The 288,358-nt window shown below is 37.5% G+C and overlaps 1 protein-coding gene and 1 pseudogene across 2 annotated transcripts; one reads left to right on the top strand and one right to left on the bottom strand.

Moving 5' to 3' along the window:
* Nucleotides 1–140,775: 140,775 nt before the first annotated feature.
* ZBBX (zinc finger B-box domain containing) lies at nucleotides 140,776–269,839 on the bottom strand. 2 transcript variants are annotated; one of them, XM_062178089.1, is made up of 19 exons: nucleotides 269,760–269,839; nucleotides 267,127–267,240; nucleotides 264,608–264,698; nucleotides 256,339–256,387; nucleotides 255,350–255,459; nucleotides 248,418–248,513; nucleotides 224,965–225,120; nucleotides 218,336–218,507; nucleotides 213,430–213,550; nucleotides 203,726–203,850; nucleotides 203,274–203,359; nucleotides 201,797–201,876; nucleotides 200,173–200,312; nucleotides 189,972–190,279; nucleotides 169,537–169,690; nucleotides 161,486–161,602; nucleotides 152,996–153,253; nucleotides 142,436–142,574; nucleotides 140,776–140,896 (listed from the first exon to the last, which is right to left on the bottom strand). In XM_062178089.1, exons 1-19 carry the CDS (start codon nucleotides 269,825–269,827, stop codon nucleotides 140,776–140,778), a joined length of 2,505 nt encoding a protein of 834 aa, XP_062034073.1. In that variant the 5' UTR covers nucleotides 269,828–269,839. The 2 variants fall into 2 exon arrangements, with proteins under 2 accessions (XP_062034073.1, XP_062034080.1); XM_062178096.1 differs by lacking the exon at nucleotides 161,486–161,602.
* Nucleotides 228,377–229,512, top strand: LOC133777208 (tropomyosin alpha-4 chain-like; annotated as a pseudogene).
* Nucleotides 269,840–288,358: the final 18,519 nt, after the last annotated feature.

Here is a 288,358-nt window from a genome sequence, read left to right as displayed (position 1 = left end):
GTTTAGTGTGTAAGAGAAAGTTCACAAAAATCTCAAAAAATAGCATGGGAATTAAGAGAATTACCTCCCACCATAATTCATTTTATCTTTACACTGAACTGATAAATACTGAATGTTACTAAGTCTAACATTCAACTCCACTAATAATATCTGATTTCTCTTATCTTGCTGTTTTCCTTTTCTTCAATTTCATTTTCAAATATTCTCATTTATTATCTCTATTAGGTTTCAATTTTTATTCTCCTTTCATGTTTGTTCCATTTATCAAACTTTTTGTTTGCTTTAAAATTATATTTATTGAAAGGCAGAGTGACAAAGAGAGGAAGAGACAAAGATTCTCTGTCTGCTGCTTCACACCCAAAATGGCCACAATAGCCAGGGCTGCACAGGTCAAAGTCAAGAGCCAGGAACTTCATCCAAATTTCCCACTTAGGCGGCAGGGGACCTAGCACCTGGAGCAATCACTTCTGCCTTCCCAGGGGCAATAACAAGTGGTTGGATTGAAAGCAGAGGAGCTGGGACTTGAACTTAAACCAACACTGGGTTATGGGATGCCAGCATCTCAAGCTTAACCAACTATGCCACAGTGCTGACCATTGTTGGTTGTTGTTGTTGTTTTGCTTTATTTTTAGTTAACAAACAATGGCATTCTGTCGAGGTTAATCTTGGACAGCCAGCAGCTGGTTTTATGTTGTAGATATGAAGTAACATACATTGATTTAAAAAGATTTTGATCATATTTTTCTCTGGTTTTTTATGGTCACACCTCATTTGATAATGCTAAATAAGTTGAAATGAATTATGGTGTACTACACTATTAATGACTTGATAAATTTATTCCAGTGACACAGAAATACCTTCATGTGCAACTGCTTTTGAAATTCCTTTGACATTTAACATGTACTAGCAACATTTGTGGAGAAAACATGCATTTGACTTTAATAATATCATTTATCCAGGATGATTTCAAAAACTCCTCCATGTAGTTGCAAGCTCAACACCTGATAGTGCAGCCTTGTGTTACCTCCAGTCATCATTGAAGCAGTACAGCATGTTGTATGTATTTTCTAAATTACCTTAAAATTAATGTTGGGTAATGAATTGTAATTTTTCATAGAAAGCTAATTCTTATAGTGATAATGTAGAAACTTATATTTAAAGAACTGAAATGTAAAGTTGCAGCCTTTTTTTCCACTTTACACTTCCATGAAGAAAAATAACTCCAGCATCACTGCACTTATTTCTTCATTATTAGTATTCTTCACATCCTCCACAGTTCTCTAAACCCCAAAGCCTTTTCGTTTTATCTTTATTTTACTTAGAGTCAGAATGCTAAACTTAACATTAAAATATATGGAATTAACATAATGGTAGCACTGAAAGTTCAAAAGATCCATTGTACAACACAGTGACTATAGTTAATAATACATTGTGTTATTTTTAATTAATTAATTAATTTTAAAGGTGGAGTTACAGAGAGGCAGAGGCTGAGAGGGGGAGTGAGAGAGCGAGAGTGAGAGAAGCCTTCCATCCTCTGGTTCACTCCCCAAATGACTGAAACAGGTAGAGCTGGGCAGACCTGAAGCCAGAAGCCAGGAGCTTCTTTCAGATCTCCCACAGAGGTGCAGGAGCCCAAGGTCTTGGGCACAATTTCTGCTGTTTGCCCAGACCATAGTAGAGAGCTGGATCAGAAGTGGAGCAGCAGGGTCTCAAACCTGCACCCATATGAGATGCCAGCACTGCAGGTGGCAGCTTTTCCTGTTATGCCACAGCTCCTGCCCTATATGATATTCTTATAGCCATAACAAAGCTATCTATGTTAATTGACTAGCTTTGATTACTCTAGAATGTGTGTTTCAAAACATCATATTATACAAGGTAAATTATTATAATTTGATGTAGATTTTAAAAGTTTAATTTGAAAAAACAAAAGGGATTACACCCTCTTTGGCCACAATAGAGTTAATTTTCTTTACCAATGAGTAACTTCTCTAGGCCATACCCTCACTCCCATGATGCACCACTCCTCCGACAGGCACTGGTTTTCCTGAGCAGTTACTTCCTTCAGCATGGCTTCTTGTATCAGATACATCTACCCCTGTGTTAACACTACTGACTCCCTTAGAACACTCGCAGGGGTATATTATATGGAACTACAGAAACTGCCAGAATTTATATGTTGATTGTGTGATTAATTACATCTGCATACATATGATTTTGTAGGTGGATTTCATTGCTTTTACTAAAAGTTAACAAATATTGCAGAGGAAGCTGTCCAATTGGGTAGAATTAGCTTCTTTCTGCATTATATTTCCTTGGCAAGAATCCAAAGCACTGTAGCTTGAGCTCTGATAGTTTCAATAGTATTGATTCAAAAACCTATTATTCATTTCTTACTATACTCTTCTATGCTTTCTGTAAATCATAAATAGGAAGTCAGGCAGGGTTGAGATGCTAACACCTTGCTCCTCACCCCAGAAACTCCTCCTTATGAAATAGAAGATTTCTTTATTTGACCATGGTCAGACTTATTCCCTATCGTTTAGGGTACACTAAGTCTCAGGAGTTTCTCACGCCTTTGGGAAATGTCTTTCCAGTGGACCTGTCTCACCAATTTAGAGTATAGGACCAGGTATGCTCATCTAAAAGATAGAGTTAGGACTCAGATGATTTTACTGTAGCAAAATAATCAAGATTTGTTATTAGTAAAATGGTTTTTCAAAATCCATTAGACTGCTTGGAATTTTTTTAAGGTTTATTTATGTATTTGAAAGACAGAGTTACAAAGAGGCAGAGGCAGAGAGAGAGAGAGGGAGAGAGAGAGAAAGAGAGAAACAGAGGTCTTCCATCCCTGGTTCACTTCCTAGATGGCTACAACGGCCGGAGCTGTGCTGATCAGAAGCCAGGAGCCAAGAGCCTCTTCCGGATCTCCTGCATGGGTGCAGGGGCCCAAGGAATTGGGCCATCTTCTACTGCTTTCCTAAGCCACAGCAGAGAGCTGGATTAGAATTGGAGTAGCCAGGACTCAAACCCGTGCCCATATGGGATGTCAGCATTGCAGGTGGTGGCTTTACCTGCTATAGCGTTGGCCCATTGACCAGAATGTAAGGGTTGCTTAATTAGGCTTTTAACAAACATCATTGGCATCAACTATGGTACTCATCAAACATGTCTTCTGCTCCCTGTCAGTCCTTATTGTCTTGCATTTAAATTCAGGCATGTAACTAGCCCTGGACAATGACTCTGAGGGAGAGGCTAAGGCACAGAAGAGTAATGCTCATTTACCTGATGTAACTGGGTTACTCTGGTACAGCTACAAAATGACAGGACTTCTATCATCCTAAGATCCCAATTTGCAATGTCTACTGATTTACATGGTGTGCATACTCCCTACATGGCCCATGTCAAGATATTAACTTAAAATTACAGAATGGGGAACTGGGAAGAAATGAGCAGAAGTGGTTGTCCTCAGCACAGCCCTGTAAGCTCTAAAAGAAGACATACCTACAGTTTTGGGACAGAGGTAGAAAACAGTGTTCTGTATAATAGAAACATAATGATTTGATTGAGTTTAGTAATCTACATAAGTAACAATGCCTAAAGAACGCAGAGGGCATGGCAGTGTGCACCATTTGACTTAATGAATCTATCAAGGAGAGGAAGTTTCATATACCCATTAAGGGATGACAGGATGTCGCCCACATTCTGCAGAAGTCGTCAGCATGAACTCAAATTCAACCATCATTTTACTGAATACACATTAAGCAAAAAAAGGAGTATTAGTCATATATATAATATGTATATATATATATATACAGTGCTGATGACAGAAATTAAGACTATGAAATCAGAAAAATAAAAGGATTTGAATCCCAACACTGTAATTTCAAGTTCAATATGCTAATTCTGAATTATATGATACATTCATCAAAGTAAAGAAAGATGATTAGATTATAACTAAAGGTGATAAGATTTTATTCTATTCAAGAATGTCATAACATTCTGATGATAATTATTGTCTAAAACATTAAAGATGAGAAAAAACAAATATTTTTTAACAATTAAGTATTTAGAGGTTTTCTATTTTATTTAACTTTTATTTAATGAATATAAATTTCCAAAGTACAGCTTATGGATTATAATTGCTTTCCCCCCCATAACTTCCCTCCCACCTGCAACCCTCCCCTTTCCCACTCCCTCTCCCCTTCCATTCACATCAAGATTCATTTTCAATTATCTTTATATACAGAAGATCAATTTAGCATATATTAAGTAAAGCTTTCAACAGTTTGCACCCACTCAGAAACACAAAGTGTAAAATACTGTTTGAGTACTAGTTATAGCATTAAATCATGATGTACAGCACATTAAGGACATAGATACTACATGAGGAGTAAGTGCACAGTGACTCCTGTTGTTGACTTAACAAATTGACACTCTTGTTTATGGCGTTAGTAATCTCCCTAGGTTCTAGTCATGAGTTGCCGAGGCTATGGAGGCCTTTTGAGTTCACCGACTCTGATCATATTTGGACAAGGTCATAGTCAAAGTGGAAGTTCTCTCCTCCCTTCAGAGAAAGGTGAGGTTTTCTATTTAACTTCATAACAGTTAGCAGAAATAAGTTCTGGTGTTCTATTGAAAGAGTACAATAGATACTATATTATATATTTCAGCAAAAGCTAGACAAAAGGATTTTGAATGTTCTTTTTTTAAGAGTGGTTTATTTATTTGAAAGGCAGGGTTACAGAGAGGAGTCAGAAGCAGAGAGAGAGATGGAGAGAGAGTGAGAGAGAGAGAGAGAGAGAGAGAGAGAGAAAGTCTTCCATCTGCTGATTCACTCCCCAAAGCCAGGAGCCAGGAGCCTCTTCTGGGTCTCCTAAGCAGGTGCATGGGCCCAAGTTCTTGGGCCATCCTCACTGCCCTGCCAGGAGCATCAGCAGGGAGCTGAATTGGAACCGGAGCAGCCTAGACTGAAGAGCAGCATCCATACAGGATGCCAGTACCACAGGAAGCTTCTCAACCTGCTACACCATGTGCTGATTCTTTGAATGTTCTTATCACAAAGAAATAACAAATATTTGAGGGTTTAAGTATGCTTACCCTGTTTTGAACATTATACAACAAATACATGCATCAAATCACATGGTATCTCATAAACATGTATAATTTTTATGTATCAATTAATGGATTCTTATGAAAAAGTAAGTTGGCTCTTTAATTACAAATATTATTTGTCATATATTCTTATATATATACTTATGTGGTAATACTACATTAAATATTCACTATAATTCAATCATGAATATATATTGCATAATTTAATTACAGATATCTCTGGCATGAAGAATGATTTTTCATCTATTATGGTTTTATAGAAACATCTCTTTTTAAAAATCTCAATGTGCTCTTTGATAATTTCTTTTTTTAAAATTGTTTTCTGTTTAATACCACTCGTCAAATATACAGCACAAGAAAATTCAGTCTTCAATAGTATTTTTTCAGGTATAGTTATACCTTCACAGAACACTGACTTTTTTTAGACTAGTTTCATTTTAGGTTGGTTTCTGATATGCAAGGAAGTATTCCATGAGCAATTTTTAACAAAATAATGGACTCAGAAATCTGTAGTAATTTTAAAGATGTAATTACTTCCAAACCAGATTACAACTAATGTTACAAATTAGTCTAAACTGCATCCAGTTTTTTTTTTCCTATAGTAGAAAGAATGTATGATAAACTGATACTATTCTAGGAACTCTGTACCACTGGGGTTACTTTGCAGTCTGTTATTTTGATGGGATCAGAGGATTAAGCCACTGCTTGCTATGCCAGCATTCCATATCAGAGTGTCCAAAAGAGTCCAGATGGTTCTGCCTTTGATCCAGCTCCCTGCTAATGTGACTAAGAAATCAATGGATGGGCCAGCACTGAGGCTCAATAGGCTAATCCTCTGCCTGCGGCGCTGGCACACCGGGTTCCAGTGCTGGTCGGGGCGCCGGATTCTGTCCCAGTTGCCCCTCTTCCAGTCCAGCTCTCTGCTGTGGCCCTGGGGTGCAGTGGAGGATGGTCCAAGTGCTTGGGCCCTGCACCCTCATGGGAGACCAGGAGAAGCACCTGGCTCCTGGCTTTGGATCAGCATGATGCGCCGGCCACAGCGGCTATTGGAGGGTGAACCAATGGCAAAGGAAGACCTTTCTCTCTGTCTCTCTCTCTCACTGTCCACTCTGCCTGTCCAAAAAAAAAAAAAAAAGAAGAAGAAGAAGAAGAAGAAGAAGAAGAAGAAGAAGAAGAAGTCAATGGATGATTACTCCGATTCTTGGGTCCATGTCATCCATGTGGGAAATGCAGTGTTCCTGGCTCCTGGCCTCAGCTTGTCCCAGACTTTTCTGTTGTGGCCATTTGAGGAGTGAATCAGTGCATTCAGTATCTTTCCCTGTCTCCCCTGGACTCTTTGTTCTCTGTCTTTCAAATAAATAAATAAACCTAAAAAACAACAGCAACAATGAAAACTAAAACCTATGTCTCATAGGGTCCAGAGTACATGGGCCCAAAGCAGGGAGATTTCCCTAGTGAATGTCAAATATGAATAATTTTATAACATATACACCTCATTATAACCTAATTATCTGACACTCTAACTTATAATCAATCTCTTTAAGATGTTTTTGTTGTATAAGTCGACCAAAAATTGATACAATCTAGAATACTAAAACAACATAAAGTTTCTCATGTAAATTTGGGAGCTAGTTTGTGGACCCACAGCTGCCCACTTTAGGTACCTAATACTTTCTCTATAAACGTTATTAGCAGAAACTAAAGTTTAAACACACTTAAGTCTAAAGTTAAATTAACATACTAAAAGTTAATTTAAATGTAATTAAATTAATTTATTTTTAAGTTAAACATAGCCAAAGAATTGAATTGACAACTGAATTAAATTTTCTGGAAGAACAGCCAATTTTATTCACCCATGGTATTTTCACAATGTCTACCAAGAGCATCATTTTGCAATTTGCAGAAGTGCCTTGAATTACTTTCATTTTCTAATGCAAACAGAGGAAGTTTTCTTTTTCCCGAATCTCTTTTTAGCTTCAGCACACCAAATAGAAAATTAGTCTCACCTGTGGGTAAGAAGACAGGATGTGCAGTGGAAAGTTCATTAAACTATTCTTTTCAAAGTTCTTTGAGGAAAAGATTATGTGAGGCTGCCAGAATACAGGATGCCTTATCATAAGACTGAAAATGAACTTAAAGAAAAAAAAAAAAAAGAGTGTAAAATATCCTGCTACTTAGGCAGGCACTTAGGCATCTTTCAGTGTTAGCATTCCCAATTGGCACTGGATTAAGTCTCAGCTGCTCCTCTTCTGAGCCAGCTCTGTTCTGTGGCCTGGGAAAGCAGTAGAAGATGGCCCAAGTCCTTGGGGCCCTGTACCCATGTGAGAGACCTGCAAGCAGCAAGCTCATGGCTCGTGGCTTCAACCTGGCCCAGCCCTGGCCAGTTGCAGCCATTTGGTGAGTGAATCAGCACATGGAGACCTTTCTCTTGGTTTCTCCCTCTGTGTCTGCAACTCTACCTCTAAAATAAATATTTAAATGAATCTTAAAAAAAAAATCCCTTTACCATTCCTTCAGAATTTTTATCATATGTTCTTGCTTCTCTGAGTTCTCTCTCCCAGAGTATTTTTTTTGAAACCTTTTAGCACATCAATTTGCATGCCCTTTCAGAAGGCGACTGTTTTACCTAAATATTTCATTTCTAGATGGTTGCTTACCCTATGTCTCTATGTTTCCTTCAAGTATCCTCTCAGGCTAATGTACAATTGGTTGTGAATGAAACTGGTACACCATATATTCAGCTTCTTAGGTCTTATTCAAATACATGTTAATATCTTCTGATCTTGAGCAGAGGGTTTTACTCTCCAGTTTTTAATAATGTCTAATGGCATCAGAGCAGTAGCTGCTTTGTCAAGCTAAATTAGGAGGGTATCCATGAGTGAGGACATAATATACCTTAACAATACAGTTGAAATCTTAAGGTTGTTGAAAATATTAGCATTATATATCTATTAGGTCCATTTGGTCTGTAGTGTCAATTTATCCTGTGGTTTCCTTGCGGATTTTCTGTCTGATTGATCTGTCCATTGTTGAAAGTGTGGTATTGAAGTCCACCATTACTATTGTATTGGAGTCCATGTCTCCTTTTAGATCCATTAACATATCTTTTAAATAGCCAGGTGCTATTTAAAAAACTGCAAATGCATTTATTATAGTCACATCTTCCTGTTGAATTGACACCTTAATCATGACATAGTGCTCTTCTTTGCTCTTTTAACAATTTTTGTGTTAAAGTCTAATTTGTATGTTATTAGGATGGCTACACCAGCTCTTTTTTGGTTTCTGTTAGCATGGAAAATCTTTCTCCATCCTTTCAGTTTCAGTCTGTCTGTATCTTTATTGGTGAGATGTGTTTCTCATAGGAATACAATAGATAAGTCTTATCTTTTTTTAATCCATTCAGCCAGTCTATCTTTTAACCTTATAGTTGAGGCTATTTACATATTCAGCCAGTCTATCTTTTAACCTTATAGTTGAGGCTATTTACATTCAAAGTGACTATTGATAAGTATGATTTGGTCCTGACATCTTCAATAAATATTTCTATTGTTTACTTTGGATTTCCTTTGTACTTCATCTGAGAGATTTTCTGCCTTCACCTTTTTTCATAATGGTAACCATGTTTCTGTGTTTCTGTGTATAGCATATCCTTAAGCATCTTTTGTAAGGCTGGATGGGTGGTGACATATCCTTTCAATTTCTGTTTGTTATGGAAGGTCTTTATTTCACCTTCATTCATAAATGAGAGTTTTGCAGGGTATAGTATTCTTGGTTGACTTTTTTTCTCTTAAAACTTGGAATATATCTCCCCCAAAAAAAGAGCTATTTTCTCATTCTTTCTATAATGCTTGTCCAAAAAATAATTCTTCTTTTTAACCTACTTTTGAATATTTGGTAAATGTTTTTAATTTATGATTGGATAACAATATTCTATTGATATATTTTCTTAAACATCTTTTACCTAATCTCTTATCTTCAATCCTAGTACCTAGCTTATTTTAACCTATTATGCAAAATATATTCAATGAATAATAATTAAATAATTTAAGAAAACACTTTAAAACCAAACACTACTAAAATATTTATATTGAGCCTACTTGTAATTAAGCGGTATAAATGGAGGTGAATGAAGTAAAATAAACAAGAACAAAATTACATAAGGAAATATTCTTGTAAAGTTTGTAATTTATACTTCAAAATATAAACATATTTCAATAGCTAACTGAATTAATAAATATCTCATTAACAACAGTTAAAGGACTTTGTCACTAGAACTCATATGAGGAAAACTACAGACATGGGAGTATTTTTAACATTCAAAGTCATTCTAAAATGCCCTAAAACAATTAAAAAATCCTCAAGGACACATTCCAGAATGATGAACACGGAATCCAAGAGTAAGGATGATGTAATATACACTATAAGTGATATATAATACCACAGAAATGTGAAAAGATTTATTTGGAAGTTTTAAAATCAACTGGTTCTATTAAAGAAATACTTTGGATATTACTATAATAAAAATAATTAATAGCACAGATTTCTATGTGTCTAATTGTTCTACTTGAGTAAATAGTACAATAGCCATAACATTGCATGTGATGTACTGGAGTTTTCTGTGGTTAGAATTTGCTTACAAACAGGAGGCAGAGAAATTAATTAAAATTCAAAAACAGAATGTAATGTGTCCAACTTCGATCATGTAAAAATTATATAACAATAACCACAAGAGTAAGAAGAAGAGGTCAAACAAAGGCAAGCGTGCTAATTTCACATGTTTCACAACAGAAACCAATGAGCACTACTGAAATTTGGTAAGTCAAGAAAAAAGTTTCAGAAAGGTCAAGGAAACAACTATATTAGAACTAAAACTTTATGTGAAAAGTTATGTATGGGGGCCAGTGCTGTAGTGTAGCAGGTAAAGCTGCAACCTGCAGTGCTGGCATCCCATATGGATGCTAGTTCAAGTCCAGGCTGCACTATTTCTAATCCAACTCTCTGCTATGACCTGGGAAAGCAGTAGAAGGTGGTCCAGGTGTTTGGGACCCTGCACCCGCGTGGGAGATCGGGAAGAACTTCAGGTTTCTGGCATCAGATTGGCCAAGCTCTGGCCTTTGCAGCCATTTGGGGAGTAATCCAGCAGATGGAAGACTTTTCTTTCTGCCTTCCTATGCATCTCTCTAACACTTCCTTTCATATAAATAAATAGATCTTTAAAAAATGTCATGCATGAAAGAGGAATATGAGATATAATAGTAAGAAACAAACATTCTCATATTTCACAGTGAAGAGTCAACAGATATGATCAATATTAACCAAGTGTAGGCATATTATCAAAATAATGCCAGTCACTAGAAGGATCATGTTCAGAAATTCTCAGTAATGATTGACTATGGGAAATGGAGAAAGAAATTATGAATGGGAAACTGGGAAATGAGGTCATACCAATTTATCCATTTTTATGCCACTTGATATTTCTTTTATACACTTTATTTCACAGCAATGTTGGCACAAATAAATGTCTGTGAAAGGAGAGTAAGTCTAAAATTCTTTTGATAATACCAATGTCCTATACTAGTGAATTGTACTTTACTAAACTTTTAGTGAATTGTCTTGTTTATTGCTAACAATTTTTATGAAAGTTTCTATTATCCTTATTCATAATTGAAGAAAAGATACTTGAGGAAAAAATTAAATTACTCAAAGATACTCAAGCAGTACTATGAGCAATTTTCCCAACTTAAAATGTATTTAAGATCATGGATGTAATTTCAAAAGGCAAATAAAATTACTGATACTTTTTAAAATTATAAATATAAAATTATTTGCTCACAAAGAAACAAAAAATCCGCTTGGATATTTTAAGATTAAATTGTTAAAATTAATTATGAGTTTATTGTGTGATCAATTATTTTTACTTATCTGTCACATAAGTAAAATATTTTGCTTTAAACATGTTATATATACATTTATTGAGGGGATGATTGAAAATACATAGAATTCTTTAAGAAAAATGATATTTGTTACATATTGTTTTTTAAAACTCAAGAGTAGTTTTAAATGTGTGGAGGAAAACATGTGAGACAGTAATGCAAAGAGTTCCTGTAAACTCATCTCCTTTTTTTTTTTGTGGTGCCCAACATGGGGCTCGAGCCCTCATCTTATTTCTAACATTAATATCTCATATTAATATATTTATCATAATTAACGAACCACGCCCAACCTCCCCTATTTTTGTAATTCAAACTCTTTTTTTTCCTTCCACCACCACCACCCACAGCTTCTAATAATCAACATTTTTGTCTCCAGACTAAGCTTTTTTAAAAATGAAATTGAGCTCCCACATATAAGGGAGAATGCAGTATTTGTCTTTTTGTGTTGGAATTATTTCCTCTACTGATGTCAAAGATAATACCTGAATGAAAAGACAATAGTAAAAATTGACCCTATTAAGTGATGATATTGTATCAATGTGTGTAAACATAATAAAAATAAAATTGGCTCTTCCTTTGCAACATGAATTAAAAATAAATTCCATATGGATTGCTATTCTAAATGTAAGGGACAAAACATTAAATTTTCCATAAGATAGCAAATACAGGACCAGAACTGTGGCTTAGAGGGCTAAGCCTCCTCCTGTGGTGCTGACATCCCATATGGGTGCCGGATCAATTCCAATCCAGCTCTCTGCTATGAACTGGGAATGAAGTAGAAGAGAGCCCGTGTGCTTTGACCCCAGTACCCACCTGGGAGACCTGGAGGAAGCTCCCTGGCTCCTGGGTTTGGATCAGCCCAGCTTTGACCATTGAGACCATTTGGAGAGTGAACCATCAGATGGAAGACTTTTCTCTCTGTCTTTCCCTCTCACTGTCTGTGACTCTGCTTCTCAAAGAAATAAATAAAATCTTTTTAAAAAATGATAGTGAGGCCAGCGCCGCAGCTCAATAGGCACACCGGGTTCTAGTCCTGGTTGGGGCGCCAGATTCTGTCCCGGGTGCTCCTGTTCCAGTCCAGCTCTCTGCTGTGGCCTGGGAGTGCACTGGATGATGGCCCAAGTGCTTGGGCCCTGCACCCGCATGGGAGACCAGGAGGAAGCACCTGGCTCCTGGCTTTAGATCAATGCGGTGCGCTGGCCTCAGTGAGCAAGCTGCAGCGGCCACTGAGGGGTGAACCAATGGAAAAGGAAGACAAGGAAGACCTTTCTCTCTGTCTCTCTCTCACTGTCCACTCTGCCTGTCCAAAAAAAAAAAAAAAAAAAGATAGCAAATAAAAATATTTTCATGAACTTAAGATAGACAAGAGTCTCTTTGTCACTGTCACCACAATGGAATAGAGTGACAATAAGTTACATAAAATCAGAACTATTTCACATAAAAAATACCATTAAGAAAGTGAAAATGCAGGGTAAATGGTGGAATAAATATATGTAATTCATTTATTCACCAAAGAGCTTAGGAGTGAGCATTGTGGCACAATGGGTTAAGCCACGTCTTGGGATGCCCTCCTCCCGTTTTGGAGAGCCAATCTGAATCCCAGTTACTCCACTTGGAATCCAGATTCCTATTAATGTGCCTGAGCAGTGCTTGGCTTCCTGCCACCTGCATGACAGACCCACATAGACTTCCTGGACCTTGACTTTGGCCTGGAGTAGTCCTGGCTGTAGACCCACATAGACTTCCTGGATCTTGACTTTGGCCTGGAGTAATCCTGGCTGTTGCTGGCATTTGGAGGAATGGACCAGTGTATTAAAGATATCTCTTTGTGTATATCTGTCACTCTGCCTTTCAAATAAAAATAAAATATAAGTCTTTAAAAAAGCACAAAGCAAAGAATTTATATCTGTATATATGTTGAAAAAAAAAACAATAAGTAAATTTAAAAAGTCAGAAAATCCAATAAAATAGGAAACAGCTTGAACAGATATTCCATAAAGGAAGACATTGAAATAATCAATAAGCATATAAAATGTGACATCACTACTCACCAGAAATATTAAAATTAAAATCATAATATATACTTCAACAAGTACACTAGAATAGCTAAAAATTAAAACTGATAATAAAACTCAGGATCTGGAACAACCAGACCTGACATAGACCTTGCTTGAGAGGGGAGGAGGTAGGTGAACTCTTCAAACTACCAGATAAGGTTTTTCTAGTAATATATATTAAAATTTAACAACAATTCCATTGCAAATTAAGTTCCTACTAACCTAAAATTCTATGTACATGTGTTTGTATGTGTAAACAAAAAACACAAACAAAACCATGGCATCACTAGTGGAAATAGTAAAAAAAAAAAAAAAATGGACAAATTCTGACTGTCTTTCAATAGAAAAAAATTATGACTTATTTACAGAATAAAAACAACAATGAGAATATGTAAATTGCTCTGTACAACCAGGTCAATGTATAGCATAGCCATAATACTGAGCAAACAAGGTACAAAGAGATAATAAATACATATACAGGATCCATTTCTGTGATATGATATAAAGCAATCGCATTAAAACTCAAGGCATTTTTGTTTAGTTTTACCTTTATTTTGACCTTGATAATTGTTATGTATGAGTGATTATGTGATAACTTACTGAACTAGGTACTTAGCATTTAGCATTTTTGTGAATGCATTTTACATGTTAACAATGCAATTTATTTTTTTAAATCAAGACTTTATATTCTGTCTCCGGCTGAAGTATAACAACATGAATGATTTACCCCTCCTCTCAAAAATGAACAAAAATTGACAATGATGTGAAACAACAATGTTTAAGACAATATATATAAGGCAATGGGGGGCAATGATCCCTGAAAGATGGAAACCAAAAAAGGTGAGTCATGCAATTGTCCAAATTACTAATTAAAAAGAATTTCTAGAAAGGAGGAAGGCAGCAGATGCCCACAATTAAGAGAAAGCCAAAAGCATGGGGAAACCAAGATGGCTAGAGCTTGCATCCAGTTTCGTACAGGAGAGAGCAACATAGAAACCTGACTGCAGAGACCTCATAGTATTTCCATGGAGATTGGCAAAGTATTGCACTAGAGTATTCAACGAAGTATAGATAGGCACATGCTTTCAAGGAAACTATCCAAGACCAGAAAAACAATCACCTGTAAACACTGGAGATAACAGTGTCTGGCATTCATGAATGCCTGGCAATAGTGCCTGTCCCCACAAATCAGAATGGAAAACCTTACAATTCATAAGATACTGCAAAGGAATCAAAACAACCTTACTTCAGTAACGGGAATAATTATTCCTAAAGTGAATGCTAATTAGGTCCTGCCTCACAAATATTAAAAATAAGACCCAAAATAATTAAGCCATTTCATTGTAACTTGTGTATTTCCTGGAACAAATCTCAAGAAATTTATAGAGATTTAATAACACCCAACAACTATCAAGCTAAAATTCAAAAAATTGCCATTCAATTAAAGATTACCAGGTATGCTAAGAAGCAGTAATGCAACTGAAAATGGAGGGAAAAATTAATCTGTTGAAACCATTCATAGCTGACTCAAATGTTAGGATTAAAAGACAAGGACAAAATTAAAACTGTTTTTTTGATTCCATAAGATGTGAAAGATACAGAAAAGACCCAAATTAAACTTAACTAACTGACAACTGCAATGTTTAATATGAAAAATTCACTGAGTAGGATGGGGTCAAGATAGATTAGACATGGGAATAGAAAATATTAGTGAACATGAGAACCTAATAGAAGCTATCCAAAGTAAAACACAGGAAGAAAATGAATGAAAATAAGGAGACTGAATGATCTGCCAGTCAATTGTAAAACTCATTAAAATGTGTAAGTAGAATATCCAAATGAGGGAAGGATACAGAAACAAAATATGTTAAAATATATACACCAAGATTTTTCTGAATTTGACATAACTTATAAAACCACAGATCCATTGTTTCCTGATACTCTAGCATAAAGCACAAAAAATCTGAGGAAAACTATAATAAGGCATGCCCCTTCTCAAATTGTTGAAAATTAGTGATAAAAAACTATCTCAAAAGCTGTCATAACTGTTAGACATGTAGTCTGATAACCCCAATTCTGGATATTTCTTCTGGAAAATATGAAATCTGCATATCAAACAGATATGTGTATTTCACCTCTATTAATAATAGAGAATTTATAAAATCAATGAAGGTATTCATCACAAATGAATAAAGAAAATATAGAAAACAAGGAAAATGGAATATTATTCAGCCTTACAAAGGAAAGAAATTTTGTCATTTGAGAATAGCATGGCTGGAGTTGGAGAACATTAAACTGAATCTGTACCAGGTACAGACAAACCAGATACCATAGTTTATTGCTTATATGTGAAAACGAAAACCATCAGACTCAAAGAAGCAAGAGTAGAATGGTGATTTTCAGAGACCAGGAGTAGGCAACGGGGAGATGATGGACAAAGACTAAAAAGCATCAAAGAGACAGAGGAATAAGGTTTTATTTTATTCTTTGATACAGAGTACACAGATGGTAACTATAGCAAATGATGTATGAGATATTTCAAAAACCATTGAGTAAATTTCAAATGTTTTTACAACAAAAAATATAAGTATTTGAAGTCACAATTATGCCAATTAGCATGAATTAACAATTTCACATTACATCTATAAATCATATTAGCTCATGTTCCGTAAAATATAGAATAATGATTAAAATTTACAATGAAAAGTTAATATTTTAAATATATGTGTATTAAGCAGAAAAAATGACAGCTACTTCTTATCAGAAACAATGAAAAAGTGGCCAGTGCTGTGGTGCAGGGGGTTAATGCCCTGGCCTGAAGCGCCGGCATCCCATATGGGCGCCGGTTCAAGACCCAGCTGCTCCTCTTCTGATCCAACTCTCTACAATGGCCTAGGAAAGCAGTAGAAGATGGCTCAAGTCTTTGGGCCCCTACACCCGCATGGAAGACCCAGAAGAAGCTCCTAGTTCCTGGCTTCGGATCAGTGCAGCTCTAGCTGTTGCGGCCAATTGGGGAGTGAACCAGCGGATGGAAGACCTCTCTCTCTCTCTCTCTCTCTGCCTCTCCTCTCTCTGTGTAACTCTGACTTTCAAATAAATAAATAGATAAATAAATCTTTTTAAAAAAGAAACAATGAAAAATAGTAAAGTAACATTTTCAATGTATCAAAACAACTTTCAAGCAAAAATTATCCATAAAAAATATTCTTTAGTGAAGAGTACAAAACGGAGACAGAATCTTTTCTGATTTGAAGAAAATACTCTAAATTAGTGAATGCTAATCACAGTAAAACTTTGTGAGTATACCAAAATTCACTGGATTTTACACTTTAGAAGTGTGAGTGTATGGTATATAAATAGTAGTGGGTTAATCAAAACAATAAATCCAAATTCTGACCTACTACCTCTGAATGTATTTTTAATTTGGAAATAAGGTATTTGCAGATATAATAGTTGAGGATTTCATGAAGAGATCATACTGTATTTAGGGCAGACCTTGATTCCAACAACTGGTGTCTTTATATTAGAAAAGGCAGGGAAATTTGGGAAAACACACTCAGGATAGAGGTCATGTGAATGAAGGCAGAGACTAAAGTCATAAGGCAAGGAACACGGAGGAAGACCAGCAACCAGAGAAACTAGAAGAGACATGAAGCAGATTGCCCCACAGAACCTATAGAGGAACCAACTCTGTTCACAAATTCATTATGAGTTTCTGACCTTCAAAATTGTGAGAAAATTAATTTCTACTGTTTTTTTTTCTTTTTTCTTTTTTTTTCTTTTCTTTTTTTATTTAGTAAATAAATTTTTTTATTTAGTAAATAAATTTCCAAAGTACAGCTCATGGATTACAAAGGCTTCCCCCCCACAACTTCCCCCCCACCTGCAACCCTCCCCCCTCCCACTCGCTCTCCCCTCCCATTCCCATCAAGATTCATTTTCAATTCTCTTTATATACAGAAAATCAGTTTAGCATATATATATATAGATTTCAACAGTTTGTCCTCCCATAGCAACACAAAGTGAAAAAATACTGTTGGAGTACTAGTTATAGCATTAAATAACAGTGTACATCACATTAATGACCGAAATTGTGCAAGATTTTTTTTTTAAAAAAAGATTGATTATTTTTCTATGTAATTTCCAATTTAAAACCAAGGTTTTTTTTTTTTCATTTTCAATTATCTTTATATACAGAAGATCGCTTAAGTATATACTAAGCAAAGATTTCATCATTTTGCACCCACACATAACCACAAAGTGTAATTTCTACTGTTTTAAGACAGAATGGTAGTAGTTAATTACACCAGTCCTTGGAAATTAACAAACGAATTACATAATAATTAAAAATAGCATGCTTAAAACCTTTGTAAACAAAACTAACAATAAAAGGAGGTGGGTTATAACATATAAAATTAAAAGTATGAGTATAAAATTACAAAGTTTTATAGGGAGAAAATGAAAGGGTTCTATTGTGATATTCTTGCCCTGGTTTGGATTGTGTCCTCCAAAATATTAAGCCCTTCCTGGAATCTCAGATATTTAAAATAAGGTCGCTGCATATTTAAATAGCGAGGAAGAGATGAAGTGATACTGAAGGAGGTTAGGTCCTTAATCCAACGTGACTGGTGTCCTAATAAGAAAAACGGCCCTGAGACATACTTGCAAAGACAATGGCATGTGAGAGCAGATGCAGATGGGAGGGGCACAGCTACTGACCAGTGAACACCAACGACTGATGGCCACCATCACATGCTGGGAGGAGAGAAAGAAAAGTCCACCCCGAGTCTCAAAGGCAGAGGGGCCCATGACAGTTGATTTTAGAATTCTAGCATTCAGAGCTGTAAGCAAAATTTCTGTTTTAAGTCACACAGTGTGTGATATTTTCTTATAACAGTTCAGTAAATTAAATACAGCTTTATACTAGATGTGAAGGTGTGTAATATCACTGTTGGATAGACTGGTAAGTTACAGTCATACCATGAACTCTCAAGCCACCACTAGAAAAGGCAATTTTAAAAAATTGACATCCTGTTAATAATAGATTAGGTACAGCTGAAGAGAAGCTTAGGGAACTAGCAGTTTGATCCAAGGAAATCACATAGATCCATGGTACTAAAAGTGTGATCTGCAGTGGGCAGTATCAGCATTGTCCAGGAGCTGGCCAGAAATGTAAAATCTCAGGCCTGCCCCATACACACTGGATCAGCACCTGCACTCTAACACAAGCCCCTGGTGGCTCATGAGCACACAAAGTTCAAGAAGTGCTCATACAGAATCCAACAAGCAGACGGAAAACCTGAGCAGTCAAGGGACAAAGACAGAATAAAAAGGTCCAATATTTGTGTAACAGGAGCACCAGGAAGAGTAGAAAACTAGCATAAATATGGATGCAACATTTTAAAAGTATTGTGTGAAACCTGGTCACAACTAAAAACTACAAGATAGGTGACCAGGCCCTATTCTGGGGAGCTAATTTTCCCATTTCTTGTGCCTTATAAAAAATAGCTCTTTTTTGATTCTCATAAGATGTAAAGTTTGTTCTTTTAGCTTTACAAAAGGTATGAGGTCTATATTGATGGAGGTACCAATGACTCCCCAGTATATAATATAGTACCAGTCACACAGTAGGTGCACAATAAACATTTTCTGAGCAAATATATAATTAAATGACTAGGAAATGGGTTTTGTAAAAATAGTACCTAGCACAGTACAGGCCACAAAGAAGCTAACTGACGTTTGAATTAAATGAAGAAGCTTTAAAAGTCGAGATTGTTCTGTCTGAAAAATATGTTAATGAGTGTCTATATTAATATTTTCTGATTGAATATTATGAAACCATCAGCTCCCCCCACTGCCATATACCACTCCATTCACTGGGGATAAATAAGTCATATTTTAAGATCTATCGTTCGTTGTCAAAAGCCACTAAGGAAAAGAGGAGAAAAGGAACATTTTACTCTGTATTCCTAAGTAAATCAGGCTGTCTGCGGCGATGGAAGGCCACATCCTCTTTAGTGGCAGAGACTATGAAAGTCGATTCCTAAAGGTTTTCTTTTTTTTTTTTTCAGTTACAAGATAGATGACAGAACAAGGCTTTCAGAAATAAAGAGCTATTTCAGGAGCTATAGTTAATTTCTTGTCTATGAATTCTTTCTTTCTCTCTTTTTTAAAAATCCTGACATTCATGAAAAGCTTTGGGGGAAAAATTTATCATCTTCAAAAAAAAAAATTGACATCCATTGCCATTTTATAGCATTTTATTTAAATGATATTATACATACCAATAAATGCACATAAGTATACAGATAAATGAGGCTTTTGTCCTCTGAGCACACTGACAACACTGATGACCAACATCCAAATTAAGTTCAAAACTTTGCCAATACCCCAAGAGTTCTCAAAGTTCCCCCACTCATCAGTTCTTTTCTTTAATGCAGGGGAAAGAAGAGTATATTTTCATTTAGATAGTATTCAGTTAAGCAATATTCATAACTAAATATCAAATGATAGAACAGTCACATGATTTTTATACTTTCTCTTTCAAAAATAAGAGAAAACATGGATATTTGTATTTCTGGGTCTGGCTTATTTCACTCAATATAATGATCTCCAGTTAGTTCATTTCATTGCGGATATCAGGATTTCATTGTTTTTTGTGCTTGAGTAATAGTCCAACATGTGTATATACCACATTTTCTTTATCTAATCATCAGTTGATAAACATCTACGTTGACTCCATATCTTTGTTATTGTGAATTGATGTAATATAAACATAGAAGTACAGTTTATTTGTTCAATATTGATTTTTTTAAGATTCATTTATTTATTTGAGTGGCAGAGAGAAAGACAGAGAGGTATTCCATCTGCTGGTTTACTCCCCAGATGGCCATAATAGCTGGAGCTGTGCCTACCCAAAGCCAGGAGTCAGAAGTTTCTTCTTAGTCTCTCACATGGGTGCAGGGGCCCAAGGATTTGGGCCATCTTCTACTGCTATCCTAGGCCATAGCAGAGAGCTGGATCAGAAGTGGAGCAGCTGGAAATAGAACCACGGACCATGTGGGACGCCAGTACTGCAAGTGGCAGCTTTACCTACTGTGTCACAGTGACAGCCCCCTCAATACTGATTGGACTTACCTTGGATGTATTCCCAGGAATGGGATAGATAGATCATATGTTAGACCTATTTTGAGTTTTCTGAGGAATCCTCATAATGTTTTCTATAATAGTTGTGCTAATTAGAATTCCCAGATATTGTGTTAGGGTCCTTTTTTTCTCCACATACTCACCAGCATTTGTTATTTTAGATTTTTGGATAATAGCCATTAGGACTGAGGTGAGGCGATAACTAATTATGGTTTTTATTTGCATTTCCCGAATGGCCTGTGATCCTGAACGTTTTTTCATGTGTCAATAGGCCATTTTTAATTAATACTTTGAAAAAGCCTATTCATATTCTTTGCCTATTTCTTCTTTTATTTTTTAAATTTTATTTAAGTAATGCAAGTTTTATGTATTTCATATATACAGATTTAGAAACTACCTGCACTCCAAACCTTCTTCCTCCCCCCTCTCCCATTCCAACTCTTGGTTTTTATAAAGATCTATTTTCAGGTTACTCAATTACAATAAAGTTAATCCTGCACTAAAAAAGGATTTTGCCTTGCGGTGCCGGCACACCGGGTTCTAGTCCCGGTTGGGGCGCTGGATTCTATCCCGGTTGCCCCTCTTCCAGGCCAGCTCTCTGCTATGGCCCGGGAAGGCAGTGGAGGATGGCCCAAGTGCTTGGGCCCTGCACCCGCATGGGAGACCAGGAGAAGCACCTGGCTCCTGGCTTTGGATCAGCAAGATGCGCTGGCCGCAGCGGCCATTGGAGGGTGAACCAATGGAAAAGGAAGACCTTTCTCTCTGTCTCTCTCTCTCTCACTATCCACTCTGCCTGTCAAAAAAAAGGATTTCAATAAATAGCATGAAGAAAAAAAAAAAACTATTCTTCAATGGAAGAGACAAGGGCTGTAAACAAACATTGATTCTCAAAATGTCTATTTCACTCCAATACAATACATTTCAGGTATTCTATTAGTTACCTCGTCCAGGAAATATTATATCTGTGCTTTTGAGAATGGCTTATTTCACTAAGTATAATGGTTTCCAGTTGCAACCATCTTGTTGCAAAAGACAGGATTTTTTAATTTTTTTTTTATTTATATGAGAGGTAGATTAAAAGACAGTGAGAGAGATACAGAGAAAGGTCTTCCACCTGCTGGTTCACTCTCCAAATGGTCACAACTGCTGGAGTGGAGCCAATCTGAAGGCAGGAGCCAGGAGCTTCTTCTGGGTCTCTCATACAAATGCAGGAGCCCGAGTACTTGGGCCATCTTCTACTGTTTTTCCAGGCCATGGAAGAGAGCTGGATCAGAAGAAGAGCAACAGGGACTAACTAGAACCAACACCTATATGGGATGCCGGTGCCACAGGAGGAAGATTAACCTACTGCACCACAGCACCAGATCCTATTGTTTTTCCTGCTGAGTAGTCCTCTCTCTATATATATATACCATAATTTCTTTATCCAGTCAACAGTTGATGAACATCTGGGTTGATTCCATATCTTAGATATTGTGAATTATTCATAAACATGGGGGTATAGATAACTGTTTCATATGCTGATGTCTTTTTGTTTGAGTAAATTCCCTGGATTGGGATGGCTGGATCATTTGATAGGTATAATATTCAAATTTCTGAGTTATCTCCATACTATCTTCAACAGCGGCTACACCAGTTCACAGTCCTACCAACAGTGGTTTAGTTTGCCTTTTCCCCATGTCCTCACCAGCATTTTTATTTATTGATTTCTGTATGAGAGTCATTCCAACTGGAGTGAGGTATTGATTTGCATTTCCCTGATGGCTAGTGATCCTCAGCAATTTTTCTGAAGGGTCTGTTTGCCATTTGGATTTTTCTCTTTTGAAAAATGCCTATTCCTTTCCCCATTTCTTTTATTTATTTATTTTTATTTTTTAAAAGATTTATTTATTTATTCAAAAGTCAGAGTTACACAGAAGAGAGTAGGAGAGGCAGAGAGGCAGAGAGAGAGATGTCTTCCATCAGCTGGTTGTACTCTTCAAATGGCCGCAATGGCCAGAGCTTCGTTGATCTGAAGCCAGGAGCCAGAAGATTTTTCTGGGTCTCCCACACAGGTGCAGGGGCCCAAGGACATGGACTATCTTCTATTGTTTTGCCAGGTCATAACAGAGAGCTGGATTGGAAGAGGAGCAGCCAGGACTACCACCAGGGCCCATATGGGATGCTGGCACTGCAGGTGGTGGCTTTACCTGCTATGCCACGGCACTGGCCCCCCCTTTGCCCATTTCTTAACTGAATTGCTGCGTTGTTGAATTTCTTGCACTCTGTAGATTCTGAATGTCAAGCATTTATCAGTTGCTTAGTTTGCAAATAGTTTCTCCCATTCTGTCAGTTGCCTCTTCACTTTGCTGACCGTTACTTTTGCAGTGTAGAAGCTCCTCAGCTTGAAGTGATGCCATTGTCAATTTTGGCTTTGATTGCTTGTGCTTCTGGAGTCTTTTCCAAGAACTCTTTGCCTATGCCAATCTCTTACAGAGTTTCCCCAATGTTATCTAGCAATTTGATAGCATTGGATTGTAAATTTGGTCTTTGAGCCATTTTTAGTGGATTTTTTTATAAAGTGTAAGGTAGGAGTATACTCATACTTCTGCACATGGAGATCCAATTTTCCCAGAACCATTTTTTGGACAGTCTTTTCTTGTTTAAGGGATTGACTTTAGCTATTTGGTCAAAGATAAGTTGGTTTTAAATGTGTGGATGGATTTCTGGAGTTTCTATTCTGTTCTATTGGTCTACAGTCTGTTTTTAATGCCAATATCACACTCTTTTGATTTTAACTGCCCTGTAGTATGTCTTGAAACCAGGTATAGTGATGCCTCCAGCTTGGTTTTTGTTGTGTAAGATTGTTTTAACTATTTGGGGGTCTCTTGTGTTTCCTTATGAATTTTAGAATCATTTTTTTCTAGATCTGAGAAGATGTCATTGGTATTATAATTTGGATAACATTGAATCTGTAAGTTACTTTCACTAGTATGGACATTTTAATGTTATCAATGCTTACAATCTATGAACATGGAAGGTTTTTCTTTTTTAATGTCTTCCATTTTTTCTTTAATGTTTTGTCATTTTCATTGTAGAGATCTTTGACATCCTTAGTTAAAATTATTCCAGGGTATTAATTTTTTGTAGCTATTGTGAATGGGATTGAGCTTAAAAGTTCTTTCTCAGGCTGGCGCCGTGGCTTAACAGGCTGATCCTCCGCCTTGCGGCGCCGGCACACCGGGTTCTAGTCCCGGTCAGGGTGCCGGATTCTATCCTGGTTGCCCCTCTTCCAGGCCAGCTCTCTGCTATGGCCCGGGAAGGCAGTGGAGGATGGCCCAAGTGCTTGAGCCCTGCACCCGCATGGGAGACCAGAAGTACCTGGCTCCTGGCTTCGGATCAGTGAGATGTGCTGGCCGCAGCGGCCATTGGAGGGTGAACCAATGGCAAAAAGGAAGACCTTTCTCTCTGTCTCTCTGTCTCACTATCCACTCTGCCTGTCAAAAAAAAAAAAAAAAAAGTTCTTTCTCAGCCATGGCATTCTCTGTGTATACAAAGGATATCAAATTTTGTTGGGTGTTTTTATATCCTGTACCTTACCAAACTCTTTTATGAGTTCCAATAGTCTCAGTGGAGTCTTTTGGATCCCATATATATAGAATCATGTCATCTGAATCCAGGAATAGTTTGACTTTCATCTTTCCAATTTGCGTTCATTTGATTTATTTTTCTTGCCTAATGGCTCTGGCTAAAAATTCTGAGGCTATGTTAAATAACAATAGTTTAGAGTGGTCATCCTTGTGTGGTTCTGGCTCTTATGGGTAATGCTTCTAGGTTTTCTCCATTCATTAGTATGTAGGCAATAAATTTGTCATAATTTGCCTTGATTGTGTTGAAGAATATTTCTTGTATATGCAATTTGCTTATGCTTTTCATTGTGAAAGTGTATTGTATTTAATCAAATACTTTCTCCACATTTATTGAGATAATCATATGGTTTTTGTTCTTCAGTCTGTTAATGCGATTTATCACATTTATTGATTGGTTAATGTTGAACCATCCCTGCATGCCAGGGATAAATCACATTTAATGAGCATTCCAATGTGTCATTGGATTCTATTAGCTATTATTTAGTGGAGGATTTTTGCATTTATGTTCATCAGGGAAATTGGTCTACAGTTCTTTTTCTGATTGTATCCTTTTACGGTTTAGGAATTAAGGTGATGCTGATCTTATAGTATTTTGGGGGGATTCCCTTCCTTTCAACTGTTTTGAATAGTTTGAGAAAAATTGTAAGTAGTTCCTCTTTAGAAGTCTGGTAGAATTTAGGAGTGAAACCATCTAGTCCCGAGTTTTTCTGTGTTGGGAGGATCTTCATTATTGATTCAATCTCCAGTGTGGTTATTGGTCTATTTAGATTTTCTTTGTCTTCATAACTCAATTTTGGTGGATTGCATGTATACAGAAATCTATACATTTCTTTGACATTTCTTAATTTGTTGGCATATAGCTATGTGGCATATAGCTATCCTTATGATTCTTTATATTTCTGTGGTATCCATTTCAATAATTTCTTTTTCATCTCTGATTTAACTTACTTTTGTATCTATAAAGAACATAATGAAACTCAAACTTAAAGAAAGATACTTTATTTTTTACTTCTGCCATGATTCACAAAAATATTTTTGCTTGTATGGATGTTGTGAATTTTTCCCCTATGTTTTCTTCTGATAGCTTCATAGTTCTAGGTCTTACATATAGGTCTTTGATCCAGTTTGAGTTGGTTTTTGTATAAGATAAGAGATGGGTGACTGGGGGTGTTTTCTAAATTTTATGCATAAGAATGTCAAATTTTCCCAGCAACATTTATGAAAGAGACTGTCTTTTCTCCAATGCATGTTTTTTATGCCTTTGTTGAAAATCAGTGAGCTGGAGTTTGTGTGAGTATATTTCAAAGATTTTTATTCTGTTGCAGTATCCTGTGTGTTTGTTGTTATACAATTACCATGATGCTTTGATCACTATAGCTGTTCGGTGTGTTTCAAAATCAGGTGTCTTGATATTTCCAGCTTTGATCATTTTATCCGAGATTGCTTGGGTTATTTATGGAGTTATGCTTCTGCATAAAGTTTAGGATTGATTTTTCTACTTCTTTCACTTGTATTTTATTTTTTCTTTTTACATGGTATTTTTTCTTACAAATTTATTTGTTTATTTGAGAGGCAGAGTCACAGAGAGAGAAAGACAGAAAGAGAGGTCTTCCACCCACTGGCTTACTCACAAATGGACACAATGGCCAGAGCTGGGCCAACCTGAAGCCAGGGGCCAGAAGCTTCCTCCAGGTCTCCCACATGGGTGCAGGGGCCCAATACTTGGTCCATCTCCCACTGTCCTCCCAGGCAATTAGCAGGAAGCTGGGTCAGAAGTGAAGCAGGGGCCAGTGCTGTGGTACAGTGGATAAAGCTGCCATTTCCAGTGCCAGCATCCCATATAAGTGCCAGTTTGGGTCTCAGCTGCTCCACTTACCAACTGGGGAGTAAACCAGTGAATGGAAGACCTCTCTCTCTCTCTCTCTCTCTGCCCCTCTCTCTCTCTCTCTCTCTCTCTCTCCCTCTCTCTCTCTGTGTAACTCTTCCAAGTAAAATCAATCAATCTTAAAAAAAAAAGTAGTGGAGCAGCTAAGACTTAAACCAGTGCCCATAAGGGATGCAGTTGCCACAGGCAGAGGCTTAACATACTATGCCAAAGTGCCAATCACTTGCATCTCAATGGGAATTGCAATGAATGTGTAAATTGCATTGGGTGGCATGTATATTTTAACAATGTTAATTCTTCCATCCCATGAACATGGGTTGTCATTACATTATTTTGCTAAATTTCACTCATCAATATTTTATCATTTCCATTATAGACATCTTTCACTTCCTTGCCTGAACTGATTTACTGGGTATTTTATTCTTGTAATTGTTGTGGGGATGGGAATGTTTTTGTGATTTTATTCTCAGCAAGTTCATTATTGATATATAAAATTTTTACTGATTTTTGGGCATTGACTTTGTATTCTGTAACATTTCTGAATGTGTTTATTAGTTCTAATCATCTTTTAATGAGGTTTTTAGATTTTTCTGCATGTAGAATCATATCATCTGCAAATAAGGATAATTTAACTTTATCCCTTCTTCCTTGTATAGGTTTTATTATCTTTTCCTTGCCTAATTGCTCTGACTAAACTTTCACTACCATACCTAAGAAGAGTGTGAGAGTAGACAACCTTATCTTGTTGCAGATATTAGAAGAAGCATTTCCAACTTTTATCCATTCAGTATGAATTTGTCTGTGGATTTGGCATGTGTACACCTTATTATATTGAAGTATGTTCCACCTGTACTTAATTGGTTCATGGATTTTTTTTTATAAAGGGTTGTTGAATTTTTGGGTTGCTATTTCTACATTTATTAAAATAGTTTTATATTTTTTATTTAGTAAATATAAATTTCCAGAGTACAGTTTATGGATTACAATGGCTTCTCCCCCCATAATTTCCCTTCCACTCGCACCCCTCCCATCTCCCACTCCCTCTCCCATTCCATTACTTCAAGATTCATTTTCAATTATCTTTATATACAGGAGATTGATTTAGTATATATTAAGTAAAGCTTTCATCAGTTTGCACCCACACAGAAAAACAAAGTGTAAAATACTGTTTCAGTACTAGTTATAGCATTAATTCACATTGGACAACACATTAAGGACAGATCCCACATGAGAAGTAAGTACACAGTGACTCCTGTTGTTGACTTAAAAATTTGACACTCTTGTTTATGGCGTCAGTAATCTCCCTAGGCTCTTCTCATGAGTTCCCAAGGCTATAGAAGCCTTTTGAGTTCACCGACTTCGATCTTATTCCGACAGGGTTATAGTCAAAGTGGAAGTTCTCTCCTCCCTTCAGAGAAAGGTGCCTCCTTCTTTGATGTCCCTGTTCTTTCCACGGGATCTCACTCGCAGAGACCTTTCATTTAGGTCGTCTTTTTTTTTTTTTTTTAGCTGCCAGAGTGTCTTGGCTTTCCATGCCTAAAATACTCTCAAGGGCTCTTCAGCCAGATCTGAATGCCTTAAGGGCTGATTCTGAGGCCAAAGTGCTATTTAGGACATCTGCCATTCTATGAGTCTGCTGTGTATCCTGCTTCCCATGATGGATTGTTCTCTCCCTTTTTGATTCTATCAGTTAGTATTAGCAGACACTAGCCTTGTTTGTGTGATCCCTTTGACTCTTAGACCTATCAGTGTGATCTATAGTGAACTGAAATTGATCACTTGGACTAGTGAGATGGCATTGGTACATGCAATCTTGATGGGATTGTATTGGAATCCCCTGGCACATTTCTAACTCCACCATTTGGGTCAAGTCTGATTGAGCATGTCCCAAATTGTACATCTTCTCCCTCTCTTATTTCCACTGTTATATTTAACTGGGATCACTTTTCAGTTAAAATTTAAACACCTAAGAATAATTGTGTGTTAATTACAGAGTTCAACCAATAGTGCTAGAACAAAACAAAGAAAAAATACTAAAATGGATAAAGTATTACATTGTACATCAACAGTCAGCACAAGAGCTGATCAAGTCACTGTTTCTCATAGTGTCCATTTCACTTCAACAGGTTTCCCCTTTGGTGCTCAGTTAGTTGTCACCGATCAGGGAGAACATATGATAGTTTTAGATTTTTATCTTTAATTCTACTGATGTGATGTATTATATTAATTGGTTTATTTAAATGAAACCACTCCTCAATTGCCAGTTTAAATCCTACTTCATCATCATCATCATTTTGATGTACTGCTTAATACAATTTAGCAGTATTTTGTTGAGAGATTTTACATATAATTTAATAGAGAATATTGGTCTTAAATTGGTTTTCACCATTGTCTGACTTTGGTAAGAAACTAATGCTACCCTTCTGGATGAATTTGGAAGTTACTTGCCTTTCAATTAGAAAATTAATCCCAGCCGGATTCTGTCCCAGTTGCTCCTCTTCCAGTCCAGCTCTCTGCTGTGGCCCGGGAGGGCAGCAGAGGATGGCCTAAGTGCTTGGGCCCTGCACTCACATGGGAGACCAAGAGGAGGAACATGGCTCCTGGCTTTGGATTGGTGTAGCGCCCTGACCGCAGCAGCCATTAGGGGAGTAAACCAACGGAATGAAGACCTTTCTCTCTGCCTCTCTCCCTCTCACTGTCTAACTCTGCCTGTCAAAAAAAAAAAAAAAAAAAAAAAAAAAAAAAAAAGAAAATTAGTTTGAGAGTAATTGATGTTAAAATATCAATTTTAGTGTATCCTTTTAAAAAACATATTTATTTGGATCTTCTCTGTTTTTTCACTTGGTTAACCAAGCTAAAGATTTATTGATGTTGTTTACATTTCAAAAAACTAACTTTCATTTCATTGATTTTTATTGCTTTTGTTTCCATTTCATTTTTCCATTTTAATTTTGATTTTTTTCCTTTTATTTCAGAATGGTTTTAAATTTGCAGAACCAAAATTTTGAAGTAGTAAAAAAATTTTGATTTATCCTGCACCCAGCTTTCCCTATTATTAACTTTTCATAAATAAAGTCTCTTGCATGTGAGTTGGTACTATTCTTTTGTTAAAATTTTTTAAATTTATTTGTTTATTAATTTGAAAGTCAGAATTACAGAGAGAGAAGGAGGAACAGAGAGAGAGAAATTTTTCATCTACTGGTTAACTCCCCAAATGGCCTCAAAGACCAGAGCAGTGCTATTCTTTTTTGATGTTATCATTCTGTCTTTTTTTTTTTTTGTATTCTGACTATTTGAATTTATTATACCATAATGAGTATTTTTCTGGTATTTCATAGTGAGTAATTTTCTGTATTTCCCAAGATGGGGGAAATTTTTAGTTATCATTTCATCAATTAAGTTTTCTTTTTTTTTTTTTAACTTTTATTTAATGAATATAAATTTCCAGTGTACAGCTTATGGATTACAGTGGCTTTCCCCTCCCATAACTTCCCTCCCACCCGCAACCCTCCCCTCTCCCGCTCCCTCTCCCCTTCCATTTGCATCAAGATTCATTTTCAATTCTCTTTATATACAGAAGATCAATTTAGTATAAAGGTTTCAACAGTTTGCACCCACATAGACACACAAAGTGAAACATACTGTTTGAGTACTAGTTATAGCATCAAATCAAAATGTACAGCACATTAAGGACAGAGATCCCACATGAGGAGCAAGTGCACAGTGGCTCCTGTTGTTGACCCAACAAATTGACACTCTAGTTTATGGCACCAGTAACCACCCTAGGCTGTCGTCATGAGTTGCCAAGGCTATGGAAGCCTTCCAAGTTTGCCGACTCTGATCATATTTAGACAAGGTCATAAAAGACAGAGTGAGGATAGTAACCAATGATCCTAAGAGTGGCATTTACCAGGTTTGAACAATTATACAGCATTAAGTGGGGAAGAGGACCATCAGTACACACAGATTGGGAGTAGAGCCATTGGTGGTAGAGTAGAGGTTATGATTACAAAGGAATGAGGCCCAAGTACGCTAGACAGGGTCTAGAACAAAGGACAGAGTCATTCTTAGAGGAGCTAAGAAAGGTGCTGTCTAAGCTACAATTAAGTTTTTTGATTGAGAGGCAAATAGAACCTGATAGAAGGGGCTTGATAATAATCTGGTGGGCTTTAGGCCTTGTAAGTTAAGAGGCCCAGACCTATCTATCTCTTCACATGGGGTATATCCTAAGGGAGGTGTGAACCTCCTAGGGGAAGGCACTCTGTTGACTTTCATTACTTGGCTGGCCTGGGAGGAGAGCTGGCCAGGTAAAGGCAGGTGGCAACTCTAACAAGAAATTTACAGTTCTGCCTGCAATGTTGCTGACCCTACTTGACCTCACCCTCAGCTGCAGTGGTCACTTTGGAAGTTGGGCTGAGTGAAGGGCTTTTCAGCTTAGAGCCAATAAGATCTGTGGCTCTGACATGTTTGGATGTTGTTTCTTCTGCTTGAACTTATCTGTTGTTTAGGTTTTCAACTGTATTTTTAATTTAACTATTCACTTCTTCATTTCAAAGATTTCTGTTGGTCACTTTGCAATTTATCTTCATAGTATTTCTCATTCATATTGCCAATTTTTTTTCTATTTTGTGCCATGTCTTTCTGTATTTTCTCTTATCTCATTGAGTTTCCTTATAATCATTCTGTTGAATTCATCAGACAGTTCATCTAACTCCTTTTCTTTAAGGTTCATTGCTAAAGATATAATGTGTTCCTTTGGAGGCATATTACCTTGATTTTTCATACTTCTCATTTCCCTATATTTATATCTCTACATCTGTGAGTTGGTGGTCTCTGTCCTTTTTAAAGGGTGGCTTTTGTAATTACAGGGTTTTCCCTGCATATATGCCTGTTTGTAGGTTAGTTGGGCTTTGGTTTCAGCCACATTCTGTAGTGTAGCTTCACTATAACTTCTGCAACTTTATTCAGTAGTGGTGTGCACAGGGCATGTGGCAGCAGAGTTAGAGTGTTGATTCATCTCTGCAGATTATCTGAGGGCAGGAACACTCGAGTGCCCTGGGAAGGTATAGTGCACACAGAAGTGGGAGTAAGACTTCTAATGTGAGCCTAATTCAGTGGGCCTGGGGAGGCGCTGTGCAGTGTGCATGTATGACAGCAGGAATGCACTTGTCATGCTCAGTAAGTAACATACAGCTAGAGTCACTCTAGGATGTGTGGGCTGATGTGGTTCAGTGTCCACCTCCATTGGCCACATAAAGGCAGAATTACTCCGGCAGGCATAAAGCAGGTATGGTATAGTTCTCATGGCAGAGCACCTCTGTATCATGAAAAACATCTGTCAGTCTCTGACAGTGTAGGGATGGAGTCACTTCAGCATGCCCGAGAGGGTGATGTTCTGCTCCTGCAGCCTGTGCCTCTTACCTAGAATAAGGTGAGGTGCCCTTGTCTTTAGGAAGTTATGTGAGAGGAGGCTCTCTCTTGCATTCTGAATGAGTGATGAGCAGCCCATTAGATGCACCCATTAGTTTCTAGGAACCATGTAGAAGTACAATCACTCTAACATACCTGTGGGATCTGGCACAGCTCACGCAGCACTTCTCTGTGAATTTCTGCAGGTGCATGGAGATGGACTCACTCCATCAAATAGGGTGGGTGAGTTGTGTAGAGGAGCAGGAAAGGGCAAGGTTGAGCCTGATTGGATAAAACATACTGCCTGAACTGAGTTCTCCCTTGGAACAGTGTAAAACTGTGCACTCCTTGACAACCCCTCTACTGGTCTAAGTATTTGAGGGCTGAAATATTCCCTAGCAATAAAAACTGCAGTTGTCCATGGTGCCAATGTGAGCCTTTGGTGGCCTCCAATTAACTTTTTTCCTATCATGAGAGGAGGTTCCCAGGTTCAATCTAATCAGATGGGGTAAGGGGGCACTCATGTGATACAATGCGTTCCTTTCTTTATTACATAATCCAGAGTTACTGAGTTCCACAATTTATCTGTTTCACCTGCGTTGTATTCCAGTGATGCTCTTCCACAAACATTCTATGTTGGCCTTCAGATACTCTAGCCATTTATTACTCTCTTTTTTGTGTGTGGAAGGGAAGCAAATTGTGTGACTTCAGCCTGTCATCTCCTGAAACTCCTCCAAGATCACGCATTTCTTTTTTCAAAAACTTCGAGAGACATCTCAGTAAAGAAGGTACGTCTTTAACAAATAAGCCATGAAAGAATATTCAAAATCATTGGTGAGCAGTGAAAAGCAATTTTGAAATATCACTTCGTACCTATTAGGATGACTAACATTAATAGCACTGGAAAGTATCTGGAGCAATTGGAACTCTCATACATTGTTCATTTGGAAAAGAGTTAGTAGCTTTCTTTGAAAAGTCAGACATATACCTACTTCATGAGCCAGGCATTCCTCCCTTAGCTTTTAAGCAGCTTCCCTCCCCAAACTAAGTGACTAGTCAATCAAAATATTGTGTTCCTATTCAACATATATAATTTAAATATTTGAGTTGAGAATGCCATTATTGCAACCTTCAGTTTCTATTCTCTACAATTATACAAATCATCTACTTTTGCACTCAACAAAAGCAAATATGCCCACTGAGAGACAGAGTGTATAACAGAATTAGTAACTATGATTCCTCACTTATTCACCTCCATTTATTAAGTGAGTAGAAAGCCCCTTAATCCTTCTGAGCTCCAGTCACCTGCTAGTAATATCAGGGCATTAACTCTTGTCAGAGCTATCGCTGAAGCAGATGTTTTCTTCGGGATACTCTAGTTCAAACAACCACAACAGTTTGTATATCACCAGTATTTTAAAAAGAACTTTTCAAGAAGTCAAGATCATAAAAATCAAACAGCTATAACACTGTATATGTCACCAAAGTTTAACATATTTTTTAATCAGTCAATAGCATACAAAATTTTATTTTAGAATAAATCATATAAAATGTCAAAAATATTTAGGAATACCTAGAAAATTTTATTTAAGAGACCATTTCCTTTAAAACACCACATTTTTAAAAATATTTGTTTTGTGGTTCTTTCAGTGAAGTTATATAGGAGCATATTTTTAAGTATAGACTTAGAAATTCTTAATGGCAACACTTCTAAAAATCACTCTTCCAACCAGAAACCATATACTAAGTGCATGAACAAACATATTTAATAATTTTGATTGATATCTATAATTTATATAGTTTTATAGACAATAAAGAACCAAAAATATGCTATTTTTATCCTTCTCCCTCTAAAGCAGGGGAAAAAAATAGTCCTGAACCCTAGAGGGGTTAAATGACAAATTAGAGGCACTCTGCCATTCAGTAGAATTTTTTGTGATTTGCTAATCTAGAGAATTCATAGAACAATGAAAAACCTTACCTGTCCCGAAGAAATGTTCAGATAAAGATAGTCAGTTCTCATCACCTCTGAAATAAAGAATTGTGTCAGAAATGATCAAAATAGATTTGTTCCTGTGGACATATTTTTCATTTAATGGAAATTCACATTTGAAATATATGATGTTGTATCTGACCAAATGTAGCACTTATGTCCTAAAGGTATTTTTTCATATTTGTCATTGTAAATAGTTTGTTTGATGCACTATTGTCCATGAGAACAGAGAGATATCAGCCATATTGATCCTCTACAGGCAGATAATCTTTTAAGCTAATATCTACCTTTGCATCCAATATTATTTCATGTTTCCTGGAAGCTATCAGTAATTACAGTATTTTTTTCCTGTCACATTGGGAAAAGCATTTACTACAAACACTAAATGTGTTAACGGGCTAGTAGAAATTGATAGCATGTTCGATTTTTCCAAGAATATACTCATATTTCAGATTAATGACTGTATCCTGACTAGTATGTAATGACTTAGGATGAACTGAGATAAAGCAATCCTATATAGCCATTAATTACTCTGTTCCCTTAAAAAATAGAAAAATCAAAGTATTTTCTTATTGGGAATTCTGTTCAGTTAAAAACTATCTAGCACAAATTCAAATGTAACACAAAGTCATTTTTTCAAATATAAATATTACTTTATTCCCAAACTCTTTAGATATGAGTTTTATTGTCCAGCAAATGATGTCTAATCCAGCAGATACTGTGTCCTTATTGTACTGTGCAAATACAAGGATTCCAAAATCCTAATATGAGACTAAAAGCAAAGCCTTGTCTGTATCCTTCTATCCAAATTCAACTGTGGGATTAATTCTGATACTGTGAAAAGGGAGAACAGTCTCCTGAAATGCCCTGCAGATTATCTGCACTGTTACATTTGATGTAATCTGATTTGCCAATGATTACACAGTTCACCACAATGAAGCAATGTACACAAAAAATGTCATTAAATTAGTAGGAAAATATGTCACATGACAACTGCAATCTGAGCCTAAAAAGAACTTGGATTGCAAACCAAACCAAACATAACAATAAGTGACTTAATAATGTGCACTGACAATTTTAGGAAGAGTATATTTTATATTGACTAAGCTTTAGCAGTATGCAAATGGTATTGCCTACACCAATAGGACAGGATTTTCTTTCTTAATTTTTCTTTTTTTCTGATAGTATTCCATATCAGTCTGAATGTTAGGCAAAATTTATCATTTTTACCTTCTCTTATTCTACAATATTTATATAAATTATCAGTTTACAAAGATTTCTCTAATGTAAGATTCTATTTTTTTTTTTTTGACAGAGTTAGACAGTGGGAGAGAGAGACAGAGAGTTATAGACAGTGAGAGAGAGAAAGAGAGAAAGGTCTTCCTTCAATTGATTCTCTCCCCTAATGGCTACTAGGGCCGGCGTACTACACCCATCTGAAGCCAGGATCCAGGTGCTTCCTCCTGGTCTCCCTTGCGAGTGCAGGGCCCATGCACGTGGGCTATCCTCCACTGCCCTCCCAGGCCACAGCAGAGAGCTGTACTGGAAGAGGAGCAACCAGGACAGAATCCAGCGCCCCAACCAGGACTAGAACCCAGGGTGCTGGCGCCGCAGGTGGAGGATCAGCCAAGTGAGCCACGGCACCAGCCCGTAAGATTCTATTTAATCCAATGTCTCCTGTGAGGCTTAGTTTCCTTAGGCCTTAGCATAGTTTCCCTCTACTTTCCTCAGTTGTGGTCCTTGGTAAGTACTTTCATGTCTTTTCTGTGCCTCTATTTCTTTCTGAATAAATCAATCTAAGTTTCCTTGGAATCTATCAACCTCTTGGTCACAAATGAGGAATGAAATAAAGAGTAATGGTTTGTAGAATGGAAGGAGTGACCCCACCCCGAGACATTTGTTTGGAAGACAATCTTCTGGCATATAAGGGAAGTGACAGGTAATGGAGGTAAGACGACATGAGCTCCTTCATGTCTCAGCCACTGGGACATTGAATCAGTGATACTCCACACATTTCCTTGTAAAAGACATCCATCCACCTAGACAAGGGTACATACACTAGAGCAGCAATAACTTATCGAAAACCATAGATTTTATCGGAGATTTCTGGAATAAAAGATCAAGGGTATGATAAGTAAAAGATATTTATAATTTAGTGATATTGCTGACCTCTTATTCAAGAATAGAAATAAATTCTTCTTTAATAGAATAGACCCTCTCTAGGTGCCATTTTTAATGTGTTGTATTTGAACTTTTCAAAGTACATGCTTTTGCTTTTAACAAAACATTTCTCATCCAGTGGCACAAATAATTATTTGGTTTTGTATACTCTCCAAATCCTTGATATATTTTCCATCAATAGATGGATATCAGAACTGAATTCACACTGCTGAAAAATATAAAACTCTGGCATTCAGCGTCTTACATAAGATCACAAACTTTCTTAGTTTTTTTTTTTTTTTTTTTTTTTTCAATACAGAGTCCAAAGCTTCAGTCCATAGATTTAAAGATTTCCCAACAACTCATCAGGGGCCGGCGCTGTGGCGCAGTAGGTTAATGCCTTGGCGTGAAGTGCTGGCATCCCATATGGGCATTGGTTCATGACCAGTTCAGAAACTGAAATATGAATTTTTAGTAACTTAAGAGGGAAGATAACTGATAAATGAGAAATAAAGAACATATTTCACATGGTGATCAAATGCTATTCATTCTCCTAACATTGGCATAATTCCTTGTAATTCGTGGAACCTTTGCTCAGAGCTTCAGCATTGCATGAAATCTCATTGCATTTGATTTTGGTAACACCAATATGATACCAGTATCCATTCTGTCACATAACGTTAGTTAATATATGGCATCATCCACAAATAAACTGTAAGCAGCTTCAGGGGAGATGGAGTAAATTTTCCTAATCAGCATGTTATTTTCCCAATCCACTAGAATTTAAAACAACACTAGGTTTGTAGCTGGCATTTAAGAAACATTTGTTGAACAAATAAATTAATAAATGATGTAATGGGTTGAGCCCGACCAAAAGGAACAAAAACTACAAAATAAATCAGGCAGAAAACTGTTAATCGTGGCAGATATCTGTATTTCCTTGTTGTCAAAATGTAGATATAGTAAGCTAATTAATTATAATTATGCATAAAAGGCCGTATCTACTCAAAACTATATTTTTCTTTCAGTTTTAATTTTCTATCCAATAGTATATAAAGAGGAGTGCTACTTCTTGACTGCAGCAAATTTACAGGAACAACATGTACAATGTCTCACACCTATGGAACTCAATAATAGTAGTAATTAGTCCTAAAATTTCAGAAGAAAACATTTTTACACAGTTTCTTGATAATTGATCTGGCTTACCTTAAGTTAAACATGAAAGAGCCAAGGTTTTATGTCTAAACGTTTTCTCTCTAAGAGAGCATGATATTTTGATTTCTATATTTCTTCCCACAGTAAAATAATCATGAACAAAATACATATGTGGCCAACTAGAATTTCTTCATCAAACTTTGTGAATTACTGAATTTTACCTTAAGGCAATAGGCTTCAATTATTTCTAATCTGGAGCCCCTTAAGAATCTGTTAAAATATAGATATATAGATTTTGTGAAAGACAAAATGCACCTGTGTGCAAAAGTTTTAATATAATTTGGAGCACTTTTCTTATCTCTCCAACTTTCAAGTTAAGATCCTCTATTCCTCCTTTGGAAAACTATTGATTTTTAATTGCCAAGAAGCATGACTCAGCATGTTATTGCCTGAGGCTGAATGGGCTTTATTTTGCAGAGTTCCTTTGCTACTCTGTCCCACCAAGACAGCCCTACCTTAGAATTGCTTCAAGATCTAATTCAACTTTAAACTGTACAATATCCCTAATATTTAATCTCGGAACCTGAGTTCCCATTCACTAAAATCTATTCTTCCTTCCATCATTACTCACAACAGCACATGAATCAGGTGTGTATATGTTACTCATTTTGACAAATGAATTATTCACTTAGAAATATCATTCTCTTACTATCCTTCTCTTTTTAAAACTAATATCATATAATAGTTGCTGGTGAGTGGACAAATGCTAACTACCAAAGTTCATTGGGTGCAAAGTCCAAACCTATCACAGAGGTCACTTTTAATTCATCTGAGGAAATGATCCCCATTGACCAACCATAATTTTCTAAAGGATAGCTTTGAATATCAGGGTTTTGGGGGACTTTTTAACCTAGTAACAATAGCAACAATGGTGGGAGGGAAGTTATGGGAGGGGGGAAGCCAATGTAATTCATAAGCTGTACTTTGGAAATTTATATTCATTAAATAAAAGTTTTTAATAAAAAAAAATAGCAACAATGACAACAATAGAGATGGCAATGATGGGCAAACAACCATCAGCATATTCTCCTCAATTCAGAACTTTATTTTATTCTCAAAATGACAGGATTTCCTTTAAGTCACCAAGAAAAATATCTATGCCTTTATAACACTCATTGTTCCCTGCTGGCAAAATGAATCATCAAAGAAAACTTACTTTTGCATCATCAATATCTAACTCCATCTATTTTATTGTGCTTGTTTTGCTAATAAAAACATCAAATAGAATATCTCATACTGAAATGTATTGAGTGATGAACCCTTGGAGTTAAAATACTGCTACTTTTTTCTATCAGATAGTTTGTGATTACTCTAAAATTATTTTTTTTTAATTTTCTCCAAAATTCTGCCCCTAAGATTAAAGGAATTGACAGGTTTGAGCTTTAATACTATTTTATTTCACTTTTTTCTATGTCAATTTTTCTGATGAACAAACATGGAAATTTTCATGGTTATGAAAGAATCTTAATCCATTTTTGCAAAGAAGGAAAAGGATACTAACTAGAGGAAAATTGGCATTATCCATCTCTTCCTAAAACCTTTCTTGATTTGGAGCACTTAAGTTCTAGGTTGATCAAGTAATATGCAAGCAAAAAAAAAAAAAAACAAACAAAAGAAAGCCTTTTCATATACCCCTCAACACTCAAGTCTCCAATTCCTTCACCTGCAATATCAAAACATTCTAGGGCCTTTCTGTGCAACAAAGTCTGTTGATCAGCACCTCGAACATCACCAGGCAACTGATTATCAGAAACAGGGAATCAGGGGACCCAGAAATCCCCAGAATTACAGAATCACAATATTTCTTGTGAGAAGATCCACAGGTGACCTGTAACCATTCCACTTTGACAAAGCACTGGTCAGGATGTTTTACCAAGACTCAAGGGAAATAGGTTCCTTATTTCAAAGGAAAATATTGGCAGGAGAAGGGAATTTTTTTCTCTGAACTTTCAGAATATTTCACCTTTTTTCAGAAGTATTTGCAGACCACATTGTCTAGTTTTAAGGAATGCACATGTGGCCACTTGTGAGATCAATCAAGAAATGAAAGATGATTTTATAAACAAAAGTTTTATACAAAAAGTAAAGAGAACAAAAGTGACAAGACAGAGCAAGTTTGTTGAAAATGTGTACATTTGTTTTCTTTGACAGAAACAGATGAAAACAGATTGACTTCTCCAGAAAGATAATAAGGAAAATTTGCCTAAGAGCATACTATTGAAAATAAAATATAGAAGCAATGAAGTACAGCATTGACAGGTAACAAGAAAACAAGCACAGTAGAGAAAGGATGTTTATTGTAATGCCTGGGAATATGTAGCAATGCCATGAGTCTCAAAATTGATTTTCCTTTCTTCTAAGGCAATGGTTTCTTGAAAAAAAAATAAAATAAAAAAGGAAGAAAACACTAACCATCAGAAGTAGGACTAAGGCACAAAAGCAACTGTGTTGCAAGCATAATAATATTAGGACAGTGTCATTTGCAGGAAGAAATATTTTCCTTCTACTTGCTGACTCTAAGAAATGCCTGGAGGGATATAAAACGTGTTGGTAATAACAGAGAAAAATGTCTCGGCACATACAGCTCAGAAAATTATAGTTATGTTTTTGTCAGTTATCTCAAATTAAAAAAAAAAAGTCTTGAATAGTAAAGTCCAATTAAATTATGTAGTTTCCTTAGTAATTCATTAATGTGAGTGTTTACCCCTAATTCTTTGGCTATATATAGCACATTGATCTCTGAAAGAAATAGTTCAAGAAGCAAATGTGAGAAGAAAGTCACACTTGCCAAAGCTAAGGAAAAGGGATGTTTTCAAAGGCAGCAATAATTTTCTCCGTCAACAAATGTGTCCATATGTCTGTGTTAGAGAAATACAAAATACCTCACCCCAGGACAGCAGGAAAATGCCTTGCATGCCCTGGTTAAGCTAAGAAGTTTGTATACTTTTAAAATAATGTAATTATCAACAACCCGAGCAATTCAAATACCTTGATGAAAGTTTTAATCGACGGAAAGGGGGAAAAAATGAGTCTGATACATTCAGGTCAGGATTTTCACAAGCAGAGACACAAAAAGCAACTTAAAAATAGAAAAGAAAGTGTTTAAACTGTACAAGGATGTTTTGGAAATATGAGCTGTGAATGTATAACAAGTCTCCAACATTCCCAGGGCAATTGCATAAAAAAGCAATGCTTCATTTTCTAGTATGTTTAGTAAGTTTCTGGAAGTCTTTTTCAGAACTGGCACAGGCCATTTGCATAAGTAGAGGATTCTAAGCACTATGCCTAATAGAGTGAGCACCAGGGTTCTGTAAGCAGGTCATTCTGAAGAGTGTTTAAAGGACGCTGTACTGAGAGCTGGATATGTTAGCCTCTTTGAAGTGTAATACTGGTAGAGCTTTACACAGATCATTGGTATGAATCCTGGAAAGCAATTATTGAAAATATGTAAACATAAAACAACAATGCTTCCTTGTAAGCAGCAAATCTTCATTAAGTCTTTTGGCATTGATTACATTCACATGATTCATTTTGAATTCTTAGTAATGTGAATTTAATGCATAATTTTTATGTAATGACTTTTTTAATTACCACATAATCATGGGTAGAAAAAGTGTCTTCCATTTGGCCCATTTTATGAGGCTAAGCAAATAAATCTATAAAATAATTTATTCTGCTAGTTGCTTGGAAACCTTATTGTTGATATGACAACCCTGGCATAGTAAATCAAATCACTACTTTCTTTCATTTGCACGAAGAACTCATGTATTTTCAAAAGAAATGAAGTCTTTCTTTTCCTTATACTGCAGTGACATCTACAGAGAGGAATGAAGAAAAATAGGGAGGAAAAGACTAGGAAAAAACTTTGCTTTCTTTATTTTAAAAAATACTCTACCATATTGTATATTAAAACTTCCAGCATTAAGAAAGAGGTTGACTCTTTTAGAAATTCCCTAAAAATATCAGAGGGCCTAATCTATAGAAGCTTCTAATTTGTACTTCCTGAAAAATCTTGGCTAATAGCAATTTTTGAAACAATATTAGTCAATGATAATTCCAGAAAGGAGTAATTATTTCCTTCATAAAGATCCATAAATACCTGTATGATTAAAGGATCAGCACTTATAAAGTATAAATAATCATTTATCTTCATAGTTTATTTTTATTTTATTTATTTTTATTTTATTTATTTAAAAGAGAGAGATCATCCATCTACTAGTTCGCACCCACCAATTCCTGCCAGACTCAGGAACTCAGACTGGGTCTCCCAAGACTGTCAGGGACCTACCTACTTCAGCCATCACCCACTGCCTCCCAGGGTATGTATTATCAAGGAGCTGTAATCAGAAACATAGCTGGGACTTGAAACCAGGGACTAAATTGTAGAATACAACTACACAGCTTTGTCAGAAATGCTTCATCAAGTATTTTGCAACCCACTATATTTATTTCTATAGATTTGAACATTTTTTCCTATTCCTTTGATATAATTTGAACAAATACGCCTTTGTTCTTGGAAGGTGGATATGAGTTCTGAATTAAGCATGCCAATCTTTGCATCAAATAAATTATAAATGAAAACTTTCATTTCTCATTCACCAAATGTCTATGTCCTCTCTGACTACAAAGATTGATCTGAGAGGAAAAAGATCTTAATCCCCATGTTCTGGAGACCATAAGTGATTCCACCTGTACCTCATTAAAAAGAACAAGAATAAAAATAATTCTTTTTTTGTCAGGATTAGTATCACAACAGAGACTTTAAAAAAAAAGAGTCACTTTGAGTATACCCTATTGAAACATCTCTGTTTCCTACAGGGCTTCAACATGTTCCACAATGACAGATATCAACATGACTTCTAAGAAATTGTAAAGTTATTAAAAACAGTCTGAAAAAGTCATTGTATTACGGGCAAGGAACAATTCAAAGACTCCCTGTCTTAAATACTTTCTCATTGATTTGTTTCCTTTACAAGGAAATCGAGGGGACAGGAATGTCATCATCATTATCATCATTATGATCACTACTATGTTGTTACTTATGGTGGGGATTTAACTGTATGAACGATAGTGATTTATCTCTCAAAAAACAGGATTGAGAAATGAAGAGGCTGGTAATTGTGGGAAGACTCAGTTGGAACAGGCAAGAGTTCCAATTCCAGAAAATCAATTATATTACTTCAACTGGCACTTATGAAGCACCTGCTATGTACCAAACACTGAGTTTACCGGCAAAAATAAAAAATAAAATGAAAGTGTGGCATTCAGCAACATGAAAATTATTCTAAAACATAATGATGGTCTAGAAGACAGTACCGATTTGTCTTAAAGACAGAAAAATAGAGAGAGGTGGGTAAGCAGATAGAAAAATGATAGATGCCTACACACATACATATAAATCAGTAGTTACCTAGATAACTACACAGTTGACAGACAAATTATTTTGTATGTAACTTTGAGATGACAGATTTAATTCCTAGGAGTCTCATCATGTATTATTATTATGTTAAATGTGTAAAATGGGTATTTCTTAGGGAAGATATTGCTTCACCAAAACAGAGTGCTTACTTTTCTGCCTCTGGCACCACATATTTCAAAAGGACATGAGTCAATATGTCAGAGTCTCTTTCTTTTGAAGAAAATCCCTTAATCCTGCCTTCGTCTGAGAGGCAAGGAACTCATTGCAGTAAACCTCACGGGAGCATTATGCAAAACATAGAACCATGTCCCACATTCACAATGTTTGTCCACCGCACATTTAGTGTCATTCACAACAAAGATCCCAATACTTGAAAGAAAATGCTGATGAAATATTAAATAAAGCAAGAGTTATGGGATACTGATACACATAACATAAAAATATGGACAAATAAGAGACCTCCTACGGTGTGCATCAAGCTATCAAAAATAATTTAAAGACCTTAGTCCCTTCACAAAAGGGACTAAGGTTCTAATCGTATGGCAGTTGACCTGCTTCACTGTTCATTGCAAAGTCTCAAACATGTTTACAACTCATTTGTTCCATTTTTCTAAGATAATCAGATAATAAATCCAAAATGAGATTCTATATATGGTCCACACCTTTGAGAACAGTAATGCAAACTTTGGGAATCATTTGTGTGATAACTTCTTTCAATGGCTATCTGATTACCTGGAAAATGGGCTGTAACACCTGGCTGGAGTCTCTGAAGCCTGCGAAGTATGCTAGGTCTAGGATAATTCAGCAGGTATGACCCACAAAATAGAAACAAAATCAAAATTTTAAACTCAATATCTTTCTCCGAACTACCCATTCATGCCTTTTCTCTACTGGCTAATCATAGATTCCTTATTTCCTCACCTGTAACTCTTATTGCCTAGATTTGCCAATGTGACACACCAGCAGATCAATTTTTTCTGACCCTTATACCTCCTATGTTATTTCTAACTCTAAGTCTGATTCTGTATCTTTGCTTCATGATTAGAGTTGTCCTTTCTTAGAGGATCCTGAGGGTCTCCTGTGGACTATCTCCTCTTCCATTTCTCTGGGATAGTACCCTACCTCCAGTACTGGCTCAGTCCACAGTGGTTGGACTCTGACGAGTGGTCTTATATCAGCTAGGGGTTGCATAAATCAGAAAATTGAACCAACACTGGGAGATCTGCCCTTGCACCTTGTTGATCTATCTACCAGTGTCACCAAACCCTTCTAAAAATCAGGCCTTTTCTTTCAATCTCCCAAAAATCCATCTTACTGATACTTTATGAACATTCTATGCATAAGAGCTTTGAAAGACATGAAAAGCAAATGCAAGTGACCACCCTAGATATGGTGTAGAAAGCCACTGCTGAACTTCTAAAGAGTTCCTATTGAGTTTGTGGCCTCTGACTTCACTTGGTTTTTTTCTCACTTTGAGGTTTAAAAATTGTACAGCTTAACAGTGTGCCATTCCATTATAACAAAACACTGGTAATTCCACTGGGATGTGGAATTTATCCATGCAGTTATCCAGTAAATGCCTATCCAACATCGTGCTGGGTTTCTTAAGTAACCAGGTGAGCAAGACAAAGAGGGTCCTTGCCTACTGACTGATTCCAGTCTTGCACTGAGGAACAGAAAATTAACTATGATAACATGGTCATCAGAAGTGACATTAAAAGAAAGGTAATGAATAGGAAGGGAAATTAGAAATAACCACAAAGGGATAATGATCTTGTCTGAGACCACCTGAAATGGTTTTCTAAGGATAGCACTTTTCTGCTGAGGCTTGGAAGGTGAGTAGGATTTAATTAGGTCAGGAGAGTAATTGTGAGGAGGAAATGTTCCTGGCAGGAGAGATCACCCTGTGCAATGACACTGAAGGAAAACAAGCCTTTGAGGAACTTAAGGAAAACCACTGTGACTGGAACACGGAAGGCAAAGAGGATGTTTGGTGATAGCTGCAAATCCCTAGCCCAGATGGCTATAAACATGATTGAGTGATCAAAGTAGCAGTGAGTGTGTATAACGCTGACTGTCTTCATATAGTTGACAAATGTCCTTCATATCACTCCTCTTCTAAAAGGTAGCTATACACCAAGTCAAATTATATCACCTAAATTACTTCCTCTTTGAGCAAAATAATATGCTCATTTTTGCTATCGTTTTTAAAAATCACCTGAAGTGATTGAAGAATGGTTCACACCACTTATAAATGGCAAGCAAGTCACACATTCTCTACCTGTCAGAGTTCAAACAGTTGTACTTATTCCTCACAGATACCTTCATTTATTTGCAAGATGTACAACGTTTTAATCATTGAAGTAATTTTTGTCATTATACAGACAAATACAGTGATCCAATCATAATAGTTAATAACACTTCACTGTTTACTTTGGATCAGGAATAGTGATGAGTACGTTACCTTGACCCTCCTTTTGCCCTGATAGGGTATGATCTTAGGACTGTATTTATAGGTATTTAATATTAATCAGTGAAAAAAATGAGCATGTGACAAGTCCTGTGCTTTGTTCCCAAAGCCAGGACTGGAACCCATCCTTCTGGATGGTTCATTCAGTGTGCTTACCACCATTAGCCATAGTAGGATACAAGGTAAGTATTTAGTAGAGCAGGAATATGTGCCACTTGGGGATTTACTTAGTACCTACTTGTATGGATTTCTAGTATAAAGAAGAGAGTCACAAGTTGAGGTATTGACTGTGAGAGAAATTAAGGCAAACAGTTGGGTTTTGTGTTTACAGCTAGGATTACTCCTCAAAGATGTTTTAGGACAAAGAAAATGTATCCTTTGAGAAATAAAACTTTAAGTATGGCTGACAGAATTTCAAGAAACATTCTTTTTAAAAAGGTTAGAGTGGCCAGTATTGTGGCACAGCAGGTTAAGTCCCTGCCTGCAATGCTGGTATCCTATATGAGCACCAGTTTGAGTCTTGGCTGCTCTGCTTCTGATCCAGCTCCCACCTAATTCAACTCAAAACCAGCAGAAGATTGCCCAGGTGCTTGGGCCCCTGCTACCAATGTGGGAGACCAAGATTGAGATCCAGGCTCCTGGCTTCAAGGGGAGTGAATCAGTGATGGAAGATCTCTCTCTCTCTCTCCCCTCCCTTCCTCTCTCTGCCTCCTCTCTCTTCTCTCACTTCTCTCCTTTCTCCCTCCTCCTCTCTGTAAATAAGCCTTTCAAATAAATAAATCTTAAAACAAATACAAAAGAAAGAAGCCAAGAAAAGTCATTTTTCAGGACTGAGTACTTTTTTAAGATTTATTTTATTTATTTGAAAGACAGAGTTACAGAGAAAGGTAGAGAAAGAGAGATAGATCTTCCATCTGCTGGTTCACTCTCCAGATGCCTGCAACTGCCAGAGCTGCGCCAATCTGAAGCCAGGAGCCAGGAGTTTCTTCTGGGTCTCCCACGTGGGTACAGGGGCCCAAGCACTTGGGCCATTTTCTACTGCTTTCCCAGGCCATAGCAGAGATGGATCAGAAGTGGAGCAGCTAGGACTAGAACTGGCACCCATATGGGATTCCAGAGCTTCAGGACAGGGCTTTAACCCACTGATCCACAGTGCCAGTGCCTCAGGACTGCATATTTATTTAGGAAATTTAAGTAACTGTGCATGCTTTAGAATATATTGGCTGCAAGTTTTTTTGTTTTTTTTGTTGTTGTTGTTGTTGTTGTTTTTTGTTTTTTTGTTTTTGTTTTTGTTTTTTTTAATTTTTGACAGGCAGAGTGGACAGTAGAGGGAGATAGAGAGAAAGGTCTTCCTTTTTGCCATTGGTTCACCCTCCAATGGCCGCTGCGGTAGGCATGCTGCGGCCAGCGCACTGCGCTGTTTCGATGGCAGGAGCCAGGTGCTTCTCCTGGTCTCCCATGGGGTGCAGGGCCCAAGCACTTGGGCCATCCTCCACTGCACTCCCTGGCCACAGCAGAGAGCTGGCCTGGAAGAGGGGCAACCGGGACAGGATCGGTGCCCCGACCAGGACTAGAACCCCGTGTGCCGGTGCCGCAAGGCGGAGGATTAGCCTGTTAAGCCAGGGCGCTGGCGGCTGCAAGTTTTAAGCACAACAATAGGCAAGGTGAAAATGATTCTGCCCAATGACTTCTTTCTGCAAGAGGAAAGGAACTTTGGATACTATTAGAGATCTTATTTATAAAATTTTTACTAAATTTTTATTTTTATTTTTTGAAGATGCATACTTTATTTTCATTTGAAAGGCAGAGCAACAAGGGCAAAAGAGAGAGAGAGAGAGAAAGAAACCTCCCATACAGCAGTTTGCTCTCCAAATGGCTGCAACAGCTACATTAGAACCAGGCTGAAGCCTGGAGCTAAAATTAAAACCTGCACTCTGATAAGGGATGCCATCACAGCAAGGGGTGGTTTAACACACTGCACCACAATCCTGGACTCTACTTTTATTTTTAGTTGGCAATTAATAATTTCATTTAGTTATAGAGTACAATGTAATGATTTGATATATACATATATTGTAGAATGAAATTCAAGCTAATTGACATATCCATCAGCACCTACTTAGCTTTTTTGTTTGCTTGCTTTATAATTTAAGGCAAGGATAGAAAAGAAATCTGTGCCATCTGGTCTCTATAACAAAGAAACCACATGCCACTTCACCTAAAAAGGGAGGGAGGCTTTTATCCAAGCAACAAAATACATCTTCCATTGAGGAATGAAATGTTAAGTGTATTGCACAGTTGGGTATTTGCATTGCCATGTATGTTTTAGATATAATCAGCAATACATCTCCCACAAGACAGAATACTAAACATGAAGTGTTTTTTTCTTTCTACTGTATGACATACTCTGGAGACAATATGAAAACCGGCTGTGATCTTGTCATGACACCTACATGAAGCACTTGAAGGAAGAGATTTTTGTTTTAAATCAATGTGGCATAACATTATCCATAGATTTAGCTGATAAATAAACAAGTTAACTTCCTCTTCTTCACTAGGTCATTAGCTACATATTAAGGGTAAAATGCTTATTTTTGAAGAGGTTCATACAGGGTGTTTCTGGGGGATTTTCAAACTGGGTTTGATCGAGTCTTAGGGTTACACAGAGGGCCTTAAAATACCCACCTCACAGGTAGAGGCCTAGAATAGGGGAAAGCAGCTTGGAAAGGTTGTATCCATTCTTATTCATATGTATTTCCTTTAATTTATTCAATACAATTTTATTGAGTGCCTACAAAAATAAGTAAATGAGTTCTCAATAAATCTTATGCTTACTGAATTGCTGTGTAATTACTGTTCTATGATCCCATTAACATTTTTTCAAAAATACACATGGTTGTATTCATTCATTTGTTTTTCAATCAATATATTCAAGCAACATTGGATAGGAAGTAGAAATACTGCTATTTCTCATAGAGTTCCCATAGAGTTAGAACCTAGAGAAGGGCTGGAGATACTAATTAAATTGACCATGCAAATAAATATCTAATCACATTTATGGAAGAATTTCCTAGCGGTAAATTGAGATATTTTCAGAAATGAGATTGACTTTATTGGCAAGGTCAGAGGAAGGCTTCAAAAAGCAAGCCCAGAGGGAGTAATGCTTCTGGTGGAGTTCAGTCAAGCATCCTGAGGACTGCAGGCGAAGGGAAGTCATGAAAGGTTGAGAAGCCAGAGTGACCAGGAAGGAGGGAGGAAGAGGCAGCGCAGAGTAGACAGAGATGAGCATGAAGAAGGTAGGAGGAGACAGACAGGGCTTCCTAAGCCATGTTAGTGGATGTTCTCAGGGAAAACTTTCTCCTGCTGTTCCCCTCAGGCCATCAGGTAATTCAAATGGTACAATGATGATTTTTGTTCACTTCCAGATTTCACTGTTAAAATTCATCCAGACATTTGCCCAGTAAGTGGAATTAATTCTTCAAATAAACTGAAATTAATGCCTTCTCACACGTAACAATTATGAATATGCTTTAAAGAATCACTGAATCTGCTTCTTAGAAATTTCAAAACACTGCTATGCATACTAGTATAAACTAGCAAAAAGTTCTAAAAGTGTGGTTGACTTATTGTGGGATGCTTGAAAATATTCTTTAAAAACAAAATAAAATGTACTCAACACTTTGTTGGTCCTCTAGCATTTTTATTTTGTTTTTCTCAAAAATTAAAGATCTAAGATTCCTATTCTAACCCAGCTAGCTGCCCCATTAGATAAAACTACAAGTTTAGAAACACTTAAGCTTCAAAAATGTTTCTTAACCCAAATTTTCTACTTATGCTTTTACTGGAAAAAAGAAAAAGGAGAAGAGAGTCACACTATTTGTTAAAATCAGAAAGATGCTTTTAAAGTTGTGATTTTTATTTGAGAGGCAGAGATGAGAGAGAGAGAGGGAATGAAGAGGAGGAGGAGAAGGAGGAGGAGGAGGAAATGAGCAGGAGGAGGAGGAGAAGGAGCTCCTGTGAGCTGATTCACTTTCCAAATACCCACAACAGTCAGGAGTGGTCCAGGATCAAAACCAGGAGCAAGGAGCTCAACCCAGGTCTCCCACAAAGCTGACAGGAGCCCAAATACTTGTGCCACCACTAATGCTTCCCAGGGTCTGAATTGGCAAGAAATTGGAGCCAGGAATTGAACCCAGCTATATGTGTGTTAACTGCTAGGCTAAATGTCTGCTGCCAACCAGCAAAACTTTGCAGAGCTTCTTGCCTAAAGAAGCCCTGCAAGACCCCAACCCCAGTCCTCACTTTCTGCTTCTCTTTGATTTCAAGACCTTAGGGAGAAAGGGATCAATTGTGTCACCATGAGAACATTGAGTCTTGGGTAACAAAGGAATAGCATTCAGAAACAAACGGTCCCACAACATACTGCTTCAAAAAACCAGTGTTGGGGGGCCGGCGCTGTGGCTTAGAGGGTAAAGCCACCACCTGCAGTACCAGTATCACATATGGGCGCCAGTTCCAGACCCAGTTGTTCCACTTCCGATCCAGCTCTCTGAGTTGGCCTGGGAAAGCACATGAAGATGGCCCAAGTGCTTGGACTTCTGAACCTGCATGGGAGACCTGGCTCCTAGCTTCAGATCGGCTCAGTTCCAGCCATTGCTGGGGAATGAACCAGTGGGTAGAAGACATCTCTCTCTCTCTCTCTCTCTCTCTCTCTCTCTGCTCTCCTTCTCTGTGTGTAATTCTGACTTTCAAATAAAATTAATTAATCTCCAAAAAAAAAAAAAAAACAGCTTGTTGATTGACTCAAGTGAAAACCATCTTGGAAAACATTTGATTTGAATTTCCAATGTCACCAACTGCTTTCTTTTTATTTTTCAAATTTCATCTTCTGGTCATTCTAACATCTCAAGTATGATATCAAAAAAATAAGAGCAGTTAGTTTTAGGTGTCATATACTTTTGACAGAATGAAATTACATTTGCCCTTGTCATCTCTGCGATTCCTAAGTTCAAAATTTCTTAAAGTTGTATTGTTGAAAATAATGTTTCCTTCTTTCTCTATGCTTTATTTGCTTATTTCTTCTTGTTAAAAGATGTATTTCTTGATGATTTATAGCCCATAATTTACATTTTGTCTGTGTGTGTATATATATAATATTTGCCTATTAACACATGTGAAATACTCCCACAAAATCAGTTTCTAGTTGCATAACACCCCCAACATCAAAGTGAATATTAAACAATGCAGTCACCAGGAGTTCAAAAAAACAAAAAACAAGCAAAAATTCGTTTCATTTCTGCGAGTTACCATTGCCATTAATGTCAAACCATTACCATGCAGAATTGGTAACTTCTAGTTGTTTAATTTGGGACAAAATTTTCTTGCCAGAACGTTTCAAATGCATACACTCTTGAACAATGTTTTTTAATTCACTTAGTTAAGAAATCACAGCTTAGATGCAGCATCTGGTTTTCAGTGAGTTCAGGCTTTTCCCCCATTTTTCCATCTAGATTGACTGAGGTACAAGTCAATCAAGTGTGAAGCCAAAGGTCTCACAGCAAGATAGAGTCTGGTACAGTAGTGAAGTCCAAGAGTTCTCCTTGCAAGCCCTATCCCATGAGCCTTCTTCAAATATAGATATTCATTTATGAATTCTGATTTTGATCATGGATTCCGGCAGCCCTGTCTCTGTTAAAATTGGACCAAAGATCACAGTCGTAAAACCCATAATTTTAGAGCATCTGTCACAACACACGTCCAAGTTAGTGGTGTTAATATTCAGCAACACGGCTTTCTTTGGTTAGCATGCATCCTCTTTGAAAGATCCCACTATGTACTCTACCCCTAAGAAACATGGCCAGAAAAATGTACCCTTCACAAAGCACAAACACAAAACACAATTTTGAGGACTAAGGCCTAAGATTAAGATCCAGTTCTGCCGTTATCTGATTGTGTGGTCTGAGCAGGATCTTGAATCCCTGCAGACTTATTTAATATCAGTGAAATAAGAGAAAACAACACTGTACAACTCAATACAGTGTGGTGAATGAAAAACTTTGATAGCATTTGGAACAGTGGTTAGGACACCGTGTCATGCTCAGGTTTGCATTCTGGTTGCCCTGCAGATTCCAGCTCCCTGCTAATGCATATCCTGGGAGGCAATATGTGACAGTGCAAGTAGTTGGATCCCTGCTGCCTATGTGGGAGACCCAGATTGAGTTCCAGTCTCCTGGGCATTTGGAAAGTGAACCAGGAGATGGGAGGTCTCTCTCCTCTGCACTGTCTTTCTCTGTGCCTCTCCTCTTTTTCTTTCTCTCTCTCTGCCTCTCAAGTAAAATCAACAAAATTTTTTAAAAGTTCAATAACACATTTTAATTGAATGAAAATATTTTAAATGTTATAGACAGGTAACAACAGTCATTATACTGGATTAACTTCACGATGTTAGATACATATGATGTTAGATGGAGATACAAAAATCATTGGTTAGTTTTATCAAGTTCCTATCTATATGCTTACACATGAAGTTAATACATATGGAGCTTATAAATATTCACTAAAATTCAAAATTCAATGTGACATTTTCCTGTTCATCTGTGGTATAGACAGCATTGCACACAAGATATTTTATAGGCTCTCCTGCAAACCCTGTCCTTCTTGCAGTTAGATGGATCTTTGTGACTGGTTCTGGAAAAACTAGTTTTGCAAACATAACCTTTGGATATTCCTAGAGGGAAGCATTCATGATCTGGAACTCAACTTTCCACTAATGTGTCCCCTTACCATATTTGTTATCTATTGCTAAGTAACAAATTACCCCAAAATTCAACAGCTTGAGAAAACACACATTTATTACCCCTTAGTTTGTATAGGTCATGAATCCCCTGAAGCTGGGTCTTCCACATAGGTCTTTTACAAGGCTGCAATTAGAATGTCAGCTAGGCCTGAGATCTCATCCGACAATTCATCTGATGATGGATTCACTGTTAATCATAGCTACATGGTAGTTTGCTAGATCCAGTTCCTTAAGAGATCCCAGCTCTCTCCTGGTCATTAGCAGGAAGCTGCCTGAGCTAGGCTGTCTATAGTGGATCCCTCAACATGGCCACTGGCTTCAACAATGTCACTCAGAGAAGTAGTCTGCTAGTAAAACAGAAGCCACAAAAATTGGAAAGCCAATACCAAATATGAAATCCCTTCAACATTATAGTGCACTGGTTAAAAGGGATTTATTGGGGGTTGGTGCAGTGGCTCACTTGGTTAATCCTCCACCTGTGGCACTGGCATCCCATATGGGTGCTGGGTTCTAGTCCCGGTTGCTCCTCTTCCAGTCCAGCTCTCTGCTGTGGCCCGGGAAGGCAGTGGAAGATGGCCCAAATGCTTGGGCCCTGCACCTGCATGGGAGACCAGGAAGAAGCACCTGGCTCCTGGCTTCAGGTTGGCGCAGCGCACCGGCACTAGTGGCTATTTGGGGGGTGAACCAATGGAAAAGGAAGACCTTTCTCCCTCTCTCTCTCTCCCTCTCTCTCTCACTGTCTAACTCTGCCTGTCAAAAAACAAACAAACAAACAAACAAATAAAAAAACCCGATGCACATCCAGGACACTCTGCCTCAAAACTAATGTTCTTTTCTCCTTTTTTGTTCCCTTAATAATGTGTTTGTTAGAATGGCTCCTTCCTCAGCAACCTGCCAGTGCAGTTAATTTAAATGTTTTTGGACAATAAATAGCATATTTATTAACTTTATGAAAATTCTTCTCTTGGCTCCAGATGCCCAAAAATGAAGTGTAAATTCACAGAATGTTACAAGTAAATTGTTGTTAATTTTGTTAATACTCATGCAAAGTTATTTGGTATATTCCCTGCATGATCCTAAAATCCTTTGCCTAAACCTCTATTTTAGCACATAATGCACTGAACTGTAGTGTTTCACGTCATTAGAACATTCAGATTTCTTTTCTCAGATTAATTCCCCAATAAAACTTCATTTCTCCCTGTAGGATTTATGAATACTTACCTACTGATAGTAATGATAGTGACACCACAATGTAACATTTATTCAGTGTTTACCATGCACCAAGCATTGCTCTAAGTCAGTAAAATATAGTATCTCACTTAAGCCCTATTAAAACTCAAAGTTCTTCCACATAACATCAGCAGCTTAAAAATCCCTAAGGTCAGGCGGCTAGTAAGGGCCTAAGCTAGTAAGGGCCTGAGCTCATCATGTTTGACACCAGAATCAATATTCTTTATAAAAAAATTTATTTGTATACTAAATTGATCTTCTGTATATAAAGAGAATTGAAAATGAATCTTAATGTGAATGGAAGGGGAGAGGGAGCGGGAGAGGGGAGGGTTGCGGGTGGGAGGGAAATTATGGGAAGGGGAAGCCATTGTAATCCATAAGCTGTATACTGGAAATTTATATTCATTAAATAAAAGTAAAAAAAAAAATTATGTGTGTATTTATTTGAAAGGAAGAAAGAAGGAAAGAAAGAGATCTTCCATCTGCTGGTTCACTCCCCAAATGCCCACAATAGCCAGGTCTGAGCCAAGCAGAAGCCAGGAGCTGTGAAATCCATCCTCGTCTCCCTAGTGGGTGACAGTAACCCAAGCACTTGGGCCATCATCTGCTGCCTTCCCAGTTGCATTAGCAGGAAACTAGAAAGGAAATGGAGCAGCAGGGACTTGAACTGGCAACTCAGAGGTGGGATGCCAGTGTCCCATGTGGCAGCTTACTCTGTTGTGCCATGATGCCAGCCCCAAAACCAATGCTCTTAACTCTAACATGTATAGTCCCCATTGCCACATGGAGACCCAAACACAACCTCAACCAGGTATACTCTTGCCTTCTGACCCAGCACTTGAATGAATCAGCAATTCCACCTGACATGACTAACTATCCAACCTTAAACTGCATGTTCTAAGGCAATATGAGGGGAAATATGAATTTATGACTTTTCAGAATATCAAAGGCAGAAATTTTATGTCCTAATCTTTCTCCATAAATCCTTTAACCTAAGCCAGCCCCGTGTCTTAGCCGTTTATGCGACTCTAGCAGAATACTACAACCTAGGCAATTTACAAAAGGAAAATTTTATTTCTCACATTTCTAGAGGTTGATTAAATCAAAGGTCGAGATGCCAACATTTGGTGAAGGCTGTTGTCTGCTTCTAAGATGACTCTTTGAACACCTCATCCTTGGGAGTAGAGAAATCCTGTGTATTCTCATGGCAGAATTAGAAGGACTAGAGGGATCAAACTCCTTCTATCAAACCCGTTTGTAAGGACATTAATCAAAATGTGAGTTCAAATCCCTCATGTCCTGAACATCTCCAAAACTCCCGTCTCTCAGCACTGTTGCTCTGGAGATTAAGTTTCCAACACATGAATGTTGGAGTACAGAGTTAGATTGTAGCAGGCTGTGAAAAGACACACAGTTCCTAGCTTTTCTTCTAGGTCTTATTTTGATCCTCTTTAGTCTCTAATGCCAAATCCAACTTCAAAAGAAAATGTAATCCTATTCTCAGAAATGGGCATCCTACAAATTACTGCTATCAACCAAAAGTGTTCAAAGATCAAAAGACCCCAAGAAAATAATTCATGAAAAAGAAATGTCAAGTCCTTAGTTCCTCCTAGTAGCTTAGTTCTGAATGAAGGAATTTTTGCTGTTAGCATATACTAAATCTAAATAGCACAAATGTCTATTTACTACATTTTTTACTCATTTTACTACAAACAATATATTTCCTCCCTTTGCTACAAACAATATGTTTCCCCTGTTTTCCACAATTCACATATTGAATGATAACACAATATTGGCTCATTTTCTTTTCATAATTTATTTACTCCAGAAGCAGAGAGAGAGAGAGAGACAGAGACATAGACAGAGACAGATGGAGTTCTCCTATCTTCTGATTCACTCCCACACAGAAAAAAGCCTCCAACACTTAGAGTTGGGCCAGGCTAAAGCCAGGAGCTGGAAACTCAGTCTTGGTCTCCCATATGGTTTGCAAAGACCCAATTACTTGTGCCATCACTGACTGCCTCCCAGGGTACACAATAGCAAGAAGTTGGAATGGAAAGCAGAGCCAGGACTCAAGCCTAAGAACCATGATATAGGATGTAATAGTCCCAACTGGCATAATAACCCCTAAGCCAAATGCCCATACCTAACTAATTGTGTTAGTTCTTCCAGAATTGGAATATTTTGCTTTATTTATCCTTATTTTGCTTAGAAAACACAGAATTTCAATCTAGACACTTTTACCTTCTAATGTGATTTTGTTAGGAAGGATCCTAAACTCATATATTTAAATCTGAATGTGAATGTTCTCCAAAATTCATATATTGAAATCCTAACCCCCAAGGCTCTAGATCATGGCATAGAGCCTCCATGAATAGAATCAGTGCTCTTATGACAGAGGCTATTGGAAACTCCACACTCTTTCCACTACAAGAGCACATAGTGGGAACACATCTTCCATCATCCAGAAAGCTAGCCCTAGCAGAGACCAAATCTGCTGGTGCCTAGACGCTGGACTTCTTAGCCTCCAGGACTGTGAACATTTCAGTAAATTTATATTATTTAGAAGCCACTCAGCTGACATTTTTATAGCAACACAAATGGACTAAGAGAGCCCTGTTAATGAATACAAAATACTTCCTGCTTAGCCCTGTGTCTTCCTGTCACGCATCTCTGTTCTGGCCAGGTAGAGTGCTGAATGAGAACAAGGGACATTCACAAGCATTGGAATAAGGTTCTCATCAAGACTTTCAGTGGGAAGGTAAAATTGTTTGTGGGGTTAACCTGCTGTATACATCTGTCAACAAACGGGATGTATTAACAAAATTAAATGATTGTTGCCTGTCAGATAAATGTCTATACCACTCAAAAATTAAAGCCAGACCAGCTCTGTGGCATGGTAGGCTAAGCCTCTACCTGAGGCATGGACATCCCATATGGATGCTAGTTTGTATCCTGGCTGCTCCACTTCTGATCCAGCTCTCTACCTATGGCCTGCAAAAGTAGTGGAGGATGGCCCAAGTTCTTGAGCCCCTGCACCTGCATGGAAGACCCGGAAGAAGTTCCTGTCTTCTGGCTTCAACCTGGCCCAGCCCTGGCCATTGTGGCCATTCGGGGAGTGAACAGCGGATGGAGGACCTCTCTCTCTCTCTCTCTCTCTCTCTCACTCTCTCTCTCCCCCTACCCAGTATACCCCTCAAATAAATAAATAAAATCTTTTAAATAATCTTAAAGCCAAAAATTGTCCTTTAAGGTAAAAATGCACTGCTTACTTTGCTGGCTAAAATTAGGGAAGGCTCATCTTTTCATTTTCAATAATCAGCAATTTATCAAAATTATAATATTACCCTCACAATCTCTAAAAAATTATATTAAAAAGGTAACAATAAAAGTGACTAGTAATCATGAAATCCAGCATTCAATAAATGTTTGTTGTTTGTCAGGCAGCACACAAAGGATTTTTCATGTGTTATCTAATTTAATCTCCATCATATATTCGTAAAATAAGCAATGTCACTAGCCCAAGTTTTCAGAGAGAGAGGAATCAGGCTAACAGAAGTTAGCTGACTTGCCCAAAACCAAAAATGCAGCTCTTTAAGTGGAAGCATGTTGCGAACTCGATTTCAGATTCTATGTCCCAAGAATAGGTTGTTGCACTTTACCCTTTCTAAATAAAATATACAAACATCATGACATTTCCCAAAATATTAGAGCCAGACTAATTTTGTGAATTCAGGAAATTACATTTTAGAAAGAGACAACAGTTGCTCCCCCCGCAACCTGCCCTGCTTTCTCCATTGGAATTCAATCATTGCTGTCAACTCACTAGTCAGAATGATCCATTCAAATAGGACATCTTTCTGATAAATGTGCTCATGGCAGGCTTCTGGTTCAAATACATCCAACATCTTCACCTTCTGAATAAAAGTCAAAGTTCCTATAATGTCTTAAAATCCTCTATACAGATTGCTTCCTGACTCCTACCACTCTGTCTCCAATCTCATCTTCTACTTGCTCTTTCACTGCCTAGAGCTGCACTGGCCTCCTTGTTGTCCCATGAACGCTCTGCCTCTTCAGGACCTTTGCATTTGATGATCCTTCCTTATGATCTCATGACTTGATTTTCCATCAAATGTACCTATTCCAATGAGAACCTCTCAGATCCCATGTTTAAATTACAACCTACCTCTGACTATTCTTAGCACTCACTGTACCCCTTCCACAAACACCTTATGGATTACATTTTGATTATCTTCCATCTGTCTACACAAAAGTCAAGATTTGTTAGAGAAGGGATTGTTATTATTTATTTGTGCTTATTTTATTTGTTATTGAATCCTTAGGGCCTAAAACAGTGTATGGGACATCGTGGATGACAAATGAGCATTTGAATAAATTGAGAATAAATGAGTCAGTGATGCTAATAAGATCCAAATGCACATCATAGTATCATTATTTACTGTATTCTATCAGAATACTGGGAAAAGATACATCTGGGTTATAAATTGAGGCTATCATCTACAAACCTATGCAAAGATGAACAAAGACTAACCTAAAACTAATTCTAATTAAAAACAATGCGAAGATCTCACAAACCCATATTTGTAATTATTAACAGGACAAATTGAAAGTTTATAGAAGAATAATGATGTAAGATCAACCACTCTGATAGCCTGAATATGAAGCACTGCAAATAAAGTAACTAATAAAGTTACCAACCTGAAATGTCATGTTCGGAAAAATCAAGATTACAGTGTCATGGCTTCATTGTTCCTGTCAACTGAGAAGTGTCGGAAATGAAGTAAAACTTAACCAGTGACACCAATGAACAGAGTGACAAGAAGACAGGGTAATAATAGCTCCACAGGAATGACTCATGTACATTTTAATTCATGCTTGCTCTTTACCAGGTTCACATTAAAACCTGATAGAGAAAGATAAAGCAGTAAAATGAAGTCACACAGACCTTTGGGAGCTTTTAAGATGAACATTAGAGAAGTCAAAAGTCAGAAAGAAGAGTGATCTAGAGATAATTTTAAACAGTCATTAATTCCTCACACTGCCAGAAATGGAAAGAAGACAACAAAACAGTGAACCAGGATTGAGAAAAGACTTTTGAAGGAGCTTTATATTTCGGAATACTCAGATTTGCTTTTCAACTGCCTTTCCTTGGCACCCAAGGCAGTCAAACTGTATGAACTCTGCTCTCACCATATAGAGTGTTCTCAAGTTCTTCTCTGCTACTATCTTCTTTCCAAGTATAGCTGAAAAAGGCAAAAAGGCAAAAGACCCACACACACACAAAAAAAAAGCCACCAAAACTCAGCAGAGAGAACCATTCCTTTTATTTTGGCAGTGACGTGGAGCTCCTTGGCAGACAACACTGTTAGTTAACATTGTTAGCACTTTGGATTGTCTATGACTTTTGTCATGTGTTTAAGCTGATTAGCCCCTTGGGTGACTTTGGCTTCCAAAGCAACATTTCTTTTGACAGCTTGCTGAGGGTACAGATGTCTGGACAACCGATAAAGTTCTTAACCCTTCTTTTTCATTTGGTTTCTGCTCAACAGTTTTAATAGCATCTTGCATAATTATGAACAGAAAGCAATGGTTTTATCCTGTTTTAAGATGTACTTTTAAGACCTAACCACTACTGGCTATGACAAATTTGCATAACTAGCCGTACTTACTACACTAACCCCTTTCATATACTATACTCTGTGGATTCTTTCTCTGTAATCTTAAACTAGCTCCAGCCTTTTAGTTTCCATTTCTACCATCCTTTCTCCAGCTGTGATGTACGCCTGAAAATGCCTACTTCCTCCTTCATGAGCTGAACTCATCTTCAACTTCATATTCTGGGGTTAATGTTCCATTCCAAATACTTTTCTAATTATGGACAGTGAGGTCCAGACTACGTACATTTATTTGTTCATGTTTCATCCATCTTACACATTTTTACATAATCTATTGCTCAAAATCAATAATTTAGCCACTTTTAGTCAATATCATATATAAATATATATAAATATATCATGTACTCTCATAATTTTACCAGTTTTAAAATATCAGCATATCTCTGTTGTTCAATCAGAATCATATATCTTATATATATATATATATGCATATATATATATATATCTTTCATCCATCTTTCTCATACTCTATTAACAAATTTAGCTTCCTGAAGAACAAATTCTGTCTGACTAAGAAGTAAAATTTCAACATATATTCACATAGGTTTTAATCATTTTAATAACCCTCTCATTTTCATACTTGTGATAGCTTTGTTTTTTTCTGAATGAGCTATGACTGATACCATATCCAAAGTTCTAAAATGCATATTCTTTGAGCCAATTATTTCCCTTTTATTTATCTATTATAAAAAGCATTCATCATTGCATATTAAAAAGATATTACTCATTGTTTCATTATAATACAAAAATCAGAAAACATTGAGATAATATTAATCAAAAATGAAGTAGTACACATGAAACATCTTTATGTAATAGGCTACTATGCAACAATTAATGTCTACCCCTTTCAGTGACTGCCATTGATAGTGAACATTTATCAATACATGTTGTAATGGAATAACAGAAAGTTTCAAAAAAACACATATGATGTGATATAACACTTAATAGAAACAAATCCACTTAAAAAGCTCTGGAACATCTTGTTATAACCTCTTACTTCTCGAGAAAGACTCTGTGTGTAAACATTGAGAAAAAAAAAAGCCATTTCTTTTCACTGATTTACCTGTTTATTGTTTAAATTATTTCAGAGAGAATACATTCACATAGTATGAACTTATTTTCAACAATATATAAAATGACAAATATTGACTTCATACTGGGTTACATACTGCAGATGGTGTGTGTCATCACTTATATTTGCTTACTTGTGTTTCACAACTACATCACAGTAAATAGTTTATGGAATCTACTAGAGCGTTCACTTTAGGTTGAAGAGTTCTGGCAAAGAAAGAAATTATACTCTCAAGCAGCATTTGTCAAAGTCCTATATAAGGGATAATCTTCAATTTGGGGAATCATATTTCATAAGAAAAATATGAAGTAGACTAATCAGGATGCAGCATTTTTGTGATATTACACACTTCAGTCACTGATAACATTCACAAGGAACAAAAGAAGTCTCTGTCATTTAAGAAGGTGCTAGCTGGAATGCAATGGAGTCATTTTATCAATATAGTCCATGGTAGGCAGTTTGACAATGAATTAATTCTACCTGATCTCTATAATTATCTTATGTTCTTTCCTCATAGATACATTGTGATCCCAAGGATAATATGCTTTATGTAAATATTAAAGGCCAGAATGAAGAGAAGAAAGAATCATTTTTCCTTCATCACTTATAAATATCACCAAGCATATCTTCCTTCACCTGCCAGCCATTGTGGAAAGAAAATGGCAACATTGTGATGTCATGTGAACTAACAATTGGTAAACTCATTCCAACCCTAAGGTACTACACTTTCTAACTTCCACCACAAATGACCCTAATCCATACAGAAGAAATCGTCCAGCAAAACTTTTGTGTTGAAGTCTAAAGCTTGAAAAAGTCAGAATACCCAGATAGTAAAAGAGTGAAAAAAGAAAAAAAAAAACAGCAGATTATATACAATCATGGAATCGAAATATTATATTTATTTACAAAGCTGACTATACTAGCAGACTCAATATTGAGAAAAATGATCATTTTGTATGGTTATAAATGTCACTTGGAAGTAAGCAAACTGCTAACGACTTCCCATGTGAATAGTATTATACCTGTTTTAAATGACATCCATATAGAAAAAAAAAGATATCATGGTAAGAACACTTAGCAGGAGACATACCCTTTTAATAAATTTTAAGTGCAAAATAGAATATTGCTTATTATAGGCACAATGTTGTATGAAAGAATACATTTCCTTGCTATTATTTTAGATTCAGTACCATATTCTCAGATTCTGTAACTTCTTATCCTCAATCAATTCCTTTCTGTCACTACTGTCTACTAAGTCTCCTCACTCTGTGTAGCTCATCATTATTTTCAATTCATATCCATTGAAAAGATGGATTTAGGAGCTAGAAAGTGATTATAGCATAGTAATGTGTAAAGGTCTTCTTAGAATTGGTACATATTACATGTGTTAATGACTGGCCCACTTAGTTTTACCTGACTCAGAACTACTAAGCCTGCAGAGACACTTCTCAGGGCTCCAGCCTTAATAACAATGAAGAGGCAGATGGAACACCTATTTATAAAAACTGAAGGTCTAATTTATTTACTAAGCAGTAAGTACTGACCAGTATTGAATCACTATCCCTAACTTTACTAAGCTCCCAAAGCCATTTAGTGGAGCAATGAGCCTGCGACTAAAAGTAAATTAAAAATATGTCACTGCAAAAATGAAGAAAGAATTATCATCATATTCTTAGAATTTGTATCTATGAAATACTTCTCTTGATGGTAATAAAAAACAAAAAATTCTTCATTATTTATTTACAAATTTTATATCGAATCATTAGTTTGATTCATGCTAAACTATAACTATATTTTGAATCTAGAATGATATATACGCTTATTTATTTTCATCCTCTATTAACATAGGCATTATTTGCAGCTGTAAATTGATATGCAATTTCTGTCTCATCTTGTATTAAACTTGACCAGCTTCCTGCTATTAAAAAAAAAAAGGCACACATCTGTCCTTAGCCATTAACAGTAATCAACAGCTAGCCTGTGACAATGGGCTTGATTTAAATGAAAAGTCAGATTATTATATGGAGAAGAATATGTTAGAATGAAAAACCATCCCTTTGGTATCTAATTTAAGGTCTGCTAACACAGTATGATTCATATCATAATTTTTAATTATATTTTTAAAAATTAAATTATTTTATTCAATTTTGCAGTCTTTATCCATCACTTTGTACAGCTGAATGTATTTTGCTCCTGAGTTTTCAGTATTAAATTAAGACTGGGTTCAAGGAATGCAATGATTTCTGATGCCAACCACCCAGAATTAGACCAAACTTCACAGGTGAAGGGCGCAGTTCTCCACAAGACTGACATGACTGCAGACACCAGATGCAAGTTAGCAGGTCTCCAAGCCACCTTCACTTCTCACCTATAACTTCAATTGCCCACTTCCCCCATAATTTTAATGATTGACTACGATATTTCAGAAAACTTAATCAAATGCTGTACTTAATGGCTATAGACTTATGATCACAAAGAAGAGAAATCAGGACCAACTATAGGGAAGAGATGCACAGAGAGGTCTCACAGATGTCTAAAAATGAAGTTTTCATTGTACCCAGAGTTACGTACCTCTCCTGGAGAACACATACATAACAATATACAATGTGTTGCTAACCAGAGATGTTCACCCAAGCTGGATGTCCAGATTTTCACCATTTTAGTTTTCAACATGGAGATATAATTGATTGAATCACTGCCCACCTGTTTGAACTCAATCTTTAGACTCCCTCTCTTTCCAGAGGTTGGTCTGATAGCACATAGCTCAGAGTTTCAGTTCTCTAATCAAATGGTTGGTGTTTCTTTCATGGCCAGTTCTCACTCTGTGCCATCTCATTACCATACATGATCTAGGGCTCCAAATAAGTCACCTTTACAGCCTAAATGATCAGATATCGTACAAAAAGAAAAGTCATGTATGACAATGATACTCCTATCAGCCAAGATATTTCAAGAATTCAGAGACTACCTTTCAGGAACGGGAGGCAAACCCCAGAGAAAAATCTTTATTCCCAAGGGTTTTAAGGAACCAGAGCAAATGCCAACCAAATTGTTAGAAAGTGCTTTGTGGTGCACATGTTTCTCTAGTTCACACAAAATTCAAGATTTATTTGGTCCATAGAGGAAACTGTCACCATAGTAAATAGATTTGGTATTCAACACTGATTACTATTTATCTCAACAGTACCTATTTTCCAATGCAGTATCTTAGTTGGAAGAAGAATATAAAAATAAAGGAGACCTGTGTCCAACATATGCCACTAGTTAAAAAAACAGCAAGAAAACATAATAGCTTAGTCTGTGTAGAGCTACAAAACTTCCTTTCTACCAACTGAGTCAAATGTAGCTCTTTTCAGGAAGAAAAACCTGTCAAGGTTTTCTTACTATGACAAAAGATTGTTTGCCTCTTGTTTATGGAAGTACCCCCACTGCTGTTTTCAGTTTTGGTTTTCATTCAAAACAACTTTATTCCTGCTATATGTAAACATTTCAAGCATGCTTATCCTAGCTGCTTTCTCTTGACAGAATATTCCCAGAATCACCATTAAAATAATCAGAAAAAAATTATTCAAACTGAAATAGACAAATTCATGAAAATATATTTATCTACATTTTAAGAAACATCATAAAGCTGTAGTTTTTGCCTATCATGTGTTGCTCCCTAAAAATATAGTGTACATTTTACAGAGAGCTTTTAGTAGGCTGTGACCTAGATATAGAAAAACCCTGGAGATGAGCTTATTTAGACAAATGCCTTTGATAGCTGAGCTGGGTGAACTAACACAAGTGTTACTGTCTGTAATTTCAGAGATAGTGAAGACAAAGGGCCAACTAATAATTTATAAATACAAGTAGTTATAACTACATATATAATTATATAAATGACTACAACTAATATATAGACAGTAATAACTAATATAACTATTATAATTAGCTACAACTAATTATAACTATACATTTATAATTTATAATTTCAAAATATCCATATCAAAAGACATGGAAGCTTATATAACTGTAACATTAAACCACAAATAAAAAAGATTAAGACTGAAATAAAATATGTTTCCAGGAAGAAAATCAAATAATGCAGTAGCATTGGCTCAGGGCCCTTAAATTAGAGCCAGGAGACTATTATTGGATCAGATTTCAAAACATTCACACAGAACCAATCTTTTAATCAGGCTGCAAACACTTACCCTTTCTAGTCATGTGAACCAGTCTTTGGACTGAGCCAAACCCCAGCTTCCTGAAACATTGTTAATCTCATAATCCACATAGCAAGACTTTGAGGAACCTTCCACCTGGGTAACAGGTACTAGTGTAATAGTTTATCAAAAATTCTCTTTCAGGCCCAGACAGGAAATACATGGTGTCAGCCTAGGAAATAGGTGACTTCAACTGATGTAAGAATCTTACTAAAGCCAGTCATTACCCTATCCAGGACACCTGAACATGCATAAAAGTCTGGGAATTAGCCAAGAATGAACTTTTCCTTAATTTTATTGCTTAGATTTCTGTACCAGGAGGGGCTTAAGCCTTATGGGTATTACCTGTGATGTATGTCCAAACATGTTTCTGAACTGCACCTGCATGAGCTTGTGTCCACCCTTACATGTGATGACAATGCCTTCCCCTCTTGAGTGTACATTTCCTTTAAGATTAAAAAACATAACAAAACAAAACACACAAAAAAAAACTCCCTTTGCTTAAGGATTCATGACTTTAGAAATAATGCACCTTGCTCTCTTCATTTGTTGAAAATAAATTACTTTGTATGACACATACTTTTGGTGAAGGTTTTGATTTCTACTCATGAAGAAATCGATTTACAACTTGGTAGGTAACAAATTTGTGGCAACTCCACCAAGACTGCCTCAGGGATCCTAGTCTTCGACTTCACAGTCTCTGCTGAGAGCTGGGGAGCAGGTCTTACAAAGGCAAATTCATTATCGGTGCCAATGATGTTGGTCTGGCATTGGTGCCCCTCAGGAGACTCAGCGCCCACACCGAGCAATTTGCACAAAGGAATTCTTGGCAGAGGAACATGATGAGAACTATAAGAATTATTTTTTAACTGTCTCAAAAAGTCTATGTAAAGCCTGGCTTCTGGAATCTGGAGACTACAACTCAAAAGGAGGCACTAGTCTTGCGTCTGCAGAAACTGCAGTTCAAACTTTGACTCATCATCCTGTGGATTCAAGTCCCCTCATTGATCACCTTGTAAGTGATTCAGAGTGGTTTGAGCCCCTCCAAAGTCACTGTATGAGTAAAATACTTATTTGGATCATCCAACTCATGTCCCAGAATTCTGTCACATTGGTTTTCAAGGAATCTGAAACTCCTCACATTCTCCATTTCTCTACTATCAACTCTCTTACCAGGTCATTGACTCTACCAATTTCACTCTTTCAAGTATTCCCGATTCAGATACGTTTCTCAAAATTTATCTCCCTTTTCAAAGGATTTTCTTCAGTCTTCTTGGTATAATCCTTTCTACCAATCTTCTTGGTATAATCTTTTCTCTCACATATTCTATACCCAGCATGTGGGCTCTAAATGGGAAGCCATTCTTCCAGGTATTCTGCTCAACTTAAGAATCAACCTGGCCTCTAATCTGACCCTCTTTCCACTAGATCACATCAGACAAGATGTGGTCAGGATTAGCCAGGGTCACCCTGAGTCCATCCCTGGTAGGTCCTATGGAAATTTTTAGTTTCAGACAGCAAAAGAGAAGTGTATAGAGAGGACTGTTATACCTCTCATGAGCAGTTCCAAAGGGTACAAACCTAGGATCTTTTTTTAATCTCCTAACTCCCACCCACATGCAAAGATCTGGCAGAAGCCCACAAAATTTGACATCTGATTTGAGTTAAAACAGTGGTATTTCTGTAATTACTAACTACTATTAGTTGCCAAAGGAAATTTGTTAAGTAAGAGCTCTGTGGAAGGACCTTAGAATATGTTCTATGCCAGAGGAGAGCCCACTGGTTTGCATCCTCCAGAAATGGAATGCTTTCTGGTATCCCCATGGATCCAGAGACAGATGGGCTTTCTCTGTAACACAGCCTGGCTGCAATTCCCATTAAAGGATTAGGAAAGATGGCCACAAAAAGACACCCTAAATTTTAATACGATACTACAGTTGGATTGGCTTTGCAAAAGGGGTGAGATATAGGAAGAATCCCTTAGATCCACTATTTTATGGCACTTTGTCATACCGGAGTTTCATAGAAAATACAAAATATATTTATAAAGTTGAGTCCAAACCCCAAAAGTGTTTGCTATCTAACAGAATCCTTCTGATTAGGAAGAGCTGCTTTTTCAGATCAAAATCAAGCTGAGAAAATCCTTCCAAGGTTCAAACCCTCCCCCACGTGGGCTTTGGAACCCTCAGTCTGCTGATTAATGATCCCTGGGGAGTCCTCCACCTTACTTCCCAGATCCAACTCCACAATAAAGCCTTTGATTCCTGTAGAGTCGGAGCTAAACCCTCTGCTATCCCTAACACTTGGTCCTCCCATTGAATGTTTGACTCTTCAGTTGTCTAAGATCCTAACCTTCCTCCACGAGACAATAGAATTAGACTGAGAAGCATCCATAAAACTGGGGTTTATCCCATAAGACAAGAGACTGGTGGTGAAGCTGGACTCATACATATGCACACCCCCTTCTTTGCCTATGAATCATATAACTAGAAGCCACATACTAGAGGACTGAGGGTAGTTCCAGAGTAATTTAAAAACTTGCTCAAGAGAATTTTTTCACTCATAATCACAACTGGGAAGATACCCAGTTTGCTGATCACCCTGATTATCACCAAAGAAAAATCAGAAGTGATCTTTAAAGTCAGAGAATTGCCAAACAGTGAGTATGCCTTAGGACCAAGCATTTAATAATCAGATGAGTAGGTAGTGCCAAAGACAAACCCTAGGTGGGACTTCAATATCCTGAGTGATCATGAAAAGTTTGAACATTCTTGAGGTTTACTTTAGATAGCTATGTGGCTGGTGAGTCAGTCACCAATTAACTGGTCTAAACTGAGAAAGATCCATAGGACCCCAGTGAAAACTCTCCACCTTCCAACAAAGACTTTGAGACTGCTTCAGCTAATACACAAACCAGGACATGAGGGTCAGGGCAGTGCAGTGGTTCTCAATACCTATTGTATATTTCAAAATGTTCCTACCATCCATAGAGAACTTCAGAAACTTGCAATATGCCCTGATACCATTTCTGCCCAGCTAGTAGATGGTGCCTTTAGGATACTTAATAACTAATATGTGATGGAAGCAGAAAGAGGATAAAAAGATGAAAACGCACATCACCTTGTCGGCTGCAGCCTTCCAGTCTGCTCAAGGTTACCCAGTGGAGACGGAGGAGATGCCACAGTAGAATCAGAAAGTAACTAATCAAGCTGGGATCCAATAAATGTGGACTTCACAAAAAGAAAGGTATTTGAAGCCAGAATAACCAAACCACCTCCAGAAGGAGCGGGAGTTGAGCAGGACTAATTCATGCCAAGTTCCTTTGACCTAAGATGAGATGTTACAGAGCAATAGTGCCTCTAGGTAACCAGGTCCTAATCTCCTCTGTGGAACTCTGAGTGAGCTTAGCAGTGAAAGCAGGGAAGGCTACATTTCTGTTTGATGCTGGAGCTGCATTCTGGGTGTCAAACACCAGAAAGGCAGATATGTCTAACCATAATAACAACAACAACACATACAAAACAAACACAAAATAACATAGAAGCAATATCAAGAAGAGAAGGGACTAAGTGGTTTCTGGAGTCCTTGACCTGTAAAACAAGGTCAAAAATGCTGAAGCATTCCTTTCTGTACATACCAAAATACCCTGCTCCTCTTTTGAGGAGATACCTATTTGTTGACTAAAGTAGAGTTCTCAATAAACTGAGAACAAGACAAAATTGAGATCTAAAACTCTAAAAGCCAAGAGTTTTGAGCCCAAGATCCTATTGCAGGGCCTGCACTGTGAGGCAGTGCTTAAAGCCATGGCCTGCAGAGCCAGCATCCCATATGCAGGAGTATGGGCACTGTTTCAAGTCCACTTCCAATCCAGCTCCCTGCTAATGCTTCTGGGAAAGCAGATGAGGATGGCCCAAGTCCTTGGACTCCTGCCCCATGTGGGAGACTAGGAATATGCTCTTTGCTCCTGAATTCAGCTTGGCCCAGCCCCATTGTTGTGGCCATTTGGGGAGTGAACCAGTGGATGGAAGCACTCACTATGTCTCTCTCTCTCTCTCTCCCTCTCCCATTCTCTCTCTCTCTAAATCTATCTTTCAAATAAATAAATCTTTTTTGAAAAGACACTACTGCAAGGTAGACCAGAGAGAGAGTGAGCAAGAGAGAGAGTCCTCTAAGCATTGTGAGTTAACTTGTAAGTATGCATGCTATGGTAAGTAGGACCAGCATCCATAGGCAGTAAGAAACAGCATCTGGTGTCATATCAGTAAGAGAAAAATTAAAACAGATAGATTGCTGACTCCAAGTAGAACAATATCCCTTGAAAACAGGAGCTATAAGAGAGTTTTTCCTGCTAATCAATGTTTTCTTTAGAGCAGGGACTAATCAAGCCATGCAGATCCCCATGCAACACTCCCATTGTATCTGTTAAAAAAAAATAAAAAAAAACAAGACCAAGAGAATACAGATATATTCAAGATCTTAGAACTGTCACCAAAGCAGTCTGAGACACACATCCTGTGGTACCTAACCCTTATACCATTCTTACTTGTCTCCCTGGGGACAGCAGTTTCTATACAGCGCTGTATTTGAAGAATGCTTTTGATTTTTGCTTCCCAATGTATCCTGAATCCAAAGAGGTCTTTGCTTTTGAATGGGAGAACACTCACCATCACCAGAAGAAATAATACTGTTAGACGGTCTCATTCCAAGCATTTAGAAAACTGCTGCACTATGTTTGGAGACATCCTAAGTTAGGATTTAGGAGAATTAGGACTATAGTTACTACAGTTACTAACACAGTTACTACAGTAACACTGACTACTGTGTTACTGTATATAGACAACACCCTGATAGCCATCCTACTAAAATTTGTCTAATAGCACTGCATTCATGTTAAACTTCCTAGGCAGTAAGAAACATGAAGTGTCCAAAGAGAAGGTACAAATATTTAGGAAAATTGTGAAACACTTAGAGATCATTATTTTGTAAGAGCAATGCTTCCTTCTAGAAGAGAAAAATTATAATTTCCCAACAGCAACTATAAGGAAATATAAGGAAACAGCAACTAGAAGCAAATATAAGGATCATTGGGAGTACCAGGCTTTTACTGCCCTAGGATCTCTAACTTTGGATTGATTGCTAAGTCTCTTTTTAATAAAGTACTCGGCTAGAAATAGACTTCTTTAAATAGGATAAACTATGTGGCCAAGCTTCCTGTAGGTTTAGAAAGCTGTTTATGGAAGCACCTTTACCGGCTTCTCCTGATTCCAATAAACTTTGATTTACATGTCTGTGGGAGTCAGGGAGTATTTCTGGGGATATTAATAGTTTGGAACCTTCAAAAAGAGTGACACTTCTCAAAGCAGTTATATACTTGTGGGAAAAGGATGACCTCCATATTGAAGACTGTGTCTGCCAGTTGTCTCATTAACAAAGAAAAAGAGAAGGTGACTATGAGTCAACCTATAACATGGACCTTTCTAATCAAGTTTCTAGTCCACTAAAAACTAAAGAATGTCTTTGGGTATTCCAAAATAGAATACCACAATGCTACAATGTCCAGTCATTTTGGACTCTCCTTGGATCTTCCAAAACCCTGTTAGATCCTGAAACCAGCTGCCTTGATCCCTGATCCCAGAAGGTCTATTACTCATAACTGCCCAGAGGTGATTGATTCAGTTTTGTCTATCCAGAAAGATTTTATGGTAAAATCCTATCTAAGGTAGAGGAAGTATATCCAGGAAAACTGACCTGCACTGGAACAGAGCCAATAGTTATATTGCCAGGTGCAGGCTGGTAAAATAGGGATAATCCAAGAGTCCAAATCTCATGCTTGAAATAAAGCGAACAACTTAACAGGTTATCATTTCTCTCCCAGCCATTTGTCCGGTAAATTCTAGGAGGGTAATGATTCCTGGACAGTTCCAGCTTAGACAACTACTAAATAACTCCATACACGTTAGAATATGCCCATGCTGTGTACCATGGGTTCTGTGGGCGTATTTCAACTCTTCTTCCTCCTCCCAGTGACCTGTATGCTCTTCCTTCACAAGGGAAGCCTTACTGCACATAAATACATAGATAATGTTTGGTTCACCATACAGTGCACATTTAATACAAGTGTGTGTCACTGTCCATGATAACAACCACCATCTGGACCATTGGGCTCTAATTAGAAGTAGGAACAGATATAGGTTTAGCTATGCTGTAAAACCACCATAAGAAACCTAATGATAGCTATAGAAACATTTGAAACTCATACATACTTGAGGAAGTTTTACAAGGCCTACAGTTTTGAAACTCATGAGACAGTGTGGCCCAGTGAATGATTGCTCTTATACCATCCATTGGCAGAGCGAGGAAGGTTGTGTTTCACTGCCTGCTGAAACTGGATAAACAATACTGCAAAGGTAGAAGTCAACATGGCTCCACTCTATCAAGGAAGAGGGTAAGCTCAGGATACATGGAACACTGTGAAAATAGCAATACCCAACATTACTTGGATTCTCCCATTATTAGGCCCTTAGGCAGCAGACATCCTACTTTTGCTCTTCAGATCCCATGTACTTGTCTTCTGCTGTTTGTAGCTAAATGAATTGAAGCCATTGCATTATAGATGGCTATTACCCAGTGATGTTAATAATTAGTGATGACTAATTGGAAGGGGAGAGGGAGCGGGAAAGGGGAGGGTTGTGGGTGGGAGGGAAGTTTTGGGAGGGGGGAAGCCATTGTAACCCATAAGCTGTACTTTGGAAACTTATATTCATTAAATAAAAGTTTAATAATTAAAAATAAATAAATAAATAATTAGTGATGTCTCCTGGGGCTCATCAAACCTGCCTTAGGGCAGCAGGTTAGAAATACTGCTCTGCTATAGTGCCTCTGTGATGACAGCCAGTTCCAGCATAAAGCAGCTACAGAAGATAGACCTTTGCCCTGGCCCCTAAAGCATGAAAAGTAGGATAAAACCAGAGAGATTTTGTAAACTACATAACAGGGGTTTGATGAACTCCTCCCTTGGGTAACCAGGCAAACAATTGTTTCATCAGAAGCTATAATTCAGGCCTAACAAAGGAAACAAGCAGCTTCAACCCAGGAAACAGGTGGCTTTGACCAACTTGAAAATCTATCCAACCAGTCAGAATCACAGCCAGGGCAAGAGAGCATGTGAAAATGTCCAGAAATTGGGCCGACACTGTGGCTCACTTGGTTAATCCTCCACCTGTAGCACCGGCATCCCATATGGGTGCTGGGTTCTAGTCCTAGATGCTCCTCTTCCAGTCCAGCTCTCTGCTGTGGCCCAGGAGGGCAGTGGAAGATGGCCCAAGTGCTTGGGTGCCTGCACCTGCATGGGAGACCAGGAAGAAGCACCTGGCTCCTGGCTTCAGATCGGCACAGCGCAGTGCCGCCCGTGGCGGCCATTAGGGGAGTGAACCAACAGAAGGAAGACCTTTCTCTCTGCCCCTCTCTCACTGTATATAACTCTACCTGTCAAATAAACATAAATAAATAAAATAATATTTTAAATTTTAAATATAGGGGCCAGTGCCCCTATATTTAAAAAAAAGTCCACAAATTAACCAAGAATAAACCATCTCCTAATTTTAAGGCTATGATCTCCACTTCGGGAGGACCTTAAGTTTTGTTAGTGTAACACACAATGAATGCAAAAGCATGATTCTGAACTGTTTGTGTGAGCTTGTTCCCACCCCTACAAGAGGTGACAAACATTTTTGCATATTCATTTCTCTAAGATAAAAAAAAAGGCTACCACCTTCTGCTCAAGGAATCATGACTTTGGAAATGATTCCTCATCATCTCCTTATCACCACAAATAAATTACTTTGTTCAGTACCTACTTTTGGTGAAGACTTTGGTCTCTATTGGACAAGATGTGGATAAACAACTTAGGTGGGTTATAACCTCTGCACACCTTCTGTGCACTGATTCCCAACCCTCTAACTATCCAGGGACAGAATACAAGTCTCATTACAAGACAGCTTAACTTCTGCCAGCACCAGCCATAATTCCTAGCAAATGACATAACTACCAACCCCTTGTTTTAGGTGTTAAACACAGTCACCATTTTCTTCTGTCCTGGGAACAAGATTCACTGCTACTTGAATCTATGTCTCCTGGGTGACAATCCTAGTAATTCCCTCAAAAATGTGATTTTCTTGGATCTTAAACAGGCTAATTTCATTCTTATTTGACATGATATCATGACTCTTCCAGTCATGTTAAGGAATGTAAGAGATGTATCTGCATGTTTTTGTTCTTCCTGAAACCCATGCTTGAGAGAGTCAGAAAGACAAAGACTCTAAGACACGTTCCTGTCAGGTACATAAACACACACACACACACACACTCACATACACCTCTGTCAGGAAAATAGAAATGTGGTAATATGGTCCCTTAAGTTGCCGTCTTACATTCACTAGTCAATAAAACTTAAAACGATATTTAAGATACATAAGGTAATCTTATTTATTGAGTTATTTGGATAAAGTCAACTTGACAAAATGTGATATGTTTGGGTATCTAGCTGGAGCAGTCCTCAAGATCTCCTTTGAGAGAAATTCTCATCAATCACAAATAAGCCTATCAGTGGTAATACAAGGAGTTTAATAACATATTTGCAAACGCAAGAATGAACTCTCTATTTCACTTTTTTTGCTATTCATTATAAAGCCCAAGAGAATAAGTCATGTTATAAGGATTTGTACATATAAATTGTAGGGTATGATGGTTGCTTAATAAGTCACAGAACTTGTCTAAAGGAAGAAAAATCAGCTAAATATGCTCAACATTTTTAACATTATACAATCAAATATCTTCCACATGGAGAAAATTCATCATTACAAATGCACAATAGCTAAAGCAATTCTGATATTCCAAAAAGACACATTTCATTAAGCATATAAAATTTAAGTTAGTGATTCTTACCAAATACAATTAGGAGGAGTTTAATTTGTATTCAAAATGAATTGCACTTTAAAAGAGTGCATATTCAAGTCTTGAAAATCATAATTTCTTTTTAAAAAATTAATCCATTCTATATTCACAGGCTTAATTTGTCACTAATCAAAATATTCAACAAGTAAGAAGTAGGAAGACCACAGTTCAAGAGGAGTACAAATCAGGACTAAAAGTAACAATCATATCCCCAAATATCTATTCCAGGCCCACTTTTTTTGGTAATCTACATTAACTGCCACCTATCAGAGAAATATATGATATTTGTCTTTTGGAGACTGGCTTATTTCACTAAGCATAATAGTTTCCAGTGGCATGCATTTTTGGGGAATGCAGGATTTCATTCTTTTTATGGCTGAGCAGTATTCCATAACGTGTATATACATTTTCTTTATCCTGCCATAAGTTGATGGATATCCAGGTTGATTTTATAGATTAGTTATTGTGAATTGAGCTGTGATAAACATGGGGGTACAAATAATTCTTTTATATGCTGATTTCATGTGGTTTGGGTAATTCCCAGGAGTCAGATGGCTGGGTCATATGGTAGACCTATTTTCAGATCTCAGAGAAATCTCCATATATGTCTTCAATAATTGTTGTACTACTTTACATCCCACCACATCCTCACCAGCATTTGTTGTTCGTTGATTTCTGTATGATAGCCATTCTAACTGGGGTGAGTTGAAACTTCATCATGGTTTTGATTTGCATTTCCATGATGGCTAGTGATCCTGAGCACTTTTTCATATGTCTGTTGGTCATCTGTATTTTATCCTTTGAAAAAATGTCTGTTCATGTGCTTTGACTCTTTCTTAACTGGATTGTTTGTTTTATTGTTGTTGAGTTTCTTGAGCTCTTTAGAGATCCTAGAGATTAATCTTTTATCAATTGCATAGTTTGCAAATATTTTCTCCCATTGTGTCAGTTGCCTCTTCACTTTGTTGAATATTTCCCAAATATTAGTGATTTTTTTCCTCTTCATAATTTTGGGTTTGGTTTGTTGTTGTTTTTCTCAAACCTTGAGATGCATTGATAGATCATTTATTTGATACATTTCCAATTTATTGATGTAGAAACTAATTGCTATATACTTTCATCTTAACATTGCTTTTGCTGTATTCAATAAGCTTTGTTATATTATATCATATTGCACTGTATTGTATTGTCATATTCATTCATTTCCAGAATCATTTTTTATCTCTCAATTGATTTCTTCTGTGACTCAGTGTTCATTCAGGAGCATGTTTTTCAGTCTCCATGTGACTGCATATTTCCTAGTTTCTTAGATTTTTAATTTCCAGCTTCATTCCAGTGTGGTCAGAATAGATACATGGTATGACTTTGATTTTTTTTGAATTTGCTAAGGCTTGCTTTCTTGCCTAGCATCAGGTCTATCTTAAAGTTTCATGCATTGATGAGAAGAATGTGCACTCTTCAGCTGTGATTTAGGTCTTCAGCTGTGTCATTTAGGTCCATAGAGTAGGTAAGCTCTGTTGTTTCTTTGTTCATTTTTCTATTTAGTTGATCTGTCCACTGATGAAAGTGGCATGTTGAAGTCCCTATAATTTTTGTATTGGAGTCTATGTCTCCTTTTAGCTCTGTTAACATTTGTTTCACATAGCCCTGTCATTGGGTGAATATATTTTTATTATAGCCACATCTTCCTGTTGAAATGATCCTTTAATCATTATATAAAGCCCTTGTATCTTTTAACAGTATTTCTGCATCACATTTACTCAGAAAGATTTTTAAAATTTCATGTAAGTTTTTAATTCCTTTATTTGCTAACAATTTTATTGCCCTCATTTTCTTTTTTTTTTTTAAGAGTTACTTATTTATTTGAAAGTCAAAGTTATAGAGAGACAGAGGCAGAGAAAGAGAGAGAGAAAGGTCCTCCATCTTTTGGTTCATTCCCCAAATGGCTGCAATGGCTGGAGCTGGTCCAATCCAAAGCCAGGAGTCTGCAGCTTCTACCAGGTCTCCCATGCTGGTACAGGGACTCAAGCACTTGGGCCATCTTCCACTGCTTTCCCAGGCCATAGCAGAGAGCTGGATTGAATGTGGAGCAGCCAGGACTTGAACTGGCACCCATATGGGTTGCCAGCACTGCAGGCGACAGCTTTACAAGCTATGCCATCACATCAGCCCCTAATTCATTTTCTATATCACCTCTCAAGTGATTTACCTGACTGCTTTTTAATGCTTTACTTGATTTTACTCACAAGGTTCAGAAGATGAACAATAGTAACAATGTAAAAAACTTGTTTGCCAAAAGTGATTTTTGGAGGTTGCATTTTTGTTGCAATAATTGGTTGTTTCCTTTTGATTAAAGAACAGCCTGTGAGACTTAATGATAAACATAAATAAAATAAAACCGAGTCTCAGCATTTCTCAGGAAAGCTGATAGCAAATACATATATTTTACTGTTTTTTGTTTTTGTTTTTAGGATTTATTTATTTGAAATCCAGAGTTAAAGAGATGAAAAGAGACATTTTCTGTTCACTGATTACTCTCGAAAAGACTGCAATGTCCAGCGCTGAGCCAGGCCAAAGCCAGGAGCTTCATCTGGGTCTCCCACATGGGCGGCAGGAGCCCAAGCACTGGTCCATCTTCTGTTCCCTCCCAGGCCATAAGCTGGGAGCTATATTGGGAGGGAAGCAGCCAGGACAAGAAATTGTACCTGTATGGGAAGCCAGTATTGCAGGCAGCAGCTTAACTTGCTTTGTCACAATGCTTGCCCTAAATACCTACAACTCTTGAAGATTAAAAATTGTGCCCAATATGAACGAATGAGTTTTTGTGGAGACTAAATATATTTTGTGAAAACTGGAGTTTTAAAAAAACACAGTATCACAAATACAAAATTAGGCCATGGAAGGGTCAATGAGGGACCCTAAAACATACTATGCTTAAGCTTTATGGTAAATTCTGTAACTATCAGGTTAAAAATTATAGCTACATACTTATTTTGAAACAGGTAAAGGTCTCCAAATTACATTAAATCTTTCAACATATTTTCAACAGATTGAAAACTGAGGATCAAAGCCAATTAGTTCCAAGCTGAAAAATAGAGCAACTGCTGCCAGAGGTCATTGTGAAAGATAAAGCTTTATTATGACCAAAAAAATCATTGAACATTAAGATGAATTGGTTATTATAGGAAGTGAACTATCACCTCCACACTTCAGAATCTTCAGGTAAGGAGAGATGAAAAAGCAACTTTTCTTCACTTTTATTATTTCTGTTTTGTTTCAAATCTAGCCAAGGACAGTAAAATCCATAGGCCCTTCCAAACAAAATCAATCTATGATTATACAGTGAAATTTGAGGTTACACATATTTTGATGTAGAGAAAAAAAGACTTGTTTTGTGCCTAAGAAATCATAGTTAGGTTAGGATTATGCCTAATCTAGTGTTATGAATATTAGAAATAATCTGGTGTGTTAAAAATTAGAGATGATGTATATAGAATTTCTGACATGCTGGATATTAATTAAACAATTTTTTTAACTTTATAATTATCAGTAGTAGCATTTTCTAAAACTAACAACTGCCTGTAGATAGTTTGGTTCAACAATTTGTTTGTGTATAGCTGACCAATGCAACCGAAAACACTAGATATCACTCACTCCTACCATGAGTAGTTTAGGACTAAGGAAAATTTTTGTTTGGCTATGAATTTGCCTATAATTCAAGTCAGTTTGACTAAAAAGTAATGTATAAATCGTAGTCAAGTAAACGTTGGAATTACCCTCACATTTTGTTTGCCATGTTCAAGAAAAACCAAAAGTTGTGGTCACTACTTAAGATGCAGAAAACTTGCAAAATACTACCTTCACTCTTATAAGAACAAATACTCAGCTTTTCTGGAACTCATCAGAGAGCTGAGGTCTCAGGAAAACACCTTATACAAAATCCAAGAAAATCCATCTCTGTAAAGAAAAGGGATACAAACCTTACTTAGAGGAGAATCCACCTGTAGCCAAAGATGGTAAGAAGAATTCAAATAAATCTTAGCCCATTTCTAAAGGGCAATGTGTGCAGGAATGAGAATATAGAACACACAGCAGTCATAGCCACAGGTGAATTCGTACCTGCTCCAGGTACTCTTCTTCCAAGACTTCAGACAGTGCTTTTTAGAAAGACTGAACAGGGGACCATCAGGACTGAGAAAACCTCCCTCAAGTGCAAGGATCAGGGAGGAAAATGGCAATGCAGTGTTAAAGCCAGAAATTCCTACATGGACTTATCTTACCTATCTCTCCTTTAGAAGGCTTAAGGTTGGATAAATTTGCGATTTTGAGGATAGGGCAGTGAAATCCTGTTGCTTTTAGGATAATGACGAGGAATCACTGAAGCTGGGAAAGGGAAAAGAATTTTCTATTATGGAGATATTTCCCTAAACTATATCATTAAATATCCCAGTAAACTTTTTTTCCAGAAAGTGACAACCTAATTTTAAAAATATTATGTAAAGACGAATGAACTAGTTAGTAAAAAAAATGAAAAACAAAAATAAGGATTAAAGAATTACACTGATTCCTGGGTTTATTATTAATATACAGCCATATGAGAGTTCTGTATTGGAGAAAGAATACACTGAAAGACCAAACGAAATGAGTGGTGAATTCAAACCAATATCTATGTGGTCAATTGATTATCAATAAATGTGATAAATTTCAATGTACAATGACTGTTCTTTTCAAAAATATCATGTAAAAATTTAATATCCATATGGAAAACAATAGACGATGCTCATTTATGTGTCTTACCTTACATACAATTTAAATAAAAATGAACCTAGACATGATTCATTTACAACTCATTGATTTAGTGCTCACAAAGAGTAAAAGAAGCTAGACATAATAAAACTCCACTCATATGACATCCTTTCAAATCAAAACTATAAAGAAATAAAAAACAAGGATTGAATGGGAACAGTGGTTTTCTATTGCAAGTACAATAGATTTGGTGAGATGAAACTTTTCCTATATTTTGTTCTATAACTTCATATTTCTTTAAAAACTTTTATAACTGTACAATGAAAAAGGTGAATTTTGCTATGTGTAAATTTTATCTTAATTAAAGAATGTAGAAATAAAGGAAAGAAGCTCCATTAGTTTCTCCTGAATACCTGAAGCCTATTATGATCATAAAAGCAGATTATTTCCTTTCTTTTTAATAGCCCACTAGAATATTAAAACTACAATTATTGCATTATTTTATATCATGCGCAATGCTACCATGCCAAAATATTACATTCTTGCAGTTTTATGTGTACTCCCTATGCATACTATAATCTTTGAGGGAATTCAGCACATAGTCTGGCTTTACAATTACAAATATTTAATTGACATATGTAATGGTCATTTCCACCTATACATCATTCTACCTGTAAGGTATAATTTACTTAACCTTTCCTCATTAGTGGACATTTGGCTACATTACTAGTATTTTGTCACTAAAAGCAAAAGCCCACTGAACATCTTGATAAACATAAGCAATTTTAGCTGACCTTTTTCCCTTGGAATCCATTTCAACCTATAAAATTATAACAAGAAAGAGGTATAAACACCTACTTTTCCTTCATAAATATTGCTATCTTTTCCCACAAAATGACTTTTGTTTATGTCCCTGCCCACAGTGAAAATTTTAACAATTTCATGATTACATATATTTATTGGTATGCATGTTACATAGTATATAACATTTTAACATGTGAGATTTGGAATATTTTGCTTTAATTTCCATTTCTCTTGTGTATTTTTGTTTAAATTACTTTCCAATTTCATGACCCCTTGAGGCATGGCATATCCACGTCCTTTGTCTGTAGAAAATGTTAATGGACAAGCATAGCAAATTTGCTATGGATAAGCATCCTTTGCCTATTCTGTATTCATGACATATTATATTGGGAAACTGTTAAGTAAAATGAAGATAAAGACCATGTGTTGTTAATTGTCAAAAAGCATAGAACCTGCCTTATAGCAGAACTAAGTGTTCAAAAAGTATTTGTTGAGAGGAAGGGAACAACAAGCTTGGTGGGAAAGGAAAGAGAAAGGAAACTCACTCCTTGTGGGAAAACCAATAATTAAGATGGAATAATAATTTGAACCGGCAGTTCTGCAAGGAGTCTTTGTAAGTAAGTGTTGCGGTCCTGTTCTCTCTTGAATCCTCTTGGTTTGAATCACATGGTACTTCTATTATACATAGCTATGTTGCTCCTTTCCTTTGCTTCAGAATGACAAATACAAAGGTAAGCATGGCCTCAAAGTGTATTGCTGACCTTAGTAAATTTGCATTGTAATAGTCAAATGTATACATAAAGGCTTTTTCCCACCAGCAGCACTGATAAAATTACACAGATAATTCCTAGCTGAAGAATAGAAAACAAGTGTCCATATTCAAATATAATGCTGATACACATAAAGTCACATTGAATAGGTTGCCATAGTCACAAAGCTTCCCCTGGCTTGTCATGTTCTGCTTTTTGTTACAAATATTAGGATGCTTGTCACATTTTCCCCTTTTTATCTTTTCAACTTTAGAATGTACTTTTATTTCTAAGGGGAGGCTGAAGTATTTTCTGTAACTAGAATAGCATATTTCTACTCACCCAGTAGTGACAACTCTGAAGATACTTGGCTTTTTGGATTTTGAGTGCTTATTTGGCAGAGAGGAAAATGTGTTAAAGTAGAGGAGATTTGCTACAATGGGCCCCAACAGCTCAGCTTTCTTTTCTGTTTTGTTGTGCTTTCTTATCTCCCCCTCTTCTGTCATTATACTGTATTAGACGTCAGCCTTACTCAGATAAGATGTTTTTATTTTACCAAGTGAAATTGTAGAAGTAACAAGTATATTTCTGGCAAGATAATGGGGACATTAAGAGACCTGTCTTTGACACAGTATGCCAAACCCACAAACTGATGGATCTATGTCAGAATTTTACTATACATTTCTTCCCTACCCTACCCTGGAAAGAATAGCTCAAGGGATACTGGTGGTCCATCTGGAGGGCTCAGAGCCAATTTTGCTAATGTCAGATGATAGTGTGTGCATCAGAGCAAAGCTAGAATCATCCTGACAAGTTGGGAAGTGGTAATTGGTGACTGACATTGAGCATTTTTGGAGAGGTCAGAATCAAACAACATCTTCCTTTTTACTATGAATGACAGAGCCCTGCATTCCATTCTCACACTGAATTCCCTTGTGCAGTAGCTTAGTAAAATGAAAGCAAGCATTATTTGGAACATTAGCTATAAGTCATGCAAAATTCGGAAGCTCCAATTAACATTTGAATAATAAATTAAAATGATCCCAGCAAACATGACTGAAGCAGACTAACAATGGAAAATACACACTTAACGGTATTACTCTCCAAGGTAGCAAAGGATGTAAATGAATGTTGAAGCTTAGCAAAAAACTGTCTAATATTTAATTCATCAAAACTTATGAAAACTTACACACAATTTATGACTTCCGTTTCCTTAATTGAATCACACAACAGGAACTTACATGATAAATAGATTGATATTGACAATACATTCCATTGTAACAATAATCAAATAATCAAAATGGCAAACTCTGAAAATGATACATTTTCCATAGTTTACATCCAAGACAAAGAAAACAGTCTGAGATTATAGAAAAGAAATCACACTACAGAAAAAAATCTGAAATTAAAATCACGATCATTAAATTCTAAAAGATTGGTGAAATTATCATAAAAACAATTATTAAGAGGGAAAACATGAAAGAAGAAGCTAGGAAATTTTTTGACATAAGAAAGTGGGTATCCGTTAAGCGTTTGGAATGCCTGTATCCCTTATCAGAGTGCCAATTGGGAATGGTTGAGCCCCATCTTCACCACTACCAATCCAGCTTTCTGCTAATGTACACCCTGGTAGGTGGCAGGTCATGGCTCAAGGAGCTGGGTCCCTGCCTCTGAGGTAGGACAACTGGACTGTGTTCTTTAACTAACAACCTGAGCCAGCCATGGCTGTTGTAGTCATTTGAAAAGTGAATCAGCAGATAACAGATCTCTGTCTCTCCATCTGTCAGTCTTTCTCTGTCACTTTTCAAACAAAATAAAAATAAACAAAACAAGGCTGGTGTTCTGGCGTAGCAGATGAAGTTGCCGCCTGCAGTGTGGACATTCCATGTGGGCGCCGGTTCTAGTCTTGGCTACTCCAATTCTAATCCAGCTCTCTGCTATGGCCTGGGAAAGCAGTAGAAGATGGCCCAAGTGCTTGGGCCCAGGCATCTGTGTGGGAGACCCAGAAGAAGCTCCTGACTCCTGGCTTCAGATTAGCCTAGCTCCAGCCATTATGGCCATTTGGGGAGTGAACCAGCAGATGGAGGACTTTTCTGTCTCTTTATCTCTTATCTCTCTCTGCTTCTGCCTCTCTGTAACTCTGCCTTTCAAATCATAAACAAACCTTTAAAAATAAATAAATAAATAATTTTTAAGAAAGGGGTGTTCAGTGAAGAGTACACTTATTTGTTAATTCATAGATTTAAACATCAAAACATTTACTGATAGGCAGTCATTTTGCACAGCAATTGAGACACTGCTTGGGACTCCTGTAACCCATATCAGAGTACCTGGGTTCAGGTCCCAGCTGAACTCCTAATTCCAAATTCCCGCTAATGTTCAACCTAGGAAACAGCAATTGATGGCACAAGGACTGTGGCTTCTTCCAGCCATGTGGGAAATCCAGATTGAATTCCTGGCTCCTGGCTTTATCCTGGCCCATTTCTCTAGATGTTCCAGGGATCTGAGGAGAGAGCCAGAGGATGGGAGATCTCTGGCTGTCTTTCTATTTCTCTCTCCTTACTATGCTAATAAAATAAATAAACAAACAAGTTTTAAAAGAAACATTTGTTGAGTATTTAATGCTTCTGAGCCCTTTTGTAAGATCTTAAGATAAAAAATATAAATACGATGATGGATTTTTAAAGGGTATTACAGTGCAGTGGGGAGTATGACATGTAACAAGATGGAAAGTTGCAGTGTGGAAGTTCTTTAATGGAAATATGTGCAAAAGAAAACATTTATAAGGCTTAAAAGCCTCTGGTAGATTGTGATGACAAAATTGTAAGGATGAACAAATATAATAAATGGGATCACTTTGTGATGAGCATAAGAAAAACTCCACAGTAATTTAAAATGTTCATCATTTAACACTGAGAGACAGACACACACCTAGTATTTATAAGATGTGGTACACAGACATAATGGAATATTATCCATCTATAAAAATAGAATTAAATCCCATCATTTGCAGCAGAGGAAATGGAACTAACGGATATTATGTTAAGAAAAATGAGCAGAGGCAAAAAGATAAGTACCACATGTTCTCCACCACTTGTAGAAGATAACACATCGATCTGACCATAGAATAGCAGTTGCCTATGACTGGGAAGAGAGCACAGAGGTGAGAAAGAACTTAAAAGATCAATCCCATTCACAATAGCCACAAAAAAACCCAAATACGTTGGAATAAACTTAACCAAGGACGTTAAAGATCTCTACGATGAGAATTACAAAATCTTAAAGAAAGAAATGCATTATAAGAAACAGTGACATCATCAGCCCTTGTCCTGACTGTTGATGTACAATGTAATACTTTATCCATTTTAGTATTTTTTCTTTGTTTTGTTCTAGCACTATTGGTTGAACTCTGTAATTAACACACAATTATTCTTAGGTGTTTAAATTTAACTGAAAAGTGATCCCTGTTAAATGTAAGAGTGGGAAAAAGAGAGGGAGGAGATGTACAATTGGGAACATGCTCAATCGGACTTGCCCCAAATGATGGAGTTAGAAATGTGCCAGGGGATTCCAATACAATCCCATCAAAGTGGCATGTACCAATGCCATCTCACTAGTCCAAGTGATCAATTACAGTTCACAATTGATCATAATGATAGGTCTAAGAGTAAAAGGGATCACACAAACAAGACTAGTGTCTGCTAATACTAACTGATAGAACCAAAAAGGGAGAGAACGATCCATCATGGGAAGCGGGATACACAGCAGACTCATAGAATGGCAGATGTCCTAAACAGCACTCTGGCCTCAGAATCAGCCCTTAAGGCATTCGGATCTGGCTCAAGAGCCCATGAGAGTATTTTAGGCATGGAAAGCCAAGGCACTCTGAGGGAAAAAAAAAAAAAAGACGACCTAAATGAAAGGTCTCTGCGAGTGAGATCCCCATGGAAAGAACAGGGACATCAAAGAAGGAGGCACCTTTCTCTGAAGAGAGGAGAGAACTTCCACTTTGGCTATGACCCTGTTGGAATAAGATCAAAGTCGGCGAACTCAAAAGGCTTCTATAGCCTTGGCAACTCATGACTAGAGCCTAGGGAGATTACTGACGCCATAAACAAGAGTGTCAAATTGTTAAGTCAACAACAGGAGTCACTGTGTACTTACTTCTCATGTGGGATCTGTCCTTAATGTGTTGTCCAATGTGAAGTAATGCTATAACTAGTACTCAAACAGCATTTTGCACTTTATGTTCTGTGTGGGTGCAAACTGATGAAATCTTTACTTAGTATACACTAAATCGATCTGTATATAAAGATAATTGAAAATGAATCTTGATGTGAATGGGATGGGAGAGGGAGCAGGAGATGGGGGTGTATGAGTGGGAGGGAAGTTATGGGGGGGGGGAAGCCATTGTAATCCATCAACTATACTTTGGAAATTTATATTTACTAAACAAAAGTTAAAAATTAATTAATTAATTAATCAAAAAAAGCAAGAAATAGAAGAGGATACCAACAAATGGAAAAATCTTCCATGCTCATGGATTGGAAGAATCAATATCATCAAAATGACCATTCTCCCAAAAGTAATTTATAGATTCAATGGAATACCAATCAAAATACCAAAGACATTTTTCTCAGATCTGGAAAAAGTTCTGCTGAAATTCATACGGAGACACAGGAAACCTCAAAAAGCTAAAGCAATCTTATATAACAAAAACAAAGCTGGAGGCATCACAATACCAGATTTCAGAACATACTACAGGGCAGTTGTAATCAAAACAGCATGGTACTGGTACAGAAACAGATGGATAGACCAATGGAACAGAATAGAAACACCAGAAATCAATCCAAACATCTACAGCCAACTTATATTTGATCAAGGATCTAAAACCAATTCCTGGAGTAAGGACAATCTATTCAATAAATGGTGATGGGAAAACTGGATTTCCACATGCAGAAGCATGAAGCAAGACCCCTACCTTACACCTTACACAAAAATCCACTCAACATGAATTAAAGATAAATCTAGACCCGACACCATCAAATTATTAGAGAACATTGGAGAAACCCTGCAAGATATAGGTACAGGCAAAGACTTCTTGGAAAACATCCCAGAAGCACAGGCAGTAAAAGCCAAAATTAACATTTGGGATTTCATCAAATTGAGAAGTTTCTGTACTTCAAAAGAAACAGTCAGGAAAGTGAAGAGGCAACCGACAGACTGGGAAAAAAAATTTGCGAATTATGCAACAGATAATGGATTAATAACCAGAATCTACAAAGAGATCAAGAAACTCCACAACATCAAAACAAACAACCCACTTAAGAGATGGGCCAAGGACCTCAATAGACATTGTTCAAAAGAGGAAATCCAAATGGCCAACAGACACATGAAAAAATGTTCAAGATGACTAGCAATCAGGGAAATGCAAATCAAAACCACAATGAGGTTTCACCTCACCCCGCTGACAAGAGAGGGAGGAGAAGTACAATTTGGGACATGCTCAATCGGACTGGCCAAAAACAGTAGAGTTAGAAATGTGCCAGGGGATTCCAATATAAATATATGTGATTTAATTTATTTAGAAAGAGATTATTGATATACATATTTTTCTGTTTTATTTTTTATCATTGTTCATGTGTACTGTCATTTCACGTCTAAAGTTCTAAACATCCATGAAATTTGGGGGTACAGGAAACAGATCATGGGCTTTGAATTATATAAAAGTTTTTTTTGAACAACAGTAATATCACTTTTTTATTTATTTTTTTATTTTTTGACAGGCAGAGTACACAGTGAGAGAGAGAGAAACAGAGAGAAAGGTCTTCCCTTTGCCGTTGGTTCACCCTCCAATGGCAGCCGTGGCAGGCGTGCTGCAGCCAGCGCACCACGCTGATCCGATGGCAGGAGCCAGGTGCTTATCCTGGTCTCCCATGGGGTGCAGGGCCCAAGGACTTGGGCCATCCTCCACTGCACTCCCTGGCCACAGCAGAGAGCTGGCCTGGAAGAGGGGCAACGGGGACAGAATCCGTTGCCCAGACCGGGACTAGAACCTGGTGTGCCAGCGCCGCAAGGCAGAGGATTAGCCTAGTGAGCCACGGCGCTGGCAGTAATATCACTTATAACATAAACAGTTTTTCTTAATATTTATTTACTTGAAAGGCAGAGGTGTGGGGGGGGGGGTTACCCACATGGTGGTTCACTCCCCAAATGGCCACAATGACTGGAGCTGGGCCAGTCCTAAGCCAAAAGCCAGAAGCTTCCTTGAGGTCTGTGCACATGAGTGTAGGAGCCCAAGCACTTGGGCCATCTTATACCGCGTTCCTTGGCAATTAACAGGGAACTGGATTGAAAGTGGAGTAGCTGAGACTTAAACCACTGACCATATGGGATGCTGGCACTGTAGGTGATGGCTTTACCTGCTACACCACAGCACTGCCCCCCAGTTTAAACAGTTTTGACCAACTAGAACTATTGTTTCATCCAACAGTAAATTAATCCCTTCACATGATTATGAAGATATAATGTAATAAAACATATAAAATGTCTTTTAAAAACTTAAAATTAAGGTCCAACGCTGTGGTACAGTGAGTTAACGCCCTGGCCTGAAGCACCAGCATCCCATATGGGCGCCAGTTCGAGACCTAGCTGCTCCACTTCCAATCCAGCTCTCTGCTATGGCCTGGGAAAGCAGCAGAAGATGACCCAAGTTTTGGGGCCCCTGCACCCACATGGGAGACCCGAAAGAAGCTCCTGGCTCCTGGCTTTGGATTGGCGCAGCTCCTGCTGTTATGGCCATCTGGGAAGTGAACCATCAGGTGGAAGACCTCTGTCTCTCTCTCTCTCTCTCTCTCTCTCTCTCTCCCTGCCTCTCCTCTCTGTGTGTAACTCTGACTTGCAAATAAATACAGAAATCTTAAAAATGAATATCAATTTAGCCATCTATTATCACTTCTTTAAGCAGGATTATTAATTGAAATTCACATCAACAGGAATCATAGTTTGCAGAGCAGGGCTCTGAATGGAGAATATTGGCAAACTGTATGAACTTCAAGGTGAACATCAGAACATGTGGTGTGAAGGGGACACTAAGTCTTCTACAGTAGATGGAGTAATTAGGATCTGTGCTTTAGCTCATGAAGGTGTGGTGCATTCCTAGCCTGTGAGCACAATAGGCAATGAGAAACACTGGACAGGTCTTGGCATTGTCCAGGAAATAGTGACTGCCAAGGTGAATACAGACCCTGTGGACTCCTTCCTGGAGAGGCAGGAAATTTACAGACTTACTGGTTTGTTTTTTTTGTTTGTTTGTTTGTTTGTTTGTTTGCAATTCAAACAAGTTATTAATAGTAAACCCATGTTGGAAATCTAGGAGTGTTCCTCTTGAAAGTAAGGATTGGGTAAATCTCAGACAGGTTTTGTCACATCCAGCATCTGAAGAATCAATACAGACTACCCCTGCTGACAAAAGCCCACCTATAGTAATTCAGACAATGTGTGTGATCATTGCATTAGACACAGCAAATTCATAAGTTAGGGACCTCCATTGCCTTTGCCACTCTTAAAGGAGCCCTCTCCATCACCACAGTGCTGCTTCTTCCTCTATCTCAGAGGTATTAAGAAGAGAACTGGTGATATTTGGAAGGCCCCCATTTGATTCTCTTCAAGTAATGGGAATGGCCTTTTCAAATGGTGAAGCTGGCTCATGGAGCAGAAAGCCATCCAAGTCCAACCCACATATGCATCTCCTTAGAATCCTATTCTTGACACTAAAGCAGTCTATCCTGGTGTAGTAGGAAGAGAGGTGTGAATTGCCAACCTTCTGTGAGTGAACTGATTCATGTAAAATGAATCAGGATGCACTTGGATCCAAACTCCTGTGTGTTTTTCAGAATTTAGAAGTGAAAGGTGTGCAAAAGTGGGCTAATATAAAGCATATGGTAATGATCAGTAAGACACCTATCTTGTCCAAAATGTTGGGGGTTGAAGCAGAAGCATTGATTTTATCATCAGACTTGCAAGGTTTCCACTCTAGCCACCAGCTCTCATTTCCTTCAGATGGACTTTTTTTATTATCCCAACCACTGCCTTGGGCTTCTTATCCTTGCCTAAAGCAGGAAGATAAGGGAACCTGAGTCTAACCCACACAACTAGAGGCAGCCTTACCAAGAGCCAAAGAACCTCAAATTTCAGTCCCTTCCCTTTCGAAAAGTATTTCCCAAGGCTCAGAACATTCTCTTCTTGGAGAAAACAATGACTGGACAAGCACCAGAGGCATGCAGAAGTCCCATCTTCCTAGAGATTATTCTTTAAATTTCTGGGCACAGCAAATGCTGGTGAACTTTCAGAACTATCTCCACTCAGTTCCCATAAAAAATAAATAAATAAATAAACCACAAACTGCCCCAGAAGGTCTTTTTGAGCTTTCCTCATTGCCCCCAAAGAGAAGATATGTGAACCAGATGCTGTTGCTTCATGGCAAGCTCCTTGCCAAAGAATGATCACAGGTGAGAGGAGGTGGTAATGGAAGGGTTAACAGAACAGCAAGGACTTAGCTGAGCTGGACCAACTGCAGCATCAGAGGTCATTCTAAGGAAAAGTCAAGATCTGGTGTTTTCTGAAGATTTTTTTTCCTGGAAAAACAAGGTCAATATTAGCAACTTCCTACCAAAGTGACAGATGTGAGATTACTTGTAATAAGATGAGAATGATAAGAGCAAGCTCATTTTGATTAATAAAGATGGAATAAATTTTATTTCTATTCTATGTAAAATCATATTTAAAAGGTTATTGTCATATGAAAAGGCAGAGTAAATATCATAAAATGTATTATGGAAGTGTATCATGCGGTTAAATATGTCATTTCACTGGATTTGTGATATGGTGAAATTTGCAAGCTTTATTTTTTTAAAGATTGGTTTACTTATTTGAAAGACAAAGTTATGGGGAGGGAAATGGAGACAGAGACAGAGAAAAGAGACAGAGATGCTCCATCAATTGGTCTACTCCCCAAATGTCTTCAACGGCTGGAGCTGGGCCTATCTGAATCCGGGAGCCAAGAGCTTCTTCTGGGTCTTTCACGTGGGTGCAGGGGCCCAAGAACTTGATTGCTTTTCCAGGTGCATTATCAGGGAGCTGGATCAGAAGTGGAGCAGCCAGGACTTGATCCAGTGCCCATATGAAATGCCAGCACTGCAGGTGGAGGCTTTACCTGCTAGGACACAGCACCAGCCCCAGTTTGCCAACTTTTAAAAATACATGGTTTGCTTTGATTTCTTTTACAATTCTAACAAACATTTTTTCCAATAAAATTTTATATTAATGAATTTACATTTTTAGAAGAGTGCTCCTCCCACCCTGGTGCAAGGGGCATGGCATTGTGGCACAGCAGTTTAAGCCACTGCTTATGACACTGGCATCCCATATCAGAGTGCTGGTTTAAGTCCTAGCTTCTACACTCCCAATCCAATTTCCTTCTAATGTGCCTCAGGAGGAAGTAAAAGATGGTCCAAGTACATAGGCCACTGCCACCCTTATGGGAAACCAGGATGGATTTCCTGGCCCCTGACTTTGGCCTGGTCCAGGCCTGGCTTTTGCAGCCATTTCAGGAGTGAATCAGCAGATCGAAGGTCTTGAGCTCTCTCTCTCTCTCTTTCTCTCTCTCCCTCCCTCTGTTATTTCCTATTTTTTGGTGTTGCTCTGCCTTTCAAATAAATAAATAAATAAATCTTTAGGAAAAGGTGTCCCCACACATGTTATAAGTCTTTACTCTCTTAAAGCCTGCATCTAGCTCTGCTCAGAAGCGAGCATAAAGCCATCGTCTGCTGTTATATCCTTATTAAAAAGGGGAAACTTCTTGGATTCTGGCCTATGAGCCTTGTCATATGACTGCCTCTGGAAAACATGTCAGGTAAATATGAATGTAAACACTGTCTAATTGGGGCACCTGTTATTTCCTGCTCACCATTTTTACATAATTAAAACATGTGCTGTAGATACTAGGCTCTGGCCAGCCAACTGGAATTGCTTTCAACTCTCCCTGAGTTTATCATTCAGTACCCATCCTAGGAATAACTCTAATTTCAGGTCCTATACCCTGCACTTTGTTCAGACATAAATATCAGAAATGCATTAGAAGATATAAAACAGTATTTTAGTTACTTATTGCTGTACAATGGACTACTTCAGTGATTAGGAGTTTGAAACAACCTTTCTATTTCTCACATTTCTGTGGATTTCCATCACTCAACTCAGTGGTTTTTCTATGCAAGGCAACGTAGAATGGGTTGTAGCTGCCTGAGGGCTCAGATGATGACAGGTAGTCTGAGACAGCTCGTCATACAAGTTATGTCCAGAAATTGATGCTGGCTTTACTAGAAGTTCACCTGGCCTATCTGATGGCACCTTCATGTGGGTTCTCTATGTATCTGGGATTCTCACAATGTGGTGTCCAATGTCTAAGGAATGTCCTACGAGTGATCATTCCAACATGGAAAAGGCAAAAGCTGCCAGGACTCTAAACTCCAAATAGAATTACTTCTGCAAAATTCTAGTGAATAGAGGAGTATTCATGATCAACCCAGATTAAAGAAAGAGGAAATCAAGTCACCCCTAAGTTTAAAGAGTCACAAAAATTTGTAGCCATATTTAATTTATAATGCACAAATATATAGTGATCAAATCCCCAAAATTTACCATTAAAGTCCCAGATAGTACTTATTACGTAAACTCTGTGACCCTTGGGTCAACATTTTTCTTCTTTTTGTACCTTCATCTTTGATTCTGCCTGAAACTGCATTATCTTGGGAGACATTAAATCAGATTGAATTTCTCTGTATTAAAGGACAACCTGATGACTTCTTGTCCTCCTTGTATCTATTTCCTCTAACTCAACATCATTTCCCTAATGAGTGAAGAAACCTGTTAAAAACAAAGCTGATCAATATCATTGAATGTAAATTCATTATTAACTCTTAGGTTAAACATTAAAATGGACTTGTATTCTGGCAATAAGAGATTGATGTAACTTAAAAGAAATAAGGTATGGAGAGTGCTCCTCCCCATCTGGAATAAAAAGCAACATGAGATATTCTTATTAATCTGGAAAGAAAGCATATGCCACACTAACATTCATCCAAACAATATTTATATACTAATTTAAAATATGTGGCTCTGTTGAAAGCACATATTTAATTAGCATCAATCTTTATCACACTGAAGTTTAATAAAACAACTTTTCTTCCTGATAGACATAGTGATTTTTATATTGCAGTCACACCATCTGCTGTGGCATTAATATTTTGGGGATTTCTTAGAGAACATATTTACAAAATCATCATATATGCTGTTAAAACTGAAGCCAATGGTAGCCTTTCAATGCGTCAAATCTGATATTTATCACAGCCTGCAGAAAGCCCCAGGCCATCTCTACATGCCAGAGTCTAAAGCAGTGGTTCCTAATATAAACTAATCAAGAGCTGTCACAGGATTTTACACCATCTGGCATCACATAAACCCAAGTCTTCACTTAACATGGAAATTCAGAAGTCTCATTTTCCCTGTGTTAAGTCATTTGGTATTCCACCATGTATCCAACAATCAAACATGACACACACATTTCGCAAAACTGTGAGTACTTCACTGGAGCAAAATATTTTCTTACACAACTGACTTTTAAAATTACAATGGTTGCTACACATTATTCTGCATGATATTGATCACATAGTAATGCCACTGAAAACTCTAATAATAATAATCACCTCCCCCAGTCACTTTCATTAACAAAGACTCCTTTGAAACTGATGCATTAGTATCTGTTATAAGATGAAAAGAACAGCTCATTAGTACAAACTGAGAACTGAACCATTAAGATTCTAGGCACGAATCTGGAAACATATAGGAACTCAATTCAAATATCTCATTGATTTCTAAAATCATAAATGGAATTCCTGAAACAAGAGGAAAATTTAAAATAGACAAGCTCTTGTAAAAAGTACTGTTCCTGCTTAAACAGCGAAACAGATCAGTCACTTTACTTGTATTAGACAGACTGCTTAGATATGATTCCATCCTGGCTGCATGTAAAATCATGTATAAAGCTTTCACTGAACACTTAGGATTCACAGCTCCCATGGTTCTGACTTAAGCAAGAGATTCTGAAGTAAATACACAATGCAAGTGGGCCCTTATCTGTAGTCTAGGTATCAGCGGTTGATAATTACAAGGTGATGATATCATGGATGGAAAATCTGTTCTCATTCATTCAGGAATACTGCAATTTCAGAGTAATGTATTTGCTAATGCTATTGACAATGGGGTGTTAGGATTCCAAGTCTATACTAACATATTTTAATGCCTTAATAGAAGGCACACTTACTTAAAATCATAACGAAATTGTGCTTGGGTTCCTGAGCTTTAAAAATAGGTAATCGTGCCTTTCAGTATCACTTTCAGATGCTAACATATGCTATTCTATTCACCAAAGAAAAACAACTCTGATGAAATAACTATAAAATAAGAGCAGTCGCTCCAAGCCTTCCAAAGATTATGCAGTTTCTACCTTGATTTTCTTCTTTTGAATATAATCATAGCAAAGCTGTTTCACTTACTATTGACATTATGAGAAAATGCTAAAGCATCAACCTAGTATTGACATTTAATATATGACTAGAAACTGCCAGAATACTGAAATGAACACAATGCAAAATTTCTTACCAGTGATGATTTCCTTTAGGTGCAAAGGATGTAAAGTTTGTCCAGTGAGACTAGCCACATACCATTCAAGAAAAGTGATACCTATCAAAAAGAATTATACAAAAGTTATCAAAAACTCTCCTTTTTAAGGAGTTAAAAATTTCTACTCAAACTTTGAGGTCTGTATGAAGTCAGCCTCTGGTTTTTCCTTTAAAATCTCTTTACTTTCTCATCACCTATGCACTGCAAGATTTTACTGCCCCTTACTTAAAACTACATGATCTTTCCCATACACACCTGAAAGTACAGTCTCTATGTTGAGTCCTGATTCTTCTACCATGGCTGCTTCCAGATTACACTGTGACAACTTCTTTAGAAGCTTTAATTTGCCATTTCTGTCTGTTAAATTAAATAGTTATCTGCACGAAAACTTATGTTGACAGGTATCTATGAAAGTATATCCAATAAGGAAAATTCTAAAAAGAACTGTGCAATTGGTAAGCTGTCAAAATGAATCACATTTCAAAAACTTACCTTTGATTTTCAAAATTAAGTTGTGCTTAATAATTGTCATCAAATCGTTTTGTTTGTCATATTATCTTGAAAATTATATTAAATTCTAATATTATTTGTAGAAATATGTGAAATTATATTGAGACATAATATTATTTGCACAAAAACTATGCAAAATAATATTGACATATAAAACTATACTATGGATCCAGATACTTCAAACATCAAGTTATATATTCTCTGTTACCAAACAGGAAATAGGTAAGAAGTCTTGGTCAACTATCCATGTTGATTTCAGAGGACCATTATTAAAGAAAAACATTTTGCACACTAAATATTCTATAGTTTTCAAAATTAAATTATTTCTAATAGGAGTATTTTTACCACAATTAAAATAAGACTATTGGACAGAAAAGCATTTGGCACAATGGTTAAGTGCCAGCTTCAGATGCCTGCATCTTATTTTGAAGTGCCTGGGTTTGAGTCTAGCTCTGATTAAATTTCCCGATTCCTGCTAATGAGCACCCTAGGAGGCAGCAGATGATGACAGAGGTAATGAGTTCCTGTCACCCACCACAGTGTGTCACACTTTGATTCCAGACTAGCCTAACAATGGCTGTTGCAGGAAACCAGCAAATGGGAGATTCTCTCTCTCTCTCTCTCTCTCTCTCTCTCTCTCTCTCACACACACACACACACACACACACAAACACACAGAGTAAATGAATAAAGAAAAATCTTACAGGACAATTTAACAAAAGAAATCTTCCTTGTCTATCACTATCAAGTTCACTTGCCTAAAGTCATCTAAATAGGTAATGTATACTGTGGGATGTAATAAGGAATCAAGAATTATCATTTCTGCATCTCTGAATATGTCATTCTTTGCTTAATTACTCAGTCCTATTGAATTACTAATTGAGAATTCCTTCAATATTTGCCTCAATGATATTTACTCATCTGAGTGTGCTTAAGGGTTTCAAAATATGTATATACACATATATGTATTTTGTAATATATATATATATATATGTATTTGTAGAATATATATTTTATATATGATATTTCTTTGTCTTTACCTCCCAGTTATAACCATTTTTACCATAAGAGTTAATTTTTTCTCATTCTTTGAAATTGATGGAACTGGAGCAAGATTAATATCTGTGTCCATCATACAAGATTTTCTGTTTGATCTCTGAGTACCATCTAAGTATCAATGTACTTCTGTACTATTTTAGAGAAATCTTTTTAATGAAAAATGAAGGAATTATTCCCAGGATTCATTCTCCTCAAAATATTTTTGACAGATAAAATTAGACATATTTGCTGTGTACAATATGATGCTTTGAAGAATATATATATTGCATAATGATTAAATCTAGCTAATTAACATGAGTCACCTTACAGAGTTATCATCTTTATGGAAAGAAAACTTTACAGCCACATTCTTAAAATTGTTCAACAATGTAGTATATTGAAAACCATACTGACTTACCATGTTGTATGATAGACTTCTTGAACTTATCCTTCCTACATAACTAGTATTGTATCTTTTGCCCAAGATCATCCAAATCTCTCCACCAATCATCTCAACTGCTATTAAGCACTATTCTACTCTCTACTTTTATGAGGTCAACATTTATAGCTTCAACATATAAAATCACAGAATGTTTGACTTTGTGTGCTCAGGATTTAATTCACAATTTAAAAAATCAGGACAATTTGAAGGATCTAGTTCAAAATTTGACATTAATTTTTCTTTAATAACATTTATGAATTGGCCAAAAGGCAAGAAAACATAACTACTCTTCCCCAGTTATGTCAATTACTTGAAAAGTCCTTTCTAGTATGACAGAAATGACTTCTCAAATCACAAATATGCTTTCTATTTTGTGTTGCTGTATTTTTATATATGTAAAGCAATTGAGTAAGTTGATATAAGAGCTCTATTAGAGGTCGGCATTGTGGCATAGCAGGTAAAGCCAAGGCCTACACTTCCAGCATCTCATATAGGCACTGGTTTAATTCCAAATGCTCCACTTTTGATCTTTCTCCCTGATAATACTCCTAGGAAAGCAGCAGAAGATGGCTTAAGAGCATGGGCCCCTGGAAGAGCTCCGGGCTCCTGGCTTAGGACCTGCCTAGCTCCAGCCATTGCATCCAAGTGAGGAATGAACCAGCAGATGGAAGATCTCTCTGTCTCTCCATCTCTGTAGCTCTGCCTTTCAAGTAAATAAATAAATCTTAAAAAAAAAAAAACCTACATTAAACCAAAGTCTTCCTTTTTCTGTTTTGTTGTCACAGACACATGGATATTTTAAAATGATAATGCTTAAACGTTTTTGTTATATGCTTGAAACAAATGTATTGGGATGCAGACAAGAAAGTCAACAATTCTCATCTAGTATGTTTGAAAATAGCATATCTCTTTACATCTCTCTTAAAAAGTCAATTAAATACCTCTTAGTGTAGATCCTATGGCAGTTTCAAAAGAAAAACATTTTTAAAATGCAAGCAATATAATTGGTTTGGTGTTTAGGAATTAAAAGATAAAGGGGGGGGGGGCAGAGCCAAGATGGTGGATAGTGAGGGCACACACCAATAGTCTGGGAAAAGATAGTTTAATAAAACTGGAGTTACTGTAGCCTCAGGAAAAGACTCAAGAAAAAAACTGCAGAGGAAACGCTTCCAGATCTAGTGCATGTGACACAGAGGACCTACGGGGAGCCCACCTCGTGGAAGCCCAGCAGCAGGAGCCGAGCCACAGAATCTCGACAGTGCGGGAAGGAGAGGTAAGACAAAAACCTCAGAAACCCAAGACATTGGCGGGGAAAGGCAGAACAAGGCCTGAGGCCCCACTGGGGAAAATTCACCTGGCTGACTGGAGGAGAGAAAAAAAAAAACGAATAAATAAGGGGAACTGGCACGGACACTAGCCTCTCTCTCCACTCACCTTACAAAGCTGAGCAAGACAAAGAGCAGGCACCATTTTACATATGTAAAGCGGCAACCTCGAGTAGCCAAGCAGAAAAACTTGACTCTGGTCGGGAGAAATAACAGGAGGTTAGAATCTAGTGAAAGTAGGTGGAGCTAACGATCTGAGACTGTGAAAATCTGAGGGGGGGGGGGCGAGAGAACTCACCGAGTACACAAACTCGGTAACCTTGGCAATCCGGTGAGAGACTGTGGAGAAATTTGAGAACACACTGAGGGCTGCATAAACTCATTGTGTGGTCCCAGGGGTAGATCAAACGAATACCCACAGAGGCCAGATTTCAACTACCCTCAATTCTACTCAGCTGTGCGGAATTACTTCCCAGCTGAGAAAGAAAGAAAGAAAGAGAGAAAGAAAGAGAGAAAGAAAGAGAGAAAGAAAGAAAGAAAGAAAGAAGAAAGAGAGAGCGAGTGAGGGAGAGAACAATCTGGGTGAGTCACCCTTGGCACAACTTTAAACCTGAAGAATCAAACAGAGCTTTCTGGCCACACCCATCATATAATGATTATCAATGTATATGCACCTAATTACAGGGCACCAGCTTATTTAAAAGACTTGTTAAGGGACTTAAAGGGAGACTTAGACCCCAATACAATAGTACTGGGGGACTTCAATACTCCACTCTCAGAGATAGACAGATCAACAGGACAGAAAATCAACAAGGAGACAGTAGATTTAAATGACACTATAGCCCAAATGGATCTAACAGATATCTACAGAACTTTTCATCCTACACATAAAGAATTTACATTCTTCTCAGCAGTACATGGAACCTTCTCTAGGATTGACCACATATTAGGCCATAAAGCAAGTCTCAGCAAATTCAAAAAAAATTAGAATCATGCCATGCAGCTTCTCAGACCACAAAGGAATGAAATTGGAAATTAGCAACTCGGGAATCCTTAGAGCATATGCAAACACATGGAGATTGAACAACATGATCCTGAATGAGCAATGGGTCATAGAAGAAATTAAAAGAGAAATCAAAAATTTTCTGGAAGTAAATGAGGATAACAACACAACATACCAAAACCTAAGGGATGCAACAAAAGCAGTGTTAAGAGGAAAGCTTATATCAATAGGTGCCTACATCAAGAAATTGGAAAGGCACCAAATAGATGAGCTTTCAAGTCATCTCAAGGATCTAGAAAATCTGCAGCAAACCAAATGCAAATCTAGTAGGAGAAGAGAAATAATTAAAATCAGAGAAGAAATCAACAGGATTGAATCCAGAAAAAAAAAATTACAAAAAATCAGCCAAACGAGGAGCTGGTTTTTTGAAAAAAATAAAAAAAAAAAAATTGACACCCCATTGGCCCAACTAACTAAAGAACTCTACTAAGAGACTATTGGAACTCATCGAAGAGTTTGGCAAAGTAGCAGGATATAAAATCAATGCACAAAAATTAACAGCCTTTGTATACACAGGCAATGCCACAGCTGAGGAAGAACTTCTAAGATCAATCCCATTCACAATAGCTACAAAAACAATCAAATACATTGGAATAAACTTAACCAAGGATGTTAAATATCTCTACGATGAAAATTAAAAAACATTAAAGAAAGAAATAGAAGAGGATACCAAAAAAATGGAGAAATCTTCCATGCTCATGGATTAGAAGAATTAATATCATCAAAATGTCTATTCTCCCAAAGCAATTTATACATTCAATGAAATACCAATCAAGGTACCGAAGACATTCTTCTCAGATCTTGAAAAAATGATGCTGAAATTCATATGGAGACACAGGAGACCTCGAATAGCCAAAGCAATCTTGTACAACAAAAACAAAGCCAGAGGCATCACAATACCAGATTTCAGGACATACTACAGGGCAGTTGTAATCAAAACAGCATGGTACTGGTACAGAAACAGATGGATAGACCAATGGAACAGAATAGAAACACCAGAAATCAATCCAAACATCTACAGCCAACTTATATTTGATCAAAGATCCAAAACCAATCCCTGGAATAAGGACAGGCTATTCAATGAATGGTGCTGGGAAAATTGGATTTCCACGTGCAGAAGCATGAAGCAAGACCCCTACATTTCAACTCACACAAAAATTCACTCAACATGGATTAAAGACTTAAATCTATGACCTAACTCCATCAAATTATTAGAGAACATTGGAGAAACCCTGCAAGATATAGGTACAGGCAAAGACTTCTTGGAAAATATCCCAGAAGCACAGGCAGTTAAATCCAAAATTAACATTTGGGATTTCATCAAATTGCGAAGTTTCTGTACTTCAAAAGAAACAGTCAGGAAAGTGAAGAGGCAACCGACAGAATGGGAAAAAATATTTGCAAACTATGCTACAGATAAAGGGTTGATAACCAGAATCTACAAAGAAATCAAGAAACTCCATAACAACAAAACAAACAACCCACTTAAGAGATGGGCCAAGGACCTCAATAGACATTGTTCAAAAGAGGAAATCCAAATGGCCAACAGGCACACGAAAAAATGTTCAAGATGACTAGCAATCAGGGAAATGCAAATCAAAACCACAATGAGGTTTCACCTCACCCTACTGAGAATGGCTCACATACAGAAATCTACCAACAACAGATGCTGTCAAGGATGTCGGGAAAAAGGGACACTAACCCACTGTTGGTGGGAATGCGAACTGGTTAAGCCACTATGGAAGTCAGTCTGGAGATTCCTCAGAAACCTGAATATAACCCTACCATACAACCCAGCCATCCCACTCCTTGGAATTTACCCAAAGGAAATTAAATTGGCAAACAAAAAAGCTGTCTGCACCTTCATGTTTATTGCAGCTCAATTCACAATAGCTAAGACCTGGAACCAACCCAAATGCCCATCAACAGTAGACTGGATAAAGAAATTATGGGACATGTACTCCATAGAATACTATACAGCAGTAAGGAACAATGAAACCCAGTCATTTGCAACAAGATGGAAGGATCTGGAAAGCATCATGCTGAGTGAATTAAGCCAGTCCCAAAGAGACAAATATCATTTGTTTTCCCTGATTGGTGACAACTAACTGAGCACCAAAGGGGAAACCTGTTGAAGTGAAATGGACACTATAAGAAACAATGACCTGATCAGCTCTTGTCCTGACTGTTGATGTACAATGTAATACTTTATCCCTTTTAGTATTTTGTTGTTGTTGTTGTTGTTCTAGTACTAGTGGTTGAACTCTGTAATTAACACACAATTATTCTTAGGTGTTTAAATTTAACTGAAAAGTAATCCCTGTTAAATATAAGAATGGAAAAAAGAGAGGGAGAATATGTACAATTTGGGACATGCTTAATCAGACTTGCCCCAAATGATGGAGTTAGAAATGTGCCAGGGGATTCCAATACAATCCCATCAAAGTGGCATTTACCAATGACATCTCACTAGTCCAAGTGATCAATTTCAGTTCACAATTGATCACTCTGATAGGTCTAAGAATCAAAGGGATCACACAAACAAGATTAGTGTCTGCTAATACTAACTGATAGAATCAAAAAGGGAGAGAAAGATCCAGCATGGGAAGTGGGATACACAGCAGACTCATAGAATGGCAGATGTCCTAAATAGCACTCTGGCCTCAGAATCGGCCCTTAAGGCATTCGGATCTGGTTCAAGCACCCATGAGAGTATTTTAGGCATGGAAAGCCAAGACACTCTGGCAGCTAAAAAAAAAAAAAAACTACCTAAATGAAAGATCTCTGAGAGTGAGATCCCAGTGGATAGAATGGAGGCATCAAAGAAGGAGATACCTTTCTCTGAAGAGAGGAGAGAACTTCCACTTTGACTATGACCCTATCGGAATAAGATCAAAGTCAATGAACCCTAAAGGCTTCCATAGCCTTGGCAACTCGTGACTAGAGCCTAGGGAGATTACTGACGCCATAAACAAGAGTGTCAAATTGTTAAGTCAACAACAGGAGTCACTGTGTACTTACATCTCATGTGGGATCTGTCCTTAATGTGTTGTCCAATGTGAAGTGATGCTATAACTAGTACTAAAACAGTATTTTTTCACTTTGTGTTTCTGTGTGGGTGCAAACTGATGAAATCTTTGCTTAGTATATACTGAATCGATCTTCTGTATATAAAGATAATTAAAAATGAAAAAAAAACCTGGTGTTAAATTGGAAATTGCATAGAAAATTAATCAATTTTTAAAAAATATCATGTAGGATCTCTGTCTTTAATGTGCTGTACACTGTTATTTAATGCTATAACTAGTACTCCAACAGTATTTTTTCACTTTGTGTTGCTACGTGGGGGCAGACTGTTGAAATCTTTACTTAATATATACTAAACTGATCTTCTGTATATAAAGAGAATTGAAAATGAATCTTGATGTGAATGGAAGTGGAGAGGGAGTGGGAAAGGGGAGGGTTGCGGGTGGGAGGGAAGTTATGGAGGGGGGGAAGCCATTGTAATCCATAAGCTGTACTTTGGAAATTTATATTCATTAAATAAAAGTTAAAAAAAAAGATAAAGTGGAAGGAGTCGTGTCCATATTATCTCATTTAAAGTTGTATCAATTCTCCAGCCAAATAAAAGAGAGGAAAAGATTTATCATATTTGAATGAAAATGCAAGGCTCTGAATACCAGTAGTAAAAGGGCAGCTGATTTTTGAAATAGGCATTTTGAACATTACTTTAGAATTTCAGTCACTGGATTTGTTAATGATACAATGCACCATCAAAAGTGCTCCAGAGGCTGGCACCGCAGCTCAATAGGCTAATTCTCCGCCTTGCGGCGCCAGCACACCGGGTTCTAGTTCTGGTCGGGGCGCCGGATTCTGTCCCTGTTGCCCCTCTTCCAGACAAGCCCTCTGCTATGGCCCGGGAGTGCAATGTAAGATGGCCTAAGTGTTTGGGCCCTGCACCCCATAGGAGACCAGGAGAAGCACCTGGCTCCTGCCTTCAGATCAGCGCCATGCACCAGCCGCAGCGCGCTGGCCACAGCAGCCATTGGAGGGTGAACCAACGGCAAAGGAAAACCTTTCTCTCTGTCTCTCTCTCTCACTGTCCACTCTGCCTGTCAAAAATAATTTTAAAAAAGTACTCCAGATATAATAGACTTTCAAGCATTATCTGTGTCACACATGACTCAAAAATGTTTCAGTTCTTTAATTCAACTTAAGAGATGAAAATAAAAGGGCATGTAGTTTTAACTCTTCTGAAAAGCAATTTAGTGATACTTATTTTGGAATTTAAGGCTTTTTAGATGAGCATTCATTTTGTTTTTGTTTGGATTCTCCCAAAAGTAGTAAGAGAGAAAGGAACAGCAACAACAATAAAATTGAGATGCAGTGTTAGACACAAATTATTTGGTAACTGATTTGGATAAGCACATAAGACAGTGGCAAAATGAAAAAGGGAAGCAGAAGAAGCCAACAGAGAGTGAGCTAATGAGAGGGTCATCTCTGGGCAACTGGGGCTCAATTCTTTGAGACATCTAACAGAAAGTGAAATGTACCTCACAACTGTGTCAGTCAGAGGTAATGAAGTTGGCGGATTTACTCACCAACCCCCTACGCTTGTTTGTTGAAGCTTTTCCCAAAGCCAATAACTTTCTTCTGGCCCTATGATGCCAAGTACACCAACTACAGCATCCAGGGAACACTCTCAGGCAGAGAGACTCTCAGGCTGGATAGTAACTGTGTGCAGGTGAACTCCCTCCTGGGACCTATATGAACAAGCCCCAGGAAATTACATGTAAAATTTATTCTCCCATCAGGCTTTTCACACTGAGTGGAGGAATACTAACAGCATAATTTCTAAATGCTTTGGTTACATGCATATCATTATATAAGAAACCAGCACATTTTGCTTAATGTTGGATTCTACCAAAATGCCATCGCCTCCCAGAATCAATTCAAATATCTTGAAATTATGATTTGAATAATCTGTTTTAAATATATAAATATAACTATGAGCACAGTAAATATATCCTGATGTCATTCAATGCCTAATAATTTGGCTAAATGAATATTCTTAGGAGACTCCAGGAATCCTCCCTAAGATTACCACTCTGGACAAGTTAAAATAAAGAACTCCCAGCTTCCAAGGTTTACCATTGAAAAGTAGTGCACAGTGGATGGCTTTAAATAACAGAAAATTTCTCAGTTCTAAAGATTAAAGATTCCTAATGAACATATAAGTAAGGGCGTGCTCTTTCTCCCTGAAGGCTCCAGGCAAGGACAATTCTTTTATTCTTCCAGCTGCTGGTGGATGTTGGCAGCCCATTGGTGTTTCTCAGTTTGTAAATACATCATTTTGGTTTCTGCCTCAGTCTTCACAAGACAGTCATCCCTGTGTGTCTGTCTGTGTCTTCCTCAAAGGGCATCAGTGACCGGATTTAAAGTCTATCTTTACCCAGGATGACATAATTTTACTTGATTGCATCTGTTTGATTGCATTTAGAAAGACTATGTTCAAATAAGATCATATGTGTATGGGGCTGGCATTGTGATGTAGTGGGTATAGCTGCTGTCTGCTGCACTGGCATCCCATATGTGTGCCAGTTAATGTTCCAGCTGCTCCTTTTCTGATCCAGCTCTCTGCTTATGTCCTGGGATAGCCGTGGAAGATGGCCTAAGTGCCTGGGCCTCTGTACCCATGTGGGAGACCCAGAAGAAGCTCTTGGTTTCTGGCTGTGGATCAGCCCAGCTCTGACCCGTTGCAGCTATCTAGGGAGTGAATCAGCAGCTGGAAAACCTTTCTCTCTGTCTCTCCCTCTCTCTGTCTGTAACTCCACCTCACAAATAAATAAAATCTTTAAAACATTAGTATAAAAAGGACCATATTTTTAGGTTCTGGATGGCATAAATTTGAAAGAAGAGGATTCAACATGGTGCACCTAGTTAAATCTGAACATCAAATGAAAAGTTAATATGAGAATACTTCACAAAGTTCATAGAAAGAGTGTCTTATTGGGGCCAGCACTGTGGAGCAGTGGGTTAACACACTGGCCTGAAGTACCGGCATCCCATATGGGTGCTGGTTCGAGACCCGGCTGCTCCACTTCCAATCCAGCTCTCTGCTGTGGCCTGGGAAAGCAGTAGAAGATGGCCTAAGTCCTTGGGCCCCTGCACCTGCATGGAAGACCCAGAAGAAGCTCCTGGCTCCTGGCTTTGGATCAGCACAGCTCTGGCCGTTGCAGCCAATTGGTGAGTGAACCATTGGATGGAAGACCTCTCTCTCTCTCTCTGCCTCCCCTCTCTCTGCATAACTCTGACTTTCAAATAAATAAATAAATCTTTTTTTTAAAAAAAAGAGTCGTATTAAAAAAATACTATGCAAGGATTTCAATTGGTTTTGCACACAAATAAACTTATTTTTAATTCTATTTTTTCAGATACATTTTAATTACTTTCACATTGCCCCAGATATTGCAAGGGACATAAATTTCCTGATTTTTTTTGAAGAGTGGGCATTCAGCTTAGTGTTTTAGTTGCTGCTTTAAATGTCCTTGTCCCACATTGAAACACCTGGGTTCATAACTTTGCTCTGGTTTCCAACTCCATTCCCTATTAGCACACACTCTGGGAGGCAGTGGCAGTGGCTCACATAATGGAGTGTCGACCACTCATGTGAGAGACCTGTATTGAGTTTTCGGCTCCTGGTTTCAGCCCTGGCCCTGGACCATTTTGAGTATTTGGAAAATGAACCTACAGATGGGTTCTCTTTCTTTCTTCTCAAACAAAATTTTGAAATATAAGTATCTTCTTTGAAATTCAAATTTAAATAGGTGTCCTATATTTTTACCTGGAAAGTGTGTTGCTAGAGAGTGTGTCGTCTTTAGCATTATCTTATTTATACATATCTTTTAAAAACACTTATATTCTGAAACTGGAGTTTGAAATTAAAGAAAATGTCAAAGAATCTCAGATTGTCCCAGGGTTTGATTTATTATTCACCTTTCCTAAATCATTGAATTAGAATCTGGGTCAATTTACTTCCTTCGTTGCACCATTTCCTCTCGGAATCTGAAGTTGTGATTTGAATTTCACTTGATAAATATTTATTGATTTTTTCACAGTATATGAGAATATGTGAGAGTAATGAACACAGGTACTCAGTCAGATGGTAAAGAAAGGGAAGTAGGGAGAGCTCCCTTTCTCCAGGGCCAAGCTATAAGCTGGTTCTAATAATGAGGAAGACAAGTCCCTGGTAACTGCCATGAGGCACACAGAATATGTGCCACAAAAGTGGAAGGAAACTCAGCTAGTTGTTATCCGACCCATTCTGGAAGATCCTGGTCAAATTTCATGGGGAAGTAGCTTGGGGGACCTTCAAAGAAGGATAGGAAGGAGATGTAAAAGTGGGCCGGTGGAGAATAGGTGAAGAGAATAATCTGACTTAAGGCAGGAGTCAAGAGCTTGTTTAGGGGAGAATTTGCCACCTAATTCAGTGATTCCCAAACTACACTTCCCTTCAGAAACCCCTCTGTGTTGAATTCCTCCAGTTCATCCCAAGAGCATTAGTTCAGTAGGTCCAGAATGGTTAGTTTAAAAAAAATTACCCAGATACTGAAAAGTAAAATATGCACCCAAATGGACAATGGCTCAAACACAACCTAAGTTTATATTCTGTTCATACAGTAGTCCAAGGTTAATGGGTTAGGCTACTGCTAGGTTAGGCAGTAGTAGACGGAGTGGGGAAATCTATCTTGAATTTCAAAAACACAAATTAACCTTAGATATCATCAGGGATCTGAGGATTTTGTAGCCAAGAAGCTTTTATCGTTGACACTCGTATTTCCTGTCCTTCCTTCTACAAATACTAGCTTGTTTCTCCTGTTAATTGTTCCTCACTAAATAGTTAAAAAGTCAAATAAGAATTCTCCAGTCCAAAGTAATTTGTACATGCCGCATTACTGATGTTTCCAATTAGTAAACTAAAATGAAAAAGACTGAAGGTTCTTAATTCTATGAACAAATCTACAGCAATTGGTTAGTTATTTTAGTTTACTAATACAAATGAATCAGAAGCATATGATTCAAATCACACTAAAATAGAAGAAGTGGCTTACTTTTCATGTAAACAACCAAAAAAACTGCCTAAAAATAACAACTTAAATAACTAAAAATAACAGCATGAGTCAAACTCCAGGAAATGCAGACTACTGCCTGTTGTGTCTCTGCATTTCAAATAATGGTGGAAACAACAAAAACTATTATTCCTCAAAGCAGACAAAATAGGAACGTGCACTTTTAGAAAGATGTTCACTGACAGGATGGAAAATGCTTTAACTAGGAAATTTCTTGTTCTCGTTGTTTTAGGAGATCCTCTCCCCGCTATGCACCATTCCAATCTAAACAGTACCAATATGCGTATTATCTGTTTGAAAAGGTCAACATACTTTTCGCCTACATACTACACAGTAATGATGACTACCATTTGCATTTTATGAAGCACATATGCTCATTATTTCACATTTGGCCCTTAACAGTCGTGATGGGTGAGGAGGAATGGGAGCTACACTTATCATTGCCTTTACCAATCAAGCGAGAGAAGAAGCTGGCTCAAATCTAAGATTTCTGATTAGCAATCTAGTGGTATTCCTATCATGCCGTGAAATTGTATCATTGCAGGAAAAGTTTATTCTCATAAAATAATGTACCAGAGTAGAATCCTAGGCAACTGTTCTCTTTGCCTCATACTGGTGAGAAGCATTATCAGGCTGTGGGTTAAGTAGCTGAGAAGCAGCTACTGGGGGTTATGAAATCTTATTACGATTTAATATCTCTGTGGTTTTATTTCAAAATAACTTGGTAAGCTGAACTAATCAATGTGATCAAGTAATGGCCTATGAAATTATTCTTTAAAGGAAGCTTTCAGATATGAGGAATCCAAAGACAAAATCTAAAACTAGTACACTTCTGCTAGTAATCTCCCTCATAGTTTTAATGAAATTCAAACCCAGTCACAATGAAAGGTTAGAAATGAAAGGTTTCAAAAGGAAAATGCAAAAAATTGATTCTGCCAAGTTTCATTTAAAATCAAGTCTTAATAGCTATGTTTTAAACCCCCGAAAATGATGTTCCTAATGAACAGGCTGACAGGCCTTTAACTGTCACAGCAATAACCAGGCACCACTGCACAAAAGCAGCTTTGTTTGCAGTGGAAAATATGATGCCTATGTTACTACACTTGTTTGATATAAATCGTCAGCGTAATTATATCCCAGGTAATCAACCCAGTAGTTTCCTGTCAGACCTTCCGGGGGCCTGTGGTCTCATTAATTCTCAAGTTTGAAAGTTCTTTTAGTAAACAGGAACAAAAGTTGAATGTCTTACAATGTGGAACAGTTAATTAAATTATGATGTTGACCAATAGTGTCATGTTAACTCTTGAAGAACTTTTATTGATATGGATAAATGCTCATGATCTAAAATGAGATATGAAAAAAACATGACACCAATTCTGTTAGCTTACTAGGGCTGCCACATCAAAATGCCAAACATTGGGTGACTTACATAACAAGAATTTATTTTCTCACCACTTAAGAGGCTAGATGAAGGTGTCAGCAGGTCTGCTTTCTCCTGAGGCCCCTTCTCAGTGGCTTTCAGAAGACCACCTTCTTACTGCGTTTGCCCCTAGCCTTTCCTCTGCGTGGACTCATTTTGTAAGGAAACTAGTCACATGGGTGTGGGCTCTGACCTACCAGCCCCATATTAAATTAATCATTGCCTTAAAACCTTCTTTATCTCCAAATCTGGTTACATTCTGAGATCCCAGGAATTAGAATTTTAATATACAAATTTTGAGGGCACATAATTTTGCCCATAGCACCAATTATATGGAAGGAGATTTTTTTTCCCCTCTGGCTGTGTGTGTATTATGAAAAATCAAAAGGAAATGTGACAAAAAATAACAGAAATAAATGAATAGGCTGAGTGAGGTTAATTTTATTTTTAGCCTTTTATTAGTTTAAATGTTAAAAGCTTGTGTGTTTATTTAAGCAGTAATTGTTAGAATTACTAGCCACAAAACATCAGGGTTAGTTAAGAAAGTATGAATTGGTGAAAAAAAATGAATTGTACAATAAATTATCTATATCAATGATCATATCCCTTTTCTTTTCCTTTCTTTCCTTTTTTTTTTTTTTTTTGTAAACTAAAAACTACTGTTTCAAGAAATATCTTAAACTGTAACCCAAAAAGGTAATATTGGGAAGACTGGAATTTTTCTAGTTAATGCAAGGTCATTTTCCTTGTAACATGTAAATAACTCAATTGCCTAGAGTAAGTATTTAAGTACTTTGAGGGCACAAACAAAGGCTTATTGTTCTTTAAAACTTTTAATCTCTAGTGCGGTGCCTTCAACTGAACACATACTCGATAAATATATCACAAAACAAGACATTAAAATATCTTATAGCTATTCCTTAAATAAGAAAACAATAGACAGTGAACTAGATTTGAGTCTAAGTAATTTAGTTCAAGTCTTTGTTCTGTGGCTATTACACAGACAACTTTCAATAATCCACATAAATTCTCTGTGCTTTGGTTTACTTACATGTTTATAATGCAGAAGAAAAAAATCAATTTTCTTAACAGCTGTTCCAAGTCCAAGAGAGGACTGTCTTTGTTTAGGAAAGGTCTATGAGAAGATACTTGGGATGAGATAAGATATTGAGAACAGGAGCCCAGCCAAGAACAAAAACAAAACAGAGGAAAGGGTTAGTCTCTTTGGATAATAAAATGAGATTAATTTGGTCTGGTTCTTTCTATTATTAGAGAAGGTGAGAAGAGAGGGAAAATCAAAGAACAAACAGGAAAGGAGAATGAGGGAAGAGAGAAAGATGGAAAAGCATGAGGACACAACATGAGATGACCCAGGCGTTAGCAATTTCTGTGGCAGGGCAGAGAAAGTTCTATATACAATTTTAAATTGTTTTTTGTGCCAGGTGTAATTTGACCCCACATAAGTATTCCTTAGTATTCTATTACACTGACGAGCTTTATATTAATGGTTGATGGTAAATAGTGGAGGGTGCAGAGGAGATTGGATGCCTCAATAGGAAAGAGCAAGTCCTTCTCAAGAAGAGGGTAAAGGAGCCAAGGCCACACTGGGAATGGAATCCATGAGAAATTAAAAAATAAAAAGAAAAAAAAAAACATAGAAAGGACTTTGAACCCCCATAAGCCATGATCAATCTCGTAAACATCTTAAGTGGTTTTGCAATTCTATGAGATATCTGGATCATTTGTTAAATGGAGTAGTTATGTACCACTACTGACTTCATAGAATTACTGTATCAATCAAATGAGATAATAACAGCTAACATTTATATAGCACTTCCCATAGGCAAGCCCTTTTGGGTATACATTATATATTTTCACTCTTTAGCCCTCATAAAAATGTCATGAACTTCCCACTGATGTTTTATCTGCATTTTACAGGAGAGGAAACTACGGCACAGAGAAGCTACTTTCCCTTATTCATATATAATATGAATAAAAGTAAGAGGCGAATCCAGGATTCAAGACCTATAGCAACTACAATATTACATCCCAGAATAAAATAATGATTTATATAAATTAAGGGATATTGTAATTAAATTGAAGATGTCACTCTTTGACAGATATTTTAGAGTATCTAGCAGCTATAATTTGCATGTGTGTGTATGTGTTAAGAACATCTAAAATCTAGCCTCTCAGAAGAATTTTCAGTAGACAGTACAATGTTAGCAACTGCAAGCTTACTGTGTATTTACTCTACAAAACTGCAAGTTTATTCTCTTTGACTCAATTATCTCCATTTCCTCCTCCACTCTGCCCCTGTTACCTGCCGCCATCCTCTTATCTGGATCTATGTATTTGACTTTTTTATATTCTATATGTAACCAAATGATGCATCATTTTTTTTCTTGCTGAGTCCAGCTTATTTCACTTAATAAAATTTCTTCAAGCTTCATTCATGTTGTCACAAATGGCAGTTTATTCAACCATTTTGCAGTACATTGATATTCCATTTTAAACACACACAAACAATACACGCATAATACAACTCAGTTATCAATTCAGCTATTGAACTGAGATTATTTTACATTTCTTCACTATTGTGAATAATGTTACAATGAATATGAAATCTTAGATAGCTGTACAAGGTGCTGATTTTATTTCCTAAGGAAATTAAAGACAGTAATAAATGGAAAGAGATCCTATGCATGTGGATGTGAAAAAATTTTGTTAAAATACCCGCACTCCCCAAAACTGAAACAGATGAAATGTAACCCTTACATTTGAAATACTCCTCTGCTTATTTTATGATTATTGTGTGCAACACAGAAATCAGGTCTCAAGAGTGATCCATATTGAAATCCAGCCCTGTCTCCATTCTACAAGCCATATGCCCATATAGTTGTAACTAGCCAAAGGAGGAGCATATTTAAATTTCATGCTTTGGAAAATTTTAGGCCCTGATTCTCTTCTTCTCAACAAAACAATAATCTTGTCATAATTAGATTTGCTTGAATTCCCTGTCTACCCACCAATCACTTTATTTTCATTTTTTTAGCTGATATTGATTCCTGGCATCCAACCTGAGTTAATCACTATACTATGCTTCCCACACACTTTCTATGCAAGCCCCTTAAAATCTTGGGCTTGTTTGTTCTTAAGTATAAAAATATTAGCACAATGCTAGCAACACAATATGTTTGCAACAAAATGTTCTTGTTTTGTTTTCAACAAAAAAATAAAAATTCAAATAGATTTTCTTGGAAAATATATTCTAGAAAATCAAATCCAAACATCCTGGGAGACATTTTGCTTGAGAATCCCAAGAGCTGAAATTCAGTTTTAACTCAGATTCCAGCTGTATGACTTTGGGCAAATCATTTAAACTTCCAGGCCCTCAAGTTTCCTTTAAAAAAATTGCTGAGTTGTGTTAAATTCGTTGTTAAGGTCAACTCTTATTCTTAACTTTCTTTAAACATTCATACTCTCCTCTGTCAGAAGTATGACTAATGAACAAACACTCTTTATAATCCATTAGTCAACTTGGAAGGTGAGGCAAAATTCCTGCTTTAAATCCATTATTTTGTATTTTTTTTAAATCCAGGTTCAATTATTTGCAGTGCTGGGAATTTGTAACTCCAGCTGAATGTGTTCTGAGTCAGCCCCCAATGAATTCAGCTTCTGTATCTTTATTGCTCCACATATAAACTGTGGGGCATGGAAGAAAATGGTTTCTCTATGATAGCAACTTTCTCAGCTGTTCTTTTTAACTGCTAAAAAAAAAGTGAGCAGTGGATGAGAGGGGAATGATTGAGATTTTAATGCCTCAAGCACTTTAACTTTTTCCAACAGCTCAGGTCGATCTGCTTGGCAGACATGACAACAGGAGGTAACATAGCGGGTGGGAAACAAGATATTAACAGGCTCAAATGCATGGCAATTAGCAGTCCATTATACCCACCTCAGGGCTAGATTGGTTTCCCAATAAGTCTCTGAATTAACTGGTCCTCTCATCACAATGCATATCAATTAAAGGCATTTTTCTGTATTACTTTCAGACTTCTTATAAGTAAGTTGATTTATATTTGCCTAATTTCATATATTTTTGATAAATTGTCTTAGTTTTATTGTTCCACAAACATGATATATCATTCTGATATATTAAGCCATGGAAAAAAACTGTTTGATTCTCAAATTAATCTAACTTCATAGTAATATAATAACATAAGTTAAAATTATCATTAAAATGGTGGAAGTAGGTAAACTGAATCCTGAAAAATATATTTCAGAAATATTTTGGGGGCAGCACTCCCAAAATATTGGCTCACTTGGTCAATCCTCCGCCTGCAGCGCTGGCATCCCATATGGGCACCGTGGTCTAGTCCCAGTAGCTCTCTTCCAGTCCTGCTCTCTGCTGTGGCCGGGGAAGGCAGTGGAGGATGGCCCAAGTGCTTGGTCCTCTGCACACACATGGGAGACCAGGAGGAAGCACCTGGCTCCTGGCTTCGGATTGGTGCAGTGCCGGCCGTAGCGGCCATTAGGGGAGTGAACCAACGGAAGGAAGACCTTTCTCTCTGTCTCTCTCCCTCACTGTCTATGATTCTACCTGTCAAATAAATAAAAAAAAAGAAATATTTTGACATCAAATAAATACTCGAAGGTAATTATATGAAATGTTTCTTTTAAAAATGTTCCCTTATTAAAAGAGATGTACAATTTGGGACATGCTCAATCGGACTTGCCCCAAATGGTAGAGTTAGAAACGTGCCAGGGGATTCCAATTCAATCCCATCAAGGTGGCATGTACCAATGCCATCTCACTAGTCCAAGTGATCAATTTCTGTTCATTGATCATAATGATAGGACTAAGAGTCAAAGGGATCACATAAGCAAGATTAGTGTCTGCTAATACTAACTGATAGAATCAAAAAGGGAGAGAATAATCCAACATGGGAAGCGGGAGACACAGCAGACTCATAGAATGGCAGATGTCCTAAACAGCACTCTGGCCTCAGAATCAGCCCTTAAGGCATTCGGATCTGGCTGAAAAGCCCATGAGAGTATTTTAGGCATGGAAAGCTAAGACACTCTGGCAAAAAAAAAAAAAATAGAGGACTTAAATGAAAAATCTCTGTGAGTGAGATCCCAGTGGAAAGAACAGGTCATCAAAGAAGGAGGTACTTTTCTCTGAAGGGAGGAGAGAACTTCCACTTTGACTATGAGCTTGTCTAAATAAGATCAGAGTCGGCAAACTCAAAAGGCTTCCATAGCCTTGGTAACTCATGACGAGAGACTAGGGTGATTACTGAAGCCATAAACAAGAGTGTCAATTTGTTAAGTCAACAACAGGAGTCACTATGCACTTACTCCTCATGTAGGATCTCTGTCCTTAATGTGCTGTACATCATGATTTAATGCTATAACTAGTACTCAAACAGTATTTTTCACTTTGTGTTTCTGTGTGGGTGCAAACTGTTGAAAGCTTTACTTAATATATGCTAAGTTGATCTTCTGTATATAAAGATAATTGAAAATGAATCTTGATGTGAATGAGAGGAGAGAGGGAGCGGGAGAGGGGAGAGTTGCGGGTGAGAGGGAAGTCATGGGGAGGGCATTGTAACCCATAAGCTTTACTTTGGAAACTTATATTCATTAAATAAAATTTTTTTAAAAAAAATTCCCTTATTAAAACTTTGCTTTAAATGGCAGCAGCATCTAGCAGCCTGACATAAAACTTGAATGCTATCTTCTTTGCTTTCTCTTGTCTACCACATCCAAGTTGTTTCCAGCCCAGTCTATTATGTCTTCTTTTCCACCATTACAGATATGCTATCCTCCACAAAACTTACATTATACGACATCCCCATCAGTAACTCTAGTTAAAATATCAGCCTTCAAAAAAAAAAAAAATATCAGCCTTCAGGGCCGGTGCTGTGGCATAGTGGGTAAAGCCACCGCCTGCAGTACTGATATCCCATATGGATACAGGTTGAAGTCCTGGCTGCTACACTTCCCATCCTGATCTATGTTATGTCCTGGGAAAGCAGTGGAAGATGGACCAAGTTCTTGGGCCGCTGCACCTGCGTGGGAGACCTGGAAGAAGCTCCTGGTTCCTGGCTTCAGCACAGTTCAGGCCATTGCAGTCAACTGGGGAGTGATGCAGCAGATGGAAGACCTCTCTCTCTCTCTCTCTCTCTCTCTCTCTTTTTCTGCCTCTCCTTCTTTCCCTGTGTAACTCTGATTTTTCATAAATAAATAAATCTCAAAAACAAATGAGAATAAGATGACTCCTACACATTTCCTACCTACAGCTCATACACAGATTGTTAAGTCTCATTTTTTTTGGACTTTTGTTTTGGAATTTTTGAAAATCACAGTCACTTTTTAAAATTTATTTGACAGGTAGAGTTATAGACAGTGAGAGAGAGAGAGAGAGAGAGATCTTCCTTCCATTGGTTCACTCCCCTAATGCCCACTACGGCCGGCGCTGCACCAATCTGAAGCCAGGAGCCAGGTGCTTCTTCCTGGTCTCCTTTGCGGGTGCAGAGGTCCAAGCACTTGAGCCATCCTCAACTGCCCTCCCAGGCACAGCAGAGAGCTGGACTGGAGGAGGAGCAACTGCGAAAAGAACCGGCACCCATATGGGATGCTGGCGCCGCAGGCAGAGGATTAATCAAGTGTGCCACAGTGCTGGCCCCGAAAATCACAGTCATTAATCCCTCACTATGTGATTAAAAAAAAAAGAGAGATTAATCTCTTTTGGATCATCAACTTGCCACTGGCCACTAAGACTGACCTAATTGTGTAAACATCTTTTCTCTCCTTGTGTCTCTATCTCTGTCTCATGCATCATCATTCAAACTACGACCTAAGTCAAAATCAATGATATCAGAACATCAGGTGCTCTGAAAGATTGAAACTTGTGCAAATGTATGGCATTCTACACTATCATCTCACACCATCATCTGGGATCTTCCTCTGATAATGCAAGATCCAGAGAACACTTTTGGAATTTCATGGGTCTGGAGTTTTCATGTGCTTTGTTACTGAGACCAGGCATTCTTATTGTCTGAATTCAGGTGGACAGGATCCAGTTACCTGCAGGACACCGTCCAGTTATAAACATGCATCCCTATGGATACAGCTCCTTCATCAAGGCTTATGGCTTGTCAGAGTACAAGATGGATTTTACCCTACAATCATTCCCTTGGTCTATCACAAATTGGGCAAACATAAATAGAAACCCTGTTTGTGAACAAGATGAAAACCCAGCGGGACAGGCAGAACCATATTAGATAATAAGAAAATTTAAAATAATAATAACAGAAGAACTGGAGTAGGATTTTCAAAGACTTCCTAGATGTTCAATGTTAGATGCCTGTACAAGACCAATATAACCAGGCCCAGACATATAAGTTTACAGATCTTTTGTAATCTCTGCACAGATATCATTTTATTTTATGTGCCAGTACTATCACAGTATTTTTCTGAACTCTTAAATAATCAAATAATGATTTAATATCTCTCCTTTGATTATTAAATAAAGGGTAATTAATTGTAGAATTGTGAGAAAACTCCTCTCCTGAGGCCCATGTGATTCAGGGAATGGTGGAGTGGAATGTTGATACATTTACTGGTGAAGACACTTTAGGCCAACCTAACACCACAATAATCTCTTGTCAAATTATTGGAAAATCTGTTGAGAACAATGAAACTGACTTTATTTATTATTATCTGTTTCCTTGTTACATAAACATGTACACCCACTCACAACTATATGATCCTTGAGAAAAAAAATATTTCTTTATTTTTTTATTATCTCTGTATAGCATAGTACCTGGAACTCTTAGACATCCAGAACATAGTGATCAAATGACTTAATTAATGAAATAATAAACAATTGCAGGCCATGATGTCATTTAAAGCAGAAGAAAGAACAGGGGCTGTAGGACATCTACCCCAGAGTCTACGGAAAGAACCTCCTCATAGTTCATGCTTCTTTGCTTATTAAAAATTAACTCACAAAAGCATGAGCTAAATCCAGGTCCATTGGAGGCTACTCAGTGTCCTAAAAAGTGTAATTACAGTTTGCTGTTGTGAGCACTGGGGATGTAGGCCAGCCAGAGTTCAGAAATGGTTATTTAAAGAAATCATTGAACCATTATTATAGTCTACCAACAGTCATTACATTTTTAAATAAATGAATTAACTTCAATATACTTAAGTCTAGATCCAGTCAAGTCACTATCCTTGTTCCTTAGACTGGATTAGATGTGTAGACTCTAAACCACTTGTCCTATTTATAGTCTTTACCCTCAGTTATCTCCAGCAACAAAGTCCTGAAACCATCAAGTGTCTTCCATAGCATTTAAAATAAAGTGCATACACACAGCTTCCTTTCCAGCTGCATTTTCAACCTCTCTTCTCTTTATCTACTATTTTTGGGTGACACCAATCTCGTTACACTTCTGTCTGGAACCTTTTTCTCCTCCTCACCCCTTTCCCTTATTCACATGGTTAGTTTTGTCTCATTATTCAGCTCTCAGTGACCTTCTTTATAAAGTTCTTTCTTGACTGCCTAATCCAAAGCAGCCCCCGAACTGTACCTTTTCTTTAGCCAAAGAAATATAAGTATAAATATACTCACTTCCTAACAGAAGCTTAAAGAGAGAGTGTGTGATTTGCAACAGGTTCTCTCCCCCACCCGTGTGTGTGTGTGTGTGTGTATGACAGTAACCAAAAATGCTCCACATAGGAGAGACTTCACCAGCCTACATGTTTCAGTGATGATGATGTGTAACAATGGCTCAGTCAAACAGCAGTGGATATACAGCCTGAGAAATACTAATCCACTAATCTTGGGAGATGAGTGCTACTGCAGCACAACTCATTCTGCTCTATTTAATGCATATCAGAGCCTTAATGATTTCTTTTGCCAATATCTTTGCTTTATGAATATTTCTGTATTTATATCTCTAATTTCAGTCTTCAACAACTTATTTTACTTACAGGTAAACTGTCCCACTAGAATATAAGTTTCTGACCTATATATGCCTGCATGAATTGTATAACCTTGTCAAGCATAGATTGCTAAATACACATTTAATGAGAGTAGAAATGAATCCAAGTCCTATACTGTTATAGATGCTCTTCAGTAGAAAGGAAGCATGTAGATCCCCAGCACAGAGGAGAGGAATTGGAATTGATGTTAATTATTCTAACTCGGCTTAGAAACAAGAGGCCTCAAGGAAGGACAGAGGATACATTTTTCCTGATTTCTTCTATGCCTCCCCACAGGAAGAGTCAGTCAGTTCACCCTATCAGTAGGCTGACTCCTACAAGTGATCTGAGTTTCTACTTTCAATCCTGGGAAGCAGTTTGCTACTTGGATATCTTAGCATCAAGCTTTTCTTGGCTTTAAACCAATACAACCTGAAATTATGAACTTTTTTATAATGTAGACTCATTTAAAACTCTGAAGAAAGTCATGCTCTTTTTGCACAGTACAAAATCATACACGTTTACAATTTCATGTAATTCAAATTCCCTGAGGGGATCCCACTCCCCATATTCCAACGATCTCAAGCTAAGAAATGGACCTGAATATAATTCTCTGATTAGGCTTCCATGCACATCATTGTTCCTGAGCCTCATTTTGATCTGCTGAACACTCCTGATCTTGTCCTGCTGTGACTCTGTCTTGATTGTAATATTTTTACTGTGCTGAGTATCTGGCACATGGCAACAGCTTGGCTAACCACTCCTCCCCATCATCCTCATCTCCTCAATGTGTCCCCTGCAAGGCTACCTATTCTTCTTATTGCTGGGTGATGGCACCACCTGTGAGCCCCAGTGCCTGTCCCACAGAAGGAATATGTGTTAGGCCCAGGTCCTAGTTCCTCTTGATCTCTGCATTCTACTCCCAAAATACACTCAAATACCCACTTTAAAAGCAGAAAAAATCCTCTGATATTGAGTATTTTTAAATGAAAAGACTTTAAAAATCTCTCACTTTTTTCAACTTCTTACAACTATGAAAGTATGAAAATAGGTTGTAAAGTCACTTCATACATCCTAGTGTTCCCTCTTGAACTCCTTTTTCAGCAGAAGTTGAAGATATAAAGTGCTTCTCAAACTGATAAAAGTGCATCTTCAGAACAATGACTTAGTTCTGAGTCAAGCTAAGGTTTTCCAACACGGAGAGCTCTACAGCCTAATTTATGCATTCGTGCATGATGCTACACTATGCATGTGCATGAAGCTATTCCACTCAGTTAAAATAAAAAGCATAAGAAAGAGTCATTGCTCAGGAATATGGACTTAGCATCAGAGCAGAGCTAATTTAACATTTCAAATGGGAAGTCTGTAGTGAAGAAAAGTCTTACAGAAAAAGAGTGATTAGAAAGAAATGGGCATAGAGTTTCTGTGCCTGAAATATGGACAGGAGTTGAGAACCCCACCTACTGAGGCCCTGTTCCCTGTGGAGTCTCCTTGGAACTACCAGTGCTCTGGGGAGCACTGCTTGAAAAGCACTGACAGAAAATATTTTTCTCTGTGTTGAATTCTAAGCTGCCCATGACAAGGCAGTAGACAAACATCACAAAAACAATTCAGATAATGCTTTCTATCTTCCACAATATCAAAAAAGAAAACAGTTCATGACCCCATCATTCATTTTGCTAGAGGTTCCTGGTGATGATTGTTTTCCAGGAATTTCAGAAGGCAAATAAGCTCATTGCTATTGTGCTGAATGACATACCCCTGCCACGTGTGGCTGGTTTCAGCCTGTCTCCATGTGTCAGTGGCAGTCTCCTTTGCCCATTTTATATCCTGTCATCCTTACTTAATGTATAACTTGAAAAACAGACTTTGTTGCTTCCTGCCCCTTTAGGATAGAATGTCAAATTGCTAGGGCTTTGAAGGATGGAGTAATTCCTTACATGATAGGAATATTTGCAATAACCTTAGCATTTGGAAATTCAGAATTGTACATCTTAAGGATATAAATTGCCTGAATACAAAGCTGAATAATAATTTGTTAACTTATTAATTATAAATTCTACAATATTTTTGTTGTCCTTTCTATTTGGGATTCATTTTTCAAATAAGTTTTTTCAAGAATGTTTCTCATACTGCACCCACCTCTCCAGGTTGAGATAACAAATTCCAACTCAGTCTAAAGACCTGAACTGCACATCAATGCTTCTGAGAAGTCTTCCTTAACACAAATATCATGGAGATTAAGCCAATCCACATTCATTAGTGCAATTATGTAGGTGTCTATCCTCTCTCTCAGACCATAACTACCTTGAGGCAGGATTCATATTTTATTCATTTATGCCTCATAGCCTACTTCAGGGCCTAACATAATAGATTGTCAAAAATGTCTACTAGATAAATAAATAACAATGACTACTGATATAAATGAAATACTTGATAGAATTATTGTGTGGGTAGCCATACTCAGGAAATCAGATAACCCAAGTGTTACTGGAGCTACATCCAAGGACAGGAAGGTCACATGTTAGTTTTAGCCTTCTCACCAGCCATCTGTCATCCATCAACAAACTATACATTCTACCTTTGGAAAAAAAGGCTTACAGTAATGTTGAGGTTATAAAAATGATCACATATCTAGATTTTACTTTTGATATTTTATTCAACAAAGATTTATTGAATCTACTAGGTTCAGAGTAATATAGGAACATTTTTCAAGAAAACAGTATTATAACAGTTAGTTATAAGACTAACTCCAAATGTTTTATTAAGATAATCCTAAATGTAATCTAATACCTAAAGTTAACATATATTTTATAAATCAAAAGTAAACTATATTTAAAAGTTCTTTGGGGCCAGGCATTTGATGCAGCAACTGAGACACACTTAGGATGCCTGTGTCCCATATCTGAATGCCTGGATTGGAGTCTAGCAACACTCCTGATTCTAGCATCTTGCAAATGCACACCATGGGAGTCAGAAGGTGATGGCTCGAATAGTTGGATTCCCGCTGCCCACATGGAGACCTGGATGGAGTTCCCAGTTCCTGGCCTTGGCCTGGCACAGCCCTGATTGTTACAGGAATTTGTGGAGGGAACCAGAAGATGGAAGATCTATCTATCTATCTATCTATCTATCCATCCATCTATCTATCTATCTACATCTTTCTGTATGTCTCTACTTCTCTCTTTCTCTCTAACTCTGCCTTTCAAATAAATAAATTAGTAAATAAAGATGCATTGGCTTGCTGCCTATAAGAAATACACCTCACCAGCAAAGATACACGCAGACTGAAAGTGAAAGGATGGGAAAAATTATTTCAGGATAACAGAAAGCAAAATGTGAACAGGAGTAGCCATCCTGATATCAGACAAAATAGACTTCAACACAAAAACTGTTAAAAGGGAATGAATGACATTATGTAATGATTAACAGATTGATTCATTAGGAAGATGTGACTATAATAAATGTATATGCACCCAATGCTAGGACATCTGACTATTTAAAACAAATGTTAATGGATCTAAAGGGAGAAATAAGATCTGATACAGTAATAATGGGAGATTTCAACACATCACTTCCAGCAATGGATTCGTCAACTACACAAAAAAGTCAACAAAGAAACAATAGAGTTAATCTATAATATGGGCAAAATGGACCTATCATCTGCAAAACGCTTCAATCCACAAATATAGAATATGTATTCTTTTCATCAGTGCATGGAACTTCCTCTAGGATAAACCTTATGCTAGGCCATAAAACAAGTCTCAACAAATTCAAAAAAATTGAAATATACTATATTGCTGTGGATTCATTCTGAGAGGAGGAGTGTGGTGGGGGCAAGAGGTGCAGAGTCATCATACAAACATCGGGAGTCGTGTGAAAGCGGGCTATAGGAAAGCAACTTGCAGACTCATTTATTTCAGTTGGTGCAGCAGCTTATATAGCTGAGGCAGCCAATCCAGTCAGGGGGAAGTTTATGCCATAACCAATCACTGCCTGTTGCCAGGCAGGCTCCTTTGCCAGGTGTGTTCTGAAGCCATTCCTGAGTAACTGACACTAGCTTGCCAGCGGCCATCTTGGCATGGCCTTCTCATTCCACATTTCCCCCTTTTCATTTATTTTTGAGCAACGGGAGGCATGATCCTTGGCCATACCATTGTTGACCCCATTTCCATGTGGTTTCCTCATATGACTTGCCTGTCTTAGGTCGTCTCCCAGGAGATCTTACCTGTCTTTGACTAACCAGCCCTCAAAACATGATACCACAGGAGTGCTTGCTCAGATGGGGGTAGGAATGAGGAACAATGGTAATCAGGAATGGCATGACCTCACACAGTCTGTTGGCTGTTCGAATGCCTGACCATAGCTAAGTGGGATATAAAGCAGTAACAGATATGGCTGTGGGCAGTTCCTCCGGACAGCATAATAGGGCAGCAGCTTGACAATTGGTAACAGGTGCATCCACTAACAAGGCAGACTCTCAGTCTTGTTCAGCTGGTTCTAGTTGACTGTCAGTTGCCTGCTTGATGTTTCTGGCTGGTACCCAAATGGGCTGTCCCATATTTTCTGGAAAGACACAAGAATATCGTCGGCCCTTGGATAGCAGAAGCTTTTTTATGGGTGTTGGAATCCAGGATCTGAATTGTTGTCTGCTCCTACATTAACAGCAAACATGCAAGTGGGATGGGGTCTAGTGGCTGCCCTGGGGTGTGCAGGGACTGCCACAAATGTGGGGATCCTCACTATGTGAGAATGGGATGACCTCACATGGATTATTGCCTCAAGGTCGTCTAAGTTCATCCCACAGATATTTGGGGGGTGACTGACTAGGTATTGCTGTGTTGCCTATTGTCATGTCATTTTCACTGTCGGAGCTCTCTCTCCCAAAGTCATCAACTGTTACCTGTGAAGCAGCAGCCTAGAGTGACAGGCTCTTATCACTCACAGATTCATTATGTTTGGTAATTTGTGTGGGTTTCTGAGAGGGGGGTATTTTCCAATGTTTGAGTGCTTAAAAGCAGCATGCCATACCAACTCTAGCCAAAGGAAAGACACCCACAGCACCACTGCCATAACAAAACAAATTCCTAGCACCTCAGTGGCTGATGGCATTATGCAGGGTGTTCCCTACATTAGATAAACAGACCGTGGTGTATCAGATTGTAAGTATGTCCTATGCTTATTGGGGGACTTCCTTGATTCTTTAGGTCAAGGTCATATGTCCACACAGTGTCTCCAGAGCGTCACCTCTCTTGAGTGAGGGAACATGACTTGGTTCCAAATTCTGAGATGATCAGTCCCTTATGTGAATTTGCCAGGCACACTGAAAGTCAAAGGAGAATCCGAGAAGTAGCATTATACTTCTGGGTGGTGTGTGCCTAACCTGGGGTCACTTCGACTGAGGACAAGGACAAGGAAAGTGGTGTAGGAGGGGGTTCTGTGCTCATCATTACAGAACTGAACAGCACATAAAACACTGAGGGGCATACTTGCCAAAATCAAGGGGGAACCTCACCAAGTCCAACACACTGTCTCTATCTCAGTCACGTTGGGCACCAGATGTTGAGGTTGATTTGTTCTGAGAGGATGAGCACAGTGGGGGCAAGAGGTGCAGAGTCACCACACAGATACTGGGAGTCAGGTGAAAGCAGGCTAGAGGCGAGCAGCTCACAGACTGTATTATTTTAGTTGCTGCAGCAGCTTGTATAGCCAAGGCAGCCAATCTGGTCAAGGGGCGGTTTATGCCATAACCAATCACTGCCTGTTGCCAGGCAGGCTCCTTTGCCAGGTGGGTTCTGAAGCCATTCCTGAGTAACTGACACTAGCTTGCCAGGGGCCATCTTGGCAACACCTTCTCATTCCACAATACTATGTATATTTTCAGACCAGAGTGGAATGAATCTGGAAATTAACAACATAAGAAACTCTAAAAAGTATGCAAACACAGGTAGACTGAACAACATGCTCTTGAATGAACAGTGAGTCATAGAAGAAATTAGAAGAAAGGGAAATCAAAACACTCCTAGAAATGAATATATGTGACAAAAAAACTAATGGAATACAAAACTTATAGAAAATAGCAAAAGCAGTGTTGAGAGGGAAATTTACAGCAATTAGTGTCAACATCAAGAGATTGGAAAAGCATCAGATAAATGATCTAATAATGCATCTCAAGGACCAAGAAAAACAAGAAAAAGCCAAACTCCAAATTAGTAGAAGTAAATAAATAATAAAAATTAGGTAAGAGGCTGGTGCTGTGGCTCAATAGGCTAAATTCTCTGCCTGCAGCGCCGGCACACCAGGTTCTAGTCCCGGTTGGGGCGCCAGATTCTGTCCCGGTTGCCCCTCTTCCAGTCCAGCTCTCTGCTGTGGCCTGGGAGTGCAGTGGAGGATGGCCCAAGTCCTTGGGTCCTGCACCCACATGGGAGACCAGGAGAAGCACCTGGCTCCTGCCTTTGGATCAGTGCGGTGCACCGGCCGCAGTGCGCTGGCCACAGCGGCCATTGGAGGGTAAACCAACAGTAAAAGAAGACCTTTCTCTTTCTCTCTCTCTCTCTCTCTCTCTCTCTCTCACTGTCCACTCTGCCTGTCAAAAAAAAAGTTAAAAAAATTAGGTAAGAAATAAACAAAATTAAAGCAAAAATACAAAAGATCAATTAAATGAAGTGCTGTTTATTGAAAAAAATGAACAAAATTGAGACACCATTGATCAACTAACCAAAGTTGGGGGAGAATATCCAAATCAATAAAATCAGAGATGAAAAAGGAGATGTTACAATGCATACTGTACAGATGATACAGTGTATAAAAAGAATCATGAGTAATTGCTATAAACAGCTATATGTCAACAAACTGGGCATCTAGAAGAAACAGATAGATTTGTGGATACATATAATTAATCTACCAAAATTAAGTCCTGAAGACATGGAAAACCTGAATAGACCAATAACAGAGACAGAGATTATATGTGTAAAAAAGACCCTGCCAACAAATACAATCCCAGGACAAGATGACTACACTGCTGAATTCTACCAGACATTTAAAGGAGAACTAATTCTAATTCTTCTCAAGCTATTCAAAACAATAGAAAGTGAGGGAACCCTCCCAAACTCCTTCTATGAGACTAGTATCACCTTAACCCCAAAACAAGAAAAAGGTACAACAAAAACAGAGAACATAAACCATATCCCTGATGATTGTAGATGCAAAAATCCTTAACAAAATACTAGCTAATGGGGTGCAACAGCACATCAGAAATATCATTCACCTGAACCAAGTGGAATTTATCCCTGGTGTGCAGGAATGGTTCTACATACCCAAATCAATAAATCGGATACATACATTAACAAACTGAGGAATAAATATTATATGATTATCTCTATAGATGCAGAGAAAGCATGTATTAAATATAGCATCCTTTCATGATAAAAATATTAAGCAAATTGGGTATAAAATAGGCATTTCTCAACATGATCAAGACAATATATGCCAAACCCGCACTCAGAATCATGTTGAATGAGGAAAAGCTGAAAATATTTTCACTAAGATCTGGAATCAGAAAAAGTTGCTCACTTTCACCATTGCTATTCAGTATGCTTCTGGAAGTTTCAGTCAGAGCCATTGGGCAAGAAAATCAAGTCAAAGGGATACAAATTGGAAATGAGAAAGTAAAATCATTCCTGTTTGCAGATGACATCCTATATATAAGGAAACAAAAATACTCCACTAAGAGATTACTGGAGCTCATAAGAGAGCATGCTAAAATTGCAGGATCTAAAATCAACACACAAAAATCAGTATACTTTGTATACATAGACAATGCCATGGCTCAGAAAAAATTTCAAAAAGCTACACAAAATGATCTTGGAATAAATGTAAGCATGGTTGTGAAAGAGTTCTACAGTGAAAATTTCAAAACATTAAAGAAAGAAATAGAAGAAGACACAAAAAAGGATGCATTCTCTTTGTGGATTGGAAGATTTATAGCATCAAAATATCATCATGCAAAGCAATTTAGAGATTCAATGCAATCTCAAAATTCCAAGGTCATTCTTCTCAGATCTAGAAAAAATAATGCTAAAATTCATATGGAAACATAAGACACCCAAAAAGATAAACCAATCTTAAGCAACAAAAACAAACCTGGAGGCATCACAATACCAGATGTGAAGATATACTACAGAGAAGTATAATCAAAACAGTCAGGTACAGGGGGAAAAAGACACGTAGAACAATGGAACAGAACAGAAATCCCAGAAATCAATCCATGCAGCTTCTACCAACTAATCTTTGACATAGGAGCTAAAATCAACCCCTGGAGAAAGTATAGTCTCTTCAACAAATGCTGTTAGGAAAATTGGATATATTCATACATAATTGAGAAACAAGACATCTACCTTAACCTTATACTAAATAAACTCATAATGGATCAAGGATCTTAACTTAGAACCTTATACTATAAAATTCTGCAGGAAAATATCAGAGAAAGCCTGCAAGACATTGGCATAAGCAAAGACTTCTTGGAAAGACCCCAGAAACACAGACAATAAAAGCAAAAGTTGACAACTGGGATTATATCAAATTAAGAAGCTTCTGTACTGCAAAGGAAACACTCAATAAAATGAAGAGGCAACTGTCAGAATGAGAGAAAATGTTGCAAACTATGCAGCTGATAAAGAATTAATATCCAGGCTCTATAAAGAGCTCAAGAGACTCAACAACAGTACAACAAAAAATGCAGCTAACTGTAGGCAAAGGACATGAATAATTATTTTTAAAAGGATGAAATACAAATGGCAGACACATTTGAAAAAACTCTCAGGATCACTACCATCAAAGAAATGCAAATAAAAATCACAATGAGGTTTCACTTCACCTCAGTAAAATTGAAAAATAGCAATCCAAAAATAAAAAAGTAAATGTTTGTGAAGCTGTGGAAGGAAAAAGTACCATAAACACTGTTGGTGGGAGTGCAAATTAATACAACCATTATGGAAGACAATAGTGAGAGTTCTCAGTGATCTGTAAATAGATTTACCATATGACTCAACCATCCCAAACAGTAGGAATTTACCCAAACAAGATGAAATCAGCATGTGAAAAAGCTATTTGCACCCCGAGGTTTATTTCAGCTCCTTTTACAAGTACTAAGCAATGGCATCAATCAAAATGTCTATTAACTGATTACTACATAAAGAAAATGTGGTATATACACACTATGGAATACTACTCAGTCACAAAAAGAATGATATGTTTATTTGAAAGGCAGAATGATTGAAAGGGAAAGACAAAGAGAGAAAGGGATCTTTCACTCCCTAAATGTCCACAATAGCAAGGGCTGGGCCAGCCCAAAGCCAGGAGACTGGAACTCCATTTATGTATCCCAGTTGGGTGGAAAGGGTACAACTACTTCAGCCATTTATAATGCTTTTTCAAGAGCATTAGTCAGGTGTTGGGTCAGAATTAGAGCAGCCAGAACTCAAATCAGTTCTCCAATATGGGATGCCAGCATCATAGGCAGCGGCTTACCCCTCTGTACCACGATGATGGCCCCAAAAATAAAGATTTAAGGGCAGACTCAACGCACCAGCGCTGGAACGCGAGGTGAGCCGAACCTCCATAGCCCGAAATACCAGCAGGCAAGCGGAAAGAGGAGGCTAGAGGGAACGAGGCTTGAAACTCCGTGGGGAAAAGTTCACCAGGCTAACTAGAAGAGAGAGAAAAAAAATTTAAAAAGTGACTGATACGGACACAAGTTTCTCTCCGCTCACCTCTCAAAGGCGAGCAAGACAGAGCAGGCGCCATTTTGGACATACGTCATAAGCAGGGCGACCTCAGGTCTGCACCAGCCCTGAGCCTAGCAGAAAAACCTGACTCTGTGGGGAGGGGTGAAATAACAGGAGATTAGCATCTAACTTGGCAACCCAGTGGGAGACTGCAGGAGAATTGGAGCCCACACTGAGGGCAGCAGAGATTCCCTGTGTGGTCCTTGGGAAAGAGCTTCCGATCTCTGGCTCCTGTGGGTATATCATTTGCCTGCTAACTACCTCCAATTACGTTCAGCTGTGCGGAATTACTTCCCTTTTAAATCAAAAAAAGAAAGAGAGATTTACCACACCTAACCTGGGAGTGTCATCCTTGACACACCCTCAACCCTGAGGAACCAAACACAGCTCTCAGTCCACACTCATCTCAAGCCTCTAAGGCTCCACTGAAAGCAGACAGTCCACTTAATATAGAGCCATAGTGTAACAAGAAAAAACACCACAGTGAAGAAACCAAATATCTCCAACATGCCAAACAACAAACGCAAAAACCAAGCTAACAAGAACAAGGAAGAAACTATGACGCCCCCAAATGAAAAAGACACCCCAATTCAAGATTATGAAGATGATGAGATCGAAGAAATGCAAGAAGCGGATCTCAAAAAATTGATAAGAACATTAAGAAGTTCTCAAAAACAAATTCTTGAACTACAGAAATCCTTCATGGACAAGATAGAAAATCTCTCTCGTGAAAGTGAAATATTAAGGAGGAATCAAAATGAAATGAAACAACTAGTGGAACAAGAAACTCTGATAGTGACTAGAAATCATAATGAAATGAAGAGTTCAATAGATCAAATGACAAACACATTAGAGAGCCTTAAAAACAGAATGGGCAAAGCAGAAGAGAGAATATCAGACTTAGAAGACAGAGAACAGGAAAGGAAACAGGCAAACCAAAGAAAAGAAGAAGAAATTAGAAATCTAAAAAATATTGTCGGGAATCTACAGGATACTATTAAAAAACCCAACATTCGGGTTCTAGGAGTTCCTGAAGGCATGGAGAGGGAGAAAGGATTAGAAGGCATTTTCAGTGAGATACTAGCAGAAAATTTCCCAGGTTTGGAGAAGGACAGAGGCATCTTAGTACAGGAAGCTTATAGAACCCCTAATAAACATGACCAAAAGAGATCCTCACCACGACATGTTGTAATCAAACTCACCACAGTGAAACATAAAGAAAAGATCCTAAAAAGTGCAAGAGAGAAACGTCAGATCACTCTTAGAGGATCTCCAATTAGACTCACAGCAGACTTCTCATCAGAAACCCTACAAGCTAGAAGGGAATGGCGAGACATAGCCCAGGTACTAAGAGAGAAAAACTGCCAGCCCAGAATACTATATCCTGCAAAGCTCTCATTTGTGAATGAAGGTGAAATTAAGACTTTTCATAGCAAACAGAAACTGAAAGAATTTGTTGCCACTCATCCTGCCCTGCAAAAGATGCTTAAAGATGTGTTTGGGCCCAACTGAAAAAATCAAAGGACCTATGTCTCTCATCTTATAGAGACACCAACTAATCAGTCTATTTGGAGTATATTAGAAGGACTGTCAAGATGTGATGTGGTACCAGACTTTAAGTTTCTATAATGGAAAATGCTATTAATACAAATGTTTGAGAATTAAAAAGTTTAATGATCTTGTGTTACTAGACATGATAGTTATCTTAATGAGAAAGCCCCAGAGGCCTAAAGGGTTAAATACTTGTAAAATCCTACAGGTGCTTTCAAAAATACTGTGAAGTAAGCAAGTGCCTCTTCTTGGTTGATGAGTTTATAATTTTAAACATGGCGACTTAAAGTCTTTTGTCATCCACAGTTATATATGATGTGCTGCTCATAAAACTAAAGCGTTGTTGGTTCTGTGTTTAGCTGTCCTCCTATAGGTTCCTAAGGACTTTTTCCAGCCACTTTTATTGTATTCAGTACTTTGGGATGGCTCTGTAAACAGATGAAGCCAATAATGTATTAACAGTACCAACTGAGAGAAAGTATGGTTAACTGAGGTTACTAAAAACAAAAAGCAATTCAAATCAATTGGCAATCTACAAAAAGAGTTAAAGATTTTAAAAGCTATTATTAAAATTGCTATATTGGTCTATTATGCTATATTATATGTGTGTACATATTGTATGTCCACATGGGGAAATTTTATTAAGCGTTTTATTTTAAATGGCTTATAGATAAGATTGTCCATAAATTTAAGCTGCTAAAATCAATCAAAGATACATTTTAATTTGTGGGACCTGAATCTGTGTATCATATGTTTTAGACTTGTTGGTAGAAAGAAACGAAAAACATTTTAGATGGTTGTGCTTAAGTTTACTGGCTAAACAAACTACACCATGTTAGATATTTAAGAGGTGTTTTCAAATACATGATTCTTAAAATTTATAGAAGGCATTGGACCTTCTGGTAAATGTTTTCTTAAGTTGTTATCTAATGGTTGAAACGGTTTGCTAAGTATTCATGTGATATTGCTATTGTCAGCAAGCGATCTAGGACTTGCTCCCTCATTTCTCTATTCTAAGCCCAACTTGTTCTTCATTTCTCTATTCTCCTCAAGGTAGGAAACTAATTCTATTATGAAGGAATCTGTAGGACGCACAATTTAATCTTTAGACCTTATAAAAGAGATGGCTAACATTTTTCTGCAATAGCATAGCCAAAATAAGAACTCAAATAATAATCTCATAGCTAGATTCACTTCGCCATCAGCCAAGTATACAGTAAGTAGAAAAAACCTCCCTTTCAGACCAAAGGGAAAGAAAAGTTTTAAAGTGAGAATATAATTTTCCTCATGGGCATTGTCTACCTTAGAAAAACTACTACAGAACATGCCTGTGACTATAGACTTGTAGTTCAGGCCACCGAAGATTAGAGATGGGACACGGGCACTCCCTTGACTTGCATCCTCTGGTCTGCTTTAACACAAACCAGGAGGAAAAGAAAGCTCGGCATCAGAAGCAATGGGTGGCAGGCCTATTAATGGCTGATCTGTACAGTGATCTGCTCTCAAGGAGACCCCACAGGCCAGTCCACTGCAGTGGCTTTCAATGTGGTAAGCCTGGGCTTCAGCAGAAGTCAGCTTGTGAAGAGCCCTGGCAGCTCTGCCAAGAGTTGGATCACTGGAAATGGACCTGCCCTGGAGTCGAAGGATGCCCAGGTCAGAGCCACAGATCTTATTGGCTCTAAGCTGAAAAGCCCTTCACTCAGCCCAACTTCCAAAGTGACCACTGCAGCTGAGGGGATGGTCAAGTAGGGTCAGCAACATTGCAGGCAGAACTGTAAATTTCTTGTTAGAGATGCCCCCTGCCTTTACCTGGCCAGCTCTCCTCCCAGGCCAGCCAAGTAATGAAAGTCAACAGAGTGCCTTCCCCTAGGAGGTTCACACCTCCCTTAGGATATACCCCATGTGAAGAGATAGATAGGTCTGGGCCTCTGAATTTACAAGGCCTAAAGCCCACCAGATTATTATCAAGCCCCTTCTATCAGGTTCTATTTGCCTCTCAATCAGAAAACTTAATTGTAGCTTAGACAGCACCTTTCTTAGCTCCTCTAATAATGACTCTGTCTTTTGTTCTAGGCCCTGTCTAGTGCACTTGGGCCTCATTCCTTTGTAATCATAACCTCTACTCTACCACCAATGGCTCTACTCCCAACCTGTGTGTACTGATGGTCCTCTTCCCCACTTAATGCTGTAGAATTGTTCAGACCTGGTAAATGCCACTCTTAGGATCATTGGTTACTATCCTTACCCTGTCTTTTATGACCTTGTCTAAATATGATCAGAGTCGGCAAACTTGGAAGGCTTCCATAGCCTTGGCAACTCATGACGACAGCCTAGGATGGTTACTGGCGCCATAAACTAGAGTGTCAATTTGTTGGGTCAACAACAGGAGCCACTGTGCACTTGCTCCTCATGTGGGATCTCTGTCCTTAATGTGCTGTACATTTTGATTTGATGCTATAACTAGTACTCAAACAGTATGTTTCACTTTGTGTTTCTATGTGGGTACAAACTGTTGAAATCTTTATACTAAATTGATCTTCTGTGTATGGGGAGAATCGAGAATGAATCTTGATGCAAATGGAAGGGGAGAGGGAGCGGGAGAGGGGAGGGTTGTGGGTGGGAGGGAAGTTATGGGAGGGGGAAGCCATTGTAATCCATAAGCTGTACACTGGAAATTTATATTCATTAAATAAAAGTTAAAAAAAAAGAAAAAAAAAGATTTAAAAGGTTCATTGAAGTGGAAAGGAAGAATTACATATGTTGGCAAGTGTAGACTCAGGAATTAGAGTACATATATTTACAAACCCATCAGCTCACTTACTAGCTTGAGAAATCTGGGTATGTATTTTCTGTAGTAACATTATAAAATATTGTAAAAAATTAACATGCAATGGAACAAAGTAAAATGATGTGTGCCTCCTTTATACATAGTAGCCAGTGAAGACAATAAATATTGATGGTGAGACCAGAGCACTATTCAGACGAAGTTATGCAAGGATCCATGGGGAGAGTATTCAAAAGGAGAGAGCATATAGGTTCAAGGCAAGAGCAACCCATGAGTTCTAAGAATAGCAAGCTGTTCATCCTGTTCAGAGCAAGCAGAGGTTAAAGTAAGCGGGAGAAGATGAGACATCAGCTCAAGGCAGGGATTTACTGGCCAAAGGTTGGCTCTAAGGTGCCAATGTCGTGGCATGATGGGGCAAGCCACTTGCAATATCAGAATCCCATAAAGGAGCGTAATTTGAGTCCCAGCTGCTCTGCTTCCAATCCATCTTCCTTCCTTCTAATGTGCCTGGAAAGGCAGCTATAAATGGTATATGTACTTGGGCTCCTGGCAATCTGGCTCCTGGTTTCATCCTGGCTAAGACTGGGATGTTGAAGCCATCTGGGGAGTGAACCAGTGGATGGAAGATCTCTCTCTGCCTTTCAAATGAATAAATAAATACTTTAAAGGCTGTTTGTAGTTCTAAATATAATGTATGACTCTTGGAAGAGTCTGCATATGTTCTGGCTGTATTAACTCTGGCTGTTTTATGAAGTAGAGATATTGGGTCAAGTATCAGAGGAATGAGCTGGGGTTAGGTGACAAAAGAAGACCGAAAGGCCCATAGTCAGAGTGATAATAATATTAATATAATTCACTGAAGAATGTATGAAGGAACTTCATAAAGTTCATGGACAGCATGTACTATCTTTCTATTCCTTTTTCCATGAACATTTTAAAACTCCTTCATATTTGTGCCTGTGAAGAAAAAGACTATTCAAGTAACTTCTAGAATAGCAATTAGGTGAATAGCTTTGTTATTACTAAAATGGGGAAAACTAAAGGAGGAACCAATATTTTGGACATGTCAGTACAGTAATCTACAATTATGTTGTAATTGTAAGTGAAAATATCCATTGAGTGTTGCATAGGATCACTAACACAGTTTAGATATATATTGAGCCCTGAACGTACCAACATTCAGAGATTGGTGAGAGGAAAGTGAATTTCAGACAACAATGAAACTGTTGCAGGAGGTGAGGTAAAAAGGAAACCACAAGAGTGGGAGGTCCACAAGGACATGTAAAGCTCAATTTCCAGGATGGCATGGTGGTCAATCCAATCAAATGATGCTGAGAGATTAAGATGATCTCTCAGAAATATGGAGGTCATTGCTGATGAGCACATTACAATTAAATGGTGAGAACGAGAGGCTGACTTGAGAACACAGGAGATGAGAAACAAAGTATACACAGACATCACTGTTGAGGAACATTACTAATGAAGTAAAAATAGTTGTAAGGGAAACAGCTAAAAAGGAAATAGAGTCAATGAAATCAATTTTGAAGGGGAAGATATGATTGTACACTCTCTATTGTCTAAGGAGGACTTTTTAAATTAAACAAGGTTGAAATTCAACCTCCTCCATAAACAAATCCTCCCAGATCTATGATGGACTTTCCAAAGGGCAGCATTCCAAGAAATTAGATATTTCCCTTGGATTTAAAATGTGGACAGTGGGATTCCATTTAAAAAATAATGATAGATTTCTTCTTTGACTGTTTTTGGAGGGTCAAGTGGAATGATATTTATAAATCAAATTAAAGAACTTGAGAATTTTATTTTTATATTCCAGAATAAAAAATAATGAAAAATTAATTATTTGGCATAGTTGTAGTCTGTCATACTTGTTTCTATAAAATACAATAAATTTTCATTCAAAGAGTAGTAGTGAATCAGATACTTTGACTCATAAAAAGACTTATCTTTTGGAAATATGAAAAATTCAACTGGGAATTTTTCCTAGCTGTATGCCAAAATTGTCTTTTACATAACAACGCAATGAACTGAGTTTCACTAATACCAACTAAATGTGTTTTTAATGATGTTATAATAAACCTAAAATCTTGAGAGAAGAGTGATACTGTCAAAATATAATTGTTTCAGATGCAATGTTTACTTGCAGATACATGGCTTACTTTCACCTTGGCATTTATCTAATAAAAGGAAGAGACACATCCATGGTAAAAGTTCTGTTATCATTATCTCTGATTTTAATCAGAAGCATCTGCTTGGAAGTTCATTCCCCCTCCATAGAGAAGAAAATGGGGCCATTTCAAGAACCAGTAAAAGCAATTCAGAGTGAGACAGGCTGGAGCTCCCATCAGAATCATCTGGCTCTGGATGTCAGACATGCTGAAGGAAGCACCTGTTTCACACATTTGCAATGCTGCTTTCCAGAGAGTCTGCCGAGACCTCTATCGAGTGCATTGCCCAGAAGGGAATTCAGTGTGACATTTCACTCCACAAGCTTCTCAAATACATCAGTCAAAGAAATGAAGAAATGTTTATATGATGAGGATGCAAAGAACAAAACAGAATGAAACTCTGGATTTCTCATTTCCAGCAATGGACCCTTGAGAACAGAGGTAAATTCACACCTGAATCCTGTGTGAGAGGATGGCCTTGAGCAGTTCTAGCAAGCATGCCACTCAGGATGATGCTGAGACTAGAGGTACTATCTGCATCATTACTGTATAGTCAGTTTTCTTGACTTGGGACCAGCCTTTAAATCCTTTTTGGTTACTGTCCCCGTCCTCACACCCAGAACCTCATTCCTTTAATACTCAGTCTCTTCTCTGTATGGCACATCAGGACTTCTTCATTTTTTTTAAATTTTAAGATTTATTTATATATTTAAAAGTCAGAGTTACAGAGTGAAAAGGAAAGAGAGGCCGGCGGCACAGCTCACTAGGCTAATCCTCCGCCTGCAGCGCTGGCACCCTGGGTTCTAGTCCCGGTTGGGGCGCTGGATTCTGTTCCGGTTACTCCTCTTTCAGTCCAGCTCTCTGCTGTGGCCTGGAAGTGCAGTGGAGGATGGCCCAAATGCTTGGGCCCTGCACCTGCATGGGAGACCAGGAGGAAGCACCTGGCTCCTGGCTTCGGATTGGCACAGCACGCCGGCCGCAACACACCAGACATAGCGGCCACTTGGGGGGTGACCAATGGAAAAAGGAAGACCTTTCTCTCTGTCTCTCTCTCTCACTGTCTAAACTCTGCCTGTCAAAAAAAAAAAAAAGAGAGAGAGAGAGAGAAAATATTCCATCCATTGGTTCACTTCCCAGATTACCGTAATGGCCAATACTGGGCCAAACTGAAACCAGGAGCTTCAAACTCCATCTGGGTTTCCCACATGGATGGCAGCAGCCAAAATACTTGGGGCATATCCTGCTGTCTCCCCAGACCATTAGCAGAGAGCTGCTTAGGAAGTGGAACAGCCAGGACACGAATAGGGACCCATACAGGATGTTGGCATCAAGGCATCAACTTTACTCACTATGCCACAATGGCGACTCCTACTTCACTTTTTTTCAATCTTAAAGCCAGAGTTACAGAGGGAGGGAGAGAGACAGAGAGAGAGAGACAGAGACAGAATCTTCCATCTACTTGTTCACTCCCCAAATGGCTACAATGGCTAGAGCTGGGCCAGATCAAAGCCAAGAGCCAGGAGCTTCATCTAGGTCTTCCACGTAAGTGCAAGGGCCCAAGTTCTCCTGCTGCTTTTCCAGGTACATTACAAAGGAGTTGAATCAAAAGTGGAATAGCTGGGAAACCAATCAGTGCCCATTTGTGTTGCCAGCAGAGCTAGGAGCAGCTTAACCTGCTAAACCAAAGCATCAGCCATCCTTCACTTCATTTTTTAAAAATTACCTAAAATCCTATCTCTGGACCTACAGAGATGCAGAGGCCATGTTTTATAACATAAATTGCCATTTCCTTCCTCGACCTCTTCTCTCACCATGGCCTTGTAGGTATGATTTTGGTGTGACTCAGCTCTGGGTCCTCCTTAAGCTATGATGGTGCCTGGCTTGAAAACATAAATGCAACCAATCCAACATCTCTTTTTTTTATTTAGAATTGAAAAGTCAGTCCAGGAGACTGAAAGAGCCTTTTGAGGAAGGCTGTGAGGTAAAGTCAGAGACATGAATGAACCCAACTGTGTTAAATTCTCAGGCATGAACAAAGAGGAGTATGCAGAGGACACCAGTCAGTCAAGGAAAAACAGGGCTCATGGGCCAAGGAAAGCACGCGCAGGCATCCATGTCCATCCTGAGGGAGAGCTGCCTCAAGTCCCGGGAATTAGCTTCCCTGGACATCAGCTCTACTGTAGTTCTGGTTCTTAGGTTTCCATTTGATTTTGCTTCTCTCACCATTTACTTCCAGTGACTTCAGTGGATTTCATACCTGAGGGTGGGGTGGGAAGAATCTAAGTAGAAGATAGTTAGCATTGCAGGCATGTGTGTGAGGTTGGGTAATCCTTCATGGGTTTCCAAGAATCGAATTCTTTCTCCATGATTGGAGGCTGTTTTTACCACTAAAGGATGTCCATCCAGTCACATATCTTCACGATTCTGTATCAACATAAATTCCAGAATATCAGCCTAATAAAATGAACCAGAGGTCTTCTAGGGTCACCTGCATCAAATTTTGTGGTAGAGTTCTTTCTTCAATCTTACAAAGAACCCTTTCATATAAACTAATGTCCAGACATACATGCTTGAATTGAACACTTGGGTTCCCCTGCAAACTCCCCTCTCAAATTAAGAAACCCTAAGTGTCCCAATAACTCCATTCTGAAAGCAATTTATCTGTCATTTTACACATGGAGGGTGAAGGATTCAAGCATCCAAACAATGCTTTATGGAAACTTGATATTGAGGCTTAATCAGGTACCATTTGTAATTCCTGGCTATGTTTTATTTTTTCTTTTTTTACAGGCAGAGTGGACAGTGAGAGAGAGAAAGACAGAGAGAAATGTCTTCCTTTTTCCGTTGGTTCACCCTCCAATGGCTTCTGCGGCTGGTGCGCTGTGGCCGGCACATCACGCTGATCCAAAGCCAGGAGCCAGGTGCTTCTCCTGGTCTCCCATGCAGGTGCAGGGCCCAAGGACTTGGGCCATCCTCCACTGTACTCCTGGGCCACAGCAGAGAGCTGGACTGGAAGAGGAGCAACCGGGACAGAATCCGGTGCCCCGACCAGGACTAGAACCCAGGGTGCCGGCGCCACAGGCGGAGGATTAGCCTATTGAGTCAAGACACCAGCCTGCTGGCTATGTTATAACAATATTCAAAATTCTTTTATCACTTTTTATTTGTTCTTTGGGTATTCTTATGAAATTTTCCAGCATCATAAGTTTCAAAATACCCTAACATTGGAGCATTCATTTAAACAAATATTTCATATTTTGTAGCATTTTTTAATGCAATGCATTTAAATCTTAGCCAAAATGCACTACTTTGGGGCATTAGCCCAAAGACTAAACTTTACAGAGCTGTGGAATGTTAAAGAATTCCTGAGGTCAAAATTTCAAGCTGAATAATGAAAAGGTCTCTATATTTGCATAACTTAAATATAGCATATCTTTGTAAAGGTATCAAGAAAACTAAAAGTGAGGTGCAGATTATACAAGAAGTGCGATTTTCCTCAACAGTCAAGACAAGGGCTATTCAAAGTCATTGCATCTTGAAGTTAATTTTATTTTTTTTTAGAAACTTAATTAACTTTAAAGAAGTACCCAAGAATGATACATCTTTTTCAAGCACTTAGACATAATTATAATACAACTCTTTTTGTTGTTGTTGTTGTTGTTGTTACTGTTTTCAGAAAAATTGTTGAACTCTTTACTTCTCTAGGGGAGAACGGAACTAGGAACTAGGGATGGGATAGGGAGGAGGAAAGGCATGGAAGTGTGGGTGGGAGGGTGGGTATGGTGGGAAGAATCACTATATTCCTCAAGTTGTACTTATGAAATGCATGAAGCTTATATTCCTTAAATAAAAGGTTTCTTTGGGAAAAAAAAAGAAAAAAAGAAACCATTATTTTAGTAGTATCTCTTAAATGTGACTTATTTAATCTCAAAATATTGGTTTCAACCATGTCTTTCAAGCCATATTAACTGTAAAATCCATATATTCTGAAAACAAGGCCATGAGGAATGTATATAAATAAAATTTGTGAGAGAGAGCTCCCACTCACTGGTTCACTCCCCAAATGCTCAACAGAGTTGGGTTGGACCAGATTGAAGTTAGGAGTCAAAAACTTAATCCAAGTCTCCCACGTGATTAGCAGGAATGCAAGTATTTAAGCCACAACCACTGTGAGTCTACATTAGCAGAAAGTCAAATTGGAAGTGAACCCAGGACTTGATCCCAGGCACTCTGCTAGAGCATGTGGGTGTCCCAAGCAGTATCTTAACCGCTAGATGACACACCTGCTCTAATAATAACGATGGTATTAGAGGCTGACAAAGATACCAGTTGCCTTCATTGTCTCCTACCCTCTTTTCTCCTAGTAAAACAACCCCAATTTTATTCAGAGCAGCAATGTGCCTACATAAATGACTACGTTTCTAAAGTCCCTTTGATGTAGTGGTGACTAAGTTCAAGTCAAAACTGTTGCATCAGACGTCCTCCAAGAATGACTGCTTTAAAGAAAATTATCTGGGCTAGGAGGTGCCTATTTTGCTCTTCTTGTTTGCCCCTTCTTAATATGGCTGGAGATCTATAAGCATCTTGAATGACAAAGTGACCTAGTGAGTGGAAACAACGTAGATAAATTGCTATAGTGGTTCTTGACTGCGTACATCCAGACTTAATTTCCATACAAAATGAACTAACTTCTCTCTTACTCTGCTGGTATTTGATGTTTTTAATAATATAAAATTAAATCAAATCCTAACTGATTCAATAGCCTAACCTACATGATATCCTTCTAGAGTTATGGCATAGGAAGTCAGAAGAGAAAGTAAATGTGATAAATACTTTTGAAAAATAAAATGTGTATTTGTTTATCTCCTGTCTACACTGTTAGCTCTCACATTTTGATGGGCAGAGCTATTTAAGCATATTGTTGCCATTTGAATAAACAACAGCAAATGTTTCTCTATAAAATATGACAATTGTATGTCAAAAGAATGAAATCATATAAAAATTTACCCTGAAACAATTACTTCATATTTATGTTGTATGTGTAAGATTTAATTAACTGTAAAGTTGTCTGGAAGTAAATTTCTCCTTTACCCTTGGAAATCTTTAAAGAATCTGTATCTAGAACAATATGTATTTTTTTTTCTTCTGGATAGAAAGCAATACATGGATTGCTCCCTTCTGCTAAAGGAACAGCATGTAGGAAGTTCTTTCAGAACTATATTTTCATAAGTTTTATTGCATGGGTATTTCATGTATTTGAACTAAGAAACTCCAATCAATCAATTAATGCTTTTCATTTCAAACACAACTATCACCTTACAGAGAATGTTAAGAAATCCTTTCCTATTCTTTAACTATGAAAGACATTTGCATTAAGAGAGCAGGATTGTTATTTCCTTATAGCTCATCTATGCCTGCTGGTTATTCCCCAGCTAAAGTCATAATCTTGTTTGCAACATCATAATCATTTACCCAGCAAACAATCAGGGTGTCACTAACAAAGAATTATGACTTTAAGGTGGGGGATAAACTACTGGCTCAGAAGAACTCTGAGGAAATAAACATTGTTTTTATGCAAATGTAGCTAGTAATAAATAACAAGGGATGAAAATTATGATGAGACAGAATATCCTATAAAAACAGGTTTGGGGAGGCATAAATTGTATTTTTAAAATGTTTCCTCTGTGGAAACATGATGTACAGGGTGCTTGTAAGCACTGGTACAATTTTAGTATTTAAAACTGAATATACACATGGTAGAAGTTAAAACATATGGAAAATGTCTTGGAAAGATTTTTAATAAATTTAGAGACATAGCTGTTAACATAAACCAGCAGTATACATCATCCAATGAATTATACATCATTCAATTCATGTGTCCAATACATTGAGAGCATTCCTTACTTCTGGTATTAAGAGATTTTTGTGGATTATTTATGTAAATTTGCTCCTAAATTCATTCTTTGATCCAACATTAATTTGTATGTATATTCAATGATTGCCTCATAACTCAAAAAATGATAATAAGAAGCATGGCAAACCACTTTCCAGATCCCAAGTGTTTTCTGATTGTTTACTTCATTTGATTTCCACATTATTTGAGCCAAGTAAAGTCAGTATCTTTCTTCCCATTTTATAATGAAAAATTACATTCAAATAAATGGTGCTCCAACTATTAAATAATGTAACCTGACATCTTGAAAACAGACCCTGTGTTTCTCTCAATGTTTATATTATTGTATCCCCTTAGGGAAAATCGGGGTTAAAGGGGCTAATATGTTGGATCCTGCACATTCATTCATTCACTAACGTTCTCCCAGTCTGAGCTGCACATCTGCTAGCAGCTAAGCATTTCATCATGAAAAGAATGGAGCTAATCCATGTTTTGTCCAAACTTGTTGTCTAGTAGAGAGACATACCTTTGGCCAGTACCATGGCTCTCTTGGCTATTCCTCCACCTGTGGCACCAGCACCCTGGGTTCTAATCCCAGTTGGGGTGCTGGGTACTAGTCCCTGTTGCTCCTCTTCCAGTCCAGCTCTCTGCTGTGGCCCAGGAGGGCAGCGGAGGATGGCCCAAGTGCTTGGGTCCCTGCACCCACATGGGAGACTGGGAGGAAGTACCCGGCTCCTGGCTTCGGATTGGCGCAGCGCCGGCCATAGCGGCCATTAGGGGAGTGAACCAACGGAAGGAAGACCTTTCTCTCTGTCTCTCTGTCAATAACTTTCTCTCTGTTCTCTCTCTCACTGTCTAACTCTGTATGGCAAAAAAAAAAAAAAAAAAAGAAAGAAAGAAAGAAAGAAAAAAAGAAAAAGAGAGAGAGACCACACCTTCAAAACACACATACATTAGTAATATATGTGTAACAAAGGAAAAAGTAGAACACAATGTGAAATAAAAAGAGAAAAGAGAGAAGGGAAATTAATTTGTAGAGAAATTAAAGCCTTTTTGAGTACTAAAAAATGAGAAATAGCATGTTCCAAAAGCAGGAAAACATGAACATTGTTCAAGATTTTCAAAAAATAAAATTGGTGGGTAAGAAAGAACCAGGTTTTTTTCTGAATCAAGGTATTATTTAAAATATCTGAGTGCCCTACTGCAGCAATGATGCCATTTTGTAACATTCATTTGTTCAAGAAATGTTTTCTGTGCACTCCACATACGAGGCATAGCAAGTGGTCTTAAGGGAATCTGATGCCACTGGCCTGTTGCATGACACAGAGTGCACTAGACATGAAAGATTTCAGTGGTTTTTAATAAAAATTTTAAAGCTATCAAATACAATTTCATGTCAATTTTCACCCTCAATGTTTATGTACAGAACTGTGAAATTACAGAATCTCTTGTGGCTATCACAGTAATAGATAAGTCTGGGTATAATCCACCAACTCCCAACATGCTTAATGTAAAATTATGAGGTCATTTATCCCACAGTTGCTGGAGGCACACTGTACTAACTCGAGTGTCAGTAAAATGGCAGGGCTTCTTCTGGAAAAATCTGTAATGTTCTCAATTCCACAGGCAGAAGTAGGTGTGGGCTTTCAACAGCTATTTTAAGATTGAGAGAACACAATGAAGCTGCTTCGGGCAAAGGCTGTAATCTCATTGAGTTTTTATTTCCTCATTAGACTAATGGCAATAGAATTAAGGAACTTTTCTAAATGTGTGGTTATGGGAAGCAAATAGAGGCAGAAGGGGGTCTTCTCTGCTTTGCCACGAGCAACTCTCATGTTTGATTTCAACGTCCTATTGGAAGTCAAATGACAGAATTAGTGGCATGCTCCTTTCCTCAAGTTTTCCAGTATTGCACTGATGACTCTATTTAATTTTCATTTAAAAATTATTAAATTTTTAAAGGTACTTGCAGGGCCAGTGCTGTGACATAGCAGGTAAAGCTACAGCTTGCAGTGCTGCCATCCTAAATGGGCACATGTTTGAGTCCTGGCTGCTCCATTTCTGATCCAGCTCTCTGCTATGGCCTGGGAAAGCAGTAAAAGGTGGCCCAAGTCCTTGGGCCCCTACTCCTACATGGGAGATAAGGAAGAAGCTCCAGGCTCATGGCTTTGGATCGGCCCAGTTCTGGCTGTTGCAGCCTTTTGGGGAGTGAACCAGCAGATGGAAGACCTCTCTCTCTCTCTCTCTCTCTCTCTCTCTCTCTCTCTCTCTCTCTGCCTCTGCTTCTCTGTAACTCTACCTTTCAAATAATTAAATAAATTTTTTAAAAAAGGTATTGGCATTGTTAAAATCTTCTGAACCAGTGCACAAAAGACTCAAGATATAGCTGAATTTACAAAAGGAATAATAATGGTCCAATATAACCCTAAGAAGAATAGGATATGGCCTTGCACTTTGAGAGAAGTTCCCAAGTGTTGGGAATCATCCCCAAAGGAACATTTGCTTCTTGATAAGAAGGGAAAGCAAAGATGGTGTCTTAAAGCTAACAAGGGTAGACAGAGTCAAGAATACTGAAAACTGAACAGAAGTGCTAAAATAGAAAATCTATTATCACAACTTTTTTAAAAATTTTATTTATTTTAAAGTCACGATTACATAGAGAGAGGAGAGCGAGAGGGAGAGGGAGAGGGAGAGGGAGAGTGAGAGGGAAAAAGAGAGAGAGAGACAGAGAGAGAGGCCTTCCATCCTTCCATCTGCTGTTTCACTCCCCAATTGTCCTCAAAGGCAGAGCTGAAGTCAGGAGCCAGAAATTTCTTCCAGGTCTCCCACCAGGGTGCAGGGGCCCAAGGACTTGGGCCATCTTCTACTGTTTTTCCAGGCCATAGCAGAGAGCTGGATTGGAAGTGGAGCAGCCCAAACTTGAACTGGCACCCATATGGGATGCTAGCACTGCAGGCAATGGCTTTATCTACTATGCCACAGCATAGGTTCTCCCCAAAATCTTTTCTTATGTTAACCAATAAGCAGCTAATCCCCATTTTAACTACATTTGGTAAAACTCAGAAAATCATCAGTCTCATGAAAAGATGCCCAAATAGCTTTTGACACAAATGATGAAGATTCAAGGGGGACTGTTACTTTCTACGTAATTGTGACAGAAGAAGTATTAAGAGTAAGATAAAAATGAATGAATCACACTCTTTTAAAAGACATTTATTTCTTTTGCAACATTTTATTCTGATAATGACTGGGTTTTTTGATTTCTTATTGTCCACTTATGTTAATCACTTTCAATAAAGGCCCATTTGATATTAAATTACAGAGAAACAATATTGATCTCTTCATCATCATAGTCTATCCCATCAGCAAATGATGTGTGGGAATTCCAGTACAATTTATTGATGACCTTGAAAATGTACCAAAGACCAATCTACACTAAACAATCATCAATCTTTTATAACTGGTCACTATCCAGAATCAAAAAGGACAAGAGTGTTTGAACCCCAAGGTACAGTCATGCTGTGGTGAAACAGCCAGCCCTCCAGGATATTTTTCTGAGCAGTCAATAAATTCTGTAAGGGAAAATTGTGGTAAAATGACATAAAGTGACCACAAAACTAACTCCCTTCTGTCTTCTCCTGCTTTTTTTCTGCAGCCCTTGAATGCTATGATATAAACCCTTGAACATCCATCTGAGGATCCACTACTAGACAACACCAGCAAAATATTTTCCTGTGTATTATTATTATTATTGTTATTTTCCTGAGTAGACATAAGATTAACCATTGCATTGACCTTCCCAGAAAAAGGTGATTGGGATCTTTCCTGCATTTTACAAAACAGTATGACAAGTATTAAGTACACTTTATTTTGGGTCCTCATTTTTTCTTCTTGTATTAACTTTCAAAGCTACCAGAACGTCTATAAATGTCAAAACTTATAACAGAAAAAAAAATATTGCTACTACAGACCCCATTATCTTAACTCTTATTCCTTAAAATTCAGCAAATTTTACTAATATGACCTATACTATAGATTAGTATTTGTCATACATTATATAATTTGGAAGAAAAGCCCTTAAACTTGTAATTTCACTAACTTTTATTAGTTTGCAAGCCTTGAGACATTAATAATCAAAATCTCCAGCACCTAGACAGGTAATCAGTTGTTTGCTTTTTTCAGTTCTTTGCTTTCTTTGGGTAAAAAACAGAAAAGTAATGATCAAATGACCACTAAGTACTCTCCGACCATGGTAGTGTGATGACTTGTTGCTTATCAATCAAATCTTCCTCATCTGTACTGCTCTCAGAAAGTGACAGCGAAGACTGGACTGCAGTATCTTTTCCAGAAGACCTAGAAATACATTAAAGGATCAATATACAATATACAGAACCAGGTTTCAACTTTTCATTTATCTTCTAATCAATACAACATCCACTGACGTCGGGGGAGGCAGGCAGATGTGAGGGAGCTGTGTCAGACTGGGACCATAATTTCCAATGTGCCCAATATACCCAGCCTCCTTTTATTAAGAAATCCTTATCATTCTCCTTCTCCCAAGAAATGAAGCCACAGTGGAACCAAGGAGGGAAGATTTGATGGTCTCCTGTTGTGTCTTTCATAGGTGATTCAGAAGGCACTTCAGAATCTTACAGAGCCTTGGGGTCATCATTAACAACATTCATCATGACATTGGCTGTTTAATAGAATCCCCATGAATAGACTGTCAGATAAATCACCTCTTCTGTGTACAGTAAATTAGGACTATGTGGGTCCCCATTCAAGATACACCAATGCCAAAATTAATGGCAGCAATTGTTTGTTATTTTACTTTGTTGCATTTTATTATAGGGTGGGATTGGTAGAAGCTCTGGCTCTGAGGTATTGGGACATATTAGGAACACAGGTAGTGTGGGGGAACTGTAGAAGATCCTACAAAAGTCAAACTTGGGGGTCCTGCTTTATCTAGAGTTTCAGCCTATGTATGCCATTGAATAATGTAAAATACCTCTTCCTATGGTGGATATCACTGTTCTCTGTACTATTTTTAAGACCAACACAGGCTAAATCAGCCCATCAACTTTGAACTGCGGACCAGTGCAGATCTGTGATAAAATTCTCCCTGGTCCAAGAAAAGAAGAGAATGTAGGAGTAAGGTAGCAACTTTTTTGTGACTGAGTGAAATGATTTCCTCCTTCTGAAACATAGTGACGAACCTGATTTTAATTTTACTGCAATATTATATTTCAACCAAAAGAATTCACAATACAAGGGTCTATTATTTAATATTTATGTTAGATTTTCTAGAAAAAAAAAAAACCTCCTGTCTTCACAGAATTCTAGTATGTGAATAATAAACTGACATGCCTGCTTTTCTGAAGCATATATTAAGAAGACCTACATTCTTAATAAACTTATCAACATGCCCATTAGTACTAATAGGGGGAAAGAATGAAATGGTACAAGTTAATAATCCCTAGAATTTCAATAAAAAGTTTCTCACCATTATACCCTAAAAATGTACACACATTGGATAAACTTTTATTAATGCAAAATACTGAAATTTATTAGGTTTATTAATTCATGTAAGGCAACTGTTTTTCAGTATAAGAGAAAATACTGAAGGATTATGAAATTCCAAGTGCTTTTTCATTTTTATGATACATATCGTGCAGCAGACAACTCTTTCTTCATACTGAAATAACAACTTTGTAAGTCTTTTACTATAGCCTAATAATAGGTCAGCAAAGGACCCAAACTGGTCACAAAGAATGGCGACATAAAGTACACACGGGAGGACAATTTTCCTTTGTATAGTAAAGATAACTAGTTGGGCATTGTCAAAGTTTTACTATGCACTATATTTACATATAAACTACAGGCTTAACTTACCTCCAGTCCTCAACTCCACAGGGACCCCTCACTTGGGTGGTTGTAACACAGCCTGTGGAAGTCTGACTTAGATCCAGCAAAAGGCTGTTGAAGGCTGGTAACTCTTCTGAGGTTGGGCTGTAAAGTTTCTCTGAAGGATCTGAAATATTTTATTTCATGCACTGTCAACACATAAATTTGTGAAACAAATGCACAGTGTACAGTGCAGGAACAAACTACATTCCTCAATTTTCTGCTGTGTGCCGGTGGCAGAGCATGGGGGGACTTAGATCTGAGATTCCAGATGGGGGCATGGACAGCAAGTCACCACAGTCACACTGATTTTGAAATATGCATTACATTTCTGAAATGTGTCAAATGTCCTGAGAATTCACAAAATCTCAAAGGAAATCAATCAAGCGATCCTCTCTTATGTTGGAATATTGTGCAGCTCCTATGCTTGCCTGCATGTCAGAACCTCTCATGTCATCTCTCTCTCTTTTTTTCCTCTAAGAAGTAAAAGCTTTATCCCCACACAGTCTAATAGAAAGGTAAGCTTTGGCAAAGCTGCTCTTTCTTTTTTGGCTCTGTTACTCTGTTTGAAGTTAATAGTCATTTGCTTTTGCAAGAGCAGAATCCTTAAATGCGTCCCCTTTTCACAAAGCCAGTGAATGCTTTGGCCTAGGTATGGACAAACAGCCCAAATTAAAGAAAGTATTTAGGAAGACATATTTTATATATAAACTATTCATGTATGGAAATAAATGTTACTAAGGAGGACTTGTAGCCTAGCCATTAATATGCCCATATCCTACACACAGTAACCTAGGTTCAATCTATGGCTCTGAGTACTGACTCAAGCTTCCTGTTAATGCAGATCTTAGGAGTCAGTGGTGATGGCTCAAGTAAATGAGTTCCTGACACCCATGTAGGAGACCTAGATTGAGGTCCTGGCTTCTCACTTCTGTCAGCTGACCCTGTGGTCTGTAGCAGGTACTTGAGGAGGGACCCAGCAGATAGAAGATATACCTATTGGTTCTCTCTCTCTCTCTCTCTCTCATGCTCTCCACCCTAACTCCCCCATTCAAATTTTTAAAAATATTAAATTCATATTACTACAATAGAAAGGCTACAATGTCTTTCTCTTGCCATGGATGAAATTTAAGGGCCATCAAATTTATCTATAAGGTCACACTATTGCAACTTTTGAAACTGTTAAGATGACTAGATGGTATTCTTTCTCTCCTGCTCATGAAACTGTCAAGTACACATCCTCCTAGTCAGAAGGCTCAAACACCGAGATACATGCATTCTAATGCAACTGAACAGATTTTCCTCCCTTTTGTTCTTTTTTTTTCTTTCTTATTATTGATCAACTTGAGCAGTGATTCCCATGTAGAGAGGAATTTGTAGCCTCTATTAGACAGTTGAGTTCTAGCTAACTGAATGAACATAGAAAAAAATCAGAGAAGACAAATAGAATGAACCCGTTGTTGTAAAATTATTTATCCCTATATTATATTTCAGATTACCTTGAGAAATTATTAGGAGCAAAAGGAACATCACTTGATTTCAGGTGAGGGAAAACTCAAGGCAGTAAAAAAATAAGGCTGCTTGGCGCACAGCGGGCTAAAGCCCTGGCCTGAGGCTCCAGCATCCCATATGGGTGCCAGTTCTAGTCCCAGCTGCTCCACTTCCGATCCAGCTCTCTGCTATGCTACTTTATGTCCTGGAATAACAGCAGAAGATGGCCCTAGTCCTTGGGCCCCTACACCCACATGGGAGACCCAGAAGGATCTCCTGGCTCCTGGCTTCGGATCGGCGCAGCTCCAGCTGTTGCGGCCATCTGGGGAGTGAACCAGCAGATGGAAGACCTCTCTCTCTGTCTCTAACTCTCTCTGTAACTCTTTCAAATAAAATAAATCTTTAAAAAAAGGCTGCTTACAAAACCATATTGTAGGCTAGTGTTAAACCAAAAGGTGCACTGTACAGATGAGTCCTCTGATTTTTCTGATGCAAGGCCAGGTAAGAAAGGATTGAGATTTATATTAGAAAATTCTCCAGTTCTATTACTGGGAAGTTGGCTGATTGTTGAGGAATAGATTGAAGTTAAATTTTTTCTACTCCTGGAATAAATGTAGATTCTCTCAACACTGAGGAGTTTTTCAAACATAATAACAACCAAATAGATAAGGAGGGAGAGACAGATTGAATTCAGAGTTCTCAAACTCACTTGTAAAACTGAAGCCATTTAAAATGCATACATAAAAGTATATCTCAGAGAAAATAAACATCTACTTGAATTATTTTTTCAAAAAAAAGGAGAAAGGAAAGTCAAAGAATCAAGTAAAAACTTCCAAGAATGAAAATATATCAGATAAACTATTTCCCATTAAGGAACAACCTAAATACAATTTAAATACAAAACAAAACTATTAAAAAGATGCCTGGCAAAGCCACAAATCTATGCAGCCCAGTATTTAGAAGAATGTGTCATCCATGCACCCTGTAACCAGTGAGTCCCATTCCCAGACCCTCTATATGCTTAATCCCTGTTCCCCTCACAGAGAATTCTGCATTCCCCGTTCCCCTGGGTTACTCTGGCTGGGCCTTTTTATCCCTCCTTTCCTCTTCTCTCCGTGTTCTCATCCTTTTACCTACCGTCTGCCCATAGCTCTACTTCTTCAGTAGTCACAGTATTGATCTGAAGTGAGGATTTCAAATTATTGATATTATTATTTGGTGATAAAACTAAGAATGGTGGGTGAGTATTTTCTGGGTTTGTGCCTTGCCTCTGCTATAGACCAAAGAGAGACCACAGGTAGTCACCACATTGCCCCAAATCTTGTACTGAATCTGAAAAGGGAAAAATGAGAATAGTACCCCTACGATCACTTTCAAAGAGTAGTTCTTAAGATCAAATAAACTGGGGCCAGTGCTGTGGCATAGTGGGTAATGCCGCCACCTGCAGTGCCGGCATCCCATATGGGTGCTGGTTTAAGTCCCAGCTGCTCCACTTCCGATACAGCTCTCTGCTATGGCCCGGGAAAATAGTGGCAGATGGCCCAAGTCCTTGGGCCCCTGCACCCACATGGGAGACCCAGAAGAAGCTCCTGGCTCCTGGCTTCAGATAGGAACAGCTCTGGCCATTGTGGACATCTGGGGAGTGAACCAGTGGATGAAAGACTCTCTCTCTCTTTCTCTCTCTCTCTCTGTCTCTCTCTCTCTGACTCTCATATGGTGAACAGACAATAATGTAGTCAATGTAGGCATATTTGAATGGTGACTACAGATGCATTCTGCCTTTAATTGGCAACAAACAGCTATCTAATCAAGACATGAGAATCTTTCAAAATTGCCTTTTGGGGTAGGTATTTGACCAACTGGTCATGATGCCAGCATTGGGGGAAGCATTTGGGCTTGTAGTTAAGACACTGATTAGGATACCCAAACTCCATATCAAAAGTGCCTGGGTTCTGATGGAACAAAGACATAAGCCTCAGCCATTTTAGTTCCTTGCCTGAAGGTAAATCAAATTCCTCAATGGACTCCTTCACTCCTACATACCTTCAAGAGACCAGTTCAGTCCCACACCCTGTACTGTTCCCCGCCCTACCCCCTACATTCTTTTCCAGGTTTGAAAGCCCAAGAAAAACCAATGAGAAGAAACTCACCTCCACTCACTGCCCCCCTCCTCCAGCCCCTTAGCCCACCCTAAGGTATGTAATACCCAGCCCTCTGGAGGAACTGGGCCCTCTGCCACTCTAAAGTTGGCTACCTCTGCAAAATCTTTTTCCCTTGAATAAATTCGTTTTGGCAGTGAGTTTGTATCCTATATCCTTTCTGCTCTGTTCCCCTTTCCTTACAGATTCAAGTTTCATCTGTAGTCCTATTAGTTTCTTAGTATGTTGATTTTCATTTGGATATTCAACTTGTTTTCTGCATCCACACTAAAGCAACAAGATTACCATTCTAGCCCATTGTTTCTGGCTCTCTTTCCAAGGGTTAACTATTAGTTTGCTACCTATAAGTCCTGATTATGTTAACACTCTTACAGTTTAATGTATTAGTACAATCATTTACTTATGAAGCCACTGCCTTACTGCTTAATTTCATAGACAACATGACTACATCTGTGAATATGGGGTAGTTTTCTTTTTTATTTCTTGTTCAATAAAAAATACTTTTCTCTCCTAATTACTTGACTTAGTTAGCTTCCTGTGAGTGAGTATAAACATAATATTTCCATGGGAATTCATGGACCACAAAAACTTAAAGCCATAAGTCACAATGAGTTTGAAGCAACTATTAATTAAGTCACGACTGATTGTTTTTCATAGTGTGTATCTTCTAAATTTATTCAGGTTATAACACATCCTTCACATAGTTTCTCTGATACAGAAAGAAACTTAAAAGTAACTTGTTGAACATCAATAAGATAGGAAGTTGTGACATCAAGTTTCAAAACCAGACCCATTGCTCCTAGAGTCTGGTCCTCAACCAACCTACTTTGATTTTCCCTGTCTCCTCATTCATCAGGAAGCTGTATCCACAAGCTACATGCACACTCATGTGCGTGCCCGTGCACTTGTGCGCACACACACACACACACACTTCCGTTTGCCCAGCGCAGCTACTTCTCTTATCAGCCACAACAACAACCCGAATCAAAAGAGAAAGTTTCCTTAATGAACTCATTTTCCATCTTTTAATTTTCTGAGCTCCTTGGCTAGGTGTTTTACAAAGGACTTAGGAGGAAGAGTATGTATCTTAGAATTAACAGAAAGCAAAACAGAAGGGCTGCTCCTTACAAAAATGCAACTTTCACAGAGATTTGAACAAATTTACATTTGTATACGAGTCAAATTGCGTGACTGTGTGAGAAGAAACTTAAAGAGTTTTTAGAGACTGCACCAGAAGCAGTGAAAAGCAAGTGGAATTTTCCTGCCCACTTGACGCTCCACAGAGTATAAAGGCCTTGCTGCAGATTCAGTGAATTTTAGAGTGGGGCTTTATTTCATTGCAGCATCTGCCACTTCACTGACTGGGGTGGGGTCGGCGGGGAGTTAACCCTTCTACAACGATCTTCCTTCTTCAAAGCTCCAGGTGAGTCTCTTCAAAAACCACACGCTCATCCAATCTTCCCAAGAGAAAGCAAATGCTTTGGGATAAAAGGTCTGAAAATGAAATATTTCTGCTGCTAGACCATCACAAAATCGTGATGGTTCATACACAGGGTACCCAGCTGAAGCAGGCAGGCATACTGGCTAAAATTGATTAGGTTTGTGAGCTGGAAGACCATGCCTTTGCCACGCCCCTGTGTGACCTCATATGCCCCTACTGGCCACACCTGGGTGCCCACCAGCCAATCTGGTTAATTAACCACTCCCCTTTGGAAGTGGGTTAAAAGCCTCTTGCCAGGAGGGGGCTGGCTGTAGCCCTACACCTCCAGGGCATGTGGCCTTCAGGCCACCTGCCTGCCCTAGGCTTCCTGGCCTGGATGCTCCTCCATGTGGCTGGTTCCTGATGCTCGGTATGAACCCAGATTTACTTCTCTCTCTTAAATAAAGCTTTCACTCTCCTATGCGTCTTTCACACTAAAATCCTAAAATGTACCATGCTGCCTTGTTTATCGGTGCTGGTATTTAGAATTCTTCTCTAAATATTAGGCAAGAACCCTCTCAGGCTTATTAATATTGGGGATTTATTAATAAGCATATGGTGATATCCTATGGCACCCCAAATTCCTGTAGCATATGTAGCACCAGATGGCACTTCTGGGGAACTTTAAAGGCCACATTTTTGTATAGATTTTAGGGGGTCATCTCCGATATCATAAGGTAACCACAAAGTGCATGCTTTCATATGCAAAACTTCTATGTTCTAATGACAATACTGGGGTTGATGTAATGAAAAAATGAGAGTTGGGAAAACATGATATCTGTAGGAACAAAAATGAGAATGGAGATGCACAAAAGTGGGATGGTTTAATAACTCCTGTTTGTAGATTATTGTACTTCATTTGTAAATAATGGAATTTATCAATTTATCAAAATAACAAAGTCTGCGATTTTTGATTAAACATTGAATTCAAAAAGGGAAATAAAGAATAGAACCAAATCCTGAACTTTCAGATCCAGTTCAGAATTATATCTCTTCCTTCAGAAATGGCATAAAGTGTGAGAATTACCTCAGAGAAGGTTACATAAAGGAACAATGGGTAAAGATTTATTTTAGACTTCCTTCTTCAATCCTTTTCTAAAGTAGATAGAAAAAGCAGGGAAAAAAAAAAAAACACTAGAAAGGGAACCAAATGGAAGGTGTAGACGCTCATGTAATAAAGTTCAACAAAGGGCCGGCGCCGTGGCTCAAAAGGCTAATCCTCCACCTAGCGGTGCCGGCACACTGGGTTCTAGTCCTGGTCGGGGCACTGGATTCTGTTCCGGTTGCCCCTCTTCCAGGCCAGCTCTCTGCTGTGGCCCGGGAGTGCAGTGGAGGATGGCCCAAGTGCTTGGGCCCTGCACCCACATGGGAGACCAGGAGAAGCACCGGGCTCCTGACTTGGGATCAGCGCGGTGTGCCGGCCGCAGCATGCCAGCCACGGCAGCCATTGGAGGGTGAACCAATGGCAAAGGAAGACCTTTCTCTCAGTGTCTCTCTCTCTCACTGTCCACTCTGCCTGTCAAAAAAAATAAAAAAATTAAAAAAATAAAAATCAAAAATAAAGCTCAACAAAGGTCAACCAATGATATAAACAGGAGACACTGAAGAGTGGCTTGGAGCTTGATGCTATTCCTGTCTACCTCACCTACCTGCCCAGTGCATTGACACCAAACTAGGAACAGGAAAGTGAGTGTCACCAACGCTACACTGACTTGAAGAAAAGCGGGTGAAGGGAAGTCAGAAGCAAACATTTGAAATATTTCCAAAGCCCTAAAACACCCACCACAAGGTTTTAGCAGAGGCAATAAAATTGCAGAGCTCTTTGTGTCCCCACAGAGAAAGAATATATTTGAACCCAGTTCAAATGAAGTTTGCCATTTCATAAAATCCAGGCAAAGACAAGGGAGCCAGATCCTCCAACAAAGGAGACAGATGGAACTCCCTAATCTTATCCTCCTCCCTGTGCCTTTTAGCCAACAGGAAACAGGAAACAATACCCACATCCCAAGAAGTAGCTCCAAAAAAAGACTGGAAGATCTTCACACAGGTGCAGAAGATTACACTGAGGGTAGAGTGTCATCATATCAGAAAAGCATATGACAACCCAGGCATGTGACATACAAAGTGATAGAGCAACTATCTGTGTAAATCAGCTCGAATCTGAGAATCTATAACAAGATGATGATGATGAAAATCTGTTGGGAAACACAGATCAGACCATAAGAAAATTCTACACAAGTCATCTACATAAAAAAGAAGGAATGAAAACTAACAATGGTTAAAAAAACAAAATAATTTCAAACATGTCAAAAAATCGCAACATGTCAGGCATTGAAAGAAATCATTAAATGGTCATGGTTCCTGGATTAGATCATGTAACAAAAAAAGAAAAAAAAAAGCTTTAAAAATCATCCAATGGGATAATTTATTTTTAATTAAAGATGCCTATATCTGGATTAGATAATCATTTGTGTCAATGTTAAGTTTCATGATTCTGATCATTGTTGTTTGGTTATGTAAGAAAATGTTCTTTATTTTTGAAAATAAAGGCTAAAATACTTTAAAAGGTTTTTAATTAGTTTTTTTTTATTTATTTGAAAGGCAGAGAGAGAGAGAGAGAGAGAGCATGCTAGCTCCCATCTGTTGGTTCATTCCCCTAATGCCTTCAATGGCCAGGGAGGGCTGGAGCCAGAGCCACAAACTGGGAACTTATTCCAGGTTTACATGAGAGTGACATGAATCCACTATGTTAGCCAGTAGCACTGACTTCAAGGGTTCTCAGTGGGAGGGAATTGGAGTCAGGAGTCAGAGCTGGGAATAAAACCCAATCAACTCCCATGAAGGATGCTAGCCACTCACTCTAAACTATTTTTTGTAAAGAATAATAATTCTTACAGCTTCTTCTCAAATAGTTTAGTATATCTTTTGTTAAGTAGGGTAAATATATATATATATATATATATAATACATACAACATATAATTTTAAGTATCATGCAGAGTATAGTCTATTTTTATAAAATTATTACCACTTTTCCTTCAACCTATTTATTGTTCTACACATATATTCTTACATGTGTAGTTATGATATAATAGAGATGTTTACAATGATGCATGTGTAAATTCATAATGATTGTTTTAGTAAGACTGTAGGGGTTTTGGTTTTCTTTAGAATTCTTTAACTATTTGAATTTTTATAACTAAGTTGAATCATTTTTTAGAAAAACAGCAGTATATGGGTAATAAGGGAAAACAAGAAAGGGAAGAGCAAATGTTGAATATACAGGAGCAGAGAATTTTCTAGCTTGCCTCTTGGATCTGTAGCTGGCTTCTTTTTCACTGTGTAGCTGACTTTCTGATGAAAATAAGATTACTTCCATTCACGTTGTTGTTGCTGAACCAGACTTTCACATGATCAAGTATATGTTCATACATATCAGCTAGAATATTATTATGGAGGCTTGAAATAGAACATACACGTTTAGTTACTCCTCAAACTGTGGTTTGCTAGCTACCTGAAATGGCATCACCTGAGTACTTGTTAGATGTGTAGATCTCAGACACCACCACAGACCCACTGAATCACAATCTGCATTCTTAACAAGATCCCCTAGGGCATGTATCTAAGCCTTAAATGATCTAACAAGTGAGTTGGACAGTAGCTTTCATAAAGCTATAAAGATTAACATTGGAAATAAGTCAGTAGGAATGTTTGCAGAACTATAAAGCTTTACAGTTACAAACTTCCTCTTCCCTCTCTTATTCCCACTCTTATTTTGGAAACCCAAATCCCAATAAGCTGGGTGGTAAAAATATCATCTTAAGTGATCATATAGGTAGGATTAAGTGTTACATGGATCATATAAATAAGATCAAGTGTCTGCTAATAATAATAGATAGAATTAAAAAGGAGAGAATGTTCTTTTTTTTCTTATTTTTTTCCTTTCATTTTTTTATTTCACAGAGTTAGACAGTGAGAGAGAGAGAGAGAGAGAGAGAGAGAGAGAGAGAGAAAGGTCTTCCTTCTGTTGGTTCACCCCTGAAATGGCCATTACGGCTGGAGTTATGCTCATCCAAAGCCAGGAGCTGGGGTGCTTTCTCCTGGTCTTCCATGTAGCACAAGGGCCCAAGCACCTGGGCCATCCTCCACTGCCCTCCTGGGCCACAGCAGAGAGCTGCACTGGAAGAGGAGCCGCTGGGACTAGAACAGACACCCATATGGGATGCCAGTGCACAGGCAGAGAATTAACCAAGTGAGCCCCTGTGTTGGCCCCTGAAGAATGTTCTAACATGGGAAGCAGTCCACACTGCAGACTCATAGAATGACAATCACTTTAAATAGCACTCTGACCTCAGAATCAGCCCTTAAGGCATTCTGGTCTGGCTGAAAAGCCATGAGAGTATTTCAGGCATGGAAAGCTAAGACACTGTGGCAAAAAAATGTCTTTCATGAAGGATCTCTGTGAGAGAGATCCCAGTGGAAAGAAGTGGCCATGAGAGAAGGATGTACTTTTCTATGAAGGGAAGAGAGAACTTCCACTTTGCTTATGGCCTTGTCTAAATACTGACAGAGATTGTGGATTCAAAAGGCTTCCATAGCCTTGGTAGCTCATGTCAAGAGTCTCCAGTGATCACTTACATCATACATAAGAGTGTTAATTGTTAAATTAACAACAGAAATCACTGTGCACTTACTTCCCATGTGGGACTTCTGTCCTCAATGAGTTGTATTATGAGAATTAAATATAAAACTTGGTCTCAAACAGTTTTGTGTGTGTGTGAGTGTGCATGTGCAAACTGTAGAAATCTTTACTTAGTATAGAGTTGGTCTTCTGTGTATAAAGTTAATTGAAAGTGAATCTTAATGGAGAATGGGACTGGGAATAGGAGAGGGTGAAGGAGGTGGAGTGGGAGTGGGGGTTGGGAGGGCAGGTATGGTGGGAAGAATCACTGTATTCCTAAAGTTTTACTTATGAAATTTCTACTCATTAAATAAAAGGTTTCTATGGGAAAAAAAAAACTAAAAGCCAAAAAAAAGAAAGCATAAATATATTACAGACACATGCAAGATAATAAAAAATAACACTACTTAAAAAAAAAAGATTAACCCTTCAGTGGTTATGGAGAAAGGAGAAAAAAGATTTGTTTTTCTGCACACATGAAGTCTTTATGCCACAATTTGGTTGTGTATTATGTAGACTCAGGAGAATCAACCCTGTGCAACTGCACAGCAACACTTGCTTATCATATTTTCTTGCCATTAGCAGTGGATAACAAGAAAAAAGACATACTAGTTCATGGTTAAAGAAGGAAAAGGAAAGTCTACTTTGTTTACCTGCTTGTTTTCCTAGCAAGGGCAATGAACAATGAGGCAGAGGGCAGAGATAACATTATCTATGGTGAAAAAAAAATAGCATTACCTGCAAGATTTCTCAGCACATTTAATTCTTTTTCCAAACTTGCTATGGTTTGTTGATCAGCAGCGTCATCTAAGAAAGGTTCATTCTGGTCAGCAGTATCAACATATTCAATTTCTGAAACTTCAGATGCAGCTCTGGATGGTGATTGAGCAGCTGCACTACTTGATTGAGAATGAGAGGATGAAAGGCATCTGGAGCATTTTGTAACAGAATTGGAAACTGGCAAATCTGCTGTTGAGGGTCTCTGTGATTTCTGGTCTAAAAGAAGAAGTGAAAATTCTTAAATCAACTGTTTTTAAAATTCTGAATGAGTAATAATACAAAATACCAGCCCCCTACATATAGTACAGTTAAGGTTCATGCAACAGATTTTATGAGAAAATCCACTTTTGATTATCATCTATTTTAGCTAACCAAGATCTGTTAATCTCAAATCACTTCCACCATGTCATAAAGAATGCTTCTTGTAATTTTTCTGTAATTTTCTATATTCAGAAGAAGACAAATTAAATGCAATATTCACCAAAGCATAATATTGATGGTTTATAATTTATTCCTATATGTAAAAATATGGGAACAGAACAAATATATTAATATGAAATTTTTCCAAAAACAAAGCCTTTCCAAAGACTGAGATCAAATCCCTAATCTCCTAAATATGAATTCACTCTGCCACTTTCCAGGTCACTTGAATGTAGAAGTCCCAGAAGCACAGATCTAAGACAGGTGATTGCATTGTTGCATTAGAGTCATCACTACTCCATGTTGATCTAATTCAAACGTTCACTTAGTTGACTTCTTCAACAGATGTGTTTATTTTTAAGGAGAGGAAAAAAAATCCCTATAAATATTCTACTAACACAGCTTATTTATGTTTTGGTATTTCTCACAAAATATTCTTTAGTAAATGCCAAGGGAATTTTCAGAGTACACATTTTCAAATTCTAGCACCAGTTAATTTTTAAATGTACTGAATTGGCTGGCGCTGAGGCTCACTAGGCTAATCCTCCGCCTACGGCGCTGGCACACCGGGTTCTAGTCCCAGTCAGGGCACCGGATACTGTCCCGGTTGCCCCTCTTCCAGGCCAGCTCTCTGCTGTGGCCCGGGAGTGCAGTGGAGGATGGCCCAAGTACTTGGGCCCTGCACCCCATGGGAGACCAGGAGAAGCACCTGGCTCCTGCCTTCGGATCAGTGCGATGTGCCGGCTGCAGCACACCAGCCACGGTGGCCATTGGAGGGTGAACCAATGGCAAAGGAAGACCTTTCTCTCGGTGTCTCTCTCTCTCATTGTCCACTCTGCCTGTCAATAAATAAATAAATAAATGTACTGAATCATTTTTCTGATTCAGATAAATATATTAACTATAAATAATTTATCTTGTAATTTTACACTCCCTTAATACAACTTACCTTATTACCTTAATACAACTTATTACCTTAATTACCTTAACTTACCTTATTACCTTAATACTACTTGTCATGGGTTCAAACATTAGACTCTTTATAAAGAAGTGCAGTTGTCACTGCGGCAATCATGACCTAACTGAATGTGTGCCATATAACACTACACCCCCTCTATCGACTCCAGTGAAAATATAACATTCAAAAAAGTGAAAGTGGTCATAGCACATTAAACATCTAATGGCTAATGAGTTTGTGTTTTTTAGTTAAAAAATTATATTTTGAATGCAGTTAATACATTAAGAAGAACCTGAATGCAGTATGTAATTATTTAAGCAATTAATACTGACTAAGGCTGAGTTCCAAAGGGCACCAAATTTAATAAACATTTCAGAAATCAATTTTTATAATAATTTTGTTAGAATGAAATTGTGAATATATTAAAGAAAGGTCCTGATCTTTTTGGGCCTGTTTGTGTTCAGTGATAATTCTGGAAAAAAAAAATAACTGACAAAAACTCACCTAGGTGTTAAAAATACATAAATATCCCTAAGAATTACATTGGCGACTAGAATTTGTAAGTAATTTCTCCTTTCATCTATAATAAGAAGAGAATCAATATTCTATTCATAATCACCCAGAAAGGCAACCTTGCCATGCCTGCATAATGAAGCTCTAGTAGGAAAAACAGCAGTGGCATCACATCTTTGAGTATAACAACAATTCACACTGTACACCAAACTTTTAGAGCTGTGTAAAAAGCTTTGTTCTTGTATCAGCATTGTGATGGGTCACAGCCAAGGTAAAATGCAAAGGAACTTAGAACTCTCATTAAGATAATATAAACAAAGGAAGATGTTATTAGTAAGGCCTGGACTACTGCCAACACAGAAAAATATTAAGTGAGAAAAATTTTAAATAACATAAATGCCCTTCAGAAAAATCAGGAGAGTACAAACACTTGCTCAACTTTTATAACAACATCTGGTTGCCACAGTATTTAAACTTAATTGATCCCAATTGAGGGGAAAACTACCCAGGGGATGGGTCAGACTTATGATCAGCACACAGCAAAGAGACAAACCATCTTTCTTACTGGAAAATATGCTCAAAGTGAAATTTAAACAAAACAGAGAATTAGATAGAAGAAGCACTAACTTGGTCCTTGATATTCTTGTTCACTTAGGTCAGTATATCATTCTCTGTAATGTTTAATTTGTAAGCTTATCAATGTTATTGCTAAGGTTGGGATTTGACACAATATTAAGAATGGCACTAATGAAACATGCCACAATTGAGGGGATCATTCCATAAAGAAAAAAAAATAGCACATTGTGTAGATTACCAACAGAAGAAATTATTTTTGGAGCGAATTGTGCTATCACTAGCAATATAATCTCAGGAAATTATTAACTGTTCACAGTTATCCTCTAAATATAACAAAATAAATTTTCCACTGTGGTAGCCATAGAATATTGCTCTATAATTACTAATTAGAGTATGCCAAATATTGAGAAGTTAAAATGCAATGTACCTGCAGGTTATATTAACAAATACAAGAATGCTCATAAGAATATGAAAAATATGAATCACTTCAGCGAATAATATTTAATATTCCAATAATGATTGCTATTTTAGATTTAACATTGCTATTTGATGAAACATAATTTTAACAATGTGTTTTGAACAGAATTTTGATAGCAAATAACATCCTTATTCAAGGACGCAATATTTTAATTCTAATAAAGAATACAAAACAATAACCATCTATTGACAATCTTGTTCCCCAGTATAAACTGCTGAGAATTATACATTAAAAAATAAAATTTATTTTCTAAGAGTTCCTGAAACATATATGGAAATTTTATTTAGCAGTATAGTTTAGAGGAAAGAATGCTAAACTGGGTAGCTAAGAACCTAACTGTCTCATCACACTAAATTACAAATCAGCTTGTGATCTGAGATACAGCATTTCATATTTGACATATTAACTGGATGATATAAATCTCTTCCAACTCTGAGAACTTGTGAATTAATACTCAACCCAATTCAACTATAAAGTCATTTATCAACTCCAAATACTGCTAGGCCGTGTATCAGGATCAGGGTACTCAAAAGCAAATGAGAGGCTGGTATTTGGCCTAGTAGTTAAGATGCCAGGTAAGACACACACACATCCCCCACTGGAGTGTATGCATTTGATTCCTAACTCCAGCTTTTGACTACAGCTTTCTGTTAGTAAGAGGGGCAGCAGTAATGGCTCCGGTAGTTGGGGGTCCCTGCCACCCACATGGGAGACCTACATTGAACTTACTGACTCCTGGCTTCAGCCTTATCCCTGTCCTGGCCATTGCAGGCATTTGAAAAATGAATCAGCAGATGAAAGTGCTCTCTCCCTCTCTTTCTGTCCCTCCCATTTCAAATTGATAAATCAATAATTTTTAAATGAATGAAACTTTGCCCCTACCTTCAATTTGAACTCCAAAGTTAAACTTCAAACTAATGCACACATTCAGAAATATGTACCAAGCACTTACAATATGCCAGGCCATGCTATATCACAGAGGATAAACCAATGAACAGGGCAAGATAAGCTTTGTTGTTTCCAATCATAGGTGGGAGCGAGCAGAAAATAAACAAATACATAAGATCATGTCACATGGAGATAGGTTCTAAGAGAAAGACAAAAGAAAGTAGATGTAATAGAGGCACCCTGGAGACTAGCATTAGATACAGTGGTCTCAAAAGGCCTCTCTAAGGAGACAACATCTGAGCTGACACTGAATAAAGGGAAGAAAACATAATCATACAAAGCAGGCTGTGACAATGGAGAGGGAGGTTACACAGCACTCTGGACGAGAGAGAACAGCAACTTCTAAAGCAACAAGCTGAATAGGAACATGGCCTCTCCAAGAACTGAGAGGAAGCCAGTGGAGCTATAATACAGATGCTGCAGTTTGGAAGACAACATGGGAAGCCAACCCCGGTAATGCTGTGTTAGAGAATGCAGCTTTTGCTACCATGTATAGGAAGCTTTGGATGATTTAGGTTATTAAATGATGTAATAAAATTTATGGTTTAAATTTATGGAAAGCATAGTTCACTCCCTATGAATTAAAAGTATGAATAATTTTATGACTATAAATATAAGCAATTAATTCTCCAACTATAAACTATAGAATTGGGTGGGAATTAATCACAACAGCATGATTGTGGTGGGGAGAAAGTAAACTTGGGAGGGAGAGGTTCCTGGACTCATCTTGAACAGTGAAGATAAAAGTGCTCAGATTCAGGCCCAATTTTGGAGCGGAGAGCAGCAGGACTTGCGATGAATAAGATGTGGTGAATGGAGTCAAGATGTATCCCGATTTTCAGATTTAATCCATGTTCAGATGGCATCGTCACATACACAGACAGAAAAATCGGGTGAAAGGGGCAGATTCTTGGAGAGCCAGAGTGAGAATCAATGGAGTTGCTGGTAAACACACAAATACTTTCTAGCTGCCATATTTCTGTCCTTACAAATTTTAAAATGTTATGGAAAAGGAAATTTATTTACATACTGGTATCAGTTCAAAATATAAGATGCATATACTAGTAGTGAGTTACTATACTTGTCTAGAAAGCCATTGCACAGTTTCCCTAACTATAAGTTATTATTTTTTTTAAGTTTCAACTGAAATGTCATCTAGTCTCTAAAATCTTTCATATCTACATTTTCTTTGGCAAAACCATTATTTTATAACCTCAAAAAAACTATATATGTACCTACTTTTATTATAATTGATAGAACATATAATTGTTAATTACCTATCAACCTCCAAAAGTACATTATAAAATTTATAAATGGTAGAAACTATGTGTCTGAGCATCTGTATTAAATTTTTTTCAGAATATGATTTTTTTAAAAATATTACTTCCAGACTATATCAGCACAACAGGGAGTTGTTGATAAAATAAATGCAAATTCCCAGGTCTTTCCTTAGCCTTAATTAATCAGAACCTCCCAAAGATTCAGAAACAACATAACAATGGGTTTCCCACGTGATGCATACTCATCTCTGAGAACCTGCAGACCAGACTGCAAGGCAAAGATTTATTTAATCTCACAGTCCCTGGACTCAGGTGATCCAACAAATGTGTTTGTCATGTTGTTAATTTTTGTTAGAAAAGGTGTGTGTGTGTGTGTGTGTATGGAGAGAGAGAGACATAGAGAAAGAGAGAGAGAGATGGAGAAACAGAATGTGACACAGAGGGAGCTTTTATCTGCTGGATCACTAGCTAACTGCCATCAAGGGCCTCTGGCGTGAGCAGAAAGTGGGGACCTGGAATGCAATCTAGATATCCCCAGGAGGGTGGCCGTGACCCAATTACTTGGACCATCACCTAAACTGCTTCCCAGCATCTGCACTGGCAGGAATCTGGAGTCAGGAGCCAGATTCTAGAGTCAACCCAGGCACCTCAGATATGGGGAGAGATCATCTTCATCCCTAAGCCAAAAGCTTGAAAGTGTTTTGTAATAAATCATTGATTATGACTAATCTGCCCAAATTGATACTTAAAAACATTTGGCTACTTAGTTATAAAGATTTTTCTTAGTAATGAATTTCTCATAGCATGCATATGAATTTGATTTCATCAGTATATACCATAACATAAAATTTTCTTCTTACTTCCTCAGAAGGAAGCAATCAGAAATTTAAAAACTGCTCTAGACTTTGATATGAGACTAGGTACCTAAGCATAGAACTAAAAAAAAAAGTCATGAATGGTTTCTATACTAATTTTTTTTTATATCTGACAGATATTCAACATAAATGCATATACAAAGGAGTCTATGTTCACCAAGGAATGTTAATCATCATCTAGGGCAACAGAGACATAAATCTTATATATATGGATAATCTTGTGTAATTGAATTTCTGGCTTGAAGAGAACATTTAACCAAGGTAAATAAGGTACTTTACAGGATTCCTACTAAACCATGAGCTCATTAACATCAGGGAACATGATTTAGGCATCCCTTTATCCCCAGGGCCTAGCATAGTGTGTACACACTCAACACATGCCTTAATTCAATAGTTAACAACTGTAACCTAGTAAGAAATTCAGCACAAAGCAAACCCCCTTTAACAATTATAGCTTGGCCGGCGCTGCGGCTCAATAGGCTAACCCTCCGCCTTGTGGCGCCGGCACACCGGGTTCTAGTCCCAGTTGGGGTGCCGGATTCTATCCCAGTTGCCCCTCTTCCAGGCCAGCTCTCTGCTATGACTCGGGAGTGCAGTGGAGGATGGCCCAAGTGCTTGGGCCCTGCACCCGCATGGGAGACCAGGAGAAGCATGTGGTTCCTGCCTTCGGATCAGCGCAGTGTGCTGGCTGCAGTGGCCATTGGGGGGTGAACCAACAGCAAAGGAAGACCTTTCTCTCTGTCTCTGTCTCTCTCTCTCACACTATCCATTCCACCTGTCAGAAAAAAACAATTATAGCTTAATAATATTAGTAATTTTAATGCTGTCATATACTCTGTATACACTCATTAGGAAAGGATTATAATGGACATTGACCATATCAAGAGTTATCCTTTTTCAACTACAGAGTTAATGAATGGAAATCAAAATATCGACTATAAAGCATTACATTCAGAAGTCAGCTATCACAACCTCAGCTATAAGTGGCAAACTTCACCTAGACTACTCATTTTACATATAGATATGAGTGATAATAATATAAGCCAAGTGGAAAAGTATACTAAATGTGGTATAGAGGCCGGCTCGGTGGCACAGTGCATAAAGCCCCACATGCAGTGCCAGCATCCCATATGGGTACAGTTCTAGTCTCAGCTGCTCCAATTCCCATCCAGCTTTCTGCTATGGCCTGGAAAAACAGTATAAGATGGCCCAAGTGCTTGGGCCCCTGCACCCACGTGGGAGACCCAGAAGAAGCTTCTGGCTTCGGGTCAGCTCAGCTCTGGCCATTGCGGCCATTTGGGGAGTGAACCAGCGGATTGAAGCGATCTTCTGTATATAAAGATAAGTGAAAATGAAAAAAAAAAAAAAAAAACCTTGGTGTTAAATTGGAAATTACATAGAAAAGTAATCAATCTTTTTAAAAAAATATCATGCAGGATCTCTGTCATTAATGTGATGTACACTATTATTTAATGCTATAACTAGTAATCCAACAGTATTTTTTCACTTTGTGTTGCTATGTGAGGGCAAACAGTTGAAATCTTTACATATACTAAACTGATTTTCTGTATATAAAGAGAATTGAAAATGAATCTTGATGGGAATGGAAGGGGAGAGCGAGTGGGAGGGGGGAGGGTTGCGGGTGGGGGGGAAGTTATGGGGGGGGAAGCCTTTGTAATTCATAAGCTGTACTTGAATTTTATATTCATTAAATAAAAAAAAGAAAAAGAAAATGAATCTTGATGTGAAAAAAATATGGTATAAAAATACTACTTCCTTCATGTATAAGGCAAGTTTATATTTTAAAAGGATTGTTAAAAATACACTATATCCTGAGCTATGTTTTACAAATATTTTTCCCTAATACACTGTTACAGAAAAAATAATTGAATTTTTCTAGAAGAATGATGAATTCACTTGGTGTCTTAGAATTCTGTTTTTTGGGGGACCAGCACTGTGGCTCACTTGGTTAATCCTCCATCTGCAGCGCTGGCATGCCATATGGGCACCGGGTCTAGTCCCGGTTGCTTCTCTTCCAGTCCAGCTCTCTGCTGTGGCCCTAGAGGGTAGTGGAGGATGGCACAGGTGCTTGGGCCCCTGCACCCACGTGGGAGACCAGGAGGAAGCGCCTAGCTCCTGGCTTCAGATTGGTGCAGCGCCGGCCATGGCAGCCATTTGGGGAGTGAACCAACAGAAGGAAGACCTTTCTGTTGCTCTCTCTTTCACTGTCTATAACTACCTGTCAAATAAAAAAAGGGGGAAAAGTCCAAAATTTTTAGTTTAAATGGTTAAGTCTAAATGTGTAACTTTAAAAACCAATTTTTCATGTGCCTAGTAAACTGCTAAGAAAGCAACTACCAAACCACCAATATGGCACTGCTAACTTTTAGCCAATTTTACCTATCTTTTGTTGTTTTCTTATTGAAGATAGATTCTGGACACTCTTCAGAACACACAAGGCAACTGCATTATCAGCATGTGTACTTAGGCTGTGGTCTGGGATCCATTCTCTGTCCCCTGGAAATGGAAAAATAGTAAAATGATATAACATATAAAGTGAGGGACATTCATGTTGGCCTAATATATTTATTATCTTACTGAACAAATTTAGCTGAATAAAATATCTGTAACAACTATATATACATATATATATATACATATATTATGAAATATAAAATCTCATAAACTAAAACCCACTAAATTCATATATATTGATTAAAAAGAAAAAACAATCTATCAATTGCAAAATATTACACTCATGTTTAAATAGGAACAAATATTCTAAAATTTATATGACAACATAACATAAGGTATAACTGCTTTTTATTTTATTTTTATTTTCTCATTTTGTATTTGAAAGACGTGGCGACAGAGACAGAGAGAGAGAGAGAGAGAACTCTTTCATCCACTTATTTACCCTCCAAATTCTTGCAACACCTAGGGTTGAATCAAACCCAAGCCAGGAGCCAGGAAATCAGTTCAGGTCTTCCACGTTGGTAGTAGGGACCTAACTACTTGAGTTGTCACCTGCTGCATCCCAGGGTGTGCGTTAACAGGAAGCTGGAGTAGGAAGTAGAGCTCAGACTCAGACTCAGGCCCTCTAAATGGAATGTGGATGTCTTAACAACTATGCCAAATGCCCATCCTACTAGTTTAGCATGAACAATCACATTCAAAAGGACAGGTTACCCAAGAATATTGATGACACCATGGCCCAGCTTCCAAAAAGAAACAACAAAATCATGAACAAATAGGAAATTGAGTATACAAGAGCAGTTTTAAAAGCTTGTGGATAAATGCAATTAAAAGAAAAGTTTATTTTGGTCCAAAATTTTGGATACTCATGTATAGTTTTTTGATAATACACATTTTCCAGGAACTTTTTGAAACCTGTCACATGTATAACTAATAAGGAGGCTGAATCAATAATCAAGAATAACCTAACAAAGAAAGGCCTGGAACTAATATTGTGTGTTACTGGTGAATTCTATCAGATATTTACAGAGGAATTCACCTCAATCCTTCTCCAACTTTTCCAAATAATTGAAGAGAAGAGAATACTTCTTACCTCATATTAGGAAGCCAACATTATCCTGACACAAATGTCAAATAAAACACTATAAGGAAAGTATCAACAAATAAAATTATCAATGAATATGCCTAATGAGCAGTTATGCAAAAATCCTCAAGGAGATACTAGCAAACAAAATTCAGCAACATGTTAAAAGGATTATACAGCATGACCAAGTAGAATACACTACAGAAATAAAAGGATAACTCAACATATAAAAATCCATCAGTATAATTAAAACATTGACATAATGAAGGAAAACAACAGAGGATCACCTCAGTTGATGCAGAGAAGTTATTTGACAAAATTCAACACCCATGCAAGAAAAAGAACACTCAACAAACTAGGAATAGAAGGAAACTACTTCCACATAATAGTCATACCTAAAAACTCAGAATAAACACCACACTTAATGGTGAAAAACTGAAAGATTTTCCTCCAAGATCTAAAGAAATTCAAGGATTGACATTTTTACCACTTCTATCCAACATAGTACTGGAAGATCTAGCAAATAGACAAGAGAAATAAGTAATAATCATTCAAATGAGAAAGAAGAACAAGCTATTTCCATTAACAAATTATATAATCTATGTAAAAAGAAACCTAAACATTGAATGAAAGAAATCTGTTAGAACTAATAAGTGGAACAGAATGGAAAGTCAGCAGGCAAAAATAAATTGCATGTCTACATACCAAAAATAAAAAATATAAAAAGAAATCAAGAAAACAATTCCATATATAATAATATAAAAAGGATAAAATATCAGAGAATTAACTAAGGAGATAAAGAATGTTCATAGAAAGCTATAAAACATTACTGAAAGAAATTAAGGAAGACTTAAATAAATGGAAATATATCCCATTTCATGGACTGGAAGATGTAATAGGTTTAGGATGGAAATGTTACTCAAAGCAATTTACATACTCAAGGCAAATTCCCAATGCCATGTTTTGAAGTGATAGAAAAATCTATACTGGGCCAGTATTTTGGCATAGTAGGTGAAACCACCACATGTAATACCAGCAAGATATATGTGTGCCAACTTGTGTCCCAGTGGCTCAACTTCTAACGCAGCTCCCTGTTAATGGCCCGGGAAAAGCAGCAGAGGACGGTCCAAGTGTTTGGCCCCTGCCACCCACATGAGACCTGGAAGAAATTCCTGGCTCCTGGCTTCAGCCTGGCCCAGCCCTGGACACTGCAGCCATCTAGGGAGTGACCAAGTGGATAGAAGATCTCTGTCTCTCCTTCTCTGTAACTCTGGCTTTAAATAAAAACAAATAAAGCTTTAAAAAGGAAAAAGAAAAACTCACCCAAAAATTCAGATGGAATCATAAGGGACCCTAAGTAGATGAAACAATCTTGAGAAATAATAATGAAGCTAGAGGACTCACCCTTCCTAATCACAGAATTTATTGCAAATATACAGTCATGAAAAAAAGTATGGCATTGGAAAAAAGTCATACATGTTGACAAATGGAATAGAATAAAGAACATAAAATAAACCCTAGCATATATGATCAAATTATTATTGCTGTTAATTGACAATGTTTATATATATATATAAAAATGTGTATATGTATATATATATATATATATAGTACACAATAAGATGTTCTAAAATGTGTCTCCACAGTGGAATGGCTAAATCAATCTAATAAGAATGTATCTTACCTCATAAATTAAATATTTTTGTGTATAATGATTTAAAATCTACCCTCTTAGTGAAATTAATTTTGACAAGGAACCTAGACCACAAAGTTTTTTTAAAAAAAATATTGCTGGAGGGGCCAGCATTGGGGTACAGTGGGTTAACCCACTGCCTGCAGCACCAGCATCCCATTTAGGCACCCGTTCAAGTCCCAGCTGCTCCAGTTCCCATCCAGCTCACCGCTAATGTGCCTGGGAAAGTTATGGAGGATGGCTTAAGTCCTTGGGCCCTTGAACTCATGTGGGAGACCCAGAAGAAGCTCCTGGCCTTGGTCTGTTCCAGCCCTAACTGTGGCAGCCATCTGGGGAGTGAACCAGTGGATGTATCTCTCCTTCTCTCTCTGTAACTCTGTTTTTCAAATAAATTAAATGTCTCTTAAAAATGCTGCTTGAAAACTCTATGCATATGCAAAAGAGTGAATCTATACTTTAACCTAATACCACATACAAAAATTAACTCAAACTGGATAAAAGATCTAAAGATAAAATTTAAAACTATAAAATTCTTAGAAGAAAATGCAATGTAAAAGCTTCACACATTAGATTTGGATACAATTTCTTGGATATGTTACAAAAGGCACAGACAACAAAAGAAATAGTAGACAACCTGGTCTTCATGAATTTTATAATCTGCATTAATAGACATTTATGAGCAGAAAAACAGCAATCTCCATGGGGCGGGCCTTTTGTAGCACATCACCTAAAGACTTCACTTAGGATGTATGCATATTAAATTGCCTGGGTCCACATCTCATCTCTGCTTATGAACTAGCTTTCTGGTACTGCATCTGGGAGTCAGTAAGTGATGGCTCAAGTACTTGAGTCACTGCCACCCCTGTGGGAGACCTGGATACAGTCCTTGGCTCTTGAATTTGGCCTGATTTAGAAATTGTGTGCCATTTGGGGAGTTAACCAACAGATGGAGAATAGGGTCTATCTCTTTCACGTGCTCTCTCTCTCTCTCTCTCTCTCTCTCTCTGTCACTACTGCTGCTGCCTGTAAAATAAATAAGAATGCCCAATCAAAATACCAATGGTATTCTTCTCATATCTAAAAAAAATGATACTAAAATCCATATGGACACACAGAGGACCCTCATGAGCTAAAGCAATATTAAACAACAAAAACAAAGTCAGAGACATCACAATACCAGATTTGAACACATGCAACAGGGAATATAATCAAAACAGCCTATAATGGCACAAAAATAGACATGTAGACCAATACAACAGGATAAAAAATGCAGAAATCAATCCAAGCATCTACAACCAATCAATATTTGACAAAAGAGCTAAAATCAATTCCTGGAGAAAGGACAGTCTCTTCAACAAATAGTGCTGGGAAAACTGGATCTATGCATGCAGATGTATGAAAAAAAGACCCTCTACCTTACACTTTATACAAAAATCAAATCAAAATTCGTCAATGATCTAAATCTACAACCTGATACAAACAAATTACTATGGGAGAACAATGGGGAAACTCTGGAAGACATTGGCATAGGCAAAGATTTCTTGGAAAAGATGCCAGAAGCACAGGCAATAAAAACAAAAAATAGAAAAATAGGATTACATCAAGCTAAGAAGCTTCTGCACAGCAAAGGAAACTCAACAAAGGGAAAAAGCAACCAACAGAATGGGAGAAAATGTTTGCAAACTATGTAACTGATAACAGATGAATATCTAGAATCTATAAAGAGCTCAAGAAATTCAGCTATAACAAAACAAAAAATCCAGTTAAGAAATGGGCAAAGGACTTGAACAGGTGTTTTTTAAAAGAAGAAATTCAAATAGCCAGCAAACAAATGAAAAAAAGTTCAGGATCATTAGCAATTAGAGAAATGCAAATCAAAATCACAATGAGGTTTCACTTCACCCCTGTTAGGACGCATCTCATGCATAAATCAAAAAACAACAAATGCTGGTGAGAATGTGAGGAAAAAGTTAATCTACTGTTGGTGGGAATTTATATTAGTACAATCATTATAGAAGACAGTATGGAGATGACTCAAAAAGCTGAAAATAGATATAAGACCCAACAATCCCACTCCTGGGAATTTATTCACACAAAATGAAACCAGCATATGAAAGAGTTATCTGTATCCTCATGTTAATTGCAGCTCAATTCATAATAGCTAAGACATGGACTAACCCAGATGTCCATCAACTGATGACTGGGTCAATAAATTATGGAATGCTACTCAGTCATAAAAAGAATGAAATCCTGTTTTTTGCAACAAAATGGATGCAGCTGGAAACCATTATACTTAGTGAAATCAGCCAGTCGTAAAAAGAAAAATACCATATGTTTTCCCTGGTCTGTGATAACTAATAGAATACCAAAAAATTTAATGTATATGAGTGAAATTGACATTTTGAGATTCAATGAATGATACAGTCCTTGCCTCTACTGTTGAAGAACAGATGTCTTTTTTTCTTCTATTTGGTGAATTCTTTACTTAGTGTAGGGTTAATCTTATGAGTATAAATATGTTGAGAGTAATCATTGAAACAATTAAAAGAAGTAATTGGAAAAGAAGGAGACAGGGTAGAAACATGGGTAGGAGGGAGGGTAGGGTGGTAATTATTACTATGCTTCTAAATTAATATATATGAAATACATGAAATTTGTTTACCTTAAAAAAATTTTTAAATAAAGTAAAAAATAAGCAGTTCCCCAAATTTCAACACCTTAAGATAATCACTGTTAACATCTTAGCATATTTTTTCAAGCCTTTGTTAGTTATTTCTAAAAGTTAAATAAAAATAGTCATTTCACTTCAAAAGATAAATAAGAAATATGAATATGTAAACATTTAAAAAGGCAATCCAAAAACTGAGAATATTTAAAAATCATGTCTTTTATAAGGAGCTAATATATAAAATATAATTTTTAAAACTCAACAATAAAACAAAGCTAGATACAAAAATGAGCAAAAGACAGGGCCAGTGCTGTGGCATAGCCATAAAGCTGCCACCTGCACTGCTAGCATCCCATATGGGTGCCAGTTCAAGCACTGGCTGCTCTACTTCTAATCCAGCTCTCTGCTATGGCCTAGGAAGGCAGTGGAGGATGGCCCAACTCCTTGGGCCCCTGCACCCATGTGGGAGATCCGGAAGAAGCTCCTGGCTCTGGCTATTGTAGCCAACTGGGGAGTGAACCAACAGATGGAAGACCTCTCTCTCTCTCTCTCTCTCTCTGCCTCTGCCTCTTAAAAAAAAAATGAGTGAAGAACATGAAAAGACATTTCTCCAAAGAATACATATCAAAGGCTAATAAATATGCTCAAAATCATTAATTCTTAGGGAAATGCAAATCTGAACTACAATGACACTACCAATTTAGACCAGGAGAAGTCTACTATTAAAAAGAATAGACTAACAAGTGTCATCAAGGATATGAAGTAACTGCAATACCTGTGGTCCAGCCACTGTGGAAAAGAATGTCATTGTTTTTCAAAAACTTTTAAAAATCCCCATGTGATCCATGAATTCCACCTTTGAGTATACACCTAAAATAACTGAAAGCAGGATCCACAAGGGATGTTGTACAACCCATGTTCACAGCATCATTATTTGCCAGAGTTAAAAGGTGGAGGAAACTGAAGCATCCATTGATGAATAAATGGATAACCAAAAATGTGGTAGATATACACTGTAGGATGCTATTTGCCCTTAAAATGAAATAAATTTCATTTTTTGATTCAACCAGGGTATTTTATTGCAGAACAGACATAAATCCTCTATATTAAATCCCCATTCTTAATACAACAATAATCAAAAAGGAAATTCTAAAGAAAACGAAAAAAAAAAAAACAAAAAAATCCCACCCTCTTTCCACTTGAACAGTGACTTTCAAATTCTATCCCATAGAGTAGTTGGGAGTTGAGAAGTACATAAAAGACAAGCTTCAGACCTTGTATCTTCAGTTTTGCAAATTTTGTTTTTTTCTTAAAAAAATAAAAAAAAGTAAAGAAAGGAATTTTGACACCTGTACAACACGGATGAAACTTGAGTCATTATAGGAAGTGAAATAAACCAATTATATGTATACACACACACACACACACGAAGCCAAATACTATATAGTTCTACTTTTACAAGGAAGTGTAATCAAAATCATAAAATAGAAAGTAGGGGTTGAAAGGAAGGGAGACGAAAAATTACTGCTTTAATGAAATAGAATTTCAGCTTTGAAGATGAAAAAGGTTCTGGAGATGAATGGCAATGATGGTCGCATGCCATTGTGAATGCTTTTAATACTATTGAACTGTACTTTTAAAAATGGTTAAGAGTGTGGAAGCCTGGCATAGCAGTTAAGACATAATTTGGGAAGCTTACATCTCATATCACAGCACCTGAGTTTGAGTCTTGGCTCAGCTTTGGATTCCATTTTTCTGCTATTGTGCACCCGAGGAGACAAAAGGTGATGGCACAAGTAGATGGGTACCTGCCACCCATGTGGGAGACCTAGCTCCTAGCCTCAACCTAGCCCAGCCCTGGCTGTTGTAGACTTTTGGGAGAATGAACCAGCAGATTGAGCTGTCTCTGTCTCTGTCTCCCTGTATGTTTTTGCATCTTCCAAATATACAAAATAAATAAACATTTTTTTAAAGAAATTGAGAGCAAAAATGAATGACAGAATTCTCTCAGAAATTTCAGAGGCTAAGATTGTGATTAGTTTTAAAGTCAGAATTATAGGAATTCAGAAATCATCATATGATACTTACCATGACAACATGATAGAGCAATTTCTGCTATATTTATAATTTAGTAAGGGTCACGCTTCTAAATCATACAAATAATATTTCCCCAGATTCATTATAGTAATTTTTCTCACATTTGATAATAGCCTTAATAAATTTCAATGAAGCAGCATGATTTAAAAAGTTCATGAAATGTGGAATTGGAAAATAAGTTTATTTAGGGGTACAAAAAATTTTGAAATTTATTCATAGGATGTTATTCATGAGCATTTTCCATGAACATTTTGAAGGCTGCAATATGCAATGCACAAAGTGTCAATAATTTTAGCATGGCAATAAGGAAATTATTTTATTCATTGAGCAGAATTTCCCAGTATTTCCTAAGATGAGAACAGACTTTTTAAAAAAGAAATGAGATAGAAATTTGTTAGGTTGGTCTACAGATCACTGATTTCATTTCTGATTACCTGCAAATGTATTCCAAGGTCTGGAATAGCTGCATTCTAAGCTATGAGAAGAAAGTAAGTTGAGTCTTTCATTTTTATCAAAAATAAAGAATCTTTCAAGTCCTTGATATTGCTCAATTATAGGCTTACTTCTGAGGGCTATTTCTTGTAACAACTAGGAAACAAAATATTCAACACAATTAACTTTGTTTTCAACCTCATCAATATTAGGAAGCATACTAGGTACTTGGTATGAATTTTGCTTTCATCAACCTTGGGTTCTAACAGTGGGGACAAAACAACATACCATTTTATAAACTAAATCCACAAAAATGTATAAACCACAATTAAGGGTAATTATCTGAAAACTGACTTCAATCAAAGGATGGTAGAAATTCAAGAAATACAATAAAGTTTGCTTTTGTATCTTCTTTCCCTGTTTTCTTACTTTTGTGTCTTTTCAAATAAATTATTTTGGAATATAAAATCTCTTTCATGTATAATGCTCTTGAACTAGTGTCTTTTTCTATACTTAAATAATTTCAGAGGTAAAATACTAATAGAAGTAAGTTTGAACTGACAAAAGTAAAGGACAAAATCCAAGTTAAGTAAATAATAATCATGAAGCAAATTTACAAGTAGGAAACTGAAGCAAGAAGCAGTTACAAAATTTATGAAGTTTATATATCTAGAAACTAGTAGAAATAGGCTTTGAACATAAATTTGGTTAATTTGAAGCTTGGATTTACTCCACTACCCTACTGATTTATTTTATCTCTAAAATTGTGTTTATTTATTTGAGAGGAAAAGAGGGACAGGGAGTAAGAGAGGGAGACAGAGAGAGAGAGAGAGAGAGACAGAGAGAGAGAGAGCAAGTTGTCCCACCCACTGGTTCACTCCTCAAATGCCTACAACAGCCAGTCTGGGCCAAGGCCAAAGTCAGAAGCCAGGAACACAATTCAGGCCTCCTATGTGGGTAGCAAGAACCTATTACTGAGCCATCATAGCTGCCTCCTAGGTTTTTTATTGGCAGGAAACTGGAGTCAGGAGCCAGAGATGGGAATTGAATAGGTGACGTGGGCTAGGTTACGCAATCAGTTAATGAGCCGAGAAGCTAAAAGACTGTCACAGTGTTTGAGCCACAGCCACACAGTGCACAAATCCCACACCCTTCCCTGCTGAATTAACATGGAAGCAGGCTGAACACACCCATTCCCCAGCTCGCATCGCATGTTGGAATCTCTGAGATTGAGTCCCACTTTTATTTCCCATCCAGCACTGCTGTTAATGAATACCCTGGGAGCAGATGTTTGGCTCTACCCATGCTGGAGACCCAGTTGGAGTTCTTGGCTCCTGCTTGTGGTCAGGCCCAACACAGGTTGTTGAGCGCAGTTGAGGAGTGAACTCATGGATGGATGATCTCTTTCTGTTTTCCACTCTGCCTTACAAATAAATAAAATATAAATCAATTGAAAAAAATGGAATCCTATAACTGATTGTTCCTGCAAGGCCTCCAACTGAATAACCCCCAAGAAGAAAAGGCACTACTGTGCAGGACTACATTTACTGTAACCTAATTGAAAAAACAATATCCATGTAAGCCATATTACAACAGTCCCTGCCTTTTGATTATTTCAGCAGGTTTCACCTGGTGAGGACATTAAGGACCCCAGTCACTAACTGGTTTCCTGAACTCTGTCACTTCATGTTTTATATGAAGGATTTATAGTGTTAAATGGAGTAAAAGAAGAATGTGTCCTAAAAAGGTACACCCTCCTGTTAATAAACATCTTAAGTTAGTGATACCTCTTTCACACTAATTGAATAAGCTGGTGTTACCGTATAAAAGAAAAAAGGCAAGCTGCTGGAATTTAATAGTGCAGTTAAAGTCACAGCCATCCTGACAGGTTTTAATAAACTGAGAGTAGACCAGGATGTTAATAGGTATTCAAATCCCTGGTTCAGACACTCAATTGGAAAGTTCTCTTAGAAATGGGACTAGAAAACAAGGCCTGAAGGCAATGTGTGTTTCCCTATGCCTCCACACTGAAACAAAGAGAGTGTTGGGCAAAACTTCTCAGTGAGTTTATTACATGCACACTTGGAAAAGAGAAGCAGAGAAGGGTAACACTCTACTCAGAGCTTACTGGTAAAAAAGAGGTGAAAAAGGAAAAGAGGAGGTCAGGAATAGATCCAAACAGACACAGGTACTCAAGAGGAGAATAGTAGACACATTTTAAAAACCAGGGCCTTTTTCGATAGCTCTTTGCCTATGCCAATGTCTAGCAGAATTTTGCCAATGCTTTCCTCTAGTAATTTGATTATATCAGGTTGGAGGTTTAAATCCTTGATCCATTCTGAGTTGATTTTCATATAAGATGTAAAGTAGGGGACTTGTTTCAGACTTCTCCATACGGAGATCCAGTTTTCCTAGCACCATTTGTTGAAGAGACTGTCCTTGCTCCAGGGATTGATTTTAGCTCCTTTGTCAAAAATAAGTTGGTTGTAGATGTGTGGGTTGATTTCTGGAGTTTCCATTCATCTACAAATCTATTTTATACGCCAGGAAGTAGACTATTTTGATTATAACCACCCTATAGAATGTCTTGAAATCTGGTATTGTGATGCCTCTGGCTTTATTGTTCAAGATTGCTTTATTTTTTAAAAGATTTATTTATTTATTTGAAAGTCAGAGTTACAGAGAGGCAGAGGTAGAGGGAGAGAGAGAGAGAAGTCTTCCATCCGCTGGTTCCCTCCACAAATGGCCACAACGGCCAGAGCTAAGCTGATCCAAAGCCAGGATCCAGGAGCTTCTTCTGGGTCTCCCACATGGGTGCAGGGCCCCAAGCACTTGGGCCATTTTCTACTGCTTTCCAGGCCATAGCAGAGAGCTGGATCAGAAGGGAGCAGCCAGGACTCAAACCGGCACTGCCAGCACTGCAGATAGCAGCTTTACCTTCTACTTCAGAGTGCCAGCCCCTTAAGATTACTTTAGCTATTCAAGGTCTCTTGTGTTTCCATATCAAATTTAGCATCATTTTTTTCTAGATCTGAAAAAGATATTTTTGCTTTTTTGATTGGGATCACATTGAATCCAAAAAGTGCTTTGGGTAGTATGGATAATTTTATATCAATTCTTTCAATCCACAAACATGGAAGAATTTTCCTTATTTTCTATCTTTTTCTTTCTTTAAGGTTTTGTAATTTTAATAATAGATATCTTTCACATCCTTGGTTAAATTTATTCCAAGACCACAGAAGCATAGGCAATAAAAACAAATGTAGACAAACAGAATTACATCAGTTAGCTTCCGCAACGCAAAGAAACTCTCAAAGTGAGGAGGCAACCAACAGAATGGGAGAAAATATTTGCAAACTATACAACTTATAAAGGATTAATATCCAGGAACTGTAAAGAGCTCAAGAAACTCAACAACAATAAAACAAACACTCCAGTTAAAAAACAGGCAAAGCACACAAACACACATTTTTCAAAGAATGAAATACAAATGGCCAACAGACACATGAAAAAATGTTCAGGATCACTAGCCATCAGGGAAATGTAAACAAAAAGCACAATGAGGTTTCACTTCATCCCAATTAGAATGCCATCAGAAAACAATCCTAAGATGGCATATTAGGGAACTACATACTGCACTAGGCTAGGGATAAATAGTAAAAAAAGGAAAAAAGAAAAAAAGTGTAGGAAATGTACTTGAGACTTGGAGAGAAAGTCACACTGGAAATTCTACAAGAGTAAGAGGAACATTGTGGCCCTGTGTGGGGGGTGAGTGAGGTCATGCACCACAAACACAGACACAACAAACGACTGCAACAGCCAAGAGCTGGAGCAGGTGGCAACTTGGAAATAGAGGTCAGACCGGAGTGCAGCAATCCTCACTGATACAGCCAGAGGGACAGCTTGATGTGAGTCTGGACTGGAGACGCAGGGACTACCAGTTGTTAGCAGTTGCCTGAGGATCCAATGGCAGTGTCCACTGCCTGGCTGAGAAAGGGCACGTGCCATTTTGGGTTTGGGCAAGAGCTTCGGAAGCCTTTTTGCATACACACAGCAACTGGCTGACACAGGACACCATTTTCTTGGCAGTACTGGTAGCAATGACAGGGAGACAGTGGCTCTTGTCTATGGTGAGTGATCCAGAGATTCTAACAGAGGGAAAAATCTGCAGTCCCCACACACTATAAGGCTGGAAGGACGGTGGCTGGGCAATCACATAAGACAGTGAAGCACCCACAGTTCCCCAGGATTAAGACACTTAGCCAGAGCTGGCTCAGGGAACATCTGTGTCACTATTGACAGGACAGGCAGGCAGGGCAGAATGAAACCTCCACACCCAGCAATTGTAAGAGCCTGGTGTGCTGAGACAGTGGGGACTCTCGGTGGTTCAGGGTATAGCTGGGTATTTGGGCAATCACTGGTGTGGCTCACATGCACTGAGCTTCTTGGTTGCCTAGGGCTGGTCAGCGCAGTGGAAATCATGCTCACACTGAAGTCTGCACAGATCATTTGTATGGTTCTTACAGTAGCATGGATGAGTGTTGGATGCATAGGGGGCTAACACCCAGGCATTGCTCAGCTTGGAGTAGAGGAGGTGAGGGGGTGATCACACCAACAGAGGTAACCATTTCCATGCTTCTATTACCCTGGATACTCACCCCATCCTGAAACATTGACCAGAGCTCCTTCATAACTCCCTCCACACAACTCTGGTATTCACTGAAAGTACAGACATTCCACTAAGCCACAGAGACATAACTCAGATAAAAGCCATCAGAGGAAAAAAACAATTAATTCCACAATTGACTAAAAATAAACACAGAAATTCAAGAAACAAGAATAAGAAAGACACCATGACCCTCCCTCCCCCATGGAACATAACAGCATTTCAATATTAGTATGTAAAGATGAAGACATTGCGGAAATTATGGAAATAGAATTCAAAAAAATAATCACAGGATTACTCAAAAGCCACCAGAAGCAAATCCATGAACTAAAGACCATACATGACATGAATAAAAATTTTTCCGATGAAATTGAGATTTTAAAGAGAAATCAAAATGAACTATTAGAAATGAAAATTTCAATAGATCAAATAAAACATGTGGCAAAAAGCCTTAAAAGCAGACTTGATGAGGCAGATAGAAAAAATATATGACCTAGAAGATAAATCTTTGGAAATCTTTCAATCAGACAAAAAAAAGTAGAAATTAGAAAACTTAAGATAGTGTTAGAAATTTATGGGATACTATCAAATGACCCAAAATACAGGTCTTAAGAGTTCCTGAAGGTTTGGGAAGAGAGAACAGACTAGAGGCCCTATTTAGTGTAAAAAAAAAAAAAAAAAAAAAAAAAAAAAAAAAAAAAAAAAAAAACCACAGAAAATCTCCCCAATTTGGAGAAAGAAAGAGACATCCAAGTACGGGAAGCACACAGAACTCCTAACAGACTTGATCAGAAAAGATCTTCCCTATAACACATTATAGTCAAATTTTCCACAAAACACACAAAAAAAAGATTCTAAAATGTGCATGAAAGAAACATCAGATTACTTTCAGAATTTCTTCAATTGGACTCACAGCTAACTTCTCGTCAGAATCCTACAGGCTAGAAGAGAATGGCAAGACACAGTCCAAGTCTCAAGAGAAAAAGAACTGATAACCCAGAATACTGTACCTTGCAAAGCTCCTATTTATGAATGAAGGTGAAAAAAGACTTTCCATAACAAACAAATTGAAAGAATTAGTCACCTCTCATCTAGCCTTACAAAAAATGTTTAAGGATGTGCTACACACAGAACCACAAAAAACAGCCAACACTACAAAAGAATGAGAAGGCAAAAAATTCCACCAGAAAAAGCATAAAGAAATTCAAAGTAAACAAAAGGAATATTTATAGGAAAATGGCAGGGCCAAACTATTACTTATCAATAGTCACCTTGAATGTAAATAACCTCAGCCCTCCAGTTAAAAGATACAGACTGGCTGAATGGATTAAAAACAAGACCCATCTATTTGCTGCCTACGGGAAACACATCTCACCAACAAATGTACCCACAGACTGATAATGAAAGGATGAAAAAGATATTCCATGATAATGGAAAGCAAAAAAGGGCAGGTGTCGCCATCCTAACATGAGACAAAATAGACTTTAATATGAAAATTGTTAAAAGAGACAAAGAATGGCATTATGTAATGATTAAGGAATCAATTCAATAGGAAGATATGACAATAATAAATGAATATATGACTTATTACAGGATGCCTGTCTCTTTAAAAGCAGTTTTAATGGATCTAAAGGCAGACATAGACTCCAATACAATAGTAATGGGAGACTTCAACACCCATTTTCATCAAAGGCCAGATCAACTAGGCAAAAAAATCAACAAAGGAACAATAGAATTACTTCATACTATGGACCAAATGAACCTAACTGACATCCTCAGAACTTTTCACCTCACAGTTGCAGAATACACATTCTTCTCATCAGTGCATGGAACTTTCTCCAGGATAGACCACATGTTAGGCCATAATGCAAGTCTCAGAAAATTGAAAAAAATTAAAATCATACAAAACATCTTCTCTCCCCATAATGGAATAAAGCTGGAAATCAACAACTCAAGAATCTCTAGATCATATGCAAACACATGGAGACTGAAATACTTGTTCCTGAATGCATAGTTGGACATAGAAGAAATCAAAGAGAAATAAAAAAAAAAAATTCTAGAAACGAATGAAGATGACAATGCATCATATCAAAACTTACGGGATACAGCAAAAGCAGTGTTAAGCAGAAACTTTATAGCAATCAGTGCCTAACATCAAGATACTGCAAGGCCAGCATTGTGGCATAGTGGGTAAAGCCACTGGCTGCAGTACTAGCATCCCACAGGGGCTCCAGTTTGAGTCCTGGTTGCTCCACTTCCAATCCAGCTCTCTGCTATGGCCTAGGAAAGCATCAGAGGATGGCTCAAGTGCTTGCTCCCCTGCACCAGCAATGAAACCCTGGACAGGTTCATGGCTCCAGATTTTGGATCTATGCAGCTCCAGCCACTGCAACCATTTTGGTGTGAACCAGCAGATAGAAGAGCTCTCTCTCTCTCTCTTGCTCTCTCTCAATCTCTCTCTCTCTCTCTCTCCCTTTCTCTGCCTCTAGCTCTCTGTAACTCTGCATATCAACTAAATAAGTAAATCTTAAAAATAATAAATAAATTGAATAGGCACAAAATAAATGAGCTATCAATACCTCTCAAGGACCTAGATAAACAACAAAACAAATTAGTAGGAGGAAAGAAAAAATTAAACTTAGAGAAGAAATAAACAAAATTGAGACAAAAAATACAAAATATCAGTGAAATGAAGATCTTTTTTTGAAAAAATAAGCAAAATTAATACACAATTGGCACAACTAAACAAATAGAGAGAAGACCTAAATCAATAAAATCAGAGATGAAAAAAAATGAATGCAACCACAGATACCAGACAAATAAAAAACAATAATCAGGGATTAGTACAAAGAGATATATGCCAATAAATTGGGAAACCTAAAAGAAATGGATAGAATTCTAGAAAAATAAAACCTACCAAAATTGAGTCATGAAGACATAGAATATCTAAATAGACTAAAGCAAAGACGGAAATTGAATCAGTAAAAAAAAAAAAAAAAAAAAAAACTCTCCAAAAAAATAAAACCCTGGGACAGGAGGGCTTCAGTGCTGAATTCTACCAGACATTTAAAGAAGAACTAATTCTAATTCTTCTCAAGTTACTCAAAACAATCTAAATGTTGTTATTCCAAATAGTTCTGGAAATTTTAGCAAGAGCCATTAGGCAAGAAAAAAAAAAAATCAAAGGGATACAAATTGGAAAGGATGAAGTAAAATAATCCCTATTTGCAGTTGACATGATTCTATATATAGGGGATCCAAAAGACTCCACTAAGAGACTACTAGGATTCATAAAATAATTTGGCAAAGTGGCAAGATGAAAAATCAACACAGAAAAATTATTAGACTTGCCGGCGCCGTGGCTCAACAGGCTAATCCTCCGCCTTGCGGCGCCGGCACACCGGGTTCTAGTCCCGGTTGGGGCACCGATCCTGTCCCGGTTGCCCCTCTTCCAGGCCAGCTCTCTGCTGTGGCTAGGGAGTGCAGTGGAGGATGGCCCAAGTCCTTGGGTCCTGCACCCCATGGGAGACCAGGAGAAGCACCTGGCTCCTGCCATCGGAACAGCGCGGTGCGCCGGCCGCAGCGCGCTACCGCGGCGGCCATTGGAGGGTGAACCAACGGCAAAAGGAAGACCTTTCTCTCTGTCTCTCTCTCTCACTGTCCACTCTGTCTGTCAAAAAAAAAAAGAAAAAAAAAGAAAAAAAAAAAGAAAAATTATTAGACTTTTCATACACAGATAATGTCATGGCAGAAAAATCACTTTTAAGATCAGTCCCATTCAAAATAGCTTCAAAAGGAATTAATTACCTTGAAATAAATTTAGCCAAGGATGTCAAATATCTCTACAATGAAAATTATAAAATACTAAAGAAATAGAAGAAGCCACACAAAAAATATGAAAAAAATCATCCATGTTCATGGATTGGAAAAACGTTTATACTACCAAAAGCAATTTATAGATGCAGTGCGATCTCAAGCAAAATACCAACAACATTTTGGCAGATCTAGAACAAAATGATGTTAAAATTCATATGGAAATACTAGAGATACTGAATAACTAAAGCAATCTTGCACTACAAAAACAGAGCTGGAGGCTTCACAATACCTGATTCAAGACATACTACAGGGCAGTTATAATCAAAACAGCCTGGAACTGGCACAAAAACAGATAGACCCATGGAACAGAATAGAAACTCCAGAAATCAATCCACATACCTACAACCAACTTATATTTGACAAAGGTGCTAAAATCAATCACTGGTGCAAGGACAAACTCTTCAACAAATGGTGCTGGGAAAACTGGATCTCTGCATAAACAACTGTGAAACTAGACCCTTACCTTAAACCTTACACAAAAATCCACTAATAATGGATCAAAGACCTTAATCTATTACCCAACAGCATCAAATTGCTGGAGAACATTGGGGAACCTTTGCAAGACATGGCATAGACAAAGAGTTCTTGGGAAAAGTCCCAGAAGCACAGTCAATGAAAGCCAAAATTGACAAATGGGATTACATAAAGCTGAGGCTTTTCCGCACTGCAAAAGAAACACTAAGGAAAGTGAAGAGAAAACCGACAGAATGGGAGAAAATATTTCCAAACTACACAACTAATAAAGGGTTAATATCCAGAATTTATATAGAGCTCAAGAAATTCAACAACAGTAATACAAAAGAAAAAAAAAGTTAAGAAATGGGCAAAAGATTGAAAAGGCATTTCTCAACAGAGGAAATTCAAATGGCGAACAAAAACTTGAAAAAAATGTTCAGGATCACTAGCTGTCAGAGAAATGCAAATCAAAACCACAATGAGCTTTCATTTACTCCAGTTGGAATGGCTCTCATACAGAAATCAACAAACAATAAATGCCAGTGAGGATGTGGGGGAAAAGGTACCCTAATACACTATTGGTGGGAATGTAAATTGGTACAGCCACTATGGAAGACAGTATGGAGATACCACAGAAATCTGAATATAGACCTACCATAGGATCTAGCCATCCCACTCCTGTGAATTTACCCGAATCAAAAAGAAATCAGTATCTGAAAGAGTTATCTGTACCCTTATGTACATTGCAGGCCAATTCCCAATAGCTAAGCTATGGAATCAATCTTGATGCCCATCAACTATTGACTGGATAAAGAAATTATGGTATGTATACACTACAGAGTACTACTCAGCTTTTAAAAAAATGAAATCCTGTCTTTTGCAACAAGATGGACACAAATGGAAATTATATTTAGTGAAATCAGCCAGTCTCAAAAAGATAGATATCATATGTTTTCCCTGATCCAAGATAACTAATAGAAGTACTTAAAATGTAATGTATTGGAGTGAAAAATGCATTTTGAGATTTGATGGTTGTGTACAGCCCTTGTCTACTCCATTGAGGAACAGTGTTTTCTTAATCATACTATTTGTGGAACTCTTTTACATAGTACAGGGTTAACTTAATGATCATTAAGTAACTAAAAATAGATCTTTGTTTAAATTCAGAGAGGCAATGGGAGAGGAAGGAAGAATAAGGGTTGGAGCACAGGTGGGAGGTAGGGTGGGGTGAGAAGTATCACTATGTTCCTAAATTTAAATATGAAATGCATAAAACTTGTATAATAAAATTTTAAAAAGTTTTTTTTGTCACAGTGTTTTGGATTTCCATGCCTGAAGTACTCTCATGGACTTTTTAGCCAGATATGAATGACTTAAGGGCTGATTCTGAGGCCAGAGTGCTGTTTAGGACGTCTGTCATTTTGTGAGTCTGCTGTGTATCCTGATTCCCATGTTGGATCGTTCTCTCCTTTTTAATTATATCAGTTAGTATTAGCAGACACTAGTCTTATTTATGTGATCCCTTTGACTCTTAATCCTATCATTATGATCAATTATGAACTGAAACTGATCACTTTGACTAGTGAGATGGCATTGGTACATGCCATCTTGATGAGTTTGAATTGGAATCCCCAGGTATGTTTCTAACTCCACTATTTGGGGCAAGTCCGATTGAGCATGTGCCAAATTGTAAATCTCCTCGCCCTCTTATTCCCACTCTAATATTTAACAGGGATCACTTTTCAGTTAAATTTAAACACCTAAGAATAATTGTGTGTTAATTAAAGAGTTCAACCAATAGTATTAAGTAGACCAAAACAAAAAAGATACTAACAAAACCTACATGAAAGATCCCTGTGAGATTCCAGTGGAAAAAAACGGGTCATCAAAGAAGGAGGTACCTTTCTCTGAAGGGAGGAGAGAACTTCCATTTTGACTATGACCTTGTCTAAATAAGATCAGAGTTGGCGAACTCAAAAGGCTTCCATAGCCTTGGCAACTCATGACAAGAGCTTAGGGAGATTACTGATGCCATAAACAAGAATGTCAATTTGTTAAGTCAACAACAGGAGTCACTGTGCACTTACTTCCCATGTAGGATCTCTGTCCTTAATGTGTTGTACTACGTGAATCAATGGTATAACTAGTACTCAAACAGTATTTTACACTTTGTGTTTCTATGTGGGTGCAAACTGTTGAAATCTTTCCTTAATATATACTAAACTGATCTTCTGTATATAAAGATAATTGAAAATGAATCTTGATGTGAATGGGATGGGAGAGGGAGCAGGAGATGGGAGGGTTGCATGTGGGAGGGAAGTTATGGGGGGGGGGGAGCCATTGTAATCCAAAGCTGTACTTTGAAAATTTATATTTATTAAATAAAAGCTAAAAAAATTTTAAAAAAGAAAAAAATTAAATGAAACATACTAATGGTGTGTATTCAAAATCATAAAAATAAATAAATAACTCAAAAAAAAAAGAATGGCTATCATCTAAAAATCAAAGAAATAAATAAATACTGGTGCAGATACAGAGGAAAAAAATACCCTAATACATAGTTGGTGGAAATTTATACTAGTATGATGATTATGGAAGACAATATGGAGATTCCTCAGAAATCTGAAAATAGATCTACCATATGACCCAGCCATCTCACACCTAGGAACTTACCCAAATGAAATGAAAGCAGCATACGAAAGTTGTTTGTACCCCCATAGTTATTGCTGCTCAATTCACAATAGCTAAGATATGGAACCAATCCACATATCCTTGAACTAATGACTGGATAGAGAAAATGTGGCATCTATGCATAAAAAGCTAATGTATAGGAGCAAAATTGACATTTTGAGATTTGATTATTGTTTATAGCCCTTGTCTCTAGTGTTGAGGAATGGTAGAGGTTTTTGTTTTTTTTTTTTTTTTCTTCTTCTATTTGTTGAATTCTTTATTTACTGGAGGTTTAAGCTTGTGATTATAAAATAAACTGGAACTACATCATTTTAAAAATTAAAAGAAAAATAAGAAAGTATGGAAGAGGAAGAGTGGGGGCACAGGCAGGAGGGAGGGTATGGTTGGAAATATCATTATGCACTTAAATCTGTATGTATGAATTACATGAAGTTCACCTTATATATACATTAAAAAAAAAAAAAAACCAGGACATAAGATGTGGGAAGAATGAAAGAAATAACTGTGGCAAGATAATAATTCTAATTTATTTCAGTTGAAAAGTAGTTTCCATGCCATGATAAATACAGCCTGTGAGATTCCAACCTGTCTCTGATGGTCATAACCAGTTAAGTTACCTGTTTTTCCTCTTACCATGCAGAGAGTTCAATAAAGAATTAGAGAAGTTGACTATTGGGATTCACCTCAATTTTGCACTTTCCTGGGGATGAAAATTAGACTCCTCCAACCCAACATTCCTTCTCTGGAAGTACAAAAGCAAGGGAATAAGTGTTCTCCAGAAAACAGCACTTAACTACAGATGCTACCATGGACTTCGGTGTGTCCTCATCTAAAACTGTGGGCAATCACTGCCCTCTTCAGTAATAATTAAGTAACAACCATGCTGTACTATGCCCAAGTCAAAAATTTTCAATATCTATATGGATAATACTAAGAAATTCTGATAGACCCATAGTAAATCTGGCAACAACGCTTCTTAAAATATTGGTAATTACTTCTTGAGTACTTATTATGTATAAGGATACTTCCAAGAGTTCATTGGGAAAATGAATTAAAATATAAATTTATTTTGATGAAAAAATTGTTGAAATAATAAATAATTTATTTATAATATGCATTTTACATTTTGAAGGGAAATTATAAAACACTGATAATGTAATCATTCACCACTTTTAACAAAGGCGTACATTTTTTATAATAGTTAAAGGATGAAAATGCAATTGATAGCTTTAAAAATTTCATTTTTCATTATGAAATACATTAAAATGTAGATATATACAATGCATAACTTTGTCACACAATTTAGTAACAGTAATTTAAAAAATTTATTTCAGATGTCTATACCAAATTGTTCTTAGGCTTTATAGATCTAGTTGTATCATTGTACTGATGTAGATTTCAAAATACATGTTTTTAACAATTACTACTTTTGGTGGATCCATAAGAAGTTATAACTGTTTTAAATATTTGCAAAAATGTCACATTTATACTCAGATTAATTTTACACTTAAATTTTAAAATAATGCTTTTGAGATGCAATCATGTTAATGAGAATAGTAATGCTTCAATCATTTCCACGGCTACACTGTTTTGCATTATATGAATTACCAGATTACATCACTCTGCACCTTGCCAAATGCCCTTTATTATGGTTACAGGAGATATTCTTTATTTATTGTTTTAATGTTTTGTTTTTTATATTAAATGTTTTTAATTGTATTTAATTTGTCAAATTCTTTACCACATTCATTGAGCTATTCTAAGTTCCTTTTTTGGCTAAGAATGTAACCAGATTTGGTTTACTATTATTATTATTTTTTTAATTTTTTTCTGAAAGGCAGAGAGACAGAGAAGATAGAAAGATCAACAGAGACATTGTTCATTCTCTGGTGCCCACTCTGCAAATGCCCACAACAGCCAGGGCTGGGGCAGGCCAAATCCAGGAGCCACCCGAACTCCATCTTGGTATTCCTGTGGGTGGACTGGACCCAAGTACTTGAGCCATCACCTGCTTCCTCCCAAGGTGTATATTTGCAGGAAATTAGGTCAGAAGAAAAGTACTGGGACTGGACGCCAGACACTTCAAAATGGAATGCGGGCATCTTAGCTGCTGTATCAAATGCCTGCTCTTCCCCCTTAGTTTATTATTATTTTATGATGTATAAATTTACATTCTTCAGTGAGACTGACATAAGATTTAAAATTTATTTATTTATTTTAAAGGCAGAGTTACAGAGAGAGGGAGGGGAGACAGGAGATCTTCCGTCCACTGGGTCACTCCCCAGAAAACCGCAATGGCCAGAGCTGGGCTGATTCGAAGATCCAGGAGTCTCATCCAGGTCTCCCATTTGGGTGGCAGGGGCTGAACACTTGGGCCATCTTCTGCTGCTTTTCCCAAGCTGTTTCCATGGAGCTGGATCAGAAGTTGAGCAGACAGGACACAAATCGGCACCCATATGGATGAACTACTAGGGTTGCAGGTAACTGCTTTACCCACAACACCACAACGCCGCTCCAAAACTTTGTTTCTTATATGGTCTTTCTACAGTTTCACTATTAATGTTATCCTGGACTCAGGGAAACTTTAATTCAGGCATTTGCCCTTCTTTTCTGTTCTCTGAAAGATGGAATAATTAGATATTACTGATTCTTCAATGGTTTGTTAAAATTCATCTGCAAACTGTGCATTTTTTTTTTTAATTTAATGAATGAAAAGGAGTTTGGAGAAAAACCAACATATAGGAGTGGTTTAAGTGCTTGAATGATGCCCTGGTCCGTTTTCTGTTGCTATGACAGAATACTAGACACTGAGTAATTTATAAAGAAAATAAATTTATTTCTCCCAGTTCTGGAATCTGGGAAATAACCTGATCCTGGGCTCAGACCTGCTGCAGGCTTTCCTGCTGCAACAGTCCATGGGGGAAGGCAAAATGGCAAGAAAGCAAGGAAAGACTAAACCCAATTTTATAGCAAACCACTCCCACACTAATATTAATCCATTTGTGATGGCTGCCTACATGAGCTAATCACCTCCTCTTAATACTTTTGCTTTAGGGATTAAGCTTCCAATACGTGGACTCTGAGGAGCACATTGAAATGATAGCAAATTGTCATTGGTCTAATTTGAATATTTTACACTTGATCTTAGCCAAAAGGCCAAGAAGCTAATTTGGATATTTTATGTACAGAAATAGAGTCAAGATCCCAAATGTTTAGAAGGCTTATTACAGTGAGATGGGAAATTGCATAGGAATCTAAGAACAGGAACTCTAGTAGAGGTAACCTCCAGGGGAATTAAGGGAACTAAAGCTTTCCGGATCCTGAGATAGCTCTCCCTTAGGATGTTGGTGTGTTCCTGTGTACGCTCCGTGGCTGGCCAGCTGTATTGATGTTGGTGTGTATTCCTGTGTACTCTCCGTGGCTGGCCAGCTGTATTTATCTTCAACTGACTAGCATTTTCTGTTCTCTTCAACTTTCTGCTCATACACAAAGATTTAATTTATTTTGTTTCTTAAGGTTTTTTAAAACTTTTTCTGCTTCTTCCAGAGTCAAATTTCAATAATCATTTTCAAGTAGATTGATGGAAAGTTGTCTGTAAGAAACTAGCAAATAACCCCTCCTTTTTCTTTTCATTCCATAGATGTTGTTTAATTATATGTTGTCTCTTCATTTTCGTGGACATTGTGTCCAGAACTGTGTCTAATTTATTAGGCTTTTCAAATACATAAAGTTTCTAGTTTCATTGATGCTCTTTATTATTTTTCCTATTTTATTAATTCCTGTTCTTTATCACTATTTCTTTTTACTTTTTTGAGTTTAGGTTGCTGTTATTGTTTTATCATTTTTCAGTCAGATTTGTAGTTCATTAACTTCTACTTTTTCCCATTTGCTTCATTTCAGATTACAAATATTCCTCAATTTACTGTAGAGTTATTCCCAATAAACCCACCATAAAATGAAAATACAGTACATCTGAAAGTATATTATTACTTATCCTGCTGAATGTCATAGATTAGTAACAAAACAGACCATGCATCATGAGAAAGTAGTGTACTGAAAAGCACTAGCTCAGGAAAAGACCAAAACTCAAAATTCAAAGTACAGTTTCTACTAAATGCGTATTGCTTTTGCAGTACCATAAAAATGAAACACCATAAGTCTAGCCATAATATGTCAGGAACTGTATGTTTCATCCTAACACATTTCCACATGTGATCTTTTAGCTCACATTCAGTTTTAAATATTTTTAATTTATTTATGATTTCTTATTCAACCCAGACTTATTTTGCTAATATTTGGCTGTTATTTATAAATTATTGTACAGAGGCTTAAAACAATGCATATATTATTTTATTAGCATCTGTTGGGACTTCCTGGGTGGCTGTATTTTTGTAATGTTTTATAATTTGCATTTTGGAAACATCCCATGTATTCTTAAAAAGAATACTCATTCTCTAATTGCTTCAGCATATTGTTCAAAACATGCCCTTTAAGCTCACTTGTGTTGTTCAAATCTTTTACAAATGAAAAATTCAATTGGGTTGATGGAGATGCCTACTGAATTAACACCATGCGATTCTGGCAATTTAGATTACAATATATCTGAGATTTCATTTGTAGGTAAATACTCAGCTTTTCTTTAATCTTCCTGATAATTCATTTTATCAAATATAATGACACTTATACCCTGGTAATTTTACTACCAGATATTTTCACTATTTTTTTTTCTAATTTGTGCTCACCTTTACTCTCAAACTTCCCCACCATGTTTTGCATAGCTTTTTTTCCTCCTTTTTTTTAAAAAAGATTCATTTTTATTTATTTGAAAGGCAGCATTACAGAGAGAGGTAGAGAGAGAGAGAGAGAGGAAGTGAGAGAGAGAGGTCTTCCATCCACTGGTTCACTTCCCAATAGCCACAACGACCAGGGCTAGGCCAGGCCAAGGCCAGAAGCAAGGAGCTTCCTCTGGGTCTCCCATGTGGTTGCAAAGGCCCAAGCACCTAGGTCATCCTGTGCTGCTTTCCCAGGGAGCTGGACTGCAAGTGGAGCAGCCAGGACTTGAACCGGCGCCTGTAAGCAATGCTGGCACTGCAGGCCAAGACTTTAACCCACTGCACCACAGCACTGGCACCTCCTTCCATTTTTGAATTCAGCAAAAGCACCTATATGGGATTTGCTTTACTTACAAGAGATGGAATGTGTTTGTAACTGCAAATTACACAATTTAATCTGTTCACATTAATTCTATACTTTTATGCTTGGATTTATTTCTGTCTGCCTTTTTTATCCATCAAGAACTGTGAAGCCTCTGAGATCTTCCCCTAGCTGTAACCTGTTATACATCAGGGATGCTGGTAGAAAACCCATAAATTTATGTTCAGAGATAAAGGGTTTCATTATTAACACCAACAACAGTAGTCAGAGTATCATCATTCGCACCAATTCCCAGAACCCACTTCCCACAGAATATCAGGAAGGCAGTTGGGTGACACCTGCACATACTGGGGGCTGTGTTACATGAGATTTCTGAGCTTAAGGAACCCTGTTCTTTTATACTGGTCAGTAAGCTCTCTGCCATTTTCACTGTCCTTTCTGTAGAAAACATTCTATTTATAACATTAAACAATAAACAAGCCTGCTCATTGCTCTGAAGAAAGTACGGTCTCTGTCTTCCAAGACAGACTGTTTTCATACAAACAATCCTTAAAAATATACTTTGAAAGAGAGGGGCCAAAGCCTTTGCTCAAAAAATAAAATCTGAAAGATCCTGGAGGACATAAGATCCAACATTTACTCTTCCATTGTTTCTCTTATGTTTTTCTTTCTTATCTCAATTAACTGTTCTATGGTCCTTTTTCCCTCTACTGTCTGTAATGTTTTAGTTGTTGCTCTTAAAGTATTTAATATGTATAATTCATTAAAATTTAAGTATTTAATATGTATAATTCATTAAAATTTAGTTAATATAATTAAAATTTAGTTAATATAATATAGATATATAATATAATGGCTTAATAGTTTTAAAACCATTTATATCTTTTAAAAAAAGACTTTTCCATTTATTTTGAAAATCAGGATTACAGAGAGAGAGGGAGAGGGAGAGAGAGAGAGGTTGTCCATCTGCTGCTTCACTCTCCACATGGCCTCAACAGCCAGCACTTGGCAAGGCGAAAGCTGGGAGCCAGGAACTTCATTCGGGCTTCCTACATGGGTAACAGGTGCCCAAACACTTGGACCGTCTCCACTGCTTTCCCCAGACCACTAGCAGGGGGATAAATGGGAAGTGGAATGGCTGGGACATGAACCAGGGCCCATATGGGATAGCAACATTGCAAGCAGGCATATTTTTCAAATTATGGATTTATATTTTTCCCATCAAATATACTTTTATTACCCTCAAATTGGTTATTATAATAGTTATTTATAATATATACAATTTGTTTATCGTACCTTCCAATCCCTTTCCCTTTTCCCCTTTCCCAGCAATTTTTTGGATCCCATGTTTTCCTCTGAGTTCAATTTCTTTCTTCAGTTGGTCATGCAAGCAGGGTAGTAAAAAGTAAATTTCTTGCATATTTTTATATACATCTACACATTTCATTATTTTACTCTGTTTTACATGACATGTTTGCAAGTCTTGGAGTTTTAGAATTTAAGTCATTTGTCTCAGAACTTTAAAGAATTTTCTACAATGTTAGGCCATTGAAGCTATCTGTAGACTTGCCTTAGAATTTACTGACAATCTAGCAATTATTCTTCTCTGGAGACAATTTCCTATTATCACTGGTAGATTTTTAAGGCTGTCTATCATGTAATGAAGTATCTTAAAATTTGTCATGTTGTGGATTTGTTTTTACTTAGACTGCCCAGGAGTTATATTGTGTCAATCCTCATTCATTGTATATCATCAATGCAATGAAAACGATTTATTTAAATTTATCTGCCAGGTTACTCATTATTTGTTTATTTGTATTTAAGATTCCATTTATCGGCCGGTGCCATGGCTCACTAGGCTAATCCTCCGCCTGCGGTGCCAGCACCCGGGGTTCTAGTCCCGGTCGGAGCGCCAGATTCTGTCCCGGTTGTTCCTCTTCTGGTCCAGCTCTCTGTTGTGGCCCAGGAAGGCAGTGGAGGATGGCCAAGTCCTTGGGCCCTACAACTGCATGGGAGACCCGGAGGAAGCATTTGGCTCCTGGCTTTTGATTGGCACAGTGCGCCGGCTGTAGCGGCCATTTGGGGAGTGAACCAATGGAAGGAAGACCTTTCTAAAAAAAACAAAAGATTCCATTTATTGCTTCCTTTTAATTACAGTTTCAATGTAAGTATTCTGAATGCTTGATTTGCCTTCATATATAAAACAGTATCTTATTCTTAGAATTTTAACTCCTTATTTTCTTTATTTTAAGCATTTTAAATACAATCTCAACGACAGAAATTATGCTTTTCTCCAGAACAAAGAGCAGGCTTGTTTACTGTCCATTGTAATAAAGATAATGTCTTCCTCTAGAATAAAGTTCAGGCAGGCTTACTACCCTGTACAAGAGAACAGGGGTCCCAGAAGTCAGCATTCTGCTCCTAGAACACACAGCACACCATATGGCAGGTGTAACTTCGTCCTCATCCTGATACCTGGTAGAAGCTGGAATACTAGGATTCCTACATATTTCTGTGCTGAAAGTCGTGCTCTGATCAGCTATTTTGTTCACTAGGAGAAGAGTACATCTGAAACAGGACTTTCTTTTGGGGGTGGAGGAGAATTTATTTCGCACCAAGTTGTGGTAATGTCCTTCTTTGAGTTAGTAGGATTTACTTCTGCCACATACATTAGGATATCAACAGATAAAGATTACCAGTAATCTTAAATTTTTAGCTTGGAAATTCCAGGCTAGAAATGCATATTCAAATGTTTGTTTGGATGATTACATCCAAACCTACAGTAAATTAAAGCCCAAATTTCTATTGTTCATGTCAGATATTTAATTGACCCTGCCCAAATCCCCAGCAGAAATCAATTGCCTTTCATCTTTTTGCACCTATGAATAGTTCTCCTGTTCCATTTCTCTAGTGACTGAACAGATCTTTAGCATTCAGTTGTTTTTAGTGGCCTCTGTTCCAAATTCTCACCTTATAAAGGCACAACGCCTGTCAAAGTAGGGACAGAAAGCATTTCCCCAAACAGAAGCAGCATCAGCTTAAGTACTAATCCTGCTTTTCTGTTTCCCTCTTCAGTTCAGACATTGAGTGAATTAATTTCAAATGACTTTTAAACCTCTGAAAAGAAACAAAACTAACACCTCTATTTTTAATAGTCATATTAAAGAAGGAATTACCTTCTTCACCTTATAATTCCATTAAAGCACACAAACTGGTATATATACAAATCTGCTTCACCCTAACCAATGACTATATTATAGTAAAACAGCTAACAAAACTTATTCTACTATTTCATTCATAATAATAAATTCACTTGACAAAGTAACTACACTCTTATTATGCTGCATGGAGTGAGCCTTAATGTATTATCTGTCACAGAAAACCATTTGTTAAAATTGCATTCACCCTGTTAGGATCTGTTCTTAAGTCATTAAATTTTTCCCATGAGTCACTCTTAAGTTACCTCATTGATTATATAAAGTAGCACCTTTTACATAAAATCATCATATAATAATGTATTATGCCAATATAATACTTGCTTATGGAATTTTTGCTTATGCAAATTTTAACATAATAAACATAACAGATATTTACCAGTGGTGACTCTGTTGTTTTAGAATCTTCAAAGTTTGGTCTCTTATGCAGATTGCTAAATTCCAAGGAATCATTGATATCTTGAATTAATTTCTCTTCAATGGGAGGTTTTCCTAAATCTGTATTATTTGCCAAAGAACCCTTGTTCTCAAGTGATATGCAGGAATAATCAGATTTTTGATTACTTTCTCCATCCATACTTTTCTCTTTTACATTTCTTTTAAAAGAGTTGCTTTCTGCTATTTTATCAATGTCAGAATAAACATCAAAATCCACCACATTGTCAAAATCTGCATTTGAAGTTCCTGCTGCTGAGAATACACATTTAAAAAAGATAAATATAAATAAATACATGCAAACGAATAAATGAAACTGTTCATTAACCAAAAGTTCTAGATGAATATTTTTATCAATTAAACACCATTTTTTTCAGCATGTCTTTATTGCAATTTCAGGGTTAAAATACCCTTTTTGCTTACATTCATAAGTTGTAATCATAATTTACTTAAACAAACATTAATGAAACAGAATAATGGATGGAGGCAAAATTTTATTTTGTAATGAAATCTTGAAATTGAGGCAAATTTTAATTTCATTCAGTGGTTTAATTCCCACAACTAAAATTCATGAGAACTAAACCACGGAGAAACTGTTTTCCACATTTTCCTCTTTTCTCTCGCGCACCCAGTAACAAAGAGCACGCAAAGGGAAATCTGCCAGATGGCAGTTAGTGGACAGAAAATGTGCAGCTGGGGTACCTGCCTCTAGAAAGCCATAAAATGAGCAAGATTATCTTAGTCACCAGCTCATTATGTCTGCTTTAAATAAATCACTTGGTTTAGATAATTGGTTTTCACCCTGGCCACACAATGAAATCATCTAAAGGTAACTCTTTAAAACTGTCAGTGCATGGGCATGACCCCAAAGCAATTATATCAGACATGGGAAGTGGGGCTCTGGCAATGGTCTTTTTCTATTTTCCCACACCACATTCTCCTGATGATCATAATGAGCAGATAGGGCAGTCAATAAATGGTCTAGATTTTCTGAAAAAAATGAAAATTCTTTAAGGATTTTTGTACCATATTTCTTTCATTTTAAATAAAATTATGTAATATTATTATCCAGATTGAATTCAGCTTCATCTTATTATTTCCTATTCTCTTTCCAAAATAAATATCTATATAAATTTGCTGCATAAAATAGTGTGAGCTTTGACTAAAATAGTTTCCAATGATGCAAATTCTGCTTTACAGACTTACTTGTTGCAATCAAATGCAATCAAATGTTATATAAACTTGGTAATTCCACATTAGATCTAGAACTTGGACTTTCAACTACCGTCACACTTCTTAAATATCAGAAATACTCTGAGAAATGAAATAACTTATATGTCAGAGCAGTATCTTTATTAGAACATTCTATAAAGGCTATTCAACACAACAAAAATTCCAGAAAAAAATGCTATAGTTACCCTCTGAAATCAGAAGGGAAATTAAAGATTTGTGGTAGAAAAAGATATAAAAATTTCCTACACTGAAATGTCTCTAACTACCTTCAATAATTTGTTTACAAAAATTGCAAAATTCCACTATTAAGAGTCATTGTTGCTGAGAACGTTAAAAAAAACTTTTAATAATATTTAAAATGGAATAAAGTGGAGGTACAATATAATTTAGTTAGGATCGGTGCCATGGCACAGCAGATAAAGCTGCCACATGCCATGCCGGCATCCCATATCGGCACCAGTTTGGGTCCCCGCTCCTCCGCTTCTGATCCAGCTCTCTGCTATGGCCTGGAAAAGCAGTAGAGGATGGCCCAAGTCCTTGGGCCCTTGAACCCATGCTGGAGACCTAGAAGAAGCTCCAGGCTCCTGGCTTCAGATCGGCACAGCTCCGGGTGTTGTGGCCAATTGGGGAGTGAACCATTGGATGGAAGACAACCCCCTTCCCTCTCTGCCTCTCCTCTCTCTATGTAACTCTGACTTTCAAATAAATAAATAAATCTTAAATAAAAAAAACTTCAAAGTTCTGATGAAAGATACTAAATAACTAAACAAATGGAGAGATATTCCATGCTCATGGATGAGTAGATTCAATATTATCAAGATGGAAGCTCTTCCCAAGGAAATCTCAATCAAAATCTCACCTGATTTTGTGGATATGGACACACTAATTCTGAAGTGTATATGGAGAGGCAAATGACTCAGAATAGCCAATGCAATATGAAAGGAAAAGAACAAGTACTAAGACTGACACAACTTTCCTCAAGAATTATCAGTCTACAACAATCAAGACAATGTTTTGTTGGCAAAAACAAAAAGATCAAAGAACAAAACCAAGAACCCATATTAGACCCATAGAAATATAGTCAACTAATCACTGACAAAGAAAAAAGACAATAAAATGAAGATATGCTAAGCTTTAAGATATTTGGTGGTATAACAATTGGATATCCACATGCAAAATAAAAAATGAATTTAGATACAGATTATATAAGCTTCAAAAAATTAACTTAAAATAGACTAAATGTGAAATGCAAAACATAGAAACCTAGATAACCTTGAAAAGAGTTTGTAAGTACAATATCAATGAAATAATTGATAAGTTCCATTTCAATAAGATTAAAACTTTTGCATTGCAAAAAGCACTGTTTATGAGGAGATAACCTAAAGACTGGGAGAAACACTTGGAAAATATTTACCTGATAAAGGAATGATATCTGAAATACAAACATGCCCATAAACAAAATTCTTACAATTCATCAATAAAAAATCAAGCCAATTTAAAAATGGACAGAAAACCTGAACAGATACCTCATCAAAGAATATATACAAATGGTAAAAAAGCATATTAAAAATGTTCAGCATCATATGTTGCTAGAGAATTGAAACTAAAACAAAAATGATATACCACTGCACAATTATTAAAATGGAAAAACTATAAAACAATGACAACACAAATCCTGGTGAGAATGTGGAGGAATAGGAACTCTCATTCTTGGAGGAAATGCAAACGGTAGACATCGACGTTGGTAAACATTGGCAATTTCTTAAAAAACTAAACACACTCTTACTCTGATCCAAAAATCATACAAGTTGATATTTACCAAAATGAATTAAAAAGTTGTGTCAAATAGAAGCCCATATGTGGATGCTTTTCACAACTGTCAAAGCTTGCAAGCAACCATAATGTCCTTCAATTGGTGAATGCGATAAATAATGAACTATAGTCCATCTTCAATAGGTGCCTACATCAAGAAATTGGAGAGGCACCAAATAGATGAGCTTTCAAGTCATCTCAAGGATCTAGAAAATCTGCAGCAAACCAAACCCAAACCCAGTAGGAGAAGAGAAATAATTAAAATCAGAGAAGAAATCAACAGGATTGAATCCAAAAAAAACATTACAAAAAATCAGCCAAACGAGGAGCTGGTTTTTTGAAAAAATAAACAAAATTGACACCCCATTGGCCCAACTCACTAAAAAAAGAAGAGAAAAGACCCAAATCAATAGGATCAGAGATGAAATGGGAAACGTAACAACAGACGCCACAGAAATAAAAAGAATCATCAGAAATTACTACAAGGGCTTGTATGCCAGCAAACAGGGAAATCTATCAGAAATGGACAGATTCTTAGACACATACAACCTCCCTAAATTGAGCCAGGAAGACATAGAAAACCTAAACAGACCAATAACTGACACAGAAATTGAAACAGTAATAAAGGCCCTCCCAACAAAGAAAAGCCCAGGGCCAGATGGATTCACTGCTGAGTTCTACCAGACATTTAGAGAAGAACTAACTCCAATTCTTCTCAAACTATTCAGAGCAATCGAAAAAGAGGGAATCCTCCCAAATTCTTTCTATGAAGCCACCATCACCTTAATTCCTAAGCCAGAAAGAGACGCAACATTGAAAGAGAATTACAGACCAATATCCCTGATGAACATAGATGCAAAAATACTCAATAAAATTCTGGCCAATAGAATGCAACAACACATCAGAAAGATCATCCACCCAGACCAAGTGGGATTCATCCCCGGTATGCAGGGATGGTTCAACATTCGCAAAACAATCAACGTAATACACTACATTAACAGACTGCAGAAGAAAAACCATATGATTCTCTCAATAGACGCAGAGAAAGCATTTGATAAAATACAACACCCTTTCATGATGAAAACTCTAAGCAAACTGGGTATGGAAGGAACATTCCTTAATACAATCAAAGCAATATATGAAAAACCCACGGCCAACATCCTATTGAATGGGGAAAAGTTGGAAGCATTTCCACTGAAATCAGGTACCAGACAGGGATGCCCTCTCTCACCACTGCTATTCAATATAGTTCTGGAAGTTTTGGCCAGAGCTATTAGGCAAGAAAAAGAAATTAAAGGGATACAAATTGGGAAGGACGAACTCAAACTATCCCTCTTTGCAGATGATATGATTCTTTATTTAGGGGACCCAAAGAACTCTACTAAGAGACTGCTGGAACTCATCGAAGAGTTTGGCAAAGTAGCAGGATATAAAATCAATCCACAAAAATCAACAGCCTTTGTATACACAGGCAATGCCACGGCTGAGGAAGAACTTCTAAAATCAATCCCATTCACAATAGCTACAAAAACAATCAAATACCTTGGAATAAACTTAACCAAAGACGTTAAAGATCTCTATGATGAGAATTACAAAATCTTAAAGAACGAAATAGAAGAGGATACCAAAAAATGGAGTAATCTTCCATGCTCATGGATTGGAAGAATCAATATAATCAAAATGTCTATTCTCCCAAAAGCAATTTATACATTCAATGCAATACCCATCAAGATCCCGAAGACCTTCTTCTCAGATCTGGAAAAAATGATGCTGAAATTCATATGGAGACACAGAAGACCTCGAATAGCCAAAGCAATCCTGTACAACAAAAACAAAGCCGGAGGCATCACAATACCTGATTTCAGGACATACTACAAGGCAGTTGTTATCAAAACAGCATGGTACTGGTACAGAAACAGATGGATAGACCAATGGAACAGAATAGAAACACCAGAAATCAATCCAAACATCTACAGCCAACTTATATTTGACCAAAGATCCAAATCTAATCCCTGGAATAAGGACAGTCTATTCAATAAATGGTGCTGGGAAAATTGGATTTCCACGTGCAGAAGCTTGAAGCAAGACCCATACCTATCACCTTACACAAAAATTCACTCAACATGGATTAAAGACTTAAATCTACGACCCGAAACCATCAAATTATTAGAGAGCATTGGAGAAACCCTGCAAGATATAGGCACAGGCAAAGACTTCCTGGAAAATACTCCAACAGCACAGGCAGTCAAAACCAAAATTAACATTTGGGATTGTATCAAATTGAGAAGTTTCTGTACTTCAAAAGAAACAGTCAGGAAAGTGAAGAGGCAACCAACAGAATGGGAAAAAATATTCGCAAACTATACTACAGATAAAGGATTGATAACCAGAATCTACAAAGAAATCAAGAAAATCCACAACAACAAAACAAACAACCCACTTAAGAGATGGGCCAAGGACCTCAATAGACATTTTTCGAAAGAGGAAATCCAAATGGCCAACAGACACATGAAAAAATGTTCAAGATCACTAGCAATCAGAGAAATGCAAATCAAAACCACAATGAGGTTCCATCTCACCCCGGTTAGAATGGCTCACATTCAGAAATCTACCAACAATAGATGCTGGAGAGGATGTGGGGAAAAAGGGACACTAACTCACTGTTGGTGGGAATGCAAACTGGTTAAGCCACTATGGAAGTCTGTCTGGAGATTCCTCAGAAACCTGAACATAACCCTACCATACAACCCAGCCATCCCACTCCTTGGAATTTACCCAAAGGAAATTAATTTGGCAAATAAAAAAGCCATCTGCACATTAATGTTTATTGCAGCTCAATTCACAATAGCTAAGACCTGGAACCAACCTAAATGCCCATCAACAGTAGACTGGATAAAGAAATTATGGGACATGTACTCCATAGAATACTATACAGCAGTAAGAAACAACGAAACCCAGTCATTTGCAACAAGATGGAGCAATCTGGAAAACATCATGCTGAGTGAATTAAGCCAGTCCCAAAGAGAAAAATATCATTTGTTTTCCCTGATCGGTGACAACTGAGTGCCAAAGGGGAAACCTGTTAAGTGAAATGGACTATAAGCAACAATGAACTGATCAGCTCCTGTCCTGACTTTAGATGTACAATGTAATACTTTATCCTTTTTAGTATTTGTTGTTGTTGTTGTGGTTCTAGTACTATTGGTTGAACTCAGTAATTAACACACAATTATTCTTAGGTGTTTAAATTTTAACTGAAAAGTGATCCCTGTTAAATCTAAGAGTGGAAAAAGAGAGGGAGGAGATGAAGAGCTATGGGTTATTTAACTATGTGCTTATTTTCAAAGACTTGAATAATCACCTTGTAACAATGATCAGATTTGGTCTATGTTATGTCATGATTTTAAGGAATCTTATTTCAACCAGATATTTTGGATTTTGATATTGGTCTATTATGCTATGTTATATGTGCGTACATATTGTATGTCCACAGGGGGAAATTTTATTAAGAGTTTTATTTTAAATGGCTTTTAGATAAGATTGTCCATAAATTTAAGCTGCTAAAATCAATCAAAGATACATTTTAATTTGTATGACCTGAATCTGTGTATCATATGTTTTAAACTTGTTAGTAGAAAGAAACTAAAAACATTTTATATGGTTGTGCTTAAGTTTACTGGTTAAACAAACTACACCATGTTAGATATTTAAGAGGTGTTTTCAAATACATGATTCTTAAAATTTATAGAAGGCATTGGACCTTCCGGTAAATGTTTTATTAAGTTCTTATCTAAGGGTTGAAACGGTTTGCTAAGTATTCATGTAATATTGCTATTGTCAGCAAGTGATCTGACTTGCTCCCTCATTTCTCTATTCTAAGCCCAACTTGTTCTTTCACTTCTCTATTCTCTTCAAGGTAGGGAACTAATTCTATTATGAAGGAATCTGTGGGACGCACAATTTAATCTTTAGACCTTATAAGAGATGGCTGACATTTTTCTGTAATAGCATAGCCAAAATAAGAACTTAACTAATAACCTCATAGCGAGATTCACATCGCCATCAGCGAAGTATACAGTAAGTAGAAAAAAAAAAAAGCCTCCCTTTCAGACCAAAGGGAAAGAAAGTTTTAAAGTGAGAATATAATTTTACTCATGGGCATTGTCTACCTTAGAAAAACTACTACAGAACATGCCTGTGACTATAGACTTGTAGTTCAGGCCACCGAAGATTAAAGATGGGACACGGGCACTCCCTTGACTTGCATCCTCTGGTCTGCTTTAACACAAACCAGGAGGAAAAGAAAGCTAGGCATCAGAAGCAATGGGTGGCAGGCCTATCAATGGCTGATCTGGGCAGTGATCTGCCCTCAAGGAGACCCAACAGGCCAGTCCACTGCAGTGGCTTTCAATGTGGTAAGCCTGGGCTTCAGCAGAAGTCAGCTTGTGAAGAGCCCAGGCAGCTCTGCCAAGAGTTGGATCACTGGAAATGGACCTGCCCTGGAATCGAAGGATGCCCAGGTCAGAGCCACAGATCTTATTGGCTCCAAGCTGAAAAGCCCTTCACTCAGCCCAACTTCCAAAGTGACCACTGCAGCTGAGGGTATGGTCAAGTAGGGTCAGCAACATTGCAGGCAGAACTGTAAATTTCTTGTTAGAGATGCCACCTGCCTTTACCTGGCCAGCTCTCCTCCCAGGCCAGCCAAGTAATGAAAGTCAACAGAGTGCCTTCCCCTAGGAGGTTCACACCTCCCTTAGGATATACCCCATGTGAAGAGATAGATAGGTCTGAGCCTCTTAACTTACAAGGCCTAAAACCCAACAGATTATTATCAAGCCCCTTCTATCAGGTTCTATTTGCCTCTCAATCAGAAAAATTACTTGTAGCTTAGACAGCACCTTTCTTAGCTCCTCTAATAATGACTCTGTCCTTTGTTCTAGACCCTGTCTAGTGCACTTGAGCCTCATTCCTTTGTAATCATAACCTCTACTCTACCACCAATGGCTCTACTCCCAACCTGTGTGTACTGATGGTCCTCTTCCCCACTTAATGCTGTATAATTGTTCAGACCTGGTAAATGCCACTCTTAGGATCATTGGTTACTATCCTCACCCTGTCTTTTATGACCTTGTCTAAATATGATCAGAGTCGGGGAACTTGGAAGGCTTCCATAGCCTTGGCAACTCATGACGACAGCCTAGGGTGATTACTGGCGCCATAAACTAGAGTGTCAATTTGTTGGGTCAACAACAGGAGCCACTGTGCGCTTGCTCCTGATGTGGGATCTCTGTCCTTGATGTACTGTACATTTTGATTTAATGCTATAACTAGTACTCAAACAGTATGTTTCACTTTGTGTTGCTATGTGGGTGCAAACTGTTGAAGTATTTTATACTAAATTGATCTTCTGTATATAAATAGAATTGAAAATGAATCTTGATGTGAATGGAAGGGGAGAGGGAGCGGGAGAGGGGAGGGTTGCGGGTAGGAGGGAAGTTATGGGAAGGGGAAGCCATTGTAATCCATAAGCTGTATACTGGAAATTTATATTCATTAAATAAAAGTTAAAAAAAAAAAACAAAATAAACACATGAAAAAAAAAATAAACTACAAATGGGGCAAAAAAAAAAAGATATGGTGGAAACTAAGCTGCATAATAAGTGAAAGAAAATAACTTGAAAAGGCCACATACTGTATAACTCCAACTATATGATACTCTGGAAAAGACAAAACTATGGAGATGACAAAAAAATAAAAGTTGCAGCCAGGGCTGGAGGAATAAACAGCTGGAGCCCAGAGGATTTTTAGGACAGAAAAACTATTCTTTGTTATTACAAATGGTGGATATATGTCATACATTTATCAAAACAAAACATATAGAATGGGCAACATCAAGAATAAATTTTAAAAAGCCTGTGGACTTTGGATGATGTGTCAATATAGGCTTATCAATTGCAAAAACCAAATTAGCATTGTGTGAGATGCTGACTGGGGGAAGCTGAGCATGTGTGAGGGCAAATGGTATATGGTGGTAACTCTTTGCACTTTCTACTCAATTTTTCTGTGAAGTTCAAAGTGCTAGAAAAAATTAATATTTTTAAAATGTTTCATTAAAGTAACATTTACACGGACATATGTATCCACCATTTACCCAAAGGAAACTAGAACAGCACACTCCTGCTCAGTCACACAACACCGGCCTTCTAGACCAGATCTGGAGTCCTGGGAAGTCCTAAATCCGTGTATGTGTATAGTTGGTATTTGGCCATAATGATTTAGTGGCTTTATAGTTGAAAATGGCAAGAATGGCAGGATTACCAAAATTCTCCCACTGTTATCTACCTCCTGCTGCCCAGTTAGAAGGTATTCACCAGTTTTATGATTAATTTTAAATAATGCCTTTAGACCCTCTCAGATTGTTCACACATGGTATACTTATTGAGTCTTTCTTGCAATCTTAGATCAATAAAATATTTCAATGGAAAACTAAAAATGATCTACTTCTCATATTTTAGCCTAGGAAAATGAGTTTTAATTTAAGTGACATGTTCAAGGTCACAGAGTGATTTTAAGACAGATAGGTAAACAAAATCCGACTCCTAGGCCAGAATATTTTGTTGTGATTTTCTTTAAATGATGACCTTACAACATGGAAATAGAAATAGACATTTTTAGGCAGTGTTCTCATCTATAGATTGCATGGAAATTATTGGTAATAACAAACTGACAAATAAGATGATCTGTTTTCTCTAGGTTTTATCTTATATCAAACCACATTAAATTTGAACATTGAGGGAAAGATTTAATACAAGTGAAGGCAACAGGGTGCCAATCAGAACTTTGTCACTAACAGACTTTCCACACACTCTTTTAAATGTTAGCTCCACCTGGAGTAACTGCTAAAGAGCTGATGGTTTTTTCCTTACAAACACTGACTAAAAAGACTGTATGCTCGAAAAGTATATATTTTCTACCAATTTTTTTGAGTACTAAATTTCTTGGCTTTAAAATGACTTATTAGTAAAGGTAAATATTTTATAGATTAGCTTTATTAAGCTGCTAACATCATTGTTAATATTAAACATCAAGAAAAAAGGTACCTTTTAAGTTATCTTTGCAATATGTAAAGCTGTTTCTCAGACAAAGATGCAAGTTAACTGGTCTTCCCTTGTTTAAAACATGATGTTGATGGATGTCATTTTCATACAGGAAGCTATTCTGATAATCACAAATTGTACAACTTTCACATTTAGGGAAAAGCAAAAGAATATGATATTAAAATGTCTCACTTTATTAAAACAAATATAGTAAAATCTTAATGTAATAGTCATTTATGTTAATTTAAGATTTGTTTTAACCTCACTGCACATATATCCTACACCACAAGTAATTAATAGTATTATATATATAAAAGAAATAGGTAATAGGAACAAATCTAGTTAAACTGCAAATTTCAATTGACAGTTCTTTTTTCAAAACATCCAGAAATAAGTTTGATTCCTCAAATTTTCTCTTCTAAAATGTGGAGTTATTTCTCAAGCTCACTGAAAATCAATGAAATCAAGGCTTTACCACTATATAAACATATTTTTTTCATCAATGATCTATATGATTTTAAAACCAACATGTGGTATTTAGGTTTTAATTTTAATGATGATTACTGTTTATAAGTATAGCTACAATTTAAATAACATTCCTTATAAATTAAATAATCTATTTTAACAAAGCCCAATATCTATAATAATAAGCTCTCCATAATACCACTATAATCTCACAGATTATATGTAACCCAAAAGGTTCTCCTATGCCACTCATGATCTCCGGGAGGGAGACCAAAATAATATTCTATGGGCACTTCCAAACCAAAGCTGTAAAACTACTGCCAAACCTTGAGCAGTAACTTTCTCCACTGCCTCTAAAATCTTACATAGGTCACAAAGCCAGAACATGGTAATACAAAAGAACAAAGACAGCACAAATGCCATCCTTCCCTGGGGATACAGTGGTGGACATAAACCTCTTATCTACAAATAGGAAATATCTCTCTCATCAAAACCTTGTTGTTAAAAGCACACTTGCACTAGATATCTGGATCCTTGCTACTAGATATCTGAGGCTTTTGGGGCCCAAGATGGTCACTTAAGCTCACACCTGTTGAAAAATGTTTCAGGAGCCTAAACCAATCTGAATAAAGAATTGGTATAAGAATTACTTAATCAGATATAATATTTGATACTCAAAAGCTTGAAATCCTAAAGCTTCCACAGCAAAGCAATTTAGAGTAAATTTTAACAATAACAGATACAGTTAGCTATTATTTTTCATTTGGAAACGAACTCTATGAATTTTACAGAATTACTAAGTGAACCATTATACTTAACTTTTAAAAATGTTTATCACAATTGAAAATGAAACTCGATGAAGGGCGGGATGGGAGAGGGAGTGGGAGAGAGGAGGACCGCAGGAGGGAGGGAGGTTGGGGGGGGGGAGCCACAACAATGCAAAAGTTGCACTTTGTAAATTCACATTTATTAAATAAAAAAAATTCTACAAAAGATTACTCTCCATTTTACTGCTGAGAAAATAAAGGTCCTTTTGATAAAAAAAAAGTTTATCACATATTAAAGTCACACATTTTGATTCCATAAATTTATTATTCTGAGATAGTTGATTTTTGATGTGTGCTTTTTAATAAGTGTCCAAAGTGAAGTAGTGACAACTTACCTTTGTTGACTGTCTGCATCAGCTAACTCAACTTTGTATGGTACAACGTTTCCTGGTTCTTCAAAATCCTCTTCATATGTCTTATTAAATACACGTGACATAATATCAGTATTTAATAAATTTACTATGTGTTAACCAAACTAACTTGTGACATTTAGAGTACTTTCTTCCTACAAATAATGCCATGAGTGCTCCATTTGTATTCCATAACACACGTTCTGGGTGAACCATACAGATTCCACTGTTGTTTCTCGAGGGCACTGGACGCATCAGTCACTTCTATCATTACTGTCACACCCAGAACCAACTATAACAAGTTATATGTTATTAGGTAACTACCGAGTGTCCAGTAGATGAGTGACTATGAGCTTCTTCGTTTCCTGGCTGGCATGTCTTACCCCTACTCTGCAGCATTTGATGAATTTGTTTTACAATTTGATGAATAGTTCAGGCACATAAATATACTTGAAGATATTTGTCTAGTATCAACAACCTAACCAGAGAAGAACTAAAAATGTTGCTAGGCAAACAAAACAAAGCAGAAGCTATCTATCCATCAAACTAAAGAATAAAACACTATTTAAAAGGGCACTTTGTCCATTCAAGTAGTTTTCTGCAACAATCACAGCAGAAAGAAATGTTTAGAACAAAAGATACATTCAGCTACCATGAGATGAGTAGAAAGAAATGTGCTGGGTTTGGTCACACCATAAGCCTTCAGCTAGGAGCTCTAGCTCTGCCTGGCTCTGGCTCTTGCTGATTCTACTGGTTCTTCTAGGGAAGAGTGTTTAAAATATTATTATACTAAACCTCTAAAGTCTTAAATGCTATTTATTCCTTTAAAAGGAAATTCTGCTTAATGGAATTCAAGAAACTAAATTTGCACATAAATTCTATTTAATACCATACAATGAGATTCACCTTGCTTAAAAATTAAGAGAACATGAAGAACTAAATGAACCAAATAACAAAATACATTTCTGTAAGTTAAATTTTGTTTTATTCTTGCCAGCATGTTTAAATTTAAGCAGTTATTAAGGTGAGCAGATGTTTGACCAGTGGTTAACACACTAATAAGATGTCTGTGTGTCCCATACTGGAGTGCCTGGATTCAATGCCCAACTCTGGCTACTGTTTCCAGCTACCAGATAATGTAGAACCTGGGAAGCAGGGGGATGGCTGAAGAACTGGCCATGTAAGATGTGAATTAACAACCTAGACACAGCTTTCACGGGCATTTGGAGAGTAGCAAATTAGTAGACAGGAATTCTTGTTCTCCGTTTCTGTCTCTCTTTTTCTCTGCCTCTCAAATGAAAGAAATTTTTTAAAAAATTAAAAAATAAAAATTTAAACACTTGTAAATTTCCTATTAAACTATGTTGAGTTATAAGACGTTTTATAGAACATAACATGAAATGTACTATATGTTATAATTTCCTGCTTTTTAAAGAAATATGAATAGTAATTTTGCACTTACATCATCCAATTCAACTATCTTTAGAGATGGTTCAGGTCTCTCAATAATTAATTCTTCTACTGGCAGAAAAAGAGCTGGGTTTTGTACTTGTGTCCCTTCAACTAGGAAGGAAGATTATAAAACAACATAATCAAGAATGCAACTTACCTGATAATTCTTTTTCTTTAAGTAATGAAACCAGCAATAAACCTCATATGTATCCATGAAAAGATATAACTACTATCAATTTCCTCAGCTCAAGCAAAATATACATTGCTTGCAAATTAATTTTTAAATGAAACTATTTTAATTAAGGCAAAGTAAATCTAGAGAAAGAGAGTGTGCGTGATTTTATCTGGAAGTAAAGGGTTACACAATCCAGCTGAGAATAATACATTAAAGAAAACCAAAAGTAGATGCTGATTAATGCTTGGTATATACAATTTGAAATAATAAATTTGAAAATATCAAACCCAGGCTTGATTGATCATCACTGTCTTCATCATTTTCCCTCTGAGAACACTGTGCCTCACTAGAAGTTTTACATGGATTTATGAATGTACTCGGCACCATGTTAAAAAGTTGCTCCCGAGGAGTTCTACAAAACAAGAAAGAGGCAATGGAAAGACTGAAATACATCATCTGAAACTTCCTCAGAAAGGACCTTGACTTATTTGTCAAATGAGTGAGTATACAAAATTAATGATGAAACCATACTGGATTTAGCTCATGAAAAAAAAAAAATGATTGTATAACAAAATCTTAACATATTTTAAAAATGTGTAAAATCACTGGATATCACAAAAGATTTTTAACTGGCAGATCCTACTGTTCTTTGCTTAAGATGAAAGTAAATGTTATGATAGAAGGCAGTACTCACTCAAAAGTTATGTAAAATCCATGAAACATACCTCGTTATTTACAAAGCTTACTTATGAGTATGAATGCATGTGTGTGTGATCTCACAATTTTAGCATCATGTAGGTGAATTCTAAGGGAACTGAGAACACTTATCTAAACTTCCACCACACCAGTAGGCTGAGAATATTTATCACAATATGAATATGAGGTGTTCTGGCTTAGCACCTATTAATTAGTAATGAAGATTGTTGAAGTCCACCTCAGATGAAAAGCAAGAAAGCCCAGGAATTCTAAGGTCAGAATGTGTATTTGGCTCTAGTGGATACTCATGGATTATTGGGAGAAAGGGTTACTTTTTAGCCAAGAATATAAGTAGCTGTATAGTTCTTCTATTTTTTTGTTTGTTTGTTTGTTTGTTTGTTTGACGGGCAGACTGGACAGTGAGAGAGAGAGACAGAAAGGTCTTCCTTTTCCCTTGGTTCACCCCCACAATGGCCGCTGCAGCCGGCGCACCACGCTGATCCGAAGCCATAAGCCAGGAGCCAGGTGCTTCTCCTGGTCTCCCATGCGGGACTTGGGCCATCCTCCACTGTACTCCCGGGCCACAGCAGAGAGCTGGACTGGAAGAGGAGCAACCGGGACAGAATCTGGCGCCCCGACAGGGACTAGAACCCGGGGTGCCGGCGCCACAGTCGGAGGATTAGCCTAGTGAGCAGCAGCGCTGGCTGCATAGTTCTAATGACCATGCATACTCATGAGATCTCCATATAAAAGTCAGGGACTTCTAAATGATACAGAATTTAAAATATACCAGGCCCTGTTCTAATTTTGATATACTAATTATGCACTTCTATAAGGAGTCCTCAAAACTTGGTGAAAAAATAAAATTGAAACTTGTATGGTTTGGAGCAAAAACAAAATTGTAATCCATGCCTACCAAGAGTCTTCAAAAAAGACTGAAAATTCAGACTATGAAGAAAACCACATGGATTTCAAAATGCTTTTGTGTAAAAATAGCCTTACCTTTTGTGTAAGAATAACTTTATCATTTAATTTCATTTTCCCATGAACTTTTAAAGTACTTATCATCTTAACTTTATATATGATGAACTTGAGACACAGCAGGTTGAAAGCCATTTGGGTAGTAAATTAGAAGAGGAATTTGAAAGCAAGCAGTCTGCTTCTCGAAGCCCATGTTTATAACCATGTTCTTACTTTACACTAGTATTACCTCTTCTTCAATTTACAAAATGATTAAAATTTGATAATCTCCTAGGAGCATAGATTAGCCTGTAGCATTTTCCAAATACATATAACGTACATATCAGAGGACTACAAAATATTTCTATATTATTCAGCTTTGTATCCTAACAAATTTGAAGAACATGATACCTTATACCATAATTTAATTATGATGGATAAAAATGTTAAAAAAGCATATGCTCAAAGACAAACTGGCATTGGTCTACCAGAAACCACTTTCCATTTCGACATAGATCTACCACTCCAATAATTCATCTATACACACATAAAAATATTACTATCCAGAAACTACTTCATGAAGTGAAGACCCCTACTTTTTTTTTTTTTAATTTTTTTTTTATTTTTTTTTTTTATTGTTTGACAGGCAGAGTGGACAGTGAGAGAGAGAGACAGAGAGAAAGGTCTTCCTTTGCCGTTGGTTCACCCTCCAATGGCCGCCGCGGCTGGCGCGCTGCGGCCGGCGCACCGCGCTGATCCGATGGCAGGAGCCAGGTGCCTATCCTGGTCTCCCATGGGGTGCAGGACCCAAGCACTTGAGCCATCCTCTACTGCACTCCCTGGCCACAGCAGAGAGCTGGCCTGGAAGAGGGGCAGCCGGGACAGAACTGGCGCCCCGACCGGGACTAGAACCCGGTGTGCCGGCGCCGCAAGGCAGAGGATTAGCCTAGTGAGCCACGGCGCCGGCTGAAGACCCCTACTTTTATGGGTAAAGATCCTGATCCAAAAGATTTACAGAATCTCAGTAGGGGAGTATTGGACTTAATTATTCAAAACTCAATATTTTCAAATGAGAAACAGATACTAAAAGAATTTTAAGTGATTTGCCCATAAACAAAATAAATAGGGATCTAAGAATTTTCATACAAGGGCTTTTAAAGGGATCATTTTACATAGAGGATAAAATAACTTTTAGAATAGCATTCATCTCACCACATTATTTTTATTTTAAAATTTAATAAGTAGTTATTGAGCATAGATCAATTGGGTAAATACGTGATGGGCTGTTATAAATTAGTCCTGTGATTCAGTTTTATGCTGTTTATTATAAGATGTGGCAAGGGAAGAATTTTTTTTTTAACACTGAGTCTCATATCTACTCTAGAGACACTGATTTTTATTTAAAATTAATTCATTTATTTTCATTTTGTTTGAAATACTGAGACACACTTTCCATTGCATCTGCTGGTTTAGTCTTCAATGGCTCTAACAGCCAAGGCTAAGCCAGCCTGAAGCCAGGAGGTCAGAACTCAATTTGGATCTCTCATAATGGTGGCAGGGATCCAAGTTCTTGGGCCATAACTGCTGCCTTGCAAGGCGTGCATTAGCAAGAACCTGGATTGAAAGTGGCGGAGTTTGATAGGAGATACAGATATCCCCAGCAGTGTCTCAAAAGCTGTGCCAAATGCCCACTCTGAGACTGAGTTTTAGATCTGCCTGTGCTCGGCTCCATGAGTCAGTAGTGTAAAAACCTTCCACAGTCACTTCTAAATACCAGCTATAATTAAGAATTATATGCAATGAAAAGAATGGTGGAACTTGAGTCAGAATACTAGCTAATTTCTAACATCTGTCCTTACAATACTCTAATTTCAAATCTTTTACACTCTTTCATGAAGTTTTCCTATATTGGAGGCATCACTATTAAGATCTATTAACACTTTTATCTTGTTGCAAATGGTGAGATTTCATTCTTTCTTAAAACTGAATAATCTTTTGAGTGTGTGTGTATGCACACCATATTTGCTTCATTCATACACTGATGATACCAAGATTGTTTCCATATCCTACAGGACATTATGCTAAATGAAATAACACAGACACAGAAAGATAAATACCATATGATCTCATTTATCTCTAAAAAAGTTGAGCTTATAGAAGCAAAGAGTAGAATGGTGATTGCCATGGCCTGGGTGCTGGAATAATTAGGGAGCTATTAGTCAAAGAGTACAAAGTTTCAGATAAACAGGATGAATAAGTTTTAAAGATCTAATATACAGCAAAATCAGTATGGTTAACAGTCAATCTTGGTGTTCTCACTACACACCCAAAATTGCTAACTATGTGAGTAATGGAAAATGCATAGTAGCTTGAAAGTGATTATCATTGTGCAAAGTCTCTGTGTATCAAAAAAATCACATTGTACACTTCAAATATAAAATTTTTTGTCAAAACACCAATAAATCTGAGGAAAAGAGATCTATAACACTTAACAATGGTTTCAGTTTAAATACAAATCCAAATCACAAAAAGCATGGAAATGAAATGCAATAGAACAAATATTTATAAACCAATTATAAAAACATGACAATAGGCCAAAGCAAATCCAAATTGATCATGGTTATCAACAAGGGAAATTTTTTATGTACAGCACAAGAAAGGCATCATAAACTTGAGAACTGCAAATGGATTGCCCTGTACTTGCATCTATAATTATAATAAGGTGTCCACTGAAAAACTGATTACCATGGGGCTGGCGCCGTGGCACAGGTTAATCCTCCACCTGTGGCGCCAGTATCCCATATGGGCACCGGTTCTAGTACTGGCTGCTCCTCTTCAAATCCAGCTCTCTGCTGTGCCCTGGGAAAGCAGTAGAAGATGGCCCAGTGCTTGGGCCCCTGCACCTGCATGGGAGACCAAGAAGAGGCACCTGGCTCCTGGCTTCGGATGGGCACAGCTCTGGCCGTGGCGGCCATTTGGGGAGTGAACCAATGGAATGAAGACCTTTCTCCGTCTCACTGTCCGTAAGTCTACCTCTCAAATAAATAAATAAAATCTTTAAAAAAAATAAACTGATTACCAGTAAAAGAAAAAAGTGTAAATGAGACCACAATGAATATGCTTAGAACTTATGTCCTTGTTAATGAAATCTGCCAACTTTCAATATTCACCATAGTTCAGGAGTTGCTGTGCACATGATTATTGTTTCTTGTATCTGTCCAAGCACAAACAGTGATGGCAGGACAATACCAGAATTGTGCATCTGATTATTGTAGGAGAAATTCAATATGACCCAACACTGAAAGGTAGCCACCAAATAAAATAAATGACTTTGGATATGTTCATATATAATTGCTAAACTAGAAAGAGTTGACCAATAGGTACACATTACTAAGTTATACACCTTAAGAGATGTTATGGGTAACCCTTTAAAATATATGAACAGCCTAAACATTTTTCATACAAGAATTACAAGAATATTATAATGAATGAATTTAAAACCATACCACATAAAACCAAAAAGAGATATGACTACATGCCTATTATAGAGCAACCAAAGAAGAAAAAAATAACTAAAAAATACAAGCTGCTGGCAAGAGTCAGTAGCAAGTAGAACTTTCATACATTGTTGGAGAGAATGCAAAATGATACAGTAACTTGGAAAAACAGTTTGGCTATTTTCTTATAAGGATAAAATAGCCGGCCGGCGCTGAGGCTCAATAGGCTAATCCTCCACTTAGTAGCGCCGGCACACCGGGTTCTAGTCCCAGTCGGGGCGTTGGATTCTGTCACGGTTGCCCCTCTTCCAGGCCAGCTCTCTGCTGTGGCCAGGGAGTGCAGTGGAGGATGGCCCAGGTGGGTGGACCCTGCACCCGCATGGGAGACCAGGATAAGCACCTGGCTCCTGCTATCGGATCAGCGTGGTGCGCCGGCCACAGCGCGCCGGCTGCGGCGGCCATTGGAGGGTGAACCAACGGCAAAGGAAGACCTTTCTCTCTGTCTCTCCCTCTCTCTCACTGTCCACTCTGCCTGTCAAAAATAAAATAAATAAATAAATAAAAAGATAAACTAGCCAAGTAGCTCAACCCTTCCAGTAGCAAGTAGTTATCCAAAGAATTAAATATCTATGTGTATATATATTTTTAAAAACCCTGTGTACAAATATTTATATGATAATTGGTGACAACTGCCCAAAACTAGAAGCTAACAGGAGGTGATTCAATAAAAGAATGGAGGGATAAAGTATGCCACATTAGATGGGAAATACTACCCCACAATATAAAGGAATGAATACTGCTTCATACAAGAATGCGGATGAATCGTGAATGCATTTTGCTAAATGAAGGATGCAAAGGGCTATCTATTGTATGATTTCATTTCTACAGTCTTCAGAGAAGGACAAATTTATAAAGATGGAAAACAGATCAGCGGTTACCACAGGTTGAGGAGGACAGAGCATGAAGGAGAAACACAAGGGAATTTGAAGGGTGATGAAAGTTCTGTTTGGTAATATGGTAGATATTCGACTTATTCATTGGGAAAAACCCATACAACTGGAAATGACTAGTTTAATTCTATTGAAATTTTAAAACCAATCAGTATATGGACAGAAACCAAAGAAAAACATAAACACCCTAAAGAAAGTGAGGAGGAAATGAGTGCCGTGACCTAAGTATAATATTTTGACTGGATGAAAAGTACAGTTTACAGCCGCTATTCTATTGTTGGCAAGTTTGTTTCTTGCAGTGATATTACTTATAATTATATGTTATATAAATTTAGTTAATAAGTTAAGAAATATAAGTAATGAAAGCCAGGTTCCCCACAGTATGCAAAAGACGCTTCAAGTAAACAAAATGAAAATGCTGTATGAACCATGTGTTTAAAGTCAGAGATATCAAAATAACCCATGTTACTTTAGTAGATATTCAGATAATTAGATACAGAAATGCATTTTGATGTGTGTATGTACTGGGTTAGTGAGTGAATATAGAATAAATCTGTGATTTTTCTAGTCTCATCCTTTTAGAAGGCCTAGAATCTGTGTTACCTGAGTAGCAGTGCACACTCCTACAGCCTAGATCTTGGTTTCCTAACACTGTTCTCCAATAAAAGGAATAATGATTTTTTAATGCAGTGATTCCTGGGTTAGGGCAGGAAATACATTTATATATCTTGAGTGTCAGGAAATAAATAAACAATGTGGTCAAAGCAGACTAAGAAAAACAATCAAAAGGGGATGAGGGCACGTTAAAAGAGTAGAGTCAACTAGGAGAGTCTCAACAGCCAAAGCAGGAACAAATTGACTCACAAAATAAATAATAATATTATTACATGCTAATGCAAAAAAACAAATATTCATGAGTCCACATAATTAACAATTGAATAAATAAAGAAAGCTGAGAGTAGGAACATCTTCTTTCAGGAAGAATTTCAATTAATATACATAGAAGAAGGAAATGAAATCACCAATAGAGCAGCAGACTAATAACTGCTATAAGCAAAAAAAGGTTCGTAAGTAAAAGTTTATGGGAAAAATTTGCATCATCTCAATTAAAAAGCAGACAGTAATATTAAAGTGGAGGAACTTGGTGAGCAGCACTTTAATCATATTGATCAAGGCCAGCATCACCAAATATATGGACATCATGATTCCATAATAATATCAAACACTGAGAAGGACACATCCTTCTTGTATTCTTACCCAATGCCTATAATGTCAATTTAATGGTGAAAAAACTTCAGACAAGCTCCAAATATGCAGATTCTATGAAACATCTAGCAAATATATTGAAAAATGTTGAGGTCATAAAAGAGAAAGGCTGAAGAACTAAAACAGAAGTGGAGACATGACAAATAATGCAATGAGAGATTCTAGATTGGATTCTTAAGCAAGATAAGGTGTATTAGTGGAAAGACTGATAAAATGCAAATAAAATATACAATTTAGCCAGTAGTAGTTTAGTAATGTTAGTTTCTTGATTTTGATATATAAGCAACAATTATTTAAGATGTTACCAGTTGGGGAAACCCAAGTGCATATCTAAGAATTAGTGTATTACTTTGAAACTTTTCTGCATATCTTATCTCAAAATTAAAAACGTTTAAAAATTGGTGCCAGCATTGTGGCATAACAGGTTAAGCCACCACCTACAACACCAGCATCCCATATGGGAGCTGATTCCAGTCCCACCTGCTCCACATCCTATCCAACTCCCTGCTAATGAGCCTAGGAAAGCAGTGAAGGATGCCTAAGTTACTTGGGCCCATTCACCTCTGTCGAGCCAGGAAGAAGTTCCTGGCTCCTGGCTTCAACCTGGCCAGGCCCCGGCTCTTGCGGCCATTTGAGGAGTGAACCAACAAATGGAAGATTCTCTCTCTCTCTCTCTCTCTCTCTCTCTCTCTCTCTCTCACACACACACACACACACACACTAACTCTGCTTTTCAAATAAATAAATCTTTAAAAACTGTTTAAAATTCGCCACATTAAAAACAGTTAAGTCATGGTACAGATACTCTGTCAAACAGAAGCATCAAGGGAGACATGAGAACTAGCTTTTAAAATCTGAGGAGATTTCATGAAGAGGAGAAATTAGATTTGCTCTATACAGGCTTGCTTAGTTGGGGAGAATTAGGATAAAGTTTGGAAACTAGCTGGAGACAGATTACAAACAGTTTACAGGAGGAGATGCTGTATTAGGCAGAATGTTCCAAAGACAGAATGGTCTCCCTCAGGAAATCTCTTTTTATGACTGAAGATAAAGAATGGGCTTAATGATCACTCCTCAGGCTCGCTCTTGAGTGCCTCCATATCCTTGCTCCTCAAAACTAGATCCAGGTAGTAGCATCATCCACACCATTGTCACTTGGGAGCTATTAGAAATCCAGAAGGCTTGCGCCGTGGCTTAACAGGCTAATCCTCCGCCTTGCGGCGCCGGCACACCGGGGTTCTAGGCCCGGTTGGGGCGCCGGATTCTATCCTAGTTGCCCCTCTTCCAGGCCTGCTCTCTGCTATGGCCCGGGAAGGCAGTGGAGGATGGCCCAAGTCCTTGGGCCCTGCACCCGCATGGGAGACCAGGAGAAGCACCTGGCTCCTGGCTTCGGATCAGCGAGATGCACTGGCCGCAGCGGCCATTGGAGGGTGAACCAACGGCAAAAAGGAAGACCTTTCTCTCTCTCTCTCTCTCTCTCACTATCCACTCTGCCTGTCAAAAATTAAAAAATAAATAAATAAATAAATAAAAAAGAAATCCAGAAGTGCACATACTCAGGCAATACTTCAGATCAACTAAACAAGAACCTAATTTGACACCGCCTCTAGGTGATTGGTAGGGAACAGTGAAGTGTGGGTAGTTCTGTTGTATGGGAAGCTGAGATTGTGGCTTTTAAAAGTATATCTCCAGGGGTGGACTTCTGACGCAGTGGTTAGTACTTCACTTGGGTTGCCCATGTCTCATTTCTGAGTGTCTGGGTTCAAGTTCAGGCTCCTTTCTTGATTCTAGGTTTCTGCTAGCAGACATCCTGGGAGGAAGCAGCTGACTATTCAAGATCATGGATCCTTGCCACCCACATCAAAGACCTGGACTGAGTTCCAGGCTCCGGGCTACACCCTGACCTAGCCCTGGCTGTTGCAGGCATTTGGGGGAATGAACCAGTGAATAAGAGATCTCTGTCTTCCTGTCTGTCTCTATCTCTCTCTGTGTGTATGTTTCTCTTCATTTCAAATAAATAGATTTAATATGAAAAATATAAAAGTACCTATCAAATCAGAAATACTATGGGCCTTATATAATGAAATTATGAGTGACTATAATTTGTACTCATTTATAATTTTGGTTTAACAAAATTTGAATTTCCAAATAATTTATGAAGCAGTATATCTAATGATATAATCTTTGAATAAGATATATTTGACACTATTAATAAAATCAAAGGTCTAATTAACTTAAAAGTAGACTCAAAAGTGTTGTCTCAAATGCTTATGCTAACGTACAAAAGCTGACAGCAATGTCTTATCAAAGCAATCTTTCATTTATCACTGTATTTTTGCTGTGAATCTTAAGTTTTATACTGCATGTGTGCTTTTTCCCATGTACACATTCCCATTTCTCAAAGCAAATTCTAAATTAATGATGCACACAAACAAAAAATAGAATTAAAATTTTTAGAACAGTAGAAGCTTTACACGGATCTAATATGGCCTTAAATTATTTATGCAAATATAAAACACAATAAGAGATATATATAAAGTTGCTATAAAAAGTCATGTCACAAAATGAAGGATCATAAAGAGCTTTTATATTTCCCAATAAGAATAACAATTCAGAAAATACCTCCTGTGTTTTTTAAGCCATAATTTTTCCATGTAGGATAGACTGTCTTCTTTAAATTCAATATTAAGTGGTTCTCTCCAAATTTTCAGATTAGTCTGTACTTCACATGCTCCCAAAGAGTCTATAAAAATAAATACAATGTAACTATTTACATAATTAATGTAAGCAAGATATAAATTACTGTTTTCTCTGTATCTTCTCCCAAGACATAGAACTCACCATTTTGAAGCACATGTACTTTTTATCTACCTTAAAAATGAATTGGGGTTTAAATCATACTGAAGTGTTAAAAACTGATATCATTTATTGAATGATTATAGTACAGACAATTCTCTTCAACAATCCTCTAAAACAGAATATTTTTATCATTCACAGGTTTTTTTTTCTTTAAAGTAACTAATTCTTTTCAATGAGAAAGAAAAACATAAAATTCATTGACCATTCTATAAATGCACATACCCATAAAGACACAAATTATAGCCACTATCAATATTTACACATTATGACAAACAGAAAATAAATAATTCAGAATGACACTTAAGGATACAGTGATTCTCCTGAATTTACATCTACACAGAAATTAATTTCCAGATGCTTAAGAGATTTCTGAAGTACTGCTAAATTAAAGTCACTATTCAGATATATTCAAAACTGAAAAGAAATCAGTATAAACTCAGGATTACTGGCCTCTTCACCTTCCTACAAATTGGCCCTGTCTCCAAAATGAATAATATAGGAGGAAGAGAGGGGAAATATAAACATGGGAAACAAATTTTAAACTAATCAGACTTCACTGATTCACTTCCAGAAGCAGCCAAATGCTAAACAATAAATATAAAGCAAAGAACAAAAGTCACTCCACCAATAGTCTTTCCAAGGAGAGATGCTGAGTAAGCAATTTGATTAAACGCAGAGAAAAAACAAAGACCAACCAGAATCCATTAAACTGAAAGAGTAGGAGTTAAGGACATGAGCAAGTCATAGAGATAAGGAGGTGTCTTCACTATGAGTCTTCCTTTCCACTATAAACAAACTGTTTCCTAACAGGAAAGCTGAAGAAAAAAAAAAAAAAAAGCCAAAAAAAGAAGAGTCCATTCCCTCCCGATTTATCCCCCCCAAGTCATAGAGGAGAGTCACTGTGCCTGAGAGATAATTCCAAATCTAGAAGGACAATGTGGAGGACAGAGTAAAAACAGTGGGTCTGGCCGGCACCGTGGCTTAACAGGCTAATCCTCCGCCTTGCGGCGCCGGCACACCAGGTTCTAGTCCCGGTTGGGGCGCCGGATTCTATCCCGGTTGCCCCTCTTCCAGGCCAGCTCTCTGCTATGGCCCAGGAGTGCAGTGGAGGATGGCCCAAGTCCTTGGGCCCTGCACCCGCATGGGAGACCAGGAGAAGCACCTGGCTCCTGGCTTCGGATCAGCGAGATGCGCTGGCCGCAGCGGCCATTGGAGGGTGAACCAACGGCAAAAGGAAGACCTTTCTCTCTGTCTCTCTCTCTCTCACTATCCACTCCGCCTGTCAAAAAAAAAAAAAAAAAAAAAAAAACAGTGGGTCTGTGATTCACTTTTCTCTCATTACCAATGGCACATTCCCAGGAAATAAAGATGGGAGGTGACCTAGGGTTAATTTGCTTGTGAATAGGTTGATAACTAGATCTTCTGGCAAACCGATTAATGATATTTCCAGGAGGAGAAGATTTAGTAATGTATAACATTTAGCAAGATAGCCCTTGTTTAGAATGCTTATAAGCAAACAAATCCAGATTATATGAATTTATGAGACAGAGCTCCCTGGAAATTGCCACAAAAGCTATGGAACTTGAGTTCTGGTTTTCCTCTCTTCTTTCATTGTTCCCTGGCTACCTTTTGTGAGAATCTGTGAGACTCTTGTAGATTGTTGGTATTTTCCTTAATTACAGTGCAGGTATGCCTGTAGTGTTTGGAGGACAACAGGAAGCCAGAGTCACTGAAAACCAACAACCCAGGAAATAAGGCCTCACAGATGATGGAATTCAAATCATATAGAAGCTTCTAGGACAATGGAACTACCTAATGAAAGTGAAGGTACCTTTCACAATAAAAGAAATGCACCTTGGGAGTACTAAAATGACATTAAAACTAGCATACTGAAAGCATGTCACTAAGCTTAATGGCTAAGAAACATGAAAAGATGTTCAATTTGGCAGCCAGCATTGTGACATAGTAGGTGACAGCTGCCTCCTGCAGTGACAGCACCCATATGGATGCCGGTTCATGTCCCAGAGTCTCCTCTTCTGATCCAGTTCCCTGCTAATGCCCTGGGAAAAGCAGCAGAAGATGGCCCAAGGACTCAGGCCCCTGGTACCCACACGGCAGACCTGGATAAAGCCCCTGGCTCCTGCCTTGGGGAATGAACCAGTGGATGGGAGACCTCTCTGTAACTGATTTTCAAATAGATCTTTTTTTAAAAAAAAAAAAGATGCTCAATTTCATTGTAATAAAAAGTACACAAATTAAATAAACCATTTTAGATCTATCAAGCCAGGAATAAATTTAAAATCTAACAATAGTGAGTGTTGGTAATAATGGGAAGCAGACAAAACTTTTAAACATTGCAGGTAGAGTTTAAACTAGGTCAAGCACTTGAACAATAAAAATGAGAAAACTACAACTCTGCACGTCTACATGGTGAATCTCAATAACAAAATATTGAATGAAATGAAGCGGTCAGAGAAGAATGCATATTCCATATCCCACTTACATAATGTTCACATCTATGCAAAATTAACAATGTGTTGTTCAGTAAAATCCAAAGAAATGAAGTAATGAAAAAACACTTTTCCCTGGGTACCCTAAGTGCCATGTAAGCCACCAATCAGTGGTAGAAGCTGAATGAACTAGTAATGTTTATGTAGGCCTGGTTATTGCCTTTCATCGTTGCACGTTTACCCTTGGTTTGGCTTACATCTGCAAATATCATAAAACTCCAAATCCTCCGTATAGTGGCTCAAATCATGTCTTTGCTCATCAAACAAAATTGTTCTATATGTATAGGTAACCCAGTAGGTTGTATATCCTTTACATTCCTAGGTATATCAGTTGTCATCAGAGATATCTGTGATCCAAAGCAATCTAATTACTTCTCTTTTCTCTCCTTTATTTTGGAGTTTTTCCACCACAATTTTCATGATTATGTGCCAACACCTGCCCTATACCATTTCAAGTCTCCATTATTCCACCAACACCAAGAAGGTACAGCTCACTCCATAATCATCTTCATCCAACATAGGAAAGCTACAACAAACACATTTAGGGATTCCTGTGCTTAATTCTTTGGTAATGTGAGAGTTCTCTGGGCCTATAAAATTAAAGAACTAGAAAATACAGGGTAGCAGACATCTCATACACTAGCTGTGAGTGTACAACCGATGCAGTTTCATATTTAGAAGACAATTTGATAACATTCCTCAAAATTTTATAAAATAAATCATCACTGAGACACCATTCCCACACTTAGACATTCCATAATGATGGAACAAATAATTTACATTTTTTTTGACAGGCAGAGTGGACAGTGAGAGAGAGAGAGACAGAGAGAAAGGTCTTCCTTTGCCGTTGGTTCACCCTCCAATGACCGCTGCGGCCGGCGGATCTCGCTGATCCGAAGCCAGGAGCCAGGTGCTTCTCCTGGTCTCCCATGCGGGTGCAGGGCCCAAGGACCTGGGCCATCCTCCACTGCCTTCCCGGGCCATAGCAGAGAGCTGGCCTGGAAGAGGGGCAACCGGGATAGAATCTGGCGCCCCAATCGGGACTAGAACCCCGTGTGCCGGTGCCGCAAGGCAGAGGATTAGCCCAGTGAGCCGCGGCGCCGGCCTAATTTACATTTATATGATAGCTGCTCATATGCATGCATGAATACATATGCAGAAAAGTAAAATTGCAAATATGAAGCACAAAATAATTCAATGAGAGTTGAGGTGTATACTGAGGTACACACTACTAAAGCAAGAACACAAAGAGTCTTACAAATGCTAACAAAATTGATGTAACATGAACAAAAGTAGGAAAAATATCTGAAGGACAGAGTATTAGTAAAAAGTTTAATTATAATTGGGAAAGTGACATGTGATACTTTGACATTAGAAATTACACTACGTAATAAAGGAGAAATAATAGGATTCTTTCACTGAAAAAGAATGAAATAAAAACAGTTAAATTGGATGCCTCTGTCAAGTAAGGTACATGATTTAAATTTATTATCTAACATTTCATTTGCAATGAACAGCAATTGGAAAACACTAAAATATTCAGAGTCATAAAAGTAATAATTGGATATTTTAATACTATATGTTTCTCTCAAGAGATACTGGAAAACTTAAAACAAAGTTTCTGTACATTTCAGTCACCTAAAGCTTAAATACCCAGAATACAGAAGTGAAAATCATCAAGAAAAAATAAAATCAAGAAATAGTTCTTCAAAAAGAAATAAAAAATTAAAACACACACCAACTCGCCCCCTAAAACCCCCAGTGATCCTCAAAATCATAATTTTCAAACACATATAAAAAATCTTTACTTCTCTATCTCAAGGATCCTCCCATTTTACATGTTGCAATTACAGCTCAGAAAGGAATGGATGTCCTGAAAAAAAGAAAACACCTGCTAAAAGAAGAGGAGCTGAAAACATCCAATTCTCCATTGACTAAATTTACATAGAAAATAATGCAAATAACCCAGTGCTCAATTTTGGATCTATAGATATTAAACCACTCACCAATGATCATACAATACATACTCCTTTGAGGAGTCATACAAACTGGTTTTCCAATGTTTACAATGTTTGGACATTGCATTTACATTCACAGAGGATGGAGATAAATAAAGTAATTCTTATTTTATAATATCTGTGTTATACAAATAGCCATACCTAGTTTCGTTGCATGTAAGTTCTGTTTCTTGTCTTCATGATTTCCGGCTCTCCACTGACCTAACACTTCCTGAAAGGACTGGGCAGAAGCTTCTTCACTGAATGACCCTTCACGCAAGAGCCTCTCTCTTGGATTTGTACATTCTACTTTCTTTGTTATGGCAATATCCACCTAAATAAAATAAAACAAAATTTAAATGTGCTTTTTAAAATTTTCTGTATGTAAAAATACAAGTAGTAGTAATTATTAGTCATTATGAATCTCTTTGAATAGAATGTTGTAAGATGTATTTATTTATGTTTTACTTCTTTCTTAAATTCCTATTAGCAATTAAAAATGGTTTTTTCTGAAATTACCAAATCAAGAACCCATAGAACTGATGATTTATTGTCCTATTCACCAGTATTCAGGGTTGAAAGAGCCTATTCAATCTTTCTATTTCCCCAATCTCTTGCTCCCTACACCTTGCCCACAACAACAAAAGCACTGCACTTTTAATAGTAAATGTGAGTATGCCACTCTTCTCCTCAACCCCTCCATTGATCTGTATAAAATCCCAAGTTCCTAGTAGGACATGTAGGAATCTACACAATGTTGTACTTTTCCACCTTTTACTTCATCTCCTTTCGTTCTCTCCTCCATTCACCCTGCTCCAGCTAAACTCACATTCTTGTAGCTCCCCCTCAAGCATGTTCCTTCTTAAGGGCCTTGCCCTAGCTATAAACGATGCCTAGAATAAGCCTTCTCCATAGCTTCAGCCAGCCATTCTTCACATTTTACTCTCTGTGTCTCAATGTGATCTACTCAGAGAGATCTTGCTAAAAATCCCAAATATAATAGTACCTTTCCACCTACTTTATAATCCTTTAACTGCTTTGTGTTTCTCCTATTGCATAGTTCTATGTGAATTTACTCTTCATGTTTGTTTATTGTCTGTTTTTCCCCATGAGAATGGGGATTTTGTCTTTTTTTTCAGAGCCTAAAGCAGTGCCTCACATTGAGTTAGGCGCTCATTGAAAGTTAGTAGAATTTATGAAGAAGTTTTTTCATGCATATGAAACATTGTATGCTTCTCGGTCAGGGAAAGAATTGATTCCAGTACAGTACATAGGTCCAAACTGAAAACGGAGAATAAAGGTAGGATTCAGCAATTATCAGTGTATCAGAAAAAAAAAAAATCGACCAAATTAAGAAACGTAAGTAAAATAAAATCCACACCAATGGCTAGACTATCAAATGTGAATTATTTGTACTAATCAAACTGCTAAATCTCCAATTTGAACCTGTTAGACACAAAAATAGATAACTAAGTTCAGCCCTTAACTGAAAAACAAAAATTGACAGACTATTAGTATTGAGAATACGTCGTTAAAGGTATATACAAAAATGTTAAATGTAAGTAAAATATATATGAGGGCCTATTAGTCACCAGACACTGTACTAGTTGCTGGTCACAGAAACTTGGGTTAATATATAGACAACAGAAATAGGTTCAAGGAGCACATATAACTCAACAGTGGCATCTAAACTGGGTTTTGAAAGATAAAATAAGAATTGTTCTTAAAACTGTATGTAAAATAAATGAAATTTGTTCTCTTTTATAAATATTTTTTAAAAAAATAAAAGATAAATAAATGATGATACATTTAAAATAATCAGAATTCCATAAGCAAATGTGACGAAGGCACTACTCCAAAGATAGAGAATGGAACATAAGCTTAGTTAGGGAGTCAGTCAGCATGGTGGGAAGGACAGAACTATAAGTAAATTTGTACTGATTAGCAAAAGTGGAAAATTGGAAAATATAATCAGTGACAAGACAAACAGGGGTTCTGGCCATACAGGAGAAAACAGACTTGTCTATCGAAAATAAAAAAACAGAAAAAAAATAACAAATTACACACAGCAGTGTGGGAGAGAGAATTTGAAGAGTGAGTTTATATTTAAGGAACCCAATTAAAATGTTACAGCTATTTGGCCATATCAACCAATATAATAAATGCATAATCTCCTAACCTAGCAATTTCAGAATTCTATTACATTAATGTACATTCATATAAGGAAATCAATTTTTTTTCAAAATTATACTCCATATTTCAATATGTACTCACAAAATATTTAAACAGTATAAATGTTCATCAATAGTAGTTAGATGTTTGAAAAGTCATTTTCCATTCAATAAATGGAGTATTTTATTCTACACAGAATGTGAAGGCTCCAGAATGTACTTATATGAATATGAAAACTATAGTGTTAAGCGTAAAAAAAATGTTAGGAAATCAATATGCAGAGTACATTAAGATTTGTGTAGAAATACATACATACAAAACTACAAATGTCAATAGACTCCTGGAAGGGGAGCAAACAAAAGGTAACTACTTTATAAACTAGTTGTTCTTCAATTGCGGTATCTGGAAAAGTATCAAGGACAGAATAAGTAAGCAAACATTCAAGAGATACCATTTTTGGATGGCAGATTGCTTGGAGTACAGTGACTTTGACAAACCAAATTATGCATCGTCCTCCCCCCAACTCCCCATTCATGTGTTAAAACCCTAACCTCCAATATGACTGTATTTAGAGACAGGTTCTCTGAGGAAGTAAATAAGGGTAAAAGGTCATAAAGGTGAGGCCTTAATCTGATAGGCCTGGTCTACTCCTATCGCTTTCCGGTATGCTAGTATACTCTCTTTCCCCATTCCTTTTTCTCCACGTTGTACACACAGGAAAAGTCACTGAAGGACACAGCAAGCTGGCAGCCATTTGGAAGCAAAGACAAAAAGCCTCAACAAAAACTGAAGCCACCAAGACTTTGATCTGAGATTTCTAGCCTACAGATTTGATATGAGATTCTAGCCTACAGAACTGGGAGAAAAGAAGTGCTTGTTGTTGAAAGTGCTCAGCCTTTGATATTCTGTTAGGAGAGCCCAAGCAGACTAATACAAAGAAGGAGACGGACTGTGAAAAACAACTATCTTTGTTGCCTTGGAAAGCTAGATGAGATACCTCAAACAGTGACATCTTTGGGTTGGTGAAAAGAGAAGATGCATTTAGCTTTAAGGTACTGAGAGTTAGGACTATGTGGGAAAATACGTATAGGAATCCAGGAAGCAAAATGTCAGTGTGTCTCTGTATGCATCCTGCCTTCAAAAAGAAGCATTGAAAACTAAATAGCTTGATACAAAATGGTTTAAGTATGAATGATTCCAGTGGCTCTCCAGGGCAGCTCTTTCCTAAGCAATGAAGCTTAGATATAAGACATTTGCATCTTAGAGCCATGCCAAATTGGAATTCCTGGCTTCCACATAGCTGTGGCAGGGTAAGAAAAACCAAAGATAGAGGGTTTTACATTGTCTTCTAAATGTTTAACTCAAAAATGTTAAATATTACCTCCACGTAGAGATGGACATAATCTTGCTGATTTCTAAAAAGAATAGGAAATTCAAAGGAGATACCGGATAGCCAATCAGTGCATTCATTACCCTCTAAGTACATGATATCCCTTTAAGATCTCTTTCAATATCCCCACATTCCAGAAAAAAAAAAAAAAAAAAAAAGGAGTTCAAAAGGGCTGAGTAGTTTTTCTAGTTTTACAAAACTATAAGAAAGTCAGCAGCAGTATTATAAATCAGTGTTCCAGCTTCAAAAATCAAGTCCTTTCCTAAACTGCACCTCTTTCCAAGGATACCCCCGTTGGTTTAAATCCATTTAAAAGCCCTAAGGCAGATATCCAACTTGGCACCATTGTGACTCTTCCAGCCATTAGAATTACTTGAGAGTGTGCCTTGAAAATCAGATTCCTGGCTCAGACATTTGGGCTATGAGTTTAGATGCTGTTTGAGGTACCTCCATCCCATTCTTGAGTGCCTGAGTCTCTCATACTCTAGTGCTGGTCCATACCTGATGCCAGCATCCTGCTAATGCACTCCCTGGGAAGCAGTACCTGGGTCCCTGTCAACCATGTAGGAGATCCACATGGAGTCCCTGACTTGTGGTGTAGACATGGCCTAGCCCTGGCTGTTGTCGGCATTTGAGGAGTGACCCAAAGAATGGGAATTCTCTGTCTCTCTCCCTCCCTCGCTCTTAGTTTTTTTTTTTTTTTTTTTTTTTTTTTTTTTTTAGACTGTCTCTTGAGGGCTAACCTAGATATAAGAGGGGAACAGAATTTTGACGGAAGACTCAAGGATTCACATGTTCAACACCATGCCTATGTTTCTGATTCTTATTATAGTTTGAAAACTACTGCTCTTCAGCACAGAGTGCTGAGTCCATGAGGGTTCTCTCTTTAGTGTGTGCTTTGAATATAGGTGCACACCTGGATGCCTACAAAAGTGAATCCCCACTGAGAATAGTCACCGAAATCAATGCTATGCCGTTAAAACCACACATGTCTCACCCTACAGAGAAATTGAACTCAATAATGTGTGTTCTCTTATCAATTCTCCAATTGATCTTAACATATACCACTAAATTAATGTTTTTAAGTTAATACAAGAGGCAGAGGGTCTACATAGCATACATACAAGGGTACTTCAAAACATCTGTGTAGAAATCAGCATGGAAAAGATAAGTTTAATTTATTGCAAAAACACTCTTGAAATCCATGCATACTTTCCTAGTGGTACACATCCCGATGAACTTTTTAAAGAGTTCTTGTATGTATGAATTTGAAAAGGTTTTACACCAAAATCAACTTATCTTTTAATTCCATATTTCCATGAACATTGTGAAGCATTTATTGTAAGGACTAAAAGCACAAAGTGTCAGGGCCAGTGCTGTGGAACAGTAGTCTAAGCCTCTGCCTGTGACACTGGCATCCCATATTGGCACCAGTTTGTGTCCCAGCTGCTCCTCTTCCAATCCAGCTCTCTGCTTATGGCTTGGGAAAGGAGTGGAGGATGGCCAAAGTGCTTAGGTCCCTGCACCCACATGGGAGACCTGGAATAAGCGCCTAACTCCTAACTTCGGATCAGCCCAAGTCTGGTCGTTGCAGCCATTTGTGGAGTGAACCATCGGATGAAAGACCTTTCTCTCTCTCTCTCCCTCTCTCTATAACACTACATCTCAAATAAATAAAATCTTAAAAAAAAAAAAACTTACATAGCTATTGTGATTATTAGATCAGAAAAAGCAAATAAAGCATTCAGCACAATGACTAGAATAAGATGTTAAATAAACACTAGCTGTTGATTTACCCCTCTTATTTTAGACAAGCTAAATTAAACAAAACAGCAAGCACAAAGAAGAAGCCTCTAAAACCCCAGCTTCCATGTGATGATCAAAAGCAGATTTTGGTAAAGTCTGAGTTCAACTTAAGTACCCCAACCAATTACACCTTGAGAAAGTCATAAAAACAGTTCTTTGCCACTATTCTTCCATCTTCAAAAAAATATGGAAGAAAAGACAAAGGGAAATAGCTAGTGTAAAATATTTAGGGTAAGGGCCAGCATTGTAGTACAGCGGATAAAGCGATTCCTGTCTGCTACACTTCTGATCCAGCTACCTGCTAATGGCCTGGGAATGCAGTGGAGGACAGCCCAAGTGATTGGGCCCTGACACCCATGTGGGAGGCACAGAAGAAGCTCCTGGCCCAGTCCTGGCCATTGCAGCCATCTGGGGAGTAAACCAACAGATGGAAAACCTTTCTCTCTCTCTTTTTCTCTCTCTCTCTCTCCTTCTCTCTCTCTCTCTCTCTCAACTCTGACTTTCAAATAAATAAATTAAAAAAAAAATTTAGGGCCATGTCAGGCCCTCAATAAATTATTATAATTAGCAGGCTGTAACTCTTTAAGTGACTCTTCACAAAATACCCTTAGTAGATCCATTAGCAATGAAATCCATGAAAATTATGTTGACTTTTCTGTAAAATCCAAGCATAGTTCCTTTGCTGGAAACAGGTCCTCCAAGCATAGAGCACATTTTCATTTATGTTCTGTAAGCACACGTTGGCAGTTCAAAACACTTAAGTTCAATCCAAACCTGGTCATCAGTTTGTAAACTGTGTGTGTGACTCTGGCAAATTAGACATCATTTCTGAACTACAGGAGAAAAGTGAGTGACTTCTGAAACAATGAATATTATACCATAGACCAAAACTTTAAGCTTATTTCTCAGTAAAGAATCAACACATCTATTATGAAAAATATAGATGTGAGCTGATAAAAGCTTATCCAGTACATTGTCAGATCAGTAGTCAATCTGATTAAGAACCAGAATTTGCTATAAGTCTGGTTTTAAGTAACTGTAAACTGCCCGTCCCCTAAAGTGCTTTGCAAAGTTCTGTATTTTTTGCCTATCTGAAGTTCAATATAAAACATATATTTCATCATTGTTTTTCAGTGTTTCCTCCAAATACCTGTTCAGTCCCTGAGATGGTAGAAACACCCAGAAAGTCATATGGTCAAAAGACCATTCATCAAAAAGATCAATGTTTGGTGGAACCCAAATTTTCCCTGCAAAAGGCTTTCTTACAGTCCAGATATTTTTGAATAATAAGACACAAACCCATATTAAATAATAACTTTATAAAATAATCTGTAAAATTTTACAGTCTAGTTAAGAATATGAATGATGGTTGCCATAGTCATATAAGATAGACAATGTCTATAGTCTATTTCCCGCAGCTTACCCCTGAACTGTTCCCCTGCAGTACAGGTTGAAGTTTATTCTGAGTTTTATTGCTCTCTTTTGTAGAAGTATTCTCCACTTTGGGTTCATCTGGATTAGCTTCTTTTATAAATTGATGGGCTACATCCAATACACTGGATAATACTTCAGATTTTGCCTTTTAAAAAAGAAACAAAATACGATTTGATTAAAGAATCAAATGTTAGACTAAGTAATTTACATACCTCCAACAATCTATGAGTCCTAATATTCAATTCAATGTAATTAATATTTAAAAAGAAAAATTGAGGGTTGTATCAATCAATATAATAATAACATCTGGCATCTTCTTGGGGGACTAGTTAGGGCTCATACAATGCTAAGCATTTTAAAAACATTGCATCACTTAATCTCAAGGCAAACGTTTTATCTCTAAAACATAACTATGAGAATCTCCATTTTAAAGCTAAAGAAACTAAAGTTCAAAGAATTTAAACAACTTGTCCTAAGTCACATGGTGAGTGGATAGCAGAGCTAAAAAATGACCCCAGGTATGCATATCATTTTAATGACTCATAGTCTTTGCACTATGCCAACCTCAAATAGACAGATTTTGTGAACATGATAGCTAAATAACTAAATACAGCTAATCTAGAAGGAGCATGATTAAGCAGTAATGAGTAGTCCTTGGTGATAAAGCATCTTCAAAAAGAATACACTATTCAAAAGTTCACAACAGGATCTGCCTCTCTTCATGTTGTCCTAGTAAATGCCAACTTGTTCCTTATTTCATGTCTTCGGTCCTGAGACGACTTACCAGGAAGGCCTTTGCTCACCTTTCATCATCTTTGCCTGGAAGCCTTCCATTTCTCCTCCTGTATTTATCCTACCTTATTCCCATAGGTTCAGAAACAACTTGTGGAAGTATCCACCCCATGTATCTCCTTAATACCCTGAGTGCATCTCTACTAGTCCTTACTTTATTGGTGTTACATGACCTTTTGTTGTCAGTCTATCCCATCATACCACAGAAGGTCATAAAGTGAAAAGAATTTTTTTTAAATAGCCTATGGAAAATGGCATATGGTAAATATAAGGTATGGGGAATGGAGTAGAGTAGAAGAATTAAAATAAATAGTTGAGAAAAAGAATTAGAGAAGAAAATAACTGAACTTTCCACATGCCTTCAGAGTGGCAGGCAATGAACAAATTTTGGGAAGGTCCTATTCTCCATAGGGTTTGTTATCAGAAACTACTTCAGTATAACCCAAGACTGGGATACTATATGAGCTTGAACTACACTCCAGGGGAAGAGTCTGGATCTTTAGAGGCTTTATGAAAACCTGGTATTAGGAAGACAAGAAATAGGTTTCACTTTTTAGCAAACATCCTCAACAAAGAAGAAAAATTCAGGAAGGATAATAAATAATTATCTTGTATTCTCCTTTGGAAATATGACTATTTTAAAATTTTCAGCTAGTTACCATTTAAACAGCAAAGATTACATTGAAACTTTCCGGTTATGACCTTTTGTAAATCTATTAAGATTCATTGCAGTCTGATTCTGGAATAAATCAGTGAACATCAAATTAACTAGTGTAATTTTACACAGATAAATAACCTAGGAAAAAAGTGGCAAATGTGACCTATGCACATACATCAGCCTGTGATGTATACAAGACTGTGACGTCTGCTCCAAATTTTCTCAATGACTTTCAAAAAGCCCCATATGGACCTATGTAGCACTTAATTTTAAAAGAAATTCAAGCAGTGTTGTTAAATTCCTCAGCCTGGTAGAAGTATCTGTATCTTAGCTAATATTTTTAAAACAGAGTAGCCCAAAGTAAGCCTGATTTTTAAATTTCTTTTTAAGAAGGCCCATGAATTTCAAAGGCAATAACAATGTCTGTTTTCACCTTGTGTTTATAACATATCAAAAGCAATGGTATTAACTGTAAATATCAAGGTAGAATTACACAAACATATATTTATTTAAATAACACAAACCAAATATTACTTCTATCCTAAAAATAAATCCTGCTATCCGTATTCATTTATTTTTTATATTTATGTAGTATATTAGATAATCTAAAATGGCAAAAATTTGATTCTAAATTTAAATTTATTGCCAAAAATTAGGATAAACATCATGAATAAATAAAATGTAGTTCTTTCTGAATATCTTAAAGTCTTGTTAACTCAATAAAAAAATGAAATAAATAAAATGCCAATATGCGAGAATGCCCTTCCCAAAAACATCATACATTTAAATACCACCTTTCTCCATAATATGACTGTGTATATGTATGTTTTTTTCTTAATATTTAAACAATCATATTCGGAAAGAAAGTGGATAATATGATCTACATTATATAAAGCAAAAAAAAAAAAATCCAAGTTTAGAGACCATAGGTCAAAACCAAATGACTACAAAGTGTTGGGACTTAAACGAGAAGCAAAAAACTTTTTACTTTTAGACTAACTGCTTTTTCCTACTGAATTTATGTAAGCCTTCATAACATAGAAAGTGTGTCCTATCTTTGTTCTATTGAGATTGAAAGTGTTAAATTTTATTTCTAACATATTTAAATATGGTTCTTTTAGTTTATAAAAAAACCACAAAATTATATTCTATAAATAATTGACTATTTAAGGATTAGATGGACCAGTTTTTTTTTTTATTTTAACTGCTTATTTTTATAATTGTCAAATATATAAAAATAAATCATATTTCCACAATATTAACATGTAAGAAATGGAGGTTAAAACCAGTTCATGAATTGTACTCCCTAAGTTAACTATTTTTAACAGCTTGGAAAATATTGTTGAAATGTTTTGTCTCTACTTAGTAGACACAAGTATTTAACTTAGTAATATAACAATTATTTTAAGTATTAATAAGAAAGTGAAAGATATGGCTATAAAACACTTAAAATATATAAACATAAACATGAGTTAAATATCATAATAATGGTCCCCATCCATGACTGAGCACCACCATCTGGAACAATGCTATCCTGGGAGACCTGAGGGTGCCCCAGGGACCTTGGCCCAGCCCCATTGCTAGGGGCCCACATGTCACTGTGCACTAAGGATGGGCACTGTGGTGACACTAGCCCCTCCACCACCATCAACAGGCTGCTTCAGCATCCATCCAACCTGACCAGAACTGGGCCAGTGCTTGTGCACGCCTGGGCCTGCTCCCTCTTGCCAAAGGCCATCAGCTGACCCACACAAGCCCACTAGCACTAAGAATGAACACTCCGGAGCCCCACTGCTGCTATGGATTACAGGGAGACTACACTGTGGTGTAACTAGAATTAAAGCTAAAATAGTCCGCCAAGCTGACATCAAAAGATGCATCTTGAGGAAACAGTCTTTTACCAAAAACTACCCTGTAAAAGCAGTAGAGACAGTGATCTTTCAGATGCAAAATGATCAGTGTAGGGACACAGAAAGTTCAAGTAGGAATGTGACACCTCCAAGGGAACACAGTCGTTGCTTAGCAGCCAAATGATACTGACAAAATGCCTCAGAAAGAATTCAAAGGAATTATAAGGCAACTCGGTGACATATGAGAGGAGAGACTACAGAGCGTTTAACCAGTATTTGCAAAGCAATGCATGGCATCACTGAGAAATTCAGCAAAGAGAGACCCTGAAAAGGAATCGAACAGAAATATTGAAAATGAAGAACTCAGTAAATGAATAAAAAATTGTTAAATGACTCAAGTCACGACTGCAGCTCTTGAGACAGCCGGCCCAGGCCAGCCCAGCCCAGCGAGTGCCTACTGCGGCCACCCGCCCACTGCGTGTGCTCCACGCCCTGGTGCCCTGGGCCGTGACAGGCTTCACACGGCTGGAGAGGAGAAACGCCAGGGTCCAGGCCCTGCAGCAGCAGGTGGACAAGGACAAGCAGGAGGACCAGAGGGCAGGGCCCGCGGCGGGATCTGCATGATGAGCGCGAGCGGCAGAAAGCCGAAGGCGATGTGGAACTCTCAGCGCGTCAGCTCCTGGAGGAGGAACTGGACAGAGCTCAGGAACAACTGGCCACGGCCCTGCAGAAGCTGGAAGAGGCCGAAAAGGCTGCGGATGAGAGCGAGAGGGGAATGAAGGTGACAGAAAACCGGGCCATGACAGAGGAGGAGAAGACGGAAATCCAAGAGGCGCAGCCCACGGCAGCCAAGCAGGTTGCTGAGGAGGCGGACCATACATAGGGGGTGGCTCACAAGTTGTTCACTCTACAGGGCGACCCGGAAAGGACAGAGGAGCGTGCAGAGGTGTCTGAACGAAGATGTGGTGACCGGGAAGAAGAGGTCAAGAATGTCAATAACAGTCTGAAATCGCTGCAGGCTGCATCTGAAAAGCATTCTGAAAAGCAGGATAAATACGAAGAAATTAAACTTCTGTCTGACCAGCTGAAAGACACGCGCGGAATTTGCAAACGAACTGAACAGTATGTAACCAAAGAGTCTTGTGCCAACAGAAACCGCAGGGCTCCACATCTTCTCTTCCTGTTGTTACTGCATCTTCGCCTTGCAAGAAATGTCAAGCCAACTAAGAATATGTGACCAAATATTTTATATCAGAGAAACTTTGAGCATCAGTTCAATCTAATCCCTTTCTTTTTTTCCTTCATATGGCACCAGCTTTTCCACTCTATTTTAGCCCAAAGTTGCATGTATTCCTAAGACCGACAGGACTATCTCCCACTGAGTTGTCCCCCCTTAAGACTGAGGTCATTTGGTTCTGGGGCAAATAGATAACCTCACGTTTTCGAGAACACAGACTCTTAATAATCTATCCAGTCATGGATTGATTTAAAATGCTGAAGAATGTAAACTTCTGGGCCCCTGTTGAGGGACTACAGGAAGCTGGTAGCTATCACATTAATATGGGTGGGTATTTTTCATCCAGAGAAGGAAAAAAAAGGGAAGGAAGAAGGCTACTGTGGGAAGTCGTAAACCGCAGATCAACCTGGCCCTCCTCCCCACTCTACTGTGCAGAACAAGCATTCTGTGAGCAGTGAGCATGAGAATGCACGGGGGGTAGTCACAATAGTTTCCCGGGTAATTTCCGGGTAATTTCTGGATAGCCCCTTGATGTTATGCCCTTCTCCGGGTTTCTCTCATTCCCAAGTTGTTCTCCAAGGAGCAGGTGTCTTATGCCAACAATGACCCATGTTTGTCTGTATGAATATGAAGTTCAGTCTTGTTCAGGTCAGCCCTACCAAAAGGCTGCTTGCCCCCAATGAATTCAGCAAGGGTTTTGTTTTTGTTTTTGTTTATTTCTATTATCACATATTGGGTGGAAGAGGCCTGTCTGGTAGCCAGAAAAGTAATTGGCTTCATGATATCTCCATACTTGAGGGAATTGCAAAGTGAGGATTTCTGTATCTAGGACTTTCCAATTCCTTCATCAGAGCAAGTTAATAAAAGCGCAAGAAACTCCTGATGAAACTGGATATGGAGTATTTTGTAGACAGCAGCTGCACATTTTTGCTTTCTTACATTTCTGCTTTCTCAGTTAACATCTCAGAGCTGAAACATTCCACATTCCCCACACTGTGGGGGCCAATTCACTGTGGGGAAGGGAGGGGAGGGGAGGGGAGGGGAGGGGAGGAGGGGAGGGGAGGGGAGGGGAGGGAAGAGAAGAAAAAAAAGAAAGAAAAGAAAAAGAAAAAAAGCCAGAATTTCAAAAAGAGCAAAAACGGAGAATTCATCAACAGCAGACTGCCCTTACAAAATATGCAAAGAAATCCTACAACCAGAAGCAAAAGAAAGAGAATTTCCATCATGTAAACATGTGAAAGTATAAAACCCATAGAAGAGGAGATAAATAAAAAAGACATAAGAGTATCAAGCCTTACAATACAGTAAATAAAAGCACAAGGATGAATGAGAAGAAGAAAATAACAAGGGACAATCAAAATAATTTAAAAGATTGGAAAAACTGTCTTTAATTAACAATAATAACTTTGTGAAGGGAATGTAGATTCACTGGATGGTTTAAAAAAATAAGATCCAATAATATGTGAAATGAGGCAATGTGATACTCCATGTAAATGAAAACCAACAGCAAGTAGCAGTAGTTAAAATAAGTCAGACAAAATAGACTAACACAAAAAGCAGTAAATAGAGTCAAAAAAGGTCACTATGTAAATATCAAGGTATAGATTCAACAAAAAGATATAAAGAATATAAATATGGGAATATATGCACCTTATGTGAAAGCATCCAATTTTATAAGATAAATATGATCAGTTCTAACAAGAAAAATACATTTCAAAAATGAGAGAAATACAATTCAATGAGATGTTAAATACATTTCAACATCATTCTGTCAGCAATGCACATTATATAGTAATTATATTATATATTATATAATTATATATTGTATAATTATTTATACTTACATATATAATTTTATATATATGTAAGTATATATAATTATATATTTTATAGAATAGATAATAAATATAATGATGCAAATTATTTTAAATAATTTATTCACTGAGAAAAAAAATCATAAAACCATTCCTTCCATTCACAACAGATACAAAAATAATAAAATACCTAGGAATAAATTTAACCAAGAATGTGAAAGACTCTATGAGGAAAATTACAAAGCACTAGCAAAACAACTGAAGGAAATGAAAAAAAAAATGGGTAGGATTTCTCATGTTCATGTATTGAATTGAGTTAACATTACTTAAAATGTACATACTATCCAAAGTAATTTATTGATTCAATGGAATTTCCAGGAAAATCCCAATGACAATCTTTATATAACCCTAAAAAATCTTGAAATTTATATAGAGCAGGGGCTGGCCCTGTGGCGCAGAGGGTTAATGCCCTGGCCTGAAGCTCCAGCATCCCATGTGGGCGCCAGTTCATGGCCTGGCTGCTGCACTTCCCATCCAGCTCTCTGCTCTGGCCTGGGAAAGTAGTAGAGGATGGCCCAGGGTCCTTGGGCTCTGCACCTATGGAAGAAGCTTCAGATCGGCTCAGCTCCAGCTGTTACAGCCAACTGGGGAGTGAGCCAGCAAATGGAAGACCTCTCTCTCTCTCTGCTTCTCCTCTCTCTAACTCTGACTTTCACGTAATAAATCTTAAAAAAAAAAAAAAACCCAAAAGCCAAAGCAATATTCAACAAAAAGCACAAAGCTAGAGATATCATAATACGTGACTAGAAGACATACTGGAGAGATATAGTAATAAGCAGCACATCTGTAGCATAAAAATAGACACACACATGGATAGAACAGTATACAGATCTCAGAAATAAATGCGTTCATCTGTAGATAACTGAGTCTCAACAAAGGAACCAAAATATACATTGGAGAAAGGACAACCCATCAATAAATGGTATTGGGAAAACTGTATATCCATATGTAGAAGATTGAAACTTGACCCCTTCCTCTCATCTAATACAAAAAACAACCCCAAATGGATCAAAGACCCATAACTATGGAATTTCCTTAAGAAAACATAAGTGAAACACTTCAAGACATTGGTGTAGATAATAACATTTTGAATAAGATCCCCAAAGTACAGGAAGCAAAAGCAAAATTGGAAACATGAGATTATATAATACTAGGAAATTTCTGCACAGCAAGAGAAACACTTCACAGGGCTAGGAGACAAAAATTCTACAAATTGGATAGAATTCCCTACAAAATGGGAGAGAATCTGGCAAACCAATCGCTTGCCAAGGCATTCATATCTCGAACATGTCAGGAACTCAAAAAACTCATTTCAATTTAAAAATGGGCAAAAGAACTGAAGAGATACAAATATTCTGCAAATAAAATGAAATATAGTCATTATCAATATCTATCAAGAAACACAAATTAATTATAAATGAAATCTTACCTCAAAGCAGTTATTACCTAAAAGACAAAAGATAACAAATTCTGGTGGTAGCATGGAGAAAAAAGACCCATTATATACTTTTGGTGGAAAATAGCACATACATTTTGGAGAGCAATACAGAATTTCCTCAAGAAATTAAAAATGATCTACCCTGTGACACAGCCTGCTCACAGATAGTAAAATAAAAATATCAAAAAGAGAGCTGCATTGCTAAGATTTTTAGAGCAGTTCTCACAAGAGGCAAGATACAGAATTGTTCAAGATGTCCATCTAAGCATAAATGGATAAATAAAACATTATATATAAACATATATATACAATAGAATATTATTTGACCATAAAAAGTATAAAGTTCTGTCACTTGTAGCAAACTGGAAGAAAATGGAATGTAGTATGTCAAGTGAAATGAGACAGACAAAAGAAGAATAGTGTATGTTCTTATGCTTATGTGGAAACTTATAATACAATTGATCTGAATGTAGAGTATTAGACTGGGAAGGGTACAGGCAGGGAGATGTAAGGGGGTTAGAAAAAGCTACCAGAATTTAAAGTTGGGTTCGACAGCACAGTGGGGTGACTATAATTCACAATAACACAATAGTTATTAGGCTGTTATGATAAAGAATTGCAAATACTTAATTACTTGATTTCACTCTGCAATACTGAAATGCTAAAATGTACCACATGAAATGTATAAATGTTATGTAAATAAATAGATAAGAATTTTTTAAAATTTTTATTTAGTAAATATAACTTCCAAAGTGCAGTTTATGGATTACAATGGCTTTTCCCCCCCAATAACTTCCCTCCCACCTGCAACCCTCCCATCTCCCATTCCCTCTCCCATTCCATTCACATCAAGATTCATTTTCAATTATCTTTATATACAGAAGATCTATTTAGTGTATATTAAGTAAAGATTTCATCAGTTTGCACCCACACAGAACATAAAGTGTAAAATATTGTTTCAGTACTAGTTATAGCATTACTTCACATTGGACAACACATTAAGGACAGAGATCCTACATGGGGAGAAACTGTACAGTGACTCCTGTTGTTAACTTAACAATTTGACACTCGTTTATGGTGTCAGAAATCTCCCTAAGCCGTGAGTTTCCAAGGCTATGGAAGCCTCTTGAGTTCACGGACTTCGATGATATTTAGACAAGGTCATAGTCAAAGTGGAATTTCTCTCCTCCCTTCAGAGAAGGGTACCTACTTCTGTAATGGCCCATTCTACTGGGATCTCACTCACAGAGACCTTTCATTTAGGTTTTTTTGTTTGTTTGTTTTTTGGTTTTTTGTTTTGTTTTGTTTTTCTGTTTTGTTTTTTTTTTTTTTTTTTTGCCACAGTGTCTTGGCTTTCCATGCCTACGATAGTCTCATGGGCTCTTCAGCCAGATCCAAATGCCTTAAGGGCTGATTCTGAGGCCAGAGTGCTGTTTAGGACATCTGCCATGTATCCCGCTTCCCATGTTGGAGCATTCTCTCTCTTTTTTATTCTATCAGTTAGTATTAGCAGACACTTGTCTTGTTTGTGTGATCCCTTTGACTCTTATGCCTATCAGTATGATCAATAGTGAACTGAAATTGATCACTTGGACTAGTGAGATGGCATTGGTACATGCAATCTTGATGGGATTGTATTGGAATCCCCTGGCACATTTCTAACTCCATCATTCAGGGCAAGTCCGATTGAGCATGTCCCAAATTGTACAAAATAACACTGAACCACATTTTAATAAAATATTTTAAAACTTTAAAACAACTTAAAGATGATTTTCTTTTCACTTTCTGAATATAAAATTTAAATATAATAGTAGTAAATATATAGCAATAGCAAGAGAATAGAACTAGAAATGTGTAAAATTACCTGGCAACTGTAATGCATGCTAAAAATGTTTTAAAATCAAACCAAAACAGCCTTCAGGGCACACAGTAAATATCTCTCTTTGTAGTATAGAAGCTAAAACTAGAGCCAAAGAATGTGATTTACTGCCAGCATTTCCAGATTGTCCCACATCCTTCACTACACAGTGTGATGGTAGGATTTCATCTAGTAACTGTTCTAAATTCTCACCTGAACCTTTTTTTTTCTCCCTAGGATGATATTATCTTTCAAGTTACACTCTGAAAGAATTCATCACTCTGACAATGTATCATTAATCAAAGTAAAGAGGGTTGATATTTTATAGCATTTTGGAGTGGATGGCACCTTGTAGAAGTTAAGGTCCAAGAGTAAAAGTTTTAGTTTAGTTAGAAAAATCATATACTCTATGGTTGCATCAGCCTGTCAAAACTCATTTCAACCAGCATCACCCAAAGCCCTAGCTATCCACCAATAAATATTGATTAAATTGCTCATTATGTTGACATAGGCATGCTTCCTTATAAGACTAGAAGTTTCAGGCTGGCACCGTGGCTCAACAGGCTAATCCTCCACCTTGCGGCGCCGGCACACCGGGTTCTAGTCCCGGTCGGGGCATCGGATTCTGTCCCGGTTGCCCCTCTTCCAGGCCAGCTCTCTGCTGTGGCCAGGGAGTGCAGTGGAGGATGGCCCAAGTGCTTGGGCCCTGCACCCCATGGGAGACCAGGAGAAGCACCTGGCTCCTGCTATCGGATCAGCGTGGTGCGCTCGCTGCAGCGCGCCGGCCGCGGCAGCCATTGGAGGGTGAACCAACGGCAAAAGGAAGACCTTTCTCTCTGTCTCTCTCTGTCTCACTGTCCACTCTGCCTGTCAAAAAAAAAAAAAAAAAAAAGACTAGAAGTTTCAGGTGAAAGAAATCCACACATAGTTTAGATCTATGTTATCTCAATAGATTCAAAGAGAAAAAAAAAAGTAGTAACATCTCTCATACAGTTGACATTCATGGATTTTCCAGTTGCAAAATTTTACATATAATGCAACTACTGTTTTGCATTAAAAAATAAAAAAACCCTCTAAACTCTTCAGTTCTCTTATTTAATTTGAATTTTTTAGACAAATAGAAACAGAAGTAGAGACAGAGATGTACTAATGAATACCTAAAAAGAAAAAAAAAAATGTATTACAACATAACACAAAAACATCAAGCCCATTGGTTGCAATGATTTTTGGATCTGGTTCAGTCTTTTTTTTTAATTTTTTTATTGTTTTTTTTTAATTTTTTGACAGGCAGAGTGGACAGTAAGAGAGAGAGACAGAGAGAAAGGTCTTCCTTTACCATTGGCAGCCGGCGCACCACGGTGATCTGAAGGCAGGAGCCAGGTGCTTCTCCTGGTCTCCCATGGGGTGCAGGGCCCAAGCACTTGGGCCATCCTCCACTGCACTCCCGGGCCACAGCAGAGAGCTGGCCTGGAAGAGGGGCAACCAGGACAGAATCCAGCGCCCCGACCAGGACTATAACCCAGTGTGCCGGCACTGCAGGTGGAGGATTAGCCTATTGAGCCGCGGCACCGGTCACGGTTCAGTCTTAGAATACTTTACTACAAAATGTTTTTAGCAGGATCAAGTTATATACTAATGTGATTTTTTAAATGTACAAAAGGTCTTCAAAAAGCTAGTGGAAAATGGAATTGACAGTTTATTTATTGCAAAAATATTTTTAAATTCATGCACATTTTTTCCTAATATATACACATTGTCATGAACTTTTTGAAGACCTCTCATCAGGCATGTGTGTGTATGTGTAGTGTGTGTTGCTGTATGTGTGTGTACATGCAATTCTTTTTTTATTCTTTATTTTTCAGAAATCCTGGCATTTAAGAAAACATTCCCTGCTCATATTGGAAATATATTTCCACTTCCCAGTATAGTTTGTTCTGGTTATTTTTATGGAAATTATTTCAGATGCAATCGGTAAACTGGGAAATGATGTCAGTATGACTCTAGAGTTTTATTGATTATCTAGTTTTTCTTTTCCAAAATATTACTGTTTTGAAGCAATGAAAGGCTCCGGTTACAATAGTGTCATATGATTTGAGTGAGACTTCACATAGCCGTAATTTTTCCTTAAGCACTGTTCATTAGGTGGGTGATTTTCCAGAATGGAAAGTTTTTCAATAATCATATATTGCATTAGGACAACAATGCATGTATTTGAAAGAATTATACTTAATTTCTACTAAAAGAAACTTTTTTTACTAAAAGTCATCAAAATATTTGCTCAAGATTTGTTTATCCAAAAAAAACTTTACAGATTGTTTTATATTTGTTCATATATTTATGTTTGTTAATGTATTCATAGCATGAAATACATTATATTATAGTAATATAAGAATCCAGTTACTAACAGTAAGAAATCAGGCTGAACCTCTCTGAGTTGGGAACTACAAAGTAAAGAAGAAATACTAGTTACAACGAGTAGATAGATTTCTTATATTAGTATGGGTTTACAACAGGACACAAAAGTCCTATTCAGTTATCATGCAGTGAAAATATCTTTGCGAATAAAAAGCAATTTACCCATAAAAATAGAAAAATTTGAACTTCCTCGTTCATTAAACAAGGAAGAAAAAGATAAAAATTATCTTCAATTCTTCTACAATATTAAAATATATCCTCAAAGAGAAAACTATTATTTTGCTTTTCTGATGAATTCATCTTTACAGGTACTCAAAGCTAATTTATTCTCTAAAAATGGGCTTTATTATAGCCAGTTACGAATTCTCTATGAAAATTCCATAAAAAGATATCCACAAATGATTTGATCACAAGTTTCATCTACTGTGAGACCAAAAGAAAAAGTTAACCATGTTAGTTGGCACGGCAAAGGACAGGTATTTCCACATAGAAAACTGGAAATTGAGGAGACATTCCCCTTATAAATATGAGAAGAAATAAGAGAAAATAGAATATTTATAGGGTGGAAAGAAATTGCAGTGGGAAACTCATAGCCAAATCATGTCTTTAAATCCTGCTGTATTCATCATATTTCTAAAAACAGATATGATATCTGTATGAGCTGTACAAAAATATCAATGTCATAAAAATACTACTTATCACACTTATTGCAAGCTAAATACAAATCAATGCCTGAAAATGTGAAATTCTCTTAGCTGAAGTTTATTGCTTATTTCAGCACATATAACTCTAAGCAGAACTTAAAAGACACTTAGATTTACTTCTACATAGGTCTGATTTCTGTCAGGTTTTAGTAATCAAAGATGTATGTATTATTATTTATCTTGAAACTTAAAAAGATAGTAAGAATTAGCAAGGACCTGGACACATGCCCTTGATTATAAATGCCATTTATTATTCACTAGATAAAGGTGTCAAACGAAACTAATCTGTATTCAATATTTAGTATTGTCACAAAGTAATGTGAAAATAATAAAATAAAATAAATCTGCCCTGGTTAAAATATTTTAAGATTAAATGTGACAGCATATAAATATAATAACTCAAAAATTAACATTGTCAAAAATGTATACTATCAGTATCCAGAAAAATAACAAGTGACTTAAGTCTAAATAAATTGTGCCTTTCAAATATAATTATAACGCTAAAATACAAGTAATCTTAAAAGTGAACCAAAACAGAAACAAAAAAATAACAGGTAATTCACACCTGCAATCTTGCTATTTGTAGGTTTGATGCCATATAATTATGCACTATATTAATTATCTTAGCAAGTACTCACTATTATTTTCAATGAATATTACATGTATAATGCATCCAGATGAGTTAGCTGCTTTCAGCAATTACTCATATTTGAGCTACATGAGAAACAAGTGATTTTATATGCAATGATTTGAATAACAGGCATAGCACAATAAACTCACTAACAAACAGTAATTAATAATTCATCATATTTGGTTTTGAAGTGTTGTGTTGCTGTTATGTCACACTTGGACTATTTTTAACCCATAATGACCAATGGAAAAAAATGCAACAAATAAAGCTCTATAAAAACTTCCAGAATCCATAACAAAATCAATAAATAACATAGATAACATCTACAAACTATAGGTTCCTCAAACTTCCAGCATTACTGTGATTAAATGTTCAGACATTTGGCTAGACTAATGATATTTAAATTCCCCCCCCCCCCAAAAAAAAAAGATTACATTATCCTCTACTTTGGAGAAGGAGAAAGTCTTTACTTTTAAATATACCTTTGGGGTAGACATTCGGCAAATTGACTAAGTCACAACTTGGGCCATCTGCATCTGAAACTGGGGGAACTGTTTGGAGTACTGACTACTTTGCTTTCCAACCAGCTTCTTGCTAATGTGTACTCTGGGAGGTAGCAGATGATGGCTACCTTGAATCCCTACCACCAAAGTGTGGTGACAAGGATTGAATTCTGAGCTTCTGGCTTCAGCATGGCCCAGCCTTGGCTATTGCAGACATTTCTCTCTCTCTCTCTCTCTCTCTCTCTCTCTCTCTCTCTGCCTCACAAATAAAATGAAAACAAATAAATAAAAATTTTGAAAATATATTTGAGGGGCCGTCGCTGTGGTGCAGTGGGTTAAAGCTCTGGCCTGAAGTGCAGGCATCCCATATGGGCGCTGGTTATAGTTCTGGGTGCTCCTCTTCTGATCCAGCTCTCTGCTATGGCCTGGGAAAACAGTGGAAGATGGCCCAAGTCCTTGGGCCCTGCACCCACGTGGAAGACCTGGAAGAAACTCCTGGCTCCTGGCTTCGGATCTGCGTAGTTCCGGCCGTCTGGGGAGTGAACCAGCGGGTGGAAGACCTCTCTTTCTCTCTCTACCTCTCTCTGTAACTCTGTCTTTCAAATAAATAAAATAAATCTTTAAAAAAAAGAAAATATATTTGCTAAATCTAGCTCTAAAATTTATTTCAGTTTAAAAAAAAATGGTAACAATTTACTTGAGAAGCAGAGAAAAAGTAAGAGTTCCCATCTACTAGTTTATTCCCCAGTGCTTGCAATAGGAGGGGCTTGGCCAGCTGAGCCAAAATTCAACCCAGGACTCCCACTTGGGTGGCAGGAATCCAATCACTTGAGCCACTGTTGCTGTCTTCTAGGGTCCACCTTAACAGGAAGCTGGAGTCAGAAGCAGAGCCAGGAACTGAAATTACGCACTCCAATATTCATCGTGGGAGTCTTAGCCAGCTTCTTGACCAGTAAGCCAAGTACTCATCACTATTCTTGTTGTTCTTTTTAAAAATAACCTTCAAAAATATAATCTACTATAACGCTTTTGGAAGCAATGCTAAGTGTACTACACTGCATTGTTAACTCTTGGCACTATGTTGTACAGAAGATCTCAAGAACTTGTTCATCTTGTTAACTTAAATTTTATACCTGTTGAATAACATTTCCTCATTTTCCCTTACCCCTTCCATTAGTAACCAGTATTCTATTTTCTACTTCAATGAGTTTTGAAATTTAGATAACTACTAAATGAAATCATGCAGTTCTTCTGTGATTTACTTATTTCACTTAGCATGAAATCTTCCAGGTCCATGTTAAGAGTTCTTATCTCACACACACACACACACACACAAACACAAGGGGCACAGGAAACTAAATTCTGAAGGAAGCAGATATATTCATTATCATGATGATATCACAGGTATATACATATATCCATATACTATATTTTTGTAGTTCTGTATATAAATTATACTTCAAAATCATTTAAAAAATAGGACAGCCTAAATAACAAAAGCAACATTTGATTTAATTCTTTAGACTCATTAATAGCACTCTGTTTGCAGGAACAGGACTGAATTTCTACTAATGTTACATCCTAACTAATAAAAGCTAATGTATGGAGCACCTGCTATGAGCAGAATATGTTTTCACTGTTGTAATTTAATCTGGTCCTCACAACAGCCATGCAAGGCTCTGAGCTTGCATATATGAGTGTCATTTTAAAGATTCCCTTAGCCTAAACAGCACAGAAATACCCACTTCTCATTTGGACATTGATTCAGGCCATGTCTGCATTAAATCGTTATACTGCAGTTACCCTCTCTACTGTATCAGTGACTCTATCTGTCACTTATTTCTGCATTGTATTCCCTAAACCATTTTGGTTTTTCCAACACTTCGCTGATTCCTCAAATGGTCTCAACAGCCAGGTCTGGGTCATGCCAAAGCCAGACACCAGGAACTCTACCCAGGTCTCCCCCATGGATGACTGGGATCCAAGCACTTGGGCCATCTTCCACTGACTTCCCAGGAGCCCTAACCAGGAAGCTGGATCAGAAGCCCAGCAGTCAGGTCTTGAACTGGCAATTGTGCTATGGGATACTGGCATCACATGTGGCTGGCAACTCAGTCCACCGTGCCACAATGCCAGCCCTGTGGAAATTTTTTTTTTTTTAGTTGAAACAATTCTACAATTTTTTTTTTTTTTGACAGAGTTAGACAGTGAGAGAAAGAGACAGAGAGAAAGGTCTTCCTTCCGTTGGTTCACACCCAAATGGCCGCCACGGCCGGCGCTGCGCCGATCTGAAGCCAGGAGCTAGATGCTTCCTCCTGGTCTCCCACACGGGTGTAGGCGCCCAAGCACTTGGGCCATCCTCCACTGCACTCCCGGGCCACAGCAGAGAGCTGGACTGGAAGAGGAGCAACCAGGACTAGAACCCAGTGCCCATATGGGATGCCGGCGCCACAGGCAGAGGATTAGCCAATTGAGTCATGGCGCCAGCCCCACAAGTCTTCTACAATTAATTGCGTTGTGGTAAGCATTGTAGAACAGCTGACTGGGCCACCAAGAACCTACATTGTAAGGCCTGGTTTGTACTTCTTTTTTTTTTTTTTAAGGTTTATTTATTTACTTGAAAGTCAGAGCCACACAGAGAGAGGACAGGCAGAGAGAGAGCTCCTCCATCCTGCTGGAGCTGAGCTGATCCGAAGCCAGGAGACATGTGCTTCCTCTGGGTCTCTCACATGAGTGCAGGGGCCCAAGGACTTGGGCCATCCTCCACTGCTTCCCAGGCCATAGCAGAGAGCTGGATCAGAAGAGGAGCATCCAGGACACAAACCGGCGACCATATGGGATGCCAGCACTGCAGGCTGAGGTTTTACCTGCTATGCCACAGAGCCCCCACCCCCCTTTGTGCTTCTGATCCACCTTCCTGCTAAAAAACCTGGGAGGCAGCAAATGATGTCTCTGCCACCCACATGGGAGACCCAGATCAAATTTCTGGCTCTTGGATGCTGCCTGGCCCAGCTCTGGCTGTTGTGGGAATTTGGGAAGTAAACCAGTGGATGCAGGATGTCTCTGAATATCCCTTTCTCCCTGTCACTGTGCCTTTCAAATAAATAAACTTTAAAAAAGAAAAGTAATCATGGTAGTAATGTATATATCTGTGAATATCCCAAAATTCATTTAAATTGTACATTTTAAATGAATTGTACTTATACAAATTGTATCTAAATTGTTATTTTTATTTTTAAAAATCTTGTCGATGACTCCATGACAAGAATTTTTCATATATCTTGTGTGTATCCCATCATTCTATTTTATGAAATTCTGAATAATTGAAAACTTAAATGCAAAGCTCTCCAAGGAGTCTGCCTGAATTAAATAAACTTTCAGTCTCTCAAGACTTTAATCAAAACATTCTTGGTATCGGCCTATTCAGAAAGATAAGGACAGGGATAACTGTTTGGCAGCAGGCAAGCACTGTTAGGAGTCTTGCAGAAGTTCAGACAGAAGTACAGTCCAGATAGGTGAGAGGTATACCTAGCTTAGCAGCTTTATTATCTGGCAGAGGCAATTCTCAGTTCACAGACTCCAGAGCCCACAGTAGATGGGCCAATTACAAAACTCACTGCACTCAATGAGATACAGCTTACTGTATATACCGCACTCCCTGTTTAGATGTAATTTGCAAAGCACAGATCAAGTATGTTGTCTAGGAACATAGTTGACTTTACCACTTTTATCTGTTTCCCAGAGCTAGAAAGTTAACTAAAGGTCATATTCTCACACTTAAGAAGAAAAGCTTTTGTTAACCTTTCACAGAAATGTAAAACATTGTCAGTTCATGTATTTTTTTAATTAACACTTTGGCCTTCAAAAATCTGAGAAAAATTAATTTTGAAATCTAAACTATAGTTTTAAGTTTTGTTAGGGAATTGATTTTATCTCTAGGGACTCATTCATATTTTCATGCATTTAAAACTTAAGTTATATAGGACAGGTACAAGCATTTGGAATTGAACGATGAACAATATAGAAACAGTGCTTCTTACAAGATTTGAAATTTATCAGGAAACAGGAATGAGTAAGTAATCAATAGCAATACAGTTTTGGAAATTCTTCAACAGAGGAAATGTAAAGTGATAATCATACTAGAGGTCAGTGAACACAAACCTGTAGGGTGAGGAATAAGCATTGTTTTCACATTGAAGAAATAGGTTTTAAATGGAAACATTCAATTGCTTATACAGATTTAAATATTTTTCCTAAGTGTATATTAACTAATATTTACAAATATTCAATTTCTATTTTTCTATAATATTCATAAATATTATTTATTTAATAAATAAATATATTATATATTATATATTATATAAATAAATAAATACAAATATTATTTATTTATAAAACCTGAACTTTAAAATCATGTAAAGTAATGACAATTCTCTTGGGGGAATAATTACTCGCCATCCGCATAATTCTCTTTTTAAATCTTTACTTATTTTCATTTTATTCAAGAGACAGAGAGACACAGAGTGAGATCCCTCAACCTCTTGTTCACTCCCCAAATGCCCACATCAGCCAGGACTGGGTCAGGCTGAAGCAAGGATCCTAGATCTCAATTCGGTTCTCCTAAGTTGGGGGGGGGGGGGGCTGGGAGCCAAGTACTGGAGCCATCAGTTGATGCCCCTCAGGGTGTACATCATCAGGAAGCTGGGTCTATCTTATTGGTGACACTAGGAGAAGGAACTGAGCATGCTCGATTCTGTCCCTTCTGGATTCTGTCTTCAAAGCTGCCTGCCCAGAGAGGGAAGCTTTGCAACATAGACATAGAGTAATCTTTTGAGTAGGATCTTCCCTAACAAATGAAATGTCTGCAATGCGGGGCAGGGCAGGGCCAGGGGGTGGGATTTAATTCAAAGAAGTATCAGGAAGTTGAATTTTTCTCAATATCCATGCCATAATCACCAATTTCAATTGTTTAAATAATAAAGTTGATTCATTGATTTCCACCTTCTGATCTAATACCTGTTGCTCAGTTGGTTCTGAATTTGAATAGCTAATAAAGAGAAGTCATGTACTAAACATACATAAATTCTGGTGTACTCTAAAATTAGTCCAGCAATTAAATACAATTTCACTCTCAATCCATACTGTTGTGAATCAGATTTCCTTGGAAGTCAATGTCGTTATTGGTCTGCTTGAGACTTAGCAAAAAGTGTTCTGAGAACACCCAGGGGTAAGTAAATAAGGAGGACCAAGCCAAGAGAAGAAAAGGTAAATTTCAATGTAATTGTCAATCACAGAGGAGCTATCATGGCCCATCCAGGTTGTTCCACATTGAGGTAAGAGGGCTGCTGGAATTTGGATCCTCCGCTAGATTACAAATTGGACACAGGCTAACTCCAGGAAGGGAGTGTAACTTAAGAAACAGCAGCAATCCCCTTTGTGAAAGTGAAATTACTGAGGCAGAGTTTCAATTCTGACGCATCAGCAGGCAACTCTCCATGCAGTAAGGAATGAGAATCTCAGATCTAAAGATGAGGATCTAGGTGGGACAACGTCACACCTACAATATGTATATGTGCAGTGTTTAAGCCTGGTCCTACTAGCATCATCCACATACATGTGATGTTACCCAAAATGGCTAGCTAGGATTTCAAAACACTGGATTATTCTGAAGATTAACAAAACAATCATAGGCTCAACAACAATAAGAATCTTAATTTACTGAGAAAGTTGGGAGGAAATGATTCAAAAAAATGAAGAAAACAGCAAGATGACTGAGGGAAAAAAAGAACATTGGAGGTTAGAAATAAAAAAATGGCAGCTAGTTAAAGGAATGAGTGATTAAAACCAAGACTAGATGGCAGAGAAAGATACAGGAGAAAAATGAAGCACTAACCAGAAGAGCAAATCCCTTAGAGCAAGATGTACAGTTATGGACGACATCAGCCTTTCAAGGCCTCTTTCTAAGTGTTCTAACAGCAGGTGGTCATAAGAATGGACATTAGTCACTAACAGTGAGACCACTCTCACTGTGCTCTGCTTACTAAGATGGGAGGGAGTATGTAACAGGTTTTGAAAATTTTTCCTTCAAAAAAATTTATCCATCTGGGCATTTGTTGATTATTATATATTTAAGGTATATAGCATAAAATTTTGATATACAAATACTACAGTTCTTCAAAAAATTCGTGAGAATGCATACTATGAAAAAAGCAAGCAAAAATAATTCAAGCAGAAACAGAAAGATTCTGCTTGACCTCACTTACATGTGGAATCTGGTGGTGGGGTGGGGGGGAGACATCTTTTTCATTTAAAGTTTTTGTGTAGGGGCTGGTGTTGTGCCATAGTGTGTAAAGCCGATGCCAGTTCAAGTCCCAGCTGCTCTATTTCCCATCCAGCTCCCTTATAATGGACTGGGGAAGCAGCAGATGCTGGGCCAGGTGCTTGGGCCCCTGCACCCACATGAGAGACCTGGAAGCCATTTCAGGAGTGGATCAGTGGACAGAAGATCTCTCTCTGTGTCTCTCCCTCTTTCTCTGGAACCCTTTCAAATAAATAAGTAAATCTTTTTTAAAAAAAAATAAATAAAATAAAATTTTGTTTAACAAATAAATTGAAAGATTTAATTCAGTTATCTGGATGGAAAATGTCTCTCTAAAAGTCTCTCACTCCTTAGCACCTTCAGTAGGTGAAATGATGTTTCATAAGAAAACCTTAACAGGAGTGTGCGTTTAGCTTCCAGGACAGGTAGGCTGCACATGCTTTTTGCTAAGTTTCAACCTCAGGATTCCCCTTCAATAGGAGGCAATGCATGAGCCAGGACTCTGCCACTCAGATCACCAAGTGACAACTTTGGTCTCTGCAGATCTGAGGGCAATACAAAGGAGTAAGATGTTCATGGAAGAGTGTGGTTCTTTCTCATTCTTCAGTCTTAACTTTACATACAGAAAAGAACCCTTGAATTAGAAGGGATCTATCAAGATCCATGGCTCCTCGACATGCTATGAAATTCATTTACACTAACTTGTAGAAGCATTGTCTTCTATAGTTTGAGACTCAGTAGTGACTTAAATAGTTTTACTCTTTATGTCTTACCAACCTTCCCACCCCTAAAATCAAAATTAGAAAATATGATGCTAGCAGAATCTTAAATGTTATCACACACACAAACACACACAGAAATAAAAGGGGGAAAAAAAGAAAATGAAAGTGGCAATGTGATAGAGGTGATATGTAAATGAAGCATCATAAATATGCACAATTAGTTAATTATATATAAAAAATGAAAGAATACTTTAGAGATTGCCAAAAAGGTTTTGCCCAAATTTCATGTAACCTAAAGGAAATTATACACAAGAAATAATAGCATACAAATTTATTATAAAATATATTTACACAATAAATATATTCCTACTTCCTCAATTAATTCTATATTTAGAATTTTATAAGATTCTAGTTTACAGAGATCCTACTCTTCTATGTTAAGATATGGGATATATCTACTTTAATGACAGTAATATGCAACATGAATGGTCAATGTTTAGAAAACACACTCCGAGGGCTGGCATTGTAGCACAGTGTTTTGAGTCCTGGCTACTCCATTTCAGATCCAGCTCCTTGCCAAGGCACAGAGGATGGCCTCTGCCACCCATGTGAGAGACCCCAAGTTGTTTCAGCTTACTTGCTTCACTCCAGCCCAGACCTGGCTGTTGCAGGCAGAGTGGATGAAGGATCTCCCTCTCTGTCTCTCTCTCTGAAACTCTGCCTGTGGTGCCAGCATCCCATGTGGGTGCCTATTCTAGTCCTGGCTGTTCCTCTTCCAGTCTGGCTCTCTGCTGTTGCCTGGGAAGGCCGTGGAAGATGGCCCAAGTCTTTGGGCCCCTGCACCCAAGTGGGAGACCCAGAAGCTCCTGGCTCCTGGCTTCGGATCAGCACAGCTCCAGCTGTTGCGGCCATCTGGGGAATGAACCAACAGATGGAAGACCTTTCTCTCTGTCTCTCCCTCTCACTGTCTGCAACTCTACCTCTCAAATAAATAAATAAATAAATAAATAAAAAGTTTAAGTGAATGTGTTGAACAAACCACTGAATGAAGAAATTCCTAATATGACTTCATAGTGGGATAATTTTACTGTTTACTCTCAAAGTGCAGTCCCTTTTGTTAAATTCTGTATTATTTATATACTAGCAATTCTGTATTTTATTTTCTTTTTAATTTTATTTTTATTGTACTTTAATTTTAATTGTATTTTTATTTTTATTTATTAGAACTGTCTGATTATCACAGCCCAAGGGAAGAAAGTGGCAGGTAGTCTTTTTGTTTTCCCTCCATTATTTCTGCTCTAATCATTGAATGGCCACTCAAAACTGACTTAGGTTAATATGAGTCAGGTCTATTTTCTGTTTTGCAGTTACTGTAACTCAGGTCATCAGGACCTTTGAGAGCTACCAGTGTTTATATTGCTGTCACATATAACAGTGACCAGGAGTCTTTCAAAATACAGATCTGATCACCTCCTGCCCTATGGCTACCAGTCAATATTAAAACCCATAACCCACTCCACAAGGTCTCTGGTTCTCACTTTTATCTCCAGGTCGTAAAGGGCAGGGTCCTGGCATTATGAATCTGCCACTGCCCACCCAGAACAGGCCACCTGCTTTCCTAGAAGGCGCTTGATAAATCTTTGTTGAGCAAATTCCTCCAACATGAATGGAATCTATGATGAATCAATGGATCATTAGATGAAACATGTGTAATGCCTCGTCCCTATCCTATTTCTTGTTTAACTATTAGAATTTTAAAGCAATCTGACATGGTTTGAGCTTAGTCATTAAAGAAAAAAAAAAGTGACTATATAAGAATGAGTACAGGGTCCTGAAATGTAGAAGGAAATGTAGAAACCTGAGGTGCAAGCTTATTTAAATGACAACGAGCCAGGATAACTAACAGACAAATTTTTAAAATAAACATTAGAAGAAAACATGAGAAATTTCTATTTATAAACTAGATAAGAATACTTAAACCACATGTTCATTTAAAACAACAATAGATGAAAATACCATATAATTCTTAAATGTCAAGCTCATAGATGGAATGCATAATCTAAAGACAGTAATCAGGCAAAATGTTTCAGTAACTGGCCCCTGGCTTCGGATTGGCGCAGCGCGCTGGCCATGGCAGCCATTTGTGGGATGAAACAGCAGAAAAAGAAGACCTTTCTCTCTGTCTCTCTCACTGTCTAACTCTGCCTGTCAAAAAAAAAAAAAAAAAAAAAAAAGTCTAAATAGCCAAATAGAATCCAGATATCCAGATTAGTGATCAGTAAAGTGATTTTAAGATATATGTCAAGATTGTACATATAGTAGAATTTTAGAAATTATTATAAACCATCCTGGATTCTAGATCATTAAACATGTTTTAAATGTCTTTATGTTTAAACATTTTATAAACACATGGCAAGTATAGCATTTTAGAAAAGTCATACCTGCAGAAGAGTTGTTCTGTGGAGCTTCAGTGCCCCCTTCTGGTGAATTTTAGCAAAGCATCCTGAACAATAATCTTCCCCACATTCAAGGCAAACCTTAAAAGATAGGTGTAAAACAAAGTTTAATAATAGTATGATTTTGGGAAACTGAAAGCATAAATGTTTCGCTTTCTCACATTTGTTTCTCCAATTACCTACTTTTATATCATCAGAATTTAGAAGTTCTCAAAAGCTTTTATATCATCAGAATTTAGAAGTTCTCAAAAATCTCATATTCAATTGTTAGGATTTAACCATGAGGCAAGCAATACTTAATCTCATATCAATATTAATGAAACAGCTGCAAGGTAGGATTCAGATATATGTGTTACATTAGTGTATGGATAAACAATTTTTTAATAAATCATGAGACAACACATAAAAACTAAATAGCATTATCTGTGGGTCATTTTTATGAGTTCTTTTAGATTCCTGTATAAATTTACATGGCACAATCTGTTTCAAATAATACTTAAACTATTTGCCTCAAAAAAATGCAAATACACTTCCTTAAAAGGCACTCTTTTTGAGTGATGATTCTCAAAGTATGATTTTTTAAAAGTATTCTCAGAAAGGTACTCAAAAGAAAGAAAATACAAGAACAACACTGGATGGAACTGCATCACAGCATCAGCGATGTTTATCACTGGGAAAATGATTATGGGCAAGTTTACATTTGCCTTCCAAATCTCTGCAATGCTAAAATGTAACTTTAAAAATGTATGCATAAATTGAAGAATGCGATGAACCTGTGCCTAGGATGGTGCCAAGCAGAACCCAAAATCAAGAGAAAAGAAAATGGAATTTTTGTTACAAGTGAAATGACTACCTTGCTGTCATACTCCAGCTTCAGTCTACAGCGTAAATGGCTAAGATCCACAATTTTCTTTATTTTGGCACAGATAGGGAATGACCCATAGCACAAGAAAGCCACGCTGCTTGGAGAGATGGAGTCCAAGTGTGTATGTCAAGAGGCTCAGAGTTCCACTGATCCTTTCACTTCCTCTCAGAGTTCCCACCATCATTCCCACCCCTCTCCCTATCCCCTTACCATGGAATAATAAAGATAAACCGGCTGGGTGACACTAGCAAAAAGTCAGAGAAGCTCTTCTGCATTTGTGCTAGCCAATATACAACAGAACCGTGCAATCGAATGACACATCAACTGTAACGGACATAGGAGTCACCTGGGATTTCGGTTGCAGCAGGACTGGAATGGGACCTGAGACCCAGCCCTCTAACAAGCTCCCAAGAAGTGTTCATGGTGCTGCCCTGCAGACACCTTTTGAATGACAAGGCGCTATATTCCATGAGGGCACTTCAAAGAGTTCATGGAAAAATGAAATGAAATGAAATGAAAAAGTATGTTTATCTCGGTGCAAAAAATTTCGTGATCCGTGTAGTTTTCTCATGATATGGTGTTTCCATGAATGTTCTGAAGACTTCTCATATTTGACATGGACAAGTAGACTAAACTCTTAAGAGTTTTTAAGTGCATTAATGGTTTAAAATGACATTTAAAGTCCCCATATGATGACATGGTTACCTACATTAATGTAGTCAAGTCTATTAACAATAAAATAATTAAGATAATACTAGAAAAGAGATTAAATGAGTAGAAAATTGTATATGAGCATAACTAATAAGAAACGTTAAAAGGTGACTGGAATAAAATAATAGAAATATCCACAACATTTAGTGAGCACTTATGGACTGTTGGGGCAGGGGGGCTTCACATATTTCCTCTCATCTAATTATCACAGCACCTATCAGGTAAGAATGATTATTGTACCTCTTTCAGATAAAAAGGGACACAATGATCGAGAATTTCCCCACAGTCATACAAGCTAGTAGTGGAGGAACTAAGATTTCTAATGCACACTTTGGCTCAAATCTCAGACTAAATCATGACATACACTGCCACTCATTAGATCAATCCCTAATCATTAATTGCAGTACTAATGATTTGGTGGAAACTCCTGATGATATCTGCAGTAAAATAATGGAATATGTCAAATGAGTGATCAGGTTTAAATAATATTTTTCAAATGTGATTAGCTATTCACAACTGAGTTTTTATTTAAGAAGAAAAATAAACATAATTCCTAACAGAGGAATTAGTTCTACACTTTTAGTTCTAGTTTCAAGAGCTTCAGTCTCTTGGAGAAATGATGAAAACTTTACCCTAAATTTATAATTTTAAGTGAAAATTCAATGAAAAGTATAATTTCACATAAAAAATATGACAGGACTATTAATATTGATTTCAATGTATTATGCCTAATGTATTGGCTAAAATTTTAACAAATTTATTGTTAAGTTTGGGGCACTGTTTTTATAATACAAGGTAGTACTACTGAAAATCAGTTTCAGAATATGATTCTAAGCCAAGTATTTACCCACAGCAGACTTTTAATGACAGTAGCCAAAGAGGTGTTTGCAGACTGGAAGGTCAAAGCAAGAGTTCCAGAGTAAGCATATATATTTTGTTATACAAGCACATTTGGATTTAAAGTGGGTGAAAATGACCCCCAACTGGAAAATATGCTTAGGAAGTTTGTATAACTGGCAGAAACAGTCTAAAAGTGGACTCCATTCCACCACAGATGCTTCTTCAATGATGGAATGCCCAAGCGCAGCTTTCCCAAGGATAGTGTTAATTTGATGAATGCCAGGAGAGCTCTATGAGGTCTTCAGAATCCATTTGAGTTGTATTAAAGTATCTACAATTGCCAAATTAATATGTTATATTTAAACTCAACACCTTACTTTTGTCATCAAGAAACAGCATAAACTGATGGAGATTTCTTTTAAAAATAATATATTTGGAAGTTGTGGGCTTCATCTTTCTATCAATATACTCTTAGGTGTATGTGAATTCTTCAGGTTGTAAGAAAATGTATTCACAGAAATACACAATTGATTATCTCTTTTCTACATCCTCAACACAATGCTGAATACTTTGTGAGCATTAAGTCGTCATCCTCAATAACTTTTGAGATATAGACTACTGCCATGCCTATTAACCCATTTTACAAATGAGAAAAGGCATATGGAAGGGTGAAGTCACTTGCTAAAGATCAAATAGTTACTGACAGGTAAGACTGATATTCAAATCTCAAATTTTTAAACAGTTTCTTATTGGGTTTTGACAACTATCATGGAATATTATTTCATTTCAATTCAAAGAACATCCTGTCTTAAAACCTTAGAGAAATTCTTCAAGAACATTCAGGGTCTAAATCCTGCCTTCTGTATAGTTTTCTGACAAACCAGCTCTTCAGTCCCTATACACATTGTCATTCCTGTCTGCTTTCCAGCCAAGTCACATGTCATTTATCCTGGGTGTAATTTCCTTCTTCTTATTTTCCATCTATCTAGAAAAAAACCGAACCTTTATGTCTAGGTCAATACCTAGCTACTTATGCCATGCTATTCAGTTCCATTGCCTTTAAAATGAATTCAACACAGCATAGGATGCCCAAGAAATGCTGTCTCACAGCTCCTACACAAATCCTTTTTTTAAGATCATTAATAGTGGACACCAATAATTCAAACGCCCTTTATAGCTCTCACTTCAAACTCAAGGACTATTAGCATTTATTTATATTTTAAATATTTCTGGATAGTTTCAATTTCCTTAATTTATTATCAACTATCGTGTCAAATAAGAAAGCAGTATGATATAACAATACCAGCACTGTGCCAAGTCAGGATTTTAGATTTAATATTCTTTTAGTTATGTATTAGGTGTATAGCATTCTATTTTAGCCCAGTTAAAACTTCCATTAAATGTGCCTGCTGTACCACAGCAGGTTAACGCCTTGGCCTGAAACATCAGCATCCCATATGGGCACCGGTTCAAGACCCGGTTGCTCCACTTCCAATCCAGCTCTCTGCTATGGCCTGGGAAAGCACTAGAAGATGGCCCAAGAACATGGGCCCCTGCATCTGCGTGGGAAACCCAAAAGAAGCTCCTGGCTCCTGGCTTCGGATTGGCACAGCTCCAAGCCATTGTGGCCAACTGGGGAGTGAACCATGGGATGGAAACCCCCCCCCCCTCTGCCTCCACTCTCTCTGCTTAACTCTAACTTTCAAATAAATAAATAAATCTTTTTAAAAAATGTGCTAGCAATACAGTCTTAAATCAGAAAGGATGATGGCTAAATTCGCTAAAACTATAGCAAATCTAAATATTAGAGTCATTAAATTTTTGAGAGGTAAACTGTTTCTTATAGAAATATATATGTATAGCATTTTTAATTGCAAAATTTAATGAGGTAACTTCAATGCTGAAATTAAAATATACATAAATTAAGTAAAAGTCTATATTATGGAAGAGTTTTAAAGAAATGATTAATCTAACAACTATTTGTTGAGTGCCTACTGAATTGCAACATAACCTTAGGTGGTGAGTACACAGCAGTGAACTACACTAAACCTTTAACCTTAAGAAGTTTACATTATAGCTAGGTAGAAAATAAACAAACATACATTGCATGATAACATTATTGTTGATGAATGTAGTAGCTTCACAAAATTAGAGAGCAACTTAGCTTTTGCTATAAGGACTTTCCAGGAAGGTAACATTTGAGTTAACTTTCATGGACATGGGTCAAGTCTAGAGGAAGAATATTTGTTAGAGGCCTTATTTTGAACATGGTAAGTTAAGATGCCTATTAGATATTCAACAGAAGTGTTGAGTAGGTATTTGAGTCAAAAGTACATACACAAGAAAGGTATGGATTAGATATATGAACTTGGAATCATCAATGGAGAAACAGTCTTCAAAACCAAGAGAATGTATAAATTTACCTCGAGAATAAGTGTGGATTAAGAATAGGCCTCAATTAAAAATTTGGAAAACCTGCAAGGGAGACTAAGAAACAGGTAGGGAAGTAAAATGAGTCCGAGAGAGCTTAGTGTCCCACAGGAAGCCAAATGAAGGAAATCATAGATAAGGAGAGAAACATTGCAATAAGTATTCCTAATAATTTCATATTACAACTAAACATTGAACATTGTATTTAAGAATGTGAAGAACTCTGATGACTTCGACAGGAACAGTTGCTGGATGACAGAGGACACCCACAACTCAACGGACAGAGTTCAAAAGAAAATGGAAATCTAGCAATTTCAATTGCAGGTACATAGTCCAAAGAAATGGCAGCAGGATCTAAAGAGATGTTTGTACACTCATGTTCACAGAGCATTAACTCACAACAGCCAGCAACCCAAGTGTCCACCAAGAGGTAAACAATATATGAGCTGTATCAATGACTTATTTGGTCTTTAAAAGGGAAGAAATCAGGGCTGGCACCGTGGCTCACTTGGTTAGTCCTCTGCCTGTGGTGCCGGCATCCCATATGGGCGCCTGGTTCTAGTCCCGGTTGCTCCTCTTCCGGTACAGCTCTCTGCTGTGGCCTGGGAGGGCAGTGGAGGATGGCCCAAATGTTTGGGCTCCTGCACCCACATGGGAGACCAGGAAGAAGCACCTGGCTCCTGGCTTCGGATGGGCGCAGCTCTGGCCATAGAGGCCATTTGGGGATTGAACCAACGGAAGGAAGACCTTTCTCTCTCTCTCTCTCTCTCTCTCTCTCTCTCTCTCTCTCTCTGTCTATAACTCTACCTGTCAAATAAAAAAAGAAGAAGAAGAAGAAGAAGAAGAAGAAGCAGCTTGAGAACATTATGCTAAGTAACATAAATCAGTGACAAAAGGGTCATTACTGTATGATTGCATTTATATGAGGTACTTAGTCAAATCCATAGAGATAAAGTAAATGGTAGTCTCTAGGGGCTAGGGGCCAGGAGAAATGGGGAGTCATTGTTTAATGGGTACAGAATCATAGTTTTGCCAGACAGAAACAGTTCCATGGATGATACTTAATGGCACTGAAGTATATACACTTAAAAATTACTAAGTTGCTAAACTTTACATTATGTGTATTTTGTAATAATTTCTAAAGATACTCAAGAGATTGATCCCAAGGCAAAGTCAGAGTTGTCAGAAATCATTCTTTTCTATTCTAAATTTCATTTCAAAATTTGTAACAGAAGAAAAATATACATCCTTTGATAGAGAAAAAAACCTCCTGCATAAATGCCCAGAGTAGCCTAACACATAATAAAAAAAAATATTTAGAATACTGAAAGAATCCAAATGGCATTCCATATGTGAATCAACATGCAAAAGTAGTATATACATAGGCTAGAATATTACTCAATAATACAAATGAACACACTATAGATAAATTCAATAACATGGTTCAATCTCCATATGGAGCAAAAAACCCAAAACACACAAATTATGTCATTTCATCAATATAAAGTTCAAGAGAAGGCTCTGCTAAACCTAGGGTGATAAAAATCACAATAATTGTCTTTGTGTCTAGAAGAGGTACAATGGGAACTATCTGGGCTGCAGATAATAATCTACATACTGTATACATTTATCAAAAGGTATTTAATCGTACATTTAAGATCAATCCACTTCACACTAAGTAAATTATATTTCAGCAAATAATGGAGCAAACAAACGATTCCTCAGTAGAGTATTACTGTAATAGGGTGCAGAGGAGATCTGGAGGTTGAGAAACTTTTTGTTTTAAATTTGGTTTTAGATGGGAGACACTGCAACATGTTTGTGTACCAACATGCATGATCCAAAAGAGAAAGGACAAGATGTAAGGTGATCTCCTTGAACAAAAATGACAGAATGAGACTCACTGAATTCACTGAGGAAGTACAGATGTTGGCCTTACTTGGCAGCATGCACATTTCACTCATGTAACAATAATGGAGGAAAAGCATCAGATTGCTAAAGCAGATTAAGATGGGAGAGATGTGCTAGCTCATTGAAAATTCTATGCCAATTACTTATTCTTAGTACATACTAGTAGAGCAGCTTTGTCCTCACACTGGCCGCAAACTTTCCCTTTTATCTTGGGCTTTTCACTTCTGGAAGAATTTGCCATTTTATAAATAGATGGATTTTTCTCTGACTCTGGAAGAAATATAAATGTCAGAACAACACTTTAGAATATATTTAGTTTTCTGACTGAAAAAACAATGAAAAGCATTTACATACCCAAATTCTCAAATATTGTTTAAATATTTCTTGCCCTATAAAAATGAGATATAGCCAAGTCTAATCTATAAGTAGGATGCAGGGCCCATTGGTGTCCCCACCAGGTCCCATGAGCATGGGCCACACCTTACCCATATCCATTCTACTTAAAACTCACTTGAACTGAACATACAGAACCATGAATATTAAAGGCCATGCTCTTGATGGAATTCTTATGGCATTCTTTCCCATCTCTGAATCAAATTGAAATCAACCAAGAATAAATTCTAAACATTTATAACATTTTATCTATTTATATTGTATTATATTTAATTTTGGAAATCTACTAAATTATTAAATGCATTTGTCTTCCAGAAAAACAATTAATTTAAAATTATTATAAATTTGAATTTTTTTGCTATTCCTTAAAAATTTAAAATATTAGGTAATTTTTCAATATTTTTTAATTTCATACAGGTGAATTCCAAATAACTTTATACTGATAAATTATCTTCCTAGTTAAAAGATTGTATCAGTGAAGTTTAAGTAACAGTGCTATAGAAGTCCTAACTTTTGAAGACAATGTAATTACTATAATCATGTTCTAGGATGAGATTTTTTGACAGAAAATAAGCCCACCCTCAGAAATATCAACCTGAATAAAATTTACTTTGAAAGTCAAATTATCATCATTTTGGAGTTTAGAATGGTTTATACTGTATGAACAACTACAGCACTTTAATAATAAATGTAATTCAAATGAAAAAAAATTAATTGTATCTTTAGCATCTACTAATACAGTGGCAAATTATTTACCTTGAATCTGCTCCTTCAGTAACTTTAATCTCACATTTCCGGCTGAAAGCTGTGTTAATGAGAGAGATAATATTTGTCATGTAAACATTCTCTTATTCAAAGAAAGATTAAGTTTTAACAAAAACATTGGAAAGCTATACCATTATGATTTAACTTGAACAAAAATTTATTTTTAAATAACAATATAAAATTAGTAGATCATCAGTAAAGCAAATATAGATCTTTCAATTTATTAAAGAGAAAATTCATTAAAAAGAAAATCAATTTTGGAAATACATATAAACCAGTTTTTAAAAAAATATATTTTAAACAAAAAAGCTATATATTACGTAAAATGATTCTAAGGAAACCTAGTGTCTAAATATTGCAAATATTCAATAAATATTTTCTATTCCAGCTCTTTCTGAAACCCACAAAGCTTAATATTTGTGCATTCTGAATCTAAACTTAATTCTGAATCTGCTTATATACTGCACAAGCCAATTTGCCCAATTTAGAGAACCATAAGTTTAAGCAACATAAACTTGGTCTTCAAATATAGTATTTATGATCTCTGACTTTCCTACATTGTAGCCAGAAAAACTGAGTAAGTTAACTTTACTAGCAGGTATTTCAAACAAATAATAACTTAGAAATTCTGGGATCCTAATAGTCTAGGAAATAAAAAGGAGTTGCCAATTGCCTTGATCTTATTAAACCAACATTTAAAGTACACAAATGAACATGGTGAATGGTGTGCATTTATACAGACATTGTCAATTCATGCTTAGTTTTCAATTTGCAATTTGCATGCTCAATTGCTCAATTTGTACATGAGAATATGAGAACAATGACTGTTTCTATATCCATGGCTGTACCAACTGCAGTCATCTTTGAAAATTTAGGCTTAATTATTCTCTGTGAGTCTAGTGGTTCTGCTTCAAAGGGACACTTATTGTTCATATTCTTTGCAGTAGCCATTCAGATGTTTTCTGCACCAAACACAGCAGAAAAGAAAATAGAATTGAAATAATCAACTTGGGTATGAATCATACTTTCAATTTTAAATTGGAAATGTTATACAAGTTACAGATAATTTAATCTCCTTTTTCATAACCAAATTACCCAATATGATTACCTTAATGATACATCTGAATTGCAACATGATCGGTGTAGATTCAGGCTACCTGGACACAATGGATAGATATGCCCAGACAAAATAAACCCATTATTAGGGAAATTTCATATTTTTTTTACTCTTATGAATAAAGTTTCTCTGTTCTATGAATATGGCCACATTCACTTCAAATGATCCAAAGTGCACAAAAATGTTTCAGTGAACAAACTGCTCCCAGCTAAAGTACAAGTGCCTGTGAAGTCTGATTTCAATTTGTTTGAGAAAGGGCTGGGTGCAGAGCAGGAATAGACCAAGGATGAACACATGCACACACATGTATACATATATACATACACATATCCAGATACATAGACACATCCATGGATGCATGTATATGTGTGTATATCAAATAATCACAAATTTAATCTGAGGCTTATGCTTTATTAACTCACACCTGTACAAGCTGGCATTGAAGGGTGCTTCTGATGTCCAGGGCAGTTCATTGGATCCACCACACAGACTATCACATGAGCCATGCGGTCAGGCTATGCTGACACATCAGCCTCCTCGGCATTCACAAATGCTTCCAAACCCCTACCAATGCCTAAACCTGCCACACCAGGCCACCACTGAGATATTCTAACCCCCAATCCAAATTATCTGATGAACCTTTGCTATTTTCTACTGATTGCCCACCCACCTAGGCTCCCCTGCCTCCTCCACAGAGCCCCTATGAAACATTATTTTAACTATCTTATGCTTTAAATCAGGGGTGGGGAACATCTGGCCTGCAGACCATATAAGGTCCATGAAACCATTTGGGCTGGCCCTGCCGAGGCAACCACCTGGGAAATTCAATAAATCTACAGCAGGCTAATCTTTAAGTTGGTAATTTTGTATGGCCCACTAATGATGTTATAAATATTCAAATAGCCATTGGCAGAAAAAAAAGAAGGTCCCTTGATGCTATTTTAAATCTTTTCCAAAAATGTTTCATCCAAAACTTCACATTAATGGACACCCACCTTTCCTTAAACACAACCTCCTCTAGTGCACTTTCCAAAGGATTGAGCTCCTTTTCCACTGCCTTTCTTTCACTTACCAGGACAGAAGAAAAAATATTTCTTTTTCCTGTATGCTTTTCAGTGCTGCTTCCAGAATATTGTTCCACTATCATCATTCAGCAAAGTCATCTCTTCTGGAGGTCTCCACCATCCATTTATTGCCTTGACCAATTCTTGTGGTCCTCTTCCACCTGAACTTCAGCAATCTACTCAGCATTTCTCTGATAGCCTCGAAGATTTCAATGTCCATGTTCACCTGACATCCTGGTACTGAAGACTCTCCAACATGCTGGCTACTTGTGAACATTTCAATGCCTCTCAGCCCACCATTATGATCAAACCTTGTACCTAAGTAGCATTGTGACTGGACACACCTTCAAAATCCCAAATGCAGAATTTCTCTAACCTCAATCATCGTATCTCCTTTTTCCTAGACCTCCCATATCTACCCACTATTATGATGAAATAATACCAAAGAGTTCCCATAAAATCCGTCCTGAATATCCTCAGTGGGTCCTATGGCTTTTCAGCGGTCCATTTATTCATTTTCTCCTAAACCCCAAACATGATTCCCACAGTGGCTATTCCAAACTTTCACCATTCCCAAGAACTGAAATTCATCTTTCCATACCCTGAGCAGATAACAGTGACTTCAACTTTACCAGCAATGTCGAGGTCTTCCCATTACAATTTTCCACAGGTTCTAACACTTTCCATCTATCAAGCACAACCTCTAAAATTTACTTTTTTTACTCTCATCCGTATCTCTTCTGTCCATCTCACCTCAGGACAAAAAGAAAGTATGCTTCTTCCTGTGATGAGCCATCTCTTAAAAAACCATATCCCTAGCAACCGGCACTTTTCCCACCTGAATCTTCAATCTGTCCTTTACCAGCATGTCCCTCCCTCAGCCCACAAATGCTCACATCTTCTCCCCAGTCCTAAAAAAATGTGTAATAAAGTTTTTCTTAGATCCTATTAAACCCTTGAAAGTCCACCCTTTTTTCTCCCCTCATGGTCTCCTAGCCTTCCTTTTCAACCACTTGAAATATATTTTCACATCTGATAAAGACTCAATCAGCAAACTCAGTTTTTAAAAAAATCCCATTCTCCATAAGAGGGATTTTAATGTGCAAACTGGTTTCGCATATATTGTCTCACATATTGCTCAAAACTGTGTGAAGTTGTTAGTTGGTATTTATTGTGTATGTTTATAAATGTGTTAATAGAGACTCAGAAAGGTTAAGCGACTTACCCAAGATCACCAAGCTGATGATGAGAAGAGTCAAAGTGTTAATCTATTAGTCTCATACAGGGTTTGAGGACTTCAGCACTACTGATATTTTTGACCACAAAATTCTTTATGATGGTGGCTTTCCTGTGTGTTTCAGGATGTTTCTATTTTCTGTTTTTAATTTGAGAGATACAGAAAATGACATACACACAGAGGGCTTCCACCCACCAATTCCCTCCGCGGAATGTCTGCAAGGGCCAGGGCTGGGCTGGAACCAAATCTAAGAGCTGGGAACATAATTCAGTTCTCCCACACGGGTGGCAGACAATCACTTGAATCATCACTGCGCCTCCCAGGGTCTGCACTGTGGGGTCTGGAGTTGGAGTCAGATATTAAACGCAAGTGTTCCAGTGTGGGGTGCAAGCATCTTGAGTTAGGCTAACTGCCTGAACAAAGCAGAAACTTCTCAGTGGTTACAACTGAAAATGTCACCAAGACATTGCCAAACGTCTCCTTGGAAGCAAAATTGTCCCCTTGAGAAACACTGATCTAACTGATACTCAAAACTCTCTTCACTATGCAATGTACTTGACAATATTGACTTCTCCATATGTTCTTTTTTTTTTAAGATTTATTTATTTTACTTGAAAGTCACAGTTAAACCCAGGGAGAAGGAGAGGCGGAGAGAGGGAGAGGGAGAGAGAGAGAGAGAGAGAGAGAGAGAGAGAGAGAGGTCTTCCATCTGCTGCTTCATTCCCCAGATGGCTGCAATGGCCAGAGCTGTGCTTATCCGAAGCCAGGAGCTTCTTCCAATCTCCCACTTGGGTGCAGGGGCCCAAGGACTGGGTCCATCTTCTACTGCTTTCCCAGGCCATAGCAGAGAGCTGGATCGGAAGTGGAGCAGCCAGGTCTCGAACCGATGCCCATATGGGATGCCGGCACTGCAGGAGGTGGCTTTACCTGCTACGCCACAGCGCCGGCCCCTCCATATGTTCTAAAAATGCCCTCCTTTACTTGACCTTCTATAAAATTGTACTGCAGCAAATCTACTCCTGATATACTTTTTCTTTATATATATATATATGTATATATATATGTACATATATATATACATATATACATATATATATATACACAGAAGATCAATTTAGTATATATTAAGTAAAGATTTCAACAGTTTGCACCCACACAGAAACACAAAGTATAAAGTAATGTTTGAGTACTAGTTATACCATTAATTCACATAGTACAATACATTAAAGACAGAGATCCGGCCGGCGCTGTGGCTCAACAGGCTAATCCTCCACCTAGCGGCACTGGCACACTGGGTTCTAGTCCCGGCCGGGGCGCCGGATTCTGTCCTGGTTGCCCCTCTTCCAGGCCAGCTCTCTGCTATGGCCCAGGAGTGCAATGGAGGATGGCCCAAGTGCTTGGTCCCTGCACCCCATGGGAGACCAGGATAAGCACCTGACTCCTGCCTTCGGATCAGTGCAGTGCGCCGGCCATAGCGCACTGGCCGCGGCGGCCATTGGAGGGTGAACCAACGGCAAAGGAAGACCTTTCTCTCTGTCTGTCTCTCTCTCTGTCCACTCTGCCTGTCAAAAAAAAAAAAAAAAAAAAGACAGAGATCCTACATGGGGAGTAAGTGCACAGTGACTCCTGTTGTTGATTTAACAATTGACACTCTTATCTATGACATCAGTAATCACCAGAGGCTCTTGTCATGAGCTGTCAAGGCTGTGGAAGCCTTTTGAGTTCACCCTTCACCAAAGAGTGGGCCAGTTATCTAATAACAAGCCTAAGGGCCTGCATTCAAGTCTCAGTTCTGATGCCAGACCTTCAGCATTTACTTGACGTTGAGTTACTTGATCTGAGGACCCTGAATAACAACAAGTACTCTTAGGACTGACAGAAGCACTTCATGAGGAAAACATAAAAAGGGGAAAAAGGCTAAAACGTTGAGTGGTGTTAAATATTAATGCTCATTTTGCACCTATATTCCATCCACCGGATTTCTTGAGCTTCCATTCTTCAGAACTTTCTTCTCTTTACAAATTCTTAGGGAGCTCATTTATCCTCTCAGTTTCCTATCACATGAGGATTCAAGCAAAACTCTAAATGTACATCCCAAATAATTCTAACTCCTTTCCTTATGCTATCTCCTAGCCAGCCCAGCGTGAAACAGGAAGTATGCTTGACTTCCTGTTCTCCTTTCTCACTACTGTTTGGTTCCTTACTTCCCTTTATATTTCTTCTGCCATCATTCTAATTCAGAATTCTTTCATTTGACCTCCAGATTATTTTAACTCTTTCTAATAATCTTTCTGCCTCTATACCAGTGGTCTGCAAAAAATAGCATGCCTGCCCAAAGGAGCTCATAAAAAGGAGAGTAAAAATAAAACATTTACTTATATTTCTGTTTATCACATTTTAATTTCCATATTTTGTTTTATAATGCAGATAATATATATTTTAGTAACTTAGTATATATAAATTCTACATATGAATGCACTTTGGTGGAGACAGAAGTGTTTATCCCAATTAGATATTATGCAGTGTATACATGTATAAAAACATTGCATGGTACCCCATACATATGTGAAATTTTTACGTGTAAGTTAAGAATAAAAGAAAAAAAAATAAGTATACAAAAACAAACAGTAGTACATATATAGGAAGTCTATACTCAAAATATATTCTTTTCTAGTGTGTCTCACGTTCAAAACAGTTTAGAGACCATTTGCTCCATACTTTAACAGCTCCAAATTCACTGGATGTTTGAACGAGATCACTCATCATGAATTACTACCTTTGCTTAACACTCTTTTGCTCAAAGACTGTCAGGGAATTTCATTAAACAAATGAAACACATCAACACTACGCAGGTTAATATTCACATCCTTCTATCCTCCCGCCCAATCTTTCTTTTGAGACCCATTTCTACAGCTCCACAACCCTCTATATTCTCAACCTTCACTTATTTATAAGATTTGTAGGGATTTGGATTCCGATTTATTCACTATTTTTCTCTTCAATATACCCAGTAGAATCTCAAATATTCATAGGACTAAACTATTATTTCTCAAGCAGATTGTGCATATGCTAAATGATTGTAGCAAAAAATTACATACTGAACTTTACCATAAATATTATTTTTATGCACCTCATCTTTAATTTAAATTAGGAACTCCTTGAGAACAGAAATAACTTATTTGGTGCCAGTCCTATGGCATAGTGGGTAAAGCTGCCACCTGCAGTGCTGGCACCCCACATGGGTTCAAGTCTGGCTCCCCACTTCTAATCGGGCTCTCTGATATGGCCTGAGAAAGCAGTAGAAGACAGCCCAAGTCTTTGGGACCCTGCACCCGTATGGGAAATCTAGAAGAAGCTCCTGGCTCCTGGCTTTGGATAGGCCTAGCTCCAGCCATTGCAGCCATTTGGGAGTGTACCAGTGAATGGAAGACTCCTCTCTCTCTCTCTCTGCCTCTGCCTCTTTGTAACTCTTTTTTTTTTTTTTTAATTTTTTTTATTTGGCAGGTAGAGATGTAGATATAGAGATAGAGATATAGAGAGAGAAACAGAGAGAAAGGTCTTCCTTCCGTTGGTTCACCCCTCAAATGGCTGCCACGGCCAGCGCTGTGCCGATCCGAAGCCAGGAGCCAGGTGCCTCCTCCTGGTTTCCCATGCGGGTGCAGGAGCCCAAGCACTTGGGCCATCCTCCACTGCCTTCCTGGGCCACAGCAGAGAGCTAGACAGGAAGAAGAGCAGCCAGGACTAGAACCCGGTGCCCACATGGGATGCCGGCGCCATAGGCGGAGGATTAACCAAGTGAGCCATGGCGCAGGCCCCAATTCTGTCTTTCAAATAAATAAATAAATCTTAAGAAAAACTCATTACAAGAGAAAGAAAGCATTTAATAAACTTATTAAGTTAATAATTACAAAGTTAATAACCATGAATAGTCAGCATTTTTAATATATTTACAATAATATCTAAAACACAGAACACTACATTGGCAAGATAATGAAAAATGAAAAGTGGATTATAAAACTTTTACCCTAAAAATTAACCTATCTGACTAAGGGAATGACACCACACAGCAAAATGCTTTTGCAATGCCAAAAAGTTTAGAAGTAATGAGTAAGACATCTGTGGACACCAACTGATTCAATGAAAATTTAATGATAGGTATATAAAAAATAAAAAGCCATGTAAGTTAAAATTTACAAAATCATGGATCTTATACTATAGAATCCAGAAGCAAAATAGTTTCTTTTTTGCAAAAACTTTTACTTGGTTTTAATTTTAAATAAATATAAGGTTAATTTATATGTTTAATAAAAGGTAAGATAAAGTAAATATATAGCTGGGAAACTGTAACAAACATTTTTTCCAGAAATACACTGAAAGCAGATTCTCACACATGGAACAAACTGTATATTCATGAGCATTATTCCAAAGAATATAAAACCAATAAACATGATATAATATATAAAGGTAGAAATAAAGTATATCACTTGTCATATCAAATAACATTAGCTTTCACTTTAATATAGAATTATATAAATCTATTTCAATACTTTAAACCAGAACTGAGCTGCATGGATAAAGGTCATTTGAAATTTGGAAAAAATGAGAATACAGAAATTCACCTCAAGGCAAATTTTTTAAAATGAACTTTAGATGAAAAACAAAAATATGAATAATGAAGGCTGTGTATTTACCTATAAAAATGAATCAAATATTGACTATTATGCAAAGTTATTAAGATAAGAATAGTGAATTCCTGAGTATGGAGGGAATCCAAGATCTGAAAACATAATTTATATCTTCTTGCTTAGCAAATTGCCCGAGAATCAAATCATATCTTGTTACCTTAATAGAATTTCCTTTATTTTGCAGCATCATGTGTGATTGATTACTCAATTTGCCCACTTTTCCAGACTTCCAGTGATATCCACTTGACCTTCAATATATATAAATAACACAAAATGTAATCACTAAAAACATTTCTCCTTTTAATGAAAACAAATATATTTTCCCTGTTTCAAGAAATGGAAATTCAGTTGCTAACATGCAACAAAACACCACAAAATGAAAATGAAATATCAATAATGCTCCAATATCCTCAGTAATTTGAAAATATAGCTCTACTATATTTGTGACTATTGTTGAGAAATGAATAAAAGTAAAATGTCCAAACACAGATGAAGAATCCCATCTATTTTTTGACATTTACAATGACTAAAGATAGCTTTATTGATTTATAGGAACCTTTACTGGTTGTCATGCAACTTTGAAAGCTACGAATTCATAAAACATCAAGAGGAAAATGAAGCAAAGCAACACCCAAATATACTCAGCAGATCTCCTAAGTGATGAATTTCTTCCTAAGACTTCAAATGAGCGGCCAAGTTGAAAGATGACCAAAATTGAAAATAAATAAATAAATAAACCTTGAGTTTTTGAATTTTACCGCTTTCAAAGCACTTCTGTTTGAAGTCACCAGGACCCAGAATCCAATTCCCATTTCAAAATCAATGAGACAACAACTTGCCCAATGTCACACCGACAATAAATAATACAGCCAGGATGAAAACACTGGACTTCTGCCCTCCTGACCAGTGAGTGGCAGGTTCTAATTCTGGCTATGACATTTACTGTCTGTCTGACCTTAGAGAACAGTGTAACTATGCTGAAAACTCGGTCAAACTTCAGGATGTTTAAAAAACTCCTAGAAAAGTTTCTGCCACTAAGGAAAACTCAGGAAGCTGATTCCAGAAATTTGATTACCAGATGAATACCACCATTCATTGAGGAGTACAAATTAAGTAAAAATTAGTAGAGGGAAAAGAAATGGCCACTGGATCATTAAGTGAGAAGCAGCGAAACACACAAAAATAACTTCCAGGGACAGCATTGTGGCATGTGGGGTTACACCGCCACCTGCAAAGCTATAATCCAATATTGGCATCAGTTTGGGTCCCAGCTGCTCTACTTCTGAACCCACTCCCTGCCTGGGAAAGCAGTGGAAGGTGGCCCAAGTGCTTGGGCTCTTGCACCCATGTGGGAGACAATCTCATTTGTAAAAACAGGGCACACACACTCTTAAAGCATACACACATTCATACACAGGTGTTTACATACATCTATTGTATACACATATAAAGATAATATGTTTACAGCAACAAATTTAATCAGTCAGTCTAGAGCTAAGAGATGATTTTTATAACTGTCAGTTCAATTTGACTTTTATCATATGTATTATCTTAATAATAAAGCAAGTCTCAGTAAATTTCATACAAGATATGTGAACATAATATTTGATTTATCATTAATAAAACTTTAAAAACTGGCATTTGCTAAAAACACTCCAAATATGCTTGAGGTTTTTAGTGCTTCTAATATGCATACATGTAAACTGTTGCCCCCCAAAAATCTTTAATAAATATAAATGGTTCTAAAGATAAACTCGTTTCCTTTTTTAAAAATATTTGTTTAGTTGGGAGGCAGAAAGAGAGAGCAAAACAGAGAAATTTCTATACTGCTGGTTCACCACCCAAATGTCCACAACAGCTAACCCAGCTGAAGCTGGGAGCAAGGAACTCAATTCAGGTCTCCCACTGGTGGTAGGGACCCACCACCTGCTGCTTCCCAGAGTGTACATTAGCAGGAAACTGGGGTCCAGGGCAGATCTGGGACTGGAACACAGGCTTTCCAATATGTGATGTGAGTGCAATAAGACCACTATGCTCACCACCACAAACCAGTTTTTATTTGCTGTGGATGGCAATCCTCTAAGAGCAAAGGGCACAGTATGTCTTGTTGTCCTAAACTTCCAAAGCATAAATTGCTCAGAATCTTAATGTAAAAAGGCAAGTAAGAAAGAATAGGAGTAGGTGCTGTGGCGTAGCAGGTAAAGCCGCCACCTTCATGTGGGCACTGGTTCTAATCCTGGCTACTCCACTTCCAATCTAGTTCCCTGCTATGGCTTGGGGAAGCAATGGAAGATGGCCCAAGTGCTTCAGCCCCTACACTCATGTGGGAGACCCAGAAGAAGCTCCTAGTTCCTGGCTTCGGATAGGCAGAGCTCTGGCCATTGTAGCTAATTGGGGAGTGAACCAGAGGATGGAAGACCTCTCTCTCTCTACCTCTGCCTCTCTGTAACTCTGACTTTCAAATAAATAAATAAATCTTTTTAAAAAAGGATAAGACCAAATAAATTCAGAAGACAAAAAAACAATTATAACTTGAAAAAACAATAGGCCTCATGAGAGTGGCATAGTCAGAAATTATCCATCCACTAAACACATTTATTGGAATGACAAAACAGGCTGTTTTTTTTTTCTTTCAATCAGTTTATTCTTCTAAAATTCATTAAAAATTTCACCCACCCTATTTCTTCCTTTTCTTTGCTCCTTGCAGATCGGAATTTTTGTAGTTTCTTTTCCATCTCTTCATTTTCCTTTTCTAACCGCACCTTCTCCATTCGCAATTCTTGAGCATTTCTGAAGATTTAAATATGGAACGTTCACTTGGATTAAACAAAAACAAAAAAAGAACCAGAGGCAGAGTAATTTCATATAGTCTTTCACTTTCAAATTAAAATATTAATAATAAATAAATGATGAAATATTTCAATGACTTCCTTTGTACTTCTTGAAGTATGGTTCCTAAAGTTCATATGTGCCTTCTGTTAATATTCACCTAAAGCAAGGTATCTCTTCAGTCTTAGACTTTTGCTTACCTTATTATACTGATGAAGGTTTAAAATAATAATTCACTATATACATGAGCCACGTCTTTACATATACACAAACATACACGGCACAAAATAGAAAAACTAAAGGAAAAACTATTATCTAGTTTTCTCAACAGCTTCCCTCTAATTTGTTCAAGCAGTATGAAGAACAGCATTCAAAACATTTTTTTAGGGGCCGGCACTCTGGAGTAGTGGGTTAAGCCACTGCCTGCAGTGACAGTATCCCATACGGGCGCCGGTTCAAATCCCGGCTGCTCCACTTCCGATCCAGCTCTCTGGTATGGCTTGGGAAAGCAGTGGAAGATGGCCCAAGTCCTTGGCTTCTGCGCCCACATGGGAGACCTGGAAGAAGCTCCTGGCTCCTGGCTTCAGATAGGCACAGCTTCGGACATTGTGGCCAATTAGGGAGTGAATCAGCAGATAGAAGACTATGTCTCTCTCTCTCTCTCTCTCTCTCTCTCTCTCTCTCCGTGTGTGTGTGTGTAACTGTTTCAAATAAATCTTTTTAAAAACACTTTTTCTATATTGGCAAAATATACATTTTTATGGAACTGATCATCGTAGGGCCCTCAAATCAATCTCTACCTTTATGGCACGTATGTATAATGAGAAAGGAAAACAGAGCCTATTTGAATCTGATTAGAAGAAAGACCCTGTTAAGGTTCTGGTGTAGGTCATTCTTGTGCAAGATTTTGATATTAAATTTGAAGTCCATCAACCTTTTGACACAAGCTACTCTCCATTTTCTAATTCTCTCTTATTAGCAGCATTAGTTACTTGACATTTTCAAAGAGCAAAGACAATCTAATCCTTTAGATTTTATTATCTATCATGAGCTTAAATATTTATTGATCATTTTTACATTAATATTTTACTATAATCAAATAGCATAGGCACCCAGGCATGCTATGGATGAGAAACCAAGCTAAAGAATAATGGAGATAGAAAAAGAAACTAATTTATAGATGTGGCGATCTGTCACCAAAGAGTAAGGTGGGCCAAGGGTGTATCCCCATGTAGATACAACCCAAGGAAATATCCAGAAAGGGACAGGAAGCAAAGGCTGCTAGTGGGTTCAGCAAAGCTGGACTAAGTACAGAGGGAGTCATTGCTTTCATTGTATCTACTGTACATGGAGTAATTCAGCTCTTACTGCCAATGACCACTATGATGGTGACAAGATACGAGACACAACAGGGGAATAAACACGAGTAGAAAGGTGACTGAGATTTAGTGTGCTGGTCCTCTCAACGAAGAAACACAAAGGCTACCTGAACATGCAGAAAGGGCCCATGCTCCGGCACTGGGACAGGAAGACAGTTGCTACAGAAACGGATGTCTGAGATCTAAAGATAAAAGAACTTAGCCAAAGGGATCTCCTCTCTGCACTAAAAATAGATTTCCTAATGATGATAATGCCATGTACTGGCATAAGATTTTCCAGTTCACACAATGCTTTTACACTCCATGTCTCAAAGATGAATAGAACATTAGGAAGGCTCTGAAGACATGGAGAAACCATGGGTGTGTTGATTTGAAGCAGGAGACTCGGAAAGTAATATTAAAAACTGACAGTCTGTCCCCCAACTTGTGCTGGCTGGCCTTTGGTGAGATTTTAGAGGAATAACAGTAGGATTGTCAGTGACTCTAGATGCTCTCAAAGGGAAAGTTGTTTGACTCCTGCAATAACATGGAATTCCAGGATACCTTGAATTGCTTGGCTCCAGCTAAATGCATGTACCAGTCCATCAGGCACAGAAAGCAACCTTCTCAGGAAAGGTGTATTCTGCATAATGTCCTTTAACTCTGCAGCAGGCTAGGATATGTAGTGCTTTGTATTCCATGTTTAAGTTTCCCTCACCCTAGCCGTCTCTCTAATTTCAATTTCTGTCTAAATTTTGGGGTGATTCTTTTTTACCTTTGAATAAGGGTCACAAGATATTTTTAACTTTCTCTTATATTGCTCTCATAGAATCTGAACCCACCATTTAATTCTTGTGGAATAAATAAATTTATTTTCAATAAATACAATAAATACATTTATTTTCAATTTTGTAACTGTCATAGATTCATAAAAATTAAGTTTCTTACAGAAACACACAGCAATGTGATTAAATGGAGATAAAATTCACAGCATTTGAGTTTAACTCTGAACAATGTCAGAAGAGTTTAAATTATAATATATATAAACTTTTGTAACTAGTTCTATTTAAGAAATATATATGTAATATATATATACACACACACATATATATATATACTCACTTATATTTCAGTTTTATAGAATTCCCAGGTTTTCCCCATGGAAGAACTACAAAATCTTTGGTATTCATAATTTTTGTCTTAATATTGTCCAAAAATTATTCTGATTTGTGAAAACCCTGAAAAAATGACAAAGACAAAAGCATTATGCCAGAGATAAAGCAGTATGTTACAAATGCAAAGTCACACATAATTCAGAAAGTTTCAGAAACAGACATCTTTATGAGGGAAAAGTTGAGTCAAGTCTTAAACAAATCTATCATGTATTATGCTATATATGTTATGTAAATAATTTATACTAAAAGAACTTAAACGTAACATATTTGATGGAACTGAAATTTCACCAAAATTTACATATGCATTTCAAAAACAGCTATGCACAGATTACAAAAATTTTTGCACCAAAATAGAATTATCCTTTAATTCAATTTTTCCATGAATTTTTAAAGTCCTCTGCATAACAAAAGAATGAAAAAAATTCAAATCAAAGTAAAATGTATTTATTAAGACAAACTAAAGTATGTATTTTGGCTCTTTATGATTAAGATTAGAAAAGTATATGTAGTCATGTACCAAAAACATTTTGCTCAACAATAGACCATATATCATTCTGTGGTCCATAATATCGTCTAGTGATATTGTAGCTGTTTTCATTTGTATAAGACTATAAGTACACTATATGATGTTCACAAAAATGACCAAATTGCCTAAAAACACATTTCTCAGAATGGATTCATCGTTAAGCAATGTACCAGCTTTTGACAGGAATATATAAATGGATAGAGGGGCCGGCACTGCGGTGCAGCTGGCTAAAGCCCTGGCTTGAAGTGCCAGCATCCCATATGGGCACCGGTTCTAGTCCAGGCTGCTCCTCTTCTGATCCAGCTCTCTGCTATGGCCTGGGATAGCAGTGGAAGATGGTCCAAGTCCTTGGGCCCCTGAACCTGCATGGGAGACCTGGAAGAAGCTCGTGGCTCCTGGCTTCATATCGGCACAGCTCCGGCCATTGCGGTCATCTGAGGAGTGAACCAGCAGATGGAAGACCTCTCTCTCTATCTCTACCTCTCTATATAACTCTATCTTTCAAATAAATAAAATAAATCTTAAAAAAATAGATTGACCCACAAAAAAACAATGTCCAAGAATATATACTGTGATATGAAAAGAATCTTTGAGATTTAATTTCAAATTCAAAAAACTATAGAGAAATGTAAAATGAGAATTAAGGTATGTAATAATTTACCTTAAGGCATTCTAATAGTCTCATTTATCACAGAAAACTTTTAATGATGCTCTTTGCCACAGACTAGAATTAGCATATTTTAGAAAGAATTCTTCAGTAAGAAATGAAACAAAAAGGATTCTTTGCTTAACTCTGAGTTAACCAGAAAATTAAATTATTCAGAACAGCCTATTTCCTGGGTATCCCAATTATTTATGGTTCTCTAATCATCTACTTTGTAATACTGAGTTACTGAATCCATATGCATAACTATTAGATTTTTCTATGAATAAAATTTCCAATTCCTAAACCTGTTAAAGAAATATGAACCAGTATCATAGTAGCCATAGTCTTAAATGCCCAAACCATTTGGTCCTGGCAGTTCATATGTGTTTACCATGTGCTCATAACCCCAATAAATATTTATTAAGCTCTGTTACATGCAAGGCACTATTCAGAGGCATGAAGGAGTCAAGACCCAAAGAGATTTGTTTTCTGAGCTCAAACAGCTTAGAGTCAAACAGGGTGTATAAGAACTATATATATATATATATAAACTGATAAACAACATAGAAATTATAAGGCCATAAAATTTATAGATAGAATATAGGAAGTGAGAAAAGGAGAGAATTCAAGCTGGCTAGCATTTAAGTGAAGCTTTGAAGGAAAGCGGGGCCTTATAGGTGACGATATAGATTGAAAGAAAACTCTATACCGTAGGAAAGAACAGTTCTTGAACAGGGGCCTAGTGACTGGTTCAATTTGATTGATGTGCAGAGTGTATAGAGCATAAAAGTAAGCATACGTTTAAATACAGACACTAAGATCCAGAAAGTGGCTTTAAATGCCAAGTTCAAGTATTTTGGATTTATTCTTTAGCTAATGGAAATTTTATTAGAAAAACAGAAGATAAGTCTTAGAAGATAGTCTTAGCTTTGCTGCAAGATTTAAAGAAGGGTGGTACTAAAACTGAAGTAACCAAATGGAAGGTGATTACAACATGTATACACAATGAAAATGAGTAGTTTTTCAATGTTGTTCCTTTGGCTACTAGCTCATAATTTCAATGATACAACAACTGATCAATACATTTTTTAAATGTTTTGTTAAAAATAACCTGTCCAGTCCATCCCACACCCCAAAAACACAGATTCATTTTTTGCATCATCTTTTAAAAATGTTTCAGACTTCAGGTATTCCAGAAATCTACGCTAATTACTCATTCCTGCTGATTTTTTTTAAAAAATATTTTAATTATTTATTTATTTAAAGTCAGAGTTACTGAGAAAGAGAGAGAGAGAGAGCATCTCATCTGATGGTTCACTACCCAAATCACTATAACGACCAAGGCTGGGACAGGCCAAAGCCAAAAGACAGGAGCCGCCTCCAGGTCTCCCACATAGCTGCAGGGACTCAAAGACTTGAGCTATCATCTATTGCTTTTCCGGGCCCCCAGCAGGGAGCTGGATCCAAAGTGGAGCAGCCATGGGGCCAGCGCCATGGCACACTAGGTTAATCTTCCGCCTGTGGCAGCAGCATCCCATATGGGCGCCGGTTCTAGTCCCAGTTGCTCCTCTTCCAGTTCAGCTCTCTTCTGTGGCCTGGGATAGCAGTAGAAGATGGTCCAAGTGCTTGGGCCCCTGCACCTGCATGGGAGACCAGGAAGAAGCACATGGCTCCTGGCTTCGGATCAGCACAGCTCTGGCAATTTGGAGAGTGAACCAACAGAAGGAAGACCTTTCTCTCTGTCTCTGTCTCTCTCTCTCTCACACTGTCTGTAACTCTGCCTGTCAAATAAATGAATAAAAATCTTTAAAAAAAAAAAAAGTGGAGCAGCCAGGACATGAACCAGCACTTATATGGGATGCCAGCATCATAGGTACCAGCCACAACAGTGGCCCCATCGTCATTTAAGCATAAAAATGGTTATGCAGTAGGAACAACTACTTTGTTCACTCAAACACAGCTCCAAAGTATTTGGACTACCTCCAAAATTCAAATATAACTGGGAGAGTTAGGCTCTCACCACGTTGAATGAAATTCTAAAGGAATTTATTCTCAAAATATAATTGCAAAATGGAATTACACAAAATAATTTTGTATTTTAAGGAATATATTGGTTATATCATGGAGCTGGACACATTTATATCTTCAATCCACTTTATTTAGCTGTTACTTTGCAACTTTGCACAGTTACTTTGCAACAAAGTCACAGTGGCAAAAAGACATGGGATCTTCTCTCAGGGAACTCCAAGTCAAGAGGAAACTCACATGAGCAATTACAATATTGTGAGACATTCTGACACACAGATCCTGTCTTTTACGGCTAGAACTAATGTAAATGAGCGCTAACGATACTACAGGAATGAGAAACTAAGACTTGGTTGGCTTTTGCGCTGGGGGAACTGGTGGCATTTTCAAATGAAATTCTCTTCTATCTCTTTAAAATTTCCAGGAGTAATTCTGCTCAATATCATGGATCCTATATTGCTTTCTGATCATAATTAGGAAATCCAACAGCTGGATTCTTAACTTCTTTTGCTAACATCTTCATAAGAAATTCCAAGAGATTATCACCATTAAACTGATAAAAGAATTCCTAAAATTAATCTGTCTAATTAAAATAAGCTAAACTGTCTTAATTTCATTTACACATTAAGATACACTTCAATTTTATGTGTATGTGTATAGGCAAAAAGCTAAATTGATACACAATTATTGATTTTACCTATATAAAGCATAAAAGAAAAGTCTCTAAGTCTCATTAGAATGAAATGCTTCAGATTTATAGCTTTGCTGATAATGTGATTTAACCAATAAATGGTCTTATTCAGAGGGCATTTCACTTCACTGAATGCAATTAGTAAGGCTTCTTCTCAATTAAATGTTTTATCAAGTCACACACATAAGCCAATTTTCTTGTATGAAGCAGAAAAGGAAGATTATAATTGTGATTCATGCTGTTCTGCCTGCTTCCTTAGGTAAAGCCAACAGAGAATTAGTCATCTTTCTTGGGACAGCAAGGATAGAACAATGTCAGCAGCAAAAACCATAAACCACAAAACTTCAGTTACCTATTGAAATCAAGGGAACACAGACACACTCCCTAGTATGGAAACTTCACAGTTCCTTCAGTCACATGTTTGTCTGTTGCTGTGGATGCGTTCTGAGAGGAGGAGCACGGTGGGGGCAAGAGGCACCGAGTCACCACACAGACCCCGGGAGTCGAGTGAAAGCAGGCCAGAGGCAAGCAGCCTGCAGGCTCGTACATTTCAGTTGGTACAGCAGCTTAAATAGTCAAGGCAGTCAATCTGGTCAAGGGGCAGTCTATGCCCCAACCAATCACAGCCTGTTGCCAGGCAGGCTCTGTTGCCATGTGGTTTCTGAAGCCATCCAATCACAGCCTGTTGCCAGGCAGGCTCCATTGTCATCTGGTTTCCAAAGCTATCCAATCATAGCCTGTTGCCAGGCAGTTTCCATTACCAGATGTCCCCTTGGCATGGCCTTCCCATTCCACCACATTTGTCTGTCTGCTTCTTTTGTTTTTTTTTTTTTAAATAATTTAACTGCCAAAAGTTCAGTAATAATTTGGGAAAGTTTCTAGTAGGCGGTATCATTTTTCTAGCCTAACCCTACTTCCCCCCACCTGCAGTCAATATGATCAAATTACCCACCATGGTTTGATCATTCTTCTACACATGGTCCAATTTTGGGAAAGCAACCCAAGCATCAAGTCCTGTTGCCACAGAGTGTAAACAAGGACTTTAGGATGACCTAGAAAGGTAGAAACTCAGAGCACTCAGTAAGAGTTGCCCCAGGCTCCCAGAGAATTTATTATTAACCACTGGCCAAATGAGAGATTTGGGAAACCACTATTTTCACAGTAACTCACTTTTGTAATGGAAAACTTACCTAAGGTTAGTGATTCTTCTAAAGACTCTGATGATCTAGGTCCAAAAGCTTAACCATTTATAAATGAGGGTTTTCCCTTGTTTTAGCACATATTCTAAAAGAGTCGAATCAGCAACTTCATTTGGATGGCTTAACATAGTTTAATCCATTTAGTACCACAGTAACCAGAAATCAGAGATTCAAGCAAGAAATGTTAAATTGATCTAATTTAAAACTAGTTATTTCATTGAAAGAATTTTACTTTTAACATTTCCTCTATTTGATACTATCCCTGTTAAAGATATAAAGTATTTCCAATCTTAAAACATACCTATATAAGGAAAGAACAGATAATAGATAATCTTTAGCAAATGTTGTGCTTGAGGAGCCTACTATTAAGCCAAGGTTATCCAAGCACAGGCCCTAAGACTAAATCAAGTGATGCTGACTTCAAGCTGGATTTACCCTTTAGTCAACCACCAGGGTATCTGCTGTAACACTGCTTCAGGTCACTAAATGCATCCAAGTCACATGTTTTGCTAACCCTCTATATGCAGGCTCTCTTAAGAAAAAACAAGAAATTTTGTCTTTAGACTGAAAGGAGAAATATTCCCTTTTCAAATACTTTGAAATTAAAAATAATAGCTAATATTTTAAATACTGAATTTAAGTGTCCTACATTCATTGGATTTGAGGTCAGAAAATTGTGAAAGTGATGTATGAGCTTCATTTTATTCACATATAAAATGGTAAGGATTCTCCTAATTTTCAAGAGATCGAACAAAAGCTCTCTAATACACGGCCAGTAAATTATAAGAGGCCTCCAGAGAGCCCAGAGTTTAGGGAGGGAGGCCCTTGACAAACACTCACTGGAGAAGGGCAAGAGGAGCACTTCAAGACTGTGCCTTACCCACAGTGTTTGTGCCTCTGTCTCTTTTACATAATGAGCCTGAGGGTCAGAGTTAGTATAAATAAACTGGACTGGTAGTTCGTCACAGCAGCTAAGATAGCACTTGGGACACCTGCATCCCACATAAGGTTCAAGGATGCCTGGATTCAAGTTCCAGCTCCACTTCGGATCCCAGCTTCCTGTTAATGCAAGTTTAGAGAGGTAGCAGGTGATGTCTCCAGTACTTGAGTCCCTGCCATTCGCCTGGGAGCCCCAGGTCCAGTTCTTAGTTACTGGTTTTGGCCAGCCCTGGGTGTTGTAGACATGTGGGGAGTAAAGAGTAAATCAACAGATGAAAGATCTCCCCCCCCCAGCTCCCTTTCAAATAAAAAATAAATAAATTTTAAATTCAGATTATATAGGGGGGAAGAAAGAGAAACTTTTCTATAGCTAACTAAAATAGGTGTGAACGATACAATTGTAGAGCCACATAAAACTACTGATGCTATATCAACTAACACTTACATTATTGTTACAAACAATGAAGCATGTGTTACATTTATAAATCACAGCCTTCAGAAACCTAAACCTTCTAAGACTTTTTCTGTCCCTTCCATTCTCATCTACTATAAATGCAGGGAATTTTTGGCATCAAAAAATTAAGGCATCGCTCCAACACATGTAAAAAAAACTTAAATATTTTCTTTATATTTACTGCTAACTTCTCTAAGACATGAAATTTAAATGTTGTCCTATATATTTAAAATTTGTTGATAGTCTTCTTTCACACTCTGCCTTTCATAAAAAAAATAAATTTCGAGAAAGAACTGTTTGACATGAAATATTTTTAAAATTTTTCTGCAATATCTATTTTTAAACACTGTTTTGAAACGTACAGATATTCAAGTTGCCTCAAAGTAGCATAAAGTTCCTACTTTTTGTCTCTAAATAGTTCTTTGTACTCACAGGAAAAATCATATTCTGTTTGACACTTGAGTTTTCCAGTGTGCCTTCCTGTCTTCCTACGCCTTCTGCCCTGTTGTTCACCTCTCTGCTCACCAAGTTTCACTCTATTCAATGGCCATTCAAGGGCCACCTGCCTCTTGAAGATCTCCTTCATCAAAAGTAAGCTTCTCCTCCTGCAAGGACCTCATCTTTATTATTCATTTGTTGGCATATGCTGCCTAAGGGTATTTTTCATTTCATTGCTCATATAGGTGGTGTTTCCTTAAACAGCCCAAATATTCAGGGCAGTCCTGTCATGGATCTTTGAATCATCAGCAATGACTCCAGCGCTGACACATGACGCAAAGCTGACAATAACACACCAAGTTTTAAGCATTCTATTTTCTCTATCACTTTCAATTTATCATTCAATCTACCCTATGCAATAAAATCTGTACAAAAAAATCACTCTCTCCCACTTCCAAAAATCTCACATTTCTTTTTCACCTATGTCCTAACCAGAAGCTTAGTGAGGAGTCAACAATTACACATCAGACAAATCCTCTGTGCCAGTGGTCAGGAATCAGCCCTGAAGAGCAAGGTAAACCAGCAGGTATAACATCAACTCACAGCATTTACAGTCTGGTGAGGGAAGTATGAAGAACAATCTGACTGCAGAGAGTATTCACTGTCTCAAAGGAAGTAAACAAAGGATCTACTTCCAGATGTCTGGGACAACTGGTAATGCTGTGGAAGTGGGGCCCGTGTCTGCAGAGCTCATGAGGTAAGGCACTAAAAGGAGGTGGCCCGTTGCAGTTTCAACCCAGTGTAGTAATTTCATAGTACCTGTTGCATCCATTGTTGTTTCAATCCAGTGTAGAGTCAACTTTACAAACTTTAAAACGATCCTTGTTAACTTCACATTCAAAACAGATCAAATGAATACATAACTAAACTTGTATATCTGAACATCTATAATGCTTATTAGGGGAAGAAAAAAGAGTCCACAATTTCAGATTTCTCAACAATCAAGACCGCCACCACCACCACCACCACCACCCCCACAGTAGCCTTTATTTGAGAGATGGACTTCCAACTTCCAACAATTAAGGCCGACGCACAGGCAGAACAAAAGGTACAAAAGAAAAGGCGTTATGGGTTCTCCTAACATAAGACTCACTGGCTCTCTGTAACTTTGCCTTTGACATAAATAAATAAATAAATCTTAAAAACAAAAACAAAGCAGATAACAGCGGCTAGCACGTGAGGTCAGGCTGCAGCAGGGGTACAACTTATGAAGGCCGAGGATTCTGTATCTCGGGCTCACCGTTGGTTCATGTGTCCATTGCGGTCAGAGCTGGAAGCATTTTGTTGATAGTAAACAGGACTCAATTGCTGAGGTCAGAGACGCGCCTTGCTGCTCCCTGGCCTAGTACTCTGTCTGCAGGACAGGGTCTCAGCAAACACCCGCTGGGCCAGAGCCATTGGCTCCACTGGAGCTGACTCCTGTCCCTCAGCGTCCCCCAGCTCACCGACCAGCTAGTCCCCGTTCGCGGCCCGGCTACACATACTTCAGCGCCCCCAGCCAGCCGCTGCCACCCAGACACCCAACTCACCGGGAGACCCTCTGGCTCCTCAAGCCGCCGCTAGCCCGGCGCAACTTCCGCCTTGGTCTCCTTGGTTACCGCGTTACCTCGGTACCCATAGCAACCAAACGCTTGCTCCTGCTGCCTTCCGCCAGCAGAGGGAGCAAGGGGGCTCTGAGGAGTGAAGGAAAAAGAGAGGATCCAGGAAGGCAGGAGCGGGACACAGCTCAGGCTCAAGGTTGTCCTGGACGCTTGGACGTTAGAGCTCTGCTGACACCTACTGAGCCCTCGCTGTACTCGAGCGCTGGTCAAAGAGGTTTCTATGTAACCCTTGGCCCAGCGCCGTAACGAAAGTAAGGTGCAGAAAGTTTGATGATCCCTACCCAAAATTACTATTATACACTGGGTGGCAAACGACCACCCAAGAAAGAACCCAAGCAGTTTAACCTCAGAATTCTCATATATCGTCTATGTTTAACTGCTTAGGAAAGGCTATCATAGGCAAAACTCCAGAAGGATTCCAAGTCTGCTGTCAAAGCTCAGAGCTCTCTTTTCTTTACATTAAATACATGACTCATGGGGATGCTTGCATATAATATATGTAAATTCACACACACACACACGATCAACCCATATTTCTCAATCTTTTCTGCTCCAAACAGACCTGTGGTGACCTATTTTTGATTTCTAAATTTGCTGTTATTTTTTAATCTTTTTATACAGCGTAAGTAGGATGTGTAATTGATTCTGCAGTCTGCCACTCCATAAACTTCTGTGCTTGACCATGTTGAGTCTTAGTACTGAGTTAATAATTTTAAGTATTGTAGTTAATAGACTAACCATTGCTTTCCACACAAATATTCCTGCTAATGCCCATTTAAGAAATATTTAATATTTTTTCTTTGGCAGAGTCAGTCGTTTAAGAGCATAACCACTATGGGTAAGAGAAGACATAAGAACCTGGGTCTTGAAGTCAGGCAGATCTGAGTTTGAGCTTTGATCCTGCCACACAGCAGTGCTGTCCTGCTTTGGGGCAGTTATAAAGCCCACTCTAATTGGTTACAAGAGGTTACAGCACACATTATATAGCACAGAAGAGTCAATGAAACAATGTTCCCTAAGTCTTCAGCTTTAAGCCAAGCCAACAGTATATGCTTAACAAAAAGTAAGAATTGTCTTCTTTTTTTTCTTTTCCACGGTATCTTGGCTTTCCATGCCTACAATAGTCTCATGGGCTCTTCAGCCAGATCCGGATGCCTTAAGGGCTGATTCTGAGGCCAGAGTGTTGTTTAGGACATCTGCCATTTTATGAGTCTGCTGTGTATCCCGCTTCCCATGTTGGATCCTTCTCTCCCTTTTTGATTCTATCAGTTAGTATTAGCAGACACTTGTCTTGTTTGTGTGATCCCTTTGACTCTTAGACCTATCAGAGCCATCAATTGTGAGCTGAAATTGATCACTTGGACTAGTGAGATGGCATTGGTACATGCCACCTTGATGGGATTGTATTGGAATCCCCTGGCACATTTCTAACTCCACCATTTGGGGCAAGTCCGATTGAGCATGTCCCAAATTGTACATCTCCTCCCTCTCTTTTTCCACTCTTATATTTAACAGGGATCACTTTTCAGTTAAAATTTAAACACCTAAGAATAATTGTGTGTTAATTACAGAGTTCAACCACTAGTACTAGAACAACAACAACAACAAATACTAAAAAGGATAAAGTATTACATTGTACATCTAGAGTCAGGACAAGAGCTGATCAGGTCATTGTTTCTTATAGTGTCCATTTCACTTCAACAGGTTTCCCCTTTGGTGCTCAGTTGTCACCGATCAGGGAAAACAAATGATATTTGTCTCTTTGAGACTGGCTTAATTTACTCAGCATGATGTTTTCCAGATTCCTCCATCTTGTTGCAAATGACCGGGTTTCATTGTTTCTTACTGCTGTATAGTATTCTATGGAGTACATGTCCCATAATTTCCATGGAAAAGAAAAAAAAGAAGAAGACCTAAATGAAAGATCTCTGCGAGTGAGATCCCAGTGGAAAGAATGGGGCCATCAAAGAAGGAGGTACCTTTCTCTGAAGGGAGGAGAGAACTTCCACTTTGACTATGACCCTATCGGAATAAGATCAAAGTCAGCAAACTCTAAAGGCTTCCATAGCCCTGGCAACTCATGACTAGAGCCTAGAGAGATTACTGATGCCATGAACAGGAGTGTCAAATTGTTAAGTCAGCAACAGAAGTCACTGTGTACTTACATCCCATGTGGGAACTGTCCTTAATGTGTTGTCTAATGTGCAGTGATGCTATAACTAGTACTGAAACAGTATTTTTACACTTTGTGTTTCTATGTGGGTGCAAACTGATGAAATCTTTACTAATTATATACTGAATCGATTTTCTGTATATAAAGATAATTGGAAATGAAAAAAAACTGGTGTTAAATTAGAAATGGCATAGAAAATTAATTAATTTTTAAAAAAATATTATGTGGGATCTCTGTCTTTAATGTGCTGTACACTGTTATTTAATGCTATAACTAGTACTCCAACAGTATTTTTTCACTTTGTGTTGCTATATGGGGGCAAACTGTTGAAATCTTTACTTAATATATACTAAACTGATCTTCTGTATATAAAGAGAATTGAAAATGAATCTTGATGTGATTGGAAGGGGAGAGGGAGCGGGAAAGGGGAGGGTTGAGGGTGGGAGGGAAGTTATGGGGAGGGGGAAGCCATTGTAATCCATAAGCTGTACTTTGGAAATTTATATTCATTAAATAAAAGTTTAATAAATGAAAAAAAAAACTGAAAGCAAAAAAAAAAAAAGTAAGAATTGGTGGTGTTTGCCCACAATGGCTGTTATGGTAATCATGACATAACTTACCAAGCCCTTTCTTAAATCTTATGCAATGACATACTTCAAGTGGAACTTTAAACTTCTCATTTTCCTGTGCTGGGTGTATTTCCAAATATGCATTTCAAATTATCTAGAAAGGCATTCATTCATTCATTCAACAAATATTTACCAAAAATCCTCTGTTCTAAGGCTCAAAAATGCAGTGAAGAAAACAAGAGCCCCAGCTATTGTCAAATTTATATTTCACGGGGAGCAGGAAGGATACAAGGAAATATAGACATGCAGCAATGAAGAAAATAAGGCAGATTAAAGAAACAAAACCAGAGTCCTAGTTTCCATTAGATGCTCCATGAAGTCTCTGGATGCAGGGAAAGGGGAACACATGGGGCAATCAAGGCCAGGATCATTCCAGAGAGAAAAACTAAAGCAATTTTCAAGTCTGCCTCAATGAAGAGTAGCATTTTGCATAAAACCTCACATCACATCTATAAAGGACTTTTCACTTCAAAAAAAGAATTCTTACAATGCATTTTATTGGCACAATAATAACATTAATTTCATAGAAACAATATATAAACTATTCTGGCACTTTTCTGAAAGCATTAAAAGAACATTATCCTACTTAAATTTAGAAAAACAGCTTAATGCACATTTATGAAAAGCAAAAGCAGAGCCAAAAAATAAGCCAACGCCAAGTGAAATGAAAATGTATAGTGAAATAGAAACTATAAAGAGCTTGTCTTTCAGAATCATGATTAGTGACAGAATGAACTGAAATATGTAAAAACAATGACACCTCCAGAGAGAAGACACTGTCCTCAGTGAAGCAAAGTGCTTTTAACTGACACACCAACAGTTCTGCAAATAGCCTACCATGTCTGTATCAGGAGCACAGGAGTCCTGAGGGTTTTTTGCAAAATCATGCTTCATTGTGCTAGTGTGAAGACAAGGTTTGAACACAAATTTTCTTTCAAGAGATGGTTGAGATACTGAACAGAAGAGATAAAAATTACCCAGGAGACAGTAAGTACACAGACACTGAATTCAAAGGATAGCTACAAGATCATACTTAGAAAAATATATTCTCCCTCTCTCTGTCACTCTCCTGTCTCTTCTCTCTCTCTCTATGTCTAGCTCCCTCCCTCTCTCTCTCTCTTTCTCTCTCTCTCTCTCTCTCTCTCTCTCTCTCTCTCTCACACACACACACACACACACACAAATACACACGCACACTTCCTTTGAGCAAGCCCAACTCATTAGGCAATTTTATTTGTACTTGGTAGGATAAAGCCTGGAGGAAAATGACAGCAGGCTCCAGGCCTTTTCTGGTCAGTCACAGGTAATAAAAGTTCTTACATGAGCAGCAAAAACATTTCCCTACTTAACTGTCAAAACTTTGCATGTGATTTAGCATTGAGGCTTTTTCTCCTTTTAGGGAAGACCTGAAATCAAGGATCTATTGAAAATGGTTGGCTTAAACCGAGGAGATTCCAAGATGGCAGATCATGGAAGAGCATGTTGTGCTGGGCTAGGAATAAATAGAAAAGAAAGAAAGAAAGAAAGAAAGAAAGAAAGAAAGAAAGAAAGAAAGAAAGAAAGAAAGAAAGAAAGAAAGAAAGAAAGAAAGAAAGAAAGAAAGAAAGAAAGAGTAGACATGCACTCTCAGGGGAATATTGGAGAGAAAACTGTGCTGGAAAGGAAGAGGAATGCCATGAACATGTGTAGAGAGTGGAGACATGCAGCACAAACACGAACAAAACACACAACCACAACAACAGTGAGCTGGAGCAGGAGGCAGCTTGGAGACAGAGGTGAGACCAGACTGCATTAAACCATGGTGATACAGCAGGAGGGAGAGCACAGCATTAGTAAAGATGGGTGCACCAGAGGCCAGTGCAACTGCCTGCAGGCCCAGTGGAAGCAGAGGGGGCATGTATATCTCTCCCCAACTTCCCCACAGCGGCACCCACTGCCCACCTCAGAAAGGGCAGGCAAATTTTGGGATTGGGAAGCAATGTGGAAGACTTTGTGTGCACACACAGCAATTGGCTGGGATGGGTTACCTTTCTCGGCAGTACTGGGAGCAATGGCAATGAGAAAGCAATATTCAGCCAGTGTCTCTTGTGTACTTGTTTGATCCAGAGATTCAAGCAGAGGTAACAATCCACAGTCCCCCCTAACTTTTAGCCTGGCTGGGAGATGGTTGGACATCTACATATGTGGTGAGAGCCCCCAGCCTCCCAATATCAAGAAGCCTACATAGAGCTGGCTAAGGAAACATCTGCCTCTCTGTTGACTGGACAGGTTGGAAGGGCAGAGTGAAACTCTATACCCAGCAACTGTATGAGCCATGACTGCTGAGACTGAGGGGACTTGGTGGTTACATGAGAAGGTATAGGATGTAGCTTGGTCTCTGGGCAATCACCAGATGTGAGCTTGCCTAGGGCAGATCATTGCAATGGGAACTGCACTCAGAGTGAGGACTATGAATATCATTTGCATGTTCATACAGTGGCACAGATGAGTGTTGAACACATTGAGGGCTAACACCAGTCATTGCTCAGTTTGGGGGAGAGAAGGTAAGGGGGTGAGCACACCAACAGGGATGACCATTCCCACCCTTCTGTTAACAAGAGAAGATATAGCACAACCACCTTAAGTGTTACCCTGGATACTTGCCTCACCCTGGAGCACTGACCAGAGCTCCCCGGCCGCATCCACCACACGTATCTTGGTAGTCACTGAAAGTGCCGGCATTCCACTAAGCCACAGAGGAATAGCTCAAAGATAAAAGCCATCAAAGGAAAAAAAACAACAACAACAATTTACTCCAAGAATACCTAAAAATGAATGCAGAAATTCAAGAAACAAGAATAATGAAGATATTGTGACCTTCCCAAAGGAACACAACATTTCAATATTAGAATGTGAAGATGAAGAGATTGAAGAAATGCCAGAAATAGAATTTCAAAAATTAATCATAGAAATCAGAAACAAATCCATGATCTAAAGAGAATCATATATGATATGAATGGAAATTTTTGCAATGAAATTGAGATTTTAAAGAGAAACCAAGGGACTGGCACTGTGGCATAGCAGGTTAAGTATCTGCCTGTGGGGTCAGCATGCCATAAGGGTGCCAGTTCGATTCTCAGTTGCTCCAATCCAGCTCATTGTTGATGGCTTGGGAAAGTAGTACAAGATGGCCCAAGTGCCAACATGAGCCCTTATACCAACATGGCAGGCCCAGAAGAAGCTTCTGGATCCTGGCTTCAAATTGGCCAAACTCTAGCCTTTTTGATAATTTGGGGAGTGAACTTGCAGATAGAAGACCTCTCTCTCTGTTACTCCCTCTCTCTGTCTGTAAATCTGCCTGTCAATAAATAAATAAATTTTTTAATAAAGAGAGAAATCAGAATGAAATATTAAAAATGAAGAATTCAATAGATCAAATAAAAAATGCAGTGGAAACCCTTAATAGCAGTCTTGGCAAGGCAGAAGAAAGAATATCTGAACTAAAAGATAAATCTTGGAAATCTTATAGTCAGACCAAAAAGAAGAAGAAGGAGAAGGAGAAATCAAAACCTTAGAAAAGCAATGTTGGAAATGTATGGGATACCGTCAAAAGACCCAACATGTGTGTCATAACAGCTCCTGAAAGTGTGGAAAGACAGAATGCTCTGGAGGCCCATTTAGTGAAATAATTACAGAAAACTTCCCCACTTTGGAGAAAGAAAGGGACATCCAAGTTGAGGAAGCACATAGAATCCATAGTAGACATAACTAGGAATTATCTTCACCACAACACATTGGAGTCAAACTCTACACAGTAAAACATAAAGATTCTAAAATGTGCATCAGAGAAACACCAGATTATTTGCAGAGGATCTCCAGTCAGACTCACATCTGACTTCTCATCAGAAACTCTAAAGGCTAGAAGAAATTAGCAAGATGTAGTGTAAGTCTTAAGAGAAAAACAGTCAACCCAGAATACTGTACACTGTAAAGCTCTTATTTATGAATGAAGATGAAATAAAGACCTTCCATAACTAACAGAAATTAAAAGAATTATTCACCACTCATCCAGCCTTACAAAAGATGCTTAAGGATGTGCTACATACAGAAACACAGAAAGATAGCCACCATTATGAAAGAAAGCTCCCCAGTAAAAGTACAAAAGAAATACAAAGTAAACAATAATACTATTTATGGAAAAATTGCAGGGCCATGTGGTTATATCAATAGTCACCTTGAATGTAAATGGCCTCAACTTTCCAGTTAAAACATACAGACTGGCTGAATGGATTAATAAACAAGACTCATCTATTTGCTGCCTACAAGAAACACATCTCACCAACAAAGATACACGCAGTCTGAAAGTGAAAAGATGGGGGCCAGCACCGTGGCGCACTAGGTTAGCCCTCCACTTGCAGCGCAGGCATCCCATATGGACACCGGTTCTAGTCCCGGTTGTTCCTCTTCCAGTCCAGCTCTCTGCTGTGGCCTGGGAAGGCAGTGGAGGATGGCCCAAGTGCTTGGGCCCCTACACCCACTCAGGAAACCAGGAAGAAGCACCTGGCTCCTGGCTTCAAATCAGCGTAGCTCCGGCCATTGTGGCCATTTGGGGAGTGAACCAACCGAAGGAAGACCTTTCTCTCTGTCTCTCTCTCTCACTGTCTGTAACTCTACCTATCAAATAAATAAAATCTTAAAAAAAAGAAAGTGAAAAGATGGGAAAATATATGGAAAGCAAAAAAGGGTAAGTGCTGCCATCCTAGTATCAGACAAACTAGATTTTAACATAAAAAATGTTAAAAGAGATGAAGGCAGTAAGTGATGATTAAAGGATCAATTCAATAGGAAGATGAGACTATAATAGTTGTATATGCATCAAATTACAGGGCACCTGGCTATTTAAGAAAATATTAATGGATCTAAAATGAGATAGACTCCAATAAAATAGTAATGAGGTGCATCAACACCCCACTTTCATGAATGGGCAGATCAACTAGACAGGGAATCAACAAAGAAACAACAGAGCTAAGCGGCCTATAGACCAAATGGACCTAACTGATACCTATGGAACTTTTCACTTCACAGTTGCATAATATACATTCTTCTCATCATGCAAGAGATGCATGGAACCTTCTCTAGGATAGACCATATGCTAGGCCATAAAGCAAGTCTCAGCAGACTCAAAAAAATCAAAATTATATCATGCATCCTCTCTGACTGAAATGGAATGAAACTGGAAATCAATGACTCAAGACTCTCTAGCTCATATGCAAACACATGAAGACTGAACAACATGCTCCTGAATGAACAGAGGATCATAAAACAAAAATAGAAATCAAAAAATTTCTGGAAACAAATGAATACAACAATACATCATATCAAATCTTATGGTATACAACAAAAGCAGTGTTAAGACAGAAGTTTATAGCAATCTGCGCCTAAATGAACAAATTAGAAAGATACCAAATAAATAAGCTATCAATGTATCTCAAGGACATAGAAAAACAACAAACCAAACCCCAAATCTCTAGGAGAAAAGAAATAATTAAAATTAAAGAAGATATAAACAAAACTGAAACAAAAAATACAAAAGATCAGTGAAATTAAGTGCTTGTTTTATGAAAAAATCAACAAAATTAATGCACCTTTGGCCCAACTAGCCGAATAAATGAGGGAAAAGACTCAAGTCAATAAAATCAGAGTTTGAAAAGGAGATACCACAGAAATAAAAAGAATCATCAGGAATTATTAAAAAGAGCTATATGCCAACAAATTGGGAAATGTAGAAGAAATAGATAGATTCCTAGACACACACAATCTAACAAAGTTGAGTCATAAAGACAGAGAAAAACCTAAACATACTAATAACCAAGATGGAGATTGAATCAGTAATAAAGACCCTCACAACAAAGTAAAGCCCATGACTGGTTTGCTTCACTGCTGAATTCTATCAGACACTTAAAAAAGGACTAATTTCAATTCTTCTCAAGTTATTCAAAATAACTGAGAGAGAAGGAATCCTCCCAAACTCCTTCTTTGAAACCTGCATCACCTTAATTCCTAAACTAGAAAAGGATACAACAGAGAAAGAGAACTATAAACCAATATCCCTAATGAACATAGATGCAAAAATCCTCAACAAAATATTAGCTAATCAAATCCAGTAGCACATCAGCAAGATCATTCATCTGTACCAAGTGAGATTTATCCCTGGTATACAGGGAGGGTTCAACATTCACCAATCAATAAATGTGATACATCACATTAACAAAATGAAGAACAAAAACTATGTAGTTATCTCAATAGATGCAGAAAAATCATTTGATATAATACAACATCCTTTCATGATGAAAACCTTAAGCAAATTGGTTATCAAAGGAATATTCCTCAACATAATCAAGGCAATTTATGACAAACATATTGCCTGAATCCTACTGAGTGGGGGAAAGCTGAAAGCATTACCCTAAAATCCAAAATCATACAATCACCATTGCTATTTTACTTTATTTTATTTTATTTTATTTTTATTTATTTATTTTTGACAGGCAGAGTGGACAGTGAGAGAGAGAGACAGAGAGAAAGGTCTTCCTTTGCCGTTGGTTTACCCTCCAATGGCAGCCGCGGCCAGCGCGCTGCAGCAGGCACACCACGCTGATCCAAAGCCAGGAGCCAGGTGCTTCTCCTGGTCTCCCATGGGGTGCAGGGCCCAAGCACTTGGGCCATCCTCCACTGCACTCCTGGGCCATAGCAGAGAGCTAGCCTGGAAGAGGGGCAACCGGGACAGAATTCGGCGCCCCGACTGGGTCTAGAACCTGGTGTGTCGGCGCCACTAGGCGGAGGATTAGCCTATTGAGCCACGGCGCCGGCCACCATTGCTATTTAATATAGTCCTGGAAGTTTTAGCCAGAACCATTAGGCAAGAAAAAAAGGTATCAAAGGGATACAAAGTTGAAAGGAGGAAATCAAACTATCCCTACTTGCAGATGCCATGATTCTATATATAGAGGTTTCAAAAGACCCAACCAAGAAACTATTGGAACTCATAAATGAGTTTGGTAAAGTGCAGGATATAAAATCAACACAGAAAAATCAATAGCCTTTTTATACACAGAAAATACCATGGCTGAGAAAGAAGTATTATTGATACCATTGACACTAATTCCAAAAGGAATTAATACCTTAGAAT

The sequence above is a fragment of the Lepus europaeus genome, chromosome 2, assembly GCF_033115175.1.
Source record: "Lepus europaeus isolate LE1 chromosome 2, mLepTim1.pri, whole genome shotgun sequence".
In the NCBI taxonomy this organism is placed as follows: Eukaryota; Metazoa; Chordata; class Mammalia; order Lagomorpha; family Leporidae; genus Lepus; species Lepus europaeus.
Note: the sequence above shows the minus strand (reverse complement) of the source record. Positions and strands in the feature narration are given on the sequence as shown.

Coding starts and splice junctions, on each gene's coding strand:
- ZBBX (XM_062178089.1), bottom strand. CDS start 269,827: ATGAATACCAAAGATTTTGTAGTTCTTCCATGGGGAAAACCTGGGAAT. Junction 248,514..255,349: donor AGGACAAAGCTGCTCTACTA/GTATGTACTAAG, acceptor CTATCTTTTAAG/GTTTGCCTTGAATGTGGGGA. Junction 213,551..218,335: donor CTTACATGCAACGAAACTAG/GTATGGCTATTT, acceptor TTATTTTTATAG/ACTCTTTGGGAGCATGTGAA.